The sequence below is a fragment of the Dasypus novemcinctus genome, chromosome 8 (genome assembly GCF_030445035.2).
Source record: "Dasypus novemcinctus isolate mDasNov1 chromosome 8, mDasNov1.1.hap2, whole genome shotgun sequence".
NCBI classification, from domain to species: Eukaryota; Metazoa; Chordata; class Mammalia; order Cingulata; family Dasypodidae; genus Dasypus; species Dasypus novemcinctus.
Genome location: NC_080680.1, coordinates 20,826,007 through 21,114,364, shown reverse-complemented (window position 1 = coordinate 21,114,364; position 288,358 = coordinate 20,826,007). Strand labels below are relative to the sequence as shown.

Genomic DNA, 288,358 nt, shown 5'->3' with positions numbered 1-288,358 from the left:
GGGAATTCAAATGTCTTCTCAATTTTGCATGAAATAGACTTTCTCCCCTCAAGGAACTCTACTGTGTCTTAAATTAGGTAACGCTTTCCCCCTGGCTGCTCGACCTAATTGTTTTACACTGTTTTAGCTATCCTTAAGCAAGCTGCTTCTGCCAGCTGGGCCAGTTCTGGGAGGGTGAGCCCCAGACAAGTTTCCTGGTTCAGTCTTTTTTTTTTAAGATTTATTTATTTCTCCTCACCCCCTCATTGTTTTTCATTTGCTGTGTCTGTTCTTCTTTTCAGGAGGCACCAGGAACCGAACCCAAGACTACCCAAGGGGGAGGCACCTAATCACTTGAGCCACCTCTACTCCCTGCTTTGTTACATCTCTCATTATGTTTTCCTCCTTGTGTCTCTTGTTGCATCATCTTGTTGCGTCAGCTTGCTGTGCCAGTGCACTGTGCCAGCTCACTGTCTTGCACATCTTCTTTAGGAGGCACTGGAAACCAAACCCAGGACCTCCCATGTGGTAGGCAGGAGCTCAGTTGCTTGAGCCACACCTGCTTCTCCTGGTTCAGGCTTTTATACTGCCACCTGATGGCATAACACTAACATACAGGCACCTCGGTATGTGCACAGGGGCTACTCAGCTTCCCTCCAGAATAGGGCCAGGGACCCACAATGGGAGAGCAGCCTGCCTCCACACCAAGCCGGGGAGGGGAGGAGGCACCAGCAAGGTGCCCCGATGCCACAGAGTTCTCTTACTGCCTTTTTTTTTTCTAGATTGCACCCAGGACTTTGTACATGGGAAGCAGGCACTCAGCCACTGTGCTATGTTCGCTCCCTTACTGTTTTTTCTAATTTCTGCCCCTCTTGTGGTTTTTTGCTCGCTGTCTGCTCTGTGCCCATCCGCTGTGCGTTCTTCTGTGTCTGTGTTTATTTTTTATTTATTCCCCCTCCCTTGCGGCTTGCTTGTTGTCTGCTCTCTGTGGCCATTCACTGTGCACTCTTCTGTGTTTTTTTGCTTGTCTCCCTTTTTCTGTTGCATCTCCTTGCTGAGGCGGCTCTTGGGGACACTGGCAGGCCAGGTGGCTCTCCTCAGCATGCGGGCGAGCCTGCCTTCACAAGGAAGCCTCAGGACGCAAACCCAGGGCCTCCCATATGGTAGGCGGGAGCCCAACTGATTGAGCCGCAGCCCACTTCCCCTCTCTTACTGTTTTTATGGCTGCATTTTTTCTAAATTTGGCACTCTCCCACTTACTACAATCCTTGAACTTCTTTTCTGGAACTCCAAGGCAGATGACTGCCAGTTTGTGCTAGTTGTTCTTAGATTCGGGGTGGAACGGCACCCAGGAGCACCTAGTGCTGCCACCTTGGTTGACTGGAAGTCTTACATCTTTGGTACCTTTAGATTTGTGCGATTCTGGTGAAGCTTTTAAAGGACATGCATGGGCATTGTATTCCACCTTTCCTGATGGAGCTGCAGCTGTGCTCCTGAGAGCAAACCACCCATCTTTTCCCCTTGTCCTTTTTTTTTTCCCCCCTTTACAATACCTCTGGTCTCTGCATGTGTGCTCAGTAATAAGAGAAGCCAGGGCCTCCTGTGGGTCCTAAGAAATGCATTACCCACTCTAAAAATAGACAAGAGTCCATTGTCTCATGCAGAAGTTCCCAGATGAATCCCGCAGAAAGCGATCTTGCCTTTTCAAAGATTTATTAGTTTCTGATCTTCGTCTCTATGCTTGACTATTTTTCATCTCATTCTGTGACAGAAAAATTGAAGTAAGCAAGAGCTGAAATAACTGCTTTTTAAAGATCTATAAATCTTTTTGATAGAATCCTTGGCATTTAGGAGACCTCCAGGTACTTGACAATCAAAATATTAAGTGAGGAGAAGGAGAAAAATAACTGTTATTCTAGAAACAGATGTGTTCCCGGCCGTGGTGTGCTGGCAAATGTTTAACAACTAGCTCTCAAAACAAAACAGAACGAAAACTGTCATGGGATGAGGAGATGGGAGAATGTGCAGGGACTGCTCATGGTAAAAGGGTTTCTTTTTGGGATGATGAAAATATTTCCTACTAGATAGTGGTGATGGCTGCACAACCTACTGAATATATGAAAAACCACTGAATTGTACAATTTAAATGAAGAAGTAGAATAACAACGACAACACGCTCCCCCCCCAACCAAAAAAAAAAATTGGATTTGCATCATCTGCCGATTTCCAGGGTGTCAATCTTCTCACCATAGCCAGTTTCAGGTGCCCTACTTGGCATCACTGGATGCTGAGCTGGGCAGAGCACAGGATGCAGCTGCCATCGGCTCCCAGAGTGGCAGTTGTTTTCTGAGCCCCTGGGTTTTAGGGGCACACAACTCTCCCCTAGTGCTAGCTTTGGGGATTCTCTTGCGTGCTTGCTTGTTTTTGTTATTTTTCTTTTTCTGCCTTGAAGTGATCGAGGGGCTCTGAAAAGAGTGCTAGAGTGGGACCCTAGATGTCAGCATTTATTCTGTTTATTAATTCAGGAATTATGCAACCTATTTTCTGAGCGCTTCCCATGCTAGGATCCTTGCCGTGTGCTGTGAATTCTAAGATGCCTGGAACAGCCCCAGCCCGCGGGGACAGTCTGGCTAGGGAGACCAACACCAGCCACCCAGTGTATTAGGGCTGGCCCAGTACCACCCCCTCCAAGCCCAGTGGGAACTGGGTGCTGGAAGGGGAAGTCTCTTTCTTCCTTTTTCCTTTTTGAAGAAACATGCACTTTACCCACCCCTACCCCCCCCCCCCCCCAAAAGTAAAACCACACGCCCATTACCCACACACATAACACGAGTACATGTGTGCTGCAAGGGCGGACTGAGCGGATTCTTTTCCCTGGTGGTTGGGGAATGGTGGTGCTGGTGTCGGTGAATGCCTCAGAGAAGAGGAGATGTCTGCCCTGGAAGCTGTTTGGAAAGAACAGCAGGAAGCAAAGAAAAGAAGGCATGAAAGTGGTGGGATGCTAAGGAAACAGGCAGTCGTTTGCTGTGGCTACATCACAGGCTCATCAGTGGCCGAGACAGAGACTAACCCAAAGACGGGCTAATACGCCGTTAAAGTCTTCACGGAAGTCTGTGCATGACGCTGTAGCGAGTGGGGAGCCACTGAGGTTGTAAAACACAAGAGCCTCATGGCTACAACAGCAGTCTTACTCTTTGATAATAAGAAGGCTACATGGGCAGGGAAGGGAGGTGGGAAGAAGCCAAAATCGGGGAAGCAAGAAAACAATTGTGTGTTATTCTAGACGAGGGATGAATGAGCCCACATGGTGGTGGGTATGGGGTAGAAGGGATGCAGTGGAGACAGAAGTGAAGATTACATTGATGCACTGAGAACTCACCTGGATGGGCAGGGTGGACCAGACGGAGTTGTTAGGCTAATGTGAAAGTTTCTGTCTTAGATGACCACATAAATGGTGATGCCCACACTCTGCCTGACACATAGTAGATACTGAATAAATATTTGCAGAATGATGGAACATGGAATGGAATGGAGAGGGGCAGTATAGCATGGTAGAAGGCCCACAGTACGTGGAATCAGATAGATCTTGCTTGCCTATAAGTATGGTTACTTACTAGTTATGGGACATTGAACGAGTTTCTCAATATCTCTGAGCCTCGGTTTCTTCATTTATAAAGTGGGAAAATGATATTGACCTGAAAAGGGCTTTGGTGAGGATTAGAATTAATATAACACCTTAAATTATTGCTCTGTATTTATTTTTTTTAAGATTTATTTTTTTATTTATTTCTCTCCCCTCCCCCTTCTCCCTCTCCCCCTGCTTCACTCTCCCCACCCCCCAGTTGCCTGCTCTCTGTGTCCATTCATTGTGTGTTCTTCTGTGACCGCTTCTATCCCTATCAGCAGCACCAGGAATCTGTCTTTTTGTTGCATCATCTTGCTGTGTCAGTTCTCCGTGTGTGCGGCTCCATTCCTGGGCAGGCTGCACTTTCTTTTGCGCTGGGCGACTCTCCTTATGGGGCGCACTCCTTGCGCGTGGGGCTCCCCTGTGCGGGGGACACCCCTGTGTGGCAGGGCACTCCTTGCGCGCATCAGCACTGCGCAAGGGCCAGCTCCACACGGGTCAAGGAGGCCCGGGGTTTGAACCGTGGACCTCCCGTGTAGTAGGCGGACGCCCTATCCATCGGGCCAAGTCCGCTTCCCAAATTATTGCTCTTTAAAAGAGCAAGCATATTAAACAAGTAACACCAAAAGTGCAAGGGTCCCCGATCTCAATCCATATCCCATTTGGGAAAAAAAAAAGACTACTTTCCTTCTACCATGTAGTTTACTGCTCATTGCTAAAGCCTCCTTCATAGCAAAGAGAATGGGGCAGTTCTTTGGGTCTCACAATCCATGCATAGCAAAGAAGAGATTTTGAGAGTTGGTTCATGCTGGAATTATTTCAGTTGGAGGAAGGATAGAAGTGTACAATTATTCCTTATCCTCTTCGAGGTGCATCTAACATATTTGGTGGTTAAATTGACGTTAAAAACGCAGAAACGCACTCCCTGGGCCACATATGCAGTCATTACAAATAATGGTTCAGTCCTGACTTCTTGACGTCTGAAAGAGCCCTGGATGTCCAATGGCTGTTGTGTGTGGTTCAATGACAGAAGAAAATCTCTGTATGAAGCAGGACTGACAGAGAAAGCTCCAAGTGGATTACCAGCAGATTTCTATGGACCATTGACAGAACAGAAGGCCCTATGTTATGCCGTCATAGTTTATTTGGGAATCCCAGGTAGTCAGAAACTTCTAGAATATGGCCCTTGCCAATTTATAAAGTAAAGCTGGAACTGGAGCTGCTGAAGCAAGCCTATTTATAAAAGTATGAATGGCTTTGAAATGGACAAAGCAGATTTCTGGATCATCTAATATACCTTCCTGGATTATCTTTTTTTTTTTTTAAGATTTATTTATTTCTCCCCACCCCCTCGTTGTTCGTACTTACTGTGTCTGCTTGTGGTGTGCTCATCTTCTTTTTAGGAGGCACTGGGAACTGAACTCGGGACCTCCAATGTGGGGAGGGAAGCACCTAATCGTTCGAGCCACTTCTGCTCCCTGCTTTGTTGTGTCTCTCATTATGTTTTTCTTCATGTCTCTTGATGCGTCAGTTCGCTGCACCTGGCCGCTGCGTCAGCTCACTTACTGTCTTGCTCATCTTCATTAGGAGGCACCAGAACTAAACTGGGACCTCCCTTGTGGTAGGCGGGAGCTCGATCACTTGAGCCACATCTGCTTCCTGTCCTGGATTATCTTTATGCATCTTGTCATTGACCAATTTTACAGTTCTGTAAATTGTAGACAACTGATAACAATGCAAATGATTCTTGCCCAGAGGCGTGCAGATATATTTTGTTTGGCAGAAGGTAATTGATCCTCCCACTCTCCCTCCAGCTCGTAGGGAAGAAATAAGTATTGTATTTATTAAACAAATGCATTTTGCCATTCCTTGGAACCAGTATTTGTGTCTAATCTTCAGTTTCTCCCTTGAACTTGTAACATCTTGCTGAGTTCCTAATTAACTAAGGAGTTAAATGAAATCTTTGACATATGTTCAGTTTATATGTTGGGGAAATGAAATTAAAAACAAGGGCTTCTCCCAACCCAGAAAACCTCTCCACAAAGGTAGAAGAGAAAGAAAAACAATTTTATTACTGACTAGGCAGTAAACCAGAAGGTGATGCATCATCATAAGTTATCCACTAAGGAGATGGCAAAGAAAGAAATCTCATGCTTTTATGTAGCCAAGCAGGTTCAACCTCTTACATAAATGTTCTCAAGATAAATAATAACTAGTCCTCAAGTAAGAGGATGTCACAGCACCACCATTTGTGAAGCATAATTCATCTTAAATTAACCTTGTTACGGCGGTGGTCTTTGTGTTTGCTAATTGCTTCTACCCAAAAGAATAATGGGGAAGCGGACTTGGCCCAGTGGTTAGGGCGTCCGTCTACCACATGGGAGGTCCACGGTTCAAACCCCGGGCCTCCTTGACCCATGTGGAGCTGCCCATGCGCAGTACTGATGCGCGCAAGGAGTGCCGTGCCACACAGGGGTGTCCCCCACGTAGGGGAGCCCCACGCGCAAGGAGTGCGCCCGTGAGGAGAGCCGCCCAGCGTGAAAAGAAAGTGCAGCCTGCCCAGGAATGGCGCCGCCCACACTTCCCATGCCACTGACGACAACAGAAGCGACAAAGAAACGAGATGCAGCAAAACAGACACAGAGAACAGACAACCGGGGGAGGGGGGGAATTAAATAAATAAATCTTTAAAAAAAAAAAAAAGACGCTCTGTGACCTTGATGTGGCCAAGGTCAACACCCTCATCAGGCCTGACGGAGAGAGAAGGCGTATGTTCGACCAGCTCCTGACTACAATGCTCTGGGTGTTTCCAAAAAAAAATGGCATCATCTCTAAACAGAGTCCAGCTACCTAATTCTAAATATAAGTTTTTTGACCCTAAAATAAACAAAAAAGAATTTTCCGTTAATGAACATTACAGTTACACCAGGAAACCTGGGGTAGAAGGAAGAATCCACGCAGTCCCAGGGTAAGGCCAGGTGCTGCTGGGGGCAGAATAGGGAGTTAGGGGAGTCAGAAGCCAGAAATCTGGGGAGCAGTGGAAGTTCAGCCTCTTCTGGGGGCTTACGTCCCTCCTCATGGGGGCCGTAACACGGCCATCACAGTTCCAGCGCGTGGGGTTCCAGGACCTACGGCCAGGATGGGACTGTGACTCAAACAACAAAACCTAGAAGCCCAAAGGAAGATGTTTATAAATTTACTGTAGATGTGTATATATAAATAAATTCAATGGCTTGATGACAAATGACACTGTAAACAAAATAACCAGCTAATTGACAAGCACTACAAAAATGACTGGTATCCAGAAAATAGAATTCCTATCTATCAAAGAGAAAAATACGAGCAATTGAAGAGGTATAAGCAAGACTTTTACAAAAGAATAAATACAAACGGCCAATAAACAAATGAAAAGAACCTCCGTCTTGCTAGTAATAAGGGAAGTATGAACTACGACTAGAGAAAAAAATTTTTTCTCTGTGCGATGGTAAGCATTTTTCCGGAAGAATAATTATAAATGTGCAAGAACATAAAGGAATAAATATTCACACTGTTGATGAGAATGTAAATTGCAAGTAAATTGATCTAGGAATTCCACATCCAGGAGTTTATCTAAGCACAGATGTTCACATATATAAAGATGTTCATTGCAGCATTGTTTATAGGGAAAAAAATTCAGAACTACCCTGAAAACTCAACAGGATGAAGCGGGAGTGGCAGGCCTGGAGATGGGGGAGGAGCAGCCTCTTTATCGTTTACTCTTTATGTTTCTCTTCTTAAAAACCTTTTAAACAGGAATGTCAACATGTATACTTGTCTAGGTTAAATAAAGAATGGAAAAATATTCTTATATAAGGAAATACACCTGAGGCAGGTTGGTGTGGTGAAAGGAGGAAGGCGCTGGCCTGGCAGACCACATGGCTGTGAGACCACATGGCCGTGAGACCGCATGGCCGTGAGACCACAAGGCCGTGAGACCGCATGGCCGTGAGACCAAATGGCCATGAGACCACATGGCCGTGAGACCCTGCCCGGAAACTCCTGAGAAGAAGGCTGCTGGAAGGACCCTGAGAGACCTGAGCCACAAGATCCCGTTTGACCCACAAGATTCCGCTGGGTCAAAGGCAAGCCCTGGATACCTTCACCGTTGGTCCCCTGAAAACTGACAGGTGGGCAACCAGTCAGGACAGCAAACAGCCGGTGCCCACCCCCCGGCCCCGCCCCCAGCATTCATTATACAGCAGTTGGAGGAAACCTTTGGAAAGCCCTGCCCTGGGGTCCCACGCACAACTCAGCCGGCGGCACACCTGCAGTCCATGCCTTGAACCATGTACTCTCCTTGTTTTCTTGTTTCTTTTCTTTTTAAGATTTTACTTACTTATCCGCCCGCCACCCCTTGTTGTTTTGCGCTCGCCATCTGCTTTCTGCATTCACTTGCTGTGCACTCACTCGCACGGGGAACCCATCCTGGGACCCCCCCACACACACACAGAGTTGGAGAGAGACACCCAGTCTCCTGCGCCACCCCAGCTCCCTGGCCTGCTGTGCCAGCTCTCCGTGCAGTCCAGCACTCCTGCATGGGCCAGCCTGGTGCACGGGTCAGCGCTCTGCTCAGGCCAGCCTGCCCCCACCAGGAGGCCCCAGGAATCGAACCCTGGATCTCCTATATGGTAGAAGGGAGCCCAGTCACTTGAGCTACATCTACCTCCTGTTTTCTTGTTTCTTAATAAACTCTTTACTCCTTTTCCTACCCTATGGTGTGAGCTTAAATTCTTTTTTTCTTTTCTTATTTCTCCCTCCTCTGCTGTGATCAGCTTAGCAATAGGTTGGCTTGAAGGGAAGGCAATGCAGAACTTCACAAAATAAAAGGACAGAGAGAGAGACACAAGAGAGGAGATCAAGATGGGACCAGGAGACTCAGCTTCTGGAACTGAGAGCCTCGACCCTAGTTTCCCCCTGGTGTTTATTGGAAACTACCAGGCAGCTGTTGGTTATCTGAACTGCAACATCATCTACAATAGTAGGGAGCAACTACATACAAGAGCCACAACAATAGAATGGATGCAACATTTACAATATGGCAACATCTACAATAGAACGGTGAAACTCTTCTTCCCACGCTCCCCCTCTTCCTCGTCTGCTCCCTGTGTCCATTCACTGTGTGTTCTTCTGTGTCTGTTGTATTCTTATAGGCATCCTGCCTACCACATGGGAGGCCCAGTGTTCAAACCCCGGGCTTCCTGACCCCTGTGATGAGCCGGCCCACACACAGTGCTGATGTGCACAAGGAGTGCCCTGCCACGCAGGGGTGTCCCCTCACGTAGGGGAGCCCCATGTGCAAGGAGTGCACCCCATAAGGAGAGCCACCCAGCGCGAAAGAAAGTGCAGCCTGCCCAGGAATGGTGCTGCACGCAAGGACAGATAATGCAGCAAGATGATGCAACAAAAAGAGACACAGATTCCCAGTGCTGCTGACAAGAATACTAGTGGTCACAGAAGAACATGCAGCAAATGGATACAGAGAGCAGAAAACCTTGGGGGGGGGGGAGGGGAGGAAAGGGGAGAGAAATAAAAAATCTTTAAAAAAAAACCCTCATCTCTGGGTAGTAGCATTTTAGATATATGATTTTTTAATACTATTTAAATGGTCCACAATAAACAGGCTTGATTTATTTATTTTTATTTTTTTAAGATTTGTTTATCCCCCCCACTCCCCCCTATTGTCTGCTCTCTGTGTCCGTTCTCTGTGTTCTTCTGGGTCTGCATGTCTTCTCTTTAGGTGGCACCAGGATCTTTAACCGATCCTGGGATCTTCCAGAGTGGGAGAGACGTGCTCAATCTCTTGTGCCACCTCTGCTCCCTGGTCTGCTGCGTCTCTTATTGTCTCTCCTCTGTGTCTCTTTTTATTGCGTCATCTTGCTGCACCACCTCTCTGCATGGGCCAGCTTGCTGTGCGGTCCAGTACTCCTCATGGGCCTGCTTTCTACCAAATACTATGAATTAGAGTCTTGAAGCAAAAATTTAGGTTAGAGTTTATCTTTGTTTAGTCTTTTTACATGTGCTTAGGTGTCTCTCCGAAGGTCACATCCTATATGATCCCAGTTAGGAAAATGTCCTAGAGTTTCTGAGGTTGGGTTCTATTATGTTAAAAGTTATTAATGACTATTAAAATGAGCTGCTAATAGCTCTAAGTCCCAGTCTCCTCCTGAGTGTTCATAGCAAGTGCCCTGACACCTGCAGCCTGCCCACGTCTTCCCCTAACCTAGCAGCTAGCAGAGTCCAGACGCAGTCTTCTCTGTGCTCCTCCAGGAGCAGATGCCCCTGTAAGCGAGCCGGGTGGCAGCCGTGCCCGCAGGCCAGTTACCCGGGGCACCTGCATTCCCACGCTCCTCACTGCCCCCCCATCTCTGGCTACCTGGAAGGGGCTCTTTCTCAGGTACTGGACCATCTGGTTTCCAACACTAAGCCCTACTTCCACTCTTCCTTGTCCATCAGGTATATCCTGCACACCCCAGTTGTTCTGTGGCCACCACCCTCCACCTCGGCAGCCAGAGCCCAGACAAACCGGCACCACGCGAACACTCACGCCACCCAGCCCTCCGCCGGGGGTCCCACCTCGGCTCCCACATGCCCCTCTCACAAATCTCGACCGTGTTGCCAGTACTGACTTGGCACTGTCTAAGTTGGCCACCCAGGATCGATCCCTCAGCCCCTGCCTCTCCACCTCCGTTTCTTCATCAGAAAATGACATGGTTGAACAGTGAACCTAAAAATCCCTTCCAATTCTGAAAGGTTCTCAAACTTTTCACAGAGAGTCTTCCTCACAAATAGAGCCTCTTTCTCCCATCCATGCGTATCTCTTTCCTAATTAAGAATATAATTAGAGTAATAGCTGACACTTACTGAGCACCTACTGTGTGCCAGGGATGGGGCTGGGGGCTTTACATGCATTATGTCCCTTGACCCCCCCTAACAAATCTATAAGGTAAGCGCAAGGCTCTCCCCGTTTTCATCAAAGAAAGATCAGAGAGTTAGAGCAATGTTCCCATGGTAATAAAGAGCACAGACAGGACTGGAAACTAAGCCTGACTCTAGGGCCCATTCTCTTAGCCACGGCACCGGCCCAAGGTAGGATCATAAGGCCAGTGGTTTTGTGTTGGTGTCAGAGTTGTTGGTTCAGATTCTGATATGGCTCTTTACAAGAAAAGATTCCAAAACATCATTGGCCTCTAGCAAATGATCATTAAGAACCAGCTATTATTCTCTTTGCTTCCAAAGTTCTTCTGTTACTGATTCCTCCTAGAAGATTCATTTTAAGTGCAATATACTGAGATCACTTCTTAAGAAATAAAAAGAATTGAAAACGGGGACTCAAATAGATTTTTGCACATGAATATTCATGGCAGCTTTATTCACAATTGCCAAAAGGTAGAAACAACCCAGGTGTCCATCAAGAGATGAATGGATAAACAAATTATGGTATAGCCATACAATGGAATATTATTCAGCTATAAAAAGGAATGAAGTTCTGATACGTGCTATAATATGGATGAATCTTGAAAATATTATGCTAAGTGAAAGAAGCCAGACACAAAAAGACAACTACTGTGATTCCACTTAAATGAAATATCTAGAATAGGCAAACCCATAGAGACAGAAAGTAGATTAGAGGTTACCAGAGGCCAGGGCAGCGGGGCAATGGGAAGTTATTGCTTGATGGTTGCAGAATTTCTGTTTGGGGTGGTGAAAAAGTTCTGATAATGGGTGGTGGTGGTGGTAGCACACAATGTAAATCTAATTAATGCCACTGAATTATACACTTAAAGGGCAAAATTTATATTTCTATACATTTATGTAGACACACATATTTAGATACGTATATAACCACAATAAAATTTAAAAATAAAAAAAAGGGAAACAGACTTTGGCCCAGTGGTTAGGGCGTCCGTCTACCACATGGGAGGTCCGCGGTTCAAGCCCCGGGCCTCCTTGACCCGTGTGGAGCTGGCCCATGCGCAGTGCTGATGCGCGCAAGGAGTGCCCTGCCATGCAGGGGTGTCCCCCGCGTAGGGGAGCCCCACGCGCAAGGAGTGCACCCATAAGGAGAGCCGCCCAGCGCGAAGGAGGGAGGAGCCTGCCGAGGAACGGCGCCACCCACACGTCCCGTGCCGCTGATGACAGCAGAAGCGGACAAAGAAACAAGACGCAGCAAAAAGACACAGAAAACAGACAACCGGGGGAGGGGAGGGGAATTAAATAAATAAAAATAAATCTTTAAAAAAATAAATAAATAAAAATAAAAATAAAAAAAAATCACTGTGGAAGAGAGAACCCCAGGAGAAAACAATAAGTCTTAGGAGAATTCCTCTTTCAGATCTTGACAGGACTTAATTTCCTCCAACTATGGGTTGCTTTACAAGTTTTGTTGTTGTCATTTCCATATACAGAATTCAAATAATTGATTGACCAAGAATTTGGGTTCCAGTCAAAATCCTACCCCGGAAACAGCATGTTCTGCAGACGTGATGCTGGCGGATAAAGCAGCACCACTGTTACCAGGCAACAGAGGGAAGCAACGGAGGAGAACCAAGCAAACACCTGAATCTCCAGGGCTGCGAATTCCACAGCCCTCGTCACTTCTGTGACCTTGAGCAAGTTACAGGCTACCTGCACTCTTTGCTCCTATGGGGATAACAAAGCCCAGGCCCACTCTGAGAAAGTAACTTCTCAAAGCAACCTGCCCCTAATAAAATGCATAATTAAAATGTGTAAAAGAAAGTTATTTAGCCATTAACATAATTGTCTATCCATTAATATACATGTGTGGTCTTGGCTTTCATGCATTAATTATTAAGAATACTTCAATCAGAGCCTTCCTGAATATAAACTAGGGCCAAATTTGTGGTCTATATTAGGAATGAAAAATATGTAAATCTCAAGGGATCCCAAGTCTGAGAGCTACAATTTATACAAGGACACAAATACCTCGGATATAATTGTTCTGTGGCTCATAGTTATTTCAGGCTAAATTAGGTGTAATTTATAGAAAGATACTGAAACCTATTTAGCCTCTCAGTAGTGGATAGCTTATGATTCACTAAGTTCCATGTATCACTCCTGCATAACTAATTATCATCAGCCTAATTATCAGCAATAAAAGGATGAAGACCAAACTAATTACCTAATAGAATTTTTGAGTGTCAGTAAACATTGGAAAAGCCCCTCATTTTTCTTGAGTTATTATTTAATTAAGCAGTGAACATGAAATTCAACTTCACTACACGTCTGCTTTCTTTTTATTGGAGATGAAAGAAAAAAGTAATCAAAATCAGGGATAAGTCCTGTAGACTGACTGCTCTTCTCTTCTGAGAAATAGCCAATTTTAATGTTTAGAGACTTTGACACAGGGCTTGACCTGATTCTAACTGAATTTGAGAAACTACAGGGAAGAAAGATACTGAAAATGACCAAAAAAAGATTACCAAAGATTAATGACTATTTCCCCTTAGTCATGGCAGTGATCCAGAATTTTCCTCCCATGTTCGTATTTTCTCTGATTCCTTCTTCTCAAAGCCATGTGTGGTACCTATCAGCACCTTTGGGAAAAGATGGTCAATTCGAATATTCACCTCAAATGAGAGGGTCCAGACAGACGACAGTCCAGTAGTAATTCAGAGCAGAGTGAGCCAAGACTTCATTTCTTGTGGTTTTTGTTTTATTTTTACTATTGTTTTACAAAATAAAGCTATGTTGATTTGGAAAGCTCCCAACAACTAGCAATTTATTTGGGGATTTCCCTTTACTAATTCTAAAAACATCTCTGAGGGCACAATCCTGTTGCAATCAACAAAATAAGAAAGAAAAGGTTAACTAGTATTAGTAGAGCTCTTCCTTCAGTTACTCAAATATAATTCACAATAGCCACTCAAAGCAGGTGTTCTTTCTTTAGAAGGCTAGTAATATATACACTGGAGGTCTCCAGCTGAAAAAAAAAGTCAATATTTTGTCTTAGTTTACATATCAAACTGGAGGATCCAACAAACAACTCTTGTTACAACTAATGCACTGGTCTTGGGAATTTGCTATGCTAGTGTCACTTCTAATAACAAGGTCAGCAGGACCCTAGAATGTATTTACAAAGGAAATCATATGCAGAAGAGAGAACACATTTTTTATAAGACCCCAAATACACTGAGATACATAAAAGTCTGCAATTCAACACCTCATTTTTTAGGCATTTACAGAGGAAGACATCTACACTCTATCTGAAGGCCAAGGCCACTGATGCATTTACTTTCAAGTCCAATGGAACCTGTAGAGAGGCATACTGTAACAGGGTGAAAGCCGGTGTTCTTGGTAGTGGTATCTAAGGCTCAGAAAGGAGGAGCTGAGTTCATGCACCAGAAACCTCCACCTCGCTTTCACCACCCCAAGCACAGACTCACCTCATGCACTGACTTTTTTTTAAGGAGGTACCGGGGATTGAACCTAGGACCTTGTGCATGTGAAACAGGAGCTCAGCCACTGAGCTACATCCGCTTCCTCATGCATTGACTGTTCAGTTACCAACTTTTCAGAATAAAGGTTCTTGAAAAGTCATATCACTTTTCAAACAAACCAGTGCCTTTTTTCTAACATAACCATTTTTTTTCACCCAAAATGTGCTAAATGGCAACAAGAGAGTTCAACGTTCTAGTTCAAGCAACGATATTTACTCAGAGACTCCCAGATGGGAGGCATTAGAATTGTGTTCCATGTTTGAATGAACCCCAAATGTTCTTCTTTGTCTAGACATGCTGAGTGAGAAGGATGAAGTAGTATCTTTTACCTCTCTGTTTCTTGCATCTGCTGTCTCCAGGCAGTCTGTTTCATTTAGCCTCACTTTTCCCTGAAAGATGTTTTTTCTTCTGAGCTGTAACTTTCTTTCCATGAGCAGCTATAGCGCAAAATAGCCATAGGCCCCTGATTAGTTTGAGAACTTGGTGAAGAAAATGGAGCAAAAGAAGAATGTGCATTCCAAAGAATAACTTCCTGGCACTCTCCCCCTCACCTACCACCAAATATCATCTTCTCTTCCTTCTTTGGGGATACAATAAACCTTTAATATATTATATTTCATTTACAAATTGTATTTGTCAACTTTCAAACTGTTCTTTGTAACCTATATGAACTGGTTATCATTGTTCAGTGGATATGCTTTTCTTTTTTTAGGCACTGGGCCCAGGGATTGAACCCTGGACCTCATATGTGGGAAGCCAGAGCTCAACCACTGAGCCACAGCAGCTCCCCTTAGCTGGTTTTTTTCATTTGTTTGCTTGTTGTTTGGTTTTTGTTTGTTTGTTTTTAGGAGACACTGGGAACTAGACCCATGTGGAAGCAAGCGCTCATCTGCTTGAGCCACTGCCACTCCCGGGACATGCTTTTCTAACTGTAAAATCTGGGTATCTTGGTGTTACTCTGGAACACACCCTAATTTTTCCTAATAAAATTAATAGATAGATAACATGTATCAATATCAATTATATAGATTTTATTCTCAAAATCTTTTTTTGAGCAACATATGGTTGTAACATATGGTTGTAAGTAAAAATGGAATAAACTACGTGTGTGTGTGTGTGTGTATGTGTAATTACTAGGAAGATGAGAAGGCAAAGGACTGCTAAGACATCTCTCTGCAGGGAAGTGGACTTGGCCCAGTGGTTAGGGCGTCCGTCTACCACATGGGAGGTCCACGGTTCAAACCCCGGGCCTCCTTGACCCGTGTGGAGCTGGCCCATGTGCAGTGCCGATGCGCACAAGGAGTGCCCTGCCACGCAGGGGTGTCCCCCGCGTAGGGGAGCCCCACGTGCAAGGAGTGTGCCCCGTAAGGAGAGCCACCCAGCACAAAAGAAAGTGCAGCCTGCCCAGGAATGGCGCTGCACACACGGAGAGCTGACACAGCAAGATGACACAACAAAAGGAAACACAGATTCCTGTGCCGCTGACAACAACAGAAGCGGACAAAAACAAGAACATGCAGCAAATGGACACATAGAACAGACAACTGGGGGGGTGGGGAAGGGGAGAGAAATAAATAAATCTTAAAAAAAAAAGACATCTCTCTGCAGATCATCTACTCCAACTTCCTTATCTTATAGGTGAGAAAAATAAGATACAGAGTGTGACTGCCCTGGGGTCACACACATACAGGTCTAAGAGTAGCACTCAGGGCTCTAACATTTGTGCCGTTTTTTTTCTCATTTCATTATCAAGGGAAGTGGAGATTAATTAATAAAGACTCACTGCAGCAGATATTTTTTTGAGCCAAGTAGAAGGAAGAAGGAATTATAGTTTGGCTTTTGCAAATGCAAATTGTGTAGAATACTATGCTGGTGGAGCTGATGAGTTATAAATGTAATTTTGATTACATATCTTATGAGGAAATAAAATTCATTTTGCTTTGGTTGTGTGAACTCTCTATATCCTAGAAAAGGACATAATTGACAGAAGGAATAAGAAGACGTCATGGGATAAATATGAGGTGTCAGGAAGTAATCACAGGTCCCAGAGAATTATGAAAATAAGGGATGTTAAACCACGAAGGCTATTGACTGATAACTGGCTCCTTAGATGCTTACACTCTGGAATTCCTAATTTGGCTATTGACCTCTGGAACTGAACTCCTGAAGAAGCAAATTAGCCTCAAAACTGGATCATATCTTTCCCTGGAATACAACCTTAATGCATAGATCTGACATCCTTTTTTTTTTTCATATCGATGTTGTCCTTCTCTACAGAAACTCTATTCACTGAGTAATGCTGAATTTTGACATTTTATTCAACTTTGATTTGGTTTCTAAAGCAAAAGTCAACACTTACTGCCTACTTTTAGAGGCACTAATGAAATAAAGGAATTTACTACCCTAACGTTCCCCTGCTGCATTTCTAGAAATAATGTTGTTGATAAGATGATCTTTTCAAATGAAAGGAATATTATTACCATTTTTAAAGTTGTATTATTTTTTAAAAGAAGAGATTTAGTTATTTTAAGCCAGTAATACCCTTTCCAGGGAAACAGCCAGAAACTCAGATTAATATATAGAAAATTCATCATTTAATCATCTATCATAACGAAAAAGTAAAATCAGTCTAAATGCCCAAAAAATAGTAGAATTAAGTGAGTTATCACATATAAATACTTTGGAATATTATGCACTATTGAATTCATGTTTTAAAGAATAGAGACTAGGTCTGAGTTTGCCCAATACTGTACAGTCAAGTCCTCACACAGTGGCTCAGTGAATATTTGAATGAATGAATGAAAATATTAAGCTAACAAAAGAAAATATTAAAGCTTTTTATATTTTTTAAGATTTATTTTATTTATTTCTCCCCCACCCCCACCCCCTGTTGTTTTGCACTCATTGTTTGGTAGTTGTATGCTTGTATTTCTTTTTAGGAGGCACTAGGAATCAAACTCTGAGTCTCCCATGTGGGAGGGAGGCGCCTGATTGCTCAAATCACCTGCACTCCCTGCTTTGTTGTGTCTCTCATTATGTTTTCCTCCTTGTGCCTCTCATTGCATCAGCTCACCACGCCAGCCTGTTGCGGAAACCTATCATGGCAGCCCATTGAGTCAGCTCTCTATCTTGCTCATCTTCTTTAGGAGGTACCAGGAACTGAACACAGGACTTCCCATATGGTAGACAGGAGCTCAATCCCTTGAGTCCCATCCACTTCCATATATATATATGTATGTATTTTTTTTAATATACTATTCTCAAATAGAAGACTGCAAAGAGATACTGTCACTATTATTATAAACAAAGGTAATATTACCAAGAGCATTTCCTTTTGGTGGCTTTATATCATGTAAACATAATTAAAATGTGTTTGCTTTTGAAAGCAGAAATATGTTTCTTGGGAGTTAAGGTAGATTTGACTGCATATGATAAACAAATTGATGGTAAAACAAAAGAGAGACAGTTCATTTTTTTTCTAATCAATTTTCCTCCCCTAATTCTATTATATTGAACCTTATTTTTCGAAATCTGTTCTTTGTTGCCATAGTGATCAGTACCCAGTGTGAAATTATATCATACTGGCTTTCTTTCAGGTTTCAATAATGTGCTGTCAACACCCACTTCTCTTTTAAAATGTTCAAATCCTCTAATCACTGAATGCCTTAATAGCCTTACTTTTGGGGAGCTGAAGTGGGAGCTTAGCAAAGGGTTCTGTATAGAGAGTAGGAGTGAAATGAAAGGAAGAAAAGAAAGTGAAATTTGAAAATAAATTAACTTTCATATAAAATAAGGTATTGACTGTCTCCAGATAGCAATCTGCTCTCCCTAACATACTTCCATTTTATAAGTGGCATGCTAACAGGTGAATTCAGCATTAATTTAGAATGAGAGTAATTTGGGAAAAAAAGCACACTAATGGTCTGTAATAAAACACATAGATGATCCTTAATACAAAAAGAGTCTTTACGAAGCAATAAAATAAGAAAATACACATCCCAAAAATTGGAAGAAAAAATAAATAGGCAGATTACAAAAGAGGAAATGTAAATGAACAACAGACACGTGGAAGGGTGTTAAAATTTGCTACAAATCAAATAAATTAAAGTAAAAAACCAAGATGACATTTTTTGCCGGATGATTGGTAAAAATTTAAAAGAATAATAGTGTCAGCATAGCTGGAGTTTGGGGAAATGGGTACTTTTTTTACCCTGTGCTAAGAACACAAATTAATACAGCCTTTCTAGATAGCCTTTGAACCAAGATTTCCATTTCCGGGAAGTTATCTTTAGAGGAAAAATGGAGAAATAGGCACATCTATTCCCAAAGATTGATACACAATGATATGCACCTCAGCTTTGTTTTCATCTAAAAATTGGAATCAACCTCAATGTCCATCAGTAGGGAATAATTATATGTTATGATTTAACCATGTAATGGGATGTTCAGGAGTCACTGAACATGATGATGTAGATATATAATTATTGGCACGAAAAGATCTCATATTGATGTGAAAAGGTATGCACCTATTATGTACGGAGGGTGAAGGAACACATGGGAATTTGGAAGACTTCTAAGAAAAAATAAATATATGTTGGTCTCCATAAAAGCAAGTCTAGACACTGACACACCAAAATACGGATGGTCTTTATAAGAGATGATTTTTATTTTATAAAGTTCTGTGTTGTATGAATATGTATGACTGGTAAGTTAAAATCAGGGGAAACAATTTACATGTTTCCATTTTTGTTGCATGTAAGGTAAGTTCCTTGCAGAAGAATTTAAAATATATTTCCAGACGTTTAAAGCTATCATGACTGTAGTGGACCTTAGAAATCAGATCGTCCTGAAACAAAGTGGCGGTGACGGAGTTGGGTAATGTTTACGGAAATACCTGGCATGGATCTGTTATTTAAGAAGTAGTTATGGACTATGAATCTGAATCTAACCCCCTCTTTTCACAAGAAGGGAAGCCCAGGCTCAGAAAAGTCAAGGTACTTGCCCAAGGTCACACTGTGAGTAAGGTAAGAAACCCAGAGTCCCTGGCTCTGAGTCCCTTGGCAATTTCGGAAGTCTGCCTTTTTTGTATAACCAGAGAGCTTTGACTGTGTGTTTGTTTGTGTGTGTGTGTGTGTATTTAAATGAATGACAAATCTTGAACAGGGAAAGAAATATAGTATGACTCAAACAGTGAGCTGTGTTTACAGAGAAATTGCAGGTCCATGCTGCTGTTAGGTAAGAGTTTGGAACTAATTACAAGGTATTTCCAGAACAACACCTCCTTGGGCGCCGTGTGCATTTCTGAAGATTTCCTACTGTTGATGGCTGCCAAGGGCACTTCCTCCGTGAATATCAGACAGTTGCTTGTTTATTGTTATGCGCCAGTCCAAGATTTCTAAGAATTCTTTCTATGAATCAAAGGCTTTACTGGAAATAACACACTGTGTAGCCTCTCCTCACCACAGACCTGCCCCGCTAGGTACCTGTGCAGCTAAAGGAGGGTTTCTCTTGCTAATGCCAATCCGCATTCCTCAGTTGAAGTAATTCCAGTTTTAAGTTCACCTATAACACAGATTTCCCCAGGCTGCACTGGAAGATGAGTACAAAATGGAGTCACACTCCTGGGAGAAGCCCTCATTTCTCAAATTCTTGGCCTGACCTGTTCCCAAAAGACCTCCAGAACATTGAAAAACTGTCAGGAGCTATGCTGGCATCCCCTGCTGGTGTCCCAAACCTGCCCCTCAGCCACCTGCTCCCCTACCTTCCTCCCTGCCCTGATGTCTTCTTTGATGCTGATGCTCCCAGGACTCGCTAGAGAAGGTCAAAGTCCAGTCCAAAGGCTCTCTCCAGATGTTCCTGATGGTACCAAGCCTCAGAGCTAGTCTCAGCTAAAGCTGAGGAGAGAGCATCACTGACTCTGAGCTGGATTTTGTCATCTGGAGCTGAAGGGAGCTGAGGCTCTGAGTCTCTGCCCCAATTTCTCCCTGAGAACCACCCCCCTCACCAATACCTACACCTCCCTGTGATAGTTTGGGCTTTTTGTGGATCCCAGAGGAGATCATGTTCTTGGAAGTAATCCATTCCTGTGGATGTGGGACCTTTTGATTGGATTGGATTCAGCTGGGGGGACTTTGATTGGATTGCTTCAGTGAGGCGTGGCCCAGGGTGGGTCTTGTTCCTCTGGCTGGAGTCCTTTATGAATGTAGGACAGAAAGCAGCTGACACACAGACAAAAAAGATGCTGAGAGAGAGATCCTGAGGCTGGAATCAGCAGAGCACAGAGGTGTCAAAAGTCTGTGAATCTTCTCTCAGCCTGGAGGAAAAAGGGAGAGACAAGCCATATACTGCTCACCCGCTGCTGAGCTCAGAGAGAAAGCATCCTTAGATGATGTCACCATGTGCCTGATCACCCACAGCCAACCTTTGGTGAGATAGAATCTCCAGTGATATCTTGGTTTGGGCATTTTGCACAGCTTCAGAAATGCAAACTTTTAACCTGATAAATTCCCCTTACAAAAGTCAACCCATTTCTGGTATATTGCTGCCGGCAACCTTTAGCCAACTAAAGCACTCCCCAACTGCCCTCTCCAAAGTAATCTTCCCACTTCTCCTTCAGCAAAAAACAGGGCTCAGTGCAAATCAACTCTTAAGGATCTGCCCCACAGCTTATCAGACAAATCTAGATATATATGAATCTTGTATTGGGCTCATGTTAGTATTCTGTCTACATGCATTTCTCTTGTCATTTTACAGTCCAAAGCAAGAAGCCTTTTTGAAGGAATGAAACCAGTTTGCACAGTGCTGAAAGACATTTATCATCTGACTACTCTAAAAGGTTCTATCATTTCAGACTCAGTTCAATGGGGAAAAAATTGCCAAGTGAAACACAGAAACATGGATCTGAAAACCAAGGAAGGCAGTGAAAATGTTGCTCCTTCCTGTCTGGCTTAAATTTGTCATTTCTATAAGATCAGAACAAATCACTGTTCAGATAACTCTTAAGAAGTTAGCAACAGTTTAAGCTTAATTTTGTTTTTCCAAGTGAACTGAAAAAAAAAGCCTTATGTGACTTCCATAAATACTCTGAAATGCTAAACACATTATGCAGCAGCTAAAATTGAAGACCTGACTCCATTTCAATAATATATGGCTCGGCCGGTGTGAATGTGTTCAGATCAATCTCAAGCATCAGGGATTAGCTGTGCAAACACACAAAATTTAGCACCACTGAATTTGACCACTCAGACGTAAATGCAACTGTTCTATGAGATGATCAATGTTTATAGCCTCCAAATTCATTCAATATTTAATTTAAATGCAAGCTGGCTTATGCCTGAAGCCAAGGCTTGACATTTTGAGGTTTATTCATCGCTGTCAGCCCAGTCCAGCAAAAAGCATCATGCAAATGCCCAGGTATTGAGAAGGTTGCAGGGCCTTGGCTATAAGGTTCCACCTGACCAGGAGGTCCATGAATGAGGTGGAGGAAGGCATACCCAGGCCCGGAAGCATCCTTCCTGGAAAGAGCAGTTTCCTGTTTCCCTGCCTCAACTTACCCAGGGGTTCTCTCACAGCCTGCCAGGACTGTCTTTCCAGGAGAAACATACAATCTACCATTTAATACAAGGCCAAATTAAACAAAGAGCAGAGCAGATCTAATGGGTTGAAAATTTGAAAAGCAAAAACTCTTAATAGGGAAACAGATGTGGCTCAAGCAGCTGGGGGCCTGCCTACCACGTGGGAGACCCGGGGTTCAGTTCCCAGTGCCTCCTAAAAAGAAGATGAGCAGACACAGCAAGCTGACAGCGAGCACAAACAACTGGGGGCGGGGAAGGGGGAGAATAAATAAAATAAATCTAAAAAAAAAAAACTCCTAATAAATCTACATCCAACTCTTATAATGTAGTGCTTCTTTAAATGGGCTTCTTTCTACAATCTCACATTTCAAGGGCAGTGCATGTTTAGTTCAGGATAAAACAGAAAATCCCGGGAAAAGAATATAAAGAATATTCATAATCGCATCTACTGGGTTGGGATACTCGTACATGTCTTTCAAGACTCTTCCTTGGGCGGGCACACACACACAGATAATATTTTCACAAAACCAGGCACCCAAGTATATGTAGTTTGGCTACCCACCTTCTTAGGTGAATAGACTGCTGTGACAAAATTCATGCCACAGGTTGGCCTAAACAAGGGGAATTACTGACTCATGGTTTTGAGGCTAGGAGAAGTCCAAAAGCGAGGTATCAGCAAGGTGATGCTTTCTCCCCAAAGTCTGTAACATTCTGGTGCTGGCTGCCGACAATCTCAGGGATCCCCTCCCCTCTCTGCCAGCCTCCATTTACAACCACGCACTCACCTTTCTCTTCCGGTTTCGTTAACTTCCGGCTTCCAGCTCCTCCCCTTGGCTTTCTCCGACTCTGGCTTCTGGTTTCTTTCTCTTTATAAAGGATTACCTACAGCAGTACAGATTAAGACCCAACCAACCGTCACTCATTTGGGCCCTACCTTGATTTAAAATAACATCTCCAAGAGATCTTATTGACAGTGGGACCATACCCAGGGAAGTGTGGATTAAGATTAGGAACATGTCAAAACTAGATACATACCTCAATCTATCACACCCACCATCATTTAGCTCAGCGGTTCTCAAACTTGGTTGTGCATTATCCTCACCCGGGGAGATTTTAAATTTCCTGACGGACAGGCCTCACTGCTCACCACTAAATCAAAATTTCTGGGATGAGAACCAAGTATCAGTATTTTTTAAAACTCCCTAGGTAATTTTTAAATGAATTTTTGATACATATTCAAAAAGCATACAGTCCATCCAAAATGTACAATCAGGGGTATTTGGTATAATCACAGAGATGTGCATTAACCACTTCAATCAACATTAGAGCATTTTCATTACTCTGATACCTAGGGTTTTTTTTTAAGATTTATTTGATTTATTTCTCTCCCTTCCTCCCCCGCCCCCCTCCAGTCATCTGCTCTCTGTGTCCATTCGTTGTGTGTTTTTCAGTGTCCGCCTGTATTCCTGTCAGCAGTACTGGGAAACTGTGTCACTTTTTTGTTGCACCATCTTGCTGTGTCAGCTCTCCGTGTGGGAAGCACCATTCCTGGGCAGGCTGCACTTTTTCATGCAGGACGGTTCTCCTTACGGGTGCACTCCTTGTGCGTGGGGCTCCCCTATGCAGGGGACACCCCTACGTGACACGGCACTCCTTGCACGCATCAGCACTGTGCATGGGCCAGCTCCACAAGGGTCAGGAGGCCCTGGGTTTGAACCCTGGACCTCCCATGTGGTGGGTGGACACTATCAAGTGAGCCGAATCTGCTTCCTCCTAGGTATTTTTTAAAACTCCCAAAGTGCAAACAAATATGTGAACTCCAGCCTTACATAGGGCAAGTGGGAGTGAGAAGATTAGGTTAAGGGGTAAATTGGGGCTGTCTTTTGGTATTATTCAAATGAACTTGGTAAAAATACAAAGGCCTAGAATCTCTACCATTTTGACAATCCATATTCTTTATCAGCTCTCCAGGCAATTCTGATATACACAAAGCGGGAGAATCACTGACTTAGATGACTAATCCCCCATGTTTGGTAGCCTCTTGCATGACTTGTTCCATCTCCTTCCTCACTGCAATGCAAACTTCAAGAGCTGTGCTGTTTAGTCCTTAACCACTAGCCACAAGTGACTACTGAGCCCTTGAATTGTAGCTACTGCAGCCTGAGAGGTACTGCAAAAGTAAAATGAACACCAAAGGTCAAAGACTTAGTACATGTCAAAATGATAACATTTTGGATATATTGGGTTTCTTTTCTTTTTTTCTTTTAAAAACGTAGCTACTAGAAAAATTTCAGTTACACATGTGACTCACATTTTATTTACATGGGATGGAGCTGCTGTAGGGCCCGGCTTTGTCTCCTTCACTGCCATCTGCCCAGTACCCAGCTCCAGAATCTAGCATCAAACACGCAGTCAAGGCACGTGGGGTGCTCTCCTTGCTGGCGGGAGACTTGCCTCACCAGCACACCCAGAACTGTTTCCCTGCCTGGAGACTGATCCAGCTGGAGCATCAGGTGAGGCAGGACAGAAGGGCACGGGTCTGTGTGGAAAATATTAGATGGTAAGAAAAGAAAATAGAAGTCATGTTTCAGAGACCTGTTTTACCGGTGGTTCGTCAGTGTGTAAGAAATGAGTCTGGAGTAGCTAGCCATTTGATTCTTGAAAGAATTCAAAATCGTGTGCAAGTCCTTGGGCGAGCGGGTCAAGATCCTGTCGTGAGTCAGGTGGATGGAAAAAATCCAGACACACTGTTTTCTCTAGCAACAGACAAGATGTGGCCATGAAGGGAAAGTGAAGAATACCAATTGGGTGATGTCAGTCGAAAGGCAACGTGGTGCAGGTTATCAGTATCCAGCCAGCCCTTAGAGGTGTGGTGTACCAGCACGTGAAAAGGAGGTCTCAAGTTTATAAGGAAGGAAAAGTAGACAATGGTGAATACATGGAAAAAATAATGTGAGACAACAGGCAACAACAATCATAGCTGATAACATTATATTTCTCAGTGGCCAGATAAAAGAGAAGGCATAGAATAGATGTTTCTTCTTTAGCTGTTGATTAATAGTGTCATTTCCAAATCATGTATATCTCTATAATTGCTAAGGATAAGAATTTAAATATTCTTTTATAGAAAATGAATGATAATATTTTTCTAATTATTGCTCCCCCACTCATAGTGTATAAACACTGGTAGCTCATTAAAAAAGGAGGCATTCAATGAATTTTTTCAATGAATGTTTTTTATGAATGTGTCAATGAATTAATGAAAGAGCACAGACATATGGCAGCCCAGGCATTCACAGTATTATTACACGGGCAAAGGAGAAACTTGGAAAACGGATGCTACTTTGGTTTGGGGTCCTCAGAAGCAGTCCCTGAGACAAGGATTCAAGTGCACGTGGTCTATTTGGGAGATGATTCCAGGAAGCTCCCGTAGGAGAATGGGAAAGTGAGGCCGGGAAGGAGAGAAGAACAGCGGAGCGTGTGCTATCAAGCCAGTTACCCCCAGAAGCAGCGGGAGCTTAATCCTGCTGGGGAGCTTTAGAAGCCAGTACAGACCACATTCTTCCCAGGGTGAAGAAGCTAGAGTATTTATACACCCTTTCCCATTAGTCCTTGGTAGAAGGCAGGAGCACATTGCAAGGAACCTCCAGAGCGAGGCAGGGTTTCAGGATTGGAAGATATTTGAGAAATCCGGTCACCTGCCTTACAAAGAGGCTGAGGACCTGAGGGTGACTGCCCCTGGGTTCACCAGGTAGCTGGTGCTATTATAATACAACCAGAACCTCATTCTGCCGGCTTCCAATCCACTGCTCTTGGTATGCTACGTAGCAGTTTGACATAGTTATGAATTCCAAAAACAGATATTGGATTATGTTTGTAAACTGGTCTGAACCTGGGCGTGATTAAGTTACGATTAGGGCTTTGATTGGGTCGCGTCATTAGAGCGTTGAGTCCCCACCCCTTGGTGGGTAGGTGGGGACTCACAGATAAAAAGCATGGCAATGAGTTGAGGGTTTTTGATGTTGGGGTTTTGATTTTGGAGTTTGATGCTGAAGACTTAGGCTGGAGCCCCAGGAAGTAAGCTCACAGAGGAAAGAGAAGCTAGCCCCAGGAAGAGAAGAACCCTGAGCCCAGGAAAAAGAAGCCTGAGGAAGGGAGGAACCCAGGAAGCCTGAACCCTGGCAGACATCAGCAGACATTTGCTCCAACATGCGGAAATAGACTTTGGTGAGGGAAGGAACTTATGCTTTATGGCCTGGTATCTGTAAGCTCCTACCCCAAATAAATACCCTTTATGAAAACCAACCAATTTCTGGTATTTTGTATCAGCACCCCTTTGGCTGACTAATACAGTTACTTTGGAAATTGGGAGGTAATGGAAGTTTTTGAATAGAAGACAAAACTGGTGAAATTGGTGTTTTTGAAAAATAGTATGGTTCCATACATAGATTGGGAAGAGGCAAATCTGATTCCAAGAGAGCAGGTAGTAGACTATGAAGTTATGTTGATAAGACACAAAGAAGGCCCAGATGATGGTAGGACTAGAAATAGGAAGGAGAGGGATGATCATTGGAGGACAAACAGGCAAAGCTAAGTCAGTTTGTTCTACTTCTAAAATGGATCTTTATTTGTTAAAATATTAAAATATTTAACTTTTTTCTTTCCTGAGGTACTGGGGATGGGGGATTGAACCTGGGACCTCATATGTGGGAAGCAAGCATTCAACCACTGAGCTACATTGGCTTCCCAAGTTGGTTTTTTTGTTTGTTGTTTATTTTTAGGAGGCAATGGGGATTGAACCCGGGACCTCGAATGCAAGACGCATGTGGTCAACTGCTTGAGCTACATCTGATACCCTTTAACTCTTTTTTTTTTTTTTTTAAGATTTTTTCCCCCTACCCCTCCTCCTGCCCTGCTGTTTTTGCTGTCTGTATTGTCTTCTCTTCTCATTTTCTCTCCTTTAGGATTCACCGTGATTCGATCCTGGAGACTCCTGATGTGGAGAGAGGTTCCCTGTCAATTGCACCACCTCCGTTCCTGGTTTCTGTGTGCTTCACCTTGACTCTCCCCTTGTCTCTTTTTTGATGCACCGTCATCTTGCTGCGTGACTCACTTGCACGGGCACTGGATCACCACGCAGGCACTTGCACTCACCACGCGTGCACTCACGCAGGCACTCTTGCAGACACTGGCTTGCCGCGCAGGTGGGCTTTTCTCTTCTTTTTCATCAGGAGGCCCCAGGGATCGAACCCAAGTCCTCCCATATGGTAGGCGGAAGCTCTATCAAGTGAGCCACATCTGCTTCCATCCCCTATAACTCTTAACCAAATTTTTGTTGAGTCCCACTTAGAATACGTATGTGCTTTGCTTTTAGCCTTTGTAGAAGGCATTCTGAGCAAGGATGTCGTTCCTTTTTTAACCGTTAATTCCAGCATCCGATAAGTAGCATCAGTACCACCTTCACAGAGTCCTACCTGGTCCCCAGTGTGGTCGATCCAGCCTGTCTGACCCCACTTCCTTGTTGACCCCACTTCTGGCTCTCCTAGTCCTGTCGTAGAGATGCCAAACAAATGTTGATAAGAGGCTCCGGGTACTGAGCTCAGGGCTACCTGATGCAGAGCTGCCCAAGCACGATGGCCCCTCCTTGGCCACTTATTCCATGCTCTCCTCTTCGTCCCCCGTTAACTAACTCAACCTCCCCCAGGAACGTGCCAGGCACTTGTCTTTGTATCGCCCACAATCCGTGGAATTGCCTGGAACTGTAGCAGTTACAAAGTTTTAATGAAGTGTCTCAATATTCTAGTCTTAAGAAATACAACTCGCCTCGGTATTAAATCATTCCACAGGCTATAGTGTTTCGGTTTGGGGGCGTTAATTCAGGCTGGTTCTGGTTTGAAATGAGTCGGGGGAGGCTTCGGAATAATTTCATTCAACACAGTGAAGCAAGGCAAGTAAGACAGAAGTAGGAAACCAACTGAAAGGAGAAGTGGCTGTTGGAGGGGGAATTGAACGGAGAGCAGACACATATCTTTCACAGTCATTGTAAATCGACTTGATACCCTCAAAATGTACGTGTGTTTTCAATGAACCGTTCAGTCCGGCCAAGGCCTTGGTCTAATTTGGAAGTCAGGAACACAACCACTGCCACAGCCTGCCGTGGCTGGAACTTCGCCTTCAAGGCACTTTGCCCAATCTACATTGGTAATATTTATTTCCCCCCTCTGTGTGACAACTTGAAGTTCCTTGATAGATCCCAAAAAGAAGAAGGTTAGGTTTTTGTACTAATCATTCCTGTGAGTGTGGGGCCCTTTCGATGGGACCAGTGAGGGGAGATGCAGGTTGGGTTGCTGGCCTCCTGCTGGGTCTGGTAGAAATGGAGACACAGAGGAAAAGGGAGCTCTGCCATCTGACTCGGCCACGTCAGAGAGAGGACTCCTGGCTTGCCCACAGCTGCAGAAGGCAGGGAAGCCCCAAGAGGCTGAGCGACGTCCTGGGGTCTGGAATCAGCAGAGCACAGGGCACAGAAAGAGGCCCCTGAGGGGCTGGGCCCAAGGGGAGCCCAAGGCTGAGCACAGCACGAGCCCTGTCGTGTGCCTGGCCACCACAAGGCAGGCCACCGGCTCACCCGTGGGTGACTGGTGAGAAGGCATCTCTGAGGGTGCTTTAATTTGGACATTTCAAGTTCTGAGGGTGCTTGCTCAGAACTGCAAGCTTTTACCCCAAATAAAATTCCCATTATAAAAGCCAACCCATTTCTGGAACTTTGCATCAGCAGCCTCGTGGCAAATTAAGACACTCTGGAGTGCAATTCCTTCAGGTAATAAAGTTTGGGTTATTTAATTGAAATGTAGAGAAAGAGAGAGAAGTAGAATCTTAGGGGACCTGCAAATACTTGGGCCACCACAACTCTACAAGGAAAATTTGGATATTTAAAAAAAAATTTTTTTTTTAATTTAAATGATTCTCTTCTTCGCTCATCCCTTTTTGCTTAACATATGGAGCATCAAGGGCTGGCGAACTCAAATGTCTATAGTCGGGAATGTTTACTGCTCTGCTGGACAAATGACCACCTCGAGGTACTACCCACTTGTTGCCAGGAAGGAAAGTGAGTTCCATGCTTCCAAACCAACTGATTTTACAGAAGTCCAACCTCTAAATTTGTATGAGAAATATTCTGATTCTTTTTTATATATACAATGACAAGTAATTACACTGTACAGATTGGCACAGCGGGCCAAACAGAACTTAGATGCAAGAGGCACGCAGGGTTGTGATTTTGGATCTAACACAGAGCAGAAAGTTTAGGCACTGATTAGGCAGATCCAAAGATGTATGAAATGTGCCCTGTCCTCCAGCAGCTCATTAACCACTAGGGCAGATGACATAAACAACTAAAATCGTAACACAAAGTAAAAAAAAAGGCGGGGCGGGGGTGTAAGCTACATGAGAGAAGCAATACCTACTACTACAAGAGTTCAGAAAAACAAGAATCAAGGAAGGCGGAAACGGTTGAAAAATAATCCCCATGATAAAAGACTGAAGTAATCCAGACTTCTAAATAGAGAAGACCAAGAGGAAATAATACTGATCAATAGTAGCCAAGCACATGCTTGGTGTTAGGTATCATTTCATTGAATCATCTAAACTACCTTCTTGGGGTAGGAACTGTTATTGTTCCCATTTTATAGATGAAGACACTGATCCCAGTGTGTTCAGTATCACACAGCTAATGAGTAATGGAGATGGGACTCAGACTCGGGCAGTTAGAAATCTCCAGGCTTACCTCTTAAACACTACTGCATGTAGCCTCCCCGTCAGCTCATACCTCAGACAGGATTGCATTGATTCTCATAAATCCCACATGAGATAGTGTCTGAGTTTGCCAGAGCTGTTACGACAAATACCACACAAGAGGCTGGCTTAAACAGCAGGAATTTATTGGCTCATGGTTTGGAGGTGAGAAGTCTCAAGAAGTTGGCAAAGCCATGCTTTCTGGTGCTGGCGATCTGCTTCTCATTTGTTTCTGTGGACTGACTGTGCTCAAATCTCTCTTTGTGAAGCTTCCAGTCGTTCAGTTTAAGACCCATGCTGAATTTGTTTGACCTCATCTAAAAGGCTTTTCAGAGATTCTACTCACCAATGAGTCCACATCTTAATTAATAATAACATCGACAAAGGAAATGGGTTCACACCCACAGGAATGCAGAGGAAGACTTCAACGTGAGGGATATGATTCAGGCCCCACCAGGTAGGTATCATTATTATTCCCAATTTACAAATGAGGAAACTGAGGCTTGGAGGAGAAAGTGGCAGCCCTGGGATTTGAACCTGGTTTATCTGATTCTAAACTTGCACTCTGGCTACTCCAGCATACTACATACCTCCAACCTGAGCTCCAAGAATACAAAGGGCAATGTGTCAGAGGACTGGCTCATGTTCAGATGTGACAAATGAGAAGACTGGGGCTTAAATTCAAGCAAACAGAAATTTTTGATTGAACATTGGAAGTAACTTCTTGGTTGTTTGTAGGGGAGGGGGTGGCGGGAAATGTTTATCCTTGAAGATCCAGGTTGCTTTAAACATGAACTGCCCTAAAGAACAGAGATAAGGTTTTAATCATTATATGGAAATGTGCGTCTAGATACCGAATTTTGGTTGTTGATTGGCAAGAGTAAAAACACAGCACTTTCTACCCACACAGAAAACAACACCAAAGTTGGCTTCCATTTAATGAAAATATTTCCTTGGCTTTCTTTTAGCTAAATATTTTTAGAAAAATAAATAAATATACACAGCAAACCATGCCTTCATTTCTTGGGTAAGGAATAGACTCATTTGAATCTAACTTCAAAGGAGCAACCAGAAGACTTTTCCTTCCTAGGCCACTTTGGAATACTCCTACACTATTTTATCCTTTTCCCTCTGTGAGTTATTTTTTCCCTCTCAGAACGTAGAGTATGTGAGAAATCTGTACTGTTCTATTTTTGCTGAGGAATGAGTTCTGAGCTCATTTGGAACTCACAAATTGTTAACTATTCAATTGTTACCTTTTCTCTAGACCTTTATTTTAGAGTCAATGCCAGGTCTTTATTCCTCCCAGGACTATAACAAAAAAATTAGATAGAGGATAATAATTTATCTGTTGTCCAAACCCAAATGATGCCTCTTTACTTATATTTTTTAATTTTAATCATGCCTCCATAATAGCAACCATCCAACCCCTCATAATTTTCTATGATGGGCATGTTATCACTGATCAAGTAAAAAAATAAGACCTTTAGATCCATTGAGCCCCACTGTGTGCCAGGCACTGGGCTATCCACACACCTTAAACGCACAGCAATCCCCTTAGGTAGGTACTAACCGCGGTTCCCATGTCCCCAAGGAGAAAACTGATGAGTAAATAACTTCTGTCACTTGCCCGTGTTCACACCAAGTTGGAGCTGAGATGTAAAATGGAGACTCCAACTGCAGACACCATCTGTGGTCGTAACTCCCACTAAAGAATGGTGAGACTTTCTTTTCTTATTGTACTCTTCCTACTTGGGATTTCAAAGCAGCATTCTATGGAGTCAGAACAAATAAGCACAAACACTCCAGAGGGAAACAACATGAGCAAATAGGTTGCCAGATCTATCCTTCAGGTGCCTTGGGAATCTACTCTTAAGAATAGATGAAAACTTGGGAAGCCATTTGCCCAGATCACCTGAAATCCCATCCAATTCTCTCTTTCTACAAAAGCGACCACCAAGGTTGAAAGTGGGGAAGTGGCTTACCCAGAGTCACAAAGTAAGTTTTTGTTGTTTCTTTTTTAATAATGAGTTCTTTTTTAAAAAAGATTTATTTTGTCTATTTACTGCCCCCCACTGCCGTTGTTTGCACTCACTGCCTGCTCTCTGTGTCTGTTCACTGTGTGCTTTCTGTGTCTGCTTGTCTTCTTTTTAGGAGGCACCAGGAACTGAACCAGGCACCTCCATGTGGGAGGAATGCAACCAATCACTTGAGCCACATCTGCTCCCTGCTTGTTGTGTCTCTCATTGTGTATCCTCCTTGTGTCTCCTCATTGCATCATCATGTTGCATCAGTTTGCTGTTCCAGCCCATCACGTCAGCTCACTGCCTTGCTTGTCTTCTTTAGGAGGAACGGGAATCAAACCCTGGACCTCCTGTGTGGTAGGAATGTGCCCAGCTGCTTGGATCACATACACTTCCCACAATGTAAATTATTGATAGAGCTAGAACCAGTTACCAATTTCTCGACACCTAGTGGCCTCTCAAATAGGCCTGTTTAGACAAAGGTATATGGCCCTTAAAAACCAATTTTAACAGCTCAAGTTAAACACAGAGACAAGAAAAATATCAATGTATAAGATAGTCCCCTTCTGTATGGCATTAAAGCAGGTTTTGGCAGTGGCCCAGCAGCCCATCTTGGGACCTCCATAAAGGATGCTTGTAATTCTTCAAGCTCCTGGGACACCTTGTAGATCAGTAAGGAAAAGAGAACATTAATGGCCAGTGCAGGTTTACTCAGATGTGATCTATTTATTCTGTCTCTATGGATGACATTTTGTCTTGTATCCTGTGAACTCAGAGTACGTTTATTAACCAAAGCAGCAGAGTAGGCAGTAGCAGATAAAAGACGATGGAGGTCAGCCTGGTGGTCTCTCCAGAAAAGTCGGCAGGCTCTAAGAATATCTGGAAGGAAACCTGTGGCCAAATGACAGCAGAGAGAAAATAGCTATAATCTAGCATCAGGGGTATCAGGCAGAGAAAATATTGTAATTTCTGCTGGACACACAAGGGAAAGCTTCCTCGAGCATGTACACAAAACCTCAATAAACTCACCTATCTAAACGGTAGAACTCAGTTTTACTTCAGGAAGTATTAGGAAAGAGGATAGTGAACAAGTGAATAGATTCCTGCACAGGTGGCTCTGAACAGGTGACAGCCAATAAACAGAGGTGGCCGTTCCCGAAGGTCTCCAGGCTGCTGTGACATGCCGGGGAAGCAGACTCTGAGGGGAAGGACGTTCATTAGGGAGAATTCTTGGGGTACCACCTGCGGAGGCTGGGCGGGAGGCCGGTCTGGGCAGAGGAAGACGCTGAGCCACGACGCCGAAGGCTATGGCCAGCCCCTCCTCCTGGGAGGGCCCCGCGAGGGCCAGGCGGGACGCCAGGACCCGGCGCGGGCAGGACTCCCACCCGGGACAGGGCGCGGACCGAGCCTGGAAGGTGCGCCCCGGCTTCACAGCCCACCTCCAGCCCCACGCAAGGCCACGTGGGGGCCCGTGGGCCTGCACCCCGCTGCCCTCTCCCCTCGGCCAGCTTGATGCCAGCGAACCCAGAGAAGGCGCCCGCAGCCCAGCAGGACCGCCCGGGCGCCGAGCCCCAGCGGGGGGAGCACGGCTAAGGGGGGCGCGGGCAGTTACCCACAGACTGGTCAGGAATCGGGCAACCTGGTGCTGGCGTGGGGGGTGCGTGGGGAAGTGGGGAGGGTCGGAGTTTCACCAGCTTTAAGGAGGTGGGGGAGGCAGGGAAAATACAGCAAGGGCGAAAAAGAACTCCTTAACACTTTACAGATGCAGGCTATTTCACACTTCCCAACCTTTTTCATTTACATGCATGTGTCTCCATCTATCTACCTATCCATCCATCTGTCTATCTGTCTGTCCGTCTGTCTGTCCATCCATCTATCCATCTGTTTATCCATCTATCTATCCATCCATCATCTATCCATCTATCCACCTATTTATCTGTCTATGTATCTATGTATCTATCTATCTACCTATTTGTCTATTCCATCCGGTTTTGTTAGCTCTGCCCCTAAAATGCTTATAAATAAAAATATTACCTGTGCATGATAAATCCTTGGAACACAGCTGATCGCAGTATACTTCTCTCTCTTTCCCTCCCTCCCTCTTTCTCTCCCTCTTTTTTCCTCTCTCTTCTTCCCATCCTCTCTTTCCCTCTTCTCTCCATCTCTCTCCCTCCCTTCCTCTCCTACTCTCCCTCCCTGTCTCTCTTTCTCGCTCCCTCTTCCCCTCTTCTCCTCCTCCTCCTCCCTCCTTCTCCTCCCTTCCTGCCCCCACTCCTCCCACCGCCATCTCTCCCTCAGGCCTCAGGAGCCACAGGCAGCGGGTCCCTGCCTGGGAGCGTGTGACTTCCGCCGTGGCCAGGCCATTGCAGGTTTCCTTGGCCATGACCAGAGGTTCCCAAACAAGAGGCCATTCTTGGCACAGCAGGATGCCTCAGGAGCACTTTCTTCTCCCCACCCTCTGCTTGTCTCATTCACGGCATTAAATGGCATCATTATATTTTGGAGACTCACCCAATCTGTGAGGGTGGCGCGGTCCTGGCACCATTTTGCCGATGACTCGCGTTCAGCCATTTAACATCTAACCCAACTAGCCACGGCGTTGTCAGGCCATCATTGGGAATGACCCTCCAGAGAGCTCGGAGTAGGTCTCCCTTCGTGTTCAGCCCGTAGATTAGCGTAAGAAAGCATGCAAAAAATATAAAATCATAAAGTAGGCAAAGGTAGGAGCTCAGAAGATGTAATAGTTCATCAAACATAATTCTGCAGAAGATGATGTTATTAACAGGAAATAAACCGGATGCTTCCCCACGCAAGTCTGTCCTCTTGTTGTGGGACTAAGGTATACTTTCATAGGATTGCTTCTTAAAATAAGGGGGTGAATCACATCTCTATCACAGTAAACACTGGCTGTGAAATGATTTGCAGGGAAGGCAGGACAAGGGAAAATCATATATCCAAAACTAAGGGGCTAATCAGAAACTTCCCTTGCTAACTAACTCCTAGGAAGTGGTTCTTTGAAGTCATGTCCTCGTTATCTTAATAAGCAAAATATAACCTTTCAATGCCAATTAACAGATGCTTTATTCAGTCACCTGCATGCTTAGAGCCACTGAAGAATGTCATTGCACAGTGACGTCTTGCTGTCTATTCTCAGGTACTTAATTATGGTCTTATGCCAGGAAAAGCAGATAGTGTTTTAAATATGATGAAAATTTTAAAAATATATTGGGGAGCGGATGTGGCTCAAGCAGTTGAGCACCTGCATTCCCACATTGGAGATCCTGGGTTCAGTTCCCAGTTTCCCAGTTCCCAGTGTCTCCTAAGAAAAACAAAAACAAACAACAAACAAAACAAACAAACAAAAAAACAACTCAGGGGAGGCCATGGTGCTCAGTGGTTGAGCACTGGCTTCCCACACAGGAGGTCCTGGGTTCAATCTCTGTCCCCGGTATCTAAAAAAAAAATATATATATATATATATATATATATATATAATGTCATTGTGTTTAACGTTGCTCTTCAACAAACAGTTGTGAACAATATCTTAAACAAAACTATTTTGGTAGCAATTGACAAGGATGTTAATTCTGCAGGTTGTCTGACAACTAATTGAACCATACCTAGGAGATTTTAAGATACTTACACTGTAAATTAAATGTGGGATTATGTGTTTTTCACATCAGAGCTTTCACCAAAAATTTCAAGAGCACTTTTGATATCATTCTGAAGACATTTCTGCTGTTCTTTTTTTCCTTTAACAGCTTTCCTGAAATTCACCAGTTTTAAGCATACAGGTCAATGATGTTTAGAACATTTTGTGGGAAGCAGATTTGGCTCAATGGATAGAGTTCAAACCCATGGGTTCAAACCCAGGACCTCCTGACCCATGTGGCGAGCTGTCCCACACACAGTGCTTATGCGTGCAAAGAGTGTCATGCCATACAGTGGTGTCCCCTGCATAGGGGACACACACAAAGAGTGCTCCCTGTAAGGAGAGTCACCCCACATGAAAAAAGTGCAGCCTGCCCAGGAGTGGTGCTACACACAAGGAGAGCTGACATAGCAAGACAATGCAACAAAAAGAGACACAGATTCCGGGTGCCGCTGACAGGAATACAAGCAGACACAGAAGAACACACAGCTAACGGACATAGAGAGCAGACAATGGGGGGGAAGGGAAGAGAAATAATTTTGAAAAAAAGAAAAAATAAACCTTAAAAAAAAGAACATTTTGCCATTTTTTAAAAAAGCGATTTTCCTTGGCTAAAATCATATATTGAGTTTTAACCCCAATCATGTGAATCATTTCCAATTCAGGTATTTTGCTTGTTCTTGTTTCTAGGTTACCCATTTGTACAAAACTCACAGTTCTTGCTAGCTAGAAGTTTGAAAAACCTGGGTTTCCCTGCTGACAGATTTTAACAAAATTTGATTGCTTCTGCAATGTAATCAGAATACAGAGAAATCCACCTGACTAATTCTACTTAATACCACAAAATACTCCAAGAGAAAGCCATGATACATTAAATATTTGCAGTGCAGATTATAATTCCTTCTGGTTGCAATTGTATTTTAAAATAGTTTATTTCACTGTCAAAATACAATGCATTTTTTTAACTCAAAGAATTTTATTTTTTAAAAGATACTTATATTACATCAATGTCACATAAAAAAATATAGGGATTCCCATATGCCCCATTCCCCACACCTCCCCCATTTTTCCACAATAACAACTCAATGGCTAGAGCATCTGCCTACCACAGACACATTCATTGCAATTGATGAACACATTTTGGTGCATGGCTACACAGCATGAATTATAGTTTACATTGTAGTTTACGCTCTCTCCCACCCTGCTCTGTAGGTATGACAAGATATATAATGGACTGTATCCTTTGTTGCTATGTCATTCAGGACAATTTCCAAGTCCCAAAAATGCCCCCATATTACACCTGTTTTTCCCTCTCCCGGCTCTCCGAACCTTCAGTACGATGCATTTAGTCATCATAAAATACATTTTACTCTTCTTCTTGGCAGGCAGACAATCTATTGGTCACCTGGAAAAATTGCCACAATGCATAATTTAAGGTTACCATAAAGTTTGAACTTCAAAGGACAGCTATTGGAACAGCGTGCAGCAAGCATCAGAAGCCAGTGGAGCTGATTTAGTGCCCCTGTAGCCCACTCTGAAAATAGAGAGGACTGGTTTGTTTTCAATGAGCATATATTTAATCAAAAGCTAAAGGAATGAATGAATGGGTGGTGAGTGAGAGAGTGAATACCTAAGAAAGAAATAGGTATTTGACAGTTTTACTCTAAAACCTCCCATTTCGGGATGCTCTACTAAGCAGTGGGAAATCCAGCATTAATGCAAGACACATTCTTGAAGAAGCGAACAATGTATTGAGGGTTGAAAGAAATCAAACATGGAATAATGAGGTTCATGAAAAGGAATATATACTTAGAGGGTGAATTGTAAAGGAAAAACTAAAGGTCAGGGAAGCAGATGTGGCTCAAGAGATTGAGCTTCCACCTCTACCTACCACCTGGGAGGTCCCAGGTTCAGTTACCCATGCCTCCTAAAGAAGACAAGCAAGATAGTGAGCTGACGCGACAGGCTGGCATGGTGAACTGATCCAACAAGAGGCACAAGGAGGAAAACATAATGAGAGAGAGCAATAAAGCAGGGAGTGGTGGTGGCTCAAGCATTTGGGCACAGCCCTCCCAAATGGGAGGTCCTGGGTACATTCCTGGTGCCTCCTAAAAAAAGGAAGATGAGCACACAACAAATTAACACAGCAAGCACAAACAACAAGGCAGGGTAGAAATAAATAAATAAAACAAATCTTAAAAAAAGAATGAGGCATTAAAAAAAATTAAAGGTCAAAGCAGATGAGAGAAAGGGGATCAACAAAAATAATAAATATTAGGAAAAGTTTCATGGGAGAAACAAGACATAAACTGGACGTAAGAGGTGGTTAACATTTTTAAGAAAGAATTTCCAAACTTGCAAACACTCTGGTTTATAGAGTCATACTTTCAATAGAATGGCACAATCTAAATTTATATCCACCTAAATTGCCTTGGAAATAGCACATAAATTAAAATGTAGCCATATGGTTATATACAGAACAATGGAGTTGAACGATTAAAAAAGTATGTAAAACTACATAAAAAGTAAAGTTTCCCAACATCCTTCCTTGTTCTTCTAGTGATCAGAGACAAAAAGGGGTGTCAAACAAGTTAGGAAAATGTGGCTCACCAAATTCCTGACTTGAAGCCATACCGCACACAGTGTATTAAAAGTCTGCAAAGTCTTACTGAAAAGAAACTTGTTTGGCTCTATTGACCTTAGAATTCTTCAAGTTTATCTAACCACAGAACATATGTTTTCTCACAGAATGCACCTTTTAACATCTCTAGAAACCAAACTTGGGAGCAGATGCAGTTCAGTGGTTGAGCACCTGCTTCCCATATATGAGGTCCCAGGTTTGATCTCCAGTACCTCCTAAGAACAAAAGAAACAAATGAAAAAGCCAGCCCTTTCATTGAGAAGTGGATGTAACTCGGGAGTTGAGCACCTGCTTCCCATATATGAGGTTCTAGGTTCAGTCCCAGGTACTTAAAAAAAAGGGGGGGAGGGAGGAAGGGAGGGAGGGAGGGAGGGAGGAAGGAAGGAAGGAAGGAAGGAAGGAAGGAAGGAAGGAAGGAAGGAAGGAAGGAAGGAAGGAAGGAAGGAAGGAAGGAAGGAAGGAAGGAAGGAAGGAAGGAAGGAAGGAAGGAAGGAAGGAAGGAAGGAAGGAAGGAAGGAAAGTGAACCTCATGGGGCACAGTTTGGGAACTTGTAGGGTGGGAACTGAAAACAGTGGAAGCTGGTCTCCACACATTTTGTGTGGCCAGCCAGGGGTGGGTTGTTTCCATGTGGGGCCCTCACTTTCTGTTTCCATCTGTTCCTACCTTGGAAATTTACCTACCTGTGTTACCTGTCTGGCACAAAGCTTCATTTTTTTAAAAAGATTGATATCCAGGGCTCTTATGTGACTTGTGCCAGGCCCCACAGCTGAGTGAATGATACAGTGAGTCCTGGTCTCCCCAGCCTCGTCCTTGTTCTACAAAGTTCTGACTGTACAGACACTTGGTTGTCTACACACCAAAACCCTCAAAGAGACAGGAACAGACGAGGGAAGGGTCACAACATAATCTTACTAGGGAAAAAATGGGAGCCTATAGTTTATACTCAAATGTGGTGAAATACATGTGACTTTTTTTAAAAAAGATGCTAAAAGAAAAATAGTTTATGCCTTTTAGGAATGTCGACATTGTATAAATCCGTAGAGACGGTACATGTTCCAGTAAGAATTTCCAAAAGTTAACCAATTCCACAGAGAGGAATCAAACTTAATAATGATACAGGGGCAAAAAGTGAACTAGGGTCCTTAGGCCATTTTCAGGCAGTATGGAAGACAGGAACTTTAACACAAAAAGAAATAAGAAGTGGGAGTGGTGTGTCTGCTGTATGTTTGGCTGAAATGCATCCTTCTTCATACATTCCATTCAGCCCTGATTCATTTTAATGCCTGCTTTTAAAATGTTCCATTCCCTGAAGAGAAATAACAAATGTGTGCGGTCAAAAAAGTGGACCAGAACTCCCTGGGGAGGCCTCCTCCCTGGTGTAGGAAAAGGACAGGAAAAAAGAAGAAAAGGCTTTTGCTTCTGGCAAGCACGCCGTCAGAGTTAAATAGGACAGGAACACTTTCCTGACTTAGTTGTACCTGAACCAAGCACAGAATCACAATGTATAAATTTCAAACTCAGAGCCATGGGAGGAAGTGGTCTATGGTTAGAAATTCTCGTGCTCTTATGGCCGATCAGCTCTTTTGTTATCATCTTGTATACACGGGTGCATTTTTATCCGGTCCACCTTTTACTGGATGTTTTATCTCTTGGAGAGTTCCTGTTTTATTCAAAAGTACCAGAAGTCTCATCTTCTGTCCTACTTTGGTGTTTAAAAGTCAACCCCTCCACTACAGATGCAAGAAAAGAAGGTCCTCACGTTTTCTGTCTGTCTGGTTGTGGCAGCCAAGATTGAATGGGGGAATACAGGAAATTTTAAGAACGTGGGGAAGGGGAAATAATCTTTGCAACTCAAATAATCTTAAAAACAGAAGGAAAAAAAAAATCAACCCCTTATATTTCCAAGACAGAAACCCATCCCCAGGGCCGTGGGGGTCAACTCACAGCCTTTTCATTTTTCCCTTTGGTTGTATCTTAGTTTCTTTCAGGCGCAGGTAGGCAATTAAATGGAACTTTGTGAGATATGAATACAATATGATTAACCTTTTTTTTTCTCTTCATTTTTCCCCATTAATAAGGAGATCTTGACTATGTCATTTAACTCAATTGTGTTCATCTGTGTATCTTTCTGAACTGTAGAGGAACAACTGAGTTAGCAGTTGGAATTAGATAAGATAAAAATGCCTGAAAAAAAGTTTTTGGGAGCCATGTTTCTATAACTTGTTGAGCTGCCTTTTTCTGTTCTTTTATTTTTGTGAATGTGAAATAAAACTGTTAATAAAGATAAATAAATAAATGAATGCTTGTTATACATGACTAATGGTTCTAGCTACCTTACAATTGGAAGCTTTTTGGGTTTCTTAGTTCACCATACTGCCAGATCCAAAAGGCCCTTTAGCTTTCCTTGGGTGGCATCTGTCCAGCCTAGGTTGGTCAGGTTTTATTATATGCCTCACTTGGCAACTCTATGAGAAATACATAAAACTATTATAAATTCATTGTTTTCCAATGAACTGGAAAAGATTTTGTTTATTCTTCTCTGGGAGCCTTTCTTGTATCTAATAATAAACAGCATTTAAAATAAATTGAGGATGTAGCAAAGAGAGAAGTGGAGATTGTTTTGGTCAAATCTGAGGTCCCCAAAAAATACTTCTCAGTGAAGCAACCATCAACACCGATTACTAATACACAGAGTCCTTGAAAGTAAAACTGATAAATCTGAAAGCCCGTTGTTGCTTTAGGGGATTTTTCTGAAAGGAAAAGGGTCTTCAGCTCAAGCCTCCTTGGACAGATATTAGAAACATGGCTGATGCCAATCAGCCCCCAAAATTCTTCCAAATTCTAGGAAGGCAAGCACAGTTATGAGTGACTAAATGTTTAATTGGCATTGATTTTACTCAGCATACTATTTTATGTAAAATTTGTGATACTAAAAGGTTACATTTTATGTGATATTTGGATAGTAATATATTACATATATTACAAGATTGCACTTAATGTTATATTAACACACACAGGACTACAACAATGATGTGCTGCAATGGTTGTGCCCCGGGCCTTTATACCCGTTTTACCAGACTTGGAGCATAATTTTACTGTTTTGTAATTTCGTAGAGGTTATAATAGCTGGGCCTTGACTTCTATGACATAGTTCGTTTATTTCCGTGATTTATTTGATGCCAAATCCTTGGTCAGGGGTACAACTCCCAATGATAACATTCTTCCAGTGGAAAAATGGCATCTGTTTAACCATGAACCTCAGAATGCTGGAGTTTTCTAGAATGCCTTTTGGTTAAAAGTGAGGACCTGTATTGTAGTTAATTGATGACACTAAAAGGTGGTTAATCCAGGAGAAAATCTTTACTTTACATCATAGGCTTATTACCATGCTAGTAAGCTGTTTGAGATATTCTAAAAGACATGAAACAGCCTTCTAATGCTCAGTCTTTAAAAAGCTTATAAGGTTGTTTATAATCAAATATTAATCAAATTACTCCTAGGGCAAGAAACATTTTTTAAACAGATATTTAAGTCATTTAATCTATAAGTTTTTTCATGTATTTGGAAAATTAATTGCATATGCAAAAAGGACAGGATTGGGGGAGCTTGTGTTTTTTAAACCTTAAGAAGGTGAAGCGACAGGGAAGAGGAGAGTGGAGGTTTGCCAAAGAGTTGGGAAATGCACTTTTAACTGTCGTGCCATTTCTTGTAAACTTGATTAGGGACCGATTTTACTGATTGTCGTTGGAAAGCACCATGTGGGGGATTTCTTCTAGGAAAGGTACGCAGAAAATTTTAAGAAAGACAAGTGGATCCTTTCTTTAAGAGGAGTCTAAAGAAATATAAAATATCACTACTTTTAACTCCTAAGTCCCTGGGTCTGTCTTGTTCATCACTATCCTTATCATTCAATAAGTAACTGAATGAATGAATGACTATTAAACTGTTAGAAGCAGTTTTGGATCCTCTGATGTTGAACACCTAGCACAGTGTTCTTGAGAGATAATTACTCAGAGATGCTCATATTCTCAAAATGCCTCAAAAAATAAGATTTGGCAGAAAATATCTAAGCAGCAAATTAAATTATACCAACTATTTATATATATATATATACTTAAATGAAGTATGTTTAGACTTATTAAATCTATATAAGCAGAAAACACCAATTTTACAGGTGTGCAAATTTAGAGTTCTTGGTATGAGAATACGGCACTGAATGGGTCAAAGATTATTGCTCTATTGGCAAATCTTCAAACTGATGGAATCTTCAGGGAAAATTTATGGCAAGTTTGTCTGCTTTTCTAAAGCAATGTTTCTATAAATCCTACCAAAGTGTGATGAATAAGGTTGTAAATCACTTTACTGACTTGAGTAATGGGACTTTTATTTCAGAATCCGTGCCTAGAAACTTATAGGCTTTCACTGATACTGAATCTTCTGTAATATTTAATACCTAAGCCCCTCCAAAAGAAGAATTTTGATACTGATGAAAAATATTTTACCATCATTTTTTGCTGAAAGGAAAATAGGTAGAAATCAATGGTTTTAAGGCTGATAGTTCTAAAGAGGTTCATGTGTCACCAAGAAGGAAAAGAAAATTAACACTATATTTGAAGTGATAGACAACATAACTGCATTATCAGTGCAGATGTAAGTTTAGATTTTACCTGTAATTGTGATCTGTACATCCAGTTCTAATGGGTGAATATTTTTGAGTACTTCTTTCTGGACGATTCTTTTCTCAATGCTGTTCTAGGTTTACTTGATAAAACAGAAATGCCTTTAAATATTCCATTCTTTTCCTTCCCAATTATATCAAAATATTCTCATAGGGAAATGTTAAGAGGCTGGTACCTAACTGCGCTCAAAATACAATTGTAGGTGGGGCAGGGGGACGGGCAGGGAGAGGTACATGCTATACCTCTTTTAGGAACCTGCGTTAATCAGGGTTCTCTAGGGAAACGGGATCGACAGGCGATATCTGTAAATATTAGGAGGTTTTATGAAACTCTCTCATGCAACCCTAGGAATGCAGAAGTCCAGACTCTGCAGGGTAGGCTGTAAGCCAGGAACTCCAGCGAAGTCCTCTGTGAATTCCCCAGGAGAAGCTGCCTGTCCAACTTGGAGATGGAAATTCTCTCTCTGACCACTGAAATCCCTTCTTTTAGGGCCTTAAACTGATTGGATGAGACCTCACTCATTGCCAAAGGTAGTCTCCTTAGTTGATAGTGGATGTCATCAGCCATAGCTGCAATCAACTCTGATGATTTAAGTTCAGGAAATGTCCTCACAGTGACAATTAGGCCACTACTTGTTTGACCAAACAACTGAGCACCGTTCCCTGGCCAAAGCCGACGCGTGAGCCTAACCATGGCAGAGCCTGACTGACGGTCTGGAGCCACAGGCTTTAGGAGTGCTCTTTTGTATTACCAATCTTTTGCTGCAGGTAATGTCAGAACCTAAAAGAAATTACACCAAGCATAAAAGAGATGAGACTGAGGGCAAGTAAACCTATAAACTCAGATGGTACAATCTCCTCCGGCCTTTGAGACGCAGGCCAGAGATTTATTTATTTATTTATTTTTAATTTTTAAGAAAAGATTTATTTATTTAATTCTCTCCCCTCCCCGCCAGGGTTGTCTGTTCTCTGTGTCTATTTGCTGCGTCTTCTTTGTCCACTTCTGTTGTTGTCAGCGGCACGGGAATCTGTGTTTCTTTTCGTTGTGTCATCTTGCTGCGTCAGCTCTCCGTGTGTGTGGCGCCATTCCTGGGCAGGCTGCACTTTCTTTCACGCTGGGCGGCTCTCCCCACGGGGCGCACTCCTTGCCTGTGGGGCTCCCCTATGCGGGGGACACCCCTGCATGGCACGGCACTCCTTGCATGCATCAGCACTGCGCATGGGCCAGCTCCACACAGGTCAAGGAGGCCCGGGGTTTGAACCGCGGACCTCCCATGTGGTAGACGGACGCCCTAACCACTGGGCCAAGTCTGCCGCCCAGAGATTTATATATATATATATATATTTATTCATGCCCTGCTTATCATCAAAAAGCAGTTAATGAGAATTACAGAAATGCATCCAATATCACAGGATATAATAAATGAAAATTGGAAAGAAACTGAGTCGGGGGAAGCTGAAGATAGACAAATAGGACAAGCAAATTATATGCAAAGTAGTTGTAAACCTGGGATCATAAACTCCAAGTTCACAGGGCCAGGCACAGAATGTTAAGGCATGAGGAGGGCTGGGTGTTCAACTATAGGCAGTGGTGGGGACTGTGGTAAACCAGTAAGCCCAGATGTCCTCAAAGCGGATAACCCTGACGGTGACGCATGTCCAGTGTGGCTAGAAGAGGACCTCAGGAGAACACAGAAATACAGATTTTTGAGTGAAATTTCCCTTCAATATGTAAACAAAAGAAAATACGTTTGCAGGACCACTTTGACCCACCGGCCCTGAGTCCTGTAGCATTTACTCAAGGTGGGTGTATTTTTGGCCCTAAAAACCCAGTAGGAGGGAAAAAAATGGGACTTAATTGTCAGATATTTGAATTTCCCACAATCCACGCTTTTGTCCTTTTAACACTGACAGCCCTAAACTGCCTCTCCCCCCCAGAATTCAGTGATTCCCACACCAGCCTAAGTTTTTTACCCATGGCGGCGCTGCCTGAGAGCTGCAGGGGGCTGGGGTAGCCCCGCAGACTCAGCAGCAGGGAGCATTTGCCAGCAGGGCTTGTGGGAGACTGGCCAGGCTGGGCTGCAGCTGACTCCAGCCACCACCGGGCATGGGGATGGGGGCTGAGGGGGCACCCCCATTCCTGGAACGTGTTCCCTATCACCCACTGCTTTCTTGTTCATCTCCCACCTCTACCCCCACCCCCAGCCCCCACCACACAACCCCTTCTCTTGTGTAGGAAATCCTTGGACACAATGGAGGCCTCCAAGTAGACGACTAGGCAAGTTAGACTCAGAGGCCACAGAAGAGAAAGGCTCACAGTCCAAATTAAAGTACTCGAATCACAGCGTTTATGAAATCAAAAATTTTAATTAAATTGTCTTTTTTATAAGGTACATAGATCACAAAAAAAAGTTACATTAAAAAGTATAAGAGGGTCCCACATACCCACATCCCACACCCCTCTACTCCTCCCACATCAACAACCTCTTTCATCATTGTGGCACCTTCATTGCATTTGGTGAATACATTTTGGAGCATTGCTGCACCGCATGGATTATAGTTTACATTGTAGTTCACACTCTCCCCCAGCACATTCAATGGGTTATGGCAGGATGTATAATGTCCAGCATCTGTCCCTGCAATATCATTTGGGACAACTCCAAGTCCTGAAAATGCCCCCACATCACATTTCTTCTTCCCTCTCCCTGCCCTCAGCAACTGCCATGACCACTTTCTCCAGGTCAATGCTACAGTTTCTTCCATTACTAGGCGCAATAGTTCTATAGTAGAATACCAGTAAAATTCACTCTACAAAATCAGTTTAAAACACAGTGAGAAGCATGGGGGAAAGCACTGGGGCTGGTTCATGCACTTGGGGCAGGGTGTAAACAGGTTGCAAGGGCTCTGAATCTTGTATCCTGTCATGTTGCTCTGTCCTGTCCCTCTCTCTCTCACTGCCACGTTAACTCCAGGTACAGGCACCAGAGGGCTTGAGTGTGAGCAGGAAGCTCAGTAAGACAGAAGAGGCCTGGGCCAGTGGCATCTATTGCAGAGATGTAGGAGCAGGCACTCCTGACCAATTGCTATAGCCTGCCAACTACTCTGATGAACAGCTATGGATTTTATTTGTGTTTCTTGGGCAAAGAACACGGGGCCAGGATGGGCAGTGGGTGGCTGAATTAAGATTGTGAATACTGAGTGCCTCTTGTGCTTCCTCACATATATCTTGCATATAATATATATTACATATATTACATATATACCTGAATATCTGCCATCCTCTTGATCTAAGCAGTTACTATCTATGTTTCCTCACCTGTGCTTAACACATCTTAGGAGTGTCACCCGTCCATTTGTTTTCTTATTTTCTATAGCAGAATTGAATATTCATGGCCAAAACTATAAATTCACGTAACGCAACTCGCTTTGAAGCTCTGAAGAGGCCACTTAAAGCACCTCTCAGACCCCTTGTCCCCCCATTGGCCCCGACTCCCATCCCATTGACGGTGCATGGTTTAAAGACTAGGGGCCACCCCACCCTTAACTCATCTGGAAGGAGGAACACCGGCTCCGTGGAAACCGTTCACCTGCCAACCATCGGGAGTCTGGGCTCCAGGGCATCAGCACCTACGATAACCATAGCCCAACCTGTGCACGAGTTTTCAGGAATGCATCGTGATCGTGCAGACTCCTGTGTCCTTCAGGCCCTGGTGGTACCGACAGTGGGTGGCTGTGGGGAACTTAGATGACTGGCATTTTCTATGCAAATTTAACTTTAAGACATGACCCCTGTTCGCTCATCCACCCACTTGGCCCCTCTTGGCCCCCTCCTATACAAAAGGCTAAAGCTGCACAGCCATTAGCTAAAACCCAATGAAATGCCCTGGAGAAGACTTGGAGGCCAGAACATAAACACAGTGGGTAGAAGGCACAGGGAGGCATTTTCAGGTCTATATAAGGAATGGCTTTTTAACAATCAGGTTTGCTTGAAATTAAAATGGGCTCCTTAAGCAGCAGCAGTGTTCAACCTTTCAGTGATACTCTCATCCCCATCCCATCCCAGAATTTGGTTGCTCTTTGCAAAGCAGTATCTCCTAGAGATAGCTGCATGACAGAAACTAAAATAATGAAGCCTGAGTAATAGGGCCAGGATTAAATGGACTGGCTGTCATCACCACTTTGGCAAAGGTTACACTGACCATCTAACCTTCTAATTGTCCAATCCCATGAACTTGTTTTGTTTTTCATCCTCCTTCACTTTTACATGGCATTTAATTCTGTGAATCCCTCTGACCTTGAAGTACTTTTCTCTCCGTGTCCATGAAAAGTGTTTACTCCTTGTTCTCTTCCTACTTTTTTTTCTTTGAGGGGTGCCTTTTTAAAATTTTATTTTGTCTCCCCCCACCGCCTCCAGTGATTTGCTCTCACTATCTGTTCATCTCCTTTTTTTGGGGAGGCACCAGGAACCAGACATGGGGCCTCCAATATGGGAGGGAGGCACCTAATCACTTGAGCTACCTCCACTCTGTTTGTTGTACCTCTTATTGTACTTCTTCACTGTGTCTCTTGCTTGTGCCATCTCACTGCGCCATCTCGTGGTGCCAGCCTATCGAGTTGCTCAGTGTCTTGCATGTCTTCTCCAGGAGGCACTGGGAACCGAAGCCGGGACCTCCCATACGGTAAAGGGCACTCAACTGCCTGACCACTTCCACGTCCCTCTTCCTGCTTGTAGCAGTCTGATATGGTTATGAATTCTAAAAATAGATATTGGATTATGTTTGTAATCTGATCTGTACCTGGGCATGATTAAGTTAGGATTAGGGCTTTTATTAGGGTGTTGGGTCCCCATCCCTTGATGGCTGGGGACTCACAGATAAAAGTCATGGCAAAGGACAGAGTTGAGGGTTTTCGATGTTGGAATTCGATGCTGAAGTCTTAAGATGGAGCCCTGGGAAGTAAGCTCACAGAAGAAGGAGTAGCAAGCCTACTCCCTGAGCCTAAGAAGAGGCAAGTCCTGGGAAGAAAGGAAGCCTGAACCCAGAGAGAAGCAAGGCCCTGGAAGAGAGGAACCCAGGAAGCCTGAACCCTCACAGACGTCAGCAGTCATCTTGCTCCAACACGTGGAAATAGACTTTGGTGAGGAAAGTAACTTATGCTTTATGGCCTGGTATTCTTAAGCTCCTGCCCCAAATAAATACCCTTTATGAAAACCAACCAGTTACTGCTATTTTGCATCAGCACCTCTTTGGCTAACTAATACAGAATTTGGAACCAGGAGGATTTAACCAGGTGATGACTCCAATTGCAGCTGCTGTCCCAGATGTGGTGTTATTGCTTAAGCAAATCAACATGTCCCCTGGTACCTGGTATGCAGCTGTTGATTTGACTAATGCTTTTTTCTCAATTCCTATTAGTAAGGACCATTAGAAACAGTTTGCTTTCATCTGGCAAGGCCAACAGTATACCTTCACTGTCCTGCCTCAGGGGTATATCAACTCTCCAGTCTTATGTCATAATATTGTCCACAGGGACCTTGATCATCTCTCCCTCCCACAAGACATCACACTGGTCCATTATATTGATGATATCATGTTGATAGAACCTAGTGAGCAGGAAGTAGCAAAGACTCTAGACTTATTAGTAAGGCATTTGCATGAGAGAGGATGGGGATAAATCCAACTAAAATACAAGGTCCTTCCACCTCAGTAAAATTTCTAGGTGGCCAGGATTTTGGAGACAACACATTCCTCATCTGGGTGTGCTACTCCAGCCCATTTACCAGGTCACCAAAAAAGCTGCTGGTTTTAATTGGGGACCAGAACAAGAAGAGGCTCTGTGTCAGGTCCAGGCTGCTGTGCAAGCTGCACTACCACTTGGGCCATATGATCCAGCAGATCCAATGGTGCTGGAAGTTTCAGTGGCAAATAGAGATGCTGTGTGGAGCCTTTGGCAGGTCCCTATAGGAGAATCACAATGCAGACCCTTAGGATTTTGGAGCAAAGCCCTGTCATCCTCTGCAGATAACTACTCCTCTTTTGAGAAACAGCTTTTGGCCTGCTACTGGGCCTTAGCAGAGACTAAACGCTTAACCATGGGCGTTCAAGTTACCATAAGACCTGAGTTGCCTATCATGAGCTGGGTATTGTCTGGCCCACCAAACCATAAAGTTGGGGGTGCACAGCTGCACTCCATAATAAAGTGGAAGTGGTATATACAAGATAGGGCTTGAGTGGATCCTGAAGGCACGAGTAAGTTACATGAGGAAGTAGCCCAAATGCCCGTGGTCACCACCCCTGCCATGTTACCTTCTCTTTCCCAGCCCACAGCTTTGGCTTTTTGGGAAGTCCCTTACAATCAGTTGCCTGAGGAAGAGAAAACTCAGGCCTGGTTTATAGATGGTTCTGCATGATATGAGGTATCACCCAAAAGTGGACAGCTGCAGTGTTGCAGCCCCTTTCTGGGACATCCCTGAAGGACAGTGGTGAGGGCAAATCCTCACAGTGGGCAGAATTTCAAGCAGTGCACCTGGTTGTTAATTTTGCTTAGAATAAGAAATGGCCAGAGGTGCGTTTGTACACTGATTCATGGGCTGTTGCCAATGGTTTGGCTGGATGGTCAGGGACTTGGAAAGAACATGATTAGAAAATTGGTGACAAAGAGGTCTAGGAAAGAGGTATGTGAATAGACCTTTTTGAGTGGGCAAAAAACATGAAAATATTTGTGTCCCACGTGAATGCTCACCAGAGGGTGACTTCAGCAGAGGAAGATTCTAATAATCAAGTGGATAAGATGACCTGCTCTGTGGCTAATGCTCAGCCTTTTTCCCCAGTCACTCCTGTCATTGCCCAGTGGGCTCATGAACCAAGTGGCCATGGAGATAGGGATGGAGGTTATGCATGGGCTCAGCAACACGGACTTCCCTTTACCAAGGCTGACTTGGCTACAGCCACTGCTGAGTGCCCAATCTGCCAGCAGCCGAGACCCACACTCAGCCCCCGATATGGCACCATTCCTCAAGGTAACCAGCCTGCTATCTGGTGGCAGGTTGACCACATTGGACCACTTCTACCATGGAAGGGACAATGATTTGTTTTAACTGGAATACACACATACTCTGGATATGGGCTTGCATTTCCTGCATGCAATGCTTTTTCCAAAACTACCATCCATGGATTTATCGAATGTCTTATCTACCGCCATGGCATTCCACACAGCATTCCTTCCAATCAAGGAACCCCTTACACAGCAAATGATGTGCGGGAATGGACACATGCCCATGGAATTCACTGGTCTTACCATGTTCCCCATCACCCTGAAGCAGCTGGATTGACAGAACGGTGGAATGGCCTTTTGAAGACTCAATTATAGCACCAACTAGGTGGCAATACCTTGCAGGACTGGGGCAATGTTCTCCAGGAGGCTGTGTATTCTCTAAATCAGCATCCACTTTATGGTGCTGTTTCTCCCATAAACAGGATCCATGGGTCCAGGAATCAAGGGGTGGAAATGGGAGTGGCACCACTTATTTTGCCCCTAGTGATCCACTAGGAAAATTTTTGCCTCCTGTCCCTGCAGCCTCAAACTCTGCTGGTCTCTAGGTTTTAGCTCCAAAAGGAGGAGTGCTGTCACCAGGGAACACAACATGATTCCATTGAACTGGAAGTCAAAACTGCCACCTGGCTACTTTGGGCTCCTCTTACCTCTGAATCAATAGCCAAAGAAGGGAATTACTGTACTGACTGGGGTGACTGATCCTGACTATCAAGGGGAAATAGGACTGCATCTACATAATGACGGTAAAGAAGAGTTTGCCTGGAATACAGGAGATCCTCTAGGGCATCTCCTAGTACTGCCAGGTCCTATGATTAAAGTCAATTGAAAATTGCAACAACCCAATTCAAGCAGAACTGACAATGGCCCAAAATCTTCAGGAATGAAAGTTTGGGTCATCCCACCAGGCAAAGAACCATGGTCAGCTGAAGTGCTTGCTGAGAGTAATGGAACCATGGAATGGGTAGTGGAAGAAGGTAGTGATAAATATGAACTTCGACCACGTGACAAGTTACAGAAATGAGGACTGTAGTGGTCAAGAATCTTTCTTCCTTGTTTCATTATGATGATTGTTTACATAAACAAAACAAATATCTTTGTCTTCCTCAAACTTTTCCCTTATCGTAAAAAAACAAGTTTTTTCCTTGGATTAATGTGCCGCTGTTCCCAAGAGTTCTGTTCTTAGTCTTCTTCCTTATGGTCCTTAGGGGATCTCACCTACTCGCATTCCTGTGGCCCTCTCTAGTGTACAACAGACTTTACCCCTCTATCCCACAGGTACCCATCTCCACCTGAGCATATTCCAGATGTCCAAAAGAACCTCAAACTTCATGTCTCTAAGACTGACCTCCTCTTCCCCCAGACTTCTTCTTCTCCTATATTTCAGCCTATATGGCAGCAGTATCTACCTAATTACTCAACCAAAACAGAGTCACCTTGACTCTGTCCCTTTCCTCAAATACAAAGTCCTATGATTTCTTATCTCTTGAAAGCATCCCATTGCTTTTCTCTAACCATTACCACAAAGGATATGCCAAATTACACTTCATCAACCTTGGGCATCAAAATCTTCAGAATGAAGACCCACATGCCATGTACAATGGACAAGACCATCAAGATCTGCCTTGGTTTACCTCTCGGGAAAAGACCTTTCACTCATCTTAAACTCTTGCCACTTCACTGTCCAGGCTCTAATTACTTACTGATGTCCGAAAAAGCCATTATCTTTCTCATATCAAAGATTTTATCTTTGCTATTTTCTCCAACCTAGATGCTCTCTTCTCCCCCTCCTACTGCCTTACAACCCACACCCCATTGCCCATCATTTTATTCTGGTAATTCTTAACTGTCTTTCAAATTGTGACTTGGACTGTCAGCGCCTCTAGAAACTTTCCTGAAACTCCAGCCTCATCTTTACCCTCCATCTCCCATCTCTGGCCCTTATTTGAATTAAGTGCCCTCTGTGTGTGTTTCCACAACCCTCTGGGACTCCTCTCTCCTGAGAGCATCAATCAAGGTCCTACAGGAAAGAGAAGGCTTGCTCAAATTAGGATGTTTCAAGGAGGTGTGGGATGGCTGTAGTGGAACCTCTTGACCTGTAAGGGTGGAGAAAGACAGAGTGGGTCTGGAGGGGCAGGTGGATTCTATTTAGCATAATTGCAGTTTATTGGATCTATTTCCTCATTGATCTCCCTAATTAGACCGAGTTAACTGGGGAGAGAGAATGAAACTATTTTTTAAAAAATCTCAGCATTTCTAACATTTAACATGTACTAGATATTCAATAAATGCTCATTGATTGAATCAGTGATTATGGTGAATTGGATGCTACTTTGAATCTGTGCTTTCTGAGCTTACCACATGATTTCTGAAATCCAGGGCAAAATGGAGAACAGAATGGGCTTTATAACTTTCATTGTCTGATAAGAGGAAGCATTACTTGGTCAGGAAAGACAAGTTCTCGGTGCCAAATGCTGGAATCAGAATTGTCACATGACAGCCGGTGTAAGAGGCACTCAACAGCATAATGGACCACAGCTCCAATAGTGAAACTATGGGTGCAGAAACATTCTTCACGGACCACTTAAAAATATTAGCCCTTGGTAAAAGCCAAAGGCACATTTTGAAAAGTAACTTAGAACCTAATGTGGTCAACTTAGGTTGCTCTTAGACCATCTTGCAAAACGAATGGTTAAACCTTAAATTTCAGGCTCTGTGCTCCCTGCCACCCATACAAAACTTCTGGGTGCAATCCCCCTGTATGCTTTCTTCTCTTCTCCCATCAGCCAGCAGATGAAAAGGATCCATTGGGAACCACAGATGCCCTGCGGGACGGTGGATCCAGCAAGTGGCAGCAGCCTGGGTCTCTGAATCACTGTGTGGAGCAGAGAATGGAGCCCGTTTACCACCCCTAGGAAACATCTGTGCCTAGAACAAGAAACAAAATGTAACGTGTTAAACCCCTGCCTAATACGACTGTAAAATTATTTTTGAAAATGCACCTTTGAGTCGATTTGAAATGGTACCACTGTGATTACCATAATCCACAACCCATATCATAATTGCCTTTTCATGGAGGGACTTTCCAGCTTAAATCTCATAATTTGAGGATTTTATTGTTGCTTTCTATATGAAAGATGTCCTCCAGAGTGTTTCTTGCTGGAAAACAATAGAAAATATAATAATACCCCACATTCTAATGTATTTTATAGTAAACAAAGTGCTGGCTCATGGCTTATATCTTTAGCTTCTCCCAGCAACTTTGAGGAATATGCAGGGGAGCAGGGAAAACTACTCTTGTCCCCATTTTGCAGGTGATAAAACGGAGACTAAGGAGGTTCAGTATAAAGTGGAAATAACTAATTTACGGAGTTATTTGAAGATCGAGGTGAGAGAATTATTTAGTTTGCCTGGCACCTAGTATGTGTTGGTAGTTAAGTGTTGTTTCAGTTATCTAATGCTGCATAACAAACCACCCCAGAACCAAAACAATATCTGATTTTGTTCACAGAATTTGGACTGTGAAGATGCAAATAACTGGGAGTGGGTATATGGGGAGCTGGAATAGCTGGGGGTGCCTCCTTTTCTCTGTGGTTTCTCCCCGTGGTTCCTCAGAGAAACAGGAATACTTTTTGGTAGCTGAAGGTTTCCGTTTAGGCAGTGGAGAGAGAGAGAGACAGAGACAGAGAGCGAGCCTCTACCACCTTAGGACCCAGCCTTGGGAAGAAGTAACACAGTGTCACTTCTACCACATTTTCTAGGAAGCAAGCTACTAAGGCCAACCCATCCTCATGGGAAGGAAATTAGACTACTCTTTTTTTTTTCAATTTGTTATTTTTATTGTCTTTTTTTTTTTTTTTAAGATATATAGACCACACAAAATGTTACATTAAAAAATATAAGATGGGCAGCGGACTTGGCCCAGTGGTTAGGGTGTCCACCTACCACATGGGAGGTCCGCGGTTCAAACTCCGGGCCTCCTTGACCCGTGTGGAGCTGGCCCATGCGCAGTGCTGATGCGCGCAAGGAGTGCCGTGCCACGCAGGGGTGTCCCCGCACAGGGGAGCCCAACGTGCAAGGAGTGCGCCCCTTAAGGAGAGCTGCCCAGCACGAAAGAAAGTGCAGCCTGCCCAAGAACGGCGCCGCACACACGGAGAGCTGATGCAGCAAGATGACACAACAAAAAGAGACACAGATTCCCAGTGCCGCTGACAAGGATAGAAGGGGTCAAAGAAGAACACACAGCGAATGGACACAGAGAACAGACAACGGGGGGGCGGGGGGGGGGGGGAGAGAAATAAATTAAGAAAAATATGTGAGAGGTTCCCATATACCCCACTCCCCGCCTCCCACTCCTCCCACATCAACATCCTCTTTCATCAGTGTGGCACATTCACTGCATTTGGTGAATACATTTTGGAGCACTGCTGCACAGCATGGATTATAGTTTACATTGTAGTTTACACCCTCCCCCAGCCCATTCAATGGGTTATGGCAGGATATATAATGTCCTGCATCTGTCCCTGCAATATCATTCAGGACTATTCTTGATTGTCGGAGTGTCGAAGAATTTGCGGACTGTTTTTTTGTTTTCTTTTTTAGATACTGGGGGTGGGGACTGAACCTGGGACCTCATATATGGGAAGCTGGCACTCAACCACTTACCCACATCAGCTCCCCTAAATTAATTTTTTCATCTGTTTGGCTTGCTGTTTGTTTGCTTTTTAGGAAGCACAAAACCTAACCCTGGACCTCTCATGTGGGAAGCAGGCACTCAACTGCTTGAGCCACATCTGCTCCCTTGGACAGGTTTTTAAACTACCACATTTTCCCTCTCCAGAATGCTTGCCTGAATAAGTGCAGATACAGAGCTCAGGGATCAGTGACTCATGCAAGGGCATTTTGCTGTTGATTGGTTCCAGGAGACTCGATCCAAATTTTGTGACTCCAAATTCCGTGCTCTATTTCGCTACCTTAGAATATCTCCTGTGATCAGCACTGTCTGACAGGGTAGATAAATATACTGGCACACTGAAGCAAGCATCCAAACAGATCCAATCCTTTTGATTGCCTGGCAAAACGCACTTATAATATTTCTTCTGCAGGAAAAATATTACCCATAAAGCCATCCTGCGTAAGCACTTTCCAATTTTCTCCTAAACATCTGTTTTTTAATTTTTCCCCTAACAGATGTATTCATTGCATTTTCCCCAGATGAATCACTTATTTTGTTATTTTTGACTGTATTTCTCACTTCTCAAGATTCTTTTGTATTACTTCTCAAACCCACTGCTTTCGTTAATACCACTTTCCAATTTGGAGCCTTCCTCCTGATTTCATTATCACAATTAATCTCAGGCCACTCCTGAGGGCCTTTAAATACATATTCTTTAAAACGACTGACCTCAGGCCTGAGGGGTATTCTTTGGCTTGTTTTGTTTCCAGGAGTCCCAAAGCCCCACATTTAAAAATTTCTGTTGAACCAAAGAGAGGTGGAACTACCCGTTTTAGAAAACCTGGGAATTGGAACAATGGCTTGGATCTGAAATCTCAGAGGGCTGGCATATCATTTTTTGTGTTTATAGGATATAAAATAGATTTCCCTGTAAGAGCGTCCCTATTTGGGGATCCCCCAGCAGTCCCTGACAGGAACCCTCTTTCCTGCTTTCCCCACTGAAAGGCTTGGGGGGAGCCTGGGGGGAGATGTACAGAAAATGGATATGCCACTTCCAGAGGTTAGGGAGCCCCTCTGCAGACCAGCATGGCCCCCCAAAACTGTAAGGCAAGCCACATATATATATATATATATATATATATATATATATATATATATATATATAATATATATATATATATAATTAGATTTTCTGGTCGTCACATTGTAATAAATACAACAGGTGAAATAGATTTTTATAATTATTTTATTTAACCTACTATACCCCCCAAATATTATCATTTCAACATACAGTTCTTTTTTTAACCTCTTAGATGAGAAGCAGGTGCTCAATCACCCAGCTACATCCAATCACCAATGAGTTGCTTTGTTGTTGTTTTGTTGTTAAGAAGTACAGGGGATTGAACCCAGGACTTTGAACGTGGGATGCAGGTGTTCAACCACTGAGCTACATCCACTCCCCAGCAATCGATTTTAAACTGTAATAATCACAGTCTTATTTCCACACTGAGTCTTTGAATCTCAAGTGGGTTTTATACTTTCAGTACATCTCAACTGAGACTAACCACACTTCATCTGATCAGCAGCCAAAATAGAATTGAACCACACGAGATATTTGGCTTCTGCGCTTCATAGGGCCTCTGGGACCATAATCCTTTTTTTAAGATTTATTTTTATTTATTTATTCCCCCCCACACCCACCCACCCCGGTTTGTGCTCACTGTCTGCTCTCTGTTAATCTTTTTTTGAGGAGGCACCGGGAACGAACTGGGACCTACTGTGTGGTAGGCAGGTGCCCAACTGCCCAAGCCACATCCTTTTCCCAATCCTTTCTTCTTTGATTGCGTATCTTCTTACTGTTCAGACCTAAGCTCTAAACACTAGTCCTGGAGAAGACCTCGTCCAATGGTGTACGGCACGCCCCAACCCCTCTTCCCTGTCATTCGCTATCCAATTAGCCTGTTTGATCTTCTTCATGGAATTTATCTGCTTAAGTAATCTTATTTGCTTGCATATTTATTGTGCATTAGAATTCAAGTTTCACGAGGGCAGGGATTTTTTTTTTTTTTAACGATTTTATTTTCCTCCATTTCGCAGCGCCGAGCACGGTGCCTGACACCCTGGGCGCTCGGTATACTTTTGCCGACCCAACGCACCGCATCTTTCTAGAACCCAGCGGAAGAGGGCAGCTCCGCGGCGGGCACAGCTGGGGCGACGTGTTCGGGGCGGCTCCGCTCTCCCCCCCCTCCGCGGCGCGTGTGTGTGTGTGGGGTGAGTGGGTGTGTGCGGGGGTGTGCGCGGTAGAGCGCGCCCGCGAGCCCGGAGCGCCGCGCGGGGAGGAGCAGCGAGCGCCGCGCACAGCCCGAGGCGCCGGCCGGGCCAGGCCGCTCGGAGGTGGGTGGGCCGCGCCGCCAGCCCGCCCGCGGGGTCCCCATTGGCCGCCCGCCGGCCGCCCTCCGCCCCGGAGGTGGCCGGGAGCCGAGAGAGGCTGCTCCGGAGCCCGAGCGCGAGAGCCCGCGCGAGTCGACGCCAGGGACATTGTTCCCGCCGCGGAGGGGGGACGCGGCACCCCTCGCGGCTGCGGGGTCTCGGAGCCGGCGCCGGGGCGGACGCGCGGGGTCCGCGGCCCCACCCCAGTCCCCTCCCTCGGCTCCCGCCGCCACCCCGCTGGGCTCCGGCGCTGGCGCCGATGGTCGGCCTCCGACAGCGCTCCGGAGGGACCCGAGGATCTCCCGGGCGCCCGGGTGAGTGGCGGCGCGCGGCGGTGCGGGCTCCTCCCCGGCGCCTCCGCCGGCTCTGGCTTTCGCCGCCGCCGCGGGGCTTTCCCGGGGGCAGGCCGGGGGCGCGGGGAGACCTCGCTGCGGAGAGGAGTGGGCTCGCCGGCGGGAGGCGCTCGGGGCGGGCCGGGAGCTTTGTGTCGGGGCGCGGGGACCGGCCCGGGCGGCCGCGCCTCCCTCGGCAGCTCCCTTCCCTCCCCTGCTCCCCCGGGCGGCCGCGCGCTGGGTCGGCCGGGTAACGGGGAGGGAGTCGCCAGGAATGCGCCTCCGGGGACTGCCCGGCCTGCGGGGGGCGGGGGAGTGGCCGGGGAGGGGCGGGCAGCCGGGAGGTGGCGCGGGGCTGCCCCCGCCGCTGCGGGCCGGGGGACGATGGTGCCCGCCGGGCGCGTTCCGCCCGGGCGAGGGCTTCCTTCTGCCGCGGCGCCCCTGGAGGTGGGAAGCTGGGTGGGCGTGTGTGCCGAGAAAAGCGGGGCGGCCCTTGCGGAGCCGGTTCTGATCCGTGCACGTTCTGATCCGTGCACACCGTCCGGCTTCCGACAGATGCCGACCGAGGGGTGCGGTTGCTCCGGGCCCCACGCGCGCGCGCGCGCGGGCGAGGCGGGGGGTGGGGGGTCCCCCGGCTGGGGTTTAACAAAGGGTGCGCCTCTCCCCCCGGCGGGGAGGGGCGGCTCGGTGTCTCCAGGACACCCCAGCTGGGGACGTTGCCTTCCAGGAGCGCGCCCTAGCCCTGGGGACGTCTGCTTGCTTTGTGGGGGGGGGGGGGGGGGTGGTGTCATTTTATTATTCTTGCCTTGTCTTTTTCTCCAAGGCCTGGAGACCGATGCACGAGGGGCCCGCGGAGGCGCAGGAGCGGCGGTGATGGTTTGGGAGGCCGAGCTGAAGTGCGCGGGGCTTCGGTGAGGCGTGGCAGGCGACCATGACCGGGTTCCGGCAGGAAAACGTGGACGATTACTACGACCCGGGCGAGGAACTTGGCAGGTACCGCGGGGGCGGGAAGCGCGGGCCCCGGCTGGGGCGAGCGCGCCGCCGCGGGGGCAGTGGGCGGCAAACACAGGCAGTTTGAATCAGAGGCTCCCTCGCCCTTCCAGGAGATGGGCAAATTATAGAGAAAAGATTTGCTAACCCCGCGAGGGCCGGGACTAGAAATAAACCCCCTAATCCAGAGGGGGTGGGGGCGGGGGTGGGGGGGAAGCAGCCGTTCAGGGCTGGATTGTGATGCAAAGTGTATTGATCAGCACCCCGGGACAGGAGCCGACTTAATCCTCGGCAGGACCTCACCCCAGCTTTTCACCCTTCTGCGACGGGGAGGCGAACGCCAAGATTATAATTGCAACTAGAGGCAGCGTTTATATGAGCTTTAAAGAGTACAAACTAATTAGGATTTTAAGATCTTAATGCTTTCCCTCTCTCTGAATTGTCAAGAGAAAACCCGAGCAAGGATCGGATATGCAGACGGTGGAGACTTGCCAGATAGTGCTGTTGGAAAGTTCTTCAAACCAGGAATTTAATTATTGGTTGATGTTGGTGGTTGGGTTGGTGTCATTTACAATATTTTTAACAAGTCAGTGCGAGTCTGATACGGCTGTCTGGGTTCAGAGCACATTGGATTGCTGTGGGAGCTGTGATTCTCAGTGCAAAGTCTGTCAGTTTGTAGGTGAACAAAGAATGATGGGGGGGTGGGCATCTGTGGGCAGTAGCTGCCTTGGAAGTTGAGGGTCAGATCAGGAGATTTATAAGGCCTGGATCATGTTTCACATTATTCCTTCTGAGTATTTCACAGAGGGTGTTGAGTTCCATTCTCCTTTAGCAGAACACCCAGTTATCATGCCTAAATTTAAAGTCCACCATGTGGAATTTGACTGTAGTGTTTGCATTGTGAGTAAAGTAGGCAAAAGAATCTTAAGTGTTTACTCTATGTGCATGGAAATATTTATTTTTCCGTACACCTCTGAGGTCCTGATACAAAGCTTTCTTTTTTGTCATAAAAAGGAAATTCAAAAACACTCACATCCCAGATTACTTGAGAAATAGGAAAGCTGAGCTTAACTCAATTTTTTAAAAAAATTCAAATGCTAGTGCAAGAGGAAAGCTTTTTTTTTTTTTTTTAAAAAGCAATTTTAGGGAACGGTTATAACTCAGTGGTTGAGTGCCTGCTTCCCAGGTACGAGGTCCAGGGTGCAATCCTTGATACTACCTAGGAAAAAAAAAGCTATTGTCACAATAATTCTGTGTACGCTTAGTATTGACTCGAAACATGGAAGGGAGCCTGAGCTTAGAATGATCTTATTATGTGATGGGGACTTGGTGAGTGAAGAAGGAAAGTTCCCCCAATTCCTGTTTCATGGGTATGTTGAAGTTTGAGGTTGAGGACTATGCTGATAAAACACTTGGCCTAACTAGAATTCAATCACTTTACTCTTAAGATTTTCAGCAGGAGGAGAGGTAATAGGGAGTTTTCCTTGAGGACTAGGGGAAAAAATGGTGAAAAAATATATTTTAATTCAGTTTGCCTTCTGTGGCCTGCTGATATAAAATCTATTATTAAAAGGGATGATTAAAATTACATGAGATGATTGCTTTATGGCTATAAGTATATTGGATTATTTTCATTAAGATCTTTTGGTAGAATTATGTCTTATGAGAAAGAAAAAAAAATGAGGCCTCCTGTGACTGGTGAGGGGAGTGGGTGCTCCTTCTCTGGTGGGCGTGGTGACAAGCCCTCCCCTCTGCTGGGCGGTGGTTTGCTCATTTGTCACCAGCATTTCGCTTTGATTTGGGCTCTGTCGACATTTCTGCATACAACTTTTCTCCCCACTGTGCAAGACTAATTGACAAATGGTTTACTGAATAATTTCATTTGTGAACTATGCATTTGAAAGAAGTGCTTTGAAAAACTGGGGCGTTGGGGATTTTTATCACTTTGACATTGCAGCTATCCTATCGTTTTGGTCTTAAAATGGGGTGAACGGTTGATTTTTTTTTTTTTTTTTTTTTGAAGGTTTTTCAAGTCCTGTGGTTTTTATGTCTGCCTTGGAAATAGCCATTTTCTGGGGGGAAAAATTTAAGATGGACATGTAGGAAAGATACTGGTTTCTGACTTGTTGAGTCTCTGGGAGAATGCTGGGGATGGAAGGCATTCAGTAACAGAGACATGGGATGGGCAGATAAATAGCCAAACGCAAAACCATCCTAAGCAGTGAGTGCTAAGCAGGCCAACAGCTAGGATTCAAGACTTTTCCTAAATATCTTTTGTAATAATATAAATAATAGCTACTCACCTTAAAAATATACTGAGACCAAGTCCATAGCTAGAAGAAGTTTTTAAAGAAGCAGGATACAGTGTTATTATTTTTAGGAAAACCGATAGGGAGTATGTATTTTTGATTATATGTGTGTGTGTTTGTGTGTGTGTCTTTGTATACCAATCAGGACTGCTTGAAAGCTATCAACTGTACAGGACTTTATAAAGTTTATGACTGTGATACAGTAGTGACAGTCATTTGGACCACTGGACAGCTATCTTGATCCAAAATCCAGCTTTGAAACTTGCCAGCATTATTACCTGCTCATTTACTCTCTGACCCTCACAATCTGTAAAATGAAAGGACTACTGCTCATTGCATGGTGATTGTGGCAATTAAGTAAGCTAACATATATGAAAGTATTTTATTAGCAGCAGAGAGCTGAACAAATACAGATTTTATCTGCAGGGCTAACCGAGACATGTGGGTGTGCTAGGCAGGCTGATAACTTCTCCTGCAGCTCAAGATTCTGTAAATATCTGTTCGCCAGTTTGAGGGAGGGGAAGTCCTGTGGAGAAAAGGTCACAGGGAGACCCACTGCTGATCACACTTGCCTCTCGGCTCTGGTTTTGAGTATTCAGCTCTGGCTCAAACCTGCATACCCCTCCTAGCAGAACCAAGTTCCTGCCGTAAATGGGACCAGCTGTCTTTAAAAGGAGACTGTTTGGTGACTTCCTGTTTTGACTCCAGTAGGCCTGTGAAAGCACTGTCCTAGGAAGCTGAGCAAAGAACTGCTTCTGTCACGTGGAGCAGTTTCTGAGAGTTCTTATAAATGCAGTGTCCTCCATCTGCTGTTATACTTGGGCCATTTTAGTGCCCAGGATACTTTAGCATCTCTTATCAGTTGGCACCCCAGGCAGCTACTGGTGGCTTGTCCCACCCAGGCTCTGATTACGTCCCTGGACGTCGTTTAGCCTAACCTGTGAGCACCTCTCGGGTACTGCTTTCCTGAAGGTCTGTCCTTTCCTCTTCCCATATATGATCTTGCAGCATCTTATGACCTGAGTGCCACATCTTACATAGATCCGTGCACAGTGCTTTCTTCTGAGTAGGAGCCGAAGGACTTGTTATGGGAAACTCTCTCTTGGTCCATGACCGGGCACTGCCCAGTGACACATTATACTCTCACCTTGTAGATTACAGTGCTTGTAATATTTCTAAGTTCCCCTAGGATGCAATCTGTGGTTCCGTGCTGTTATGGCCTGCAATGTGCTGTATATACCAGGCAGCTATCTGATCAGCACCTGAGTGGCAGGTGCAATCCTGGGACTAGAGTGGGGCTTTAAGATGCTATGATGATGCTGATGCAGATGCTGATGCTGACAGAGAGGCAGTGTGTGGCGAGGACCAGCCCAGGACACTCGTTTGGGAAACGGGAGATGCCTACCTTCCCACAGTATTGTGAGAATGAGACCATGGATGTAAACATCTGACACGTAGTCACTGCTTGATATACTATTTTTAATCTTCTGTTTTCCCCATTGCTGCATTTATCACTTTGCATAGTAATGGCTGATTGATTATCTTCTTGCCTCACAGAAGCCATAGCCTTGTGTTTGCTCACCATTTCTTTTTTATCTCTAGCGGCTAGTTAGATGCATGCCACTTAGTAGGTGCTCAGTCAGCACTGACTGAATGGATTGATATATGCAAAGCACTTTGAATATTAGTATATAGAATGAGCCCTCGATAACTGTTGATTGTAGTGAAAGTGACCTTAGGATCCTGAAGACGGTAGCTCATAAAAACAAAAACTGCTTTTCTTTTGCATTCTTTCTGGCCAAACAAGAATGAGCACAGCATCCCAAATTTCCAAGCACAAGATCAGTTTTAAATACAGCAAATAAAGTGGAACATTACGTATTTTACATTGGTTTGGAAGGCCAATGGAAGCTAATAACTCAGTTTAAAGTATTCCCATTTTGGCATAAAACCCACGGGCATTTTAATTGAAGTGAGGCATTGTAATAAACTCTGACAGTCCAAGTACATTTTTCTCTTTGTTTACTGTGGATTAAAAGAGTTAGTCCTAAGAATAATGGAAATCTTGCATGGATAGAAAAAAAAAAATGAGACTTTCTGGCTTGCAAGTGGGAACCACAGGCCACAAATGTGTTGACTAGTGATCATTCTTTAGGAACTGTATTGAATATGATTTTTCTCCTTGCGTTTCTGATTCCCTCTGCCCGCAGGTGTTTCTTCTGATAGGAAAGGTTGTAAAGTTTCAAGAGAGATAAAGTTCAAATACTTACATTAGGTAAAGGTCATTTTAGTGGTTTTTAAATTTCCGTGCGTTTTAGGAAGGTCTAATAATAGTCTTCTAAGATGTGAAGGGAGAGCAGCATAATGGTAGAAGTGGCAGTTTGGCTGGATGTATGTTTCTGACTACAGGGGCAAGTTAGGTTATTAGATGCGTCTAGGAATATTGGGGATTGAGGTACTTACTTGACCGGTAAGCCGAGGATTCTTGAAGCAGGCTTCTCAGTCCCCAGGGACCCAATCATTTAGGAATCCTTAGCCCCATAGTAGTGCACACCCCTGCAAAGTTTGAAAACACAGTAACATTGCAGTGGTGGATACTCGGATTAATTTCTCTAAGTATAAACAGGTGTTATAGCAGGAGAGCTGACGGTGTCTTTTTCAGGGTGTCTTTTTCAGCTTGTCGTCTTATCTCCTAGCAAAGTTGTATCCCCTTGCGGACAGGGACCTGTTCTTTAGAGGAGAGTTGGGAAAAGAGGCTGGGTGGAGGGAGAGGCACAGAGGCTTGCTGAACTATACCCTTCAGAGATGGTCTAGTAGGAAGGGATAAACTCTAAACCAGATAAGTGACAAGATTAGGATTGTATGGGGAAAAAATGGTAGAGCTCTGAGCCGTCATCCTTAATTCTAGCCACGGCTACGTGTACCTAACCTAGCTAAGCGTTTTGCATAAAAGAAACTTCAGTATAAATTTATTTCTGCAATTGGTGGCAGGGGAGTGGCTTCCATTGGTGAAAGGCAGCCCCGAGCGCCTGACTTAGATTGGAAGACGCCTGAATCCTCAGCGAGTCCACCTTGTCCTTTAAGCGGTCGGTGGTCAGAGATGGCAAGTGGCCTTCTCCCGGTGGCTGGTTAGTAAATATCAAAAGCTGGAACCAGAACCGGGGCCAGGGCTTGTTCCATCATGGTTTCCTCCACTACTTATGATTTGGCTAGTTTACTTTTTTTTTGAAAGCTAAAATAAAATTGGTATTTAAGAGAGGTGATTTGGGCTGCCATTTAATGTCAGTCCTTTTGAATATCTGCATTGGAGAGGATGGCTGTGAAAAAATAGGAGCCATGTCACTGAAGCTTTTCCTTTTAATCCCAGCCAAAGGCAGCAGGGTTTACCCTTTACAGCCCCTTTTTTTTTTATTTTTAAAGATTTATTTATTTATTTAATCCCCCCCGGTTGTCTGTTCTCTGTGTCTTTTTGCTGCGTCTTGTTTCTTTGTCCGCTTCTGTTGTCGTCAGCAGCACGGGAAGTGTGGGGGCGCCATTCCTTGGCAGGCTGCACTTTCTTTCGCGCTGGGCGGCTCTCCTTACGGGGCACACTCCTTGCGCGTGGGGCTCCCCTACGCGGGGGACACCCCTGCGTGGCACGGCACTCCTTGCGCACATCAGCACTGTGCATGGGCCAGCTCCACACGGGTCACGGAGCACTGGGGTTTGAACCGCGGACCTCCCATGTGTTAGACGGGCGCCCTAACCACTGGGCCAAGTCCACTTCCCAACAGGCCTTTTTTTTTTCCCCATGTGAAGCAGGTGATCAGCCACTGAGCTACACCTGCTCTGCCATGATTTGCCGTTTGAGCTCACGACTTTCACAAGCTCTTGACCTCACGGTTGGAACCTCTTTTCCTTGTCCAAATAGCTTGTGCTCTACAAGTATGAGTGGGGTTAGTGTGTGGTATAGTTTCACTCAAGTTGCAGAGTTAATAGGTTAGGTTTTTAGAACGTTCACAAACCACGTTTATTATTTAACCTTTGAGTAATGTAATGTATACGAAGCCTGACTCTAGAACTAAACGTGCCCAGTGGGCCTACCCTTAAACCATCAGCAGTTTCTCGTCTCATTAAACAGCACTAGTTTGTCTAGTTGAGACCTGGTGTGTGGTTGTGTGGGGCTTTATGTGGAAGGTAATGATTATTTTGCTGGGGTTTGTTATAGTAAATTATGAAAACAGAATGCATCATCTCTCGGCCTTGAAGAGATTGTTTGGCAGTCTAATTATTTACCATAAATCCAATTTATCACTTTGTTACATTTGTTAACATTCTAAATGAATTCTGATAAATGTGCAGTTAGGAGAGGGGGGGAAACGTTGGCATTTGGATTTTCTACCCTATCAAACTGAAATGATTCTGATAATGTTCTCTAATGAGCAGATCTTTTTTCAATAAAACAAAAAGTGTAGCTGGATTCAAGACATACGTTTCCTGTGCTAATTGGGTTTTTACAATGACAAAGACTACCACTTAAGATACTTAGTGTTTTCAATCCTGGTCCATAAAAACAAAAACAGTCATGTGATAGTCATTAATCTTCAGTGATACCTGACGAGTTGAGCCATACTGGTGGGTGTTCATCACGTCTGTCTTTTTTAGGTGACCTGGAGAGCTAGTGTACTTAGATTACACTGGGGTCATGTTGCCCAGCCTCTGAGAAATGACCACGGGGCTTTCTGTTATGTCCTACCTGTTGACGTTTCAACTGTGAACCTGAGAATTGTTATTCAGTAACCTCATCTGTATTCAGAGATGACAGGTAGAGAAGTAGGTTGGGAGAATGTTGATTTCTTTTTTTCCCCTTCAACTTTGAGTGAAGAACATGATGTTTGAACAAATTAATGCTTGTAAATTGCTGATGTCTGGTGTTTGGATTTTGGTGGGGAAATTTGGTAAGTATGGACTATCTTTTGGGACTCACTTAATTTTTTGGCGAAATCTCCTGATTAGCCTTATTCACATGTGTTGAATGGAGCTGGGTTTTTGGTTTTGTTTTTTTTTTTAATATTTTAAGTACAGTTGTTAGGTAAGTTTTTACCTATAAGAAATGAACTAATTTCCATTTATTTTTTCCATTGCTGACTAATTCTTTCATTGCCTTCTACCCTTGAAACAAAGCTTTTCCTTTTGAACTTAAAAAGATTTTCATGCTTTTTGAGACCTTCTTTCAGCCCCGCCACGTTCTAATTCCTGACCACCAGTATAGAATTTTCCAGTTGATAACAAAACTTTAAGAAAATGATCAATGCTTTCCTTTTGTCGTATCCTGAAAAGGACCTGATTTTCTTCTGAGCTAGCTGCCTGTGGGTCTATCCAGCAATCCATAGGTCTGTGGATTGCTTGGGTGTGGGCTGCTTGGGTGGGAGGGAAGATGGATTTACGTCGTGCAACTAACAGAGGGATAAAGGGAATGACTCGAGGGGGAAAGATCAGTATTTCATGCTGATTCAGTTCTAATGTTTCCAAGCCTTTATAATAAATTGTTCCATCTCTTCTGTGTAAGGTTCAAATTTTTTTTCCGTCTGCAGTTTATGGGTAAGCAGCAGAAATGTGTCTCTCAGAATGTGATGAAAGGATGCAGTCTTTTGAGTGCAATATTTAGTAGACTTGGGAGTTGCTTCATTTTACAAAAATAAAAAATAAAAGCTGTGCCATGGGAGTTACAGTTATATGTGTAAAAACAGACTTTTTAATGGGTAAGTGCTGAAGTTTGAGATAACTGAATTACACAGGAAACATAGAGGAGCTGTCCTTAGAAATCTGGTAAGCCGAAAAGCGGTGAGGTTATCTGCTATCTTAAAAAATCATATTTTATTGGTATATTAATCAGTATAATTAGAAGGAGAGCCTGCCAGGGATTTCCACTGTACGTACCTGCTCCTGGGATGTGAATATAGAAGCTCTTTCTAAACATTGTCTTTGCCACCCCAAGCATCTGTAATCACGTGAACTGCTATTAGTGATACACAAAACTTTTCATTGATTTTGTTCTCAGGAGTTCCTCTGGCTTCAGATATTCACAGTTTTGTTTCCTTCCCCCACCACGGCCTTTGGAATAGCCCTTTTCCTGTCTTGATTTCCCTACCCTGGAGTCCCCAGATGTGGTGGCTGCAGCGCGGCGACCAGCCAGGCTGGCCGGCTTAAGACACTGCTGCTCTTTTCTTACTAAAATCTCCTTTTCCACATTGTTGTGCAGTAGGATTGAAGTACCATCTTCCTCTGTTACCACACTGTGTGGCTTGTCTGGCATGTTCTTCTTTTCTGTGTAATTCAAAACAAGCTGTGGAAAAGACAGAAGATATTTACAGTTCTCGCATTTAGAACTGATATGGTTTGCTGGGAGCACCGTCATAACTTCCACCTCATGCAGCGCTCCAGGCATCTGACTCAGTTGTTTCGGAGAGGAAGCAGTTTCGCACACGCAGAGTAATTTTCCAGGATGAAATGTTATCATTCTGTGCTTTCCTTCCCACCCATCCTTTGGCACAGAGGTAGGAGAGCTTTGCAAATTTTGCAGTGGTCAGGGGAACACAAACCAAGTCGTGCTGTGGAAGCGGGAAGTCCCTTGCTTTTGCTAAATGTGATAAATGTCCTGTTTAATGAATATTATTAATTACTATGGACCACCCTTTGTAGGTCAGAAGCACCATTCTCTTTAATGTGGATAGTTTTTAAAAATGATCAGCCTTAGAGAGACATTACAGCCTGGAGAAGTAAGACGCGTGTAGGAAATGACCTGATCGGTTTCCGCCCGAAGGCTTCTCTGCAGCATGTCCACGCCTCTTCCACCGTGGACAGGCTCTTTAACCCCTCTTTGCCTTAACCATCTGGATTAAGTGGCTCACCACTTCGTATGGTTCTCCACTTGGTGGATGCATGCGATTCTTGGCTTCCCCTATGAACTGCGTGTTTTCTAAGGGTAGGAAATGTGGCTTTGAGTGTCACTTGTGTTGGGTGGTATTAAGTGCCTTGCTGATTGGCCTTATAGAGGCCCATATCAGGAAGTGAGGGGAGGACTGGTGGTGATGGGAGCACAGCATTGTGAATGGAATGAACACGGGTTGACTGTATCCTTGAGAGTGGTTCAAATGGGAAATGTTACCTTGTAGATGTGTTACCACTATAGACATGAAAAAAAGAAATTAGAATAGCGGTCTAGGGCTTTGCACCCAAATCTTTGACCTCACCATACACTAGCTCTTAACGTTGCGAAAGTCCTTTGACTGCTGTGAGACTCAGTTTCCCCATCTGTGAAATGGGAATAAGAATCATCCCCACCTCGCGGAGCTGGTGGTGAGGATTAAACGTGGGCCAGCATGAACTGTACGTAAAGCGCTTGGCCCTGTGAGGGCTCAGGAAGTGGCTGTCGTTGAACAGAGCAGACCGAGTGCTCTGGAGGGAGAACGAGGCTGTGTAACCTGCTTCTGAATCTGTCGTCTGGGGTCCTGCCTGTACTCCGGTCTCGTCCTCGCTCCGGCCCCACCTCCCGGGGACCCTTCATGTCTCGGTCCCATCTTCCTTCCCTGTCTTCTTTTTCCCTTCACCTCTCTGTCCCTCTTTGGCCCAGCCTGCAGGGTGGGCGCCTCCTGCCAAGTTTGACTTCGCCTAGCAGATCTGATCCTGCCCCATCCTGACTGGCCCCCAGGACGCCGCTTGCGGGATGGCAGGCCTCGGTGAGTGTCTGAGGATTGCCCCTGGCAAACGCGGGAATGAGGGATTTCGCTGTGCATCTGGAAGTGGGGTGCTGGAGGCCGGGCTCAAGGGGATGCCATCTTCAGAGTCCACCCAGACGCCTGGGAAAAGAGAGGGCGAAGCTCGGGGAATGAGGCGCTGTCAGGACTTAAGGAGATGTGGTCAGGGACACGAGGCGGCCAAAAGCTTGCCCTGGAGGCAGAGGGGAGTTCGCTGCCCAGTACCAGAAATGCTTTGAGGGTTAGCCGCTCTGACCCCGTTGGGAACCCGAAGCCTGTGTCAGCACAGAAGGTCATGTTTTAATGCAGGGTCCTCAGGTTCCTAAGGGGTAGATTTCAGCCCAGCAGCTTTCTTTTAAATTTTAAAACAGCCTCAAAAGAAGACCCTACGCATCTGAGGAAAAAATGAAATAATTGGATTGTTCTCATGGCGCTGCATAGAGAAAGGAATCTGAAATGTGGGTCTGGGCACGGAGGGTTCCTGACCCAGATACGCTTGCTCCAGAATGCAAGACAGAAGGCAGATTCTGAACCTCCATTCAGTTCTGACACGTACTAATTTAAGATGTGAAAATGAGTGTTTTGCCAAGCCCAGACCGTCCGTGCCAAGAAAAGTCTGTTAGGTTGGTGGCTGAAAGGCTGAATTGTTGGGATCTGCTTAATGGCAAGGCCTTGCCAGCTGCTGTGGGTGTGAATGCCCACTTACACGTCTGAGTGCTCGGCCTTCTTTCCCTGGAGCGGGGTTCAGTTTATTCAAGGACCATGTGGCTGCTGAATGATGGGCTGCTTGCTCGAAAATGATGCCGCCTTATTCTATGGGCCGCTTGGGTGTGTGTCTTTCCTTTCAGTTTAGTTTATGAAGGTAGCATTAAACTGGAAATGTCAGATTTTTTAAAAACGAGGAAAATGTCTGGAAATCGGTTCTGTAAGTGGAGCTCGGGTGAACTATCAGGGAGTGGAAATGCTAAATTAAATACAGGCAACCTAAACAGGCTGTTAAATAAAACTGTCCTTTGAATCATAATGAATGAATTTAGGGAAACGGACTTGGCCCAGTGGTTACGGCGTCCGTCTACCACATGGGAGGCCCGCGGTTCAAACCCGGGGCCTCCTTGACCCGTGTGGAGCTGGCCCATGCGCAGTGCTGATGCGCGCAAGGAGTGCCCTGCCACGCAGGGGTGTCCCCCGCGTAGGGGAGCCCCACATGCACGGAGTGGGCCCCGTAAGGAGAGCCGCCCAGCGCGAAAGAAAGTGCAGCCTGCCCAGGAATGGCGCCGCCCACGCTTCCCGTGCTGCTGACAACAGAAGGGGACAAAGAAACAAGACGCAGCAGCAAACAGACACAGAGAACAGACAACGGGGGTGGGGGTGGGGGGGTGGGGGTGGGGGGTGGATTAAATAAATGAATAAATCTTTAAAAAAAAAAAAAAGAATGAATTTATTCATACATTGAGGGTTTATGGAACATCTGAATATGACTCAGGGTATTGGGTAGGATCCTTTATCACAGGGAGTTTCTAACCAGGTAAGGTGGACAAAGACTGTGATACAACTAACAAGAGTGTAAAGCCTAAACAAGAAGTGGGAGAAACACATATGAAAAAATGTTTTTGGAGTTCAGGCCAGGCAGATCATTCTGACTTGAAGATTCATCCATCTGTTCATTTATATTCTTGAGGGGGACAAAAAAAAAAAGTAAGCCGAAGTACAGTAGTGGGTATGTACTTGTTTCTCTTCTCAACCTTCCCTAGAATAAACTGTGAAAACCAGACAAGGAAAGAGATGGGAAACCAAGATTTACTAGGAACCTGCTCTAGGCCAGGGAGCAGAGGTAGTTATTATGGCCCACAATTTGGAGATCAGACAACTGGTGTTTGGAAAGACATTGACCTTGGATAATGTGTTTAAAATGTTGACAGCAACAATTGGACTCCCACCTGCTAATCCAGACAGGAAATTGGGTGATGGGTGGTGGCAGCTCGTTTGTGACCTCCTTCTGTTGCTCTCTTGAAGGGACCCACGGGTTGTTCTCTTTGGCTTTTGCAAGGAATGTGGTTCAGACCAAGCTAGGCTTTCTGTCAGAGAAGCATTCCAGCGGGACTTTGATGTTGGGTGTCAACAGGAGAGAATGTTGGGGTGGGGGAAGGGCAGTCACACTTGGGTAAAGCTTGTAGATAAATCCAAGATCTCTTTTAGACAAGTGTGAAAACGGAGACCCTTCACATATAGAAAGAAAGGAGGGAGCACTGGCTGAGGATTTAAGTCCTCTCAAGTGAAGAAACCGAGCCTGAGGGAAGTTAAGGATTTCCTGGGGCTCGCACCTGGTGCGAAGCCGTCATTGACCTGGACTGGAACCTGGCTTTACTTCTAAGCCAGGGAGTCTCTTCCATGCTCTCAGGAAAGAAGGCTGGAAGATTCAAAGGCTTTTGCTTTATACATTTTTAATTGAATTTAATTTTAATGTTGATTTAAATGAAAAGTTTTCCTTGTTTCTCAGGTTAGTTTTGTTGCATGTCAAAAACAATCTTTTAAAATTAAGAATGAACAAATAAACCATAGAGATGGTAGATTACAGGACTGCTTTTTTCGCACATGTGAGACCCAATATAAATCTAGTAGAATAAATTTGCCCTTTTCTCAAGTACATTCATTTGGAAGACGGTTAAACAATAATGGCACAAATGGAATCCTTTCTTGGGAGGAATAGCTGTGAGGAGCAGCTTGCAATGTGTTCAGGGCAAGACCAAACACATTTGAGGGATGGGGAAAGATCCCTCAGACAAAGTGTGTCTCGTTGGTAGAGGCTCTTCAAGAAACCCTGTACTTGAGCTCAGGGGTCCTGTGAGGAGCACCACAGTAAGGGGGGGGCATTATTAAGGCAGAGATTCAGCAGGGGTCGCAACCTCAGCCCTTATGGACTCCCGGGCTGGGTGTTCTCCATCGTGGGGGTGGTCCTGTACGATTTAGGACGTTCCGCAGCATCCCTCGCCTCTGCCCACGAGTTGCCAGTATCACCCACTCTCCAGTTGTGACAATCAAAAATGCCTCCAGGCTTTGCCAACTATCCCCTGGAGGCAAAATTGCTCTCTCTTTCCTCCAGTTGAGAACTACTGGGCTACTGGACTAAGACAGGGGTGTCTTCTTGGCTGGATGGGCTTAGGGGGCTGCAGCTGGTAGGAGGCAAGGAATAGCCTGCACCCAGTAGGCAGAGAAAATACCCAAGCTTCCTGTGGAATGAGCTTAAAGAAGGTATTGATCTTGGGTGTCCAGAGCTGGGGAAGGAAGAGAAAGGGCTGTCAGAGGGTGTGAGTGTGAGATCTAGGGAGGTGCCTGGAAATGGGCATGACTGTTTTGATCTGGCTTTATTGTGCTGTCCCAGATGTGGATGGGCTGTCATGTGCCAGAAACCTGGGGTGGAACTGACAGTGACTAAGACACAGGACCTGCTGGTCAAAATTCTGGTGGTCACTCGACGGGCCATGATGGCTAATACATTGCATCCCTTTTCCTTCTCAGTGTGTAGCACAGTTGTGATGTATAATTTGTATAATTACTTTAAAATGTTATTCTCTTAAGCTTGGAAGCTATTTTGATCAGAGACTGTGTCTTGTTCTCTGTTGTCCCGTCTAGCACATGACCTGGCTGCAAGTAGGTCTTGGTAATAACTATTTGCTGAAGGGATGTTTTGGATTAAGAACAGAGGGCTAGCATTAGTTGTTGGGAAGAACCAAACCCAACAGGACTGGATTTTACAGATGTGAAGATGAAGCCAGGCAGTTAAGTTGGAGGGAAAGAACAGTTGCTCAAGAACAGCAGTAACAGGGAAGCCTGACTGGAAAAGAATCTGGGAGCTTTCCTAATTCACCAGCTTCCTGGGAACCAACAGACTCCCATGAGTGCCTTAAAAAGAAAAGATGGGAGCAGATGTAGCTCAAGTCATTGTCTCCTTTCAATGTACAAGGTCCTGGGTCTCAAATCCCTGGTACCTCCTTTAAAAAAATCCTTGCATCTTCTCAGCTTTTGGGGAGCTGATGTGGCTCAGTGGTTGAGTACCAGCTTCTCACATACAAGGTCCTGGGTTCAATCCCTGGCCCTGGTACCTCAAAAATAAATTTTTTTTTAGACACATTCATAAAAGCTGAGCATCCTCCTTAGGGAAGGTGGTGGTTCCGCTGTTTTCTTGAGAGTCATCCTACATTTGAAACACGGCAGTATTTTCTTCTGTATGCTTTATGTTAAGTGAGCCACTGACAGGCTTGGTATTTTCTTTCACTATTGTCAGGTACTATACTGGCAAAGTAAACTTTTCCCAAATATTACATTTAATTCTTCAGAATAGCCTGTGAAAGAGCTCCTCTATTTCAGGGTTTGGCAAGTTTTTCTGTAATGATAGTAATTATTTACAGCTTTGTGGGCCATATAGTTTCTGTGACAGCTACTCAGCTCTCCTGTTGTCGCACAAACACAGTCACAGACAATAGGTAAATGAAGGAGTGAGATCGTCTTCCAATAAAGCTTTATTTACAGAAAGAGGCAGTGGGTGGGCCAAAATAATTTGATGACTTCTCCTGTATCTTCTTGAGGAATAAACCAAGGCTTGAGGTGATTGGATAATTAATTTGCCAAAAGTAGCAACAGGCACAGCAGAGTTTGAGACTGGCTCCAAAGCCTGTACCTTTTGAAATTTTACCACATGGTTCACAAATATGCATGGGATGGCCTCTTGGATGAGGACAGACACAGGATGCCAAATTGGGGGCCGGTGCGTAGGAGCAGTGAGGAGAGCAAGTGTGGCTCAGTAGTAAGAACTTGCTAACAGCCAAAACTATCCAACAGCAGAGTGGGCTGTGGTGAGGCAGGGACCACCCCACCCCCCCACCCCATATCTGGAGGCCTTCAAACCGAGAAGCCCACCCATCTGGGATTTTGAGAAAGGAAGTGCTGCTTTGGGGAGGAAGTTGAGCTGATAACCTTCTAGGATCCCTCCAGCTCTAAGGCTCTGTGGTCATTAGCAAATGGAACCTATGTAGGCAGGCGCGCCCATCGGAGCAGTTCTTGCCCTTGAACTGTGGCCTCCCTCTGGAGCACCTGGGCCAGTGTCCTCTGTTGTCTCCCATTCTTGGGGTCCAGCTACCTGGCTTCTGCCCACTCCTGACACTTGTTTCCTGCTGGGGTGGCCCCACCAACCTCCCCACACTTCCCTGCAGTGGTCAGCAAGTGGCCCTGTCCCTCTTGCCGTGGCTTCTGGTTCCATCCATCACTTAGCCTTAAAAAGAATGGGGCCCAGACCATATCCCCAGAGAAAACACAACGGGAGCAAGGGCAGGCACAGGGTTGCCAACACATCCCAAGGCGGCGCGTCGCCCTTTCTGCTTGACGCCAGCTTGGAGCTTCACACTCAGGCTGAACTCCCTCCCCAGCCGCTGGTGGTGTGGCAGTTGGGAGCGCGTCTCCAGCACGATGCTGAGGCAGGTCAGCGGGGAAAAGAGGGAAGGCAACTGGGACCCGGCAGAGAACAGGCCCTGAGACTCAACCCAGAAACCTCGCCACCGCTACCAAGAACGAAGCCGGAAAGATCCCGCGAGATCTCATCTGGAACTCTTTCCTGGGTGGCGGGAAGCCCCGGATACCTTCAAACAAAAGTCCTCCCCATTGGCTGCTTGCGAGCCAACAGGCGGGGCAGCCAATCAGAACAGCCAACAGGCGGGGCAGCCAATCAGAACAGCCAGCAGCTGGGGCCGCTCCAGCATGAGGAAAGAAAGGGCAGCGGGCAAGGCTTTAAGGAGGCATGAGATGGAGTCCCAGGGGCGTCTCTCAGCCTACGGATTGTGTGCTGTTTTCATGTTTCTTAATAAACTTTAGTCCCTGGCGTACCCTGTGGCGTGTCCTTAACTTTTTGTGTGACGTGAGCCAGGAATCCAGTGTGTTCCGCTAACAGTGCTATTTTCCTCTAGTGTCTCCTTAATTCCCGCCCGAGGGCGGGTCTGCCCACGTTTTTCTGAGGACTGCGGGCCTCGCAGCACCCACACTGGCCGGCCTCGAGCTCAGGGCGGAGCGCAGGGCCCAGCCGTGGTGTAGTTCACCCTGGGTGCTCCCTGTCCAGCCACTGTGCCCCTGGATTCTAGGCGGGCCCCAGAGGGACTCCCTTGCGCTGCAGCACGGGGGCTAACGCCCACCCTCGCCCCTCCCTGTTGAGCTGGCTTTGGTGAGTCACGGCTCCAGATCTCCCTGTACTGTCTGACCTTGTTCCACCCCGTGCTCTCCCAAGGGTGGCATTAAAAGACTCTGCTTTTAAACAGCTTCATAGCTGGTTGTTGTGCAACCCCCTCTCCCCTCCCCCCGGGCTGATTTAGTCAATGCTAAGTAACTCCTTGCTTTTTATTCTCTTTGTATTCTCTTAGGCCCCCAGGTATTACCTGGCTGGCGGGCTGGGTGGTATAGCACAGAGGTGACCTTGGAAGAATCCCCTAGAAGCTGAGAATCTGGTGACTGGAGGACGAAAGGAGGAGAGACCACCTTTCCCTGCATCTGCTCTTTGACTTTGGGTACCATGTATCATTTAAATTTACAGGACGTAAAGGGTCCTGTTTCAAACCAGGTATCCAAAGCTCTGGTTCCCCATAGCTGGTCATTTCAGTTGTGTATTGGTGGCCACTATAAGTCATCAAACCATAAGATAAGAGGCCCTTCTCTTTCCTAGATCATGGGGAAGAATTATGCCAGAAGATTCAGTAAAGCTAGAAGAAAGTAATGCTGAAGGAGATGTTGTCTTTCTCCTCTTCTTTGTCCTACACTGCCCCCAATAATTAGGCACATAGCTTAATTATTTAGTCAAATATCCCCTCCTCCTAGAGAGGGTTTTCAAGGGTAAATGGTCAGGGCTGGGACCCCTGGCAGGATGTGTGAAGAAGACTTCAGCTTTCTGTGGTTTCTTCCAACACCCAGGGATTGGGGCCTTCTCAAATGTGATATAGCCAAGGCTCAGAGGGTCCTTTTTACAGAAGTCAACTGGAGAAGCTAGTCAGTGGGGCTGATTTGGAGGGACACCGTAGGGCCAGTGGTTCAGGTGAAGGTTACAGGATGGCCAGGAATATGCTGTCTGGCTGGCAACAGAAGGGAACTGATACTACCCCCAGGGTTGAGCTGGGGCGGTGAAGGAGAGGGACTTGACCGCCGTGGAAGGAAGGCCTCGGCCTGCCCTCCAGTCTCCCAGTGCCTCTCTTGAGCCAGCCTCAGTGGGAACCACCTCAGAGTCAGCCTCCCCTGGCCAGGCAGAGAAAAGTAAAGAACAGGTAGGGGTGGGGGGCAGAAAGATGGGGACTAACCAGGAAGGGAACATCTAGGAGTGACAACAGTGAGATGAAAATGGCTTAACGGGGTTACTACTTCTCTCTTTCGGTGCAAACGAGCAACCGATGATGATACATTTTGCCTTTCTCTCTTCTTCTGTGAATACTGGATTCATAATACATTTTCCCCATGAAGTCATTCCTGACCGTTGCAACTCAGAGTGATACACCCCTCTTGCCAGCTGCAGGAGCAATTCTGCTTTGGCACGTTCTGCCAGCTCTTAGCTTTCCATCCCAGTGTTGCATGGGCTGGTTATCTGTGTGTATAAACCTTACCAAGATTGGGAGTAGCCAAGTGTCATAATTCTTTCGTTCTCAGCATCTGACAAGGAGAAGATACATCCAAAATATCTGTTATTTGATGATCAATTCTGTTAACCGGTCATAATCATACAATTCCGAAATGAAGGACTTGTAGCCATAGTTCCCATGAGTTTTAAAGGTGGGACCAACAAATCACTGGAGAGTCCTTTATAGACACATAGCTTGCTGGCATGTGTTTTCATTCTCACCATAGCTCTGTGAGGTGCCAGACTCATAAGGGGACTTAGTGGGTCCCAGTATCAGTCTGCTAGGTGGAATGGAGCAAGATTCAGGCAAAACAGCCATGTGCTTTCTATTGTAGTGTACGGATCATTTCCCCCAAAATCTCTTGGTACTCTTTAACATGTTAACTGTTCTCAGTGCCATATATACTTTTAAATTTTAAAGTATTTGGTGGGGGCCTACTCTAGTGTTCGGGTTGGTAGGAATAAAATGTGGTTGTTGAATCAACTCAAAATGGATCGAAGACCTAAAAATAAAAGCCAGGGCCATAAAACGACTTGAAAAAACTCTAGGGAAATATCTTTTTTTTTTTTTAAGATTTATTTTTATTTATTTATGCCCCCCCCCGCCATTGTCTGCTTTCTCTGCCCATTTTCTGTGTGTTCCTCTGTGTCTGCTTATATTCTCATTAGGCGGCTCCAGGAACTGATCCTGGGACCTTCAGGAGTGGGAGAGGGGCGACCATTCTCTTGAGCCACCTGTGCTCCCTGATCTGCATCTCTTATTGTCTCTCCTCTGTGTTTCTTTTTGTTGTGTCATCTTGCTGTGCCAGCTTTCTGCATGGACCAGCACTCTTGCACAGGGCAGCGCTCCTGCGTGGGGCAGTACTCTGCGCAGGCCAGCACTCCACGCAGGGCAGCACTCCATGTGGGCCAGCTTGCCTTCACCAGGAGGCCCTGGGCATCGAACCCTGGACCTCCTATATGGTAGATGGGAGCCCAATTACTTGAGCCACATCTGCTTCCCTAGGGAAATATCTTAAAGACTTTGTGGTAGGTGGTGGTTTCTTGGACCTTACACCCAAAGCACAAGTAACAAAAGGAAAAATAGATAAATGGGTCTTCCTCAAAATTAAACACTTTTGCACCTCACAGGACTTTGTCAAAAGGGTGAAAAGGCAGCCAACTCAATGGAAATCACATGCTTGGTAAGGGTTTAGTAGCCATGATATATGAAGATGTGCTACAATCAACAATAAAAAGACAAATGACCTGATTAAAAACTGGGCCAAAGACTTGAATAGACATTTGTACAATGAAGAAATACAAATGGCAAAAAAATGTGAAAAAAATGTTCAACATCACTAATGATTAGGGAAGTGCAAATCAAAACTACAATGAGATATCATTTCACACCTATCGGAATGGCCACTTTTAAAAAGACAGAGAACTATAAATGTTGGAGAGAATATGGAGAGATAGGAACACTTATTCAATGTTGGTGGGAATGTAGAATGGTACAGCCATTGTGGTGGCCTATTTGGCAGTTCCTAGAGAAGTTGAATATAGATTTGCCATGTGACCCTGCAATACCACTACTGGGTGTATACCCAGAGGAACTGAGAGCAGTGACACGAACAGACATTTTGCACACTGATGTTCGTAGCGGCATTATTCACGATTGCCAAAAGTTGGAAACAACCCAGGTGTCCATCAACCAATAAATGGATAAACAAACATATATACACACAATGGAATATTATGCAACTGTAAGAAGAAATGAAGTCGTGAAGCATATGATGACATGGATGAACCTGGAGGACATTACATTGAATGAAGCAAGCCAGACACAAAAGGACAAATACTGTATGATTGTGTTATTATGAATAAATTGTGTAACAACAACAACAAAAAGTACAGAGGTCCCCTGAACCCTTTACTTTGTGTCTTCTAATGGTAACACCTTTATAGAACAATAGTACAACATAAAAACCAGGAAAACAGCATTGGTATAATGCACAGAATGTATTCAGATGTCGCCAGTTTTACGTGTACTGTGCAGTATGTATGTAGATATCACTGTGCAATTTTGTCACATAGATTCGTGTAACCACTGCTCATCTTCTGCATCTCTTCCTTTGCTGGATGTCCTTTCTTTTAATAAAATTATAGTAGTAAATATTTTTTTAAATGTGGTTGTCCCCATTTCAGTTACAGAAAGGGACATGGGTATCAAGAAGTAGTTGGTGCCTGGGTCCTGAACTGCCCCATATGAGGTCTAGTATGATTTGGGGTGAAAGCAGCATGCATTTGTGGCAGGGCTACACACAAAAGCAAAGACCTATGGGACTTGATGTTCATCCTTTTCAGTCAGCAGTCTCCCTGCTGCCAGTCAGTCGTGTCAAATCTGGCTCTTTTTAATGATGCTTGAAAATTGGGGCTTCAAAAAGGAAAAGAGGAAGTCTTAATATAGAATCGACTTTTTTTTCCCGGTAAATTTTAATTGATTCTAGTACACATAGAAAGGTGTATCGTGTGTTCTGAAAGGATTGGATTTAATTAGCTCTGTAAGAAATGCTTGAAGTTATACCCAGGGAGAAGAAATGAAAAGTTCCCAGTAGAAGATGGGAAAATAGGTTTCCGGGCTGAGGATTTGGGAGCACTGCCAGCGTTGCAACAAGGTGCGAATTAGCCTCCCCAGTGGAGGAAGTGGAGGAGCCAGGAGGAAGTGGAGAAACTGGCTGAAAGGCTGTGAAAGTACCTGTGGAGAGCTGAACCCTGCTCTGAGAGAACAGAAAAGGCTGGGGCCAAGCATTTTCAACTCTGGATAGCTTTTTCTACCGGTTGCACTTCTTTCCTTGATTGTACCGAGGTTACAGACAAGACGGTTGCCTGGATGCTAGCTGGCAGAGGGAAGGTGTGTTTGGGAGCAGGTATTTAAAATTCAGCGACTGTGGGTGGGAAGAATGAGGATATTGTTAACAACTAGTATTCAATGATAAGCTTATATAAGCAGTTTCTTTTTGACGAAGATATATAGACAGTGGGTTTTTTTAATGCCAATTTTACATTGGAAAACCAGAGCTCTGGGAAGTTAAATTCAAAGCAACAGAGTTCACTTCAGTGGTGAATTGAAATGTATGTGTGTTTATCTATGTATCCACACATACACCTACGCACAAATACACAATGCACACATATATACTCTAACTATATACACATTTATGCAGTTATTATAAATTTCACTGTCAGAATGTTAACATAGTTTACAAATAGTAAGAAAATATGCATAATCTTTGTTGTAAATTCCATACCACCCAGAGGCTAACAGGATGCTTTCACAGGATGATTTTTGCTGGGACTGACCTGTGGTTGATCATGTTTTGACAAATGGAATTATATCCCAAACTGCTCATTCTTTTCCCAGTAAATTTATTGCCATTAAATTTAATATGCAACTATTTCTCGCTCTCATGCATATTATATTCAATTAAATGGAAGCTTCTTTCAGCTTCAGCACTGCTGATTGCAGTAGTGCTATCTTTTTAGCTTTTGGTGTCATTCAATGGATTGGGGCATTTGACTGTACATTATTTAACAGTGTCTGTGTTTCACAACCAGCTCACATTATTCTGAATTCATGAATAGTCGGCTCTCATCAGGCAGCACAGGTGGGCTTCCGCAGCCCACCAGCTCTGAAGTTAAGATCAGGAGAAGTGGGTGCTTGGCTGTCTTATTCACTCTTTAGCCCCAGATGGTTAGAGGCACCGTATTTATTGGTTGGATGAATGAATGAGGTGTTAGATCAGTTCTTTGGACTCCGAGTTTAGAGTTCTTACCCCCATGAGGAGAAGGTCCTTGGTGGGCAGTGAGGCATCTTGGGAAGGGAGGAGCCCCAGATACATGAGATCATCTCCACCACCAGAACCCAGCTGACACTGCCAGAACCCTGCCATCTGGTTGGATGTCAGCACCCAAGGGTGTGGGACAAGGAAGAGGAGAAAGCGGCATCTCCTTCAGCGTTGCTTTCTTCCAGCTTTACTGAATCTTCTGGCATGATTCTTCCCCATCATCTAGGAAAGGGATGGGCTTCTGGTCTTGTGGTTTGATGACTTACAGTGGCCATCGATGCACAACTGAAATGATCAGCTATGGAGAACCAAAAAGTTACTTGCCTGGTTCTCAAAGAGGACCCTTTCTGTCTTGTAGATTTAAATGATACATGGTACCCCAAGTCAGAGAGAATAAGCAGGGGAAGGTAGTCTTTCCTCCTCCTGCCCTCCAATCACCAGCTTCTCAGCTTCTGGGGGATTCTTCCAGGTAAAGTCTGTGCATAATTAAATCAATAATTATGTAGACTTTTCTTTTCACTGAAATGGTATACTATGTACATTGTTCTGCCCTTTGTTTTTTTCATCTCACAACATAGCTTGAAAATCATTTCATTGAGTTACAAAACAAAATGCCTCTTTCTATTTTATAGATTTATTGTAATTTATGTAACCCTTTCCCTATCTATGAACTTGCAGGGTTGTTTTTTTTTCTCTCCCAAATTTGCAGGTCTGCAATTTTATACAGGTCTGTATAAAATATTGAAACTATCTGTAATATAAATTCTTAGAAGTAGAATAGCTGGGTCAAAGAGTGTGTACATTTGTCATGCTGGTAGATATTGGCAAATACTCTGCCTAGAAGGTAATTGGTTTATAATCCATTTACTCAAAAATGAGAGAGAGGGTTTTCCTACTCTCTCCCATAACTCTTTGGTCTTTGTCACTTTGATAAGTGTAGTTTCATTACATATGAATGAGTGTGGGCATCTTTTCATTTGTTTAAGACTATTTGTCTTTCCTTTGCTGTGGACTTTCTATTTGTTCTGTTTCCCTATTTTTGTGTAGATTTGTGAACTTCCATTAATTTGTAGGAGTTCTTTACAAATTAACAGTAGTGTAGTATTGATGGTATGATTTGCATATATTCCTCCAGGTTGTTACTTGTTTTTTGACATTGTTTCTTGTATTTTTACCCCCTTGGCTATTTTTTTAAGTAGTCAAATACATCCTAATTTTTTCATCTTTTGCAAGGTTTGTGTCACAGTTAAAAAGGCCTTTGCTACTCAGAGTTTATTTAAAAATATTCTTCATGGTTTCTTCAGTACTTGCATGGTTTTATTTCTTGTGGTTAACTTCTTTTTTAAAAAAAGGTTTGCTTTTGTTTTTTAACCTCCCCCCCATTGTTTGCCCTTGCTATCTGCTCTCTGTGTCCATTTGTTGTGTGCTCTCCATGTCTGCTCGTCTTCTCTCTAGCAGGCACTGGGAACTGAACCCAGGAGAGAGACAACTCAATCACTTGAGCTACCTCACCTTCCTGCTTTGTTTTGTCTCTCATTGTATTTCCTCTTTGTGGCTCCTTATTGGGTCAGCTTGCTGCGCCAGCTCACTGTCTTGTTCATCTTCAGGAGGCACTGGGAACCGAACCCAGGACCTCCCATGTGGTAGGCAGAAGCTCATTCACTTGAGCCACCTCCGTTTCCCATGGTTAACTTCTGTGATCCATCTGGAGTTCATTTTGGTATAAAGGGTGAGGTGTGGATCCAAATGCCCTTCAAGATGGTGAGCTCCTTGATTGCCACCTTGGTCATCAGAACCTGGTGGGGGGGGCAGCTGGATTCAACTGTGGACGTGTCTGTAACATAGGAAAGCATCAGAGCAGCCCTTGGAGCCTTCCATGTGAGTCGTGGTGAGCTTCAGAAACTAAACCTGACCCTGACGGATGAAATCCCATTCTAGGAAAACACCGAGGTATTTATGTTTGCTAACCCCAGATAACACCACAGGTGTGCTTGTTGGACATTATCCAAGCCAGCTCAAAGACAGTCCATAGGCCTCTCCACTGAGAGGGCAGGAGAAAACAGGGAGAGGAGAAAGGCACAGAATTTATCAGCTCTTGGGCAAGGCCATCCTGGAAGAATATGCACCGTGTGTCCTGTGCAGAGGTTCCAGTGGAGGTTGGGAGGTGAGAGGGCTGAAGTCCGGCTGGCATTATGGGGCCTCTACCTGGAGAAAGGGGCTTCTCTTTCTAATTTGCCCAAAGGCTTTGAGTAGGCTAGAAGTGCCCTAACGTTAGAACTCAGTTTCTCATCTGCAGGCTGGGAATGAGAGCCAGTCTCTAGACTCACTAACAAGCATCCTACCAGATCCATCCTCCAAGCCTCCTTTGGAGGACAGTGAAGGAGCAGCCCCAGGTTCCAGGGGTCCTGGGACACCTAGCCTGAGGCTCTCGGGCAGCTGGCAGGGCCTAGGCAGTGGCCCCCAGCTGGTATCACAGGCTGCAAGCAGCGAAGCTCTCTTTCCTGTGTGTTGCATGAGGTGAGGAGGAAAGGGTTGGGAAGCACCATCTTGAGACCTTGAGCTTGCACCCTCCTCTGAAGGGTGAAGGTGGAGCTGCCAAGAACCTCCTCTTCACAGATTCCAGGGAGCATCACTCATGTTCCAACACTCACGCACAAACAGTGTGAATGACCGACACACCAAGGCCTCCAAGACGCAAGCCTGTTGACACCCTGTGGAAGTGGAAGCTGGTGGGCGACTGTGTCTTTCTATGTGGGGGTCAGTGGGGGTAGGGATGAGTTCCAGGACTTTTCTGCAATTTTCTTTTTCTTTTCTTTTCTCTTTTTTAAAGATTTATTTTTTCTTTATTTCTCTCCCCTTCCCCCCTCCCAGTTATCTGCTCTCTGTGTCCATTCGCTGTGTGTTCTTCTGTAACTGCTTCTATCCTTACAAGTGGCACTTGGAATTTGTGTTTCTTTTTGTTGCGTCATCTTGCTGTGTCAGCTCTCCGTGTGTGCAGCCTGACTCCTGGGCAGGCTGAGCTTTTGTCGCACAGGGTGGCTCTCCTTGAGGGACTCCTTGCGCGTGGGGCTCCCGTACACGGGGGACACCCCTGCGTGGCTCAGCACTCCTTGCGTGCATCAGCACTGCGCATGGGCCAGCTCACCACACGGGTCAGGAGGCCCTGGGTTTGAACCCTGGATCTCCCATGTGGTAGGTGGACACTCTTCTCAGTTGAGCCAAATCCGCTTCCCAATTTTATTTTTCAAAGATTTATTTATCCCCACCTGCCCTTGCTGTCTGCTTTGTGTGTTCTCTGTGTCTGCTTATCTTGCTTTTACGAGGCACTAAGAACTGCACATGGGACCTCCCATGTGGGAGGGAGGCGCCCGCTCTCTTGAACCACATCTGCTCCTTGCTTGTTGTATCTCTCTTGTCTCTTTGGTGCATCATCTCGTTGCATGATCTTGTTGCATCAGCTCCCCTCACCAGCCCATCTTGTCCGTTTGCTGTCTTGCTCGTCTTCTTAAGAGGCACCCGGATCCAAACTCGGGACCTCCCATGTGGAGGCGGGCACGCAACTATTTGAGCCTCATCTGCTCCCCAGTTTTCTGCCTAACACAGTGCTTAGCTCAGAAATGAGTGGACTACGTGAATGACAAAATGTCAAGTTCTATAATCTGAGATAGTTCTTTATGTCAGAGCAGCCGAGTCGAGGTTGGGGAGGGCTGATTGCCCTGCTCCGTGTGTTTTCATCTCTTTCCCGCTACAAGCTCCTCCAAGGCCGGGGCTGGTGGCCGCTCTCTCAGCACCTGGCAGCGGGGTGCCTGGATACTTGCAGAGCTTTGTTAGCCTATACCTCTTGCCCTAGCCGTGGGCTAAGTCAGCTGTTCTGAAGAAAATGACAGACATATACAGCTCGAGTCTGTAAGTTAGTCTTTTTGTTAATTAGAGAAATTATAGCTCTACAGAAAAAGAATGCATGAAATAGTTTCCATATGCCACCCTATTATTTATTAACATCTTCCATTAGTTTATTACATTTGTTAAAATTCATGAAAGAACACTTTTCTAATCATACTATTAACTATAATTAATATAAGTTAATATATAGTTAATGTTATCATTAATGTAGTCCATTTACAATAGGGTTCACTGTTTATGTTGAACAGTCCTATTTTTCTTATTTATTTTAGTAACATACAATCAAAAATGTCCCCTTTTAACCACATTCAAATACAGAATTCAGTGCTGTTAATGACCTTCACAATGTGGTGCTGCCATCACCACCATCCATTTCCAAAACTTGACAGTCAACCCAAGTAGAAACTGTACAGTTTTAAGCATGAACTCCCCACTCCCTACCCCGACCCCAGCTCCTGCTAACCTGTATTCTAGTTTCTGAACTATGAATTTGCTTATTCAAGATATTCCATAGCCATGAGCTCATACGATAGTTGACCTTTTGTGTCTAGAGTATTCCACTCAACATGATGTCTTCAGGGTCCATCCATGCTGTCACGTGCATCAGGACTTCATTCTTTTTACCACTCACTAAAATTCCATGGCATGTATATTCCACATCTTATTTATCCACTCAGCAGTTGATGGAACTTGCCTCTTCTGGCAATGGTGAATAATGCTTCTGTGGACATCAGTGGGTAAATACCTATTTGAGTCCCCATTCTCAGTTCTTCTGGGAATGTACCTAGTAGTGGAATCGCCAGGTCAGATGGTAGGTCGAGACTTAACTTTCTGAGGAACCACCAAAATGTCTTCCTCGGCGGCTGCATCATTTTACACTCCCACCAACAGTGAAGGAGTGTTTGTAAGTTAGGTGTTTTTTTAAGGATCACGTTGTCTGTATTCTTCGTTTATTTGATTTATTTTAGGAGGTCCTGGAGATTGAACCAAGGACCTCGTCGTACATGTGAAGCACGCACTCAACCACTGAGGTACACCCGCTCCCGAAAGTTAGTTTTTGTTGTTGTTGTTGTTGTTTGTTGCTTCCCCTCCCCCTCCCCGCCCACTTCCCTGCCCCCTCCCCCACCCTGCTGTTTTTCCTGTCTCTGTCCCTTCGCTGTGTGATCTTCTGTATCTGTTTCTCTTTTTGTCTTCTTTTCTCGTCTTTCTCCTCTAGGATTCACCAGGATTTGATCCTGGGGACCTCTGAGGTGGAGAGAGGCTCCCCGTCAGTTGCGCCACCTCAGTTCCTGGTCTCTGCTGTGCTTCACCTTGACTCTCCCCTTTGTCTCTTTTTGTTGCATCATCATCTTGCTGCGTGACTCACTTGCGCGGGCACTGGCTCACCACGTGGGCACTTGCGCGGGCACTGGCTCCCCATGCAGGCACGTATGCAGGCACTCAGCTCACCGTGTGGGCACTGGCTGGCCGCGCAGGCATGCTTTCTCTCCTTCTTTTTCACCGGGAGGCCCCAGGGATTGAACTTGGGTCCTCCCCTATGGTAGGCAGAAGCCCTGTCACTTGAGCCACATCTCTTCCCAGTAAGTTAGTTTTGAAATCTTGAAAGGAAATTTGCCCAGAAACAGTAAATACTTCACTTCTTTGTTGGATTTTGATCTTTTTCCTGATTATTACTAGATTTTCTTTGTCTTTTTTTTCTTAGATGTAATTTACACAGAGTAACATTCATATTTTATAATTGTACAATTCTGTGCATTTTCATTCTACATTTCTATTACTATCATTATGTAACCACCACCACAATGAAGCTATACAGGCCTTCTGCCACCCCCCTACCCCCCTTACCTTGTGACCCTGTGGTTACCCCAACCTCCACCCTCAGCGTCTAGCAACTGCTGATCATTTTTCTCCCCTGGCAGTTTCCCCTTTTTGAGAACGACATAGAAATAGAATCATAGCGCATGTAGCCTTTTAAGTCTGGCCGGTATCCCACATTGAGATTTGTCTGTGTAATGCTTTCTTGGATAGTTCTTCCTTTGTATTGCTGAGTAGTATTTCACTGCCTAGATGTGCCCCAGCCCCTTTATCCATCAGCCGAAGGACAGAGGGTCGTTTCCGGGGTAGTGCTGGGTTACTCTTTTGACTGTTGCCATTTAGTAGTAGCTGGGAAGCTTTCTAGAGAATCATTGTGATACCACCGAAGTGTGTTTGGCATCTCTTCAGAGGGCAGGACTCTTCTGGCTGCACATACTGTATAATTTGTGCTCCGGTTGCACGTTAGGAGGATGGTGGCGAGGGTGTCACTGTGCGCAGGTCGGTCTATCAACTCACCATTTGACCATCCTTCATTATTCTCTGTCTTGTGAGTGGCACGCCTTCTTTGATGTTGAGGCCAATTAGAAATGTTATTAGACGACTTCTCTGAAAACTCAGAACCCAGATTAAACCATCTCCATATGCTGTTTTCTACTTCAAAGACAGTTGGAGGATAGTTAGCCAAATATCTTCCTGTTAAAGCAGGGGAAGACTCCCTAGCAGTGTGAGCAAAGGAGGGAGGGGAGGGGAGAGAAAAAAATGCATGCACCCCTCTCAGGCTGTGAACCTGGAAACCCCGACGGTGAAGGGCCCCAGAAGTTGCTAGCTGCCCATTCTTGTTTGGCTGAAGGAAACAAAGTCCCATCAACACTCCAGAAGACCATGTTATGAGTATCCCCTCCCCCCCCAGGGCAAGGCTTGGGGTGCGGCTTCATGTCTGTCCATCAACTACAGGCTGCGTCATTCCGTGCAGCCCTCTTCCTTAGGCTTTGATCTCTGTCTTCGTTTGCTACGGCTGCCGTAAGAAAATACCATACGTTAGGTGGCTCAGAACAACAGAAATGTACTTTCTTGCCATTCTGGAGGCTGACAGTCCAAAATCAAGATGTCAGCAGGGCCACCTCTGCACCTGTAGGGGAGAATGCTTCTTTGCCTCTTCCACCTTCTGATGCTTGCTGGCGATCCTTGGTGTTCCTTGGACTCTAGATGCAGCCACCTCTGTCTTCACCTGGCCTTCCCCCTGATGTCTCCTGTGTCCAAGTCATCCTGCCCTTTTTAAAAAAATTTTGTATGAGAATGTTCTTAAACTTTTCTTAAAATTTAGATTTACTTTACTTATTTCTCCCTCCCCCCCCCCCCCCCCAATTTGTGCTTGCTGTCTGCTCTCTGTTTCTGTTGGTTGTGTGCTCATCTTCTTTTTAGGAGGACCGGGAACTGAACCAGGGTCCCCTCATGTAGGAGGGATGCACCTAATGGCTTGTGCCCCCTCAGCTCCCTGCTTGTTGTGTCTTTCACTGTGTTTTCCTCCTTGTGTCTCTTCATTGTGTCATCCTGTTGCATCAGCTCTCTGCACCACCCATCGTGTCACCTCACTGTCTTGCTCGTCTTCTTTAGGAGGCACTGGGAATGGAACCCAGAACCTCCTGTGTGGCAGGCAGTTACTCAACTGCCTGAGCCACATCCCATTTCCCACAAATTCCCTCCTTCTTAAAAGGACACCAGTCATATTGGATTTGGCCTCATCTTAATCGCATCTCCAAAACTCCCTATTTCCCAGTAAAGTCACATTCTCAGGACTGGGGATTAGGACTAGAACATATCTTTTTGGAGAACGCAATTCAACCCGTAACTGTCTTCTAGTAACTGAAAAATAACAAAACAAAACAAAAAAACCAAGAGGGGCATTGAGGAAAGTTGACTTTGCCCTTGACTTGTCTGCTCTCGGGCATTGTGTCCTTGGGCTGTTCACTTGCTTTCTCCTCTTAAGATGAGGGGCGTGGAGGAGATGGACCCCAGGACTTAATCGGCCTTTGCCATCTGCTGGGTCTGCAAGTCCAGAAGCAGCAACCCACTGCCATGGCCGGCTGGCCCTGGCAGAGTGCAGCGTAGAGCTTGTTCCCACATCAGGTGAGCCTTCTGAGGACACCTCTGAGCTCCTGTCCCTGGGAACAGATGCTTTCTGAATCCAGGTGTAGGAGGCAGGTGACCTTGGCCAAAGATCCCCAAAACCTTTGAAATTCGCTTTATTTAGTTGTGCATGCGATACAGTCTTCCAGCAACAGACATACTAAACACAAAACTAATGTTTTCTTTGGACAGTTCCCAAACTCTGAGCTTCCTTCTGAGCTATTATTGGCTGCCTTATTTGGACTTCCCCATGTGGGTTTTTTTATATCCTCCTTTTCTTGCAAGTGACATTTAAAATACTTCTCCTTTGAAGCACGCACGTTAAGCCAGGAGAAAATCCCGTGATGGGATGGCCTGTTACGGTGAAGGTTTCAGAATTCAGAAATCATTAACCCTGCTGGCTGCTGCCTTCAGTGACTCTGGAATGGAAGGTTACATTTCAGAAGCGTCCCGCTGGCACATGTGCATTGCACTGTATTTCATAAGCACGTACATACGTCGGTAGTTCGAGGTCCATGCATCAGTGTATCAAGGCACATCTGTGCAGAGAATGCTAGTGACAGTAAACGCTAGTGGACAGCGGACGGCTGATGTGCATACCGTGAACTCTCCCCTATAGCTGTGGGCTTGAGAGGACTTCACTGTGACTATGTACTTGGACGCTTTGTCCATTTAGTAGCTTATTGTAACAGTGCATTGTCTATTTGCTCTTCCTGGAATGCCCTTCACCTAGACAGCCTCAGCTCCTTCAAAATTGGCCACAGTGTTACTTTCTCAATGAAGTCAAACTTGACCGCCCTATAAAAATCACCCCTCATCCCCCACTGTATCCCAGCTCTCCCTAGCACTATTTAATGTGTTTCTAAGATCACCCTACTATTTCATCTTTTTTTTTCTTCTAAATTTAAGGGTTTTTGTTTTTTTTTAAATTCTCTGACTCTGGGGCACAGATCTAGATTGGTGCCTGATAACTAGAAGGCGCTTGTTAAAAAAAGTTGGGGATTGAATGTATACATGCGGGGATGCGCGGTACAGTGTTTTGGTTAGTTTGTTTTCTTTTCTTGACTGCAAAGCTGGAGCAATGGCCCAGACTGCGTTGGAGGAGGCAGAGTAACGGCAGCGCTCTCGGCTCGTCCTTTTTTTGCAAGGACCACGGATTGCATTGAGACTGCCTGGAGCAGAGAATCACCACCTCAGGGGGCTCGGGGTGGCCGGGGAGGAGAGTCCCTGGTCACCTGTTTCTCGTTCACCCTGTTGTACTGAGATCTGGTCACTTGCCCTGAATCTCCTCTTTGCCCTCCGCAGCCCTTTAAATTTGGAGATCCTTAAAGATGTGTGGCGTGATGTCTCTGAAGCCTCCCTAACTTCTCAGAACCCCACTTCCTCATCTGTAAAAGAAGATCCTTAGCAATGCAACTGGGAAAAGGCCTTGACCACAAGGGGAAAGGGTAAAGACAAGTGAGTTTATATGGCTAAGAGACTTCAAAGTGAGTCAGGAGGTCATTATGAAGGTTAGCTTATATATGTCTCAGCAGGACCTCACTGACTGCCGCAGTAAATATTACCTCACATAGCGGGCCCCTGAGGGCTCTGGAGATACCCAGGCACTCCAGGCAGAGCAGGTAGCTCAGGAATAAGGCGCCCTGCCACAAGTCCCTACTTTGGAATTTACGTTTCCCAGTGTGACAGAGTTGGACTCAGTTGCGGTTTCCCTACACATGGCTCTTCTGCCCCTTCTAGTTAAACTAGAGTTAGTGCTAGAGTTGGTAGGTGTATGTCCAAGAAACTTAAGCCTTTGGGCTGTCCATGTACCAGTTGGGCACTTAATCTCCATGGAGTTGCACACCTACTCTCCAGTTCATTGGACTCACCCAGGACAACTAACAAGGAAGTGATGATGGACAATGACCATCCCAAGGAACTGAGAGAGTCTGCAACTGCAAGCAAGATAATCCCATCCATCTGCCCCGTGGGATCTACGGCCCCTCTCAACTGGAGGCAGTGTGGGTATCACCATCCCAGAATCCTCAGGATTGGGGAATGAATGATGGACTAGAGTAGATTTACTGTTATTCTGCTAGAGACTTATTGTGATTCTATTGGAAGAACTTGCATCATTGACGTGGAGGCAATGGCCTCCAAAGGTTTTGAGGGGAGAGAGATGGAAAAATAGGTGTAATGTGAGGGTATTTTCGAGCCATTGGAATTGTCCCGAATGACGTTGCAATGACAGATATAGGCCATTACATATCTTTTTTTTTTTTTTTGGCTCAATTCTTTAAAAAAAAAATTTTTTTTTTTAAAGATACATAGATCACACAAAGTGTTACATTAAAAGATATAAGAGCCATTATATATCTTGTCATAACTTACAAAATTGTGCAGGAGAGATTATAAACTACAATGTAAACTATAATCCAGGCTTAGTGGCAATGCTCCAATATGTGTTCATCAATTGTAACAAATGGACCACACTAATTGAAGGATGTTGTTAATGTGGGAAAGTGTTGGAAGGATGGGGAACGGGGCACATGGGAATCCCTTACATTTTTCAAGTAACATTTATGTAATCTAAGTATTTTTAAAACAATTAAAGGGAAACGGACTTTGGCCCAGTGGTTAGGGCGTCCGTCTACCACATGGGAGGCCGGCGGTTCAAGCCCCGGACCTCCTTGACCCGTGTGCAGCTGGCCCATGCGCAGTGCTGATGCCCGCAAGGAGTGCTGTGGGAGCCCCACCCGCAAGGAGTGCACCCCGTAAGGAGAGCCGCCCGTAAGGAGAGCCGCCCGACGCGAAGGAGGGAGCAGCCTGCCGAGGAATGGCGCCGCCCACACTTCCCGTGCGGCTGACCGCAACAGAAGCGGACAAAGAAACAAGACGCAGCAAAAAGACACAGAAAACAGACAACCGGGGGAGGGGAGGGGAATTAAATAAATAAAAATAAATCTTAAAAAAAAAAACATTAAAAAAAAAAAGGAGATCCTGAGAGGTGCCTTAAAGATCTTTTAGGATTAAATGACAGAAGGCACAAAAATTCCTATATCAAGTGCTATTGCTGTTATTTATCCACCTGCCTGCCCCAAATATTTATATTGAAAAGCATAGCCAAATCTGACCCTCTTCGTTTTGCTAACAAGAGTCTCTTCATTTTCTCTTGGGTTCCATTGTTATTATTTCCCAGAATGCGAGAAATCAGCTCAATTTTGAGGAAAAGGCTGTCAGTTTCATGTGGTTGTCAGGAGTAGTTGAGATCTCCTTTAACTTTTAATAACTGGAAAGATACACTGGGCTATATTACCAATACAGACTGTATCTCTTTATATACTTAGCCTTTTATAGGATGCCTCAATTTTAAATTTGCAAGTTGGTTTTCACTCTTTTTTGTGGGCAGTAGCCATTAAGCACATTCACAGCCTCAGGCTCTCGGCAGGTCGAATACTACGTCTGCTTTTCTCGACACCCACTTAAAAATGGCCAGAAAAAGTTAATTCAGAACCACATGCATTCTCTTTTAGTTTCAATAATGGAGGAAAATTCTTTCTTCCATTGTACCTCTTCAGAAATTCCAGGAGAATTTCCCACTGCTAGAGGAATATTAAGCTGGTGCCTTAAAAAGGTGAACACGGGATTTAATTTTGAAGCCCCACCTTCCTATGCAGTTCTGACATTTTAGTTCGGACTGAATGAGACAGTTTCCTTTTTTGTTGATGGGGGTGGGTGGTGCCCAGGAGAAGGATGCACAGAGGGGAGTCTTCTGTGGCAGGTAGGGCCAACAGACAAGGAAATCCCCAAGGATTTTATTGAGCCATGTTCACATGCCATACAATCCATCTAAAGTATACACTCAGTGGGTTTTGGTATAATCAGAGTTGTGCATTCATCACCACAATCAATTTTAGAGCATTTTCATTACTTCAAAAGGCAAAACCCTCTACCCCTTAGCAGTCACCTTTCAAGCCCTCTCTCCCAAGGGGCCCTTTTGAAGTTTAGCCTCCTGGAACAAAATTAGTCATTGCGTCCCCACTCCCCGACTCACGTACTTCTCCCCCCTTCAAAGGCTGTTTTTAAATAATTTTCTTTTCCAGGGAGACAGAGCAGCTGTGAGCCAAGCCTTTTGAAAATACATAAAAGGTATCAGGCCTTTTAAAACAGAGAAACTGGTGAATTTAAGAAATGCACACCCTTGGGAAAGTCCAGTGGAGGCACAGATAACATTTTAGAGAGAGAGAAGGGAGACCTTCAGAAGCATTTAGAAAATTAGGAACAACGGCCTGCTTCTCTTCTTAGTTGCAGATGGTGGGGTTTGACCTCATATGCTGTTCCGTTTCACCCCACTGTGGGTCGTAGCCCCCGGTAAGGTTTACGTGGGCGTTTACGTACCTCTGAGTGGACGGTGTGCCTCTGCCTGTGCCACCTGTGCCACCACCAGTTATTGGCACCACCAGCTCCCTGGCTGGGGATTCCAAGAAGGAGCAGTGTTTGAAAGCCACCTTGGTATGTTTCTTTGGACTTTCCTGTGTTTTCTTGAGATTTCCTCATTGAGCACACATTATTACTTTGTCATTGGGGAACAGAATAAATAGAAAAAAGAACTCTATGCACTTGAGACTACCTGAAGACTTTCTAAGTGGTGGGAAATGGAAAACGCTGTGGGTAAGATGACATTCCCTGGGTAGCAGGGCTGGTGTGTCTCACACAGCGGCAAACCTCTGCTAGGATATCGATGTGTGGAAGCAGAAAACAGTAACATTCAGTTTAATGTTAAGAAAAAACAACCTCCTTTCCACCAACAGGGGCCACTGAACCGGCAGGAGAAGGATCATGCCTTCAGGATCCCACCCAGGTGATATATATATAGTATGTAGTTTAAAAAAAAAATCCAAGAGTTTAAAGTTTTAGAGCTAATATACAATTCTCCAAGGTAATTGGATACAAGATTCACACACCCACATTAAAAGGATCCATTTATAAAAGATATCAAATACTTAAGGACAAGAAAAATGCAATAAAAATGTAAATTGTCTTAAAAAAAAAAAAAGCCTAGTCAGAAGGCAAGTTGGCTGGTTACTGTTCCTTATGAGCCTAAGGGGAAGTTAAGAGAACATTGGAACGCAGGAAGTGAGGGAAGTCCTAGAGATGGCTATCAGTTCCAGGAAATCCCCAGTGGTCCCGTTTTTTATTTGGTTGCTTTCCTCCTGTGTGCCCTCTGATTCTACAATTGCTAACATTTGGCCATATTTCCTCTATTACATCTATCCATCCATCAGTCCATTTCATTTGATGCATTTCAGAATAAGTTGCAGATATCGGCACATTTCAACTATGGGCTACTTTTATTTCCACTGTTGGTTAAGCATAATACAAAGAGTGTGGTATTAAATCCCTGAATGGAATAAAGTGGGGAGATAACAAGCAGATGGGAGCAAATAGAAAAACATAATGTAATTAAAACCTGGATTTAGAAAATGCATTTTATTTTAAAAATGTGTGTGTATGTGTGCATTTTATATATATATATATAAATATATAATGATATGAGTGTATATATACACACATTAAAGCTTATATATACACATGTAAATAAATGTATACACATATTTGTGAGTGTGTAATAAAGGGATAAAACTGTCCATAAAGTAGTGGAGTCTTTAAGACACTGACTTACTTATGGGTATTTAGCTGCTGGGAAAGAGTCAATCGAACAGTGCTTGGCCAGCAGGACAATTGGAAAACTAAAGATGCCAAAGATGATGAGCGCATGCTCACCGGTGCCGTTGGGTCTGTACTTCCCTGTGCCAAATGCCTTCCATGTCCCGTTGGCCAAGGCAGCCTCGACTTCCCCACCACCCCCATCGAAAGGTGAATCCCGAGAGAAGCTGAGTGTGCTCCCGGTTGGGTTGCGGTTCTGGCCACACCTATTGGCGCCACTCGAGGAAAGCATCCTCTAAGTAGGAAGAGACCAGGAGAATTGGAGACTGTGAGTTCACTGGCAGATCCCGCTGGGTGGAGAGGTGGCATGCAGAACCAAAGCAGGTGCAGGCTTGGCACGTGCTGTGCCTGCGGCGGGCTGGTACAGCTGGGCGAGCAGACATGGCTTCCTAGGAAATGCTCCCAATGCTTCAGGTGACCTGCTACCTGAAGGACCCAGTGACAGCCTCTCGATGATCAGAGTATCCTTTTATGATAGGAATATTAATCCTTAATTGATCCATGGTGTACATTCATTTTCCTAAGCAGTTCTCATGTCCCTATCCTCAAAGGTCTATTTAAATATATATGTGCATAGTGCTTTACAATTTCTAAAGCAAGGATTCCTATACAATTTGGGGTGCCACCATGATCCTGGGGGAGTTATCCCAATTTTATAGGAGAGAGATTTTTTAAAATTTGTTTTGGCATGCTGCTTTGAATCCTTGGGGAAAAAATGCTTAGTAAATTTTGGTGCTTATTTATCAGTGAATGTACACTGTGCCACACATGTGGCCCAAATCCAGACAAGCTAGTTTGGCTTTTATTTTGATTTTTTATGACTCATTGCTCTTCCAGCTGGTTTGGCTTGGAAATTTTTTTAATTGACAATTTGTTCTCCACATCCTTGCTTCTTGGACAGCGGTACCATGTGAGAACTTTCATGGGATCTTCCAGTACCTCCAACACGATGATTCCCATGTAGATACTCTATACATATTAACTTTTTATTTTGGATAGCTTCTTCGTTGCTGGCAGGGTGCCTAAACTTTGATACTATTTCCAACTCCAGGATCAGCAAAACCGACTTTCCGCGAGTTCATCATGTCCATCAGTAGATTGCGCTGTGGACAGGCAAAACGACTTTGGTTTAAATGCCTTCCTGTTGGGTATCTTTATTTTAAAACTCTGTGATATTCTTCCTTGATTTACTTTCTGTAATAGGTTTGATCCTGTTTTCTATAATAGATTCACTCCCCACAAATGTATTTGTTAATATGAATTCTTTTTAGAAGGCATGTTTTTCAGAAGAGTAAAGAATAAATTCTCTTATCGATTCTTAGCTTCTTCTTGAAGACACTGGATGTAAATGGATGAACCCAGGACACCGAGGCCATCCATTTTTCTCTCTGGTCTCCCGGGTGTTCCTAGCCCCAGGCAAATCCTGCTGGTTATTCAGCCTGTTGAAATGGCCTCTGTTTCTGCATCACCGCTGGTTTCAGAACTGCTTTTCCCTTAGTCTCCTTTCATGGGCTTGCTTTCTTTCAGCAGAAGATCCTCCCAGAGACGCTTCTGAACATGCTGTGTCATATCAGTGATTATTTAGGTTAGATTGTTTAATTCTGTTATTTTACCTGAAACAAATCAATTTTGGTACTGAATCATATAAAATTGTAAGCTGTACTATGGTTTAAATGTGGTTTAAAAATAAGTTGTAAATTTGAAACTTGTCTTATGTGAAATCAGCATTTTATATTGTAAATTCTAGATGCTCAGCATAATTTACAGAGTTCAGTTGATCTTCACTTGGAGTTCTTAGGTGTGAAGCTTTCCTTGGAAATCAAATACATAATATTCCTTTAATGTAAGATGGTCTATAAAGATGATTTTCCCCTGGAAATGTTATAGTCTCTGCTCTAGTTAATTTAAATATATAGTCCTTCCCAGGTTTATTTCCCTTTATTATCATAAGAACATAGCTTAAGATATCTTAGAAAGACTATTTCTAAATTCATAAACTTCCTTTACCAATTCTTTGCAAATTTCTGGATAAAATATGTATTGTTTTTAATAGATGATGGTATAGTAAATGTCCTTTGTTAAGGTAATTTAATTCATTTGTATATATGAGTGGGGGGAAAAAATGGATTTGGGAAATGTATCCCACAATGCCAACTCTAGGTGAGTGAAGGTTATCTTTAGGTAGAGGATTATATCTGGGTAGTTTTCTTTTTGTTTTGTGCATTGGTTTTGTGAGATTTCCGCAATAGATGCCTCACTTGGTAATAAGTAGTAAAATAAATTTTTTTTTTAATAAGCTCACTGCTGCCTGCCCATACGTGTCTTTTAAGTCAGTTCTTCACCATTTTCCAGATGGCATTATTGCTCAAATTGATTCCCCCTTGCTCCGCTAGGTCACAGGCAACCGAAGCTTGGTGTCCCCAAAACCTCAAAACCTCACGAAAAGCCAGCGTCACTGGGTTAAGGACAAGTAGCAGGTGTTTGGAAGCCTTGAAAGCTTAGTGGGTTTCAGTCAACTGAACTCTTTTGTTCTTGGGAGCACAGAGCACAGAGGCCTCATCCTTTGAGTTACCCTCCGAATGGGTTCCCAGGATGAGTGAGCAAGCAGACGTAAGTCATCGCTCCTGTCTGCAGGGAAAGGTTTTTAAAAAGGCGCCATGTGCACAAGAGTGTGATCCAAAGGTTGTTTGACAAAGATTCTTTTCTCCAGGGAAATGCTAAATAACTAAAAGCTTTTATCTGTCTGTACTGATTTTTAAGAGCCTAAGATTTAGACAGTTGAATTAGTTAAAGAAAATAAATCCACAAGTCATGTGGGAGATGTAAAAATGTTTGGGGGCCTAATAGTTTAAAAGCACTTAAAATAATCAGTACCTGATTTTCCCTGTCATCCTTCCTTTCTCAGGGAACTAGTGTTATGTTGCATTCAGTTAGTTCTATAAGTTGTATTTAAAGCTGTTCTTTCCATGCCATTTGGTTTTTAGGGCAAATGATCTTCTTTAAATGAGTTTTATTCTTGTTTAAATTCTGTATCGTATTGAATAGAAACAGTAACAATAAATTTGCTTAAAATTCAAGGATAGGAAAGACTAATTAACCTGATTGTATTTCTATAATGGAGAAGCAGTTTTAGTTTTGTGATCTGGGCAATAATAGTTTTTTTAAGTTAAGTCTTGCATGGAAAAACTTGATACTGGAGAAAGGAGGTTTTAATGTGTTTTGGAAGCCCTCCTCTAAGTACATCAGCACCTGTTGGTATGCGACAGACTGTCGTAGCTTGCTCTGGTTGACAGTCTGGGTGTATGAGGAGATGTTTCCGAGTGTTGTGTTTGTGTGTGGAGTTTGTGATGTATATGTGTGCGTGTATATATGTGGCATATGGGGTCTGTGTGTTATGCGGACAATGTTATGCATATGGTGTGTGTAGTATGTGGGGTGCGTGTGTGTGTGGCATATGGGGTCTGTGTGTTATGCGAACAATGTTATACATGTGGTGTGTGTGTGTGTATGTAGTATCTGAGGTTTATGAGGCATGTTTATGTGTTGTCAGAAGAACCGTAGAGAATGCCATAAAGAATGGATTTCTCATCCTCTGCTCTTACCAGGGGAGTAGATTTTCTGGAAGCAGCAGATGGTAAGAAGAGTGTTGCTGTAAAGTTAGAAGAAAATCTTGGGGAGGACCAGATTGGTTCTGAGGCCAAAGAAGGGGCATCCTAATAAAATCAACCCACTAAAGCTATAAGCATCTGATAACAGAGCCCTTGGCAAGCACGGGTTGAGTGGAGCTGCAAATTGCTCTGATTCAGGAAAGTAGTGGTGGCCAATTTCTCATCCAAAGTCCCATGGGAATTACAATTGTTTTACTGCTCCAAAAATCTTGTTAAATCAGTAGATGACATGAAGACTTTCTGTCTTCCCATTTTTACTTTAAGATCCAAAGGATCTCAATGTCATTGCTTAAAATGCATTTACCAAGACCATAGTTATGGAATCCTTTTAGAAGAAATTTGAGATATTAATTTGCCACAAAACCTACAGCCCCCTAAAAATTGAGCAGAATACTGATAATGATTTAGACATCTGGCTCTTTGGAATATATTTTTTTTAAAGAAAGGTTTTTTCACTAATTATAAAAGTAATAAGTGGTCATTGAAAAAAAGAAGTGGAAAGAAAATAAAATCACCTGTAATTCCACTACCCAGACAGAATCATTATAAATATTTAGTTGTTTTCATTCATGTAGATGTCTTTATCTGTGTGTATTGGTTTATTTTGCAGAGCTGTGTTCATATTGTATGTCCTTCCATTGGTCTTAAGAATATATTATTTTCTTATTTTGAAAGGCCTCTATCTAAAGTACACTGAAATCCTCAAAAACAATACAGTTTACTTGTGTTGGGGGAATGTTGTTAGAACAAACATTTGAGTGGAATTCTTTTAAAATACTGAAATAATTGACGTCCAATATTTATGCAAGACTTCAGGTATGACTTTCTGCCCAGGTGTGTATCCTTGCTGGATGATATTACAGGAGTGGCTCATGTAACTAAAAAGAAAATTGTTGGAGATTCGAAAAAAGAAAAGAAAAGCAACCCAGAAAACAAAACTCATCTCGTTAACTAAATTAAAAATTAAAAAGTTATCTGAATTTTTTAAAGTTTAAGTTGCAAGATAATGAATTGGTATAGCTTCATAAACTTTTCATTTCTTGATTTTTTAGAATAATTTTAACTCAGTTTTTAAAATTAATTTGTTGAATCTTTAGCTATGATGAATCTCTGTGCTTTTGAACATTCAATCTGTTTGGATACTAAAAAAGGGGGCTAAATACTCCCATTTGGATTATATGTATTTGTAGGCCTTTTGTGAAAACTCTTTGTTTGTAATCTTAAATTAAATCTTCTAAAAATAATGAGAATGCTATTACAACATTTAGTGAAATTCAACCTAGTTTTTTTATTGTTATTTATTCTCCCTCCTCCTCATTGTTTTTGGGCTCATTGTCTGCTCTCTGTGTCCATTCGCTGTGTGTTCTTCTGTGTCTGCTTGTCTTCTTAGGCGGCACCTGGAACTGATCCTGGGACCTTCCAGAGAGAGAGAGGTACTCAATCTCTTGTGCCACCTCAGCTCCCTGGGCTGCTATGTCTCTTATTGTCTCTCTTCTGTGTCTCTCTTTGTTGCATCATCTTGCTGCGCCAGCTTTTTGCGCAGGCCAGGACTCTGCTCGGGCCAGCTCGCCACATGGGCCAGCTCGCCACATGGGCCAGCTCGCCTTCACCAGGAGGCCCTGGGAATCAAACCCTGGACCTCCTGTATGGTAGGCGGGAGCCCAGTAGCTTGAGCCACATCTGCTTCCCGCAGCCTAGTTTAAGACATAGATTATACATGCTTGTGAAAGCTAAGCATTTTGCCTCTTATTGACTGCTATTAAATCAGTTCAAGACGACAATTAATTATAGCTGATAACAGGAGTGCCAGATGGCTGTAATAAATAATTCTATTATTACATGGTTCTACCATAATGTAGTTGCTCATTTATCTGTTTCTCTCTTTCCCATACTGTGAGCCTCTTAGGGGAACCTCTGTCTTTGTCATCTTTTAATCCTAGGGCTGACACGTACATGACACATAAATAATTGTTGATTTAGTAAAGAGCCTGTCACTAAACTGTTTTCTCTTTACCCGAGATCATTTTGACTATGGCATACACACCACAGAAATCTGTTTTTTTATTAACAACCCAAACCTCAACACAAGAATGAAAATAATTGGAAATAACTTCCAGGAGGGGGAGGAGGGGTGGGGAGTGGGGTATATGGGAACCTCTTATATTTTTTAATGTAACATTTTGTGTCATCTATGTATCTTAAAAAACAAAAAGAACTACTCTTAGCACCAAAATAAATAGCTAAGTGGAAAAATCAAGATGCATAGTATACCACACAACTGCTATATCTTATTCAGTAACCACGAGGCAAGTATCTGGATTGATAGGGGCAGTGAGTGCTATAAGGGGTTTTGGAACACATGATATGAAAATAGGAATGAAAATATCTGATTTTTTTGATATTTGAAAATATCTGAAATTTTGAAATGATAAAAATGGATATATTGAAATAATTTTTAAAAAACTTCCAGGAGTGTTTTTGTACTTTACCACATTTTAATTACAATCTTTCAGTTTTTCAAATTGTAATAATTTTGTTTAAATATAAATTATTGAAACTATTTGTAGAAAAGAATTCAGAATATTTAAACAGAACATTTTAATACTACGTGTTGCATATTGGTTACAAGTTTTATTCCTGAATCAGCCATTTCCGGTAAATGCTTTTATGTTCCCGTGTAGTTTACATCCATCTCACGTAAGAGTGGTTCTTCTCTCAACACCTACAGAATGATGGGCAAAGATAGCATAAGCTGTTGTAGATCAAACTGCATCTCAATGGACGAAAAATTTCTCAAAGCTTTCTAGCCTAACCAGTGAAGAATTTCTGCAGAGGAAGAAATGTGAGATTTAATTTCAAACTGAACATAGAATTAGAAGAGGGCCAGAACCTCTCCAAGATATATTTTAGTGAGCTACTATTTGCATATTACAGACCACCAGATATTACTGTGGCTTGTACAGCTATTACCATTATTACTAATTCTGTGACTCTTGTTCAGTAAACTTACTGAAGCCACATCTAACCCTGCGAGGTAGGAAGGAACGTTCCCATTTTAAGAATGAAGACACTGTGGCTAAGAGGCTAAGTTGCTTAAATTCAGATGGCCAATGAGAGGTGACACAGTCCCAGTCCACCTGCCTCCAACAAATCAACACCCTTTGCCATTGCCCAGGACTTCCTGGCTTCAGAGATAAAGCAGAACCCCAAAAGATTGGATGCCAGTGCACCATTCCCTCGCCCACTCTGAGAGATTTATTGAAATTCACAAAATGTCCTCATGATCATAAATAGACTTTCAAGTGACTTGGCTCATTGGAAACGTATCTTTTTATAATTAAATATCTCAATGTGATGATATGGGAGGCATAATGGAAGTAAATTTTTATGGCTTCAATGAGGTGTGTAGGCATTTTATATAAGAATTCTTTTAATGACTAAGCTTTTAAAATATGGCATATGTTGTACAGAACAGGTTAGAGAATGTTAAAATACAAGAGCATATAAAAATACGGTGGCAGATGAATTATGTACCCCAGAAAAACACTTTCTTAATCTTACCCTGTTCTGTGGGTGTGAACCCACTAGAAGCTTTTGTTGACATTATTTTTAGTTAAGGTGTGGCCAGCTGAATCAGGGTGGGTCTTAATTGTATTACTGGGAGCCTTATACGGAAGGCCACAGAGAGAAAAAATGGAGAGCGGCCAGAAGCTGGAGGAGAAAGAGAAGTACTGCCTTGTGTACTGCCTGTGATGGAAAAAACCAGAAACCCCAAAGATTGCCAGCCAGCCCGAGGATACAGATCCAGGGAAGAGGCAAGCCTTCCGGCCTCTGAAGCCACGAACCAAAAAATTATTCTTAAGTCAACCGATTTTATGGTATTTGTTTTAGCAGCTAGGAAACAAAGGTAATTAATATGTAAGGCTTCACTCTTACGTGCAAGACAATGTATAACCCTGGTGGGGGCTGGGATTGTCACCCATATTTAGCCCACTAGCTTAGCAGACTGCGTACGTCTACAGGGCCTGATAAGGAAGTTGCCCTTATCATGGAAGAGGAAGCAGAAGCCTTTACAAAAGCCCAAAATGAGGGAAGCGGACGTGGCTCACCTGATAGAGCGTCCGCCTACCGCATGGGAGGTCCAGGGTTCAAACCCAGGGCCTCCTGACCCGGGTGGTGAGCTGGCCCACGCGCAGCGCTGCCACGCACGAGGAGTGCCCTGCCACGCAGGGGTGTCCCCTGCGTAGGGGAGCCCCACGCGCAAGGAGCGCGCCCCGCATTGAGCCACCCCACGCAAAGGAAAGCGCAGCCTGCCCAGGAGTGGCGCCGCACACCCGGTGAGCTGACGCGACAAGCTGACGCGACAGAAGGAGTCACAGATTCCCGGTGCCGCTGAGAATGCAAGTGGACACAGATGAACACACAGCAGATGGACACAGAGACAGACAACGGGGGGGCGGGGGGAGATGGAAATCGAAATAAATAAAATAAATGTTTTTTTAAAAAAAAGCACATAATGACCGACCGTGACCTTGTTGAGCACGTTTGTCTTTTTCAATAATGATCACTCATAAATCATTTGTGCTTGCTTACTAGTTAAGTACAGCTATCAACAGTTTTCAAGTTCTTTAAACTACATTATTTTTTCCCCTTCCATTTGTTTGCTTTTGTTTGTTTTGGTTTGTAGGGGACACCGGAAACCAAACCTGGGACCTTCCATGTGGGAAGCAGGCGCTCAACTGCTTGAGCCACAGCCACTCCCCGAAAATACATTCTTAATAAATGTTTTCTGGTGGTAGATAAGCGGATTCTGATATAGTTCAAAACAAAACAAAAAGAACAGCCCAAATAACTCTTAAGGATTATCTTTTCATTTCATGGAGCTTTCTGCAGATTCATCATTTGTTCTTATCTGAGGTTTTTCTACAATTGGTTTATTAAGCACTGCATTATTTGATAGTATAGAATATGAGTGGGATAAAGCAATAAAAATTTTACAAAAGCCTCACTTTATAAATGTGAGGCTAAATGGATTTTAGTCTTAGATGTTTGAATTTTATCATAATGTGCTATAGGTTTAAGGATTGTGGTCTCAGAAGATTTCATGTGGACTTAATTAATTTATGTAAAAATAATAAATTTTTGAAATAGTAAATGTAGAAATTGTAAATATGTAATCCTTGGAAGGCAGGGGTTCTATTGATGAAATTATTTCAGATTAATGATTGAGAAGAACACATCTAATTAAGTAAATAAACAGCTTTAAAAATTATACAAGCAACATAATTATTTATCCAGATTTTGGAAAAATGGGAAAAATCATCATCAAACTATCTCAATAATACCTCTGTCATTAACAAAATCACATTTGACAGTGAAGATGAAAGCAGTGAGCTCATCAGATTTTCATGCATACGTGAACAGGGAAACATTTCATACATGCTGTACTCAAGCATATACTTGAGAGTATGTAAGTTTGTATATATGTGTATACACACGTATCTGAAAATCTGTCTAATGTTTCTTCCAAAATACAACCTGCACCTTTCTGAAATTAATATTTTTGTGATGTATTTAGTGCCTGTAATATTTATTTTAAATAGCAAGTAATCATTGTAGTTAATGCTTTTCTTGATGTTCTAACTGGCAAGATGGATTATTACCTATATATGACTTTAAACAGAGAAGGCAGAAGAACTGGATAATGGGAATTCTTAAATAAGCACTTAATATTATTGGCAGAAAGCAAATTCCACCAGTCCCCAGAGTACAGGAAGAAAGCCATTTTGCTAGAGGATGAGACTGAAAGGTGAAGGTTTTCTTCATTTGGTCTCTGCTCCTCAGGTATTGGAAATGGTAGTACTGCTCTGCTTTCGCAAGGCAAACTATGTCCTCTAATTTTGCCGCGCTGTCTGGAGCCTCTCAGCTCTCCTGGGGGTGAGAGCAATGCCTGTCTAAACTGGGGGTGGTTTCCCCGCACCTTGTAGGCTACTTTAGGCTTCTGGCTGATTGCTTTTCAGATTTGCCTTCCTGTCTCAAAGCCAGCTGTCCCTGATCTTTGCAGGCAAGGTCAGACCTCCTGAAGAGCAGAGGTTTTCAGACCAGCTGCTAACGGGCTGTAACACCTTTTATTCCAAAAAACCAGAGGCCTCCAAAAGCCTGCACTCCACGCAGACCAGGCTCCCCTGGCGAAGTAAGGAAGGAAGGAGCCTTCGAAAGCGTCCCTGAATCTACAGCTAAACTGCTGTTCATAATCTCAACTCTGGCAGTTACTTGGGATAAAGAGCCCTTCATGGCGGCTTTCATTAAAATATGCGTCATACTGGAGGATTAGCTGGCCACCGCTAGAGTCTAATTCATTCCTTTCTTATTTTGGGTACATGTCTGATGGACTGAAAAAATTATATGTTCAACAGATAGGCATTCATTGGAAGACTTAGGTTCACATTGTAGCTTTGCCCTTGTCTGTGACTTGGGTGAGGCATTTGGGCTGTGAAATAACAGGGCTCACTTCATCCTCTCACAGTCTCCCTAAGGTGCAAGGTCGCATGATTCCACGTGGTCCTGTAAGAGGTACCATTTTGCCCACTCCTCCAAAAGCATACACGAAGGTTTTCTTGCAATACTTAACACACCCTCAGTGCTTCCCAGAGCACAAAGGGTCGGGTAGCATACTCCAGCTGCGCATGGAGGAGTTGGTTTTCAGTTAAACGAACTTCCCTCTTCCTGTGGTGAATGAAGCCTGGCTGGGTGTAGAGCGATAACGAGTGGCTTCAGCCCTGCTCTTCTCTTCCCATAGCCTCTCTGCACGGCCACCCTTTCCTCTCTCCTGCCTCCATGCTCCCTCCCTCCCATGACTCAGATTGGAGTGGGAAAAAGTCCTCAGTGACGAGAGCAATCCATTTTCCATTTTCCCTTTTAGGTTAAAAAGTCACTGAGGGCGTTTAAAACCTTGATTTAAGAATAATATTAATGCAGCCAAGAGCCACATTCTCATCCTTAGCAAACATTGGACTTACGAGGCACTGGCTCCTGGGAATATGCTCATTTCCTCCTCTAATGCAGTACTGCCCAAAGAACTTTCTGGGATGATGGAAATTTTCTGTTTCTGTCCCATGCATTATGGTAGGCTCTAGTTGCATATGGCTGTTAAGTGCTTGATAGGTGGCTAGTAATACTGAGGAACTGGGTTTTAAAATTTTCCCTTGCTTTTAGCTCATTCCATTACATTTAAATAGCCGTGCCAGGCTAGTGGCTACCATAGTGGACAGCAGAGGTGTAGAAGCAATATGCTTATGTAGTGTCCAGAGCTAGTCTCAGGGCGTTACTTGGGATTCTAGCAGATAAGAGCTGTTATTAGACATTTTATAGATGGCAGCGATGTAGCACAAAATGAGTAACGTGCCCCAGGTCACACAGCTAGTAAATTAGGATCCACACTCAGGCAGCTTGCTCCAGAGACTGTACAGTTAGCAAACCCTGAGCTCCTAAACATCTAAACACATATTCTCACTGGTGCTGAAATCTGAAAGCTGAGTTAGAACCCCAGTTCCATCCCTTAAGTAGCTATCATGTGGTGTCACTGGACCTCAGAGCTGCGATATCATCATCTATAAAATAGGAATAATTTACTCCCCACTGTGGTTTTTTTTGGGGGGGGCGGGGGAGTGGGGAGTCCTGACTTTCCCTTTTCCTTTTCTCTTTCTGTCCCCCTCCCACTCTCTTCCCTTCCCTCCCTGTCTCTCTCTGTCTTTCCCTCCCTTTCTCCCTCCTTTACTTCCTCCTTCTCTCCCTCCCTCTCTCTCTCTCTCTCTCCTGGACTACATTTTTCATGTTCTTCTGAGTCAGGTTTGAGTCTCCTGGGGAGGTCAGAAAGAATGCTCCTTTTTTGAACTCACCACTGAGAGTAAATTTAGTTTTTTTAAAAAGATTTTATTTATTTATTTCACCCTCCTCGTTGTTTGTGCTCACTGTCTGCTGTGTCTGTTTGCTGTGTGATCTCTGTCTCTTGCTCGTCTTCTTTCAGGAGGCACTGGGAACCGAACCCAGGACCTCCCATGAGGGAGGGAGGTACCCATTTGCTTGAGCCACATCCACTCCCTGCTTATTGAGTCTCTCATTGTTTCTCCTTGTTGTGTCTTCTCATTGTGTCATCTCTTTGCAACATCTTGTTCTATCATCTCGTTGTGTCAGTTTGCTCCTCCAGTCTTTTGCTTCAGTTCGCTGTCTTGCTTGTCTTCTTTAGGATGCACCCAGGACCTCCCATGTGGTAGGTGGGTGCCCAACTGCTGGAGCCACATCTCCTCCCCTAAATTTAATTTTTTATATAATTGGTTGGTTTACATTATTTTCAGAATATTTAAGACTAGACACCTCTGAAATGATGAGAAAGCCAATACTACCAATACCTCGTTCTGTTTTTAAGTAGGCATTTCACACAACTTAAATTAGTTTTACAAATTGTTTAGAGTGGGAAAAATTTCTCATCTTAAAACAGTACATATTTTAGCATAAAATAATGTTCCTTTTCTCCCAGAGTTAATTTCCTTTAGGAGGCCCTTTTAGGAAGCATTTTCATTAACTTGAGTCTTAGACTTCACTTTCACAGAAAGAAATCAGAATATGGGTAGGTTAACATTTTTACCACATTTTATTTTGAAAATTGTCCAATATACAGAAACACTGAAAATAAAAACTGTATCACAAATACTCATGTACCATTACCGAAATTCTGTCATGAACATTTTGTTTTATTTGTTGTCACTTTTACTGCATTTCAGAGTAAATGGCAGATATCAGTACACCTCACTCCTTATACACTTTGGCACACCCAGCACTTCCTAGAACTCAGTATTTGTTTATGGGTTTTTTTGTGTGTGGTTAAATTTACATATAGTGAAATGCACAGACTCTTAAGTGTACCTTTTGATGAGCTTAGACAAATGCATACATACCCTTCTGTAACCCAAACCCCTGCCAAGATAATCATAGGATAGTGCCTCACTCCCAGAAAGTTCCTTCATGCCCCTTCCCAGCCACCCCTCCAAAGGAAACCACGGCTCTGAGTTTTCTCACCATAGGTTAGTCAACCTGTTCTAGAACTTAATATGAATGAAACCATAGAGCATATGCTCTTTTGTGTAAGACTTCTGTTTGCCAGCAGAATGATTTTGAGACTCCCCGAGGTTGCTGAATGCAGCAGTACTTTGTTCCTTACTGCTAAGTAGTTTTACATCGTCTAAGTAAGTGTGGTCTGGGTAGCCATTCACCGCCTGCTGGGCTCCAGTTTGGGCTCTTATGAATAAAGCTAGGAAAGTTCCTGTTGTGTGTGGGCTTGGGCTTCCTTTCTGCTGAGATCAAGGATAAATCTGTGAGCTTCTGTTTCCACATCTTTGGGATGAAGATTATTAGACTAACTGGATAATCTCTGAATAACTAGCTCAAAACTTCTATATTCTTCTCTAAGGATAACCGAGTGATGGTGATTTCCCAGTAAGTGGGGTCACGTCCACAGCAACCACTGAATGTTCGCTGTGTGAACTCAGGAAAAGTGGGAGAACACGTTTCATAGTTCCCTTAAAATGACTCCTATAGAATGATTCCCATTCGGCCATAAGTATTCCTACATCAAGGAATAACTGGAAAGGTCACCCAGATGTGCCAAAACGGCCCCCTTTGCCCCTTTCCAGGAAAAACCTTACATGTGGTCAAGTTTCTCTGGGGTTGAATGCAGCAGAGGCTCTGAAAAGCACCGTGTCTGGGGGTGGGGCGTGGGGGTGAGGAGGGGCGTCTGAGTTAGAGGCCCCTGGGAGCCTGAGGAGGGGCCAGAGCGGGTGACTGGGATGGCAGGACCAGCCCGTCCCCTGGGTGAGGGCCCTGCAGCCGTGCCGGCTGACCGCCCCTGCCACCTGGAGAGGCGCGTCTCACCTGCAGCTGAACTCCAGGGGAGGGAGGGCCCTGCGGAGGCTGGGCTTGCGGTGGCTGGAGCCTTTTAGCCTGGATCATGAGGCCACTGTAGACCCCAAGGAGGGGTGAAGGCACCCAACTCACCCGGATGGAATGGAGCCTCAGGGGCCGGCAGGGAATGATAGGGAGGCTCACGGGGGAGGCCGGCCGCCCAGGCGCTGCAGACTTTGGGGTGAGCAGAGGAAGTTGTGCCCAGGTTAGTTTAGGGGAGTCGCAAGTCCAGTGCCCCCTCAGGTCAGGATGGCTGGGCATCCAGAGCCAGCCATGGTCAGGAAGCCAGGGGGGAATGTGCGTTGGGGGTGTAGATTTTAACCAATACCTGTATGTTTCCCGTAAGGCTTAGTGGTAAAATTCTAAGAGGATTTTTTTTCTTTTGAGATCCTGGGGCTGGGGTTCAAACCCTGGACCTCGTATTTGGGAAGCCGGCGCTCATCCACTGAATCATGTCTCCCCTTGGTTGTTTTTTTTTTGTTCGTTTCTTTGTGTTGTTTTTGTTTTTAGAAGTCCCATGTGGGAAGCGGGCGGTTGACCGCTTGAGCCCCATCTGCTCCCCTCTGATTTCTTTTTGTATTAATGTTCCTGTATTCCGCACTGCCTGAAAATGGCCTAAGAGCCCTATTTCACTTCTTGCGCCTTGATCATTGTTACGCTTGATTCCCTCCTTCATGACCTAGAGGCTGAGGGGCTGCTATCTGGTGTAGCAGGGAAGAGGGGATAAGCCCTGCTCCCCGGGCTGGGGGGGCGTCAAGGAAGGGCAGGAAAGCAGATGAAATCCCCTGCAGCAGGGAAGGGGACGGTCCTGGGACCACAGCCTGGGCACAGGCCCGGCCCAGCAGGGCCCCCTCACCCGGCCCAGCAGGAGGAGGCGACCAGCGCCGTGAACCGCGCCCGGGTCCGCGCAGGTGCGTGTGCGCCGAGGCCGGGAGGCTGTAACAGAACCAGAGAGAGCACAGCCGCAGAGCTCGGGAGCCGGAGGTAAGCATCGTCCTGTCGGCTGGACTCTGCCCGGGAGCTGAGCTGGGCCGAGAGATGGAGAAAGTCCAGCCTGGAACAGGTGCTGGAGGTGTCGGGTACCTCCGTCGGCCAGAATCTAGATGAAGGTCTCAACTCCAGAGTAACCTCAGCTGCCAGTGAGCCAGAGGGGCCCGTGGGTGAGGAGCGACGCCTCGGCTATAATCGAGTTCTGAGATGACCAAGAGGCCTCAGACTCTCGCCGTTCAAGCCTCGCGGGTGGCGGCTCAGTTCCGTGCTGGCCATGGAAGCGCGGCACTGCGGCTCCCCTGGGAGGCGCCACGTCCAGGCTGGAGAGAGCCCGCCTGGCCAGGGAGCAAGAGGCGACGCTGTGTGACAGTGCAGTCACACAGACGAGGCTGACCTAGGGTCAGGAGAGAGAGGCCACGAGCTCCCGGGCCTCCTGGAGGCCGCTCAGCCTCCCCAGGAGGAGAAGCGAGGGGCGTTTTCCCTGGGAGCGGGCAGTGCATCGGCCCGCAGCAGGTGACAGTGACACTTCTGTCTGGAAAACAGGGAAAAACCCGGCGTCCATTAGGGATTGTGGAGCTCGCAGCCTGGCACACTCATTTTCCCCAGCTGCCTGGCAGAAAGGGATGCCGGGGCAATTGTCTTTTTGCCTGGTCCGTATAGAAAAACCAACTTTTGAGAAGACATGTTCTTGTCCTGAATGTCGTGGGTACTCTTTAAGGTTCCAGCTGTCCCACGAGGCAAGAGAGCAAGCAAAGCCTTAATCGCTTAACGCTTCCAGTGTTTTCTTCCTTGACTGTGGTCCATCAGCGTAGGGTGGGGTTGTGTGGTTGGGAACATTTGAGCTTTGCCCAGCAACCCCAGGTCTCCCGCAAGGGGCATGGGCCCCATGTCTTTTTTGTTCTTGCACATCCAACACTAAACGCTATGCGTGTATATATATTTTTAAAAATTAGAGCAGTTGTAGGATTACAGAAGCACAGAGTTCCCATATACTTCCCTCTCACATGCAGTTTTCCCTATTATTAACATTTTATTAGTGTGGTACCTTTGTTACTAGTCATGAAACAATATTATAATTATGCTATTAAGTTTAGCACACTGTTTACAGCGTGTTGTACAGTTCAGTGGTTTGTGTGTGTGTGTGTTAACTTACGTACAACTAAAATTTCTCCTCTTTTACCTTTTTCAAAATGTACAGTTGAGTGATGTTAATTACATACATGAAATAGGCTTTCTTCCTGTTGAACAGAGGAGGGAGATAAAGAGGATAAGAGGAAGAGAAAGGATGAGATGTGTGGGCAGAAAGTGGAGAGTAGAAAACACACCCAATATGCCCTCCACTGAGGTTTTTTGTTTGTTTTTTGTTTTAATTAGAGAGGTTGTGAGCTTACAAAACAATCATGCATAACGATTCCACCAAGTTTTGACATGTTCTGTGGAATAAAAAGAAAGGGGGAGGGAAACCAGATGGGGAAACTTTGCTATCAATTAAGTAAACTCTCTATATTAGGGACCTTCTTTAGGAAGCCAGGGAGACCTATCTGCCCCATCTCCTTCTCAGGAAAAAATGCCCTAACACAGCCCCACAGTCTTAGCAGATTCACAGAGCCGTGGCCAGAAATCCTGAGGCATCAAACATATGCCAGATTTTAATTTTCATCTACATAGCCTGGCCCATAACGAGGAACTGATTCATTAAAAGTTTGTGCTTGATTTTGCCATCAATCATCCTATAAACCACCCGAGGAAGTCAGAAGGTATTTTTTTTTTTTTTAAGATTTATTTTTTTATTTTATTTAATTCCCCTCCCCTCCCCCGGTTGTCTGTTTTTCTGTGTCTTTTTTGCTGCGTCTTGTTTCTTTGTCCGCTTCTGTTGTCGTCAACGGCACGGGAAGTGTGAGCAGCGCCATTCCTGGGCAGGCTGCTCCCTCCTTTGCGCTGGGCGGCTCTCCTTATGGGTGCACTCCTTGCGCGTGGGGCTCCCCTACGCGGGGGACACCCCTGTGTGGCAGGGCACTCCTTGCGCGCATCAGCACTGCGCATGGCCAGCTCCACACGGGTCAAGGAGGCCCGGGGTTTGAACCGCGGACCTCCCATGTGGTAGACGGACGCCCTAGGGCCAAAGTCCGTTTCCCCAGAAGGTATTTCTTAAATGCAGTCACACTGTTGCTTTTACTGGCTCTCATTGCTGACTACAATTTTTAAAATTATTATTATTCCCATCTTCTGCAATGCCTCAAGGCATTTTTTTTTTTTTTTTGGCTGAATAGCAACTGTTCATTTAAATACTTGTGAAATGCTGGAAGATACAGTTAGGTAACATTTAAAAATGTAGCAAAAACGTTATCTTGGCTTCATCTAGAAAATTCAGTTTCAGGAGGAAAAATCGAGCAAACACACGTAACCTCTGGACTTAACCGTGAGTGCCCAAGGCCTCACTCTCCACACACAGGAGCTCTCCACTGGTGTGACTTAGGGCTGCTGGCTTAGATCCCTCATCAGGAATGTATTAGGTGGTTCTGTAGTCAGGATGCATCCAGAGAGACTGCCGATCTCCATGGCAACCTGGACCAAGGGCCTAAATGAGCAAAGTTTAATAAACTGGTCTCGTCGGGCCCGCTGACTGCTCGGGGGTGGGGGCTGGTGCAGAAGAGGCCAGTGCTGCCTCCCCCCACCCCCCCAGGCTCCTGGAAGTCGCTGGGAGCTTCTGCCCCGGGCTTCTGCGGTTCCCTAGGGGTTCTTTACTGTTGGCGACAGGGTCTCTGCGGCAACAAGCAAGGCTTAGGGAGGCCTGAACTGCAGGGTGGACTGCTGTTCCGAGAGGCCCCTTCTCTCTGCGTAGGGAAGGGGAGCTGGTGCCCTGATGTGCAGGAGCCGTGGAGGAGCTCCGGCTGGGCCGGCGCCGACGCCGTGTCACCTGGACATGCCGCAAGGCAGTTTCGCTAGGACGGTTCTGAAGGGCTTTGGGGTTTAGATAACGTCCCTTTCTCATGGCCAAGTTCCTTGTTTTCTGAATTTCGTGCTTCCAGTTCCTCATCTAGCTGTCCCGTGAAAGCATTTCCCTAATGCATCGTGTTTGTAGGCAGGTTTTGAACCAGGAAGCAATTAAGTCAGAATCATCTTTGAAAGCAATGTATCTGTCTTCCTTTGTCTTCTTTTCACTTCCTTCTCTCTCTCACAGACATAGGGGAAAGATGGAACTGACACTCGGGGGCCATCTGGTATTCTTAGCAAACAGTAATAACACAAAACGACAACTCCCACCCCCCCCACCACCAAAAATATGTTTAAGCCCAAATTTAAAAGACAAAGTAAGCCTGAGCTTTGACTGTTATGTATAAATAGGCATTCATGCAAGAGCACACGATTAAGAAATTACTAGCTAACTATAAGGTATTTGAGTTCCATGTTACAATGATTCAGCAATGGGCGGGAACATTATTATTTGGAGAACGAAGTTATTCACTGGCTCTGCCACTGTAGATGATAGCACTTTAGTCTTAAAAACACAACTGTGAAAATCAGGTACCATGAAGGAAGAAGCGAAAGGGAATGGCCATCATAATTACCATTTGGTAGCAGTAAGCGCCCGTTTATTTGCATTCTGCTCTAGGTCCTACGACTCATCACTGATGGCAAGGCCCAAAAGCAGAATGTGATTTTAATTTTGCCCTTTTGAGTGAATAGTCTTTAATGAATAGTAACTAATGTGGTTGAACATCTCTTGGGGGCTGGGCATTGTTCTAAATGCTTTGGCATGCGTTTTCTCATTTAATTGCCACTACAGTCTTTTGAGTATTATGTCCATTTTATGGATGAGGAAACTGAGGCACAGTTAAGTACCTTGCCTTGGTTCTCCTAGTCAGCGGTGGCAGCCTTGGGTTATGCGCTGACGTCAGCTGTGCCTGCCGTCGTTTGTGCAGTTCTTATGGGTGAAGGGTCTTCAGTTTGCCCTCTCTGGTTCGTATATTTATTCACAGTAGAGGTACTGAAAACCTGCCATGCGCTGGCCAGTATCCGGCCATTGGGATGCAGCGGAGAACAGGACGGACAGGCCGACTAGCTGGTGCTGATATCTGCGGGGGCCGGGGTGGTTTGCTGGGAGTAGAGGCTGGGGCCGGGTGCTTTCGTGCTGAAGTCCTGTGAAGTCGGTAGCCCTGCCCTCCCCGTTTCAAGGAGGAGGGGTTTGGTCTCTGCGAGGGGGAATCCTTGACTCATGGCCACCAGCCTTGGAAGATGGCAGAGAGGATTCCAGCCAACGCCTGCCCAGTCCCTATGCCTATTCCCTCCTGGGAAAGGAATGACCTTCTCTAGTTTTTCCTTAAAGAGATGGTGCTTTTGAGGGACCGTGGACTGAGAACAGAAATCAACTACCTGCTGAAGTCCGAGCCTCAGGTTAAGTCACGGGCAGTGGGCTCTGTGTTAGGGCAGGCTGGCTGGGGGGCTCCGTGTTAGGGCAGGCTGGCTGGGGGGCTCCGTGTTAGGGCAGGCTGGCTGGGGGGTGCCGTGGAGGACAGGCTGGCTGGGGGGCGCCGTGGAAGACCAGCTGGCTGGGGGGCGCCGTGGAGGGCAGGCTGGCTGGGGGGCTCCGTGTTAGGGCAGGCTGGCTGGGGGGCTCCGTGTTAGGGCAGGCTGGCTGGGGGGCTCCGTGTTAGGGCAGGCTGGCTGGGGGGCTCCGTGTTAGGGCAGGCTGGCTGGGGGGTACCGTGGAGGACAGGCTGGCTGGGGGGCGCCGTGGAAGACCAGCTGGCTGGGGGGCGCCGTGGAGGGCAGGCTGGCTGGGGGGCTCCGTGTTAGGGCAGGCTGGCTGGGGGGCTCCGTGTTAGGGCAGGCTGGCTGGGGGGCTCCGTGTTAGGGCAGGCTGGCTGGGGGGCTCCGTGTTAGGGCAGGCTGGCTGGGGGGCGCCGTGTTAGGGCAGGCTGGCTGGGGGGCTCCGTGTTAGGGCAGGCTGGCTGGGGGCGCCGTGGAGGGCAGGCTGGCTGGGGGGTGCCGTGTTAGGGCAGGCTGGCTGGGGGGTGCCGTGTTAGGGCAGGCTGGCAGGGGGGTGCCGTGTTAGGGCAGGCTGGCTCGGGGGCGCCGTGGAAGACCGGCTGGCTGGGGGGCGCCGTGGAGGGCAGGCTGGCTGGGGGGCTCCGTGTTAGGGCAGGCTGGCTGGGGGGCTCCGTGTTAGGGCAGGCTGGCTGGGGGGGCGCCGTGGAGGGCAGGCTGGCTGGGGGGTGCTGTGTTAGGGCAGGCTGGCTGGGGGGCTCCGTGTTAGGGCAGGCTGGCTGGGGGGCTCCGTGTTAGGGCAGGCTGGCTGGGGGCGCCGTGGAGGGCAGGCTGGCTGGGGGGTGCCGTGTTAGGGCGGGCTGGCTGGGGGGTGCCGTGTTAGGGCGGGCTGGCTGGGGGGCTCCGTGTTAGGGCAGGCTGGCTGGGGGGCTCCGTGTTAGGGCAGGCTGGCTGGGGGGCTCGGTGTTAGGGCAGGCTGGCTGGGGGGCTCCGTGTTAGGGCAGGCTGGCTGGGGGCGCCGTGGAGGGCAGGCTGGCTGGGGGGCGCCGTGGAGGGCAGGCTGGCTGGGGGGTGCTGTGTTAGGGCAGGCTGGCTGGGGGGCTCTGTGTTAGGGCAGGCTGGATGGGGGGCCTCCGTGTTAGGGCAGGCTGGCTGGGGGACTCCATGTTAGGGCAGGCTGGCTGGGGGCGCCGTGGAGGGCAGGCTGGCTGGGGGGTGCCGTGTTAGGGCAGGCTGGCTGGGGGGCTCCGTGTTAGGGCAGGCTGGCTGGGGGGCTCCGTGTTAGGCAGGCTAGCTGGGGGGCTCCGTGTTAGGGCAGGCTGGCTGGGGGGCTCCGTGTTAGGGCAGGCTGGCTGGGGGGCTCCGTGTTAGGGCAGGCTGGCTGGGGGCGCCGTGGAGGGCAGGCTGGCTGGGGGGTGCCGTGTTAGGGCAGGCTGGCTGGGGGGTGCCGTGTTAGGGCAGGCTGGCTCGGGGGCGCTGTGGAAGACCGGCTGGCTGGGGGGCCCCGTGGAGGGCAGGCTGGCTGGGGGGTGCTGTGTTAGGGCAGGCTGGCTGGGGAGCTCCACGTTAGGGCAGGCTGGCTGGGGGGTGCCGTGGAGGGCAGGCTGGCTGGGGGGTGCCGTGTTTGGGCAGGCTGGCTGGGGGGTGCCGTGTTAGGGCAGGCTGGCTGGGGGGTGCCGTGGAGGGCCAGCTGGCTGGGGGACAGGCCTGACCTTGGTTTCGGGCCTCCTGCTGAGTGGCTGCACCTCAGGCCCCTGTCCAGGAGGGGGCTGGGCAGAGCTTCTGGAGGCGTCATTATCTAAGGTGGATGGATGGTTTGCAGGTGGCCCTCGGCTCTTCCCTCTGCCTTCCCGAAGGCGGAGGCCTGGCCCCCACCAGGGCCTGTCCCCTCAGCTGCTTTGGGGGAGGGCGGGGTAGAACGGAGCCCCACATCGTGCAGCGGCTCCTGCAGGCTCATCATTTTGGCTCTTAGGGCCGGTGGTTTTTCAGACCTTCTCTGCTCTCCCAGCCCTTTATTCAAAGCGAATGTGACCGGGCAGCTCCTCATCTGCCCAGGCCGTCCTCTGTGAATACTTGGAATTTCTCTGAGAAAAGTCCAGAAACTGGGACCTTCATTTCCATCATGGCCAAGCCACCTGAGAACGCTCGTCCTTCCCTTGCTCTGTTTTCACTGCCCCGGCTGCTTTCCTCACCCTTCTGATTACAGACCTTCCATGTCATAAAGTTGAAGTTTTCTTCCCGTGAGGCCTACAGCCATGCAGATTGAAGAAGTTATAAACTTAAAATGATATTGACTGTCCATAGATTTTATTGACAAATAAGAATCTTGGAACAACGTCATTAGACGATTTTTTCTCTAATTCCTGCAGAAGCTCCTTCCCCCATTTTGCTTAAAACATTACCCTCTGAGAAGTGAGCTATTAAAAGAAAATGTATTGGGTTTTAAAAATACCTGATCCCCCTGGTTATTTTTAAATACCTGTAGGTCTGTCTTTTGGGATAAGTCAGGTTGTGCTCCTTTTGAGCATTTGCCTTCGTTTGTTTACCCCAACCATGATAAATCTTTTATTTTATTAATTATCAGAATGGGTGAGGAAAAGCCCAGAGTGGTAACTGGTAGTTAGCTCGACACGGGTCTGATCGTCTCAGCTTCCCCTTGGAAGCTGAGTTCAGGAGCTGAGGGCGAGCTGTCTGGTTTCACATGATGGTTACAAGATCTCCTGGTGGCTGGGATCTTATCTACACAGCAGATATCCTGGTCCTTCGGCATCCCCGGAAGACACTAAACAACGTGGTCATGTGCTCTCTCTTTCTCTCTCTTTTTATTTTGGTACCACATGTACAACATAAAATATCCTGCATTCACCACTTTCACGTCCAGTGGGATTAATTGCCATCACAGCGTTCTGCTCCCATCACCACCATCCATTCTAAAGCTTTTTCATCACCCCAAACAGAAACCCTGATCCATTAAGCAGTAACTCCCCTTTCACCCCTGCCACCCTGTGTCCTGCTTTCTGTCTTCATGAATTCACGTATTCTAGTCATTTCATATAGGTGAGAGCAAACAGTGTCTGGCCTTTCAGGGTTCACCTGGACCATGCCCTTTCACCATGAACAGCACAGAACCTGAAGATAAACCCACCTACCGGAGGGAAAGAATCAACAAAGCAAGCCTAGAAAGGAAATCAAGGCGTGTTCTAAGAGCTTTTGGCTAGAAATCTTTAATATAGAAGGTAATATCCTTCCCATCCGTAAATACCCATGTGGCCATTTGCAGGCACACAGGCTGCAAGGCAGTCGGTACTTGCCGACATTCCTTTGGATGGAAATGAACATTCCAGGGTACTAGCTGGGGCAGAGGGGTTTCTGTTGACAGACAGCAGTGTCCCTCCGGGAGCCTGTAACTGCCCCCTTGAAGAGCCTGCCTGAGCCTGGTTGGGGCTCAGCCTGAGAGCCTGCTCTGTGGGCTGCACCCACATGCCCAAGGCGTGGCCGGTTCCCATTCCCAAGCTCCCCGTGGGTGGGCTCCTGATGGGCAGTTAGGAGGAGGCAGCTCAGACTGCCTGCCAAACCCAGTTGCAGGGCCTGTGCCCAGTGGGGTACCTGGGAGGTGCCACCCATTGCAGTTGTTTTTTGAGGTGTAGGTGCAGAGATGAGCAATTCATAGTCTTGGCAGGGAGTCACAAACCTACTCCATTAGTGTGCATGCATGCACCAGCTCTACCTTCCCCCCTCAAAAAGAAAAAAAAAATAGCGTGCATTGAGCCCTTACTATGTGCCCGGAACTTTTGTGCTTTCTGTGTCTTATCTCACTTAATGCACATGACAATCCTGTAAGTTAGGTGCTAGTAGTATCCCTATCTTACAGATGAGACAACTGGGGCACAGAGACGTGTACATCGCCCCTGGTATTCCCTGAGTTTCCAGGGCCCCAGGAAGACTTCTTTTCATCACAGTAGATTGTCTCTACCAGTGCTGTGCAATAGAACTTTCTGCATTTGTGAAAACGTTACGTGCTGTCCAGTGTTGTAGCCCTAGCCTGCATATGGCTAATGGGAACTTGAAATGTGACTAGGATGATAGCAATGGAATTTTCAGTTTTCACCGACTTTAAAGTTAAACGTAAATGGCTCCCGTGGCCTACAGGACAGCACGGCTCTTCCGTGCACATAGAGTACCGCTGTGGGCCCTCCTTGGAAACCCCCTAAAGCAGGACATGGGAGTCCACTGGCCGGCCTTTGGCTTGATTGGTGCTGTTCATTCATTGGTTGACTTAAAATGTCCTTATCGAGCGCCTTCCAGGCGTGGGTGTGTTCCAGTGGTGTAAAAGGCTGATAGAATCTGTGCCCCAGTGGAGTGCCGCCTCATGCTTCTTTTTTTTTTTTTTAAAGATTTATTTTTTTATTTATTTCTCTTCCCTTCCCCCCCAAAACCCCCCGTTTTCTGCTCTCTGTGTTCATTTCCTGCATGTTCTTCTTTGTCCACTTCTGTTGTCAGCAGCATGGGAATCTATGTTTCTTTTTGTTGCATCATCTTGTGTCAGCTCTTCGTGTGTGCGGCGCCATTCCTGGGCAGGCTGCACTTTCTCACTGGGTGGCTCTCCTTACAGGGTGCACTCCTTGCGCGTGGGGCTCCCCTACGTGGGGGCACCCCTGCGTGGCACGGCACTCCTTGCATGCATCAGCACTGCACATGGGCCAGCTCCACACTGGTCAAGGAGGTCCAGGGTTTGAACCGCAGACCTCCCATGTGGTAGACGGAAGCCCTATCCACTGGGCCAAGTCTGCTTTCCTCATGCTTCTTTTTGAACTAAGAGTGCAGAGCAGTCAAATGTCTTTAACTGTCGTGGGTGTTTGAAAGGACTCTGATGTAGACATATTTTTTAGGAGGACCAGAGATTGAACCCAGGACCTCATACATGGGAAGCAGGTGCTCAACCACTAGAGCTACATCTACTCCCCAATGAGAGTTTTTCATTTGTTTGTTTTAGGAGGTACTGGGGATCCAACCTGGGAACTCGTACGTGGGAAGCAGACGCGCACCCACTTGAGCTATACCCACTTCCTCTGATGTAGACTTTTGACATCTACAGCCAGTGACCCAGGGTTGACCTGAGTCATTTAAAGGCACCACAAAAGCTGCTCCCACTCTTTTCCCCATCCTCCTCTGCTGCCTGTTTCTGTTCTCCCTCCTGCTTGGTTTGTGCCGTCTCTTCTCTTCCTTCTGCCCATTTCTTCCTCTTCCTCTCATTCCCCCCCAAATATATGTAATTGAAGTATCCAAACTGATTGTGTCAGATGAAGAAGTTCATACTTAACTTGAAATTTTAAGAGCAGTAGAGTTGAACCTTTATACTCTTCTGTCATTGTCCCCAAAATATACAGAACATTCCTCACCAGAGTTGATTTTTATTCTAATGAAACTTGCATTGATTCTTTTTCCCCTTTCTCTAGGCCATTGACTTTACATAGAAAAAAAGATATTCCCCAGCTCTGCCCTGCAGGATAAATTTGTCAGCATGGTGGGTTGGAAAGGTGGTGCACTGGGGTGCTAGAATCAGAAGCCCCTGGTAGGTGGACCAGTCCTTGATGGGGGCTGTGATGGAGGTGCCTTTAGACCCTCGGGGTCCTTTTGGATTTGTGCCTCTCCAGGCTTAGGGTGTCACTGTCATCTCTGGGTGTCAGTGGCCACCACGTTCCATCCACAATGCACGTGGCGGACAAGAAGATAAGGGCGAAAAGGATGCATGCCTGCTTCCTCATGCCCCTTAAAGGACATCCCCAGATCTCGCACCCAGTGGCTTCTGGTCACCCCAGTTAGCCAGAGCTGTGCCAGGGTGCCATCTCCCCCACCCTGCACCCATGCCTTGAATCCCCAGAGCATGGGAAACTAGACACTGGTTGCTGCCTGAAATAAGATTGGGATTCTCATGGAAAGAGGGACGTGGGGCAGGCAGTTGGCAGCTCCTCTGCATCCACCCTCTTGGGGTTCAGGCAATGGTGCAAAGAATTCGGGGCGGAGAAGCCTTCCAGATGGCTTGCTCTTGATACTAGAGGCCCCCGACTGCCTGTCAGCCACTAGAACATGCCAATTTCTCTTTGCGGACGCGAGTCCTAAATCCTCCCAGCACTGAAGGGGGAGGGAGTGTGTTGTCTCTCTGGGCTCAGTGTCTTTGTGTGCCTGGTCATGGAGAACTGTGGGATAGAGGCCCGAGAGGACTCCCGGATGGGCTGCTCTAACACTCTTGTGTTAAAATGGGTTTTAAAATGTGAAAGGGGAAAAAAAGTCTTGGCCCCTTTAAGAAGTCTCTTTCAGATGATTGTTCATCAAACCAGGGTGTAATAAAGACACTCATTCAGCAGTGATTAGGCCTTCATCAGAAAGCATGGGGAGAGTCACTAAGACTGCGATTGGACCGATACCCTCGTGGGTTTTACCAGCTGTGTAACTTAATCTTTCTCTGGCTTCACAGTCTGCCTGGGAACGGAAGGGGAGGCCGGGAGCGAAGCAGGAACTGGGGCAGCTGGGGCTGTTCTCGTCTGCTGGGCTGCCAAAAGCAATATACCAGAAATGGGCTGGCTTTTACGATGGGAATATATTAGTTTACAAGCTTACATTTCTGAGGCCATGAAAATGTCCAAAGCAAGGCATCATTGAGACCATACCTTCTTCCTGAAGACTGGCTGCCCGTGACCCCGGGCTCCTCTGCCACATGGCAAGGCACGTGGCGGGTGGCGTCTGCTGGGCTCTCCCTTCTCTTCCAGGTTTCACTGCTTTCAGCTTCTTGCTTCTGTGGCTGTCTCCCTCTCTGTCTGAATTTCTTTTCTCTTATAAAGAGGTGGGTCACGTTTTAAGTTAAGATTCTACTCGCCAGAAGATCCTACTTATACAGTGGGTCCACACCCACAGGAATGGATTAACTTCAAATACCTACTTTTCTGGGGTACCTAGAGCTTCAAACTACCACAGGGCAGAGCCATGATGCCGAGGCCCAGTGCCCAAGTGGCCAGTCACAGTTTCATTTTTGAGTCTCCGTAAACAGAGATTTTAGGCTTTGGGCCTCCAGCATTCAAGCTGGTCTTTGGGGAGATGGTTAGGTGTGGGCTCTTAAAACTTTATCTGGTGGGAGCCGATATAGCTCAAGCTCTTGGGTACCTGCCTCCCACATGGGAGGTCCGGGGTTTGGTTCCCGGTGCCTCCTAAAGAAGACGAGCAGACACTGAGTTGATGCAGTGGGCTGATGCAACAAGCCAACATGACGAGCAGACACAACGAGCTGACACAACAAGTTGACAATGAGTGAGCACAACACAGTGAGCAGTCAGCATGCAGAAACAATGAGCAGACAGATGAGGGAGCCACCTTGGGAGGGGATAGATACTTAGATTTATCTATATATATATAATTTAAAAAAAAAAACTATCTGGAACCAGCACAAGTGTACCAGCTCGCATTTCATTGCCACACCTAACTTGAAGATTGGGGGGGTGCCTTCCTCCATGTGTTTAAAGGAGAGGACCCTAAACTCTCAGATGAGCAGCACTGCCACAGTGGTTATTTTAATAGAGGATTAGACCTTCACAGAGAAGAGGTCAGGTGTTATCCCCAAGTGTCTCCATTATTTACATCCGAAGGAAGTTGAGATTTTCCGTATACCCTCCTACCAGGTGCTCTGTTTTGTTTAATCTCAGACACAATGTCCAGAAGGAAATAAATAAATCATGCCAAGTCTTAAGTCGTAAAAAAATGATAGCATGTCAGCTGCCCAAATTAGGAAGACAGCCTGGAACAGCGCTCTGCCGAGCTGGCGGGCAGAGCCCCTGTGCTGTATGTTCACTTAAAGCAGGCATGATGATGTAAAGAGGGTTCTGCCCAGACGTGAGGACTTGCTCTGCCTTCTGCTGTGGCTGTCGCTGTAGAACCGGAAACAAGTGCTGACCTTTACACTTCTTACTTCGCTCCTGACAAATGGTGTGATTTGGAGTGAGGGCTGGGACAGGAAGGATCGCGCCAATCACCCCAGCGGCCTGTTAGTGATTTCAGGTCAGGGGCCGGACTCCTGTTTGTGAAGTGCGGATGCTCCCGTTCTGGCTTCTTGCAGCATTTTTTTTTTTTTGCAAGCAAAGGAACCTCTTATTCCATTATTCCTTATTAACTGTACCTTTGGGCATTCTCTCCCGTTAGACTCCAGTTCCTGAGTTTATAGTACAGGCATTCAGGAGAATTTAATCAGTCAGTTCACACGATTTTTGAAAACCCCACTGTATGGGAAGAATCAGGGAGTTGCTAGTGGGAAGACAAAGGTGAATATGATTTTAAGCTCCCCGGAGGAGGCTTTTTTAATTTCAGTATTCACACTCCAGTTTGGAAGATACAGTGTGGGCCGCGCACTCCGGCTCCTGCCCTGGGAGACTGCGGCTGCCCTCACTGCCCCCGCAGGAGCCTCCGCCCGGCTGCCCCTTCGCAGTTTGGATTTGCCGCTCCGAGGTGGTGTCTGTTTCCCCTCCCCTGAGTCGGGGCTGGCCTGGCGGCTGGTTTTGAGCAGGAGAGTCCTGCAGAAGCAGCAGTCTGCTTCGCCCTTCTGGAAGGCTTCACGGTCTACAAAGAAACTCTGTCCGGGCCTGGACGGTGGGTGACCACATGGGGAGAGGCCCAGCCCCGGCCACAGCTTGAGGAGCCGGAGACCTGCCCAGCCCAGGCCGCAGCCCCCGGAGCTGTGAACGAGGGTCTCTTGTTTCGGGTGACTCATTGTGCTCAGCAGGTGACCGCCACACGCTCCCTGCACATGCCCTCTGTGCTGGCCACAGAAACTTCCTCGGAATTCTCCAGTCTGATGGGTTTTTCGTACTTCTGGTCTTCCCATTCCCCTGCGCCTCCTCGGAACTTCCTCGTTCTTTCACCAAGACCATTTGCCTTCACTGCCGCAGGAGCCGTCTGTCCACAGTCCTCCTCCTGGCACCTTGTACACCACCCCGTGGCTGTTTATGGGTGTCTGCCATGGGACACTGACGTCCCCAGAGAAAGAGGCTGTGTCCTCTCCTTCCCTGACTCTTGAGCCCCTCCTCAGATCCTGGCACCCAGGGCCTGGAGAATAATTACTGAGGGCAAGCCCGGAGCTGGGATCTAGAACACTCAGCTGCTCTCCTACCGCCTGACGCAGGTGTGACCACTGGCTGCCAGGCAGGGCTCAGTTTCTGGAAAGTGAGGGTGTCCCTGGCTCTTCCAAGGCAAATTCTATGTAGCGGAAGCCACAAGAGCAGCTGGGTTTCAGAAGAGGAGGAGCTGTCAGGCTTGGGGTGTCATTGCTACTGTATTTGTTGTTATTTTTCTGAACAAAAGTGGGCATTACATCCGGGGAAGATTAGTTTTAAAAACGAGACTCTAGCCACATCTACTGAGCACATGGCAGTGTGCCAGGGAAATTTACAGAGGCCTTTTCAGGAAAGAGCCCAAAATATCGGAGTCCAGCTCTGCAAAGCCAGGCACTGCCAAAGCTCTTCCGGCGATTTCGAGGAGGTGTTCTGCCCACCTTCTCAGAGCAGGTCCCTGCTTCCAGGCAGCCTAGGAGAAGAAACAGTGGAGGAGCATGGAAACTAGAGTCAAGGCAGCAGAGCAGGGGGCAGCAGGTTTGCATCCCAGAGCTGTGCTCTTCCAGGAGGTTGAAGCAAAAACTCTTTGAAGGATGGGACCCAGTGCCATGCTCTCTAGAACAAAAGCTGACTTGAGGAATCCCTGTCTCGGGATCAAAGGTCAAAGGGGGAGCAGATGAAGCTCACGTGGTTGAGCACCTGCTTCCCATATATGAGATCCCGGGTTCAGTCTCTGGTATCTCCTAAAAATAAAACATACAAGCAAAACAAATGAAAAAAAAAAAAGTCAGGGGAGCCAGTGTAGCTCAGTGGTTGAGTACCAGCTTCTCACGTAAAAGGTCCCAGGCTCATTCCCTGGCCCCAGTCCTTCAAAAAAAAACAAAACAAACAAACAAACAAAAAAAGAAAGGAAAGAAAAAGTCAAAGGAACTCAAAGAGTCATCTCTTCCAATGTTCCATATTTTATACTTGAGGAAAGTAAAGCTCAGAATGGTTATATATACCTTGCTGAAATGAAGGTCATGCAGCTGGTTAATGAGAGAAAGGCAAGTGGTAACAGTTACTCAGATTGCAAATAATGCTTTACAGTTTAAAGAGAATTTACATTCCTGAGCTCCTAGGGTTCCAAAGAAGGCTGGGTAGATTATATCTGATTGAGAGAGAAATAAAAATGGCCTGTGAGAGGAGCCCAGATTTGAATGGTGGATTGGGTTCATGAAATCTGTCTTTGCATTTGGGACTTTTAAATAGGAATTTGCATTCCCATCTAAAATTTAATGTTGTTTTTTTTCTTTTTCCCATCTTTCTTTCATCTTCCTGCTCCTCTCCTGTCATTTTCACGATTGGTACTCCCTTCCCCTAGCTAAATACTGAACACATATTTTTACCCTAGGCCAGGCACCGCGCTAAATTCTTAATATGTTTTATCTCATTTGTCCTTGGAAGAACTGAGAAGTAGGGATTTTTATTTTTATTTTCTTTGTGATGAAACAGAGACCCAGAAAAGTTAAGTACCTTGCCTGGGGCCACAGGACATCTAACGGCAGGGCTGGAATTGGAGCATTGGCGGGGCTCTTGGAAACACAGTGGTGGCGGGATTCCTTGGCTCCTAGATTGGAGACTCCCTTTTGAGTTGTGAAGGGGCCGCCATTTGTACAGCTGGAGTGGCTGGCCAGGAGCTGTGCTCTTTTCGGAGTCTGAAACATGCCAGAGGGACTGAAAAGCTTTGTCTTATGCCTGGATTGCTCCTACTTCTGATTCACACAGGGAATAATTACCTGCACCGGAAGAGCCGGGCACCTATCGATGATGATGTAAGAAGTCTTGATTAGGAACATGAAGGTCTTGGAAGGGGCGAGCAAGAAAAGGGGGCGGGGGGAATCTTAGGACCTCAGCAGAGGAAGGAAGACACCAACCTCAGGTAGAACTGGGTGCCGTAGAGCAGCCTTTCTCAAACTTTACTGCATGGACGAATCACCCAGGAACCTTTTTAAATTGAGTTTCTGATTCCCTAGGTTTGGAGAGGGCCTGAGATTCTGCATTTCTACAGACCACACATTGAGTGGCAAGGCCATAGAAGATAACTAATGTGCCCAAGAAAGACCATCACTCCACAGGTTCTCAGTGGTTCTTGGAGGAAAAAATAATAGGGACGAGCCTTGACAAAAATATTCATGACTGGAGTGCTCAGAAGATGACTAAGAAAGTGAACTTGGTGTTTTTAAGGGTGCAAATAGGAGGCTGTAGGTGTCACCCAGACTGGGGGATGGTACATGGGATTAGAAGATGGCACCAGTGGCTGGATCTTACTTAAAAGGAAAATTCCATAAAAAGGGATGGAGAGTGGACAGGATACTATTTTTTTAAAGGTGTACATAGGTCTGGCAGCCTATGATTTGGATACTGTTTGGTGAGGATAGAAAGAGAACTAGATTATTGTTTTTATGGAAACAGGGCACCTATCTCAGCTGCCGTATGGATTTGGCTCCACTCTCCACTCTCCTGTTACAGAAAACCAAACTTGGTTGTGATGGGAGAGTTCAAGAGCCTACACACTCTTCTGTGGAAAGCAGAAGCTCTGATAACGATTTCATTTGCATGACTAATGGTTTCAGGTCTCCAAAAATGGAGGAAGCCTTGAGGTTTGTCCCTATCCCGAACCTGAATCTGAACAACGAGGGGGAACTGGCTGAAGAGGTGGTTGGAGAGAAACAGACCACGCCGTTGTAGGGGTGGTAATCAACTGTGACAGAGAGCAGAGTATCCATATATAAAGAGGAGTGCGGGGCAACAAGATCAGAGCTCAGAAGAGTGAAACAGTGTGCGAGTAATCCAGTTGAGAAGAAAAGGTGGAGGGAGATAAATATTTACTGCCAAAGAAACTTTCTAAATAAGCTCAGGTTTTTAAAGAATCTACCAAAACCAAGGTGGGGAGAATCAGTTACATAATAGTGATGACTGTGTAACTAGCCCAAACCATACCTGGCTGGTTGTGACAAATACTAAACACAAGCACACACGTACAGCTTTGTAGAGCTCTGTTCTGAATAAGAAGAACAAAGAAGGCTAGGATGGAAACACTGGGTGGATTCTGTAGGAGCTGGTAATATCAGGTCAAGTTTATTTCCTTGCTTGGAAAGGTCTTTGGGCTGATGGAGTGAGGAAACAGTTGGGGCGCTCCTGGGCCTTCAGCAGGGTCCACCTCCTGAGAAAGAGGTGATCAAGTTAGAAAGGGCCTGAGCTGTCACCTGCACCATTAGGTGACTGGATGGATAACGCAATAGCGAGAAAGCTGATTAATGAAGCATTACCAGTGCAAAGAGAAGTGCCCCAGCATTCCTCCTGCTAGTGTTCTTTGAAAAGATGGATGGGATGGTTATGAAATCTGGTTCCTTCCAAACCAAAGTATCCTGAGATTAAAATATACTCTTTCATATCGGCAAAGCAAGGGCAGGCAAAGCTGAGGGGACACGGAACACTGAGGAAGACTTGGTCCTCCTGGTCGCTGGTGCCAAGTCAATATGTAGCTCCTCATTGTCTGGAATATGTGCTCAAATTAGCTGTGTAGCAGACCATCTGCCAACTCCTACAGACACAGTTACAGGCTTTGGAGAGGGGAAATCCTGCCAAAATGCAAATAGCCTCCTCTACTGATAATCTAGGGGAAGGCGAGGAGGTAAGGTCCTTGGGGAGTGGAAGTGCAGGGTGGGGGAGGAAGCTGGCGCTCTCTCCTTCCTCCTGTGGGTCTGTTAAAGACCAGGTAGGGATCAGGAGACCCTGGGCTAAATTGGCGCCACTGAGTCAGACCAGAGGTGACGAGGGACTCAGGCTCAGTGGTGAGAAGGTGCTTCTGCAGCCCCCCAGACTGGGCTCTTCATTTGAACTCAAGGACGGGCATTCTGCTGGCTGCCACCCGAATACTTCCGTGCATGGCGGGAGCCTGTGTCAGCTCTGCCCCTTCTAGTAGGTGCTGCTGGTTTGCAGTCACTGCTCTCCTGAAGCAACCACCTAGATTTGTCTGCTGGATCAGTCAGGGTTCTCCAGAGAAGCAGAACGCTCACGCACGCCCCCGTGTCAAAGATTTATTTGTGGGGAATTGACTCACGCAGCTATAGGAGCTGGCAAGCCCGAAATCCCTGGGGCAGGCTGGAAACTTGGACAGGAGTGGATGCTGCAGCCTAAAAGCAGTTTCTTCAGGAAACCTTCCTCTTTGCTCTCAAGTCCTTCAACAGATTGGACAAGACCTCCCCACCTTTAGAAAGCAACCTCCTTCGCTCAAGTCAACAGATTGTAAAAGATCAGCACATCTGCAGAATACTTGCAGGGCACAGTGTTTGGTGAAATAACCTGGTGCCATCCCCTGGCCAAGGCAACAGAAAGCTAACCATCCATCTGCTCCTTAGTCCAGGAGCCTGCCCCACCTAGACCTCCTAGCACACCTCCAGGCATTCCAGGTTCAGCTGTTGTTTCCAGGCACCCACTGTTTTATAGTTTGCAGATGCTTTCTTGTTAATATTCTGCTCCTTGTCATCCTCATGCACGCCCCACAAAGCTGTCCTACTCAAACATCCCTCACACTGAGGAAACTAAGGCTCCGAGGAGAAAGTGAAGGTGCAAGGTCTCATGCAGACAAGGAGAAGAGGGAAAATGGTCCTCTCTGACCTCTTTGTATCACCAGTTCTGCCTGTCGGGGGTGAATTACCGCTTCCAGCAGAGTTTGCAGACTCAGATCGCTGCCGGGCTCTGCGGGCAGCGGGCAGCCAGGCGGAAGGGAGCAGTGGGGCTTGCGTCCAGCTGGAGAGCACATGGGCCAGCCACAGGGGGAGCCGTTACTTCCTCGGTGTGACTGTTCCTTCTGGGGAGGTGAGCCAGTGCTGACCGACCTTCCCAGTCCACAGGGGATGCCGGGAATTAGGGTTTTTAAATATTGACAATGGGTTTGGTTCTTTTCAAGACACTGTGGGGCTCAAACAAAAACATTGGCTCCCGTTTTGATCAATGGATTAAAGTAACACTCCCTGGTGAATGGGGCTTAGCTTCCTTTGAGGGCACGTGCCTTTTTAAAGGGTTTGTTGAAGCAATTTGGTTTCTAATTAATGCAGTCTGAGGGGGAGATGGTTTTTCATAGGTGGCACAAGGCCCTGGGTCTCCCAGCTTCAAGGATGGAGAGAGTGAAGGAAAGGGAAGGCTAGTGCCAGCACCTCACAGCTTAGCTGCCGCTCCGCCTGCCCGATGCACGGGTGTCTGACCCCTACCTGGTGGCAGCCCACCAAGACAGGAGCAGGGAAGGCATCCAAATGTACCTTGTGTGATGCACAGAATTTTTTTTTTTTAACATCCTCGAGAAGTGGGGAAAGGGCTGTTTGAGCCCAAGTTGGTAGTTTTGGGCTGTTGCACAGCAGTTCTCCTTCGGAATTAATTGCAGTCATTTAGTCCCCGAGTATGACCTGAGGAACTCTTCAGTAAATGCTTAAGGAGAACTCAACCCTCATCCTGGGGTGCAGTGTTCTAATGAAATGAGCAGACTCTGTCCTGAGAAGGGAGTTCTAGAGCATCTTAGAATGGGCCACTGAAAGGAAGGGGCAGCCCTAGCAGGAGTGATTCGGACATATATATTGGGGGGATGGTTCTCTTGAGTATATGACAAAGGAAATGGGCTAGGCGGCCCTTGTCTTGCATGAGCAGCACCTACCTGCATTAGCCTCAGGGGGTCCCTGCTGTGGCCTGTGCACTTTATAAACCCCTGCCGCCTCGGGCTGCCTGGGCACCAGCTGCTGAGATGAGGATTTAATTGTTTGGGGGCACAGTCTGGTCACCTGGATTTTTAGCTGCACCCCCAGTGGCTCTGTGGCTGGGAACCACGCCTCTAGGTTTGTGGATTTCAAACTTCACTGTGCATGGACATCACCAGGGGAGCTTGGTAAAATGCAGGTTGCCAGGCCCTGCCCCACAAACAGAATCAGAATCTCAGGGAGGAACCTGGAATCTGTATTTGGTAAAGCCCCGCTGCTAGCCCTGTGGGCAGTAACCCACATACGAATTCACGCCCCAATATGTTCCTTGCAATGAACAAATACAAGCTTTTTGTGTCCCACTTTTGGCACGCACTGGAGGCGAAAACAGATTTCCTGAAACAGATGTCAATTAAGGCTCAAAGACTGTGATTACCCGGCACTTCCCTGCTGGAGAATTAGGGATGGGCCCAGCTGTGTGGGGCGGAGGGTGTGGGGTAGGGGTGACCCCGCTTTCCCTAGGAGAGGCCTTCCAGTCCATTTACCTTGTGCCCATGCATCCTGCTGGGAGGGCCAGTTTATAGAAATACTTGCAAACAGCTGTAAACGCAAGGCCGAGCACTCTTTGTCCCCTTGCTTTGTTCTTTTAAATTTAAAATTCCAGAAAACAACTTTGACCAGGGCAGTGAATTAAGTTGTAGGATTCCCTTTTTTCTTCCTTAAGATTTATTTTAGATATTGCTTCCTCCCCTCCCCCGCCCCCACCACTGTTTGCCCTTGCCGCCTCCCCACTGTGTCCATTCGCTGTGTGCTCTCTGCGTCTGCTTGTCTTCTCTTTAGGAGGCACTGGGAACCAAACCTGGGACCTCCCATGCGGGAGGGAGGCTCTCAATTGCTTGAGCCACCTCAGCTCTTTGCTTTGTTGCGTCTCCCATTGTCTTTCCTCTTTGTGTCGTCTTACTGCATCATGTTGTTGCATCAGCTCGCTGCGCCTGCCTGTCTCGCCAGCCCGCTTGTAATGGTTGTCTTCTCCAGGAGACACCGGAAACCAAACCCAGGACCTCCCATATGGTAGGCAGGAGCTCAATCACTTGGGCCATATCCGCTTCCCAGTATTCGCTTTTTTTTTTTTTTTTTTAAAGATTTATTTATTTTTTTTTTATTTAATTCCCCTCCCCTCCCCCGGTTGTCTGTTTTCTGTGTCTTTTTGCTGCGTCTTGTTTCTTTGTCCACTTCTGTTGTCGTCAGCGGCACAGGAAGTGTGGGCGGCGCCATTCCTCGGCAGGCTGCTCCCTCCTTCGCGCTGGGCGGCTCTCCTTATGGGTGCACTCCTTGCGCGTGGGGCTCCCCTACGCGGGGGACACCCCTGTGTGGCACGGCACTCCTTGCACGCATCAGCACTGCGCATGGGCCAGCTCCACACGGGTCAAGGAGGCCCGGGGCTTGAACCGCGGACCTCCCATGTGGTAGACGGACGCCCTAACCACTGGGCCAAAGTCCGTTTCCCCAGTATTCGCTTTTGACTTATGAGAACACCTTAAAGTACTTATTCTAGCCCTCTGGACATCATGGCTTTATTCTGCCAATATCATCTTTGTGTTTCTGGGTTCTTAATGGGTTGGGAAAGCTTATAAAACAAAAGCAGTTTGTTTTTCCTGTATCTGATTCTAATACCTCTTATCTTGAAGTTTGCATTGCACTTTTAATGTTGGTTTTTGCATGACTGTTCCACTTATTCTAATATATATATATATTTGACACTTTGTGATAAGAGAAGAATTTCTGTCAGTTGCAGTCCAGGAAACAGAAGGTGTAAACGCTAGCGATCAGATAGCACCAAAGCTGTTACGAACTCTTAGCCTCATTTCCCCCTTCTGCATCTACGCAAGACACACTTTATTCTTATTCTCTTTAGGCCTCACTCCCTGTAGAAAATTCCCCTTCTGAGTCCAAACTTGTGTAATTATTAACAGTGCGGGATACTACAAGATGTCACTTAGCAAATGGGAGGAAAAGTATGTGTGGGGAACTATTTTTATTACATCTCTAAACAGCTTTGATGTAAATCTGCCATATGTGCCTCTTTATATTGTCACGTACTTTGCGTTAACTCTAAGGCTGTTACCCTCCACTTGAGCCACGCTCTTTTCCATTCTTTTTCTTATTTTGCTGTGCAAATAATGAATTGCACACCATATATGTAATACAGGCTTGACCCTGCAAAGCCATCGTTTATGTGTTGCCTCCAAGCAGGGACCTTCTGCGTGGGGAGCAAAAGAGCCTGCTTAAACCAGACATCCACTTCTCACGTGTTTTCTGAACTGAATTTCCTTTTTGGGAGAGAGAGTCATCATTTGTGGCAGCCATTTAGGAAATTTTATTCCAGAGATTGAGTTGCCTATTCACACGTCTGAAGTGCCTGATTTCCCCAGGTTTCTGGGACAGGAGAGAGGGGAGAGAGACTGCTCGGGAGCTCGTAAGGTGTCGGATATGGCTCTATGCGCGTCTGTGTGAGTGTTTCATCCGAAGTGTCAGGTGCTCAATTTGTTTCCTTTGCTTGCATGTGGAACTGACCCCTCAACGTGCTGATAAGAGAAGAATAAGTAAGTAAACGCTCCCAGGGTTTGAGGCTGATAGAAAAGTCACTTGGTTTCAGCGAACCCGGCTGGAACACGAGCCTTTTGTGTGCTCTTGAAGTTTAGCACTTGAATTTCGGGTTGGGCTATTCAGTTCATTAAGGAAAATGTGGGCGCCTCATGCCAACGCCTGTTTTCTTTAGGCTCCAAGAATAGAAGGCATTGTGTGCTCAGTACACATGCACACAAAGCGAACAGTGGCTTAATTGTGCCCCGGGAACAAAAGCCATTACCTGGGGACGAGATGGGAGACCCTGGGCTTCTGCTCCCCCTTCTTTCCTCTCCGTGAAGTCAGCGTTCCCGGGAACCCCTGAGCGAACGCCTGAACTGTTTCTGGAGTTTGTGGGGGAAGTGGCAATCCGCGGAGTGGTGTCTCCTGGTGCTCAGAAATGAGAGGAGCGCAGCGGTGTGTGGACCTGGCTTACCCCCAAGAGACCCTGAGAGTCCAGGGCCCTGCCGGTTCCCCCCATCCCTGCCCCAGAGACCAGAAGTAAGGCAGAAAGAAGAGGGAGCAGAGGGAGTTGGATTCCCCCACCCCATCTGCCTCTTTGCAGCCAGTGACACAAATGCACGGTCTCCTCCTGGGGCCGCCCCTCTGCCTGCCAGCAGCTCCTTTCTGGTGAAATCCATTTAGAAAGCATTTAAACACTGCCCAGTTAACCTGCAGACAGCGCGTGTGTGCCGAAGCGAGAATTTGTGGGCGTTTGGCGTGTTGGGTGGATACCCACTGCCCTCGATCCTTTAGCTACATTAGTGGGATGCCACTATATCGCCCCGAATGGGGACATGGGAGTTAGAAGCCTTTGTTCTCCTGAGTGGCCACGGAGGGGGCTTGAGCCAGCTCTTCGGGTGATGACCCCGATTGCCTAGGAAATCCTCCTTACAGAGCATTGCAATTCCTTTTTTTTTTTTAAAGATTTACTTATTTATTTTTTAAAGATTGATTTATTTATTTAATTCCCCCCCTCCCCTGGTTGTCTCTTCTTGGTGTCTATTTGCTGCGTCTTGTTTCTTTGTCCGCTTCTGTTGTCGTCAGCGGCACGGGAAGTGTGGGCGGTGCCATTCCTGGGCAGGCTGCTCTTTCTTTTCACGCTGGGCGGCTTTCCTCACGGGCGCACTCCTTGCGCGTGGGGCTCCCCCACGCGGGGGACACCCTTGCGTGGCACGGCACTCCTTGCGCGCATCAGCACTGCGCCTGGCCAGCTCCACACGGGTCAAGGAGGCCCGGGGTTTGAACCGCGGACCTCCCATATGGTAGACGGACGCCCTAACCACTGGGCCAAAGTCCGTTTCCCAAGATTTATTTATTTATTTAATTTCCCCCCCTCCCCTGGTTGTCTGTTCTTGGTGTCTGTTTGCTGCGTCTTGTTTCTTTGTCCGCTTCTGTTGTCGTCAGCGGCACGGGAAGTGTGGGCGGCGCCTTTCCTGGGCAGGCTGCACTTTCTTTTCACGCTGGGCGGCTCCTCACGGGCGCACTCCTTGCACGTGGGGCTCCCCTATGCCGGGGACACCCCTGCGTGGCACGGCACTCCTTGCGTGCATCAGCACTGCGCATGGCCAGTTCCACACGGGTCAAGGAGGCCCGGGGTTTGAACCGCGGACCTCCCATATGGTAGACGGACGCCCTAACCACTGGGCCAAAGTCCGTTTCCCTACAATTTCTTTTGCCTTTGGGAAATCAGTCAAGACCAAGATTGTTTTTGTCCATTGGGGAAAATGTCATACCAGGGTGGATGGTGGTGATGGTAGCACAACACTGGGGTTATAATTAATACCATTTAATTGTGTATTTGAAAGTGATTAAAACGGGAAATGTTATGTATGTTGTATATATGTATTTATGCACAATAAAAATAAAAAAACCCATAGAACCATACAATACAAAGAGTGGGCCCTAATGTACACTATGGACTTAATCATTATAATTCTGATAATATTGGTTCATCAGTTGTAACAAATTCACCACACTAATGCAAAATGTTAATAATAGAAAACTGTGTTTGCGAGGCGGGCAGTATTTGGGAAGTTCATACTTTCTGCATAATTTACCTATAAACTTACAACAGGATTGGGGTCCTGCATTTCTAGAGCGCCCCAGGGACGCTGATGCTGCTCGCCAGGGGCCACACTTGGGTGGCACGTTTCCAAGTCAGGCATTTCCAGGCGGAGCTTCCCTTCCATCTCCGAAATGCTTTTACCAGTGAGAAGTTTGGGGCCCTGAGAGCACTGGTGACCAACAGAAGGTCAAAGAGCAGGAAACCAGAACGCGCTACCTATGACCTAGCTGTGAATGGTTCGCAGACTCCGCGTCTTTCTTGTTGACATCTGCGCAGCTGACAAACCGTCCCGGCTGCCCGTGAGCAATGATTCTCGCTTCCTGCCATGCAACCTGCACCTGGACATTGTTGGCAAGCCCGGAGGGCCCTGCACACTTCGCGTGGGTGGCACAAACGCTCAACCTCTGCCTCTCCAGGATGGAAACTCTGCTCCCTGCAGGGCAGGGCCAGTGACACTGGAATTCTGTCCCTCCCTCGTGGCCGTTTGTGAACAGAGTGGCGGGGGGCCAGCACACCCGGTGGACCTCCCTGACACTGCAGCACTGTTGCTGCCCACCCTGGACCCTGAGAAGGCTCAGACTTGTGAAAGGGAAAGTGGTCCCTACTCCAGCCAGCCCTAAAGTGGCCCTTTGTATCAGCGCCCATTCGCTGTAGGATGCTGTCCTCCTCTGGCCACATCTACACAGCTTAAATACCCCAAGTGTCCAGGGATTTCATTAGCTAGGAACCAGTGTCCAAGAACTTAACAAGCTGTTGGAAATGGATTTGCAGGATTCACTTTGTGTCCCCGATCTCTATGAATCTAATCCAAGGACCGTTGATCATTTTGAGTTTTGAAGGTTTCTTTAGAGATATTTTCAAATCTGAATATTTGTTAGGATTAATTTGGCTGTTTGTGATTGCAAACTCCAAGTAATAATGGCTTAAAGAAAATAGAAGTTTATTGCTATTCCGTGAAAGGAGTTCACAGCTAGCGTGGCATCTCTGTGGCATCAAGGATTTTGCCTCCTTTTATCACGTTGCTCTGCCATTCTAAATACATGGCCTTCATTTCATGGTCCAGGATGGTTGCTCATGCTGCAGCCATCACATCTTCATTCCACCCAACAAGAAGTAAGAAGGAAGGAAGAAGAGCATGTCCTTTCCCTTGAGTTACACTCCCTGGAAGTTGTGCACAATACTTCTGCTTGTATCCTATGGACCAGAATATAGTTACACGGCCACAGCTAGCTACAAGGAAGGCTGTGAAGGAAGTGTGGTCTTTTACCAAATGGCCAGATTCGCAGCTAAAAATTCATAATTCTGGGACTCAAGACAAGGGAAAGATCAAGTATTGGGGGGGGCGTAGCTACCATTTCTGCCTGGGGCTTAAGGTCATTTTCAGACCCAGGTGATGTTTGGATTAGGTCCAAACCGTTCAGGTTGATGCGTCACAGCCACCTTCTGCACCACAGGAAGTTCACGGTCCCACTGGATCTTTTGAGCATTCCTCCAAGAGAAGCCACCGCTGGCATTTGTAGGTGTTTGCTAGTTAATTATGGCGTAGTAATTTAATTAATTAGGCTGATATGGGAAACAAATACAAGGAGAAAGCTGATGGTAATCAAAGTTTAGGGAGTGGATGTGACTCGAGCAGTTGAGCACCTGCCTCCCACATGGTAGGTGCTGGGTTCGGTACCCAGTGCCTCCTGAAAAAAAAAAACAAAAAATGAAACAACAAGCAGAACAAACAATAAAGCCAACTCAGGGGAGCCCATGTGGCTCAGTGGTTGAGCGCTGGCTTCCCACATATGAGGTACTGGGTTCAATCCCTGATCCCCAGTACCAAAAAAAAAAGTTCAAAGGTGGAAGGCAAGATTCAGAAGTTCCTGTGGCTCCCCTGGCAACTTCAGCTTGCTGGGGATGTTGGGACATGTGTTTGGAGCCAGGCAAAGAGATTAATAGCAATATGCACCACGAGAATAGAAAAGTGGAATGAGTCTTAGAAGGAATGGGTGATTCTGTGTCAGCAGGGAGCGCTTTATGGGACACAGTGAGGCCCATGAATCTTTAGGACTGTTTGGTTTCTGGGATCCTTGTTTTGAAAAACGAAAGCCTCATGCTAGAGATACCAGGCATGGCAGCCTTCCTCCTTGGGGGTTAGAAAGGAGTAATTTGGGGAATCTTGGGCATCAAGTGTTAAATAGATTTCTAGATTGAGTGTAGGACTGAGTTGGCCGTTCTGTGTTCTTTCTAGCATGTTCCGATTGGTGTCAAAAGCATAAGTTTCTGAACCAGTGAAGTCTCACGAGTGGGTTGATGGTTCATCATCAACTCCCCCACACCTTTTTGGGGGACTAACAGCAAAAACAAATTTTTCTCCATAGAAGACAATTTTCCAAGAGATGTGGGAGAATCCGAATACTTTTCTTTAACCTAATCATCCCAAATTTAACAAAACAACCCTTGCACTCCCAGGCTTTGAGGCGCTCGCCTGGCAAGTGAAATCTGGAGCTGAGCAGGGTACTGCACGGCTCTGCCGTAGCCCAGGGGCGGGCTGGTGGCTAAACAGGCACCAAAATCACATGATTTACACACGCTTCCCACGGTTCCATGTTCTGCCTTTTTTAACTAGCTCAGGTTAGTGGCAGTGTGATGTCTATTTTAGTGTAATCGAAACGAGAGTTGGTTTTGACGGGCTCGTCTTCACACAAATACACATATACACAGACCAGATTAAGTGACAATATGTTTGAGGTTCTGCTAAAAGTAGGCTGAGCAAATGTTTTCCTGTACTAAAACCTTTTTTTAAACTAATTGCCTTTTTGGGTTTTTTTTTTTGGTGGTTCACAGTTAAATGCATAAATTCACATTTAAATGTGTTTTATTCATCAAGGAATATTTATGCATGTGCACAATCCATATGAGAATGAGACATTATTTGGGCCACAGATCGTGACTGCACGGGCGACATCTAGCACTGTGTAGATTAAATAATGAATTCAGTAAGTACTTTCATCAAAATTTGGTTCAAAGCAGTATTGTAATCTTCTTGCATCAGTGTCAGAGAAGATACCATATTAATGCTAAGGATCAGTAATAGGGGGATAGGGAATTTTTTCTACTGGCCTGTGGAAAATGCTCTAAAATGGCCTGAGGTGATGACTGCATAACTCTGAAACGGAGAACCGCTGAGTGTTCCCTTTGTATGGATTGTACAAGGCATGGGATGACTAGCACAGTGCACCAGGTGGTGGAAGATGGACTGTGGTTAACAGTACAAACAGGAGAGCGTTCTCTCATGAACTCTAACAAATGTACAATACTATTACATGGTATTAATAATGGAGTTTATGGAAAAAATATACCAAATATAACCTATGGACCATAGGTTGCGATAATGGTCTGTGTTCTTTTGTGATCTCTAACAAATGTTCCACAGCAGTGCAAGGTGTTGGTGGAGGAATGATGTATTGGAATTTTGCACATTATGCATGATGGTTTTGTAAGCTCACAACCTCTCTAATAAAAAATTTAATTAATTTAAAAACATGGTTCAGAGAATAGCTAGTTTTTTTTTAAATAAAGGAAGATTTATAATATCAGATCAGTCCTTTACAAATGTGTTAGAGTTTCAAATCTGTACTCATTCACTCATCCAGTATTTACTGAATGCTTTCTGAAGGCCAAGTTCAGTTCTATCCTAGGAGCTCCAGATTGCCAGAGCCCGAGTTGATCAAACTGGGTTTATTACCTGATGTAGGAGGATCAACATATACCTTGCGGAACTCCGCTTGGGGGCCTCTCAGGAAGAGGGTGTTAGGGTTTGAGCTTTGGGAGAGAATTTTTAGAACCAGGGCTTAAGGCTTCTTTAGCTGTACTAATCCTTCAAAGAATACAAATAAGAAGAAAGGACAATGAACTCATATATTTGCCCTTATATTTCCCCCCTATTATCCAAGTATGACTTCCCAGGCAGCCTTAACGTTTGACTAAGTTTTGTCTTAGTCCAGTGTGTGTTTGTGAAGGGTAAAAAGCAGGACTTGGGCACCTGAGAAGCTTTGCCTTCCCACCTCCACCCCTCACTGGCTGCCTGTCCATGGCACATTACCTGCTTCTCTGGATCTCAGTGTTTTGTTTTCCTGAAATAGAACAAGCCGAAACCTCTGTACAAGACTGTCATTAGGATAAAATGAGCTCTCGAGTTGTCAGGGGGCCCAGCCCAGCAGAGCCTGGCTCACTGTGGCTGCTTAGAAAATGGCCCATTTCTTTCCTTTGTCTTGATTTTTCCTTTTCCTTCTTTGGGAAAAACAAAAACAAAATTACCTGCCAATCAGTGGCCTGGAGAAGAAATAGCGATCTGGTAAGTCACTAAAAATTATATGAGAGCCTGGCCAATGGGGAAAGCCAAGAAGCTATTGCTGTACTTCAGTGGTTCTCAAAGTGTGGTCTCCAGACCAGCTGCCTCAGTATCACTTGACAACCTGTTAGAAATGTATTCTCAGCTCTGCCCCAGACCTACCGAATTGGGAACTCTGGGGGTGGATTCCAGCAATCTTCCAGATGATTTGGATGTATGCCTGTATGCTTTTTTTTTTTTTGGAGGTGTTGGGGATTGAACCCAGGACATTGTGCGTGGAAAGCAGGTGCTCAACCACTGCGCTTATATCCATTCCCCTATGCTTATTTTTGATAATCACCAGTCCCTATGTGCTCTTTCTCAGCCCTTGCTGGGCCTTAGAATTCCCCAGGGAGCATTTTAAAATACCAAAGACAGGACCCTATTCTCAGAGATTCCGATTTAATTGGTCTGGGATGGAGCCTGGATATTGGGATTTTTTTTTTTTTAAAGACTCAAAACATAGGTGATTCTAATGTGCAGCCAGGATTGGAAATTTTTGTTCTAAACTGTTTCTTTTTTGCCTTCTCTCATTCTCCTCCTCTTATCTCCCGTCTCATCCTCCTTCATCTACTCTTTGGAACTAGGGGTTGGGACTGGGGAGAGATTCTCTTATAACATGTACTCAGAGGGGAGGGACAATGGGAACTGGGTACCCATAGGTGACAAAATTTTCCATTGCCTTTAGCCATTTCTACATTTTTTTGGATGGCAGTCTTCTGACTTTAAAATGCAATTCATGCTCATTTAGAAATTTTGAAAAAATAGAGAAACTTTGAAGAATGAAGTAGAAATCTTCCATAACCATATTTCCCCAAGAGCCCATTAAATGTTAACATTTTACTTTATTAGCTTCCAGTCTGTGTGTGTCATTTATAATGTAGTGACAGATCTTGCTTTTCATCTTATATTCTATTATGATAATTTTGCATAATTTTAAAAATTCCATTTTCAAGGTCGGCATTAGATTGCACCATCTGGTTAAGTCCATTCTTCCATGATAAATACAAATATTCTTGTAACTAAATCTTAGATTACTTTTCTGATTATTTCCTCAAGATAGATTCCTAGAAGTGGAATCACTGAGCCAAAAGTTAAAATCACTGTAAAGCTTCTTGCAACATAGTGCTAAGTTTGTTTCCAGAAGGATTGTGCCATTTCACTCCCACACTGAATGAGAGAGTGCCTGTTTTCTTGTATATTTGCTAACATTGGTTATTATCTTTAAATTTGAAAAAGCATTTGTCACTTCTCTGGGCCAAGGGGTCGGGTGCTTGTTCTCCAGCTATGAGTGTGATCACAGATTTCTAAATCTGTGTGTTTTTATCTTCCTTCTCTTCACCTTTCAGAGTCATGTTTATCTTTCAGTGTCTGACAGCTTTAGTTTGGGGATTTTCATCTTACCTTGAGATTTGAGTCATCTGGAATTCTCAGCTCTGCTGTCCTGTAGCCCCTTCTCCACTCTACCTGGCCTTCATCTTCAGTGCCTTCGTACTTTAACTCCTTCCAGCCATGCATACCAGCTCGTACCGATAGGCACTTAGCAGCGGCACAGCCTCAAGAGGTTCCAAATGCATTTTCCAGGAGAGTGCAGTAAAAGCCATGTGTGGCATTACAGTCAGAGCTCAGTTATTCTAGATCTCTAAGAGGTATACAGTTTATTGTAGAAGTGACAGTGTACTTTCATTAGCTACCCCCCCCAACACACACACACACAATTTCATGTCTTTAGTGCCTGATGTAGGAAAGACTTTTAGGACCCCTAACTGAAATAATCAGAAAATCCATTTTCTTGGCCTTCCTTAAAAGTGATTCTTGATTGAAGCACCGGAAGACTTATGATGGTGCAGACTTTTCTTTCAAACTGAACATGCGTTACCTAGGTAGAAAAAGTGGTCGAGAGCCTTGCCACGGTTACAAGTTAACAGCTTGCAGGCACCCCAGCTTGTCACAATGGCTCAGCCATGTGGGTCGAGCCCAGGTACCTTGTCTTTAGGTTTGCGGCTATCCTGGGAACAGCTCTGTGCTGGAAGGGACAGTGGGGAAGTAGTAGTCCTCGTTGTCGAGTTCTCGAGGTTTCTTCTGGCGCCCTCCCATCTTAGTTGTTCTGCTTTTGGCAGTGTAGACCTGTCAGCATCTGAGGCCCGAGGTAGGATGATCTTCAACCTGGAACAACAGCAGAGACCCAGCCAGCTGTGAATTCTAAAGAATCTGGCATAATTTGGGAAACTCAAGGAAGAAGGATCCAACTCTTCTACTCTAGAGTCAAGGCAGCGTATTTACTTACCCTCTTTGATTTGTTTTTAAAGCAACGCCTCTTTTTCAGTGTAGGGAAAACAACTGACAATGCTGCAGAAAAGAAATGATGGTCTTGCTTTTATCCTAAAAGCTTCTGGATGTGCTCTGCCCCATCCATCCATCCATCCATCCACCCATCCATCCACCCATCCATCCATCCATCTTTCCAAGGTCTATTTATTGAACCTCTCCTACTACAAAGTGCATCTGTGGTTGATGCGGTGCTGAAGCACAGCGACAGTGTGCTGCACGGGGGTGCATGTTCAGTAACTGGAGATCTGGAGCGGCCGGGAACTGGACTCACTGGAATAGTGCAGAATGCTGGGTTCGTGTATTTGTGGGGTTTTTAGTTTTTTCATTTAACTTAGACTTGCTCAGTTAACTTAGGTGAAAAACAAAGAGGGTATTAGTCAACAAGGCTTTATCATTCAGAGATAAAAGGTTACAGCGAATAAAGTCACTGAGGAGGCAGGCAGGGGAAATCTTTGGGTCTCTGAACCTCATAATTATAGATAGATCGGCCCACAACCCTCATTCCTCCAGACAATTCCTTTAATTCCAAATTTTAACAATTAATAAGCAAAAAACTCTATGGGTATGGTTGGTTAATTTTGGGGGTATGGGAGACTGAATAATGCTCCCCAAAGATGTCCTCTTTCTAATCCATGGACTCTGTGGGTGTGTTGCCTTATGTGGTAAAAGGCCCTATGCAGGTGGGATTAGGCTAAGGATCTTGAGATGGGAGAGTATCCTGAATTGTCCTGGGTGGGGCTGAGGTACTCACAGAGACCCTTACAAGAGGGGCACAGAAGGAGTCAGAGTCAGAAAAGAAGGCAGAGAAGGGGCCCCAAGCCCAGGAAGCTGGAAAAGGCAAGGAAACAGCAGCTCCCCTCAGCCTCCAGAAGGAACTGCCCTGCCAGCATGAGCCTGGTGAACTGATTTTAGAATTCTAACCTTTAGATCTGCAAGAGAATAAATTTCTGTGGCTTTAAGCCACCATGATTGTGGTATTTTCTTACAGCAGCCGCCAGACACTCACACAGGGGAGTTTTCCAGTGCAGAAGCTGTTTCAGATTTTTTGTCCTCCTAAGTTGGCTTTTATTAATACTTTTTTAGGCCACATATTCTGGCTTTGGGTTTGGAAAATAAGATCTCTTTGGCAGACTACATACTAGTGACTTTTATCCTTCATGCCTTTTCCTTCCTTCCCTCCCTTTCTTCCCTCCCTCCCCCCCTCCTTCCTTTCTTCCTTCCTTCCATTTCTTTCTTTCTTTCTTGTACAGGGCCAGGGATTGAACCTGGAATCTTGTATGTGGGAAGCTGGCACTCAACCACTGAGCCACGTCAACTCCCCTGAGTTTTTTTGGTTTGTTTTTTTTTGCTTCATTTGTTGGCTTGTTGTTTGTTTGGTGTTTTTTTTTGTCTATTTTTCTTTTTTTAGATTTATTTTATTTACTCCCTCCCCCCTCATTGTTTGCTCTTGCTGTCTGTTCTCTGTGTCCATTTGTTGTCTGCTCGTCTTCTCTTTAGGAGGCACTGGGAACTGAACCTGGGACCTCCCATGTGGGAGAGAGGGGCTCAGTCACTTGGGCCACCTCAGTTCCCTGCTTTGTTGTGTCTCTCATTGTCTTTCCTCTTTGTGTCTCTTTGTTGCATCATCTTGTTGTGTCAGCTTGTGTGCCTGCCTGTCATGTGAGCTCACTGTCTTGCTTGTCTTCTCTAGGAGGAACCAGGAACCAAACCTGGGACCTCCCAGGTGGTAGGTAGGAGCGCAATCTTTTGAGCCATATCCGCTTACCTTTTTTTTGTCTTTAGGAGGCACCAGGGATTGAACCTGGGACCTCCCATTGGGAAGCAGGCCCTCAACTGCTTGAGCCACGTCCTCTGCCATGCTTTTCACCTTTTGAGGAATTTCTTCCTCCAGAGCCCCATTCATCAGATATGTACTGAGCACTTACTGTATATGAGGGAGTGATGACAAAGCTCAATACCCATTTCTGCTATGCAGGGCTTTCTCACCTGCTCTAAGACGTCCATCGTTTTGGTCCCAAATAATGATGGAATTTCCCAGCTAGGACAGAAGGTTTCAAGGTCTAAAGAGTTTTTCTGAAGTGTAAGGGGAAAACAATATTCAGAGAACGGTTCTGAGGGAAGGTGAGGAATATTTAATGTGAATGTTTAGTCATTTCAGTGTGGGCCTTTTGTTCAACTTGGCATTGACTCTTCCATAAGCTGTAGATTGTATGGACCTCGACGGGAGCTGCCAAACCTACTCCTGTCAGCTACAAAGGCCCGCAGAATGATCACATGACCCACTTAGATCATTTATCTGAGTTGCTTCTCTCCACTTGCTTTCAGTCCTTTGCTGCTTTCCCATACACCCATAAAACTCTGATGCAGACTGCTTTTCACAGCTGCTCAGAACAGCTTCCAAAAGTCCTAGCTTCTAGAGCTACATGGGTGTATTTAATATTCTTTGGACACAAATGATATTCCTCAAATTGCTTATGCTATTGTGCTTTCATTCTCATTTTTTCTTCTGAAGGGAGAGGCTGGGAATAGCAGTGGGTGAGGGCTGGTTGGGGGAATTGTATCCTGACATGCATCCCTGAAGCTCCCACATCTGTAGACAAATAGACTCAGATTTGCCTGAGCACAAACCCATACTGAAATCAAACTGTGTGACTTAAAAAAAAAAAATTAATTTTATTCACAGTAATATCCTGAAATCAAAGTGGATTTAAAATAGCCTAGTTATCATTTCCAGTAATAGGGAAAATTGACCCCAGAGCCTGTTTTCAGTGTCCATTTTGAAATCCACATGTTCAGTGTATATTTATGGCTAGGGTGACTTATCAGTTAGATTTAGATTCTTTTTCCTAACTATCCAGTTCTCTTTTTGTCCAGAAGATACCCTGTTCTGGGTCAAAAGCAATGCGCTCACATGATCAACCTACAAAACAGGCAGCCGTAAAACCTGCCAGGCCGAACAGGCTGGAAAACTTAGAGAAACTTCACCAAGTGGGGGAGAGGGCTGGCTTCTGGGGAACAAACCAGCAATTCATTTCATAACTTTCCCCTGGAGTGAATCATGTGCCCTGTGGTCATATGTATTTTTAAGCATTTATTCCCTTTCATTTTCTTTCATTTGAAACTCTAGGGTGTATTGTAATAAGAAATCTTAACTGAAATTAAATTTGCACTGGTCCTCACTTCCAGAATTCGGAAAACTACCCAACATAGCTACCCTAAAAGAAAACAAATCCAGAAGGCCTTCAAAGCTATACGACTTAGAATACCGTCAACCTCATGGGTTCAACGAAGATTTGTTTGGTGCCCCGCTGGAATGTGGTCCTGTCCCAGTTAACATCCATCTCCTTCAGTGCCTTGCTTGATGAGCTGCAGGATCTTGTGCTATCTGAGTTATGTGTGTGTAAATTAATACCAGAAGCATGGCTGGAATCTTGGCAGCTTTTCTGACTGTGCCAACTGTTTTCAAGCAAAGTGAAGTCAGAGGTGAGGTGAATTAGAAAGCCAGGGGTGTCGCGAAAGAGCCTGCAGGGAAACGGGTACCTCTGGGGTCCTCCCAGACTGTCACCCCGTGCCTGCTTGGGGACAGTCTTCAGTACGGTCGATGCCTAAAAGATGTGGTCGGAGCGGCTGGCCCGTCTCTTGTGACTGCTGCGTCCCCTCGGTTGTTACTGTCACATTTGTCTGTGGCCGTGATGGTTTTCTTCTAACCATGGGTGCACTTGGCCAAGCATCTCACTTTTCTGACGGGGTCTTGTGCAAAGGTGTGGTCAGGTTAACCCCCAGGCCTCTCCTTGGGCATCAAGATGTGGCTGGTCCTGGGATCTTTTTTTTTTTAGGAGATACCAGGGATTGAACCCAGGACCTCGCACATGGGAAGCGGGCATTCAACTACTGAGCCACATCCGCTCTCCAGTGAGAGGTGGTCTTGTCATTTGTTCGTTTGTTTTTAGGAGGTACCAGGGATCAAACCCGCGATGTTATACCTGGGAAGCAGGCGCTCGACCTCTTGAACAACATCTGCTCCTCGGGGTCCCGGAATCTTGGGACTTGTCGTCTCTAGGTCGACATGGGATACACTTTATAATGGCATGGCATTTATCTTCCAGTTAATTAATAGGCGAGAGGGAGCAAAAAAGGGCTGAACTGGGGAAAGACTGTACAAAATTGTCCTTCTGAGCTTAGAGAGGAAGATTAGCATTTCTTTGTTATAGATTCCCCTTTTTGGTGATATTTTAGGGAAGAAACCCAACCATACTGTGCCCGACACACCGTCAGTGGCTAAGAAAAGTCCACTGAGGGAACGCGGGGGAGCAGCCCCGGAAGTCGGGTAGCACTGCGCATGCTCCTCAGGACCGCGGCGGGTCCTCAGTAGGCGGACACGTGCCCTGGGACAGGAACACTGAGCACGCGCGACCGTAGTGAATCCCTTCTGACAGACTTGTGAATTCTTTCGACTTTCACAAGCAAGGGAGGAAAACCACTACGATCGATCGCTCACACAGGAAGAAAAAGTCCCTCACTCCTGCGTGTGAGAAGTGCGACGCCCGCAAGGAGAGACCTGTGGAGCGGCGCGCCCCGTCCCCTCTCTGCCTCGCTCTGCCAGCACGGAGGGACTAGCCCCTGCCCTGCACTAACGCGGAGGGAACAGCCTCCGCGGGGAACTAACACGACGGCCGAGTCGCTCCCCGCTTCCTCCCGTCCACGTCTACCCTGCCAGTGTCACCAGAAGCTTCCCAGAGCTCCACTTCCGGGCGCCTCTCGTCGTCGAAGCACCTCCTTCCGCCCTAACAAGCCTTCCCCCTCACTGGAGACTTGCAGGCCGCTGTTTTTTCACTCCCCATCACTGCTCTCCTTCCTTTATTTCAGTTGTTGGGGGGGGAGGGGAGAACGGGAGGGGGCAACTTTGAAAAAGATAAGATCTTCTAGAAAACTCAGCTTTATCAAATAAGATCAAACTTTCCATTTATTTTTATTTACTTCTGGGAGGAATCAGGCATCCCCCGGTCCCAGGAGATTTTTTTTTCTCCTAATACACTTTATATATTAGAGCAGCTGTAGGTTTACAGGAAAAATGTGTAGAATGTACAGTGTTCCCATATACCACCCCACACCCCCCCCCAACAGTTTCCCCTATTATTAGCATTTTGCATTAGCATGGTACATTTGTTACAATTGATGAACCAATATAATTAGAATTGGATGGTTAACTAAAGTCGTGGTTTTCAGTAGAGTTCCCTGTTTGTGTTTTATGGTTCTGTGGTGTATGTGTGTTTAAATTTTTCATTATAGTAACATAAATCTCCAGTTTTAACTAGTTTCAAATGCACAGTGCAGTGGTGTTAATTACATTCACATCTGTTGGACTACCATCCCCACCATCCATTACTTAACTTTTCCATCACTGTAAATAAGGATCAGACTCTTAAAATTAGCTGAATCCCTACTTGGATTTAATACTGGAGTTGGGTTTCACACTGGAATTTTATAGTCAAGATTTCTGTGCTGCAGAGAAATCTTGATGTTTCCTTCTTTGGGATCATAAGCCCTCTACATAAACCAGTGGTTATAGTAACAGGAATTTGCTAGGCAAGGCTGAATGCAGGCACAGTATATGCCTTCAAGTGCATACATACTTGTGATAGCATGTAGGGTGTCTAGTTGACTTCCAGACTCCAAAAGGCAGACTGTGTTTTTTAAAACAATTTTAGGACATTGACAAACCCTTAAAACATTATGCTAAGTGAAAAAAGCCAGGCTCGAAAAACCACAATCACATGATTCCATTTATGTGAAATGTCCAGCATGAGCAAAGCCACAGAGACAGGAAGCAGATTAGTGTTTGCCAGGGCCTGGGTGGAGGAGGGAATGGGGAGTGTCTGCTAATGGGTGCAAGGTTTCTACTTTGGTTGATGAAATATTTTGGAATTAGAAAGTGATGATGGTTGCACAACATTGTGAATCTGCTAAAAAGCCACTGAATTGTATACTTAAAAATGGTAAACTTTGAGTTTTATCTCAATTTTTAAAAAATCTTAGCATGTGAATAAAGAGTTGAAAATATATTCTTGCCTTTTTTAAAGGAAAGTATCAGAATGCATAGCCTGGGTTTCCAGGAGAATTTTGGTCTTTATTATTGTTCTAACAAGGTTAGAAGGAATCTCTTTCATCGTCCCATGATTAATGTGCTAAATTAGCCATGGTTCACCTCCCAGTGACTTTAACGTATCTCTTCCACTTCCAGTCTGTAAATAAAATAATCAAGCTACACACCCATTTTATATTAGAGCTTATTAGTCTGAAGCTCTGTGGGTCAGTACAGCAGTCACTAGACACGTGTGGCTATTGAACACTTGAAATGTGGCTAATCCAAAGCAAGATATGCTATAGAAAGTACGCGATGGATTTCTAAGCTTAACTACTACTATCTCATAGTAATTTATAATTGTAGTTATGTGTTAAAATTATAATATGTTGATATATTGAGTTAATTTCACCTGTTTCTTTTTACTTAATGTGGCTACCAGGAAATTTAAAATTTCACATGTGGTTTGCATTGTATTTATTTTGGACAGCTCTGTCTTAAAATCTAAGTCATTGTTTTAATATATAAATGCGTGTTGCTTAAAATATACATTTACATGTATGGCCTAATGATTACATGTCAAACTGTAATTCCCTTTCTCTAGTAAAAAAGAATATTGGATAGAATATGCAAATTAATGGAGTCAGAAACTAGAATACAAGGACCTGGGTGGGGGTGGGAAATGGGGAGTTAATGTTTTATTGGTACAGAGTTTTCTGCATGGAGTGATGGAAAAGTTTTGGTAAAGGATAGTGGTGGTAGTAGCATGACATTGTGAATGTAATTAACACCACCAAATTGTATATTTGAAAGTAGTTAAAATGGGAAATTTTACATTGTGGATATGCTATCAGAATAAAATTTTTAAAAATTATTAGGCAGGTCTTCTGAACAAATAATACACACTAATATTTAAATAGATTAATGTAGATCTAATCAATGTTGATAGAGTCAGATTGTAAGTTTTATAGCTTTTTTTTACATGAACTTTTTTTCTTTGTAAGTATGTATTCTTGAGGGAGGTTCAAATTTGCAACAAGGGCAAAGTTCAATTCTGTTTGCTTTACCCAGAACCATTAACATTAACCCTTCTGAATCTGTTGCATCATGAGATATAAGGAAACCCAGCAGTTTAAATCTTAATTCAAGCATCCTAAAAATCACCTTTTTCATTTTGTTTACATATCTATCATATTCTAAGTACTTAGTAATGAAAAACACATGTTTAATATTCTCTTGAGTAGTTGAGCCGATGAATCAAACATTAACAAGAGAAACTTGGAATTCCAGGGACCAAGGCTAAACAAATCAATTTGCCGACAGAAAGGGGAAGGATAAGATGTGAATAAAACACTGTCTCTCTGTCTTACATTTTTTTATTCTAACAGGGTCAGAACTCCCTCTTCTCCCTCATTGTGAAAGTTCCTTGTGTTTGTGGACGGATCGCACAGTGTAGATTTAGAAGCACACGATATATTCTAATAGCTGCACAAGCTCCTGAGTTCATCTTTTCAGGCTGATAATGACAATTTGAATGCCAGCTCCCAGTTACAAAGCTTTCCTCAGAGTTCTCTGTGTGACAAGGTAGACAATAGCATTTTTCATTTGCATTAATAGTAATGGAAGAAAAAATGAAACCATATAATTCTCTACTCCCTTACCATACTTACATTTTACTTTTAATATTTTGTGGTTTTATGTGTGTTTATGTCCCTAAGCCATAGACTTATCATTACGGCTAAGTGGCAAATCAGAACTCAAAACCAGGCTCTCTTCCTTCAGAGTTTGTGCTGTCAATACTAATGTCATGCAGAAGATTAAAATAATTTTACCGTCTAGATATTTATGTTATGACTTAATTTAGGAAGACTCAAATGAACTATTTCTAAAACCTTTTTAAAAGTATCCTTTTATTTCCTCTCCTTCACGTACTATAAAATGACCTAAACCTATTAGTGATCTTTGGGCTTAGACACTGCTTTTATTCCCAGCTGTGATATCACTTCAGTATTTTCAAATATTAATATTATGTTTATGTGATATTGTAAAGTACATGAAACATAATCACATCTCTGTCTCTGTTGAGCACTACAGCAGCCCTGTAAGCTAAGCATTATTAATCTCAGGTATTTTTTTTTTTTAATATTTTGTCCCCAAAGATCATCCTTAAACTCCGAAAAAGTAACGAAGGATCAGTGTTCACATAGGTGTTAAGTCATAGAGTGGAGTCAGCCTCTAATCCTGCTGTGTCCTGGTCTAGCACTCTTCCCACCCCATTATGTATTTCCTCTCAGGTTATAGATACTATGTCATTTCCCCCTGCCGCCCTGCTGTTTTTGCTGTCTGTGTCCATTTGCTGTGTGATCTTCTGTATCTACTTCTCTTTTTGTCTTCCCTTCTCATCCTTCTCCTCTAGGATTCAGAGGGATTTGGTCCTGGGGACCTCTGATGTGGAGAGAGGTTCCCTGTCATTTCTGCCACCTCAGTTCCTGGTCTCTGTTACACTTCACTTTGATTCTCTCCTTTGTCTCTTTTATTGTGTCATCATCTTGCTGCGTGACTCACTTGTACAGGCACTGACTCACTGCATGGGCTCTGGTTCACCACACAGACATCCCATGGGCACTTGGCTCGTCATGCAGGCACTCGGCTCACAGCATGGGCACTGGCTTGCCACAGGCACGCTTTCTCTTCTTTTTCACCAGGAGGTCCCAGGGAATGAGCCTGGGTCCTCCCATATGGTAGGCGGAGGCCTTATCTCTTCAGCCACAGCCGCTTCCCCAACTATGTCATTTTGAAAAGTTAATTTTAAGGCATAGATTTATAAAATATATTTCTAAATTGAGACTAAAGAAGTCATTGGCAATATGGCTTCTTTTAAAAAAAATTTATTGTAGCAAATAAAATTTGTCATTTTAACCATTTATAAGTGAACAATTTATTGGCATTAATTACATTCTCAGTGTTTCGCAACCATCACCAGTATCCATTACCAAAACACTTACATCACCCAAAACAGAAACTCAGTACCCATTTAACAATAACCCTCCATTTCTCTCCTGCCTCCAATGCCTGTTACCTCTAATCTGCTCTCTGTCTATGAATCTGAATGTGGATTGCATTTAAGTTTCAGTTTAGGAATATCATGAGGAGAGTGGAGATTCAGAAAATGCACGAAGAAGAAGAAATTCTGCTGTAGGATTTCAATTGTACTTCACCGTATATGTACTCTTAGATAAGGAAGGAGTACAGTACACCAGAGGCTGGATGTGAGTGGTCTGGATTTCTGCAGCTCATAGAAGCAGAGCATCTTACGGTTGAAAGAGAACTTAGAGACCACAGTCCAACCTCCCACTGGATGCTGAAATTCCTTTACTAACTCCTGGCAGATGACCTAAGCCCTCTTGAAAACACTTCTTATGCTCTGGGGCAGAACCACCATATTGCTCTTAAACCTATTCCTAATAAAAGGAATTCAGAATCCTTGGGTCCTGGTTGCCTTCACTGAATGCCCTCCAGACTGTCAGCATCTTGCTCACCAAGTGCAGGTGCCCAGAATGGGACCCTGAGTCCCGCTGAGCACAGAGCCCCTTAAACCTGCTTACGGCTGCGCTCTCGTATCGCAGGGATGTCATCCTGCGGCTTGTGCTGCCTGTGGTCAGCTGGAAGCTTCTGATATTTTTCCTTTCATACAAACTGCAGTCATGCCAGGTCTTCCCCATCTTGTGTTTGCGAGGTTCGTTCTTTTGAACTTAAATTTAGGAATTTTTTATTTCTTTTGTGAATTTTATTATTCAGCCTGTTGAGATCATCTCATTTCCAGGTTCTGTCAGTGAATATATTGGCTGTTCATTTCACAGAGTCATTCAAAAGTTTGGTAAGCGTGCTTTCATCTCATGTGCTAAAAACACCTTGCCTAGGACAGTGCTAAATACAGGAGCGCCTTCTGACCTACCAAAATCTACCACATGATGATCTAGCATTTCAACTACCAAAATATCATGACTAGTTATATCACAGGCCTTGCTGAATTCAAAACCCTTTGTCTATATCAATTCCTAGTTCTACTCGTCCTTTAACCCAGTGGGGGACTGGGAGGTTAGCCTTTTTGATCTCCTGCTAAGTGTTCGTAATTTATCTGATCAATAATTGATTATTGAATTTTGCTAGGGTCTAATCACAAGCTAATTGAACTTGGAAAGGATCCAGTTTGGTGCCTTTTGATCATTTCTGATTTGAAGCATTTCTCCTTCCTCGGCATTTGTCCAGAATTACCAGAAATGAGTTGAGACTGCTTCTGCTGCCCTTCCTGAAACCTGGAGACTTGGGCTTTGAAATGCCTAGCCAGGCACCCCTTTAGGACCTCTTTTCTAAGCTCCACCTTAACAACGGCTTTCCCCACCCTTCTCAATGCGAAGCTCTTTGGCCTTACAGAGAAAACGGGCACTGAAAAGGGTCGGCTCCTTTTGCTTGCTCGACTTCTGTTATGCCTGCAGCTCTCACCAGCCCTCAGCCCTTTTCTGTCTTCTTGGTCAGAACTGAAACTTAGGTTTGAGGTTTTATTCTTTCCCAAATCTCAGTTCATTTAGGCTTGGCAGATGTGTGCTATTCTCTTGTGTTTATACAAGATCATTGTCCTGCCTTCCAATTTTCCATTCTTTAGAAAGCTGGCCGCATGGAGTTCACAAGTCATAGTAGCCTTTAAGGGAAAAGTACAAACTGCTTAATGGCATTGGGGGAAAAAAGTTATTTAATGAATATTTAGGTTATGCTCCAGTTTAGGAATTTAACCAATTGTGGCACAAGCCATCTGCTTACACAAAGCACTTAATCCCAGGAATACTGGGGGGATTCCCTAGAAGTATCAGCAGACTATGTGATGGCTCTAATATAGCTGATTCATTAGTCTGTTGGTTCCCTCGACAGGCTTCTAAGGCAGGTGGGCAACTTCCAAAGACTGACCACAAAGCTGGAGCCCAGGAAACATTTGAGAAAAATAAATGCACATGAACTGCCCAGGGCCACCATGTTCCTAAAATAAATGATGAGATGTTTTACATGGTATTTTTGAAATATTGGAGCAATTGCTTTACCACGTCCAGAAGGTCAGTGATGACAGTTCAGTTAAACTAGGTAATCAGCACATAAATTTAAGGACCCATAAGGTGATTGAGTTGAAACGTATAAAGTTAACTTTCAGTAAGAATCTTATATGCAAGTGTAATTTAAAGCAATTTTTAAAAGTTGATTTATCAATAGATAATTAGGAAGGGGATTAAAATTCTGACTCAAGCCAGATTCTAGTCTTATTCCATGTTACTCTTTTTGTGGCTTTATAGTAACTAGTGATGTATCCCCCCTAAATGCCTAACAAACCATGAGGTAGCTGGAAAAATTTCATTCCATTTTTATGCCATTCACTTGCCTGTTAAGTGGAAGGTAGCTCCAAATTGTGTCTTAGTAAGATTTGACAGCATTTTAAAAAAATAAAATAAATTTTATTGGTACTTATTAATAAAGTATATAGTCCATCCAAAGTGTACAATCAGTGGTATTTGGTATAATCACATTGTTGTGCATTCATTATTTTTATCATTATTAGAGTATTTTCATCATTTCAATAAGTTCCACAGTTTTTTGGCCAGTACCTCCTTCCCAAAATTCCCCATGAAGACATCTAGCCACACTGGAGTCCAGTTACTCTAATTTCTGGTCTCGATATGAAACTCCCAGAAATCAGCACCTTAGTGCCAAAGGGCTCTAAGCAAGGGGCCTGTGGTCACCTGTGGGTAACCCCTATGCCTGCCCAGGAGCATCACGGTGTGTGCTTCACTTAAATACATTCAGTTAGATTGTTCATTATGTGGAGGCCATAGCCCTTGTTTTATTTTCCTAGGGCTACTGTAAGAAAATAATACAAACTGGGCAACTTAGAACCACTATAATTTCTTGTCTCCTGGTTCTGAAGTCTGGGAGTTCAAATCAAGGTGTTGGCCATTGGTGGGGTCAAAATCTTTTGGGCTCTGGCAGTGGCTTGCTGGCAGTCGATGGCTTCCTTGGCTTGGGGCAGCATACTCGACTTCTGCTTGCCTCACATGGCCGTCTTCTCTCCCTCTCTGTTTCCCACTGTATCCAGACTTCCCCTTCTTATAAGGGCACCCATCCGTACTGGATTAGGACCCACCCTAGTCCCATTTGGCCTCATCTGAACTAATCTTCCAAGATTCTATATCCAGATAGTAGTATTGCAGTGTTGAACATACCTTTTTGGAGGACACAATTCAACTTTGGAACTCATCCCCCTGCCTGGAATTTGTGGTGAATTCTTAAAAGAGGGTGACCTGCCTGACCAGGCATTCCCGCATAACTGTACACACCTGTCAATCTCTGTGGCAAGACTGTGCATCACCCCCGAGAGAAGCAATTCTCCAGCCTCCCTCAGCTCGTGGAGTAGAAGGCGGCAGCGTCGGGAGGTGTGCAGAGATCCGCAGCCCCCTGTACTGTGGATGAGGACGGGAAGACAGCGGAGCAGAGGCTTGTCCCCCACCACTGTTTCTGGTTTGTTTTCTAAAGGCTCCTGACACCGTACACCAGAAATGTGTTGGCTTTTAGACTGAGAATGTATTTGATTGAAAGCTCACAGTTCCGAAGCCCCAAAAGTGTCTGAGTCAAGGCATTGGGAAGAGAGGCTGTCACACCAAGTTACAGCTGGGAGCCACCAGGCCCGGGGCATCATCTAAAGATGCTCTCCCTCCCATCAGCTATGGATGCAAGCACATGGCAGGACAAATGCCAGTCCGCTCCTCTCCCCGCTCTGCTCCGGGCCTCGTCTCTTCAGCCTCGAGCTGCTCCAGTGATTCCAGCCTCTAGGACCTCTCCTGTTGCTGAGGCTGTTTTCTAATGTGTGGCTTTTTAGTCCTGTGTTTATAAAGGACTCCAGTTTATAAAGACCCATTCTGAATGAGGCGGGTCTCATCTGACGATCCTGCTTGCCAAAAGATCTCCCTTCCAGTGGGTCCACACCCACAGGAAAGGATTAACTTCAAGAACATGTTCTTCTATTGTCTGTGAATATATTTCAATAAATTGGCTTTAGGAAAGAAAAAACCACCTGCTTTTCTGGGGTCCATACAGCTTCTAACCATCACACTCTACCCTCTGGACCCCAAAAAGACATATTCTTTACAATGTATTTGTATATGCCAAATATATTCATTCCATCACAGTAACTTGAAGCTTAAGTCATTTCAGTAATGTCTCTAAGTACAAAATCTCATCAAAATCAGTTTTAGGCATGCGGTCTGCCTTGGAGCAAGAGGAGAAGTCGGTCTTCTCCCCAGCCAGTACATTCCCTGCCATGCACCATTGCCTGCCAGAAAAGGATGTTTCTTTCCATCAAGTGAAACTTCTGAAGGTCCCTATGGATTCATTCCAAGTCTCAACCGGATGCAGATTCCACAGTATCTTAGGGAACAACATGCCACAAAAATGCTATTGGCTTGGCCATCCCTGCTTCAGACGGTATCACCATACCTCATGCACATGAATTATTATTTCCTTTAACGTTTGACCTAAGACTCAATTAGCTGCGTGCTCTTAAAAAGCCACTTCCCAGGAGCAGTCAGGTCCTCAGTGTAGTCGCTCTCCTGGGCAGATGCCGCAGCCCTGCCTGGCCCTCCCTGGCCCTCCCGCCGGGCTCCAGGCGTGCTGGGATCGCAGGGGTGCCATCAGCCGCGTGGCCAGCTTCCAGGCAGTTCCGCTTCCATTGAGGGAATACTCAGGCTTCCCGGGAGCTCCGGTTTCTTCTTAACTTCTCATCTTTCGGTTTTATCTGAGTGGCTCTCTTTTCAGGTAACTCCAGCAGTGCGTTTCCCTGCCAGCCTCTCCTTGCCTGGCCTGAAGTGACCCCTCGGTCCCCTCCCAGCGTTCTCCTCCCTCAGACTTCCTCCTAAGCCAGGGTGCAGATCTGTAGCCATCCTGGGAAAAAGGGCCTGGCCAAGAGCCAAGAAAGGATTCTTCCCGGCCAGGCCGAGGGACCATAGCCCCTGACGGCCTTGCTGCCACCTTTGCAATCCCAGAGAAGGACAGCCCTGCAGCGCCACTCCCCTCGCTGGTAGTGTCCAGCCCCCCGAGAGGCACAGGCCCAGGTACGGCATCTCTGACACGCCATGTGGCTGCACTAAAAGCCACGTCATGCCAAGCGTGTTTGGATGTCCTTCAATTCCCTTAAGTCTAAACCTTCACCATTGTAGACCTGACTCCTTGGAACAGGTGGAGGTAATTCTTCTTTCTCCTTCGGTTACTTCCAATGACAGGGAGGGGACAAAAGAGAGCCCCGGCCCTCCTATGAAAGCACACCCTGGCAAATGATATTGCTACCTAAGTGGAGAGGGGGCAAATGAAAATATTGAAAACATCGTTGTGAATCCCTCTCATGCCCTGGAGACGGGCAAGTAAAAATTTTGGGGGAGGATTGTCACGCAGTACAGTGTCTGTGTCATTGTCTCTCTGCCCATGGCCCCTGCCACTCCTTCCCTTTCGTTAGTTATTCCCCATTTGAATCTTGGCACCTTACATATTTCTCTCTCTTCTCCCACCTTCTCTCCCTTTCTTCTGTTACCGAATAAGGAACTTCACTTCAGCTCCTTGTTTGTCTTCTCTTTTCCCCAGGAAGTTATATGAACCCCCTGCTCCCTTTTTCAGCGCTTCTCCCCCGAGAGCAACTCGCTGAGTTGAGAACAGATCGTGCTTGTGACCCAGTTAACTTTGGCCCAGTAGCTTGAAGGGGATTACATGACAAAGTCAGGCTGCTCAGGTAATGGGATCGGCCCACGGAGTGAGCCTGACCAAGTCAGTGATTCAGCGAGGGGCCGACCCCCTCCGAGGCTCGGGTGAGGACAGTGCGGAGTCTCCCTGTGGCTGGTAGCATGGTTGGGGCAGGGGACCCCCGATCTGCCGTCACCTGACGTCACAATTCCCTGACATGGACAGCAGCTCATCCTGGTGTGACAGTCCACAGACACGTTTTCTTTATAGGACGTTTCACTCTACATACAACTGGACTTGCAGGTCACCCCTGATTCTTACTCTATAGGAAATATTTGGGTTTTTTTTGTTTTGTTTTGTTTTGTTTTATTTCTCTGGTCCATGGGAGGCCCTGTTTAGATTTTATCAAGTGTCATTTTTCCAACAGGTATTTCCTTCCTTCCTTTTCGTTTTGCTTTTGAAAACAAAACAGCACAAACACATCATCAGGTAGCAAAGCTGTGTCATGTAGCAGCCCCGAACGGGGCACTGGGGTTGGTGCTCTGAGGTGGGCTGAGCTGCCCACCCCGCCCCCAGCTAGAGCAGCCCCCGCCCCCCCCACCTCTGCACACCCCTGTCACTTCGCGCTTCAGCTCCATTGTGCTGAAATGTCCTGTTATTCCTTCGGGTAAGATTAGGTGAGGCAGCAAGTAGCCGAAACCGAGTAGCAGTCCTAGGAAGGGGCAGTGACTGCTGGTCCCATGAGCCTCCGTGCTGGGAGGCCGTCCCCCGGCATGGCAGCTCTGCTCTGGGAGTCCTCGGGGATCCGGGCTGTCACCACCACGCTCAGCCTCAGGCTAGCCAGCTCCAGGGCCCAAGGCCAGCTAGGGCCCGGGTTCTCCAGGCAAGAGAACCAGGGAGCATTTGCTGAGCGCAGTGCCTTGTCCATCCTCGCTGTGCCTACTCGGTCTGCTCTCGGATGCCACCAGAGATGCCCAGCCTGTGTGACTGAATGAAAAGAGAAACCCCACATTCCTTGCTAGCCTCTTGTGACACTTTGAACTGGTTGACTCCCAAAATAAAAGATTATATTTTTGGACTAATCCATTTCTGTGGGTGTGAGACCTAGTGACTGCCTTAGATTCGGTTAAGGGACCTTGATTAGATTGCTTTATTAGACGGCTTTTGAGTGGCCTGTCAGTGATATGTGACTTGGGTTGGATTTCTGCCCTTTTACTGGAGCTTTATATAAACAGACACAGAGAGAAACCCACAGAAAAGGGAGCTCTGCCGTTTGGAGCCAGCCATAGGAGGGAGAGGACTCAAGGATCGCTGGTGGCCAAAGGTGAGGCACGAAGCCACCAAGAGGCTGGGCCCGAAGAGCTGCACGGGGCTGAAAAGACGAGCCATCTGCCTGCTGGCCCACAGCTGAGCCCCCAGAGATAGGGGCCTTGCCGAGAAGGCAGGAACCTTGTCAGAGAGCGGCTGTGGTCATGCCCCATCTCTTGGCTGGATGCCAGGAGCACCAGTAGCTGGCTTTGGTGAGAAAGCACCTCTGATAGTGCCTTGAACTGGACATCTTTGTGGACTTGGAACTATAAGCTTTTACCCCTAATACATGTCCCTCGGTAAGAGCCGACCCCTTTCTGGTACTTCGTGTTGGCAGTCTTTGGCAAACTAAGACATTCCATTGGTAAAGAGGGCACTGTGGTCTGAGACCATCCTGCATCTGCCTCTTTCCTTTAAACAGCCAGAGGAGGCCGAAGGAGCACCAGGAGCCAAGGGGCAGGAAGCTGCTTCTCCCAGGACGCTTCGCGGGGGTCAGCACCCCAAAAGGGCCTGAGTCTGCTGTGGCACCTCCCACCTCCAGCTTCATGCTCCCATTCCAACAAGGCCTGAAGGAAGGGCACGTGGTTAAAAGGAACCGGCAGATGCAGAATCCAGTCCCCACTCCTGAGTACATGACCTGGAAGAGATGACCACGGGCAACTTTCCCAAGAAGACTGGGCTTGAAGGTGCTCCATGAAAAAGGAAACCCCAAACGCTGAAACACTGTGTGCTGTCCTCCTCTCTGGGAGAGTGGCAGGTCTGCTGAATCCTCCTTACAAAAACCCATTGTGAGTCCACTTACCCAGCTTTCCCTAAACTCGCTTGACCATGAAACATCTTCTCCATGTAGCTTCTCTTCAGGTAAGCTCCAGAATACCCACTCGGGGAAATTCTCTTCCAGATCCATCTCAGAACTTCCCGCCTGAGATCATTGGGACAAATTTAGTAAAGAAGGGCACCCACGGCTACCTTCCAATCTTCCTTATTTCTGAGTCATCTCAACATCTCCAGGGCGGCAGACTTGGCCCAGTGGTTAGGGCTTCCGTCTACGACATGGGAGGTCCGCGGTTCAAGCCCCGGGCCTCCTTGACCCGTGTGGAGCTGGCCCATGCACAGTGCTGATGCGCACAAGGAGTGCCCTGCCACGCAGGGGTGTCCCCCGTGTAGGGAGCCCCACGTGCAAGGAGTACACCCTGTAAAGAGAGCTGCCCAGCGTGAAACAAAGTGCAGCCTGCCCAGGAATGGCCGCCCCCACGGAGAGATGACGCAACAAGATGACACAACGAAAAGAAACACAGATTCATGTGCGGCTGATGACAACAGAAGCAGACAATGAAGACGCAGCAAATAGACACAGAGAACAGACAACCGGGGTGGGGGGAAGGGGAGAGAAAGAAATAAATAAATCTTTAAAAAAAAAACAACATCCCCAGTTGACCAGCTCCTTCATTCGGCAGAGGCCACTTGAGCCACTGATATCTCTACGCTGGAATTCTTTGGTCCCAGGGATGACACTGTCTTTGTGGGCAAAGCCAGCCCCTTCCCTGCCTGTCTTAGTTTGCTGAGGCTGCTGTAGCAAAGTACTACCATCTGGGTGGCTTAAAGCAATGGAAGTTTATTGTCTAAATAAGCGTGTCAGGAGGGCCGTGCTCCTCTGAAATCCGTGGGGGGGAAGCTGTCGCGCGCCTCACTCCTGGCTTTGTGGGGCGACTCCAGGCCTCCCTTGGGTTTGGCGTAACTCACTCCTGGCCTCTGTCGTCGCGTGACCGTCTTCTCTCTTCCTTTTGAGGACACCGGTCAGGCTGGATCGAGCTCCACGCTCCCTCAGGATGACCCTACGTTACCTTGCCCAGTTCCATCCTAACTACCCTGTTTCAAAGTGAGGGCACGGGCACGGGCACGGGCCAGGGGGTGAGGCCTTGAACCTGGCTTTTGGGGTGGACACAATTCAAGCCGTAGCACCCCTCCCCCCACCTTGGGTTTTGCTGTCTTCTCCTCCACGGACTTCTCCCTGTGACCTTGTCCTCAGAGGAGGGCGTTGGCCCTGGAGGAGCCACCTCCCCGCTGCCGGTTTTCCTACCCCGTGTGCCTCCCGGAGGTAGCACTGTTCCTCGGCATCTCGCACCTGGCTTGCGCGCATCGTCCCTGTTCCCAGGGTGACGGGCCGCTGTTTGCCCCCTCGGTAAACTCTGCCGCTCCCGGGAGGCACCGCGCAGCCTGCGCCACCTTCTCCTGGCTGGTGCCTTAGCTCGCGGGGACTGCCGTCCCTCCTACCACCGGCCTCTTCGGGCCTAGCGACAGGCACGTGTTAGCTGCCTGTTTGGGGGCTGGAAGAAGCCCAGCTGTCTGGTGTCTTTCTGAGTCTGTCGCGCTCCAGCGCTGCCTGCCAGCGATCCCTCGGGGTGCCTTGGCTTGCACCCCCGCCTCCTGTCCGTGGAGCTGTCCTCTCCTTCCGTCTGCAGTTCTGGTGCCCTCTGACTTCTGGCTCTTCCCGTGTGGCCTTCTCCAACTGGGGCTTCTGGTTTCTTCTCTTGAGGGGGATATGGATTTAGACCCACACCTTCACCAAATAGAACGCCTTCAAGGGTTCTGTTGACAGTGGGTTCGCCCCCAGAGGAGTGCGGCTTACGTTCAGAGCAAGTCTGTTTATGTTGGGCTACGTAACTTAATCTACCACTGCTTGGGGCCCCTTACTGTCCAAAGCCTAGCCCTCAGTTTTGACAGAGCCCTTGGAGAGGTTCAGAATAGTTTTAAGAGAGTTGAACTTTTTTTCTTAATAATAAAAATGTGTCACTAGTTTTGTTTTTCAAGACAACTATGTAGTTTTGTAAAAAAAAAAAAAGTTTGATTTCCTCTCAGGAATTTCTTCTCAAAGGACGAAAAGAGAACAGTTTCAAGTGTGGGATACACCAAGGAAATGTTCCAAGGGAAGTGTGAACAACTCGATGCTGAAGTTTCCATTTGGGTTAGCCTTTGTCTTCTGCTTAAATCCATTAAATTGGTGGTGTTAAAAGAGAAGAAAGGAAGCGGACTTGGCCCAGTGGTTAGGGCGTCCGTCTACCACATGGGAGGTCCGCGGTTCAAACCCCGGGCCTCCTTGACCAGCGTGGAGCTGGCCATGCGCAGTGCTGATGTGTGCAAGGAGTGCCGTGCCACACAGGGGTGTCCCCTGCGTAGGGGAGCCCCATGCACAAGGAGTGCGCCCGTAAGGAGAGCCGCCCAGCGCGAAAGAAAGTGCAGCCTGCCCAGGAATGGCGCCGCACACATGGAGAGCTGACACAACAAGATCACACAACCAAAAGAAACACAGATTCCTGTGCTGCTTGTAAGGATAGAAGCAGTCATAGAAGAACACACAGCGAATGGACACAGAGAGCAGACGACTGAGGGGGTCAAGGGGAGAGAAATAAATTTTAAAAAATTAAAATATTTTTTAAAAATTGGAAAAAGAGAAGGAGGGGAGTGGATGTAGCTCATGTGGTTGAGCACCTGCTTCCCATGCACAAAGTCCCGGGTTTGATCTCTGGTACCTCCTGAAAGCAAAACAAACATATAAATGAAAAAAACCGACTCTCATTGGGGAGCATATGTAGCTGACACTGAGCAGTTGAAAGCCCAATCTTCATGTACGAGAGCCTGGGTTCAATTCCTTGTACTTTCTAAAAAAAAAGAAAAAAAGGAGAAGAAGAGGTTTCCATTGAATGAGAGAAAACAGTGCCTCCTCTCCTCACGGCATTGCCCTAAAGATGAAGGGGCTCCGGGTATGCCTAGGACCTCAGGCTGTTCAGAACGAAGGTTCCCTGGAGCTTGCCGCTGCATTTGGTCCTTGTGTGTTGCCCAGAGAGGAGACCTCCTCGATCGCAGGGACTGAAATGTAAACTGGTTTCCCTCTTAGTTGGATACCAATTGGCTGTACACTAAGCTCAGCTAGACTTCAATTAAGGCATTTCAGTAAAAGTCTTTGGTTTTTCACTCTGGCACAGAGGTCCCTCATGAATGATGCAGCTCTTTCCTTGAAAGGTCAGGAATTGTTGCCTACAGGAGAAGGAAAGATTCCGAAAAGGGAGACCCCACGTGCTGCTGTCACGAGAGGGTTCGTCTTCGTGAGCCCTGACTGTGACCTTCATCGAAGAAGGCTCCTTGCCCTGTTTTCCCATTCCACCGCCCCTCAGCCCCTGCCTTCACTATTAAATCCTCCTCCACACAGCTTTCAGGGTGACCTGTTAAACCCACTCCCCAAAATTCTTTAGTGGCTGTTCCAGCTATCCATTGCTGCGTAACAACCACCCCCAAACTTGGTAGCTTAAAACGGCAACTTATTATAAGCCCTTATCTCCCATGCTTCTGTTGGCTGGGATCATTAAAAGACGCGAAGCTGGCCAACGTGCAAGGCTCGTGTTCTGAAGGTGGCTGTTGACTCAGATGGACCTGCTGCTGGGAGCACCTGCACATGGCTTTCTGTGTCGTTCTGGCGGCTGCTAGGTTCACGAAGCTCAGTGGAAAGTTCCAGAACATCCCGTCTGCCACATTCTATTGGTCAGGCGAGGCCCTGATGCCTGCTTAGGTTCAAGGGAGGGGAGTTAGGCTCCACCTCTTGATGGGGGCAGGGCAAGGTCACGATGCAGAACGCATTTGGGAAAGATGGAAGATAACTCTTGCGGCCATCTTTGCGAACTGCCGTCTGCGTTCTGTTACCTACGTACAGGCTAAAGTGTGGTCATCTCAGAAGAAGACACAAGGTCTTTTGTATGGGGACTAATGGAATATTTCTCCATCCAAAAGGAAAATAGCTATGTTGAGCCCTAATAGGGGGAAAATGTGGACACTTAGCACATAGATCTCAAACTTGTTGGGTAGAAAAATTCCAAGGAGAAATTTGGGGGGCTCATTTCAACCACAAAAATACCGCCCTCTCGGCTTCTCTGAGAGGTATGAAGCTGGGACAGCTTACTCATTTTCATCCTTCGCTGGCGCTTCATGTGCTTAGAGAATCCATAGCGTGCTCATGTGTGTGGCCTCATTTCATGATGTCACCACCCTCTTCCAGATGGGGAAACTGAGGCCCAGAGAGGTCCCTGGCTTTCCCGTGGAAATTGCAGCCGATTAGGGATGGGCTGGCCTTGCTTCCTGGTGTGAGGAATGTGCTCGCGGAGTGCCCCAGCTGGGAGGCCCTGTGCTGGAGGCGGGGGCTCGGATGTTTGAGGGAGGCGGCCCTGGGGGTGGACTTCCTCCCTGCTTGATCCCGGCACGTGGAGGGAGATGTGCAGCCCAGAGTGACCCCACCCCACGGCCTTCCCAGAGCACTGGGGGTCCTTGGGCTGTCACTCATCTGGCCACACTGGTGGTCCCTGGGCCCCGAGCAGGCTAGTGGGAGTACACCACTGCCCTTCCCAGGAGCGGTCACCGCCCTCCTCTGCCCCTGGGGACCTGCCCTTCCCAGCATGAGCTCTTCTGAGAATGTAAGGTGGACCTCAAGGGAGACCCAGCCTCCGGGGTTGGTGCTGTAGAGCTGTTCAGAAGCCTCCCTTGCCCCCTCCTCTCTCTAGAGGTACCACAGCAGGCTGTTTCACGCCTGCCCAGCTCTGCTCCCACTGTTTCTTCTCTGGGAAGTCCTGTCCCTCCGCACATACCTTCTCCACCTTCAGGGCACAGCCTGGGTCAGCTCCCAGGGGGTCTCGTGACCTCAGCCTCCCCCCCCCGCCCCGTTTTGCTGCCCTGTGCACGTTACAGTGTCCCCTTCTTGTCTCTCTCCTAGTCACTATAAACCCTTAGGATCATTTTCACTGTAGGATGATAACTCATCCTTGAAAAATCATGCTGTCGCCTCACCTCTTACCTAACCAAGACCTGTAATTCCAGTATTCTAGCAGGATGCTCGCCATGGAGCTCTGGTCAAGAAAAAACAGATAACCCGTACACCAGCCCTAAAATTGTGCCAGGGATTTGATGTATGCATTCAAAAGTAAAAATTACCTTGTGTTACTGTGATTATCCTAAAAGCCATTGATTGTACACTTTGTATAGATTATATAGTAAGTGAATATATCTCAATAAAACTGCTTTAAAAGTTACTTTGTGTTAGTTAAAACCCTTAATGCAAAGGCTTGGGGGAGAGGGGACAGATGGAATTTACTAGATGTTACATTTAAACCACAACTGTTTCCAGCATGAACATAGGGAATTCCTAGTAATAATAGTTACTAAAAATAATTTTAACTGTCATATGCTCTAGATTAAAAAAATGATATACTATTTTAATCTTCTTTTTTGGGCGGGGGGTAGTTACCAGGGGCTGGGGATTGAACCCAGGACCTCATATGTGGGAAGCCAACGCTCAACCACTGAGTCACATCGGCTTCCTTGAGTTGGTTTTTTCGTTTGTTTTGCTTGTTGTTTGTTTTTTTTTTTCAGGAAGCACTGGGAGCCAAACCTGGGATCTCCCATCTGGGAGGCGGGTACTCAACTGCTTGGGCCACATCTGCTCCCCTATATATTTTTTTAATCTGTGCTTGTCTTCCTGGGTGGTTGCTTTGTTCTAATGTAATCTCCTCTGGATCAAGATCAACAATGAAAATGTTGGACCCTAGGTTTGGTACCACCACTATGAGGCAGAAAGTTCATTGCCATGTCCAACCAGATTGCTCTTTATTCTGAATGAAACGGCTTCTCTAAAGCTCTGCGTCCGCACCCTTTCCCCCAAGTAATCAGAACATCCCACAAATCAATAAATTTGAAAATAAAACCTGGCTGGATTAAGCAAAACAGGTTTGTTTTTGATGCCCTACAAAGTACGTAAGACCCACAGAAACAGGGACTGCTTCACTGATTTGTGCGTGTTATCCTTGTGCACAGCTTGAGACTCGTGAGTGTGTCTTCCCAGTTGTCGAGATAGTGCTTCCCCAACTTGTTTTTGCAGAACAACTCAGAGCATGTTAAAGCAGTGGCTTTAGTTCGTGGAAACATGGGTGAATATTCAGTGGGGAGAAGTTAACATTATCCAAACACATTTTACCACTATCTCTTTGTTTTTCCCTCACAGAGCAGATTCCTAGAAAGATGCTCTAATCTCCTCTATAACATCACAGGGAGGGCTGTGACCAGTACATCAAACAAAAGGCACCCAAGATCCCTCCAGCAGTGTTGCTCAGAGAAGTGAGCTTTGGAGGCATATACACTCGTGTTTAGCTATTTCTCAGTTGCTTCTCATTTCTTAGCTTACTTGCTGAATGAGCTGGAAGATACTTTAAAAAATCTCTCTGGGACTTGGTTTTCTCATTGACGGAAGAGGTGACAACACAGTGCCTCTTGCAGACTTGTGGTTATTAATAAAGTACTATGTGTAAAGAGCTTTGTGTATACTTCTGGCTACAGTTCATTGATTAACTACAAGGGTAGTGAACAAACTCGAGTAGATTAGTAAATCCAGCAAAAAAATTAGAAGAAAGGCTGTTCTTCATGAAATTTTGCTCCTTTTGGCCAGGAGTTTCTTCTGTTTAATAAAAATTGTGATTACTTCTGAATCCAGGTTTTGTTTTGTTTTGTTTTGTTTTGTTTTGCTTTAGTATAAGAATCCTTTAAAGCAAGGATTATGCCTCATCTAATATCTTGTATGTTCCTTACTACTAGTAGTTAGTAAATGTTTATTAAATTTAATTGCAAATTTTTATGCCAAAATATATTTGGCCATTTGTACCTAATGTAGTAAACTGTTCGATCAGTTATTAAATGATAGAGAATGTTAGTGCATTTTTTTAAACGACATATTCTGTTTCATCCTATTTAAATGTCATAGTATACAATGAATTTCTACTTTTCAGCACTGTGGAACAGCTGCCACCGTCGGTATCACGTTAACTGCCCACTAGACCCAGTGTGCTGGGGAAAGGACAGGAGAGCCTGAGAGAAGTGGAGGCAGTGCTTCGTTGCTCGCAGCGTCTGAGCTCAGCTCCAAGCCCTGTCCCTTTGTGACTCTTGTACCCCATGGTGTGGAAGCCCTTGCCGAAGAAGAAACAAGCCAAAAATTAAAAAGTCGCTTTTCCCAGTTGTTTTTGGGGGAGCAGGTGGGGAACTGGTGAAGGAAAAGACTGCAGCCCCAAGTGGCTGGAACCAGCAGGCAGGAGGGAGGCGATGGTTGCTTTGGAAGGAAAGGATGGCAGCAGGAGCAGAAAGTCAGAGTTCCACTGCGACTGGGCATCGCCAATTTAGGCAAAGCGGAATTCTCGTGAGGAGGGAACAGTTCCTTCTGCGGGGAGTCTGGCCTGCTGCGATTCCACTCGGTGAAAATACCTGGGGCGCTTGCAGTGGTTCAGCCCGTGTCCTCCTCCGCAGGCCTCAGCAGTGGGGTGGGGGCTGGCCAAGCAGCCCCAGAGCCTTCGGGGGGGGGGGGTGGTGAGGAAGGGAAGGGGGCTGGGCTGATAGATTTGACTGTAGAAGCCAGGAGCCAGAGGTAGCCGTTGTTGCACACTTTTTTTTTTATTGTATTTTTTGAAGATACATAGATCACAAAAAATGTTACATTAAAAAATATAAGAGGTTCCCACATACCCCACCCCCATTCCTCCCAGGTCAACAACCTCTTTCATTATTGTGGCCCATTCATTGCTTTTGGTGAACACATTTTAGAGCACTGCTGCACCACATGGATAACAGTTTACCCTGTAGTTCACACTCTCCCCCAGTCCATCCAGTGGGTTATGGCAGGATATATAATGTCCTGCATCTGTCCCTGCAATATCATTCAGGACAACTCTAAGTCCTGAAAATGCCCCCATATCACACTTCTTCTTCCCTCTCCCTGCCTTCAGCAACCACCACATCAATTCAGCAACTTACTCCACATCAGTGCTACAATTTCTTCCATTACTAGTCCCAGTAGTTCTGTAGCAGACTACCAGTAAGTCCACTCTAATCCATATTTTGTTCCTCCATCCTGTGGACCCTGGGTGTGATGTCCACTCCACCTCTGTATCGAGAGGGGGCTTAGATCCCACATGGCAGATGGGTGCCATTCTCTTTCTTGCATTTGTAGGAACTCAGCTCCTGGGGTGGTGGTTGGCCATCCTCACCTCCCTCTTAGCCGACCTGGGTAAGTCCAACCAACCGGAGAGTAGGAGCTGCAACTCTGCTGAGGCTCAGTACAGCCTTTTTTGTGTGTGGGGGGGGGGCTTTTTCTCCCTCCCCTTTGTTGAGGGCTCTTTTCTCCCTGACAGGCATGAGAGGTGACATTTTCGGGGTAACGCTGCAGTGCTCTGAGATATCAGTAATTGTATGCTGATGAAAATAATGCCGGTTGTTTAAGATTAATACCAATGGCTGTTGAAGATTTTTTATTGCCAGATACCATTCTAACCATCTTACACCAATTAGCCGATTTAATCCTCCCTTCAACCCCCAAAACCTTATCAGGCAGGTGCTGTTATACTCATTTTACAGGCATGGAAACTGAGGCATGGATTGGTTAGGCAGCCCGTGACCTCCAAATGACCCAGATGGGAGGCAGTGGCTCCAGGGCCGTGCTCCTGGGCAATGCAGGATTCTGTTGCGTTTTAACAAAGCATCTTCAGTTTAACAGCTTGGTTCTGAGATTTTGGGGTCAAAATTGACAAGCAGCGAGTCAGCACTGTGGAGTAGCTCTGCACCCAGCACCTCAGGAGATGTAAAGATGAGTCTGCCAGTTCTCTCTGTCCTCGAGGAATTTAGTCTCGGGAGGGATGGAAACAGTGAAGAACAGGCAGAAAACTCTAAGCGAGTGGGAGGCGGCGAGGTAGAAAATACCCTGTGGCCGAGAGCCTGGGAGACGGAGCTGGATTAGAGCAAGAAGCTGGGGAGGGTGGAGCATTGGGGAGTGAGGGGGAAACGGGACGGGGGCCTTTACAGAGGTGGCATTGAGCCAGGTCTGGGGTGTGTTCTTTTGCACAGCCTAAGCCTCGTCTGGGCTGCTGCTGTCAGGGGCAGCCAGAGCGCCAGCGACCAGCCGCGGGGCCGAAGAGGCGTGTCCCGCCCCTGGGGTGGGGCCTTTGGCACCTGCTGGCCCTTTACCTGCTCGCCTCCTGCCAGTGCACACCTCGCGGGGGCCCGGAGTGGGAGCGCAGGAGCCTTTGGCTGGTGAGGGTGTGGCCTCCAAATGTGTCGCCGCACACTCGGGGACACGCCTGGCCTCGCACACTTAGGAGGCTCCCGGCCTTTTCTCAATTCCACAATCAGGGTGGGTGGGCCTTGACGCCTCCCCACGAGCAGGCGACCATTTGGCGGCAAAAAAAGAACACAGAACTGTTTCTGAATCTAGGTTTGCATTTAAGCGCCATGTGACTTTCCTGCCTAAAAGGCTTTTGGCCCTTTAAAGCTGTGCAATTCCAGCGACAGAATCCCGCCTTGAGCCTCGCAGCCAGCCCCTAACACAAGCTGTTGGGAATGGGTGTGAAGAGGTGCTAGCCGCCCTGCCTGTCTGGTCTGGGCTGCTTGTTGGTTGGCTGTCCTGGATCAGCTTTTTTTTTTTTAAGGTTTATTTTATTTATTTCTCCCCACCCCCTTGTTGTTTGCACTTGCTGTATCTGCTGTGTCTGTTCGTTGTGTGCTAATCTTCTAATATGAGGCACAGGGAACTGGACCCAGGACCTCCTATGTGGGAGGGAAACACCTAATCGCTTGAAGTACCTCCACTCTGCTTTGTTGTCTCTCTCATTATGGTTTCCTCCTTATATCTCTTGTTGCATCACCTTGTTTTGTCAGCTCACCATTCATCCCATCACGTCAGCTTACTGTCTTGTTTGTCCTCTCCAGGAGGCACGGGGAGCAAACCCAGGACCTCCCATGTGCTGGGTGGGGGCTCAGTCGCTTGAGCCACATCTGTTCCCCTGGGTCAGCTTTGAAGTGCTCTCACTGGGGGAACCATAATGTTTTCGTGAGCAGGTGGAGAACGTAAGCATCACTTCTCTGCTGACTTTCTAAAGCAGTAGCTGGATTTGTTTTGCCTTCAGATTGTTTTCCCTCTTTGCTCCGTACTCCCAGGCTCTTCCCACCCCCCAGTAGACAGCAAGCACAGCTCTTCACTTCCCAGGGAAATTGGAAAATGTTTGTAAAGTAGCAAGTCTCCCACCAATGGGTACTAGCATTCCGGTGTGATTTATTTTTCAGTTTCTCTGCTACCCCACTACAGGAGGAACAGAGGGCATTAAATACCTGTCTTGACGAAAGTTAGACATTGCTCCAGAAATAATCCTTCACTCTGTTTTTCCTTCACTGGCCTCTTGCTACCAACATGCATGAGCAATGTTTTAAAGTGGCCTTTCTTCCTCATCAAAATATCCTTAATTTGATTTTCTCTCCCCTTTTTGTCTTCATATGCGGAGAAGAAAGCTAGCTAAAAATAGCTGTGGTAATTCTTTACATAGCAGTTCTCCAGCAGGTGCCAAGAAGTATCTGATCCTCTGATGGGTGGAGAGACTCTTTCTTAGGTGCTAGGGAAGAAGTAAAGGCGCCAACATCATTTCCAGAAGCATCTTTCCATTGTGTTTCACTTACTTTCAGGCCAGCCTCCTTATTCTCAGGAGCTTATAGCTTGCATATTCACCCTATTATTTTGTGTCAGTTTCTGTTATTACTCTATTTTATAACGGGCCAGAAGGTTCTGGTTACTTTGTTCTGCCATTTAGGATGCAGACTCTGTAAGAAATAGAAAACCCAAATCAAACTGGCCTTGGCAGTAAAGGGAATTTACTTTACTGCCATGGCTTATGTCACCGAGAAATCCAAAGTGATGGCTTCAGGCTAGGGTTGATCCAGCCACTCCCCTGTGTTACCACAGGCCTGTGTACTTCCTGCCTAATGGCTCTACCTCTGCAGTGATTTTTTTCCTCCCAAGACTGGGTCCCCTCATGGTTCCAAGATGACTGGCAGTAGTTTCTAGGGTTATATAGTTCCAAGATGAAGTCTTTGTCTCTGCATTCTCCACAAACCTTGAGATTCTCTGACAGGTCTTGAATTACATCGTATGCCTGTCTGTAGGGCCAGGAGAATACAAGGTGCTGATTGGCTTAGCCCAGGTCACATGATCCATACCTGCCGCTGGGGGTGGAGTCAGCCTCCCCAGAACCACAAGGACCCCTAGAGACAGATATTGTTGAGAAGGGAACAGAGGGGCAGTGTTTGCTGGAGAAGCAGCTAATGTCTAGCACATGTGGCTTGCCAGTCCCTGAATTGTGAGCACAGTATTTAGGTTTTTCTGTTCTGGGTATTAGAATTGATAAATATCGATACTAGAATTAGGTCGACAAACTCAGAGCTCTCTATTTTTTCCTACCAAAGCCCTGATCTCTAACCCTTCTTTTCCTACCTCTGAGACTAGATATAGAGGAAAAGAGCTTGTAGAAAGTGAGGACAGATGGAGCTCCTTCCGGCAGCCCTAGAATCTGGAATGGACGAGAACACAGACATGCAGGCTTTAGTTAACCCATTCGATAAAATATAAGAAAATCACTTTTATTCCTTGGGGCATGATTTGTAAAGAAACACACTTAATAAAACTGAAATGTAAGAAGAAATATCTTAACTTGTTGATTTTCCCCACAGTTTGCACTCTTCCATCTTCATTCCCATCACCCACCCCAGTGCCACATCCTCGCTCCAGTCCTGTTTTTTAATGGACAGTGAAGAATATTTAAATGACCCCTGACCTGCTTCTATCTTCTCTTAACAGTGGGCAGTTTGCGGTTGTGAAGAAATGCCGTGAGAAAAGCACCGGTCAACAGTATGCTGCCAAATTCATCAAGAAGAGGCGGACGAAATCGAGCCGGAGGGGCGTGAGCCGGGAGGACATCGAGCGGGAAGTGAGCATCCTGAAAGAGATCCGGCACCCCAACGTCATCACCCTGCACGAGGTGTACGAGAACAAGACGGACGTCATCCTGATTCTCGAGCTGTGAGTGCCGCCGGCAGCCCGTTGGCACCCGGGCTGGGGGGAGCGAGTGGGGCACAGCGGAAGGCTCCCAAGGCTGAGCCTGGAAGGGCCGAGGCTCTCAAGGTCAGAGCCTGGAAGGGCAGAGGTGCCAAAGGTTGGAGCCTGGAAGGGCAGAAGCTCCCAAGGCCAGAGCCTGGAAGGGCAGAGGCTCCCAAGGTCGGAGCCTGGAAGGGCAGAGGCTTCCAGACCTGGAAGGGCAGAGGCTCCCAAGGCTGATCCTGGAAGGATAGAGGCTCCCAAGGCTGGAACCTGGAAAGGCAGAGGCTCCCAAGGCCAAGCCTGGAAGGGCAGAGGCTCTCAAGGTCGGAGCCTGGAAGGGCAGAGGCTCTCAAAGTCAGAGCCTGGAAGGGTAGAGGCTCCCAAGCCTGAGCCTAGAAAGGCAGAGGCTCTCAAGGTTAGAGCCTGGAAGGGCAGAAGCTCCCAAGGCCAAAGCCTGGAAGGGCAGAGGCTCCCAAGGTCGGAACCTGGAAGGACAGAGGCTCTCAGGGCCAGACCTGGAAGGGCAGAGGCTCCCAAGGCTGATCTTGGAAGGATAGAGGCTCCCAAGGCCAGAATCTGGAAAGGCAGAGGCTCCCAAGCCCAAGCCTGGAAGGGCAGAGGCTCTCAAGGTCGGCGCCTGGAAGGGCAGAGGCTCTCAAGGTCAGAGTCTGGAAGGGCAGAGGCTTTCAAGGTCGGAGCCTGAATTTTGCTTTGCTGTGTGTGCAAACAAGGCTGTGCTGTCTGACCTGAGACTTCCCTGCAGTTCCTTGAGTTCTAGGGTACAGCTTCCATGAATGTGGTGCCCCCTGATTTCCAAGGCCCAAGCCTTGGGATTCACCACCATCCTGAGTTCATCTTTGCCATGAGTTCTCTGAGTTTCACGTTCACCTTTAAACACGGGTGCTTCTCTCTTCTCATGCTCCTCCGTAGCCTCTCCTGTAGTCCTGTTTCTATTCTCTTTCCTTTCTTCCCTCTCTTCCTCTCCCTTCCTCTCTCTCTCCTTCCCCCTTGCTTCCTACGCCCTCCTTTTTTTATACACATGCACCCCTTTTAAAATTTTTTTTAAATTTTATTATTTAGAGAAGTTGCAGGTTTAGGTAAAACTCATGCAGATAGCACAGAGTTCCCATATATTTCACCACCCCCACACTCAGTTTTCCCCATTATTAGCATTTTGCATAAGTATGGTGACTTCGTTATAATTCATGAACCAATATTATATTGCTAAAATCCATTGTTTATATTAGGGTACACTGTGTGTTGTACAGTGTTATGTGGGGTTTTTTTTAACTTTTATCGTGGTAACATACATACAACGTGAAATTTTCCCATTTTTAACTGTTGAAACTCTCAAGACTAATTACATGACTAGATGAAATTGAACCAGAATTGCTAAAAAACGATGTCACGGAGCGTCTTCAGAGTGTTTTCATCTCTAGGCGTCCTCTGCCCTTGGGAGGCTGATGGTGGCCCACTGCCGTGTGAGGGTTCTCGTCTCCTCTTGCCTCTCCCCATTTCCTGGCCCCCACCTGGGCGCTCGCTGCTCAGACCCCAGCCTTGTGTCCCAAGTCCCGTCCAAGGCCGCGGGACGGCCGGGGTGAAGAGGCAGCGTCCAGGGGCCGAGGCGTTGAGGGCTGCCCTGCGGAAGGAAGGATGGGCGGATTCACAGAAGGTTCTGTGAAACCGAGGCTGGGGTGGTTCTAGTGAAAGAGCCTCCCCCCCATTTCCTGGGACCCTCTTGAACTAGATTTGCTCTTCTGCCAGCCCCACAGCCCTCCTTATTTGCACGCCTCTCCAGATAAAGGACAGGATTGGGACCCGAGGAGATGAACGTGAAGGAAGTTTGCAAGGACCCCAGCCGCAGGCTCCTGGCTGCCAGCCCCTGGGCTCCAGCAGCAGCTCTTGACCATCCCTGCCCTGGTGCTGAGCCGCTGCTTGCCGAACTCTAAAGTGGGGTAAAGAATACCTGCCCCAAAGGGTAGGGGGAGATAAGCCAGATAAGAAGCTTAAAAGCCCGGGCACAGTGCCTGGCTCGTAGAACGCTTCATGGATGTTTGCTGGCTTCCTTCCCTCCTCGACATCAGGGTGTCTCAACCCGGCACGAGTGCCCTTTGGGGCCGGATAATCCTTCGTTGCGGGGCCTGTCGTGTGCGTTGTGGGACGGTCAGCAGCTCCCGGCCTCTACCCACCGGGTGCTTGTAGCAAACACCTCCACCCCCTACCTCCTCCCCACCCAGCCCTGACAACTGAAGTGTCTCCAGACGTTGCCAGAGGACCCCTTGGGGGGAAAAACCGTCCCCCTGGATGAACCGCTGCTTCAAAGGAAGAACAGAACATGACGGGATGCGAGGGCGAGGAGGTCTGCTCAGGGCAGCAGAGACCAGCCACGCCTCGTCCTCACCTGTGGCCGCAGGACCGCTGGGGACTCAGGAGCCAGACAGGGCCGAGAGCACAATCCGTGGGCCCAGCCCGAGTCTCCAAGCCCAGCCTTCCTTCCTTGATGCCGTCACAGGAGTCCGTGCATACAAAGTGCCCGGAGCAAGAAACGTGAGAAATCACAACCCTTTTGCCCTTTGCAAGAATTACCAGGCTATGCCTGGTGTCTCAGAGATGTCACTTAGCCCTTTACATGACAAAATATAGGAATGGCACCTGTGATTTACTAACCTTGTTCCCATCTGGGAATAAATGTGTTTATTCCAGATTCACCTTCTCTTAACTGACCCCATTTCATAGGTATTTTCCATTATGTGCATTTATTCTGTGCATAAATTGGATGATACGTAATGTTTATTTTAGTATTTGATTCTTTTAAATAGCCTGTGTAAATCTGACTTTCGAGCAGGGTGGTGTACAAATCTCTGAAAGTTAGCACACATACAGATTCATATAACCACCAGCCCGATCAGAATACAGAACAAGTCGATTACTGCCCCAAATTCCCCTCTGTAGACACACTCTCCTCCCACCCTCAGCACCTGGCTTCCACCGAGCCATAGCTTTGTCTTTTCGAGAATGTCATGTACATAGAAGTAGGCAGTGTACAACTTTTTGAGACTGGCTTCTTTCATGCTCTGTAATGCTTTTGAGAGCCATCCGAGTTGTGTGCATAGGTAGTTTGATCCTTTTACAGCTGAATACTATTCCAATGCATGGGTGTTGATTTACCCAGTCACCCATTGAAAGACATTTGGGTTGTTTTCAGTATTTAATGATCATGAACAAAAACTGTTATCAACATTTGCATGCAGGCTTTTATGGAAGCGTAAGTTTTCATTTTCTCTCGGGCAAATTCCTAGGAGTGTGATTGCTAGGTTGTGTGGTGAGTATCGGTTTAACTTTATGAGAAGCCACCAAACTGTTTTCTAAAGGGGTTGTTACCATTTGACATTCCCACCAGCGATAGATGAGAGTTCCAGTTGCTCCACCACACTTGATATAGTCGGTACATTTTCATTTGAGCTGTTCTCATCTGTGTGTAGTAACATACAGTTGCAAATAGTTAACTGCAAGGCGATCTTTAATGCCAGTTGAGCCAGCTTCCCAGGACCAACTGGTAGACCTTAGGGGTCAGAAGGGGCCTTAGGAGATGACCCCTTGTAGAGCCTCCTGTCTCCCCCTTCCTCTCCAGGTACACAAACTTCAGCCTCATGTGTGAGCTGACTGTTCTTGCTTCTTCACCTACCATACCTGGGTGGAAGTACCTAAAAGGGAAAGTACACCCTTGATTTTACTTTGGAAGCCTTTTCCATTACATTATATATTTACTTTGCCAAGAAGAGGTCTTCAGTTTTCAGTAGACTTAAAAATGTTGTCTGTCTAGGAGAAACAGTCATTTTTGCCTTTGCTTTTGATTCTAAATTCATAGCTTTAAAGGAAACTTTAGAGCCATCAGTGACATATGCCATCTCCTCTTTCCTTTCTAACCCATGCTGAGATATATTAGTGGCTAAGGAGAGAATAAAAATTAGGAGTTTGTCAGAAAATAACCATAGGACCTAACAGTGGCCATTTGCCTGAATCCTCTACTTCACGGATTTTTGAATGGATGTGTTTTTGGGGATTGCTGTTTTTCTGTCCTCTCTGGCGAACAAAACTTCCTTTGAGACTTCCCTTGTTGAAACCTTGCATCTGTCTCCCCTTTGATGTGTAAGCTCTCTCCTCCAAACTCCAGGCCTTGCATTACCACTGAGATAAAGAGATCCCAAACCACTCCTCCACTTGCTGCTGCACAACCCAGGCCCCAAAGACGCGGGCGAGGTGCAGAGACACCTTGTCTTTCTTTTGTACAGAGACTGTTACGTATCTGCATTCAGTGGTAACAGTTGTCAAATTGTGATCTGCCCGTTAAAATTTTCCCAAGCCCTGAAAACAGTTTTAAACTAGTGACTTACCCCTCCCCTCCCCCCACATTTAGTTTCACTGGAAAATAATCTTTTCCCAGCTGATCTGCTCTTGCCCTTCAGCACAGCATATACTCTGAAGGAGGCATATGTGATGTCTTTAAATCATGATTGCATGTCCCATTGTTCCCTAATGAAGTCGTGCCAATAAAGACATCTTTTCTCACCATGCTATCGCTCGCCCACGCGGTGTTGCACGAGCAAGCCAGCACAGAACTTTGGTCTTCTGTGCTTGGATCATTTTATAAAGCACCTTGTTACTTGATAAGAAGTGAAGCCAAACTCACAGAACTTAAAGTCGGTGTGAATTCTTAAGTTTGTAACATTACTCAGCAGAGGCACTAGCTTCTAGAATTTCATCCCTAAACCTGCTGCTGGGAAGCAGCTAAGGATGTCAAGTGGTTGGCGGCGATGCATTTTTCTATCTCGCCTTCCCCTGCCCAGGCAGGGTACAACCCCAAAGGCCTATAGGGGCAGGGCAGGGAATATGAATGAGTGGGGGTGCTCTGCATAAAACCTCAGGGTTAGGGAGGCACTAGGGAATGGTGGGGACTGTGGCCAACTGGAGCTCTCCTGCATTCCCTCAGGGGAACATCAAGCAGTAGATATCTGTGGATCACCACTATGGGAGATGCAATATGGAATAAATATAGTCAGTGCTGTGTAGTTCTGTTGGAAGGACAAGAAGCACATTTAGCATTTATAAGCTGATTAAAAACATACAGAATGGTTTAAAACTGTGGTTCTGAAACTTGAGCATGCTTCAGAATCCCGTGGAAGGCTTGTTAAAACACAGATTGTTGGGCCTCACTTCCAGAGTTTCCGTCAAAAGTCTGTGGTGGGGCCCGAGAATTTGCATTTTAACAGTCTCCCAGGTGAGGCTTCTGGTCTGGGGGTCTACGTTTTGAGAAGCACTGTTTGAACAAAAAACTAATTCCTAAGCCAGGTGCCCACTCACACGTTAATCTGGAGTGTTCTTAGCTACTAAAAACAAAACACCTAATCATCAGGCAATGGAAAAACAACGTAATGCGTAGCTATTACTGTAGAAGGCCTGGGCAGAGAAGGATTGGAGCGAGGGGTTCTGAGCCTAATATAGGGAATGAGTGGACATTACCCCGTCACGGTCAGCTTTGTGGAATTTGCCTTTGTAGCTTTAATTCATCCTTCTGAAAAGGTGACATGTTAAGATTTATGAAATGATTAAAAGGGAGAGATTTTGTGTTTATATACCTACCTACCTACCATATACATACGTATGTATAACACCAATTTTTACCCCAAAAAAATCTATTAGAAAGAAATCAGAAAAAAAAAAGGGTTTATAAAGTGAAAATGCTAAAATGGCCATTAAGTATTGACAAAATGGGTTGTTCCAAAGAAATCAAGGCGGTTTGGGCTCTCAATCCTAATTGTTTCCCATATTTATTCTGCTTCAGTTCGAAAATACATCTTAAAACAGAGTACCCTCTTTAGGTCTCTGTTTGACTTTGACCAAGTTAATCATTTCTGGAACCGAGTTTGTTTATCGCAAGCAACTGCCAAGTTGTATTAAGATGTTGGTGCAAAATTAGATTGCTTTATGCAGGATCCTTGTTAAGTTGGCTTGCTCTCTCTTTCACAGCCAACCTGAGGTGATGCAAAATAATAAGAATATGAATAAGATTTCTTTTCCCTTGTACATAAGCACAATGGATGTGTGTGGATGAATGCATGTTACACTTGTTAGCTATTCAAGAATGATAGCAGCCTTGCAAAAAACAAACACAGTGATTAAAGTGATGGTTTTAAAAGACCTTAAAAGTGTCAAAGTCCTTTAAAGCTGAATGTAGGAAGGTGGTAAGTGACACTGACCAATGAGGTGTTTCTGATACAGAGGCTTTTCAATCTTGCCCTTCTCCATCCTTGCCCAGTGCTCAAGTCACAAAATCTCACATGCAGATAATTTACATGCTTACATTTTTTTGTTTTTGTTTCCCCATTTGTTCTTTCTTCTCTTAGCTCAAGCCAGCCCTTTTGACTTTTTGAACTTTGGGTTTTATTCACAGAGAATAATTTCAAGAGCTGTTCTGGGTTACAATTTTGGCATCCTGCTCCTCAGATATCTACTATTAGACAAGAACAGAGAACTGAAGTACATTTGGCAACAGGCTCAACCTTTCACAACAGAATTAAAGCACATTAAATAGATTATTTTCCATTCAGGCGTTCTCTTGAGAAATAAAAGCCTGTACGTATGACTTCCCCCACACTCTTTCTTCTTGCCAGTTCAGTTGAAAAGTGTTTTCTGAGTGTTATTAAATGGGTGTTTTCACTCACCTAAGTGGATTATTTGGCTTCTGGATGGTCTTAGAAACATCGGGACAGAAGAAGTCATAAAAGCTAATCGTGTATGGAGTCAGTTTGCTCATAGGTCTATGGTTTTTAGGATATATTCATAATTTTAATATCTGGCTTAATGTTCTTTGTTCTCTGTACATGATATACACCTAGGGACTACGTGGAATCTTTGCCGAGCTCCAGGAGAGCCCTGTAATTGCGAAGGTTTGGTAAATTGGTGGAACGCTGCTGCTTACCAGGCAGTTTTAGGGACCTCCTGGCATCAGTCCAAGTGACTATTCTTAGACCCAGTATTGGTCAGGTTCTCCAGAGAAACAGAATATATACACACATACAAATTAGATTTATTATAGGAATTGACACACCTGACTGTGGCGATGGCCCAGGCTGAATCCTGTAGGACGGACTGAAAGCTGGAAACACTAACGAAGGTGAAGTTGTATTTACCAGGAGAAGCTGGCTAGCTAAAGAAAAGGTCAACATTCTTCTTTCTACTCTCTGAAATCCTCAGTTGTCATCTTAAGACTTCCAACTGATTGCAAGAAGAGACTCCCCTCATTACTGAGGGCAGTCTCTTTTGTTGATTGTAGATGCAATCAGTGATAGATGCAACCAGCTGACTAATGATGTAAATCCCTACAAAGTGCCCTCCCAGTAACAATCAGGCCAGTGCTTGCTTGACCAAACAACTGGACACCGTCAGAGCCAAGTTGACACGTGAAATTAACCATCACAGACCCCCTTCCTAGGACCACAGAGTCCAGTTTATGGCCCACCTCCTCTTGGAAACTCACAGCTGTGTCTTCCCTTCTTGACCAACCACTCACCACACCAAGACATCGAGGGCAATGTGTTAGAGAGGAACCGTGGAACTGCTGTTTTAACTGACCCTCAGACGCTATGATTCCCTCTCTTGCCCTGTGCCATCCCCTCACTGCCCTAGTTTCAGTTTCTTCTCTAGATGGCAGAGTCCTTCCCAGTCATGAGCTCCATTTTTCACTGTCATTGCCACGGCTGGTCAGCTGCCTCTGCACCCAAGCCAGGTCCCTTCCGGGCCCGAGGGCTGCCAGTTTGGTGGTCCAGGTTCAGCTCAGACTTTCAGCCTGGCTTCTTTCTCTCCAGGTCTGTGCACTGCTGCAGCCCAGACTCCTGGGGTGGTGGTTGGGGTCAGAGTTGGAGCAGGAAGCCGGGGAGAATTCACCCTCAGCTGGTACTCCAGAAGTGAGAGAGCCAAGACTCCAGGTCATGGGGAGGGTTACCTTATCAGATTTGAACCGGGTGCAGATGAATTACAAGCTTTCTGGAACCATCTTCGAGTTGCTCAAAGCTTCCTCTTCCACCTCATGTCAATTTATAATTCCCAGTCACTAAGTATTACCTCACCTTCTTAGGCTTAGTCCCCCCATTCCCCCCCATATATGCAACTTGTTTTTAATTTGGTCAGAATCACTGTAATGTAAATGTAGAACATCACTGCTCCAGCCCCAAAGCAATAAATATTTGCCTGTTCCTTACAGAGATGTGGGTTTCATTTCCATTCTGTAAACAAACATAGCTTCTGTGAGAAATGACCGCTGCTTTATTGACAAAATCAGATAGGAGACATGGGCCAAACTACCTGATCTTCCCTAGATGGAAGAAATGTCAGTAATTTGTTTTTCAATATTTTGATGGGAAAATACAAGTAGAATCGATCATTTCATCAACTTTGGGCAGAATGTTCATTGCTTTACGGCACTTCCAGTCAGTCATGGGCTTTTGCCAACTGCCCTGGGAAGAGGATGTTGTCAAATGGAAGTGGCTCTCCTTGGAGGAAAAAGGGAAACTGCGTTTTATTTGGGCCTTTTTGGGTTGGCTGCTGTGCCTGGCCCTTTCCTGTCCCTTATCTCAACGGTGATTTATGGTCCCCATTTGCCTTGGCTATTTGGCCCTCCATATGAGAAAAGCCAGGAGAGATCTTTTTCTAATTCCCAGAGAGTAATTTCTGGAGAAGGGAAGTGTTCTTTTGGAGTTTTCCGAGCCGTGAAATTCTGCGAAGCCACTGTAGGACAAGACCAGTGTCTGTTTTTGCAAACATCTTTGATGGTGAGTTAAATAAAAAAAGACAAATTCAGGAGCAGGAAAATATTATAGTATTTTGAGAAGGCCTTTGACCTTCACACCTGGGGCAGTGATGCTCACATTTCATTGATGTTTTGAATCACCTTTGCTACTTCTCGATTTCAAAGAAGTGACTTGGAAGCTTTGGAAAGACAATCAGGATTTTGAGGACCCCTCCCCTCCCCAGTTCCTTGTCAGCTCTTCTTGCCCCTTGTTTCTCAGTATTCCTAGGAAGTTGGGAGAGAGCATAAAATGTTCTGGATTTCCTGTGGGAATAATGATGTTCCAGAAGTGGATGGCTTTCTAAGGGGGTTCTGGGGTGTCAGTTGCACATATGTATTTGCCTCCCTCTGTAAATTTCTTGGAGGGTGTTTTAGTTTCCAAAGGCCTGCCAATGCAAAGTACCTGAAATGTGTAGGCTTTTATAAAGGGTTTTTGTTTGGGGTAAAAGCTTATGGTTCCAAGGCCCTGAAAGGTCCAACTCAAGGCACCCTAAGAGGTGCTTTCTCACCCAAGTCAGCTGCCACCTGTTGAAGCAAGATGTTGGGCATCTCTGCCTCATCTCTCCTTCCCCTCCAGGCATCCTCTCTCAGGCTCAGCTGTTCTGCTTTCTCCTTGATTTCATCTGCAAGCTGGCATAGGGCTTGTCTCTAAGGCTTCCTTTATCAGTCTCTGCTCTTCTGCTGTTTTCCCAAGTTCAGCCGTAAGCTATCAGGCATATGGCAGGGCTGGTCTCCTCTTGAGGTGTCCATGGGCCCAGCCTATTGAGGTTTCATGCTTAAGTGATCTTCGGTCTTACACCGATCTTCAGGATCAAACCATGGTAGTTCCCTTTTTTTCCTCTCCTGTCTATGTGAGTCTATTTATATCAGATCCAGCAAGCAGGTGGGGAGTCAACCTGAGTCATACCCTCACTGATGTAGTCCAATAAAAAGCCCTACAGCAATCTTATCAAGTAATCTAATCAAATGCCCCCTAACTGAATTTAATGTAATCAAAGGACATCACATCCAGAGGAATAGATTAAAAGAAAATAATCTCAGATTGCCGCAAAGGGCAAGACTTTGTCTTACTTTGGCACACATAGCTCTTAAGGCTATGCTTGGCCCAATAAGTGTAAAGTCCAAGTAGAGTAAGAACTATGATGCCATGTAAGGGTCAAGTGTGGTTCAAGAGCAAGTGCGTTAACCACCAAAGAAGGCATTCTTTGTGAGGTGTCCACCTCCTTTCTTGAGCCTCAGGAAACATGCTCTTGACTGACTTTCCAGAAGAATAATGACAACCCTTGCACATGAGGTCCTGGAAGCAAATGGCACGCACACACAGAAATTTAAAGAACATCTAATAATGGGACTATTAACAGAGGTGGGTATGAGGTTTAAGGAAAACCAGTCATGGGAAAGCACCTAAAACTAGCAAGGAGCTGCATTACCCTCAGGCCTGAAGGAGAAGGAAAGGGAATGACTTGAGGATCTGGAAAGTATAATTTTATTGAGAGGACCTTTAGTAGAGGTATTCAGACACGCTGGGCAACCTGGCAGGGAAGAAGTGGGGGTGACTTCACTCTCTTTTCTGTTGCTTCTACCTGTTGGTCAATCCAAACTAGAAGCCAATTGACAAGGGAAGCTTTTGGTTCAGTCCCTGTTAGCAGCCTCCCTGGATCCAGAACTGGATAGAGCAGGGTGGAACATGGATTTGCGGAGGTAAATAAAGTATAATCTCTGCATTCAAAAGGGTTCCTCCTTGAGACACTTCAGCCCTTACCAAACATCTTGGTGCCCCCAGTGACATCCATCAGTGACAGAACTGCAGAATTTGTCATTGAATGGTTAGCATCCTTTAGCTCATGTTCTTATTTATCAATGTCTGTGTACCCAACCTAAATTCTTAAAATGGAAGCACATTTTTTGAAGCATGACCACTCTTTTGTTTTCCCTATTTCGCACTTTATTTTAAAAAGACTTTATTGTAATGGGGAGGTAGCGATATGGAGGGCAACAGCTGGAAGTCTTAGCTGCTTAGCAGGTGGTAGTTTCTCATTGCTAGGGCAACTTGCTCAGCAGGACAGCTACGTCTCCTGACTCTTTTTTGCCCCTTGGGTTCTGCATCCATTTCTGAAGAAAAAGGTGTTGACCTAATGCTCCTTGGCATCTACATGTATGATGGATGCAACAGGGAGAGGTTGCCTTGGAGATAGGATGCAATCCACACCTGCTCCCCTTACTTCCTTGACTCTCACCTAATCTTCAGATCACTTTAATAGACATTTTATTCCCTTTAATTGCCACTAAAGGATCTTCCTAATTTCCAAATTCAGTGGCCCATCTTCAGCTTTAATCTTGCTTACTATCTGTGTAACCCATGATACTCAACTCTTCCCAATATTGGTATTCTCTAAAATCATCTCTCTTTTAATCTCTCTTGAGCCCTATACTTGCTTCTCCAGTTGCCTACTGGGCACCTGCACCCAGAGGAGCTCCCTCAGTTACCTCAAATTTAACGAGTCCCAAAATGAGCTCACAATCTTCCCTTCCCAGCTTCTTTCTCCTTTCTGCAATCAGTGGCATTGCCTGGTTGCCCAAACTGGAAATCTTAGAACCATCTTTCCCCCTTACTTCTCCCCTATTCCCACTGTGCCACATGTCAAACCTTTTACTAAGTCCTGTGGATTCTGCTTCCGAAATAGCTCCTAAATCTCTCTTCTTATTACTGTTCTCATACCACAGTCCAAGATCTCATTAACTCTTCCCTGAATGATTACAGCCTCTTCGAGTTTCTTTCCTTTCCAAATTACCCCAGATTTATTACAAAACGGCTACTTCTCTTGCTTCAGAATCTGTGATCAATTAGCACATGGAGGGAAGCAGACGTGGCTCAACTAATAGAGCATCAATGTACCATATGGAGGGTCCAGGGTTCGATCCTCAGGGCTTCCTGACCTGTGTGGTGAACTGGCCCATGTACAGTGCTGCCGTGCGCAAGGAGTGCCGTGCCACGCAGGGCTGCCCCTGCGTAGGGGTGCCCCATGCGCAAGGTGTGCGTCTCCAAGGAGAGCTGCCTCGCATGAAAAAAGTGCAGCCCGCCCAGGAGTGGCGCTGCACACATGGAGAGCTGGCGCAGCAAGATGACACAACAAAAAAAAGAGATGCAGTTTCCCAGTGCCACCGGATAAGGCGGGCAGACGCAGAAGAACACATAGCAAATGGCCATAGAGAGCAGACAACAGGGGGAAGGGGAGAGAAATAAATAAAATAAATCTTTAGGAAAAAAAAAATAAGCACATGGAAAGATGCTCAATGTCATTAGTCATTAGGGAAATGCAATTCAAAACCACAATGAGATACCATTTCATGCACACTTTGGTGGCTATAATAAAAAAGACAATCACAAGTGTTGGCAAGGATGTGGAGAAATTGGAATTCTCATACATTGCTGGTGAGAATGTAAAATGATGTAGCCACTTTGGCAAACAATCTGGCATTCCTCAAAATGTTAAATATAGAGTTACCATATGACTCAACAATTTGGTTCTTAAGATTATACCCAAAAGAAATGAAAACTTATGTCTACACAAAAATTCACATGTGAATGCTCATAACACCATTATAGCCCCAGAGTGGAAAACAACTCAAATGCCTATCAACTGATGAATGGATAAACAAAATGTGATATGTCTGTACAATGGAATATTATTTGGCATTAAAAAAGAATGAAATGCTAATACATGTTACAAAGTGTTTGAAACTTGAAAACATTATACTAAGTAAAAGGAGGCAGTCAAAAACCACATGTTGTATGATTGTATTTACATGAAATGTCCAGAGAGGCAAATCTTTAGAATCAGAAAGTAGATTAGTGGTTGTCAGTGGTTCGGGAGAGGGAAGCAATGGGGCGTGACTGCTTATAGGTACTGGCTTTCTTTTGGGGGTGATGAAAATGTTCTAGAATTAGATTGTGGTGATAGTTGCATACCTCTGTGAACTTACTAAAAACCACTAAATTTTATACTTCAAATTGGTGACTTTTACAGTGTGTGGATTGCATCTCTATAAAACTTTAAAAAAAAAAGTCTGAGAGCTCCCTACTGCCCACATAATGAGGCCTAGAATTCTGAGGATTATGTGAGCTCTTAGATCCCTGCTCAGCCCCCTCCTCATTTCCAAGCACTCTCCCTCCAACCCTATTTCTTCTTCCCCTGATGCTATTTCCTCCTTCCCTGATAACAGAGAATCTCTTGTCAGTATCAGATCATACCATGTTTTTAAGTACCACCAAGCCTTTTTTATGCTCTGCCACCACTTGAAATGCTATGCCTTTTCCACCTGGAGAACTTGTACGCATCCATCAATGCCCAGCCCACATGTCACTGCCTCTGTTTAGCTTTCCTATCTTCCCTAGTTAGGTTTAATTGTTTTATTCCAAGTTTTCATGATATTTTAGAATTGTGTGACTATAGCACTTCTTATAGTACATTATAAGCGCCTGTGTGTCTTTCTTCTCACTGGGCTGTGAACTTTGTAGGGAATGTGAATACCAGCAGCAGGCAGTGTTCAGTAGAAGTGGCTGAAGTTGAACTCATCAACAGAAGCTATCTGGAAAACTCTTGTAAAGGTCCTGATGAACAGCACTGAAGGGTTCTTACAAAGTAAGGACAGTAGGGATGAAAAGAGGAAACAAAGCCATAGGGGTTGCTTCCAAAAGTTTCTGGATCATTTTTTCCTTATATTAAGTAGCCCTCTCTCATGAAATGAGAGCAGATTGTCTGCTGCTTGGATCTGAAAAGGATCATTTGTTTCAGTTGGATGGGTGGGATGGGGAAAGAGTAGACTTGAAGGACAGTGGATGAGATTCCAAGGGACACGAGTCAAGTGCCTATTATATGCCTGGGATTATTATGCTAGATACTAATGACATTCAAAGATGGGTGGCTAAAATTAAGCTGCTGATTGTCATTGTCATCTAGTATGCTAATGCCAGGTGCATAGCAAGTACCTCAGATACTTACGCAAAGAAGGAAAGGAAGGAAGGTCAGCTCCTTAGATGTCAAAAATCACCTTTGCCTCCTGCAGCGTTCTGTGTGGCGCCACCCCTGATCTGCCCTCGGTGTAAAGCACTGACCGGCAATGCTGCTGAAAGATCCCAGTCTCAGCTCCATCTTTCTCAGAGGCCTCTGGTTGGGTGCCTCTGTATTCTCAAGCACCTTCCAGCAGAGTGAGCTATCAGGCTCCTGGGATATGTTTGACAGGTTGGGGTGCCCCCTTCCCTCTCCCTCTCACCTAGGAGGTCAGAGGGCGGCCCTCTGCTCCATGCCCTTCCTCGGGCCCTCATGCCGCCCCCCCCCCCCTTTTCCATCAGTGGCCCAGGCTCTCCAAAGGGGGAAAGCTAACATAGAAGCAGTGTGCCAACCTCAGCACCTGCTGAGTGGAGTTCCGGCTCTTCCCCCTTGATCTGTCTCTTCCTCCTGCTCAAGCCCATCCTCACTCCGAAGGGAAGGACTGCTCTGCTCAGTGCCCGTCTTGACTTGCAGCTTTGCAGAGCATGGCTGAAGAACAGGGAGCGCCATCCTTTGGACTGGCTGGTGCCCCCTATCTGATGGGCTGGTGGTCTTTCATCCTGGGACTTCCAGGTCATTACCCAGCAATCGGTGGCTTTCATTTTGGCCGTTCTGGCTAGATCCTGGTCAAGGAGTAAGAGGAGATGGGTGGTGTCTTGTTTTCAACTAACAAGACAGACTGATTTTAGGATAAACCTTTGTCTATGGCTGTCCCTGCTTGGTTTACTTCCCACCTGCCTTTTGTTCTAGCGCCAGTCTGAAGAGACATCTGGCTACCTGGATTTTCCATTTGCCCCACTTCCAATTGGCCCAGTTATTTCTGTGGGTCTCCCGAGCTTGAGCTGAAGCCATTAAAGTAAAAAGAGGCTGGGCATCGGTTTGGCGGTTATAGCTATTGAGTTTCTTATTTCCCTTTGTATGGGGTAGTCTTCTTTAGTCAAGACCTCTGCCTGGCCCAGTTGGAAAGTGGAACTACAGCTCATCTCTCAGCCCCTGCCCCTCTGTTGCCTGTAGCAGTGCTTCCCAGGTCTTTTCTCATCATGACAGTCCACGTTGAACCTGACAGTTTGTTGGGAGCATGTGGGTAAATGGATGCATCTGTTTGTGGCTGGAGATGACCACCCTCACGTTCCAGGCACCCCAGAGCCCCATCCAGACACTGGGGGTCAGGGTGGGAACCTGAGTCTCTGCACACCTGTAATCCATTGGTGGTTACCAGGTGGGCAAGCTTGGCCTTTGAACTCTAGGATCTGGTGCCTGGAGGCCATGTGCTTTCTAGTGAATTTCCTGCCTGAACCAGCCTACCCAAAATTTATCCATTCTTGCAGCCAACTGCATCAAGCATTTCTGCATCTCCTGACCTGCCTCAATTTTCCAGAGACAGGACAGTCTTCATTGTCTTCCTTATATGTTTCACGCTATTTTCTGTGAGGTCTCTAGACTCTTCATCTTTCTTACAATGTAGGGTTTAAGACCATCTTCAGTCCTCTGGATGTTGACCGCTGGGGGACCGCCTCTTGTGCTTCAGGTTTTAAGTCCATGCTCCATTCCCAGCACAAGCACCTAGGGTTCTGCTCTGACCCCAGATTCCCTTTCTGTTCTGCTAGCATCTGGATTTTCTCATCTGAATTTGTTCATAAGTGGATGCTTTGACCCTCCTTCTTTTCTCTCCCTGTCCTCTTCCTCGCCACATCCCTTAGCACCAAGGCCTGGGTGACACCAGTTGTCTGTACTTCTCACCACTGCTAAGCCCTAAGGCCTGAGATCCTCAAAGCTTCCATGTGGGTTCCCTGAAGTCTCAGTCAAAGTGAAGCCGTTTCTCACCCATCATCACCTCTCTCCAAGAGCATCCTTTTGTCTCATGGGATTATTTGGGAAGCATGTTGAGCCCTTGTTCTATGAATACTTTCATTTTTGCTGTCTTTTATTTCTCTTGTTTTCCTTCCTGCATTAATGAATTCCACTGTTTTTGATTCTGGGAGGTTTTCGGGAGCTTTGAACAAATTCTGGCTTGATCTCTTTGGGATGTTTGTATGTTATCCCATCCCCTGTGGAAACAAAATGCAAGTAGAGAATCAGAAAGAGAGCCAGTGCAAGTTGGAGGTGGCTGTGGTGTATGTGAACCCATTTTAGGTGTCGTCATCAGTTCTATCAGACACCCTATAGAATGTATCGCTTCACCCACTGCCTGGGCAAGATTCCTTGAGATATCTTAAAAGTTTTCTTCTCCACAGAGTTGACTCTTATAAACCATGTTTCTGAACCAGTAGCATGTTTTCAAGAGCTATAGTTATTTTGGCCTGTCCAATGTAAAGAGAAAGAGAAAAACAAAAAATTTTTTGGCTTGTTGACTTGCTCTATACGGGCCTTATTATATTGCACATAGTGCACCCTCAATTTAGAAAAGAAAAATAAGAAATGCAGCCTCCTGCTTGAACGTCTGCTTCAGCAAACTGCCAGTTAATCATTTGGCTTGAATGTGAGCACGTCCTCATTTAAGTGATGGGGTTGGATAATCATATCAGGGGACCACTTGGACTTGAAAGCACAATTGGTTATTATGCTTTGTCGGCAACGACTACTACTTTAATAGCTGAGTAATATGTTCCAGCCCCACGTTGTATGGTGCCTGCTGATACCGATAAATCGTGATGCACTTTCTTTTTTACCAGTCCAGCTTTCTGTTGCCATCTTGGATGCTAAAAGAAAGTCATGATTCTGCTCTTTCATTTATGAATGAGAGCAATTACTTTAAGTCTTCACTTCTCCGAAGAGGCCGTTCTTTAATCCAGCTTTACGGATTATTTCTCTGTGACTATAGAACACCAGACCTTTGAGGCAAGGGGGCTTACTTTTTTTTGAATAAAATGTTATTGAAGTATATCGTTTATATATGAACATATATAAACAATAAGTGTAAAGCTGTGAATTTACAAAATAAACATCCAAATCATCATGCAGGGCTCCTAAACATCACCCCACCACCAACACCTTGCATTGTTGTGAAACATCTGCTATACACTATGAAAGAGCATCGTCAAAGTACTGCTTCTGGGGAGTGGATGTAGCTCAAGTGGTTGAGAGCCTGCTCTCCATGTACGAGGTCTCGGGTTCAATCCCTGGTACCTCAGAAGTATATATATGTATTACTACTAACTAGAACCCAGATCTTAACATTTGGTGTATTTTTCCCCAAACCCATCTGGGATTCTTATTAACACTCTGTATTAGTATTATACGTTTGTTATGGTTCATGAGAGAATGTTCTCGTATTTGTCCTGTTAACCACAGTCCATCTTCCACCACTGGGTTCCTTGTGTCCCACAGCCCTGTGTTTTATACAATCCATTGAAAGTGTAGACTCAGTCGCTCTCGTTTTTATCACAGAATTGTGCTGTCATCACCTCAGTCAATTTTAGAATGTTTTCATTACCCCACAAGGAAAAATCCCATACCCCCTTATACGCCCCTGTAATTGTCCCTTAGAACTGATATATCTTCTCTGCCATTGCTGCAAAAATACTGCAGTATTACTGTTAACTATCATCCATAAGTTACATTAGTTGTAATTTTCCCATGCATCACCAATTCTTAACATTTTGTAAAAGAACATTCTTATATTTATACTATTAAGCACAATCTTCATCTACCACTGAAATCACTGTTATACATTCTCTAAATTATTCTCTAGTTTCCTTTCAATTGACATGTACATTCACAAACTACATGGGGACTCACTTTTCTTTTAAATAATTTTTTTAAAAAGATTTATTTATTTCTCCCCACCCCCCTCATTGTGCTTATTGTCTGCTCTCTCTGTCTATTCATTATATGCTCTCTGTGTCTGCTGATCTTCTTTTTAGGAGGCACCGGGAACCAAACCCAGGACCTCCCATATGGTAGGAAGGCACCCATTTGCTTGAGCCACCTCCACTCTCTGCTTGTTGTGTCTCGTGTTTCCTCTTTGTGTCTCCTCATTTCATCATTTTGTCGTGTCAGCTCAATGCACCAGCCCATTGTGTCAGCTCGCTGTCTTGCTCATCTTCTTTGGGAGGCACCAAGAACCAAACCTGGGACCTCCCATGCAATAGGTGGGTGCCCAACTGCTTGAGCCACACCTACTTCCCAAAATTCTGGTGTCCTAATAAGACTAGAATCTTCCTTGTCTTGTCCCGGCTAGCAGAGCTAACAGATTTGGTCCCTGTGCACATACCATTTATATCTAAAAGAATACAAACCAGCTCTCCATTTGTTCACTACTACCTGGAGTTTTTTGTGCCTGTAACAGCTGCCTCTTCTCCTCGAATCATTGGAGGGCCCCTGTCAACCTGGATATGAAGGAACTGAGATAAGACTGTCTGTTCGTTTGTAGAGAAGATGCAGATAAGGCAGAACCACTTCGGTGGAGTGTTTATTGGAGGGTGGGCCATATGGGAGTAGAGGTGTGAGATAACCTAGAGCTTTGACAACTATTTCTAGGCATCAAAGAGGAAGGATTTTTGATGGGGAGGGAGCTAACATTTCCTGAGCAGCTACTATGTGCCATATTCTCTGCTAAATGCTTTTCATTGTCTCTCCTTTAATGAAAAAGCCATGAAAAGCCTCAACCGGTCTAGAAAGCTCACCCCAGGGGCAAACCCCCTACGACAGATGGCAAAACTCTGAGTTCCTGGAAGGGAACTCAAGCAGCTGCACTTTTCCTGAATAATAATGTCATTTTTATATACCTCATGTCTCAATCCCCACAAACACCAAAGAAGGTAGGATTCCTTGCCACTTTTCTGATTCTCTGTTGTTGCATAACAAACCACTCCAAACTCAGAGACTTAAATGGCGTGTCATTTGTTTGTCTGTTTTTTTATTTTTTATTTTTTTGCGGTACCAGGGCCAGTCTTGAACCCACAACCTTGTAAGCAGGAAACTGGTGCTCAACCACTGAGCCACATCAGCTCCCCTGAGTTGGTTTGTTTATTTGATTTTAGGAGGCACAGGGAACCAAACCCAGAACCTTCCATGTGGGGAAGGCAGGCGCTCAACCACTCGAGCCACATCCACTCCCCAACTGTCATTTATTTTGACCACAGATCTACAGTTTGGGCACAGCTCGGCATGGACAGCTCACCTCTGTGCTCTCGCCTTCAACTGGGGCCACTTGACTGGGCAGGCAGGTCCACTTCTTTTTTTTTCTCCTAAGTACCAAGGCCGGGGATTGAACCCGCGAGCTCATATGTAGGAAGCTGGAGTTCAACCACTGAGCCACATCTGCCTCCCTGGTCCACTTCTTAATGTCCCTCTCACATGACTGGTGGGTTCCCAAGGCAGGTATTGCAAGAACAGGGAGTGGAAACCACCTGTCTTTTAAGGCCTGAACCTGGAAACGGACACAGCTTCACGGACTCAGAGCCTGCTGGGATTCAGGGTGAGGAGACAACGGCCACGCTGTCAGCGGGCGGAGTGTGGGAGGAGGGGCGGCCAACTTTATTCTCCCCCAGGCCCCGGCGGCGCGCTCACAGCTACAAAGACCCTGGGGCCCCCCGGACTTGGCCAGAGCACCTACCTGACCTCAGTTTAGGTTTCTGTGCCTTTTCCTGCTTCTAGGTGGACATCTAGCAGCGCCACTTGCCATGGATGACGAGGCCCAGTGAGCAGACGAGGGAGCCGTGGAGCCGCCTTCTGTTGTGGGCAGGCTGGTGGTGTAGGGCGCGGTGGGCTCTGAGGTTCTAGGCAGGGGTCGGCACTCTGCAGCCCGCGCTTCTGCACAGCCCTCAAGAAAGAGGCTTTTACATTGTTAGGGGCCGAGTGGAAAAGCCAAGGAGAATGTGCCAAGAGTGGATTAGTTGGCAGCCACCAGGCCCTCTGCAGAGAAAGTTTGTTGACCTCTATCCTTAAGGGTGAATCCTGTGTGTGTTAGTGACCAGAGGTAGGTTTTAGATAAGAAAGAGTTTTCTAACTCGAGCTGCCCGTGAGCAGAAACGACAGTTCTCAGCCAAAGGTGAAGCAGGCAGATGGCTGCGCCGAGGGCCCCGTAGTAGATCAGTGGTGAAGCACCCGATTTGGATTGTTTGCCGATTCCAGTGCTATAAACACTCCCGCCGTGGCTCATTTCATGCTACCGAGGGGATGACACTAAACGTGGACTTGAGGAGAGACTTATGTAATTGGGTCTCTGGATCGCTGGCTTTCCGTCGCCGTTGGTTTTGGGGCTCGACTGTACGTCATTGCCACTGCCAAGGCCTCCCCCCCACCCCCCACCCCCCAGACTAGCGAGATCTAGGGCTGGGGAGAAAGTAGTACTTGCAAATAACTTTGAAATTGCACCTGCTGCTGCCAGCTCATAGGTAGATTAAGTGCCTGGCCCCTTTTCACAGTGCTGCTGAGTGCAGATTCCACCTGCTCGGTTATTGCCCTCACATTTGATTTAGAAAATCTGGCTTTCTATGAAAAGATTGATAAGTTTGACCGCATCTACTTTAAACTTTCATTTAACAAAACGTCCCTTTAAACAAAGTTACGAGACAAATGATAGGCTTGTAATAAACGAGAGATCAAGGTTTATTACCCAGAATATGGAAGGAACATCTGTCTACCTATCAATCAGGTAAACAGACAGGTCCTGTGAACAGTTTTGCCTAAGCAAGGACACACTTTTTTCCCCTATTTTCCGTTTGCACAGTTGAGTCTAGACTGGAATGTTTCAAATAAGACTTTGATGTAGGGCTGGGAATGACACCAGGGGCATGGAGAGAGAGTTGCGTCAAAGGCATGGCTGTGCTAATGAAGTACGGGATTGTCGGGTTGGACGTGGGATGCTCCCAGCTCAGCCCCTGCCCCGCCTTCCCATCCCCTTCCCCTTTGCCCCGTGGCTGCTCGCAAGCTTACCTAGACCCCTCTATGTGTATACCCAGGTTCGTCTTCCAGCTTGCCTATTTCATCTCTGAGAACCAACCTCTCGCCCAAATTTTTGGCCCCAGTAATGTCCACCCATTTCAGGAAAACCCTACTCTGTCACCGCCGGGATGGTTGTGACCACATTGCATTGTTAACGTGGCGAACACTTCAGAATCCCAGGGCATTAACCGAGCATCTGGATACACGGAGAGTAGCTCTAAGGGTTTTTCTCACAGGGGACCTCTGCCTAAGAGGAGCTCGGGCCAAGAATCGCCGCAGGGAGTATGGACAGGAGTGGCCTCTGTGCCAGACCCTCAGCTCCTAAGCCATGTTGTTGGCCCCATTCATAATAACAATGAGCAGTAGACAGTAGTGTTCCCATTTTATAGACAGAAACTGAGGCTCAGAATGTAACGACCTACCGGAGGTCACGGGGCGCAGATTTAGCTCCAGGATGCTGCCCGTGCCTTTTCACCGCTGAGCTGTGTTCTTTCGTGATGGATTTCGTCCTAGAAATCTTGAAAAGCCTGCTTTTTGCACACCACCGCTGGTGAAAATGAAAGGTCGCTGCCCACTGTGAATTTTGAGTGCCAGGCATGCTTTACCCTGAGAGTCCCCAGAACTCTTTTCAAGGTGTTATTTGAACTTGAAATGGAGGCGAGAATAGAAGATGTATTTTCAGATAGAGCTTGCATTTTGGATTCAAAGGAAGTAGGGCTGATTCAGAGGACACATTAAGGTGAGGAAATCTTTTGATGTTGTTTATTTGCTTTGGGACAGCATAGTATATAAGCAAAGAATGGTGTTCTTCGACCTCTGAATCTTTCTGTTTCCGACCTTAAATTCGCAGCTTTTTCACAAATGCAAAGAAGGAATGTCAGGTATTTTATCTTCCCTTCCATATTCCCCAGCTTTGGTTTTGCATTCTGCAGAGCCCTCAGTTACCCAAGGAATGTGATTAAAATGTGAAAGGTAAGACAGTGAAAACCCTGAGTGGCTTCCCCTAGATTAACAAGACAGAACGTTCAACACAGAGTGAGGACCAGAGAGCACTGAGTTTTTATTGAAGTTTATTTCTAGGCAAAACCAAGAGATGTCTATGTACTTGCCTTTGCTGTCTTTTTATCATGTACACAAGAATAGTTACCTTTAAAGGAGCAATCATCTAAAAATATTAGGGATATCACTTAAACCCCAAAGACAGGACCGAATATATATTTCTCACCAGCATTATTCTGACTTCCTTATCCATTAACAAGTCTAACAAAAACCATTAATGAATTCTACTAATGCTTCCCCTCTTTTCCTGAGTTGCTTTAGCTAGCTGTGTTATTTTACTAGCACCTTGTGAGCAGTTACTCCCAGACCCAACCATTATAATACAGACATATAGGATGAAATAAGACTATTTCACTTCATCTGTCATAGTTGGTGCGACAGATTTTTATTTTTCCAAAGATGGCTTTAATGTAACTCCCTTTCATACATGTTCATCTAGAACCGTGAAACCCCTCTATCGAGAGGTGGGGTTCTAAACCTCCTTCACTTGAACCTGTAGGGGCTAGTGTCTCACTTTTTATGCCATGTGGCTTTGGAGGCAGCTCGGGTGTCACTTGCTGGAACATTCCCTGGAACTGCCTGGACTGCCAGCTAAACAAATGCGCCAGTTGCCTTGAGGCTGCCGTGCTGTGAGGAAGCCTAAACTAGCCCAAATGGAGAGACCACGTGGAGACCTGAGGCCACGCGAAGAGAGATGCCCAGAGAACCCCCAGCTGCTCCGGCAGCCCTGCAGTTTCCCTTGGAGCCGCTGTCTGATTGCGTTCCCATGACAGACACCGAGCCAGAACTGCCCAGTAGACCCTGCCTGAATTCTGATCACAGAAACCTTAAGAGATGATCTATGCAGAGTATCAATTCTGTTTAAAGCCATTAAGTTCTGGGGAGATTTCTTACATAGAAGTAGGAAATTGGAGCCATTAGTGTACCCTGCACTAATTTGATACTTTCTTTTAACTTTAAAAATGCATTACATTTGTGCCCTCATATCCGCTGATTAGGTAACCACTGATTCAGTTACCCGCTGTTAACCACAGATAAAAAGCTAAAAAAACTTAAAATTTGTAAAATCTCAGAAAATAAAAAGATAAACGGTTCATAGGTTTCAAACTGCCTGCCAAGCAAGTCCAGGCTTTAACGTGGTGAAGTCTGCCAGCCCTGTACATGACTCATCTCCCTTTGTCCCCATATCCAAGCCCCCCTGTACAAGTTTTCAGTCTGCCTCTAGTGTCCTCGCTGATCTTGTGGCATTAACACAGCGCCTTTGTTTACTTAATAATGGCCCTCAAGTGCAAGCTGTGAAGTGCTTTCAATTAGTGAAAAAGTAAAAAATTTCCCAGAATGATTGAATAAAGAAGAAAATCATATGCAGAGATTGCCAGGTTGTATGGAAGGAATGAATCTTCGATTCATGGAGTGATGAAGCGTAAAGACAAAATTTCTGCTAGTTTTACTGTTGCACCTCAAACTGCAAAAGTAACTGCTACAGTATGATCATGGAACATATCCCCTGCAGCTGTGGGGGCCCTACATGATAGGATGGAGAAGCAGGTGTGGCTCAAGCAGTTGAGCTCCCACGTACCACATGGGAGGTCTGGGTTCAGTTGCCCATACCTCCTAAAGAAGACAAGCAAGACAGCAAGTTGTTGTGATGGGCTGGCATGGCAAGCTGATGCAATAAGAGACACAAAGAGGAAAACCTAATGAGAGATACAACAAAGCAGGGAGCAGAGGTGGCTCAAGCGATTAAGTGCCTTCCTCCAACATGGGAGGTCCTGGGTTCAGTTCCCAGTGCCTCCTAAAAAAAAAAAGACCAGCATACAACAAATAGATACAGCAACTGCAAACAACAAGGGGGTGGGGAAAAATAAATAAAATAAATCTTTTTTTTTTTTTAAGATTTATTTATTTATTACCCCCCTTTCCCTCCTCCTGCCCTGCTGTTTTTGCTGTCTGGGTTGTCCTTCTTTTCTTATTTTCTCTCCTCTAGGATTTACCAGGATTCAATCCTGGAGACCTCTGATGGGAAGAGAGGTCCCCTGTCAATTGTGCCAACTCAGGTCCTGGTTTCTGCTGCGCTTCACCTTGACTCTCCCCTTGTCTCTCTCTTGATGTGTCGTCATCTTGCTGCATGACTCACTTGCTTGGGATACTGGCTTACCACGCGGGCAGTTGCGCAGGCACTGGATCACCATGCAGGCACTCATGTGGGCACTTGGCTCACTGCGTGGGCACTGGCTGGCCACACAGCCACGCTTTCTCTTCTTTTTCACCAGGAGGCCCCAGGGATTGAACCCAGGTCCTCCCAGATGGTAGGCAGAAAAGCCCTGTCACTTGAGCCCACATCCGCTTCCCTAAAATAAATCTTTTTAAAGCCACATCTGCTTCCCTAAAGTAAACCTTTTTAAAAAACATGATAAGATGTATTTCTCACTCAAGGTCCAAGTTAGTGTTACTGGTTGGGTAGTAACCAAGCAGTGACTCAGGGATCCATATTCCTTTGCCTGGTGTCTCTGCCTCTCTCTAGTCTTCCTTGGACTTCTCTGCTGGATCATCTGTGTTCAAGAGGCCAAAGACAAGAGAGAGGATTTTGTGGGTTGTCTCAGGGGCCAGGTCTGAAAGTGGCACATGTCATTTTGGTCCATGTTCCATTTGCTAGAACGAGTCTTGGATTTAAGGGAGCTGGAAATGTAGATGAGCTGAGCACCCAGGAGGAAAAAGTAAGTTTGGTAGGACTCTAGCAGTAGCTCTGCCATATCCACATATAGAAGCTTACAATATCAGAGCTGGAAGAAGACCTGAAAGATCAGCTTTTCAGAATGTGGTCCATCTGTATCAGGATCCCTGGGGGGGATTAAATGCAGATTCTTGAAACACCCCCCTCTTGCTGAGTCAGAATCTCAGAAAGTAGAGCCTAGGAAATTACATTAATTAGCTCCCCAAATTATTTTTCAATGCACCCTAAGGCTAGAGAACCCCTTGATGTAGTTGCTCACCTCTCTCATCACATCACCTCTGTGAGTCCCTCCCAGTTACCCTCAACTTGAAGGCTGGCGTTGGAGTTGGGGGCCTGAGTACTGAGGCCCATTCAGTCCTTTTGCCGGGACACCTTGGCACCTCCCAAGGCATCCAGCCTGAGACCTGGCGAGGGTGTACCCCAGGAGGGCATACTTGGTTCTTGAGTTGTTCCTTTGGCCCCCAGTTTCCCCAGACACACATATTTTATCTCTGACAAACAAATGGGGAAATCCAGCTCACACCGAGGAATCATAACATTTCCCTTAAAGATAAGCCTCACTGTACCAAGAACTTAGATCATAAACAGGTCTGGTCCAGAATAAAGTGCTAGTATTTATTTCTTGGGCAATTTCTAACAGGAGTCAGGGACCCTCAATAGTGTTTTAATTTTTTTAAGATACTTAGATTACATAAGTGTTACATAAAAAATATAGGGGATTCCCATATGCCCCACTCGCTCCCCTCCTACACTTTCCCATATTAACAACATCCTTCATTAGTGTGGTACCTTTCTTACAATTGATGAACACATTTTGGAGCATTGCCACTAAGCCTGGATTACAGTTTATATTGTACTTTATACTCTTTCCAGCATAGTTTTGTAAGTTATGACAAGATATATAATGGCCTATATCTGTCATTGCAGTGTCATTCGGGACAATTCCAATGTCCAAAAAATACCCCCATATTACACCTATTTTTCCCTCTCCCCTCCTTCAGAACCTTCAGTGGCCACTGCCTCCACATCAATAATAAAAGTTGTTTCATTGCTAGAATCACAATAAGTCTTTAGTAGAATAACAGTAAGTCTTCTCTAGTTCATTGTTCATTCCCTAATCCTGAGGATTCTGGGCTGGTGATGCCCACTTTACCTCCAAATGAGAGGGGGCTTAGATTCCATGGAGCAGATGGATGGGACTATCTTGATTGCAGTACAGACTCTCTTCCTTGGGATGGTCATTGTCGATCATCATATTCTCGTTAGTTGCCCTGGGTGTGTCCAATGAACTAGAGAGTAGGTGCTGCAACTCTGTTGAGATTCAGGGCCCAACTGGCATGTAAACAGCTAAGAGATTTAAGTCTCTTGGACACACACTGTACTAGTACTAACTGTAGGTTCAAATAGAAGGGTCAGAAGTGACATGTAGGAAAACCACAACTGAGTCCAACTCTGTCACACTGGGGAGCATAAATTCCAAAGTAGGGCCCTCTGGCGAGCTGTCTGCCCTGTTTATAGTGTCTGGATGTCTCCAGAGTCCTCAGGAACCCTGCTATTTGAGGCAATATTTGGTAATCTTTGAGTACCTGCTGAGACGTGCATAAGCGTAACCTCTGGAATGACCTCCTGACTCACTTTGAAGTCTCTTAGCCATATAAACTCATTTGTCCTTACCCTTTCCCCCTTTTGGTCAAGGTTTTTTTCCAGTTACATTGCTAGTTGGCATTTTGTAGTAATCCTTTGGTGCCAGGAGGCTCATCCCTGGGCGCCATGTCCCACAGCATGGGGGGGGGGGGGGAGTAATGCATTTATATGCTGAGTTTGGCTTAGAAAGAGGCTACATTTGAGCAACAAGGAGGCTCTCAGGAGATAAACTCTTAGGCACCCTGTAATACTAGGCTAAGTTTCAATTTCAAAAGCAAAGGTTCTTAAGTATAGTCATCAATGTCAAGGGCCTGTTAATGGTCCATCCTCCTTCACTAGTCACTGCCCCTGTTCTTGGGGGGTTCTTGCTGTCCCTTTAGAGAATTTGGCAGAGCTTCCAGGAAGGGAATGAAACTCTATATTCTTTCGGTTATTGTATGGATTTCCACCCACTGTGACAATACCCCGTGAACATCTGAACACATTCATATGCCTTGTAGGTATGCCCCAGGCAAACCTCCTCCCATGCATCCCCTATCTCTGACGCCCTGCACCAATGATCCTCCCCTGCCACAGTTGTAACCCTTCTGTGATCCAAAACGTCTTCAAAAATGAAGCCAACAAAATAACCACATACAATTAATAAGAAAATGAAATAACAATGGTAGTTTTAAAAATAACAAGTAAAATACAGATTTTTAAAAAAATTTTGAAATAAATAAAAATATAAAATTTAAAAGAAATTTGACATTATGTCTTTCATCACGGTAAGATATGTTTTCTTTTATGTACAGTGACATTTTCTTCCATTTATTCTTCCAGTGTCTTATTTTTTTTCATTTTGTCCTCAAAGAAGGTTTAGGTTACAGAAAAGTCACATACAGAATATATAGGGGATTCTCATATACCCAACATCCTCCCCCTGTTCCCCTTTCTCCTATTAATAACATTTTTCACGTGGATGGTAGTTTGTTACAACTGACACACAAATATTGAAGAATTGCTGCTAACTGCGGTCAATGATTTACATTGTGGTTTACATTTTTATAAATTTTGATGGCATTTAACATGGCCTGTATCCATCATTGCAAGATCATGCAGAACAATTCCATCGTCCCCAAAATACCCCATGTTCCATCTATTGTATTCCTCCCTTCCCCTCTCCTCGGGACCCATGGCAACCACCCAACTTCACTCCTTGAAGAACGAGATTCGTAGTTACTTGCAACAACATTGAAGGCTTGGCATCCTGGCCTGCCCTCCCCCATTAGGCGCTACCTGTGCTCTCAAGAGACACCTGCCCCTCTATTTGAGAACACAGCAGGGCCCCCCGGGATGGGAGCCCAACACCTTCCCGCTCGTTATGTGGGTCTCCACCCACTTACACAACACACTATGACAGGATGAACACTACACACTCCCTAGAAGCCTGCCCCAGGCTTACCCCAGGTGTGCCTCCTCCCACATTTCCCCCACATCCAACACCCTAAACCAAAAACCTTCCCCTGCCATATTTGCCAAAAGAACATTCCCAACATTGTAGTTTCAACCATATACATGCAAATCCCCAGAGTTCACCTGCTCCTTCCCCTGACCCTCCCCCCAGTTCCTTGGATAGTCCAATTCACCACCCCCCATCCTACCTCCATCACAGACCAGCACTGCCCACCCCAGTAGCATCACTGCACCACTGTATGTCCACCCGCTGCACAACTACACCCTTCCACCTTATAGATTTTTGCCCATGTGGGCACTGGCTCACAACTCTCCTCTCTTTCTGTCTCCTATAAACCTGTCTTCCAGACTGTAGCTCTGTGATCCTGCTCAATTTGTGTCATTCTGGTTCATGTAATATTTGTCCTTCAGTGCCTGGCTTGCTTCACTCAACATAAGGTCTTCAAGATTCATCCATTCTATCCCATGTGTTAGCACTGCACTCCTTCTTACAACTGAACAATATAATACTCCATTGTATGTATATACTATTTGCTTATCCATTCATCTCCTGATGGGCACGTGGGTTGTTTCCAACTTTTGGCAACAGTGAATAATGCCGCTGTGAACATTGGTGTGCATATATCTGTTCGTGCCCTGCTTTCAATTCTTCTAGGTATATCCCCAGCAGTGGGACTGCTGGATCATGTGGCAGTTCTATAGTTAGCTTCCTGAGGACCTGCCAAACTGTCCTCCACAATGGGTGCACCGTTCTGCATCCATCCCAGCAGTGGATAAGGGTTCTCTTTCCTTCACTGCCTCTCTAACACTTGTAGTCCTCTTGTTTTTTTAGTTGCCTCCGGTCTAATGGGTGTAAGATGATATCTCATTGTAGTTTTGATTTGCATATCTCATTGTAGTTTTGATTTGCATTTCCCTAAGACCTACTGATGGTGAGCATCTTTTCATGTGCTTTTTAGCCATTTGTATTTCTTCTCTGGAGGAGCATCTATTCAAATCACTTTTTAAAATAGATTGTCATTTTATTTTCAAGGTATAGAATTTCTTCATATATGCTGGATATTAGGCACCTGTCAGTTACATGGTTACCAAATACTTTCTCCCACTGATTACACTACCTTTTCACTTTCTTGACAAATTCCTTTGAAAAGTTTTTAGTTTTGACCAGGTCTTATTTATCTATTTTTTTCTTTTGTTGCTCGTGCTTTTAGTATAAGTTCCTTAAACCATTTCATAACACTAGATCCTTTAGATTCTTCCCTACATTATCTTCTAAGGTCTTTGTGGTCTTGGCTCTTATATTTAGATCTTTGATCCATCTTGAGTTGATTTTTGTATAAGGTGTGAGACGGTGTTCCTCTCTCATTCTTTCGGATATGAATATCCAGTTCTCCAGGCACCGTTTGTTGAAGAGGCCATTCTCTCCCAGTTGAGTGGGCTTGGGGCCTTGTCGAATATCAGTTGACTTATATGTGAGGATCTCTATCAGAACTCTCAATTAAATTCCATTGGTCAGTATGCCTATCCTTGTGCCAATATCATGCAGTTTTGACCACTGTAGCTTTGTAGTATGTTTTAAAGTCAGGTAGTGCTATTCATCTGATTTCATTTTTCATTTTCAGTATATCTTTGGCTATTCAGGGCTCCTTGCCCTTCTAAATAAATTTCATAGTTAGCTTTGCCAATTCAGTAATAAAGAAAAATGCTGTGCTAATTTTTATTGGGATTGCATTAAATCTGTAAATCAGTTTGGGTAGGAGAGACATCTTAATGAGGATTAGTCTTCCTGTCCACGAACAGGGAACAGTGTTTTAATTTAGAAATTGCAATCCTGTAATGAGTTCTCCTACGTTCCTCTGAAGTCCACCTTGTCCTTAAAGCCGTGCTCTTACATGTGACCTAATTACTTCCTGCTGTATTATGGCCCCGTAACGTGTAAGAAGGCACTGGTGGTGGTTGGAAGCACGGGAAAGAGAAGGAACTGTTGTATTTTCCACATCTCTTTGTGAAAGCAGCAAATACTTACTAGCATGCATTTCACACAATTTCTATAATAATGTTGTAATTTGAAATACTCTGACTCAGCAACCTAATAAAGGAGGTTAACCTTGCCTTCTAAATTTGCTGCACAGATTGCTCATCTTTCCTTCTATCAATCTTCCTTCTCTTAAGCAAAATGTAAAATTTGGAGCAAAGGGTAAAAGTACCAAGATTTTGACTGACCTCCTGATTCACATTATTCTATTATTCCACAACAGCAATTGTGGGTTCTTTGTTCTGGTTCTAGGAGCAGCTTGTATGAGAAAGTGCCTGTGCAATAAATTCCTTAGAGCATTTTATGGATCCCACTATGTCCCCCAAATACGACATGTTTAAGTCCTAACCTCTCAGGCCTATAATTGTGACACCATTTGGAAACAGCATCTTTGAATATGTTATTAGTTAATATGAGGCCAAACTAGATTGCAGTGGATATGACCAATGTCCTTATAAACAGGGGAAGTTTGAACATAATACGAGAGAGGCAAAGGAAGACGGCCTTGTGGCAGAGTCCGTGATGCCACAAGCCGCTGTCAGAGCCCTGCCAACTTCAGAGGAAGCGTGGCGCTGTGGACATTCGCTCTTCTGCCTCCAGAACTGTAAAAAATAAAATTCTGTTTAAGCCTCAAGGTCTATGGTACCTTGTTCCAGCAGCTCTAGGGAATTAAAGATGGATCCCTTTCAGCCCTCTGAGATTTTGAGGGCCGATCAGGGGGGTAAATACCAATAATGATGCTTCTTTGCATGTTCCCAAACCTTTGCTGAAATAATTTACTTTCAATTATTTTGATTGATGGCCAGAGGTTTATAGGTAGAAGCTTATGGCCAAAGCATCTGCTCTCGCAGAATATAAGTTAAGAATGGAGAAAAGACCCCTTGGGGTGCAGGTTGACCCAGGGAGACGGGTGCTCTCCTCACTGTCCCCATGTCTGGGTGAACCTAGTGGTTCCCTGGACAGTCCTCTGCATGAACGTCATCGGGGACAGCCTGGGGCTTGAGCAGGGTCTTGCGAGAAGGGTGGACAGGGACAGTTCGAGGACAAGCCTTCCCTGGTTTTGATCAGGCACTGACACTGCAGACCTGGTCCCTCGATCTGAGGACTCTGGGGTCTGCCCCTTCTCACTGGCCAAAGGCCCAGGGCCTGCCCAGATCCAAGGGCGTGGAGCAGTGGCCGCCACCCCTGGATGGGGAGTGGCGAGACCAGTTGCAGAGGAGCGCGTTAAAACCCTCCCTGGAACCAGTGCCCCCGTCGGCAGGTGCGCGCGCCATCTGCTTGTGCTCACGTCACCAACTCCAGGTTCAGCAACACCAGCTCGGGAGCTTGAAGGTGACCTTGGTGGGAACAGGACACCTTAGAAATCAAGCAACCCGGACAAATCAGGGCTTGTGCTCCCACCCCAGCCCCTCCCCGCTAGAGCCCGTTGTTAACATTTACCAGCACAGCACAGCACAGCTGCTATGGGGCATGTTTGAAGCCAAAGGGAAAGAAACCCTGTGCCATTTACGAGCACCGAGGTGCCCCACGTGTCCCGAATCCCCAGGACAACACTGTGAGGTCTGACTACCCCTATTTTTTAGAAGAGAATCTCTGCCTTCGTGACACTGGGCAACTGGGGGGCTGGGATTTGAACCCAGGTCTCCTCTCCCTCTGCCGTCCTGCCTCCCAGATTCCAGAGGCCAGGCGCAGGTGGGCCGAAAAAATAGACCACTTTCCCCCTGACCTAGCGGAGGCTCCGGGTAACAGTGAGGGAGGGGAAGTCAGCCAGAGAAGAGGGCGAGAGGGGCGGCCGGCGCCTGCGCGCGGAGGGCACTGGAGTTCCCCGCAGGGGCCGTCAGCCCTCGTGGAAGTGTCAGGAGCCCTAAGACTGGCCCCAACCCCAGGCAGCCAAATGCCAGCCATCTCTCATTGCCCGAAAAACTGATGGGGACAGTGGAAAGCGCAGGTGATCTAAGTGAGCGGGCAGGGGCGACAGAGGAAGGGCCTTGGGGCACTGGAGTTGCCAGAAAACTCCACCCCCCCCCTCCTTCCTCTTCCATGCCTCCTCCCTCCCTCCTGTCGCCTCTCCCTTCCCTTCTCCTCCCCCTCCTCCTCCCCCACCTCTCCCCCCTCCTTCTCCCCCCACCTCTCCTCCTCCCCCTCCCCCCTCCTCCCCCTCATCCTCCCTTCCTCCTCTCCCTCCTCCCCATCCTCTCCCTCCTCCTCCCCCTCCTCTTCCTCCTCCCCCTCATCCTCCCTTCTTCCCTCCCCCTCCCCTCTCCCCCTCCTCTTCCTTCTCCCTTCCTCCCTTTCCCTTCCCCCCCTTTCCCTCCTCTTCCCTCCCCCCCTTCCCTCCTCTTCCCTCCCTCCTCCTCCTCCTTCCCTCTCCCCCCTCTTCCCCATCCTCCCTTCCTCCGTCCCCTCTCCCTCCTCCCCTCTCCTCCCCCTCCCCTCCCCCTCCTCCTCTCCCTCCTCCACACCATCTTCCCTTCCTCCTCCTCCCCCTCCTCCTCATCCTCCCTCCCCCTCCTTTCCCTCCCTCCTCCCCCTCTCCTCCCCCTCCTCCTCCTCCTCGCTGAGTGCAGTGCTTAGGTGAGGATTTAAAGACAAGAGGGGAGGGGACAGGCAGAACAGGGAGGGAGACTTTCCTGCTGAAACCTGCTGGGGTGGGGGCGGTATATTGTCCAGGAAAGATAGTTTCCGTATTGTAAATGACACCCTTTCTCCCTCCCTGAACCTCCGCCACCTGTGACCCTAGCCCGGGCTTTGCGTATATTAATAAGCTTTCATGCTCACAGTCCTCCCCTGAGTAGCTACTATTCCCAATGGGTGAGAAAAATGGGGCTCAGGAAGAGGAAATAGCCTTCCCCGCCCGAGGCCCCGCCCTCGTGTGGAATTCAAAGTGCGGGGCTGAGACGGCGCCCAGCGGGCGCCCAGAGAGCCGCTGGCCGCAGGTGCATCAGAGGGCGCCCGGTCACTGCCGGTTTCCCTTCATTTTTCCTGTGGTTAGACAGTTCCCTCTCCCCATCAGGTTGGTTCTAAGAGGAACTGGAAGGGGAGGGCTGGGAGGAGTTGAGTGGGGAGCGCTGCGGGGAGCTCAGGCCGAGGGAGCAGGGCCGGGGGCGCAGGGCCGGGGGCGCGTGGGGGCGAGTTGGGGCGCAGGCCTCCGGCTCCTTGGCCAGGGCTCCTTGGCTCCCCGGCTGGGTCAGGCGCTGGGGTGCACCCCAGGCTGGCACATGAGTCCCCTCAAGGGCCCGCCGCTTCCTCCAGGCTCCTGGGGAAGGGTCCCAGGTTGCGGAATATCCTGAACTTGCCTCTGCGAGGGAGGCCTTGGGCAGGAGCGGGGACTTTTAGAAATGGTCCTCAGCTTCTCGCACCCACGTCACCCGGGCTGCTGGCCTAAAACGCCGAGTGCCCTGGGCCCACGCCTTGAAACTGTCTAGCCAGTGGAAGTGAGGCCCTGAATCCACATTTTGGCAACTACCTCAGGGCATCGGTTGCCACTGGGTCCCCCCTAACAAAACACTGACTTGGAAGGTGGGGGTGGAACCTGTTCTTTTTGAGAAAAGTGCCCTTGTTACTTCATCTCCAGTTTTCTTCCTGTGTGGATGTGGGTGCTGTAGGTATAGAGCATCCTGGGGCTGCCTTGTTTATGGAGCCGAGGGAAAGATAATGAATGCGGCGGTTATGTGCATAATTGCAGTTAATTATTGTGTTGCGAACATATGGTTCAACTTGATAAAGATTAACTTATAAAAACTCTTATTAAAAGTTCCCTGTTATTTGCCAGTAATCACCACCGTGGATTTCCTAGAGGAGTCTGTTCGTTCAGCCACTTGATAAAAAACTTTTGAGCACTTGCAGCAGGCCCAGCATTGCCCTCAGAGATAGGGATAGGGATGGATCAACAGGGCAGGAGCCGAGGGCCGAGCCACGGGCCTTCCAGTCTGATGAGGGAGAGGTAAATAAATCCTCAAGTAATTATGTGCATTTCAACACTTAAGGCATTTGTTAAATTCATGTCTAAGTATGATTTTTACAAATTAAGTACTTACATATAAATAAATACAAGATGAAACAGCAAAAAAACATCCCTGTCAGACCAAATATTAGGATTTTTGGTTTAAACGGACTAACATACAGCTTACAAATTTCCAGGTTCTCTCTAACTGGGATAGGAAGATACTGTCTATAAATCATATCCAAAGTTGGCTTATTTTTTTTCCCTGTTGCATCAGTGAGTTAAGACTTCACCTGTGGCGGCGGGCTTGGCCCAGTGGTTAGGGCGTCCGTCTACCACATGGGAGGTCCGCGGTTCAAACCCCGGGCCTCCTTGACCCGTGTGGAGCTGGCCCATGCGCAGTGCTGATGCGTGCAAGGAGTGCCGCGCCACGCAGGGGTGTCCCCCGCGTAGGGGAGCCCCACATGCAAGGAGTGCGCCCCCTAAGGAGAGCCATCCAGCGCGAAGGAAAGTGCAGCCTGCCCAGGAATGGCACCGCCCACACAGAGAGCTGACACAGCAAGATGACGCAACAAAAAGAAACACAGATTCCTGTGCCGCTGACAACAACAGAAGCAGGCAAAGAAGACGCAGCAAATAGACGCAGAGAGCAGACAACTGGGGTGGGGGGGAGGGGAGAGAAATAAATAAATAAATAAATAAATCCTTTTTAAAAAAAGACTTCACCTGTGACTACATTTAATTGAAATGTCTGAAAGATACATTGATTCTTCCCCCACCAGACTTCTGCTCCTCTCACTGGCTTGTGAACATACCACATTAGGAAAATGGCACCCAACTGCATTTGAGCACATGTATACCCTCATGCAGAATTTTCACCCAAAGGTGTTAGCAGTTTTGTTATGTCTTTATGCTATTTTCTTGCCAGAAATTCATGCACTCCAATAGTCTATAAGAGCACACATCAATCTGAAACAGAATTATCATCATAACCTCTGCTTCCTGGCTCTCAGCGTTGCAGGTGGCGAGCTGTTTGACTTTTTAGCGGAAAAGGAATCTTTGACCGAAGAGGAAGCAACCGAGTTTCTCAAACAAATTCTGAATGGTGTTTATTACCTGCATTCCCTTCAAATTGCCCACTTCGATCTTAAGGTATGTCACCGAATGTGAGCCAGGCAGAAGCTTAGGAAAATCACAGCGCTGTTTGTGTGCTAAGAAAAACTGAGACATTAAAGAAGCATCTGAAAAAGATACATTCATTTCTTTCTGTTTGGGATTAACAAAGGGAATTTATCAGTATAAATCAGCAACCATATAATGTGTATCTCCTGCAGGGCTTCCTAATCATTTCATGGGGTAGAAGTTTCAGATTAATGATACATTCTGGAATCCTCAGGGGATGGAGAAATCAAGGGGTCTTACCAGTCAGGTCTCCAGGCAAGACAGCTGCTTTGGATTACCGGGACCTTTAGTTTCTGAGTGGCCAGAGGCTGACACAGTTTCCATCCGTCCTCTGGCTCCTGAGTAGGTAAGATGGAAGGTGTCCCTGAGCTGTGCCCACCTGCTGATGCAAAGGCTCATGGGCTTGGCCCTGCCACCAGCAATCAATCAAACCAAACTCTGAGACTGGCTGATAGGAGTCTGTGCTTCGCTGGCACCAAGGCATTATGGGAGACTTAAAGGCATGGGTACCCTACTCCAAACCACGAGAGCTCGTGGTCTCTTTGGAGAGGCAAGACATAAATGTGTAGGAAGTGACAGTGAAAGGTTCAAGTGACAGCTTGAGACTGTGAGAAGATGTCACACCCCAGTGTGTGACTACTTGCAAAATGAATGGCTCAGATAATTGGTGTTACACTAAGACTTCAGAGGTGCTAGACTTACTGTAGAAGAGCTACCAAGACCCCATCTGTGTCCCCTCAACTAATAAACACCCCAAAGGCTGCTTGCTGGCTGCAAACACCTGCAGCTCTCTGTCTAAAGGCTTCTAACTGTGCAGGAGAGTGGAAATACCAAAAGTGCATGCCCATCGAAGCAGCTCTTGACCATGGAGAATGGGGAGATGGTGGATAAATACCCCAACTGCCTCGTGCCCCATTTGGAATAATTCAGTGTTCTCCTGAGTTCCTCAGCACAATTGAGCCCCAGCCACCCACACCTTGATAAGTGCTTTGGATTGACTTTTTCCTTCCTTTTCCTGTGTCCTCGTTCCCCTGCCAGTGTTTCCTGGCTCACCTCCCACATAATCCACTCGTACCCAAATCCTTATCTTAGGTTTGCTTCTGGAAGAACTTAAACCAAAACATTTATTTTTCCTGGTCTTCTCTTTCAACTTTCTTTTTCTCCCTAGTTTTGGGTTGCTTTTTGTTTGTTTGTTCAAAGAGAATAATAACTATTCTGGTATTCGTGTCCTAAGCGTAGCATAACAGTTCTTTCTTTCTTTTTTTTAAAGCCTGAAAATATAATGCTTTTGGATAGAAATGTCCCCAAACCTCGGATCAAGATTATTGACTTTGGGTTGGCCCATAAAATTGACTTTGGAAATGAATTCAAGAACATATTTGGGACACCAGAGTTTGTTGGTAATTATTCTCGCTCCTGTGATCATTTATTTCCCATAAAGGCCATGCTAGCAAAATTTGGTCTGCTACAGGATCACTTTCCCTGGTACATGTTTCTGGTTTATACACAAAGATAGACTCTGTTGGTTCACTTGCTTCCCAAACTAAACGTGTGTTTATTTCCTCTTAGCTCCTGAGATAGTCAATTATGAACCTCTTGGCCTTGAAGCGGATATGTGGTAAGGAGCTTGTCACTGGGGTTGCTGATTATTCTGATTTATTTTGCTGTTCTTCTGACACGTTGTTTTGTTTTTCTCTTTATACCTAGGAGCATTGGGGTAATAACCTACATTCTGTAAGTACCAAAATCCACAACTCACATTCTTTCCCTTTTTCTTTGAGACCATATGTTTTTTTTAACCATTAAATGTGTCAAGTTGCTCTCCTCAGCTGAGGCGTGCTTTTTATGTAAACATACTCATTTTACACCCCCAGAACACACTTAGTTTATACTAATTACATATTTTCTACTAATTCTAAATGAGTCATCAGAAACTGTAGCGTAACCACTAAAAGAAAGTGTTGCTGTCCTTCATGGCTGGAAAATGAGGAAAAGGTTTTGTTTGTTTTTAAACTACTAGACGCTGTTCCAAATTAACTTTGTAAATGATCTTTTGCATTTACCTAAAGCTTTTGTTCATGACAGTTAAATGTCCTATAAAATGTGATTGAACTCTAAAGTGACTGCCCAATCCCAAGATTGTTATCTTATTCTTCATTCCCCTTTCCAGTTATTATGGGAACAGGAAGGCAACACAAGAGATAATTATAAATGTTCTGTGCCTCACTTTATTTTTAACAGCCTAAGTGGGGCTTCCCCGTTTCTTGGAGACACAAAGCAAGAAACGTTAGCAAACGTATCCGCTGTCAACTACGAATTTGAAGAAGAATACTTTAGTAATACCAGTGCCCTTGCCAAAGATTTCATAAGAAGACTTCTGGTCAAGGATCCAAAGTAAGTGTTATTTATTCCTCAATGGTGCTACGGCTGCAACTTGAGCTCCATGCCTGCAACCGCATTTAGCAGATCCCAGCTCTTTCCTCCTGGCCGAGGGAAGCATACCGTGTGAAACTGCATGACAGTGCATGCCTTTTCCACCCACTCAGCCCCTGAAGGTACAGTGAAGTAGTTACAAAAAAGTCGTTTTCGGCTTTCTTCCATGAAGTGGGCCCCAAACTGCTTTTCCCAGATTATCTGTTTGGTAGTCTTGGCCAGTGTGGAAATGCCCTTCGAGCTTGCTGCTATGGTCACAGCATTTTTGTTTTTGTTTTTCTCCCTCTCCTTCCCCTAAAGGAAGAGAATGACAATTCAAGATAGTTTGCAGCATCCCTGGATCAAGGTCAGTTGCCTGTTAGGTTGCTGTTTAAATCATTTTCTAAGCGAGTGGCTTATTTTATGGCATCCTAAATTCGTTTGTCCTAGGGTATTCCTTGTCACTGACTGTGGACTTGAACAGCAGGCCACATCTGGAGTATTGCATTTGCTTTGGGCGCCATATTTTAAGTCAGTCTGACGGATTAGAGTTTATCCTAATAATAGGTGAGATGCTGATGAGTCAGTCAGCTGTTACGGAGCAGGGCTTGTAAACTGAGATCCTAGAGGTCAAGTCCAGTCATTGGGCACATTTGTTTTCGCCTGTGAATTGTTGGCCCAAACAGTGTTTGGAAAATTTTTGAATTAATGCCTAGCATTTAAATATCACATCAACTTCTGGATTCCCAGCTTCTCTTGAAAAATCTGAAGTTATACAGCACTGAGGCCTCATCCCCTTGCTTGCTAGGGCCTGTGACAACCTCTGGTCTATTACAGTGACATGACCTTCTGACCCCTGTTGGCATTTGGGTTAAAGAAACTGAAGCTGCTTCAGCCTAGAATCGAAAGGACTAAAGATGGGGAATAGGATAGTTACGAATAAGGTAGTGGAGCCGGTAAGAGGACATTACAGGGACAGTTTGAGCAGCTGGGGAGCTTTTTGACATAGGCTCCTGAGTCTAAGGAGGCCCCTAGGCCTTGCCTTCTCCCCCAGTGCGTGATGTCATTTTGGTAGGATGAATGGGTGTGAGCACACGAAATAAAGAGAGGTTTCAAAAAGTTGTCGTGAAACACATTTCTATCATTCGAGAGCTCTAATTTTTTTCTCTTGGACTTGCATTTTAGCCTAAAGATACACAACAAGCACTTAGTAGAAAAGCATCTGCAGTAAACATGGAGAAATTCAAGAAGTTCGCAGCCCGAAAGAAATGGAAAGTAAGATGATTTGACATGGAGGGATTAACAAATCCTGTTTCCTCTGCTGAGTTCTGTCTATTCAAGGCTCATTTCTTTTGACACTGGCAATGTGGGAAATGCGTCACGTCTTTTTTTTTAAAATTCACTCTAGTCTTTTGTACCATTACCCTGTTTTCAAAGGCAAGCAAAAACAATATTTCAGTCCTATTTATTAACTCAGATTTTCAAATGTAATTTTGCATATTTTTACCAAAACCATTCCAAAGACTACAATTTTAAATTTATAATACTGTTACAGTAAAGTCTTTTTCTAAATGCACCAAGCCAAATTTTAAATGAGGCTGTTCTTTGTGGTAAGCAGCACGGCATCGCATTTATTCCAGACTTGTGTACCTGGTTCTGGGGAGTGGGGTGGGGCCCCAAGCCTGTGTAGTGCTGTCCCTTCTGCTTCATCTGGATGTTGTCTAAACAGGCTGTGTGGGACGTGGCTCCAAGGGCAGGCACTCCATCCTTGAACAGTTAAAATTCGGGGTTATGGGAAGGGGTAGGATGGCTTCCTTTGCGCAGGGTCACGTCCATCCGAGGGGAAGCAGGTACCTTCCCTGAATCCCCAGCCTGGGCCAGAGGCACCCTTCTTGTCACACCCCTTATGTCTGGGCTTCCACAAGAGGGATGAGAGGGACCCCCGCAGTGGATGGCATACGACTTGACTCCCAGTCTCCACGAAGTCTTAAGATACGGCTTAAAAAGGCAGAGTCCACTTCAGAAGTTTACAGGCACACACAGCCACAGGTTCTTTGCATGTTGCCCCTGAAAGTCAGTGCAGAGGTATTTGTCCTGTAGACTCCGGGGCCCCCTTGTCAAGGTGGAGCTGAGAGCTGACCTGAGCTGCCAGGTGCCTGAGGTAGCTGATCAAAAACAGGGAAGCTTTAATCACTGACTGTGACGGTCAAGCAAGAGATTATCTGGCGGAAACTGCGCCCCCCTTCAGTTTCCAGGTGCCCCTGGGCTGGGGTCAGGTAGAGCCACACCAGTGTGGGGGTACATCTCCACTGATGGGCAGCTGACAGGGCCCCGAACTAAGGGCTCCTGCCATTTTATGGGCCTGGGGCTGGGAGCGGGGCTAGGAATGGAAGAGTGCTGAATACTGAGTCAGAATGGAAAGAGGTGGCTACAGGGTCTCCTCCCACCTCCCCACCCCCCTTGCAGGAGGTTTTGGGGTGGGAATGCGGATATGTGGGAGAGCCTGACCAACGGGGGGGCGGGGAGGGGCTGGGGGGCGGGGAGGCTCAGTCCTTGACTGCGACTCCCTCCAGAACCTTCCTTGCACCAGTGTGTGTGGGGAGGGAGCTTTCCCCAGGAGGCCTGCCTGGTAGAGCCTTTGTAAACACCTGGGGTTGGGCCTGAAAAATTACACAGAGGCTTTTGGCCGGGATCTGGAGGCCTCACCCACACCTGTTGGCTTCCACCTACTATGTGTGGTTTGATGAGCACATTTTCTACCATTCCTCCCTCACCTGTTAGCCCTTCATGCTCACAGACAGGAGGCAAGCTCCGCCATACCACAGGGGAGGCCTGCCACAGGAATGTGAGGGTAAGACATCACCATCCGAGAAACAGACAAGTAACAGGCGAGACGTGTGGAGGACGCCCAGTTCCATCCCTCAGTTCTGAACTACAGAAGGAGCGCCTCTCTATCCTGTGGTCTCGATTTCTGAGGCCTGTGAAATCACTCCTTGAGCAAATAGGATCCAGCCTGATTGTGGGATCGCCCACCCCTGAAGCCCACGTGCTGTCGGTGGTGTGGGAGTGTCACCAGAGAATGTGAAGACCTTGCCATTTGCACTGACTCGGGCGCTGTTATCGTAGTGCTCTCTCCTCCTCCCCCGGCCTTTTTTCTTCCTTTGTGATTGTGTTTTGTTCTGTGTGTGTGTTTTCTTTTTTTCAAAGCAATCCGTTCGCTTGATATCCCTGTGCCAAAGATTATCCAGGTCGTTCTTGTCCCGAAGTAACATGAGTGTTGCCAGAAGCGATGATACTCTGGTAAGCAAAGCTGTTTGTCTTGGTGACGTTCCTGCTCAGTGCTGTGTGGTTAGAATGTTTACTTGTTCTGTTTGTTCAGCCCAGAAAACCTCGTCGGGGAAACGTCAGGCTTACTCTCACTCCTGTGGAGGTGGGGTGTGTTGGGGGAGCTGACTGAAGTTGCCTATTGCTTCTTTCCCCTCATTCCTGGTGTTGTGGTTGGCACTACACGCACCCCCCACCCTGACCTCCTCCGTCACCATCCACCTTCTCCTTCAGTGAAAGAGTGACTCCACCGGAGAAGAGGAGAGAGCGTATTCTAATTTGCATAAAGTAAAGGGAGAGCCTTCTCTTGCCACAGAGGAGAATCTCAGACCACAGTAGTACAAAAGGGGCAGAGGCCACCTCCAACCACACCAGCCACCCCCACCCACACTCTTTCTCCAGAAAATCAGGGAAAATGCAGTACAGATTGCTGGCATTTCTTTCCGTAGACCAGAAGGCCCACTTGAACTATTACTATTGTACTTAGTGTTAAAAGCCCTTAGGAGCAAATCCACATTTCTCCCCTCATCCAAACTGAAAGCTAATCACTGATTAACCCATCAGATATCTGAATGTACCTGAATTCAACAAGACTCCCCATGACACTCAAAGAACAGGGCTTTGGTAACTCAAGAGTTAAAGGAGACCCTAGAAAAAGACAGAAAGTGCAGATCTGTGGGAACCACCCTACGTCCTGGTACGGAATAGTCAAATGTTTCCTGAATGATTCCTGGGACTCTAAGGGCAAGGGAGGCGTCAACAGACCCTAGCTCCCTCCACCTCCCAAATTTAGTTGCTTCACTGAGGCTCTAGATCTAACCATGTAAAGTAAGAAGAGACAGGAAGTATGGAAAAAAAGAAGTGGGAGAGAAGTGAGGTCAGAAGAGGGAGAGGAAGACGAGGAAGGCTTAGTTTGAGAATTGTTTGAGAGTGGCAGTGTAGCCAGGGAAAAGATAAACATGATTAATCTAAGTAAGATAATGAGAACATTTAAGGTTGTAAATTAAAATCATCTTGAATAATCATTTGGGAGAAAGTATATGTGTCGCAATGAAAAGTGCAGTTTGTGAGAGGGACTCAGGGTCATTGTATGAAATATCTCCTTCCAGAATTTCGATTCTGTTGTGGTCTCGATATCATGCTAATCGCAAGGACATGCATTAACAATCTATTTTATTTCTTCCATTCTCCCCATTTCCCTTGATTTTTCATTCGTATGTGCATGTCTCTTTTGTCATCAGCTTGGATTGATGGTAAAAGCATAACCAGTGGCATTCTATTCGCATCTTACTAAAACCCTCTTGAAGCTTGTTTGGCTTCACGATACAAGGAAGAGAAAGCAGAGTTTAAAGAAACACCCTCTCCAATCTGCCCCCACAAGCAGAGATTCAGCCCCTGTCAATGCACTTTCCCAGATTTGACATCTCAGGAGTCGTGACTCTAGTTATAAAATCAGAATTTTGTTTGGGATTTTCCTAGCTTTTTCTTTGGTTTTAATGTTGCATATTTTGGAATTATCTAAGAAGATTTGAAAATGTGGTAAAGATTTAATAAACATGTTCAACGATCTCTAGTTATTTTCTTTTTATAATTAGAAAGGCACCCATTTTCTTTTTTCTGGCCCTTGTTTTTACTTTTCTCCCCTTTGGAGCCTAGTTTCTTAAAAATAATTGTGACTAGCTTTCAGAGAATTTAGCTATGGTATTCTCAACCTTGAGAAGGAAAAACTCAAAGTGATTAAAAAATGACAATTCTGCAGTTGGAAAAATGGCCAGTTAATATCTTTTTCAAAGACACAAATTCCTTGGTTCTGTGGTTTTTCTTTTTTCTTATCCAGAAAGAGAGTCCAAAGCATCTCTGGGTTACACATGAAATTTTCCATAGTGGTGTCACTGGTTTTGAGAGATTCCTGAGACAAACACAAAGGGTAGTGCCACCATCCTTGTGAATCTGCGGCTTGGACGCCGTTTGCTCTCTGGGTTATAACTCAGGGGTTATTAAGGCAGATAATAGTCTCCAGCATGGTCTCCCGGTGACCATGAGGAGAATTTGGGAATGCAGTGGCTTACTTTCCTCTGAAAAGCCCCTTCTCACGAATGCGTGCTGATTTCTGACTCATGCGGATAAGAGGACCTGGCCAGCAAGCTGACTCTTTTTTTCCTCTTTGCCGTCTCTCCAAGGATGAGGAAGACTCCTTTGTGATGAAAGCCATTATCCACGCCATCAACGATGACAACGTTCCAGGCCTGCAGCACCTTCTGGGGTCTCTGTCCAACTACGACGTGAACCAACCCAACAAGGTGTGGCCCGGCCCTGCCAGGCACGGCGGCGGGCACGCTCACCGTGGACTGCCGCTCTGAGGTGGAGAGGCTCCCGCTGCTTCTCCAGTTTCCCTTCCAGTTGGATGAACTCCTTACCGCAGGAAATGACACTTCCGTTTAGAGAACAATTTGTGTTGGAAATACATTCTTATGTTCAGGGCCGTTCTTCATGCAGGGCCTTTTAAATCGTATTGTCCCTCTAGCCCTGCAACTTCAAAAACTACTCATCCTGCAAATGGAAATGTCACCTTCAATGTTGACTCTGACAGAGGAAGAGCGGCTGAGTTCCTCTGAGCAGCTCCCATTCCTTTTATGCAGCAGTAATGTGCCTGCTCGGATGTGGGAAGTTGTTTTGGGGACAGCTATGATAATTTGGGCCTTTCCTACCAAACCTGAAATAATATATGTTTTTTGTTGTTTTTTTGTCTCACCTATTCTAGCATGGGACACCTCCGTTACTTATTGCTGCTGGCTGTGGGAATATTCAAATACTGCAGTTGCTCATTAAACGAGGCTCGAGAATCGATGTCCAAGATAAGGTCATAATTCTTTTACTGCAAAAGAATGAAGTTTTTAAGTATTTCCAAGTGTCTCTTAATAGTAGGAATAACAGGAAAACAAAAACACGTTTGCCCTAATTCACTTCTCAGTTTTCTCTGAAGGAGCATGACTTGCTTAAATAGCCTGGTACAATCTAACCCCTATGTTTTTGTTTCCTGGCCGCTGAAATACAAACACCATTCAAAGGGTTGACTGAACAACGGGAATTTAGTGATTCATGGCTTCAGAGGCCAGGAGGCTGCTTTCCTCCCGGGGCGGGTGTCTCCTGGCTGGTTGACAGTCTTTGTGTTCCTTGGCCTTTCTGGCACTTGGCAGTGCACGTGGCGGTGGTTTCATCTCCCTTCCCTTCCGCGTTCCCTTGCCTTCCAGCTTTTGACTGCTCCCCGTGGCTTCTCTCTCTCTCTTACCTTCACTCTGCTTATGAAGGACTTTGGTATTCCCAATGAAAACCCAACCTGATTCAGTGGGGCCACACGTTTTGTGGGGTTTTTTTTTAAATAACTTTTTTTATTTTCAAAGTAGCTTTAGATTATATAAACGTTACATAGAAAATATAAAGGATTCTCAGCCATGTCCTTATTGAAGTAACAACTCAAAGAGATCTTATATGTGATGGGTTCACTCATACCAGCGTGCAGACCAAAACCTAGAAGCTGCCCAACTGGGGTACACACTTCAGTCCGCCACACCGAAGGACAGAAGGGAAAAGGCAAACAGCCACTTACCTCTCGACTCCACTGCTCACCAGCAGCGTTTCTTCATACATTACATCAGATTTCATTCCTTCCTGATCACATTTACTCAGTGATGCTAGATGTCACCTTTGAAAAAGTTTTCATTATCTAATTAATCTCGTCAGAATTGTTGCCTCCATATTTATTAGGGCAACAGAGAAGGATGATAGACTCCACCATGCAATGCAGATATAATTGTTGATTAGCAGCTGGTAATCATGATGATGCATATTTCATCACATTCTGCAGACTTCCAACAGAGTGTTCTAATATAGGGAATACTGGGAATTCTAACTAGAGGTTAAGATGAGGGTTTAGAAATAAAAACAGCTTTTCATTTTTAAATGCTTTTAGATCTATAGAAAAATTGCAAAGATAGTACAGGGAGTTCCTATGTATCCTTTCCCCAGCTTCCCCCAGTATAAATATCTTATATAACCACAGTCCATACGTCAAAGCTGAAAAATGAAATGAGGGTTTTATTCCTCTTGACAGTTGATCCTTGAAGGTTTGCCATCACATAGGAGAAATAGTAGCGAGTCTGAGTGATACATGTACAGTTATCCCTTCCACATTGCGACTTTCCTCATCGTGGTTTCGATATATCGCGGCTTGGCATAAGAAACTAAATGGGCATTTTGGGGACATGAAGGCCAGCAGGCGACACAGAAAAAGTCTAGAAACTCAGAAGTGTGTAAAATATGGATATAATATTAAATATAAAATTATCACGTATGACCAAATACTTAACCCAAATTTTACAGCAAGGTACTGTAAACACCCCATAAAGGGAAAAAAAAATGAGATTTCTTTCTCTGGTACAAAGGGAGGGAGCCAAAATAATGTACGCAAATTTTCCAAATTGCAGTGACGTGACCCCCCCTAATCCCCTCGGCGTGGAAGGGATAACTGTAATAGAGTTGATCAGTGCTGCAGACATGTGACTCCTGGTTGGTTTTATACAGGGCGGATCCAATGCAATCTACTGGGCATCTCGGCATGGCCACATAGACACCTTGAAATTTCTTAACGAGAACAAATGCCCTTTGGATGTTAAAGACAAGGTAAGGCCACTTTTCCTAGGAGGGCTCGGAAGGAGAAATGAAAGGATGCATTTGAGGGCTGGCATGCCATGTGCATCAGGACCCAAAGCACAAATATTCAGGACCAAAATCTTCTTGCAGAGAAGCTGGAAGTTGCTTTGTGCGGGTGACTCGGGCTAGAGTTCAAATTTGCCTTGACCTGAACTTTGCCAGTTAGTTGCCATAGTATGAAGCGGTAAATTATCCTCCCCATAACATGGAAACACAAAGCTCTAGTAGACAGAGAACCAGAAAGAGGCCCAGGCCCTGATCCTCTTGTTGACTCATCCATGCTTTTAAACAAATCTCTTTACCATTCTCTTCCTCTCTGAAGTTCTTCTTTGGAGTGACTCGCAATGCTGACTTTACAATCACTGGCACCAGGAGGAGTAATGAGATAATGCGCATAAAGTAAAGCCTTTGGAGAAACCAGAATCAATAATGAAAAAACTATACCTTCATATCTCAATCAGTGCACCCAACAACCCATTGAATTAATTGGCAGTGCTGGAACCTAAACCTAGGATTCTTACCTTCTCATCTATTATTTATTCTTCTGTACAACACTTATCTGTTTCCACTACTTGTAGACTAATTTGTCGTGTTTAGTCAGGGATGCCACATACAGTTGTATGAATGGTGTACTGCACAACAGTTCTATATCTAAGGAGTGACATTTACGTAAAAGACATTTATTATGGCAATTTTCTGGCAGACGGCAATAAAGTAACTTTTCTTCTGTAAAAAATAGTATATTCTGACACTATATATTTTTGGCAGAGATAAAGTATCTTAGGGAAGCTGCACTTGCTGATTCACAGAACAGTATCATATGGGGTAATAGCAATGTGTTTTAAAATCAATGAGAAAGGAAGAAATAACCCTTTAAATATAGTAAAATGAAAAACTTATCAAGAGATAAAATTAAAAACACTTAAATAACTGCTGTGTAAGGAACCTAAGGTTGAAAAGAGAACTTTGTAGTCTAAAAAAAATTATGTAGCTAGAAGCATCAGTATGTCAAGAAGAATGAGTACAGCTTCTCACCAGGTTGTACGTACTTGTGGGATTTTATTACAAAGAGGATGAGCCAGGCATGTGGGTTTAATCTTAGCTGCATGGTTGTATGGGAGGCACCACCAGAGGGAAGGTTCCTTTGCATTCTGGTCCTCGCAGCCTGCTCACAGAGGCTCTGAAACATTGGCTCCGTTTCTTTTGCAGTCTGGAGAGACAGCCCTTCACGTGGCAGCGCGCTACGGCCATGCCGACGTAGTTCAGTTACTGTGCACTTTTGGCTCTAATCCCAACTTCCAGGACAAGGTGGGTTGTGGTAGCCAACGTCTTTGCTTTCTTCTGTTCTCTGCATGAACTTGGCAGCCCAATGATACCATCATTCCTTTAGAGAGTTTTATCCACGGTAGGTTTTCTGCCTTAGATTACAGAGGGCAGGGCGAGCAGGTATGGCTCAGTGGTTCAATCCCTGGTACCGCCTAAAAAAAGGAGAGCATACGGAGGGCAGGCAGGAACTCAGAACCACTGTCTAACGTGCTTCTGAGCACTTACTATGTATTTATTCATTTAATCCTCTGGACAACCCTGTGAGGGGGTTAGTATTCTGATTTTATAGATGAGGAAACTGAGGCAGAGAGAGGTTAAGTAACTAGCCCAAGCTCATGCAGCTCACAAGTGGTAGGGCTGGGGCTCGAACCCACACAACCTGGGTCCAGAGTCCATGCTCACAACCACTACACCATAACGGCCTCTCTTATAGATAGGTGTCTAGTGGTGTTAATCATGATGGTACAAGCCTCATACATCTTACAGAGCTCAGGGGAGGGCCTTTCCTTGATTTGATAAAGCATGGTTTTCTTGGTTACTTCCTTGCCAAGGTAATAATGTGTTTTTGTGACTCATCTTTTGGTTCTATATGTGACAAATCTTGAGGCATCAGGATGGTTAAAAGAATGCTTGTTCAGAGAAACGGTCTCCTGCTGTGAAGAGTCTCAGGCTAAGTAAACGAAAGCACTTTTACAAGAAAGGTGCTATAAATTCACCCACACTGAGGCTCTATTGTTCAGAAAAGCTGAGCCAGTGGTTCCAGGGGGCTCCTGAAGTCTTTGTCACCAAGTTGCTGAGCAAGCTGAATTCATCAAACACGCATCAAGTGTGGGGGAAAGAAAACCAGTGAAGGAGCGCGGTCAGAGCCACCTCTAAATAACCGTGCCCCACTCCTGTGTCAGTTATTTAAGATTAGTACTTAGCTCCTGTAGCTGCCAGCTCCCTCTTTCCAATGCCCCGACTTTGCTTCGCTGCCGAATTGTCCAGGACCCCAGCCACACCTTGTGGTTTCCTTCATATCGCTGTGTTCCTCTTCATCATTACTGCGTTCTTTTGCCTCATTATTGCGGTCCTCTTCTCTCTCCTCTCGTCTCCTCGGCCAGGAGGAGGAAACCCCCCTGCATTGTGCTGCCTGGCACGGCTACTACTCTGTGGCCAAAGTCCTCTGTGAAGCCGGCTGTGATGTGAACATCAGGAACCGCGAAGGAGAGACACCCCTCCTGACGGCCTCAGCCAGGGGCTACCATGACATCGTGGAGTGTCTGGCAGAACACGGAGCCGACCTGGATGCTGCAGACAAGGTGCTCTGTAGCGCATGCGTCGTACTTACTGAGACGTGATCTGGAGGGCTAGAGGGACCACAAGGCTCCTCAATTACCTTACCTAAAAGAATACACTCAGGTGCAGCGAACTGTAGTTCTCACGTCTCTTCTTTGTCCCAGGGTCTTTCTCTGAACTTTTCTCAATTCTTTTTAATAGCTAAGATGCATCTAGGGCATGTACCACAATTTACCAGTTGGTCAATTTGGTCTCTCTCAATTTTTTTTGAGTTTTGAATCAGGGACAGTGATGATTCCTGAACCCAAGATAATCTTTACTTGGGACTAAAATTGGCAGTGCGCTATTAATTTATAGATAAAGAAAGAAATAGGTTTATTGACTTCCATATACTATTTGGTAGAGAGATAATAAACCACTCTTATTGGTCTGGCAATCTCAATTCTAGACCATGTGTTCCCTTTTTTAACAAGTAAATTCATCATGATGTTTTTATTGCAAACTTCTACTTAGAATGAGGCTGTGATGTTACTATTTTTACTTCGATTCGGGACACCATAGTTGATTTGGCAATTGCCAGGAGTGTTTTCCGGATACAGAGCAGTGGTTCTTAACCAGGGGTGATTTTGCCCCGAGGGACATTCGGCATTGTCTGGAGGCATTTTTGTTGGCACAGCTGGGGGTGGGGGCTGCTGCTGGCATCTAATCGACAGCATCCGGGGATGCTGCTAAACCACCTACAGCTCACAACTCAGTCCCCTCTGCCCTCCCAATGAAGAATCGTCCAGCCCATAATATGAGTAGTACAGAGGTTGAGAAACACTGGGACAGAGCTATAGAAGGGTTTCAAACTCTACCCAGCTTCTAAAACTCAACAGGTCTGTCCTCCATAGATTCTGTAACAGGCGAAAGGCATTTCCAGGCTGGTCTGTTGTGGGATGTAGACGTTAAGCATGTTGCATTGTTGAGGTACATATATGTCATGTATATATGACAGCCCTTGAGCCAATTATTTCACATCGCTTTCTCAGTTTCTCTTGGTGTAAAATAAAATAAACTTTCTCCCTAGAAGTTAGTAAAGACTGGAGAGCAAATATTTTTCAAAGTGTTTTTTCATACACTTTGATAGAAACAGGCCACTGGAGTCCCAAAATTTGCTTAAGTCCTAAAAAAAGACAAAAAGAGATGAAGTGTCTTTCCCATTGTTCTGCCCAAGCCTAAATTAAGTTACACTTAGGCTTGTGATTATTCAGAGCGGAATGTATGAAGCATTCCACTCCTTACTCACCCCCACCTCCAGGAGTCAAGATCACGATTTGAATCCTCCTGTAGGCTTTCAATAGGACGCCATTGCCACTTGCACTTACTAGCAGGTGCGGCCGGGAGTCCAGGCGCGCATGCTCAGTTGGCCAGGCGCGGCAAGAGTTCAGGCGCATGCTCAGTTGACCAGTGTGGTGGCCTTGCTGTTTGTTTCCAGGATGGACACGTGGCGCTTCACCTGGCTGTCCGGCGATGTCAGATGGAGGTCATCAAAACCCTCGTTGGCCAAGGATGTTTCGTTGATTTCCAAGACCGACACGGCAACACCCCCCTCCACGTGGCCTGCAAAGATGGCAGTGTGCCCATCGTGGTGGCCCTGTGTGATGCCAGCTGCAATCTGGATGTCTCCAACAAGGTAAACATGGGCGACAAGGTCCCTGCAGCCTCCTCCTGTGCCTGAGTTGGGACCAGAAGTTTCTGTTTGCAGCTCTCCATTTAGCAAAGTCCGTCTCCCTCAGTGGCATGTTCCGTTTTGATAGGGCTTCTGCCGTTTTAGGTTGTATATCAAGTCTGAGTCAAATGATTTCCTAGAGAAACAGAAAATTAGTATATTAAATGGTACTGCCTGCGTGGTCTGGTAGAAAACTCATCAGTTAGCCACTTTGGGTATCTAGGGAGAGAGTGTGTGTGTGCATGTGTTTGTACTGCTGCAGAGCAATCAGAGAACATGCTACAAATTGAGGCATCTTTCTGGAGTGGTAAGTTTTCAAAAAAACTCCTAATGTTATGGTGTGATTTGATTGAGATTCTTAGCACCAGATTTCTTTTCTTAGATTTCCCCCTTGAGAGTTTTAGGGTTATAAGTTCATAACACCTTTTTTTGTAACACCAAGGGGATACTCTCATTTGGTGAATAACAAATGAATGAAAATAATGAGCTAATTTGCTTCTATAGTCATAAAAGAGCCCATGTGTGGACTTCTAGAAGTTAAGCTAACTCCTTCCTTTTCCTGGGACACCATCTAGATTTATATTACCAAATAAGATAGAACAGTTGGATACTCGTGTGGTTTTAGTCATGCACTTGTTTGAAAGGCAGGCACCATTCTGTTATGATCCTATTAAAGTCCAAGTAGAATTAGTTTTGTTTTGTTTTTTTAATTGCAGGCGATGCTTATTTATAAATGGCACACCTGGTGCTAGCATAATTTCATTGTGATTTATTTGAGGTAAAAGAATTAACATCTGAAACCACTGGAAAATTATACTTCTAACAAAAAAAAACATTCCTCTTGCATATTATGAGATTAATTCTAGTGGAAATTGAAATTGGTAATCTTCTCATTCTGGAAATGTGAAAAGCAATATCCTAGGTTCTTAGCCATTAGCTGCTGGTTGCTTTCTGAGTTTATTCCATTCTAATCTTACCAAATTGGTTATATAAGTGGCTTATGGGGAAAGCCAAATGTAATGTTAAGTAGCATCAAGGCTTTGCCTTTCCTTCCAGAATTTTATAAATGAATAAAAAGTGGCTTCCTGGGCCACTGGGGTACTCATTTGAATGTCTTTAGACCTACCTTTTGTATGGATGGATGGCCTACTGTGTGCACAGCATCTGGTGTTAGCTCTGCCCTTGGGAGGCCCAAGCTCTTTGCAGTAGGAATGGAATGGATTGTTCTTCCTGGCCTCATCCCACGCCTAAATGCAAAAGGTGCAATTATTAAATATGCTCTTTGGAAAGCCCAGCAAGATATTCTCAGACCTTTATCTTTAAAAAGTACCATAGGGAGTGGATGTGGCTCAAGCAGTTAAGCGCCCACCTCCCACACAGGAAGTCCTGGGTTCAGTTCCCAGTGCCTCCTGGAAAAAAAAACAGAAACAAACAACAAGCAAAACAAATGATAAAACCAACGTAGGGGAGGCAGTGTGGCTCAGTGGTGAGTACCAGCTTCCCACATACGAAGTCCCGGGTTTCAATCCCTGGCCCCCAGTACCTAAAAAGAAAAAAAAAGAACTGACTTAGTTAATGGAAAAGCTCTAATTTTTGATGCTGCAGATGTCTGTAACAGTTCATAAATTCTGATATAAAGCCACCCTGTGCTTTACTTACGCTTTTACTGTATACGGCACGGCTGAGGTACATGGAGGGCATTCAGTAAATGATTTTGTCATGGAATTGAGTTCGCTGAATTGAAAATCATGGGTTAAACAATTCCAGCCTTTTTGAATCAGCAGCAAAGTTCAGATCCATTATCCAGAACCTGTCTGGAGCAGAAATGTGCTTGCAGGGAGACTCCCTGGGTTTCCTGGAATGCTGAGTTGGGCACTCTTTGACTTGGAAGGAGCTTACACTTCCTTCACTCTTGTTTTCCTACCCCATTTATTTTGAGAAAAGCAGGTAGAGGTTCCAACAGAGTTGAAAAGACATGGATGAAACTAAGGAGAAGACACTATTTCTCATCAAAGCTCACCCACCCTCACCTGGACGTTGTTGGTGTGGCTTTTAGACAGAGACACTGCCCCATATTCCTGGGGCAGACTGTCACCCTTTCCCCATGATGGCAGCTTGCCTTTTATTTACCTGGATTAAATTCCCCCCAGAGATGAAAATAACCATCCATACCCTCCCTCCGTCACCAGTGTGTGACAGGAACTTGTCGCCCTCTTCATTTTCTTCTTTCTTTGCTTATGAAAATCAGGAGGGTGGCTATTTAACTTGGCCAAGAATCCTTGAGAAAAAATAGAATCCACATAGTCCAGGACCCTTAACCGTTTGTTCTTTTCTGGGTTGGGTCTTCTTATAGAGCAGAAGCAAAGGTGCAGAGAGCATGTCGTATGCGCATGTGCACACACCCCTCCAGTACAAGAGAGGATTCAGTGCCCACGTCAGACTTTCATTAGCACCTCTCTGACAGCACTGGCTAGACTCCACGTGGAGAGCTTGTGGATACTGAAGGAATGGCTCTTGTCCTTGGCTTGCTTTGAGATGGCCACCTCCACATTCACATTTAAATATAATAACACATCCACATTTAAATATAATAGAGTCTCCTATAGGAAGAACTACTGCAGTGGGGGCACCAGGTACTACAGAAACTCAGAAGCAACAATCTGGACGTTCAGTAAATCAGAGTTTTTCTGAGGTAATCAATTTAAAATGATTAGCATTGTAACAGATGAAGAAGAGGGGAAAACATATTTCAGGCTGAGGAAAGCAGATGTGTATGTTTGGGAACTGTCTAGAAGTCCACTTAGGTGATGTGTAGGGGGCATGACCTACATATTTGGGAGCGGGGATGAATGAAGGGAAGGGAGAAAATGAAGCAGGGAAGAAACAGTGGGTCCAGATGATGAAATGTAATGCTTGATTGTAATGCCAAGGAGTTTGGGTTTTGTTCTGTTCAACATTGCAAGCTTTCCAAAGTATAAATTTCCAAGTCCTTGTTCTTTATAACACGTTTCTTCATTGTCCTCCTTCCCCTCTATAAAAGTGTACATTCTATAACCAAAATTATTTTCCTTTCACGTAAGTGCAGCCATTGCATCCAGATCTTCTAAACTTTCTCTTCTTTTTCATTTTAACGTAACTAAAGAATATTTCAAGCTCAATATCTGTTTTCTAAATCACTATAGAAGATAACAGTGAAACATAAATATGCACACACACTGCAGCATTATGTATAAGAATAACAAATTGCAACCAACTTCAGTGCCCATCGTCAGCGGACTGGCTAAATGAGTTATGACAAAGAATATAATAGATCTCAGTTACAGACATGGAAAATTATTCACAATCTACTGGTAGGTGAAGAGAGCAAGTAACAGAATAGCATTTAAAGATGATCAGTCTTGGCTTTTTAAATTATTAATATTTATCTCATTGTATGGATTCATAGGTAAAATTCTGGAAGGAGATACACAGGTGTTTAGTAGGTATAACTCTAAACAGAGATGGGGAACTTGGGGGAGGGAGAGGTAGATTAGGGGATGAAGACTTTATTTCCTACTCTATATCCTTCTTTTTGTTGGATTTTTAAAATTTTACTTACTTATTTTAATTGTGGTAATGTGGAGTGCAGAGCTATTACTAAATGCGTTTGAGATTTGGTTGGGAATGATGAAAATGGTCTGGAATAGATAGTGGTGAAAGTTACACACTACTGTCAATGTACTTAGTATCAAAGAATTGTCGATTAAAAGGTTGAAATGATTTGTATGTCTGGGCATTGTAAATGCGCAGGTGTTAACAGGACATAACTACAGAAGAATGATCCCTGCCCCTCAGGACCCCCTTAAGAATAAGGGCATGAATTCTCTGAGGGGAGACTTGAGGCAGGCTAGGCAGCAGAACAGCAAGATGAGCCACAGCATGGCGGACAGACAACATGGCCGACAGACAACATGGCCGCAAGAATTTTTCAAAACCTTGAGTTTAACCTTGAGGTCCCAGTTTCTCTTTCCGGGACCTCCCCTTGGCCCTGGATATTCCAAAGAGGCCCTACCATTGGTGGGGTAACCAGTAACAGCTGGGGTCCCTCCCCTTAGTCTTAGCAAGGAGAAGGAATAATTAACAATTTAAAAGATAACCACACAAGGCAAGCTCTGTCTGCCTGGAGGAGCCCCCACCAAATCTTGGTGTGTATTTCCGTCCTACTCTCCCATTTCTCAGCAAGCTCTGCTTTTTCCCCATTGCCCAAATAAATTCTTTTTACTGGCTTAAACTAAAAAAATAGCAGGTGTTAACCTTATAACAAGTCCTTGTATTTGCAAATAGGCAACATAAAAGATTCCCAAGCATTCTCAGTTCAGAGCTCTCAGTGTCTTGGTAATATTTGCCTGGGCCGCTAAGACAAATGCCTAACAGTTCCACATATTAAGTAGGTCAGTCCAAACAACTTAAGTATTTCTGTCCTAACAACTTAGTAACTGTTGAAAGAACAGGAAAAAAAATACACATTTAAGTTGAAAGGAAAATAATGTTTTATTTCATTCTTAAGTCACCACAGTTACTTATTAATGGGATGTCTGTACCTGTTGGGCACCACACAGCTTCTCAAACCTGGGAATCAGATTGGGTACCACCACCCTCATTTCCTGTTCCACATTGATTTTCTCAGGATACTTGTTTTTAATCCCACCAACCTCCCCAAAACCTGTGCCCAAAACTCAGCTGTACAAAGAGATGTCATTGAAAGGAAGGCAGCATTGCAGTGTTAAGACTGAACTACCTTGAGCGAGTTGTTCACCTGGTGTCCAAACCTAGTGGTTCCATCAAAAATGTAAACAATTCCTCAATACTGTGGATTCACTGCAGTTCAACCCAGGGTGCCTTGGCCTATGTTTGGGAACCAGAGACATAAAATAAAATAGCAAAAGTCAAAGCATTCAATTACTGTAATAGATGAACATGACATAAATTCTGCCTATTAAAAGGCATAAACCCTTAACTTTCATTACTCCCATTACTAGTATTTCTAGATCTTTAATGTCTTTATGTCCACCAGCCCAGACACCCATGAGGCCTAAGCCTGTAACATAAATATAACCTGGCCTAAATGAAAGCTCCCACCCAGCCCAGAGAAAGGAGGTGCTGGTTCAGCATGGCCAGGCTGTGCCTTGGCTAAAGGGAAGCTACGACAATGGATTTTTGCCTGTGAAATCTCTGGATATGTAAATATCGCCAAAATTATGTAACATTTTTAAGAGAACCCTCTATAGTTTTCAGACCACCGGTTTGTGACACAGACACTTTGGGCTGGAATATTCACTCTGAAACATCAAGGCACAGGATGTAACTTTCTGCCGGATGAGGGGCGAGCCTTCCGAGGATACGGCCCAGAGTTCGGCACAGCTTTGCCCAGGAGTGGGGCGCGTGGCCTTTCCATCACCTCCTTGGAGGGTCTTCAGTAACTCACCTTCCGCCTCTTCGTCTCTGGCGAGGTCTGCGTTTGAACCATCACTGGGCCTTCTGGCTCCTGACTCACCTCTCCTTTCTGCCAGCATGCGGGACACTTAATTTAGCCACCTTACAATAAGCCTCCCATGCTTTCAGCCTTGGAAGTTGTGTTTTGAAGTTCTTCTTTTTAACTCTGAAAAAGACTTGAGAACATTCTGCTTGGCTTGCCTCCCTCAGTGGACGGCAGGTGGCTAGAGAAGGGAAAACCAGGCTTTCTGGTTTTTTCTGGTGACTCCCAGTTATCTTACGTAACGCACTCCCTGTGGGCTCCACCACTAGATGTTACCAGCAGCATCACTCAGGAGGAGAATGCTCTGAGGTCTCTCTTATTTCTGTCCCCTGAGGTCTCTCTTATTTCTGTCCCCAGTACGGACGAACCCCGCTCCACCTCGCGGCCAACAACGGGATTCTGGACGTGGTCCGCTACCTCTGCCTGACGGGCGCCAACGTGGAAGCACTGACCTCTGTGAGTATGGGGGGAGCACTTTGGGCCCGAGAAAGCTCTTGAAAAGCTCTCAGGCCTCCAGGGCGTGGAGAGAGGTATTGCTTGGCAACTGCATTCTAAAACAGGCCCGCTCCTATGAAGCTTTAACTCCTCCACTGCAGTTATATAAACATTTGCCCACACAAACCCAGTTGAATATCTGGTTAATGTTTCATCCTCGACTCATTTCACCAGGCCCAGCTCTGCCAGGAGCCCCTGCTGCTTCCCACCGACGCCTTTGTTTCCTCTGTTACACAAGAGTGCGCCTGCGTTCTGAGTCGACGGTGTGTGTTCCTTTCCTGGAGGCACACGTGGGCATTTGTGGGGGGCTGAAGGAAGAGGGGGCACTTGGAGTATGGGGAATGGTCTCCGTGTTTACTCTTGTGGCCAGGCATCCCTGCTGCATTTGGTGAAAGAGCCCTTCTCTCGTGTTTGAAAAACATCCAGCTCGCTCTGAGGCCTGCAGCTTATTTTCAGAGGGGATTTCCTCACTTCACCTCGCTCCCTCCCGCAGTCCTTGTGCAGGACCTGGTACCCCCTGCAGAAGGAACCCTTGAGGCAGTTCTGACCCAACCATGAGTTGAGTCTCCGTTCTCCAAAGTCCCCTGTGGGAGAAAAAGGAGTGCCTGAAACTCAGAATTTTGCTGACAGAAAGTATTTCCTTAAAGAGGCCCATTGGTGTTTTAAATATAATTGGCAAACTTGGGGAAAATTGGGGCCTGAGACAGAAAGGAGAAAATCGTTTTGTGGAGATTCACAGAGGGGCTGGCAAAATACAGCCCACGGGCCATGTTCTGCCTGCTGCCTGTTTGTTGTTGTGTTGTTTTGGTTTGGTTTTTTTGAGGTATGGGGGCCGGGGATTGAACCTGGGACCTTGTATGTGGGGATCCAGTGCTCAACCACTGAACCACATCGGGTCCCCCTGAGTTGGTTTTTTTGTTTGTTTTGCTTGTTGTTTGTTTTAGGAGGCACCAAACCCAGGACCTCCCATGTGGGAAGCAGGTGCTCAACCGCTTGAGCCACATCTGCTCCCTGTTTCTGTAAATAAGGTTTTATTGGAACTCAGCCACACCATTCATTTATTGTCTGTGGCTGCTTTTGTGCTACAGTGGCAGAGCTGAGGAGTTGCAACAGAGACCAGGTAGCTCCACAGAGCCCAAAATCTTTGCTGTCTGGCCCTTTACCGGCAGTTGCCTCCTTGGCCACACTAATGTTATTTTGGTGACATCTCCTCCCCCAAACTAATGAGTGTGTTCTCTGCAGTGTTGGCTCTGCAGACCCAGGGATTAAAAACACTTACTATTCTGCATGGGATCGTTCCCCTTTTGGGGGCACCTCCTCTGCCATCACAAACACGCGATATGAAACACACTACCGTGCAGGGACCTGCTAGGTCAGGTACACCTGTCCAAACACATCTATATAAACGTTTTTATGAGGAAAAACACCTTTTCATCACAGATGTGAAAAATGAACTAGCGAGGATGCACCGAAGATGCCAGGTGACTCCTTGCAAATGGTGCAAGTTGGGGGCTACGAAAACACGGGGTCCCTGGGACCTGCACCACTGAACTGCCCTTGGTTCCCGCCAGCCCCTCACCGGGGTCCCTCCAGGCTGCTCCCTGCGCTCCCACCCTTCCCGACACAGGAGGGCTGCGCGCTCGGCGGAGGGCAGGTCCTCCCACCAGAGCCGGGAACCCTCCTCAGAGCGCACTCGTTTATTCCTTCATCTATTCCTTCTCCAGATACCCAGCACGTGCTCTGTACCAGTCAGGGACCCAGCCCGGGGAACGCAGTGGGGGAAGACGGATGAGGCTCCCCTCTCAGGAAGCTGGAGCCCCAGGGGAGAGGCACGTGGCCACGGGAGTCCAGGGGTGAATGGTCTTTGCCAAATGGGACGAGCGTGGTGAGGGGCCTGGGGGCACCGAGGTGTCTGCCGGGAGCACCACAGGAGGGGCGCCACCAGACCACTGGAGGATGAGGAGGCATGAGGAAGGCAGAGAGCAGAGAGGCAGGAGCCTGGGGGGAGCGAGCACACCCGAGGACTGGGTGGGAGCACGGCTTGGGAAGTGGGAGGCGGGGCTGGCGGGGAGCCAGGCGGCCGTGAGGAAAACCTTCCAGCTGAGGCGAAGGGCTGGTCTAAGCCTTCGGAGCTGCGAGAAGCGACTGACCGTTTCGAGCGGGGGCGCGGCGGCATCTTTCAGACAGGGCGCCCAATACCGAGGACTCCCCAACCTAGTGCTCTCCCAACAGAAATGTAGTAATACCTGCCCCTCGGCCAGTTTTAATTGGCTCATAGCTGATGTTTAAAAAAGGAGAAAGAACAATTTCAGTAATATAGCTTAGTTAGCACCGTATTTCCAAAATACTGCCATCCTAGGCTATAATCAGTATGTAAAAATTATGAATTGTGAGCTATTTTACACTCTTGGTTTTATACTAAGACTTAGAAATGGGTGTGTCTTGCACAAGTTACCCTGGCTCAGCCACGAGCCGCGCGCAGGGTATCCACTCCTATGGTGGGCTGCTACCTCGCTGCGCAGGCGGCCCAGACCCCACTTCCTCTGCAAGCTGTTCCTCCCCCTCATCCTAGCGCGCGCCGTTCTCTCCTAGCCTTAAAACAACCTGCCCCTGCAGCGCCCTCTAGACGTTACTGTCATTCTCATTCTCCTCTCACCCCCACAACTCGCAAAGTAAAAGCCTTCTAAATGCCCTGCCCTCCCTCCAGCTCCCTGCTCCACCATCTGCAGTCTGCCCCCTTCCCCTGATTCTCAGCAGTCACCAAGTCCCTCCCGGTACCTCTTTCCTTCTAAACTTTTTCATGTAGATTTAAACACAGATACAAACACACATGCTTGAAACAAATGTAAAACCTCGTAGATTTTTTTTTGATATATCATTGTTTTTAATTGTAACAGCATAAGACACCGTATAACAGTCCATCAAAACAAACATGGTTAAATGAATTATGTATTCCATACATATGTATGTATGTATTCCATACAGTGAAATAGCATGTGACCATGAAAAAACAATGACAGTCTTTCTCTATCAGGATCCCTTAAAGTGGGGGCTGCATCTGAATCACCTGGGGGTGCTCGTTCAAAATGCAAAATCCCAGGTCCCGTCCTGAGCCCTCCGGCGTCATCTCTAGGAATCTGTACGTGATCCTCTGGACCCTGACATTTGAGAGCCACTGGTTTCCTGGACTGACGCAGTGCCCAAGATGAGCGCGTGGTGTTTTACCGTGGCCACCTGATGAAGGATCACGGGTCCCTCGTTAGCCCACTCAGGCTAAGGCGTGAGCTTTGCGGCTCCCCCTGCGGCTGAAGCACCGCGGGCCCATCCCATTCACAGCCATCGTCTCCCTCCCGATGCCACCACCGCTGTGACTTTACAGCCATCGCTTCCTTGATGCTCTTCTCCCCCCAATGCCAGCAGCCACTTTTTATCCTTAGGTCCTTAGTCCCCTCGCCAGGGTTCAGCAGAGTTCACACTTTCTGAACACTTGCTCCTGCCCTCTGCCCTTGGCTGTGGACTGGATGACTTCTCACTGGTGCATCCCAGGCCGCCTGTCCTCCCGTTCCCTGCATCCTCCCAGGGTCCTCTCCCAGCCCCCAGGTGCACCCCAGTATTGCACAGCATGTCGATGCGGGTCATCATCAGCGCCGTCAGGAAGACGTCAGCCATCGGGTGCTTCCGAGGGCAGATTTCTCCACGGCCCAGATGGCCGGCGGGGCGGGGCTCCTGGCACACGGCGCGTGACTCGCTTTCACCCCTTTCATGTGTTTCCTTCCACTTAATGCTGCCAGGTTGAGGATCACTTGTGAGTGCCTGAAAGTTGTGAGGGGGCTGCTCTCGCACAAAACAGGCACGCTGGTTCTTGGACCCCACGAATCCTGCTTAAGCTACTTAGATGATGGCGCTAATCTGCATTTGAACATCTTTTTATGTTGAGTCAGAATCTCTCGGGCCAAACACAGCCCCAGAGCTTAGCCTCTTGCTAACCCAAAGGTGCAGCTCCTACCCTTCTCCTCTAGGACAGAAAGCCAGGTAGTTTGAGGATGTGCCGCAGGTCTTTTATTATTAATTACCACTGCTTGCTTTTTCTATACATAGTGCTTTGCTAAGTTCTTTACATTTAGTTTTCTCTGATTTGCTGAAGGACCCACTAAGGGTCATTTCCCCATCTCGCAGATGAAGAAACCAGCACAGCCATGGCCTATGAGAAGCAGATTCAGGATTTAAACTTGGGCCTTTCTAACTCCCAAAATTCAAATTCTTCCCACTACACTGGGAGGCATTTCTTCTGAATGCCTGAATAGTGTCCCTGAGGGGAACGTGCTTTGCAAACTATAAAGGGCTGTGCAAAAAAATGTAAGGAATAGTTGGGGGTGGTTTGCTTGCATTCGGGAGGTTTAACGGTAGAGAGGAATGTCTGCAGCCTTGGTCATTTGCAGATCTAGGGTCTGGACCTATCAGAACTAAGAAAACTTATATTGTAGCAATGATTTCTTCCCTCTAAGGCAGTGCTCCCTAGACTTTGCTGCCCAAGAGAATCCCCTGGGGGTGCCTTTAGAAATCCCGACACCAGGCCACGCCCACGCCAGTCATATCAGGGCCTGCAGTGGGAGCGAGCAGCGGGATTTCTTCACGATCCCTGTGTGGCCCCAGTGCACAGCGGAGTTTGGAAAGCACCAAACGAAGGCCTTCGCTTATCATGTCAGTAATGGAACTAGGCAGTTTGGCTTGAGTCCCCGGTTTGGGGTGCAGTGACTTATAAGGCGCCCAATTCACCCCCAAAGCAAATGGAGAGCTCTGTCCCACCTGTTGGAAACAATTTGGAACTTTACGGGAGCGGGAGAGATGGCCGGTCATGACTTTTGTGAAATATGACTCTCCAAGCACCCATCTGAGCTGAACTAGTCAGCCTGAGGCCGTGCTTCTCACCTGGGGTAGTTTTATCCCAGGGGACATTTGGCAATGTCGGGAGACATTTTTGGTTGTCACAATTGGGACTGTTGGCATATAGTGGGTAGAAGCCAGGGGTGCTGCAGAATACCCTGCAGTGCACAGGACAGCCCCTACCCCACACACCCCCAGAGGATTATCTGGTCAACAACGGCTGAAAAAACACCAGTCTGCTGGGACCCCCAGCGTGCCCCGGGTGACTCGAGTTGAGGGACTGAAAGGTGACCTCTTAGACCTAGATACCTGGATACCAGGGCTTCTACAGGGTGGAACTCTGATTGAGACACATCGACAGGGAAACCAAAATCCTTTCCAAAAAAAGTAGCTTTTATTCCTTTGAACAGTTCTTGTCTTTTCTACTTTTGAATTTGTAGTGATCTCTAAAACTGCATCAGGGGGCAGAGGTAGGTCGGTGGTTGAGCACTTCCCCCCCACATACAAGGTCCCCGGCTCATTCCCCAGTACCTCCTGAAAAATAAAAAAAATGTTAATAAATAAATGAAAACATAAATGAATCAATCAATCTGCATCAGAACAGTCCACAAGCCTCCACTTCCTCATCAGTAGCCTGGGAAAAAGATGGTCCCCCCTCCTACGGGGATTCTGAGGGTCGACACGGTTAAACCACTGAGAAGGGCAGCTGGCACACACTATCAGGAGGGGCTCAGTTAACGTTAGCCACTATTTTTCACAGTCATGCCATAAAAACAGAAATGGATTCATTCGGTATGAAACCACAACCCTATGAAAATTCTCTAATGAGAGAAAGCACAAGCCTCAGATTGCTGCTGTCCCTTATTTCATTTTCTCCTTCTGTGTTCACCAAAGATCTTTAAATCAAAATTGTAAAGCTGAGCCTTTTCTTGGAAATCCACAGTACTTATCAGTAACTAGCATCCTGTGAGTGCTGTGCGTCCATGTACAGATTTTAAGACGTTACCTGGCACTAAGTAGAATGTGGCCTCCAATGATACTCCTCATTGTCTGCCTAATTGAAGAGAGTTTGGAGACTTGGGGTACTGGGCCTGCTAACAAGGCCGCTGAGTTCTGAGGAAAGCCTGTGAGCCCCAGACTTCTCACTGTCAGGCCCCGAAACACCACCACATGCTGTTCCTACTTATCGTCCTACCCCAGACAAAGAAGTGAAAAAAGGAGTCCGCAGATGGGGAGGTAATCTAGGACACGCTCGGTTTCTCTGCTTTATTGGTCTCTGACGCCTTTTATGCTTGCTTCTGCCTCATGGGACGGAGTTGGGAGATGCAACATGCAGCCCTCTCTTGCAGTCGCAAAGAAACTACCCATTTTTTCTTCCCACAGGATGGAAAGACAGCAGAAGATCTTGCTAAATCGGAGCAACATGAGCACGTGGCTGGGCTCCTTGCGAGACTCCGAAAGGTAAGGAATTCTCTTCGGTGGTCTGCAGTTCTCTGCCTGTGCTTTTTCTGTGAAAAAGCCTGTCTTTTCTCCTGTAAATCTTAGAACGAGGCTTTGGACACTCAGCATTGTACAAGACGCCTCTGCCCCAGCCTTGGGATTGGTGTGTCAATTTCCATAAATGCCGAAGCTACCTAGCCAGTTTCTTCTGTATTTATAGTCGGACATCGTCTGTCCTCCTAACATTCTTAGGCCTGGTTTCTCTCCTCCTGCCTTTTGTGAAACCACCTTCCCTTTCCCTGAAGTAGAGGAGTGAGAAGGCCCAATCTCTGCCTCTTTCCTTCTCAATGTTTAGAGCACCAATATCTCACTTAGGCTTTTCTGCATCAAACATCCTTGCTCTCGGGTGTGAGCCAACATAACAAAAATAAGTGAAGGTAGTTGTGCCCTTTCTTTTTTTTTAAAGATTTATTTTATTTATCTATTCCCCCCTCCCTCGTTGTTTACACTCGCTGTCTTCTCTCTTGTCTGTTTGTGGTGTGCTCTCTATATCTGCTCCTCTTCTTTCCTTGGGAGGGAAGCACCCAGTCACTTGAGTCACCTCCATTCCCTGCTTGTCGTGGCTCTCATTGTGTTTTCCTCATTGTGTCTCATTGCATCATCTCATTTCATTAACTAACCACACCACCCATCACGTCAGCTTGCTGTCTTGCTTATCTTCTTTAGGTGGCACTGGAAACCAAACCTGGGACCTCCCATGTGGTAGGCAGATGCCCAACTGCTTGAGCCACATCCGATTCTCCATTGTGCCCTTTCAAAGCACATCATAGCAGTGTGCATCAAGAGATTTCAAAATAGCCACACCCATTAAGCTAGTAACTCTAAGCCTGGGACACTAGCCTAATGGAATAAAAGAAATAGGGGAATAAAAAAAAATTTGAAAAGCTTTGTGCACAAAGATGCTCATTGCAGTGTTACTTACAATGCAACAAAGGCTAGTAAATTATAGTACAGCTCTAGAATAGAATGGTTTGGGACATTGAAATGTTTTTGAAAAGGTTTTAATAACAATTTAGTGTTCATGATGTCTCCAGTCTTCAGGATTTAAATTGTGTGCACGTTAGAACCCTGGCTAAATATATAAATTTTTAATGCATAGAAAGGAAATGTGAGACTACCAAAATGTTAAGAGTGAAAAAAAAATAGTACTGAAAAAAAATTGTTAACAGTGGTGTTTAGGGGTTTTGCTATTGTGAGTGATTATCATTTTCTACATTACTGGATTTTCCAAAATCTTCTTTAATAATCATGTAATAATTTTCAAAAAATTCAATTTTATAGAAATACAAAGGTAATATATTTAAGTGGTCATTGAAAAACATATTGTCCAAAGTATGCTTTGGATAGCCCACGAAGTTGCCTTATAAATTGAAATGCGGCGGGGAGAGCGTCTTAGTTTCCTAGCTGCTAAAACAAATGCTACACAATGGGTTGGCTTAAACAACAGGAATTTATTGGCTCACAGTTTTGATGCAAGAATCCCAAAATCAAAGTGTCAGCAAGGAGTTTCCTTCTCCCCAAAGGCTGGCATTCTGGGCAGCCGCTGGTGATCTCGGGCTTTGGCTTTTCCATCATATGGCAATGCGCATGGCCGTGTCTCCTTACTCTTCCGCCTTCTGTTGACTTTCGGCTTCTGGCTGCTCCTGTGCTGTCTCTCCACCTCCCCTTCCCTCTGCTGGTAAAGAGGGAAGCCCAGCCTGACTCGGTTGGCCTCACACCTTGAAGAGCTCTCACTTCCGGTCCACGCCCACCAGAACACAGACCAAGACCAAAAACGTATCCAAGCCGTCGTACACACTTCCACCCACCACAGAGAGGGATGACGATGTCTTAAATTTCATCTCCTGAACTCTCAAACGGACTAGAGGGATATAGATGAGAACAGTTGTTTTCCCTGTACAGAATACAGATTTGGAAAGACCCAGCTGTTTCATGTCCATAAGCATATTAAAAACTCCCCAGAGTTGACCTTGGTGGGATGTCATGGGTAATTCATTTTCCCACTTTTGGGCTTTGAATACGATGAACCTGCCACAAAGGCACTGGGCAGATAGACCAGTGTACACTGAGACCACCCCGGCTACTAGAGGGATTTAATCTGAGCTTTGTTTTAGAAATTCTGGGAAGAGAGAAGTCTGGAAATTTTCCTAGTTTTGGTCACATGTTCATACAAGAACTGTCAATTAACTGCAAGCTTAGTGTTTTTCATTATGAATTTAGACTAGAAAAACAAGAAGAGCATTTTTGCTTAAAATCAAAAAGAGGGGAGGACTGTTATTAGTAATCAATAATAACATTCACATAAATTCTCCCGATTTTTTTTTTAAGGAGGTACTCGGGATCGAACCCAGAACCTCATACATGGGAAGCAGGTGCTCAGCCACTGAGCTACACTCACTCCCCTTCCCTATATTAAAATTCACTGTATTTGAAGCATTGTGTCAACCAAATGAAACCCAACTCCAAGCCCAATTGATTCAGGCACCACCTATTTCAACCTTGACTTTTCAGGATTTTACAGTAGGAAGCCCTGCATTGGAGGTATAGAATCTTATACTTTTAGACAAAAGTGTCAAAAATAAGAGTGATTTTAAATTGCTTACTCGATAGTGACAAAACCCTGAAATGAAATCTGTTTTTACTGTTGAATAGGTCTCTATTATAGTCCACCAAAAGAAATACTTTATTAAGGAACAGTTGATGCTCTTCTCTACCAGGCTTAACACCTTATCGGGCGTATAAACATTCTGGGCCAGGTCTTCTCAGGTTTCTGGAATTCCACAAGGAGATTTTAAACCCACCTGTAACACCTGGCACCTGGGAGTAACACGCGCCATCCTCTACATCTATGAGCAACCTACTGTGCTTCTCGATGTTCGTCGGTTGTCCGGCATCAGGCATGGGGGGCAGCACTTCCCACAACTGTAGCTGTCTGGAAACTCTGGTTGCCACGTTGTTTCTTGGAGTGCTAGCACCTTAGAAACTCTAGTTACAGAGCAGTGGCCCATGGGCATGTGCAGTCAGCTCATATTTCAGCAAAAATCAGCAGCAAAGCCAGTCCTAATAGTCAGATGAGTCAACTCAGGGAATGCCCTTTCCTCCAGCAGGCTGATGAAGCTTTTCATTGGATTTCCCTGTCTTTTGTTGTCCTCTTCCCCCTTCTTTTTTAAAAAACAGTATGACTAGATGAGATGCAAGCCTGGGTGTATATTATAATCACAAGTAGGAAAAACACAAATGCTGGGGAATAAAGACATAAAGCAAGAACTGAGAAATGAACTCAGGGGTTGGGTTGGTGGGGTTAAGGGTGCTTTCTCCCTTAATATATTTCCCAGATTTTCTACAATGTGCTTAGATTACTGTTATAAAAAGAAACTTCCTGTGGTAACAAGCTCCATTTGCCTCAGTGAAGGGTGGCTATTTACCAGTTCCCAGTTTTGAATTTAGCACAGGGTGGGCTCTAGCACTGTTTCCACATTGGAAACACAGATTCCCAAATGGGAGTTTCCTTTCCTTTAAATCTATTTGCCTAGATTTTTTTTGGAGGGGGGAGAGGGTACCGGGGATTGAGCCCAGGTCCTCGTGCATGGGAAGCAGGTGCTCAGCCACTGAGCCACATCTGCTCCCCAATGAGAGTTGGTTTTTTTTCATGTTTGTTTTGTTTTGTTTTAGGAGGTACTGGGGATCGAACCTGGGACCTTATACATGAGAAGCAGGCTCTCAACTGCTGAGCTACTTTTAAAAGTGGGATAAGAGAGAGGCTGTGACAATGTTTAGCATTTTACTATTTATTGTCCTGTGATTTTTTTCTTAAGGATAGATTGCAAAGATCTAGGCACAGAATAGTTATTTTATTGCCTCTGGCTAAGGGCGACCTTCCCCTTTGCACCCAGAATCCACAGAAGCCTGCAAAATTCCCTCTGTTGAGTGGCGAGATATAGGGTAGTTGCTGAGAGCATAGACTCAGGAGCCACACATCCTGGGTTCAAATCCTGGCTCTACCACTTTCTGTCTGGGTGTCCTAGCAAGCTACCTAATGGCTCTGTGCCTCAGTTTCCCCATTTGTCACCTCAAAGGATGGTGATGGTGTAATGGCAACGCACTGGACAGGGTGATGTAAGTGAGGTCCTTTGAACAGTGCCCGCGCATAGTAAGTGCCATGTGTTTGCTGCTGGTGTTACTCGGCAAACCATTCCCCAAGTCATGAGGAAATATGGAAATTTCCCCGCAGCAGCCCCTCCTGAGACCCGGGCCCGGGTGTTAGGGTGCCAGCAGTGGTGACTGTGGCAGGGCACCCCCGAGGATCATAATATTAACAGGCACTGTTTAATCCTCCCTTCGTGTGGCACGCACCACTCGTTTTACAAATCCCCAAGGAAACCAGGTGAGGAAACCAGGACACAGAAGTTAAGCAGTTTGCTGTAAAGCGTGGCCCTGAGGCTTAGAGCTGGGAGAGCCGCGTGGGCTTTCAGCGCCCTGTCGCGGCACGTGGCCTTTCTTTGTGCGGGTCCCTGGCCGGCCTGGAAGGCGCCCTGTGCCCCGAGCCGAGCTCGCCTGCCCCGGAACCTGCAGGGGTGGCCGTCACCGTGGCGCTTGGCGCAAACGGCCCGGTTCCTGCAGCGGCGTCCTCTAGACCCCGTGTCCCGGGAGACCTGCCTCTTGGTTTGCCTTGGTTATTTCCTCATGTGACTCTAGTCTTTAGCCTCCCGACTTCCCAGAAAGGGAGGAGTTGTCTGTCAAGCATTTCTTTTCTAATCATATTCCAATTTTTTTTTTTTTTTAAGAATAAACCCTAGAATAAATACCTGCTTGGCACTGGGGGCACCCAGTCCTGGCATGTGGCTATTGAGAATGATTGGGGTTTCACAGGCGCATCATGGGGAAGGTTAGTGGTAGGTGTCACAGGAGCAGGTATTCCCCTCATCCAGTCCCTTCAAGTAAAACTCGTCTCCTAACGGGAAGATTCTGACTGTCCACATCAAAAATGCAGTGGGGCTGGGGCTAAGGGAGCAGGTAGTAGGAACATCTTATTACCAATTGCCTTTATTTTTTTTTTTTTTAAGATTTACTTTTTTTTAATTCATATCTCTCCCTTCCCCTCTCCCCCCACTTGTCTGCTCTGTGTCCATTCGCTGTGCTCTTCTGTGACAGCTTCTATCCTTATCAGCAGCACGGGAATCTGTGTTTCTTTTTGTTGCGTCATCTTGCTGTGTCAGCTCTCCGTGTGTGCAGCACCATTCCTGGGCAGGCTGCACTTTCTTTCGCGCTGGGCAGCTCTCCTTACGGGGCGCACTCCTTGCGCGTGGGGCTCCCCTACGCGGGGGACACCCCTGCATGGCAGGACACTCCTTGCACGCATCAGCGCTGCGCATGGGCCAGCTCCACACGGGTCAGGGAGGCCCGGGGTTTGAACCGCGGACCTCCCATGTGGTAGACGGACACCCTAACCATTGGGCCAAGTCCGATTCCTACCAATTGCCTTTAAATGTCCTTCCCCCCACCACCCATAGTTCCCAGTGTTTTCACCAGGGTGCTAAGGGCAGTCGCAGTGGGCAGAGCGTCCTGGCTTGTAGAATCTTCAGCCTGCCTGCCCCTATGCCTCTAACTGCATAGCAAATCCTCCCCAGTCCATTATGGAAACCAAAAGACGCCTGCACACATTTCAGACATACCTAGAGAGGAGGTGCCGCCCCGCTTAAGAACCACTGCACATTGATCCAGACACGCTCACAGTTTGTTTCGGGGACTGCCGGAGGTGTGAGCCTCAAATTGCCTTTGCATTCCGTTTGGTTTCCAAATGGGTCAAATTAGCAAAATGAACACTCCCTGTTTTCTTCCCCTCTGATCAGTTGCCAGTGCCTAGGAATGTATTTTTAAATAATGTTTGCTGGAAAAGCCACAGGGGTTCATCTTCCAGAAATAGAACTCAAGTCACCTTGTTTACCTGACTATACCAGTGGAGGAAGGGACAGAGTAGAGGGAGAAGGCGCTTCGATGCTCAGAGAGCACAGGGGCTGGTGGGGCGAAATCAGGACTCACAGCCAGGGCGGAGGAGGGCAGCTTCTCACAAGCCGGGGCGTGGGGTGGGGGCTGGGGCTGCTGGCTGGGGCCAGGGCTCCGCATTCATTGTGGCTGTTGAGGCATTGTGGCATTGAGGGTCTGTTCTCAGTTCAGTACGGGGTTCAAGGGCAGCGTTAAGCAGGGAATGCAGGTATTTCCAGGAGCCCGGAGAATCTGCCCAACTGCACGTTTAGTGACATGTTGGGGCCTGAAATTGGCCAAGGGGGAGTATTTACACCACAGAAATCAGCAAAGGCCTTTTTTTTTTTAAAAGCAGCTTTACTGAGATATATTTACATACCATACAGTCTATCTAAAGTGTACAACCAATGGCTGTTAGTAGAATCAGTGTTGTGCATTCATTACCACAAAAAAAAATTTAGAACAATTTCGTTACTCCGAAGAGAAAAACTCCACACCCCGTAGCAGTCCCCTCTCAGTCCCTCTTTCCTCCCCCAGCCCTACGTAACCATTAATCTAATTCCATCTTTATAACTTGACTTAAGTTTACATTTTATATAAGTGGAATCATATACAATATGTAGTACTTTGTGTCTTTCACTTAGCGTAATGTTTTGGGTTTTTTGGCCTATTAACATCTCGTGACATCAACACATGTAACATTTATTCAGTTTCAAAGAAAAACAGTCTTATATGGGCTGTATCGCCCTTATTCATATTTCACTTGAGGTCTTACTGTGCTATACAGAGTAAGGCAGCAAAGGCTACAGATCATCAGGCCTAGTTTTTGTTTTTTATTCTTTTCAAGAGTTGGTTTACCAGCACTCCATTGCTTTCAGGGTCTCCAGAAGTCCCCGCTGCTACTCCCCAGATTGTAGGTACCCCCTTATCTCAAAAAGGAGCCTGCCTCCTACTCTGAATTGTCCCCATTCCCATCACTGAAACAAGGCCCAGGTCAGCCCTCTAGAGCCACCCAAGAATTGTGGCTTAGTCAAATCCATCGCCCCTTCTCATGTGAAAAACGAGGGGAGCATTTCGCAGTCAAGGGGCCACGGGAGTCAGCGTTTAGATTCTGCATCAGAGCCCGTTTTCACTGCCACTGCATTTTTTTTTTTTAATAATATTTTCAGGGAGGTCCAGGTAGCTTGTTTTATTTTGTTGGATTATCCTTCTAATCAGATTTCCCTAATCGATATTAAGAATAGTTCTCTCTGTGCCTGGACCGTGAAGAAAGGTGCCCAGGAATGTTTTAGAGAATAGGACAAATTTTGGACAAATTTTGAGAGTTTGCCCAGAATTAAAAATTCGCCACAAGTAAAGCACATTTGCATAATTAAGAGTTGCAGCTCCCATCCAGGCTGGGTCTAATTGCATCCTGCCACGTGCAGGAAGCCACAGCGCTTTCTGCATTGCGCTTATCTGGCATTCCCAGATTGTGGACAGCCTTCCCTGTCAGCCCGCTGGTGTTTAGTCATCTTTTCTGATGAGAAAGTGAAAGCTAAATTGGCAGAGAGGAAAAGGTGCTGGAAGAAAGGAAACCGGAAACCAGAAACCGTGATCAGCGGGGGGCTTTCAAAGACCATGCAGTTACCAAAGAACACTCATTCATTCATTCCATTATTCATTTAAAAGATAATTCACAGGTACGAACTGTATACCAAGAACTATTCTAAGTACCCGGAAAAATACAGAGAATAAACGAAGCAAGACCCAAACAATAACCAAATAAGAAAAATGTTAGATGGTATAAGGCAAGTTGGCAGGCGATGGCCGGTGGGTCAAATCCGGCAGTCAAATCTGGCCCACCACTTGTTTTTGGAAATAAAGTTTTATTGGAACATGGCCACGCCCGTTCGTTTACTCGTGCCGAACACTGGTCACGTAATACACAGCCGAGTTGAGTAGTCATTGGTGCAAGACCCTTTAGCTTTTGCAGAAGAGCTACACTGCCCCCAGTGTAAGTGCTTTGCAGGGGAATAAAATAGGGAGAAGTGAAGTGAAGTGACAGGACAGCTGCTTCCCACTCGTTGGTCAGGGAGGGCCTCTCTGAGAGTGGCGTTTAGACCAACACCAGAAGAACCAAAAGGAGGAGCCAGCCAGGGGACAGGCTGGTGGAAGGCAGAAGGGGTAGCTAGTGCAAAGGGCCTGAGGCAGTAAAGAGTTGGGTATATTCCATGAAATGAACCAGGCAGGGGTGTGATCAGAGAGGTAAGCCTCCAGAGGCTTGGTGAGGAGGTTGGGTTTTAACCCGAGTGTCTGAAGCAGCAGGGTGCAATCGCTGCCTTAGGTTTTAAAGGCTTCCACCTCCGGCTGCTCCGACTGGACATACCAGAGGCAGAGGGGGAGCAGAGAGACCAACGAGGAGGTGATCTTGGATACTCAAGTGAGTTAGTATGGCGACTCAGACTGGGTGTTCTCCAGGCTCTCTCCTACCTTGGTAAGAATACAGATGGAAGCTGGCATTCGTGACATATGTGTGACTATGTAAAATATATAATGAATGCAAACAAACAGGTGAAAGCACAGGGCCAGCCTCTCCCCTTCACACATAGCTGAGGGTGGTCTGGAAAGCCAGGTGCAGATGGCAACTTCTAGGCTTCCTCGGCGTCGGGCGCCACGTTGCTCCCCCGCGCCGCAGGAGGTCTGGGCACACCATCCACACGCACTGACCGAGGCGGGCACACGCAGACTGTTTCACGGCATTCGCCAAATGCAGGTGACATCGTGGTTCAACCCGCCACTGCACACCACACAGGCCTTCGCCGCCCAGCCGGCCAGGGACGGCCAGGCCACCTGGAGCTGGTGATCAGCCCAGGGTCCCGGGGGTGTGGACCCAAGTTAGACATGTTCTCCATCTTAATCCCCCTTCCTGTGGGTGTGAGCCCATCACAAACAGGACCTCTGGATGATGTTGGTTCGTTTTTAAGATCTATTTCTCCCCCACCCCTTGTTGTTTTTGTGCTCACTGTCGGCTCTCTGTCCATTCGCTGTGTGTTCTTCTGTATCTGCCTGTCTTCTCTTTAGGCTACACCTGGGACTGATCCTGGGACCTTCTGCAGTGGGAGAGAGGACATCATTCTCTTGCGCCACCTCGGCTCCCTGGTCTGCTGCGTCTCTTATTGTCTCTCCTCTGTGTCTCTTTTTGTTGCATCATCTTGTGGGGCCAGCATGCTCTGCGAGGTCAGCTCTCCACTCAGGCCGGCTTGCTCACAAGGAGGCCCCGGGAATCAAACCCTGGACCTCCCGTACAGTAGACGGGAGCCCAGTCGCTTGAGCTGCATCTGCTTCCCTGGACGATGTTATTTTGAATTAAGGTGTGGCCAACTCCATAGCCCTTAGTTTACTAAGAGGACCCAGAGGTCACAGAGGGCAGACAGAGAGGACATTGCCACCGGACATGAGCAGGGATACAAACCGAGGAAGCCTGAGGCCTGCGGCAAGCCAGCGCCGCAGTGTTCCTACCCCAGGAGGAAGCCAGCCCCCTAGCCTCCGAGACCATGAGACAGCCAGTGCGTGCTGTTTAAGCCAGCCCTTGGTTCTAGTTGTCATAGCAGCTCTGCAGACTGAGACCGGGGGGTCTTGCCGTTTCTGCCACTGTCAGTCCAGGCTGAGGGCGGGCTTCCGTGCCCCCCCGTCTTTGTTTCCTAGGCTACCATAACGAAGGACCACAAAGTGGTCGCTTAAAACAGCAGAAATGATTCTCTCACCGATCTGGAGGCCAGAAGTCCAAGGTCAAGGTGTCGGCAGGGCCGAGCTCCCCCAAAACCTGTAGGGAAGAGCCTGTCCTGGCGGTGACCAGCCTTTGGTGTTTTCCAGCAATCCTCGGCGTCTCGACGGGTTGAGGCGTCACTCCAGTGTCTGGCTCTATCTTCTTCCCCAGTGCTCTGTGTCTGTGTGTCCAGATTTCCCTTTCCTTACAAGGAAACCAGTCCTACTGGGTTAAATTCAGCTTACTCCAGTCTGGCCTCATCTTCAAAGACACTATTTCCACATCAAGGCCCTTCACAGAGCTGGGTCAGGACTTCAGCGTTTCCTTTGTGGGGAAGCAGCTCAACCCATAACACACCCAGGAAAGAGGCAGTCACTGCACACTCTAGCAGTAGCCCAGGGCAGCACACCTTCCTCTCCATTGCTCACCTGCACCACAGCCCCTACAAGCCTTAGTGTGCGGCGGAGAAGGGACTGCCAGGCTGTTGAGAGCCGCCTTCCCGGGGAGGCTCACCGGGGCCTTCAGCCCATCTCTGCTTCGCCATCTAGTGCCTACCAGTGAAAACATGCCCTCCACTAACATTGCCAACACATCTTCAGGTGAAAACCCGGCTGTGTTGACGTTCTCGAAGGTTCTTAGTGGGCTGTTGAGTGCGGACTGGAGGTTAGATTTCCTTAGAAAGAAGACCTCAGTATATTTTGCTTTTGTGGCCTTTCAAGATGATGGCAGATTCTGATAGTCTGGTGGGGAGAGTGGCTTGCTGGGTTCTCTTCCCATGGTGATGGTGAAGGAGTCGGTCTCAGCAACGGCAGGTGTCATGGGTGAAATGGGAAGAGAGGCCGAAGAGGTAGCCCTTTCCCAGGGCAAAACTGGAATCAAGGCCTGCGACCACTTTTCCCCCGACATCTGGCCTTCAAAATCCTTTTCTAGCTGCTGTCCTGTTCTTCTCCACTTGAAACGTGTGTGTGTGTGTGTGTGTGTGTGTGTGTGTGTCTGCCTTACGTCATCCAGCATCGAGGACAGCATAAAAGCCAAGCTGTGAGTGGAGCAGATACAATTCAAGTGGCTGAGCACCTCCTCCCCATGTACGAGGTCCTGGGTTCAGTCCCCAGCATCTCCTAAAAAAAAAAAAAAAAAGCCAAGCTATAAATTCAGTAAAAGAGTATTTTCTTAGATAAAATAGTATTTCCTGAGGACAGTAGTTATTTGGAAATGGGAGCTTGTAACTGATTCTGAGACACACTCAGACCTCTTAGTGAAAAGGCTCTTCGTTCAAACCGTGTCTGTGATTGGAAAAAAAAAAAAGAATCCCTCTTGCAGCTAATCCAGGCAAACACCGAAGCCAGCAATCAAACTAATTTGCTTAAGGAACAGCTACAAAGAGGTGCGTGCCGAAAGGAGGTGTGCCTTTTGTCCGTGAAAATCCAGACTAGAGTGTATCCTTTCTGATTGACTTGCCCATTTTGTAGCAGTTCCTTCTAAATCTTACCTGAGTGCAGGCTGCCCCTCAGCACCATTGGGTTGGAGAAGTCCCTTAACGAGGTCTTCTGAGGGGAATGAGCTGCTGGCGGCCCGGCTCGGGTAGTCCTCAGTGCTGCTCCTTCCAGGCCATCCCAGCACTGCCATTCTCCTTCACTTGGGAATCCTTGGTAATCCCTTTCCCCCGTGCTTCTGAGGAATCCCGCCTCGTCCTTTTCAGTGGCTGTCCGTGGTAAAGACTATAAGGTTCGTTATAGGAAAGTGGGGTGGGGAATTTCAGCTCTGCCGTTTCAGGCTCTTGTGACTTTGGGCAAGTCCCCAGACCTCTCTGACCCTCGGTTTCCTCATCAGGTAGGGAGGACAATGACAGGTACCACAAAGGATTGGGGGCGGTTTAAATTAGCAAGGAGGAGGAAAGCACAACCTAAGCTGTGCAGTGTCGGACAAGGACGTTACTGCATCTGCTTTGTCTCCTCCAGCCGCCTCTCTCCTTTGGCCTCCGTTTCTCAGGCTGAATCGGGAAACAGGCAGACAGATCCCCGCAGCATCCTGCTCCCTCCTGCCCTGTCTGGAATTGGAAGGGACGCAGAGCCGTACCCTGGGCTGCAGGCAGTGCTGGGCAAGGAAGAGACTTGCCCTCAGCCACTCAGGACAAGACAGAGTTGCTTCAAGAAGCATGCGGGCGGCGGCGGTGCCCATCGTTTACCAGGTTCAAGCCTGTCAGAGTGCACAGGCCCGGGGCCTGTGGCGGGGACGCGTAGCTGCTGGACCACGGCTCCGAACGTCACATCATCATGGCATGGAACAGGCGTTAAAGAGCCGCAAACCAGTTACACAGTTTCTTTACCAAAACGAGGGCACCGGCGATCCAGTGCCTGGGACCAAAGCCGGAGGCAGGTTGTCAGCCTGTGGAGAAGCAGTCACCACCCGTGGAAAGGGTTTGCGTGTGTGCTGTGAGCTGTGCCCCAGGAAGTTGGCAGAGAGGTTTTTCATCTGCCCAGGGAGGTATTCATAATGAAGGGCGACAGTTGGAAAGACAGGGTGGGTGCAGTTAAGATGCCTACTGTGTGTCAGGTGCTGACAGCGTTCCTTGATTGAAAAGGAAGACTTGGGGCGCGGGTGTAGCTCAGTGCTTGACGCCTGCTTCCCGTGTGCGAGGTCCCAGGTTCAATGCAAGTATCGCCCTAAAAAAAAAAAAAAAGATAGGACTGATTTTGAAGGTTCAGCTAGAACGGGGAAAGGAAGGTTTGCTCCAGGGGGTCCGTGTCTGCCTAACCTAACGCAGGCACGTCTCAGCCGTCCTCAGTGTTGGGAAGAATTCCTGCTCCCCATTTCTTCCAGCCCAGCTGGTGGCAGCCCCCGATGTGTAACTGTCTGAGAAAAGAACCCTTCCAGCGTTCCTGCTGACTTTGGTGATAAATCAGGGGACTCGCTGGCAGAATGTCCAGCCCTTTCTGCCCTCTGAAGCACTTCGTCTCTGGACCTACTGAGATTTGAGGTTAGAAGAAGAAACCAGAAAAAGGACAACCTCACGTCCTCCAATCTTAAGGACTGGTGTCCAGCCCTAGCAGAGCGACATTTTATAGCACATTTTGTGACGCCTGCTTTACTCTCCTGGAATAAGCGCCATAGATTATAATGTATCTGCACAGATATTTTTAGAAGACTCTACTGTAACAATGTCTTAATATTAGTAGAGCAATATATTATTACATTGAATATATTGTTAATGACTTGTATATTGTATAATGCAGATTCATATATTAAATACATCATATAGCAAAGAAATCAAAGGGAAATAACACATAAAACAACATTTTTCGGTATGGGGGTGCTCAGGCACAAGTCCACGAGGGGACGTCGGGAAATAGATACTCAGCCTGTCCAGAGTCGCCAAGCCCCCGTCAGACCCCCGCAGGCAGGCAACTGACATGGCAACGTGATTTTCAGGGGTGGATTAAAAAAACAGAAAAGTATAGTCTTCCTGCAATTTACACAAAAGGTATGTTCTTGGAAAACTCAGTTCCTTTGAAGCCATGTAAAAAAAAGTTTTTAAAAACCTTGCTGGGCCCTAAGTAAAATGCAGTTAAGTCCTAAGCACAGATGGTCGTTGTGGTTCCTTAGAGGTACGTACCCCAGAAAAGCCTGCTCTGAAACCGCCTCCATCCCTGCGGATGTGAACTCCTAACGAGGACCCTTCGGTGGGGCCCCTGGTTACTTCAGTGGCCGGGTGGCCCCGCCGAATCAGGGTGGCTCTGAGTCCTATTGCTTGAAGGCCTCATAGGGCAGGTCACAGAAATAGCCAGAAGCCCGACGTAAGGGAACCTGGAAGAGAAAGGAGAAGCCAGGGCAGGCCTCCGCGTGCGCTGCCCCGTGACGGAAAAGCCGAGGCCCGAGGACCGCCGCGGCCGGCCCCTCACGCCACAGGCTTCTGGAGAAAGCTTGGCCTCGGGGTGCCCCGACGTGAACTTGTAGCCTTCAGCGCGCAGCCAGTAAACTCCGTTGTTGAAGCCAGCCCCGTCGCGCAGTCCTTGCTTTGGCGGCTAGGAAGCAGCAAGCCATCGTAGGCAGGGTTCTCCTGTGTAAATGCTCAGCCGACACTCGCAAGTCAGGGCAGTTCTTCAGGGCACGGGACACCGCGTGGCCCCGGCAGGGCAGACACCCTAGAAGCATCCACCTTCCCCAGTGAGAAAACAAAAGCCGCCCCAAGTTTCCAAAACAGCCGGTAGGTGGCAGTGTTGCCCCGCTTGAGAAACAATAGTCACCCTTTAGACGTAGGAATGGGCAGTTCTCCAGTTCTGGTTCACAGCTCTGAGAAAGTAACTGGGACTCGCTGGAAGAGACCGGCATGAGTCGGCACCTCCCAGGTTCTGAGACCAGAGGAAGAGGCTGCCCGAGCCGAGCCCGAGTGGAGCCCGAGCGGCAGGGACGCACCCTGAGCCGCGTCGCTCACCGGGCGGCCTCTGCGTGCCCGCGGCCTGGGTACGTGTCTGCCCTCAAGCCGCTGCCAGGCGAGGCGGCGAGAGCATCACAGAATCCTCGCTGCCATGGGGGCCCTTGGCAGGGGGCGCCGTGCAAGCCGGGACCTGCGGGGTGCTTGGAAACAGACGGGCTGGGGCAGGACACCTGTCCTGGGTAGGGGAGGACGTCGAGGCCCCAGGCTGCACGCTGGCAGGCCCACGCCGGTCCCCTCAGCAGAGGGGGAGGCAGAGAGGAAATCGGGGTGGCATGGTTGGCGTTTCTCTGTGGGTCCACACAGCACCTTGCAAACCCGTCATCTTAAAGGCACTTACAAAAATAAAAAATAATCAAAAAGGCACTTGGGTTATAGTTGACATCAGGCTGTCCTCACGCCTGTGTATTTCCCAAGACTCTGGATCCGGGCCGTGAATGAACGAGGGAGCCTGTGAATGACCTGGTGTTAGGGAGACTCTTGCCTCCCCTGAGAAGAAGAAAGTGGAAGGCTGTGTGTCACCTGCACAAGCGTGCAGCTCTGCAGCCCAGAGGTGCCTCCACCAGCACCCCGCATTGTCGGGGACGTTTGTTACAGACGAGATGAGTCCTGACTTACCACTAAGCGTGGTCCGCAGCGAGCGTGTGGCGTGTTTCTCCCGTACCCCCATCATTAACACAGTCCCTCTGTGGCATTGGTGCTAGGACGTTACGGCGCTGCTCTTGCCTGTGGTCTGCTCTGCCGTCACCGCGTCGTGAGCCAGCAGGACCCCTGTGCGCAGAGGAGCAGGTGCCCCGTAGCCGCACGGGGCTGCCCTGTTTTGTTTTTCAAGCTTCCCAGGAACTTCTCCAGCCCATTAGCCGTGCATCTAGATGCTGTGGACATGGGTTGTCCACAGAGATGGACAGCAGAGCGTGGTCGCCAGGGTGCCGGGGCTGGGGGTGGCGTTTCACGGGCGTGGGCTTCCTTTTGGGGTGGTGCAGGTGTCCTGGACCTACAACAGTGCTGTCGGTCTTGCAGTGTTGTGAGTGTGCTAAAAGCCACGGAAGCGCACACTTCAAAACTGGTCAGGATGGTGAATTCTGTGTTTCGTGAGTTTTACCTGGATTAAAATAAAATGCAATGGCAATGACAAAATGTATCTGCAGCAGGGGGGGAAATGCGTGCTGAGGGGTTTTTATTCTTTTTAGGTACCGAGGGCGGGGGATTGAACCCGGGACCCTCGTATGTGGGAAGGCAGCGCTCAACCACTGGGCCACATCGGCTCCCTGAGTTGGTTTTTCATTTGTTTTGCTTGTTGTTTGCTTTTTTTTTTTTCCCCAGGAGGCTCTAGGAACTGAACCCGGGACCTCCCGTGTGGGAGGCAGGAGCTCAACCGCTGGAGCCACATCCACTCCCCCGTGCTGGGGTTTTGACCCGTGAAAATCGGCACGCCACCCCTCTGCTCAGGGCCTTTCCTCTGTGCATAACGAGCTGTATTCCTTCTCTGTGCAGGATACGCACCGAGGACTCTTCATCCAGCAGCTGCGGCCCACACAGAACCTGCAGCCGAGAATCAAACTGAAGCTGTTCGGCCACTCAGGGGCTGGGAAAACCACTCTCGTGGAGTCGCTCAAGTGCGGGCTGCTGAGGAGCTTCTTCAGGAGACGCAGGCCCAGGCTCTCCTCCACCAACTCCACCCGGTTCCCGCCCTCTCCCCTGGCTTCTAAGCCCGCAGGTAGGGACCCCGTGCTGGCTGCTGTCTAGCCACGGTGCTTTCTCACACTCACCTGTCAAGGTCCAGGACGGGTGTTTTGTGTGTGTCCTTATGTATTTATTTATGTTTAATTCCCCCACCCCCAACCCAGGATGGCTCCATCTGTTTGCTCATTGTTTTTGCTCTTTTTTTTTTTCCTCGTTGTCTGCTCATTGTTTTTGCTTGTTTGCTTGTTTTTTCTTTAGGAGGCACCAGGAACCAAACCTAGGACCTCTCATGTGGGAGGAGGGTGCTCAACTGCTTGAGCCACATCCACTCCCTGCTTGTTTTTTGTTTGTTTTTGCTCATTGTCGGCTTATTGTCCTCTCGTTGTTTTTGCTCATTGTCTGCACGTTGTTTTTGTTTGTTGTCTGCTCATTGCTTGTTGATCTTCTTTAGGAGGCACTGGGAACTGAAACCGGGACCTCCCATGTGGGAGGTGGGTGCTCAACTGCTTAAGCCACATCCACACCCCTGCTTTATTTTGGTTGGCAGTGGCTGGCCCTGTCCCATGGCCTTAGTGACTTTCAGGTGTCTTAGGCCAGTGATTGCAAACTTGCCCCGGCTAGCGCAAAAACCAGGACCTCCCTGAAGTTGTGGTCAGAGATGCAAAGATGCATAACTGTAAATGCACGAATAACAGAACAACCTCGGGTTCTGCCCAGGGACTGCCCTACAAGACAGACAGAGCTCGGTCTGACGCAGGTTTCAGTGGAGTGCAGGTCCAGCGTTGGCCCCTAGGGCGGGACCCCCCCTTTTTGCTGTCCTCTTGGAGTGCTGTGGGCTCACCAGTTGGTAATGCAAGACCGTGGAGAAACCAGCTTGAAGCCTCTGGGAACCAGTGTTCCTGCTCACCCCGCGTGTCCCGAGTGGTACTGAGAGGTGCCTTAGTGGTTTTCACAGTGGGAGGCTGGTCCACCCACTCACCCTGACTCTGGCTGCGTGATGTCTCCCCCCGCCCCACCTTCTACAGACAGGCTTTTCCAGGTTCACCCCAGGAGGCTGTCAGGGTTCAGACCCAGAAATGCAGGGCTGCCTTTCTTTCCCCAGACAAAAGCACCCTCAGTTTGAAAGAAAAAACTGCAAACTTGGGTATTTCCTCCCAAAGCCACTTTTAGACTAAGGGGGTTACTTTCTGAGACAATAAGAATAAAGATCTCTGGAGATTTTCCCGGCAATACCAACTTTGTAGCTTTTCTGCACCTGATAATACAAAGGATTTGTGTATGTTTTCCTAAGTTGAAAACCAATTTCTTTTTAATTTAGTTTTTAAATCAGTTTCATTGATGCATTATTAATAAAGCATACGATTCATCCAAAGTACACAGCTATGTTATTATACAAGACACAATTGATTGTACACTTTGGATGGATTGTACACTTGAGAAAGCCAGTTTTTAATGTCTATACTTCTGTAGAATCCATTTCTCAAAGAGCATTAGTAGGGAGTGGACAGTTGACTGAGATTTTACATGCCCCGTTCAACTTCTTTTCTCTGAATACAAACCATAGAATTGTAACCAAAGGAAGAAATTTTTTTAAAAAATGGATTTATAATCATTAGTGTGATTATAATATTTCTAATACTTATTGCTAATAGCTATGGCGCACTGTCTATATGCCAGGAGCTGGACAAAACGTGGTACAGGTGACACTTCTTTAATCCCCGCCTTCTGGGGCCTCTTTACCACTGCTTTGTTGAAGTCTGGGGGACGTCACGGAAGCGACCCAGTGTCCCACGGCTGGCAGTGAACGGCATGTCTGCGTCCTGAGCCAGTACTTAGATTGATACGTAGAACCTTAGGCGTAAGAGTCTTTCGTGCACACATTTTCAACGTTCCACTGCCATTCTGGCTCCATTTGAGGATGTAAAACATGTTACACATCCTCCGAAGCCACAAGTTTTCTGGATTTGGTGAGGTTCACCTCCTGTCTCCCAACGAGGCCGGCGTCAGCATCCCCCGGCAATTCCTGGCGTCACCCCTAGAGGGAGCCAGCTCTCTGCTGCTGTGGGTTCCCCCACATGACCACCCCAGGGGGGCGGGGCTAGTGAGAGGGACCTGTTCACAGGGCAGAAAGGAAAGTCATAAGACCCCGCGGGTCTGTTATACTTGTGGAGGGGGTGTGAGTGAGAGAATGGAAAAGCACACGTGCTCTGTGTCATCTGTGATCTGAAGATGTGGTGAGTCCCGGCTGGACATGAAGGTGATGATCCAGGAGCCTGTCTTAGCGAGTCAGGGCTGCTACAACAAATACCACAGGCTGGTTGTCTAAAACAACAGGAATTTTTGTCTCACGGTTTTGGAAGCTGGAAGTTCAAAATCAAGGTGTCGGCAGAATCACGCTTTCTCTGAAGTCTGAAGCATTGGGGGCGTGGCTTGCCGGCAACCCGTGACTCGCTGCCTCAGCACGTGCCAGTCCTTCCCCCTGTCTGTCCTCCTGACTGTCCAGATGTCCCCTGCTCATCAAGACTCCGGTCATTCTGGATTACCGCCCAGCCTGATTCCATCTGGCCTCACCGAAACTGGTGACATCCTCAGAGCTCCTTTTTACAAATGGGTTCGCCTCCTCAGGGGTCTCCAGCTCGACCATGGCTTTGTGGGGAGCGTGATTCAGGCCCCCACAGAGCCTGTGGGCTCACCTGAACCCGTCACGTGTGAAGAGGCGCATGGCCGCCCAGGAGGGAGAGGTTCTCTCGCCTGCTTAACCTCACCCGCAGAAGTCCTGTCTCCATCTGCCTTCCTTCCTGCCCGTTTTCCATATCTGGTCCTGGAAGTAGGTTCTTTATAAAGCAGCTCAGGATAGCTGAGGCCTCGCTGTGCGTAACAGCTTCCTTCTGCCAACGCCTGGACACCGGGTGATTCATGCACCGTGACAGCAAGACTCTTAGGCCCTGAGCCAAATGACCTGCCCAGCCGCTCTCCTCACAGACATGCCCAGAGCAGGTCCTCTGAGGACACCTCTTCTCTCGTTCTCTCGGTCACCCTGAGTTCAGAGCTTCACCCCCAGCAAGTCTTTAAAAGTCTTTGTCAGGAGCTGATGTGTGCCTTTGAGCACCTGCCTCCCACACAGGATGTCCCAGGTTCGGATCCCAGTGCCTCCTGAAAAAACAAAAACAACAAGCCAAACAAATGAAAAATCCCAGGGAAGCTGATGTGGCTCAGGGGTTGAGCACTGCCTTCCTCTTACAAGGCCCTCCCCATTCCCAATACATGGGGAAAAACGTCTTTTTCACACTAACTCATCCACAGGAACGGGGCTTCTCTGAAAGAACAAGGAGGAGGGTGAACCCTGCTCTTTCTCAAATCCCAGCCAGTTTAATTCTTTAGACGCGTCCTGTGTCCCGTCACCTTCAGAGGATGCTGAAAGAAGAAAACTTTGCCAACACATTCCCTTCTCCTGGGAGCGATACGCCATCGTTCTCTCAGGAGGCGCAGTTGAGCTCTGTCATCACTCACCTAAAGGCAAGCCTGCTTGGGGATTCACGGGGCTTAGCAATGCGGCGTGTACTAGAAGGGCAAGGGGGAAAGCAAAGGGGCCACCAAAAGGCCGTCCACCTCATAACGTTGCTACTCCTTGTGGAGATGAAAATAAACTAAGAGGCACCTACGGACACCTATGCGGCAGCCAGGAGGAAGCGGAAGGAAACGCGTATTGATTGGGAACGTGTTTTGTGCTGGCTTGTGTTTCATCTCATTTGAGTCTCAAAACCTTGTGAGGCGGTATCATAAACCCATTTCCGAGAAAACCAAAGGCACACAGACAAAAAAGTGGCTTAGCAGAGGGGCAACACCAGCTGCCAGCAGGCCTCACGGGGCAAACTGTGGTGTTCAGCTGAGCAAGAGGAGGAAGGGGGAAGCGGAAGAATGAAAATTGAATTAGTTCCCAATATTCAAAAATGAAGAAATTTCGCTGCAGAATCTGGGTATTTGGCTTTCTTGTGGAAAACGTAGTTTCTCATACCTGCCTGGTGCCGTGATTGGCCAGAAGAGGCTGCTGCCCTGTGTGGGGGACCCGGGCTCCCCGTTTTGCCCTAGTCTCCACCAGCCCACCTAAGTCCAACGACCCCATACAGCAGAAGAGAGAGCGGGCTCGGAAGGAGACCCCCTCGTGCACGAATGTTCCCGTGTGGGAGATGGCATCCCAGAGCCGTGGGAGAGCACAGGGTGGGAGTGGCATGCCAGAGCCGTAGAGAGCAGAGGCTTCTCAGTTTGTGGTGCTGGGACAGTCGCCATCCACTGGGGACAGGAGTGCGCCGGCCTGCGTGGCCTGGGGGCCCAGGTCGAGCCTAGTGAGTGTCAAGGTGGAATTCCAACCCGGATCCGCCCGGCCCCCCAGAGGGACTTGGAGGAAGAGAGATGCCTTCAGCCATGAGAGGGTCTCATGCCATCAGCCCAAGGCCTTAAAGGGCCAACTGATGATTGCACAGCCAGGAAGAGCTGCTTCGTCTCTAGTCCAGCGTCCTGGGGATTTAGCGACCCCTCCGCCAGAGTCCCCGGCGTGAGGCCTTGCCTCACAGAACCCGCACTTGCAGATCCCGCGCTTGCCTGAGCCAGTTCCTGTAATAAATCGCTCGGACGTGTGTGTGTCCTGTCGGCTGTTTCCGTGGAGAACCTCGACGAGTCCAAGGCTGTTGTGAGAAGGCCTGCCCCGGGTGTCTGCAGGGAGAGGGCTCTGGTGCCAGAGACCACCATCGTCTTCTCACGGAGACGCCGCCGCAGCCAGCAGGCCCTGCTCCAGGGTCCCCAGGCAGGTGCGCCTGACGCCCCGTGGCCTCTCCCAGATTTGCCAAGCCTCGTTTCCGTGGCAGGGGCAGCCACACGGGGACATCATTTAGGCAGCGGGAAGTTTGCTTGCCATTAGAAATCGGGCCCTCTGCGATTGCTGTCCTCTGGAACACGCCGGAGGCTAAAGGCCAAGCTTGCAGCCCGAGTCACAGCGTCTGTCCGTGGGTGTGACCGCTGGTGCGCAGCCTCAACTCCTTCTCTTTAGAGCCCTCTCTGGCCCATCAGAGCAGTGAGGGAGGGAGGTGGTGGGAGGGTGCTTGCATTATTCCCATTTGATAAATCCTCTGAACCCTCGAGGTGTGGAGTGGCCTGCCCAAGGACAAGACAAACCCTGTCCAGGGAGCGCGACGCTGACAGCTGCAGATCCTCGCATGTGACTCCTGCAGCCACAGCGTGTGTCGGAGGCGCGGCAGGAACTGACTTCGGGAATCGCACTTGCCTGTCGGCTTGCCCACATCCCTCCGCTTGTGGCCAGCTGAGCATTGTAGCTGTGGAGTTGTGGTTCTGAGGCGGGAAGGGAGCTGTCCTGTGTTGTTGGAGGAAGGAGCGTTGGGGACCAGACCCTGAAGACGCTGTGGCCTCTGCTCGCAGGAGAGGGAGAGCGCGGAATAATGGCCTGTTCTCCCCAGGCTGCGAAAATAGGTTCCTTGTCGGGCTCTGCCACCTCTTACCACTAGGGGGCAATAGTTAGCCCAAAAAGGTGTTCCTTTGATTTCAGTGTTTCCCTATGAAATTATTTTAATAATGCCACTCACAGTCCCTGTCCTTGCCTTTATCTTCCCAATTTACCAAGTATTCCCAGCTTCCCTTGGTAAGCAGGAACCCCCAGTGCCCCTGAAACAGGGTGTGTTCCTGGTAGATGTTCACCCCCTGCAGGTAGGTGTCAGGGTGCAGGGAAGTAGGCAAGCTCCTAAACCCCAGAGCTTTGGTAGGAAAAATGGATTAATGGATTAATGACCTGCCAATACCGTGTTGATTTTGAGCACTGAGTCATTGTTTTCCTCCTCTACATTCCTGTGTTTGCCGTGTTTGTTGCTGTTAATTGTGGACCACGGGGGCTGCAGAGTTCAGCTTGGGTGCTTAGCCCCTCCCGCAGGTGAGTATTCACATGTACTCACCACCCACCGTGGGCCAGGCCCCGAGACGTGGTGCTGGGCCAGAGCAGCTTCTGCCTTCCAAAGGCTGCTGTCTGCTGCGAGCGACAGGCACGCCGGCAAGCAGCTGTGTGCCGGGTCAGGACAGGGTGCTGCTGTCGGGAGGTGCCAGCTCTGTTCCCGAAGACAAGGCGAGGACTCAGCTCTGTTACTTGGCTACGTTCCTCATGAGTTCTGCCAGGACCGCTCATAGTATTTTTTTTTCAACTGACTCACTTTTTAGATTTTTAAGTTTACTAAATGTGTATTTACTATATATAAATTATAGTGAATGTTAAGAGATTTATTATAAGATTCCCCCCCCACCCCCCACCCCCGCCAATTGGGGATGGGCAGGCCACAGGCTGGGACTCCTATAAAGGTTTTCAGTGAATTCCCCAAGAAGCTGGCCAGCCAAAGTAGAGAAAGAAATTCTTATTTCTGACTGCTGAAATCATCAGTTCTCCCTTTGAGGCCTTCAGCTGATGGGGTGATATTTCCCACACTGTTGAAAGCCATCTGCTTGGTTGATTATAGAGGTCATCAGCCATAGATGCAACCAACTTCCTGATGATTTAAATTTACAAAATAGGGAAGCGGACTTGGCCCAGTGGATAGGGCATCCGCCTACCACATGGGAGGTCTGTGGTTCAAACCCCCGGCCTCCTTGACCCGTGTGGAGCTGGCCCATGCACAGTGCTGATGCCTGCAAGGAGTGCCGTGCCACGCAGGGGAGTCCCCCACATAGGGGAGCCCTACACACAAGGAGTGCGCCCCATAAGGAGAGCTGCCCAGCGCGAAAGAAAGTGCAGCCTGCCCAGGAATGGTGCCATACACACGGAGAGCTGACATAACAGGATGACACGAGAAAAAAAAACAGATTCCTGGTGCTGCTGATAAGGATAGAAGCAGTCACGCAAGAACACACAGCGAATGGACACAGAGAGCAGACAACCTGGGGGGGGGGGAGGGAAGGGAAGAGAAATAAATCGTTTTAAAAAAATAAATCTACAAAATACCCTCACAGTAACAATCAGGCCAGTCCTTGCTTGACCAAACAGCTGGACACTGTAACCTGGCCAGGTTGCCTTATGAAAGTATCCATCACCCTAAAGTCCACTGATTTGAAAATGAAACTGTTAATATCATTGCTATAAGTGGGAAACCAGGACCGTTTCCCATAAATAAAATTAAATGCTATGAACAGCAAATAATGAGGTTAAAATTCAGCTATATATTGTTGCCCACGCTCTGTTTATGAAAAGGAAACATTAGTAAAGGTTGAAGAATTGCTAAAGACTTAATGCACAAATTGAGACTTCCTGCCAGAGCAATTCAGAGATCTTCAAGGGACTTTTGAAAAAGAACAACTTTCTTCCTCTGCAGTTTAGCATTGATGCCATGGCCTACCACTGTCTAAAGTCATTTTCCATTCAGCCGACAACAACCTTGTGCACAAGAGTGGTACTCCCCTGCATAGGTCATGGTGCTGGCAGGAGAATCCACCCAAAGGGCTTCAGTGAAAGGACCACTCACACCGACACGGGCATCATTCACGGGAACAACAGTAACAGCCAAATACCATCCCTGATCCTGGGTGGGATCTCATAATGGAGGAGAAAAGGCTCAAAAGGTCATTATTGGAGCGGGGGGTGCAGCTCAGCGGTTGAGTGCCTGTTTTGCATGTATGAGGCCCCAGGATTCAATTCCTAGTATCTCCTTCAAAAAAAAGAAAGACATTATTGGGAGTGATGAAAAAGTTGGCCTACAGACTATAAGCTTTCTATCCATGTTAAGTTCTTGTGGTTGATAACTGCACTTAAGGTGGTTCCATAAGTGAATATCCTTGTTTTTAGGAAATGTAGGTGGAAGTAGTAAGCAGCACGATGTATACATACTACTTACAAATGTTTAGAAAATGGATGGTGGATGGACAAACAGATAGATGGATAGATGATAGAATGATATGGCAATGTGACATTAAAAGTTGGTGAATTTGTTTATCTGGGCAGAGTAGGTTGGGGCTTGCTATGTGGGATTTGTTTCATTTTTGCAACCGTATTCCCAAGTAAAAAGTAAAAAAAAAAATTTTCCAGGAAACAGGCAAGAGATTACAGAGCAAGAGGCTAGCAACAGGCAGGAGCCATTACCTCCTCTAGGTCTGGAAAGGTACAAGGAGGAAAAGTTGGTACTGAGAAAGCCAGAGCCCTTGAGAAGTGGGAGGGAGGTAGAGTCATCGCTGTCACTACTCCAAGAGGAACGGCAGGGAAGAAATGGCCCCGCTGTCCTCTCCTTCCACCCTTTCCGGCTCCTCCTGTTGGGAGACTCTAACCAGGAAACAAATTGCTGGGACGCCTGGGAGATGCCAGGCAGTGCACAGGGGTCCATCTCTCCACCACACAGCAGGAGTGGATCAGTCAGCCAAGGGGCCGCCAGTGCAAAGTACCAGAAAGCTGTTGGCTCTTATAAAGGGTGTTTATCTGGGGTAGATGCTTACAGATACCAGGCCCTGAAGAGTCCAGCTCCAGGCTGCTTTCTCACAGAGTCTGTTGAAGCAAGATGGCCGCTGGCCTCTGCCTCGCCTCCTTCCTGGGCTCCCTCCTCCTCCTCAGGCTCCGTGGGCCCCGCTTCTTCCCGATCTCAGCTGCAGGCTGGCTAGGGTTTGTCTCAGGGCTTCCTCTCAGCTGCAAACTATCAGGCGGATGGCTCCTCTCCCTGGGCCGAGGGTCAAACCCGACGGGAGCTCTCTCCCCGCCGTGTGTCTGCTTGAGAGAGTGTCCGTCTGTCAGCCACCAAGGGGGCAGGGACTCAACCCACGCTACTGAACCCAAGCCCTAATCGTAACAGGTAATTTAATCAAGACGGCTGCGCTGAATCTAACGCAATCGCAGGGTATGCCACCCGGAGCAGGAGATTGGCTTGCAGACATCATCTTTCCTTCGGGGGGATTCATAATCTCAGACCGCCCCACGGAGCAAACCAGAAAAGCCACTCAGCGCGCCTGGGAAACCCAGGCCAAAGCCCAAGTGGGGAGGTGGAGATGGGGAATGTTCCAGAAAAAGGGGAGCACGTGGCAAAGGCCGGGGGGAGGGCAGGCGCGCCCACTGCACGGGGCGTGGCGTCACCCCCTGTCTCTCTCCCTGCAGTCTCCGTGAGCATCAACAACCTGTACCCTGGCTGCGAGAACGTGAGCGTGCGGAGCCGCAGCATGATGTTCGAGCCCGGCCTCACCAAGGGCATGCTGGAGGTGTTCGTCGCCCCGGCCCACCACCCGCACTGCTCGGCCGACGACCAGTGCACGAAGGCCATCGACGTCCAGAACGCCTACCTGAACGGTACCCCGGCCCCGCACCGGGCCCAGAGGGGCAGGACCGCGGTGTCCCTGGGGGAGCGCGTCCTGCATGGGGTCTGTCTAGCTTGCCGGAGCTGCCCGGACAGGGCCACAGACTGCGTAGCTTAGGACGGCTGGGCTTTGTGGGCTCGCAGTTCTAGAAGCTGGACGTCCGAGTCAGGGTGTCGGCAGCAGGGCCCTGGTGGCGGCGCGCCGGCACCTTGATGCACCTCGGCTCGTGGCGTGACTCGGTCTCTGCCTCCACCCAGGGCCGTGTCCACGTCGCTTCTCCTTACAGGACCACTCGTATTGGATTAGGACCCACCCCAATCCCGTGTGGCCACACCTTCACTAGTAACATCTTCTGACACCCTACCTCCAAGTAGGAGTATATTCACGGGACCAAGCGTTAGGGCTTGAATGTGTCTTTTGGGAGGACACAGATTGGTAACCGTGTGTCACATCTGAACAAGGGATGGAAGAAAATCCAATGCACACTTGATATTGGGAGTGACCCAGGACTTAAGCTTGGTTGTCTGACACCCATAATAAAAAGTAAAATTAGTCACCATGGTATCCCCAGCATCTAGCAAAGCACCTGGCATACAGTAGGTCCTTAAGAGATGACTGTTGAATAAATTAATACATTTTTTAAAGTAGAACAGAACACCCACTTGAATGGGAAGTCTAATAAAATATGATCTTGATGGTAGTTTAATACATCTAAGCGTTAAAGGATTATTTTTAAATATATCTACGGTCGTAGCTAATGCTGTGGTACAGGCATGGGCAATTTTTTTCCCTAGGTGGATTTTTTTTTTCTCTCCCCATCCCCTTGTTGTTTACACTTGCTGTGTCTTTAGGAGGCACTGGGAACTGAACCCAGGACCTCTGATGTGGGAGGGAGGTGCCTAATCACTTGAGCCACTTCCATTTCCTGCTTTTGTTGTGTTTTTCATTACCTTCCTCGTATCTCTTGTTGCATCATCTTATTGCGTTAGCTCGCTGTGCCTGCCTGTTGTGTCAGCTTGCTGTCTTGCTCATTTTCTTTAGGAGGCACCAGGAACCTCTGCTCCCTGCTTTATTGATATCTTTCATTATGTTTTTTCTTCTTGTGTCTCTTATTACTTCATCTTGGTGTGTCAGCTTGCTGTCTTCTTTAGGAGGCACTGGGAACCGAACCAGCGACCTACCACATGGTAGGCTGGAGCTCAGTTCCCTAACGTGTCCACTTCCCAGGAAATATTTTAAGTGTGTTCTTGGCTCTCACACAATTCCAAGGGAGCAAAGTTTTAACTATTACAGAAGAAGGTTTACTTCACCAGCAAACCCCTGCCTCCTCCTGGCTGTGCCCTGTGAGTCCCCAGGGTCCTGTGCCCCCCCAGGGAGCCTCTGAGGAAGGCACCACACTTTCTACAGCTGGTCCCAGTCACAAGTCCCCTGCCTTGTTGAGAGGCAGACTTGAGCCACCCTTATAAGCACCAGGTCAGGGTGTCAACAGCTGATGCTAATCCTGAAAGTGCTCCTTAAAGGCACATGCCCTGAGGCTCAGTTTCCTTATCTATAGAACAGGGCTAATAAGGCAACATCAGAAAGATGCGAGGATTTTATGGGTTTACACCTATCCAAGGGCTGGGTACAAGGAGGGTCAGGGAGGCCCTTGGAAAACGGCAGCTGGTTTCCTCTGAATGTGGACCTTTTATGGTACTGGCCTCGGTGAAATCTACAGACTGAGCATTTATGACCTAGAGAGTGGCTCTGAAACTTTGAGTGTGTGTCGGAATCACCCGGAAGGCTTGAGAAGGCAGGTTCCAGGCCCCACCTCCAGGGTTTCTCAGTCAGCAGGGCTGGGTGGTCTGACAAAGGCTGGTGGTGCTGATGCTGCTGGGCCTGGGACCCCACTTTGAGAAACCCTGGCCTTAATGAAACAGTATTCAATTTGTCTGCCTCTTGCCCCCTTAAAAGTTCAGTGTTTTATGGGCTCCCCAGAGCAACAGTGGCTCCTGAAGGTGTGTGAGAGGAGAGCTTGTCCTCAGCACCCCCAGCCTTCCCACCCTTCGTCCTGATGCCCTTCTCCAAGCCTCCCTCAAGCATGAGCCTCCTCATGCTCAAAGGACCAGCTCTGTGTTCCAGAACTTTCCACCCCAAGGCCTCAGCTGTTGACTTGAGTGTCACCCTACCAGGAGTGTCTGTGCTTCAGAGGACACTCTGGAAAACTCTTCAGATCTTAGGAAATGACTCAGCTCTCAGAATTTCTGGCATAGAATAAGGACAAAGGGCAAGAATTACAGGAAGGCACTGTATTAGGTTCCTGTTGCTGCTGTAACAAAATACCACAAGCTGGCTGGCTTCACCACAGAAATTTGTTTGCTTGCAGTTCCAGAGACTAAGAGACTGACATCCCAGGTGGCGTCAGGGCCACACTCCCTGAGGCCCTAGGGACAGGTCTGGTCTAGCTTCTGGTGCTGTAAATGCCCCTCCAGGCTCTGCATCCCTCGGCACGTGGCCTCCTTGCCTTCTGTCTCCTTTCTCTTTCTCTCTTACAAGGACACTCATCATCTTGACTAATTACATGTGCAGATGCCGTATTTCCAAACAGGGCCACAGTCACCAGGAGTTAGGACTTAACAGTGTTTTGTGGCTCAGCCCACCTCAGGCACAATCAGATGCCTGCCAGGCTGCCCCACAGGCCAGTAGCCACCCACGTCCTTCCACGCAAAACTCCTCTTCTGACCAGTGCTGACCAGGTGTCCCATCTTTGGAAGGTGGGTGGCATCACCATTTAATCCAATACATTGCGTAGTGACTTTTATGTTTAATGTTTTATAGCCTGCCTCTCCCCCCCCAAAAAAATAATGTTTACACATACTTGAGTCTAGGAATTTTCTACCTGTGTTGTATCATTTAATCCTCCCTGGGATTCTGTGAGTTCGATGATGGAGAACCCAAAGTGGGCAGTTTGCTCGTTGACTCTTGTCTGGGCAAAATGGTTAAGTAGGTACGTACACACACACACACACACACACACACACACACACACACTTCCATGAATGCATACAGCCCTGTCCCCATGTGTGTCCATGTGTGTCCCACTCCAAGGTATTACAAGTAGAAACCATATAGGTAAAAATACAGATGCAGATGGTATAGGCGTTGTTCGCATTCTTATTTTGCATTCCTGTGGGAGTGAACCCATTTGTAAATAGAACCTTTTGAAGGTGTTGCTAGTTGGGGTGTGGCCAAATTGAATCAGGTGGGTCTCAATCCATGGAGGCCATTCAGAGAGGAAATTCCAACACAGGCAGTAGTCAGGTGTCAGCAGAAACGAGAAGATACCCAGAGAGAGAGGGCGATGGCCAGGGGACAGAGGATCGCCCTCCCCAGAATGCGCCCAGGAGAAGGGACGCCCTCGCCAACTTCTTCATGACCTACAGCACCAAGTTCACAATCAAGTCGGAAAAATACTAGTTCAGAGTGACTGCTGCATCATTCAAATAGGTTAATGAAAAAGAAGAGTCTCACTTGATTATAAAATTTCTGATGTTTTTAAATAAACACAAAAGTCTTTATAGCCATGGCTTTCAAGCAGTTGGAGTCTTCATGGCACAGCTGCATTGTTGGTCATTTATCTACACAGCTAACTACTGGAGGCACTAAGATGTAAATTGTACAAGGGTCATAAAAACCCCATGTCTTAATATTAGAAAACCATGCATCATTTTCATGTAAAGTGACAAGGTAGACAGATGTAAGAAGTCTAAAGCAAAGGGCCATGGTCCCACCAATTGAAAATGATAGAATCTTCCATAATCTCCTATTGGTATAACCAGACGGCAACTTATTTTCCAAATTCACGTTTGCTTCTTGTGCTGCATGAACCTCAGAAACTTATTCAGTTTTTATTCCTTTTCTTTGTTGAATGGACATCACGGTATCAAAGACTTAAACGCACTGGTCCTCCAACCTCCATGTGGCCCCTCAGCAGTCTTCACACACCTGAGTGAGGGAAGCCCTTGCCAACTTTTTATTTTTTAAACAAATCAATTTTGTTGATACATATTAATAAAGCACACAATTCATCCAAATTGTATACTCAGTAATATTTAGTATAACCACATCGTTGTACATTCATCACCTCAATCATCATTAGAACTTTTTCATTATTACAATAATAATAAAAAGCAAACAAAAAATTCTTTACCCCTGTATCGCTCTACACTTCCCCCGCTGTACATACTGCTATTTCTGGCTCCTCTTACACAATTATTTGCTTATTAAACAGTTTTATTGAGATATATTCACATACCATATGATTTATCTAAAGTAAATAATCAATAGCTTTTAGTATGATCACAATGTTGTGCATTTATCACAACAAAAAAATTAAGAACAATTTCATTGCTCCAAAAAGAAACACTTAGCAGTCTTTTACCCAGCCCTTCATAGCCACTAATCTAACTACAGCTTTATAAATTTACTTATATTTACATTATATATAAATGGAAACGTAGTACTTGATGTACATGTATCTCTCCACATCCTCTCCAACACTTGTAGTTCTGTCTTTTTAGTAGTGGCCATTCTGATAGATGTGAAATGATATCTCATTATAGCTTTGATGTGCATTTCCCTAATCGCTACCGATGTTGCACATTTCTCATGTGTTTTTTTGCCATTTGCATTTCTTCTTCGGACAAATTTCTATTCAGTTTTTTTGCCCATTTTTTAATTGGGTCATTTGTGGTGGTATTGTTGACACGTAGATCTCTTTATATATCACGGATATTAAACCCTTATCGGATATGGGATTCCCAAATATTTTCTCCCATTGTGTTGACCGCCTTGTCACCCTTTTGACAAAGTCCTTTGAGGTGTAAAAATGTTTAATTTTGAGGAGGTCCCATTTATCTTTTTTTTTTAATTTTGCTGTGCGTGCTTTAGGTATAAGGTCCAAGAAACCGCCACCTACCACAAGGTCTTTAAGATGTTTCCCTACTTTTTTGTCTAGTAGTTTTATGGTCCTGGCTTTTGTATTTAGGTCTTTGATCCATTTTGAGTGGATTCTTGTATAGGGAGTGAGATAGGGGTCCTCTTTCAAATTCTTTTGGTTATCCAGTTCTCCTAACACCATTTGTTGAAGAGACTCTTTTGTCCCATTAACATGGCTTTGGTAGGTTTGTTGAAAACCAGTTAGCCATAGAGGTGAGGGATTAATTCTGGACTCTCAATTCTGTTCCACTGATCTAAGTGTCTATCTTTATGCCAGTACCATGCTGTTTTGACCACTGTAGTTTTGTAATACATTTCAAGGTCAGGCAGTGAAATTCCTCCCATATTGCTATTCTTTTTTAGAATGCTTCTGGCTAATCGGGTGCACTTTCCCTTCCAAATGAATTTAGTAATTGCCTTTTCTAATTCTGTAAAGTAGGCTGTTGGAGTTTTGATTGGTATTGCATTGAATCTATAATAAATCAGTTTGGGTAGGTTCGACATCTTCATGATATTTAGCCTTCCAACCTATGAACATGGAATGTCTTTCCGTTTGTTTAGGTCTTTGTTGATTTCTTTGAACATTGTTGTGTCGTTTTCTGCCTGTAAGTCTTGTACTTCTTTGGTTAAAATGATTCCTAGATATTTGAGTCTTTCTGTTGCTATTGTAAATGGAATTTCCCCCCTGATTTCCTCTTAAGATTGTTCAAAAACATTACTGATTTGTGCGTGTTGATCTTGTATCCGGCCACATCACTGAACTAGTTTATTAGCTCAAGTAGCTTTGTCATGGATACTTTCAAATTTTTTAAAATACAGGGTCATGTAATCTGCAAATAGTAAGAGTTTTACTTCCTCTTTTCCTACCTGGATGTCTTTAATTTTTTTTTCTCTTGTCTAATTGCCCTAGCTAGAACTTTTAGTATGATACTGAATAACAGTGGTGACCGTGGGCATTCTTGTCTTGTTCTTGATCTTAGAGGGAAAGCTTTCAATCTTTCCCCATTGAGAACATTGTTGGCTGTGGGGTTTTCGTATATGCCTTATATCATATTGAGTTTTCCTTCTATTACTATCTTTCAAAGTGTTTTTATGAGAAAAGGATGCTGGATTTTGTCGAATGCCTTTTCTGCATCCGTTGAGATGATCATGTGGTTTTTTTGCCTTCAATTTGTTAATGTGGTGTATTACATTGATTGGTTTTCTTATGCTGAACCAACCTTGCATACCCAGAAGAAATCCCACTGTGTCATGATGTACAAGTCTTCTGATATGCTGTTGGATTCTATTTATAAGTATTTTGCTGAGAAATTTTCCATCTATGTTCATTAGAGAGATTGGTCTTTAATTTTCTTGTAGTATCTTTGTCTGACTTGAGTATTAAGGTGATGTTCACATCATAAAATAGGTTGGTTAATTTTCCCGCTGCAGTTTTTTGGAAGAGTTTAAACAGGATTGGTTTAATTCCTCTCAAAATGCTTGATAGAATTCACCTCTGAAACCATCTGCTCCTGGACTTTTTCTTCTTTGGGAGATTTTTGAGGACTGATTCAATCTCTTTAAATGTGATTGGTTTGTTGAGTTCTTGTATTTCTTGTAGTATCAGTCTAGGTTGTTTGTGCATTTCTAGGAATTTGTCCATTTCATCTAGGTTGTCTGATTTGTTGGCATACAGTTCCTCATAATATTCTTTTATGATTCTTTTTATCTTCATGGGGTCAGTCATAACTTTGCCCCTTCTCATTTCTACTTGTATTTATTTGTATCTTCTCTCTTTTTTCTTTGGTATTCTAGCTAAGGGTTTGTCAATTTTATTGATCTTCTCGATGAACCAGCTTTTTGTTTTATTGATTTTCTCTATTATTCTCTGTCCTCAATTTCATTTATTTCTGTTCTAATCTTTACTATTTCTTTCCTTCTGCTTGCTTTGGGAGTGGCTTGTTGTTCTTTTTCTAGTTTCTCCAGTTGTTCAGTTAGATCTTTGATTTTAGCTCTTTCATCCCTTTTAATATAGCCATTTAGGGTTAAAAATTTCCCTCTCAGGACTGCCTCTGCTGAATACCATAAGTTTTGATAAGTTGTATTCTCGTTTTCATTCGTCTCAGTACATTTACTAATTTCACGTAAAATTTCTTCTTTGGCCCACTGATTACTTAGTAGTGTGTTGATCAGCCTCCACACATTTGCTAATTTACCTCTTTCCCATCTTTTATTGATTTCCAGTTTTTTTCCTGTTATGATCTGACAAAGTGCTCTGTATGATTTTGATCTTTTTATATTTATTGAGGCTTGCATTTTAACCTAATATGTGGTCTATCCTGGAAAAAGATCAATGAGCACTTGAGAAGAATGTATAATCTGCTGAGTTCGGGTGCAGTGTTCTGTATATGTTCTGTTAGGTCTTAACTCATTTATCATGTTCAAGTTCTCTGTTTCCTTATTGATCTTCTGCCTAGTTGTTCTGTCTAATGATGTGAATGATGTGTTAAAGTCTCCAACTATTATTGTAGAGATGTCTATTTCTCCCTTCTATTTTGGCAAAGTTTGCCTCATATATTTTGGGGCACCTTGGTTAGATGCATAGATATTTATGACTGGTAATTCTTCCTGGTGGATTGTCCCTTTTATTAATATATAATTTTTTTGCATTTAAAGTCTGTTTTGTCCACTATTAGTATAGCTACTCCCTCTCTTTTTTGGTTACTAATCGCTTGGAGTATCTTTTTCCAAACTTTCTTCAGCTGATTTGTATCCCTGGGTCTAAGGTGAGACTCTGGTAGGCAGCGTACAGGTGGCTCATGTTTTTTTTATCAATTCTCTCAGCCTATATCTTTTGATTGGGAAGTTTAATCATATAAATGTAAACTCATATTCAATGATATTACTGAAATGCATTATTTATTTCTTTGGTTTTCATATGTCATATCTTATTTTCATCTGTCTTTTCTTTTTTTTTTTTTTTTAAGGATTTATTTATTTAATTAATTTCCCCCCCTCCCCTGGTTGTCTGTTCTTGGTGTCTATTTGCTGCGTCTTGTTTCTTTGTCCGCTTCTGTTGTCGTCAGCTGCACGGGAAGTGTGGGCGGCGCCATTCCTGGGCAGGCTGCACTTTCTTTTCACGCTGGGCGGCTTTCCTCACGGGGTGCACTCCTTGCGCGTGGGGCTCCCCCACGCGGGGGACACCCTTGCGTGGCACGGCACTCCTTGCGCGCATCAGCACTGCGCATGGCCAGCTCCACACGGGTCAAGGAGGCCCGGGGTTTGAACCGCGGACCTCCCATGTGGTAGACGGACGCCGTAACCACTGGGCCAAAGTCCGTTTCCCTCATCTGTCTTTTCATTCTTTTGGTAATCCTTTCTCTTATTCTTGTCTTCCATACCCTTCTCAAGCCTGTGTCTCCTGTCTTTTTCTTTCAGGTTCTAAGGCTCTTTTTAATATTTCCTGCAAAGGTGAATTCTTCTTTGCAAATGCTCTTCATTTCTGTTTGTGAATATTTTAAACTCACCTTCATATTTGAAGGACAGTTTTGCTGAATGAAGAATTCTCGGCTTGCAGTTTTTCTTTCAGTATCCTGATTGTATCATACCACTGTCTTGCTCCATGGTTTCTGTTGAGAAATCCATATAAATCTTACTGGGCATCCCTTGTATGTGGTGGTTTGCCTCTCCCTTGCTGCTCTGAGAATTATCTCTTTATCGTTGACATTTGACATTCTGCATCGTATGTGTCTTAGAGCAGGTCTATTCAGATTTATTCTGATTGGGGTATACTGCGCTTCTTGGACGTGTAAGTTCGTTTCTTTCACAAGAGTTGGGAGATTCTCAGCTATTATTTCCTCAAATACTCTTTCTGTCCCTTTTGGCTTCTCTTCTCCTTCTAGGACTCCCATGGCATGTATGTTGTTGCACTTCAAGTTATTCAGGTCCCTGAGCCCCTGCTCAATTTTTTTCCATTCTTTTTAATCTCTATTCTTTTCTTTCTTCAATTTGAGCTGTTCTGTCTTTGGTGTCACTTATTGTTCTATCATTTTGTGTCTGTTGTTGTCTGCCTCTAATGTGTTTTTGATCTTGCCTATCATGTCTTTCATTCTCATGAGCTCTGTTACTTCTCTATTCAGGTTTTCAAATTCTTCTTTGTGCTCACTCATTGTCTTCTTGATGTCCTTTATCTCTTTAGCTATATTGTCTTTCAACTCATTAGTGTGATTTTGGAAATTTGTGCACATCTTATTGATTAGTTGTCTCAAATCCTGTGTCTCATCTGGGGCTTTGATATGTCCCTTCACTTGGGCCATTTCTTCCATTTTCTTAGTATGGCTTGTAATAATTTTTGCTCATGTCTAGGCATCTGATTAGGGTGGTGAGTTTACTCATGCTCAATTTCTCTCTTTCGTAGGGATTTAGTGGCGGGCAGCTCAGTGTTGCAGCTCTTCTTTGATTCTTGGTTAAACCTGTTCTGGGTCTTTAGGATTGTCCCTATTAGTTGGTCAAATCTGGGACCTGGACCCAGTTATGGGTTGTAGACCTGCTGCGAAAAGCCTTGGGGAGAGAAGCTGTAAAGGCCTGAAAAGGCCAGTGCCTTTTAATTTCCTCACTGCACTCCCTGGGTCTGCCAGCAGATGGCGCCCTTGGGCAGCCCTCTCAGTTCAATGCCTGCTGGAGTGTTTGCTTCAGCCTGGACCAGATCAGTGTGACAGAGGATCCTGCCTGGGGGCTAAGAGCCTCATAATTCAGACTTCTCAGAGGCGGTTCTCCAGCCTTTGCTGGCAGCCCCCTCCCTTTTCCCCAGGTAGGAAATAATTCCACTCCCCTCTATGTCCTCAACAACCGGTCCTGGTCGGTAGAGAAGGAGATTGAGAGCCTCAGATCCCTCTAGCCCCTTGCTGGCACCCAACGACAATGGCCTGGCCCCACCCAGCCGCGAAGGGCTCCTGGGACACAGCAGACCAAAGTTGTGGGTCAGAGCTGAGCCCGCCTTAGGCTACGTCCTCTCCTTCCCCTTTCCTTGGAAGGTAGATCCCTGGGGCGCCCTTTGCCTGTGGCCACTGGCCCGAAAGCCTGAGAATTCTCGTATCTGCAGGGTGGGGAGGGCGCCCGCAGTTTTTTTGTTTTGTTTTGTTTTGCTTTGTTTTTTAAGATTTATTTTTATTTATTTAATTCCCCTCCCCTCCCCCGGTTGTCTGTTTTCTGTGTCTTTTTGCTGCGTCTTGTTTCTTTGTCCGCTTCTGCTGTCATCAGCGGCACGGGAAGTGTGGGCGGCACCATTCCTCGGCAGGCTGCTCCCTCCTTCGCGCTGGACGGCTCTCCTTATGGGTGCACTCCTTGCGCGTGGGGCTCCCCTACGCGGGGGACACCCCTGTTGGTACAGCACTCCTTGCGCGCATCAGCACTGCGCATGGGCCAGCTCCACACGGGTCAAGGAGGCCCGGGGCTTGAACCGCGGACCTCCCATGTGGTAGGCGGACGCCCTAACCACTGGGCCAAAGTCCGTTTCCCAGTTTTTTTTTTTAGCTCACAGTTTTGTCGCTGTGATTCTTCTCCTCTGTCCCTCTCTCTTCTGGGCAGCACCAGTCCTTCCCCAGGTGTCCTAAACCCTATAAGAGTTTTTTCCAGGCTGCTTCTACCTGTCCTTTAGCTGTTTTTCTGGGAGAGAAGACGGTCCCGTGTCTTTCTGGTCTTCCATCTTCCCGGGAGTTGTAGATCTTCACAGACGTCTTGATGTTGGACTTCTGGCCTCCAAACTGTGAGGCAGTCGGTGGTTGTGTTTAAGCCAGCCTGCTGTGTGCTCTCTGTCTTGGCAGCTCTGGCATACAGGGGTCGGTATTTGGGAAAACAGATCAGCAGATAAAAAGATTCATAGATATATATATAAAAGATATGGCTATAGAGGCAGACATAGATATGTACTGGTATGTAACTATTGCATATCTGGATGGGTACTTACAGAGATGGCTCGGTACACAGTTGAATGATAGAGAGACCACTGCTAGGGCGACTCATAACCCCTCGAGGGCCAAGAAAAACTCTGATTTCATGGTGGCGTCTCAGGGTAGTAATCTTTGATTCTCTTTGTAGGAGTTGGCGATTTCAGCGTGTGGGAGTTCTCTGGAAATCCTGTGTATTTCTGCTGTTACGATTATTTTGCTGCCAATGATCCCACGTCGATCCACGTGGTGGTGTTTAGTCTGGAGGAACCCTATGAGATCCAGCTGAATCAAGTGATCTTCTGGCTCAGCTTCCTGAAGTCTCTCGTCCCGGTTGAAGAACCCATAGGTGAGCTGGGCCCCAGCCCGCCGTCTCCCCCGTGCCTGCACTGCCGGGGCCCGGCGGCCTTGCTCTCCTGCCGTGCTCGGCTTCCAGAGCCCGGGGCCACAGCAGCCGCTTCCTGGCCGCACTCCCTCCTGCTGGAAGGGCTTCCCCTCCTGGAGGCCGCCTGGGCTCGGCTGCTCCTTTCACTCTGCAGGAAGAGTCCTTGTTCCCTGTTCCCATGTACCTGTCTGAAAGACCCAGTTCTGGGCAGTTCCTCTGTAACCGTTTCCCACCTTTTTCCAAAACCATCTTTGCTGGGTGCAAAGTGGAGCGGCCCCTCTGATAAAGACGGTAGGATTGCCTCAAGAATGCCTAATTACTAAGCAAAACGACTTCTCCTTCATTCTGCCGTTCCTTCGAGAAAGGAACAAAAGCAGAAATCTCAGAAAAGTGTCTAGCTTGACCCAGAAAAATGATCTAACTTTGTTCCTGGAGAAGATAACGCGGAAGAAACTTCCTTGTTCTTTTCATACAACAAAAGAAGCTGTCCAGCCTGGTGAAGTACAATATTCAGCAGCTGAGTTTTTTCTTTTCCCATAGAAGCAGATGGATAGTGAAACGAATTGGGCTTGCTCTCCCCCTCTGTGCACTGCCACCGCTACCTCTGTCTCGTTTCTTTCTCTGTGCTTGTTTGTTTGATGCTGCCAGACATGAGACGCTCGGAGTGAGTTGTGGGCAGTTTCTCTTCTGGACCGTTTCTGGGGAGCTGCTTGTTCAGGGGGTTCCTTGCCAGAGGGCGTCCCCCTCGTCAGAGCCCGCCCTGTGCCCCATGGTTGCTTCTGGTCCATTCCTGGGCATCGCTGCCCAAGCTCAGCCTAGGACGCTTAGTCTCGAGTGGCAGCCTCTTGGAAACCGCTTTCCCTGGTGCTCGCTGGGCCTTGGCCTGCGAGCGGTCACCCCGGCCCGGCCAGGTGCGCTGCGCCGCGTCTGCAGGTGGCACATCCCCCTGGAGAGACGACCCGGGCACGAGGGCAAAGTGGTGCCTCCTCGGCCGGGGAGGAGGGGCGGCCGGGAGCAGCCGCCTCCTGACCCGGCTCTCCCTGTGCCCTCCAGCGTTCGGTGGCAAGCTCAAGAACCCGCTGCGCGTCGTGCTGGTGGCCACCCACGCCGACATCATGAACGTGCCCCGGCCCGCCGGAGGCGAGTTCGGCTACGACAAGGACATGTCGCTGCTGAAGGAGATCAGGAACAGGTAAGGGGCAGCCTCTGGGTCTACCGCAGCCTGCCCCCGGGAGGTGAGTCGTGGCTGCGTCGAGCACAGCAGGACGGGGACCAGAGAAAGGAACTCGGGCCTTGTTCCTCGGTCGACTTTTTTCTTTTCTTTTAAAGATGTATTTTTATTTATTTATTCCCCCTGCCCCCCACCCCAGTGTTTGTGCTCACTGTCTGATCTCTGTGTCTCTTCATTGTTGGTGCTCTCTGTGTCTGCTCATCTCTTCATGAGGCACCGGGAATCGAACCAGGGCCCTCCCACATGGGAGGGAGGTGCTCATTTGCTTGAACCGCCTCAGCTCCCGGCTTCGTTGTGACCCTCATTGTCTTTCCTCTTTTGTATCTCCTTGTGGCATCATCTTGTTGCATCAGCTCGCTGTTTTGCTCCTCCTCTCTGGAGGCACCTGGAACTGAACCCGGGACCTCCCGTGTGGTATGCAGGAGCTCAGTCGCTTGAGCCACATCCGCTTCCCTCTGTCGACTTGTGTTGTATTTTTTCATTTTTATCAAAGCTGTGCATACACATAATAAATCAAATACCAGTGAAAAGCCCATGATAAAAAACCACAGTCCTCTCCCTCCTTTCCTCACCTCCCTATACTACTCCCCAGAGGTCACTTCTTTGAATTGTTTTAGCTTTTGGTGATTATCACCATAATACTAATCAATATTCCTCAATATTTAAGTTGCAACCCACTGGTAGATCATGAAATTCATTTAGGTATTCACAACCAAGTCTCTAGAATAGAGTAGGTCAGAGTGCATTGCACATCCAGTATTTTGTAAAATGTTTCTATTATAAAATGGGTGTGCACAGGGTTGCGATGTAAAACACACACTTTTACTGAGCGCCTGCCAACAGTTTGAAAACTGCAACTACCCTTCGGGCTAGTAGCTTAAATTCTCTATGTATCAACTTTAGACACTCAGCTGTTGCCTTCCTGATAGGAGGCCTAGGGCTGCTGTGACTGTCCTTAGATCTGGGTGTGACTTGGACATCCGTGCCTCAGTTGTTAGTCCCCGAGTGCCTCCAGCCTCTCTCCACCTGCCTTGTATGGACTCTCAGGCGTCTTCCCGCCCTGCGTTTCTGCCTCTGCGTGGAAAGCCGAGGCGCCCACCTGCCTGACTCGGGACTCCTGCCGAGTGCCCCGGGGTGACAGGGCGCGCTCTCCACGGGGAGGGAGGGTCACCCAGCACCCAGCCTCCCGGGCCCGTAGGAGCTGGTCCCCGCTGGCGAGCGCCCCTGCTGATGAGGCCACCGCGGCTCTTGCCCGCAGGTTTGGGAACGACCTGCACATCTCGAATAAGCTGTTTGTCCTGGATGCCGGCGCTTCTGGGTCCAAGGACATGAAAGTCCTCCGGAATCACCTGCAGGAGCTCCGCAGCCAGGTGGTTTCTGTAAGTACGTCGGGGACGCTTGAGCCCGCCTTGGCCAGCGCCAGCCAGCGGCGCAGGGACTTGGCCTCGCGCTTCTCTCTTGGGTGGGCACTGCTTCGCGGGCCCCCGTGCCTGTCCTTACAGGTGCCTCGGCATGAGGAAGGAAGAGGAGAGAAAGGAGAGGGCGGGACAGGAGGCGAAGGGTTAAGATTTCTTTTTACACGTTATAAAAGCACTATAAAGGTAATTTATGGTGGAAAGATAGAAAATGCAGAAAAGTAGAAAAATTTAGGAAAACCACCATTCCAACAGTCACTAGTAAAACTTACTGAAGGACATAAAATAGGAACAGTGGATCCTGGCACAGTGGTCTGTTCCCCTAGAAGAAAATATGGTTGAGCTCTTACTTTACTGCATAACCCCAAAATAAATTCTCAGGATTAAAAACTTTACATGTTTAAAAACATACACAATCAAACAAAAACCCCAATAAATACCTTGAATGGGAATTTAGAAGAATATCTTAAAAACCTCTTGCAACTAAAGAAAGCTTCGACTCCAAGATAGAAAAACCCCAACAGTTTTCAAAGAAAATACAGACTTATTTGCTAACCTTTTCTTTGTTTTTAACAAATTCATTTTGAAAACAAAGTCAAAAGATGAAGTAGACTGGGAAAAGATATTCTCATTGCATGTGACGAAAAAGGGTTTACTCTCCATAATATTAAAAAACTAAATATTCTGCAGACAGGAGTGGGTGGTTGAGGATTTTCGTGGTGGGGTGTGGCAGGATCTTCTGTTTCATGCCTCTCCTCTCCCTACTCTTGAGGTCCTACAGGTAAAAATAAACTGCTGAGTCTCTGGGAATTTTTTTTCTTTTTTTAACAGTTTTATGTGGGGTTTTTTTTTGTTTTTTAATTTTTATTGTGGTAATATAGATACAGCGGAGATTTCCCCATTTTAGCCACATGCAGCTATACAATTCATGGTTATTAATTACCTTCACCATATTTTATACCATCACCACCATCCATGGACAAAACTTTTCTCCATCACCCCAAACAGAAACTCTGGCCCATGAAGCAGTAACTCCCCAGCACCCACCCCCACCCTGGGAATTTTGTTAATTGACTAGAAAGGGAAATCCGCAGATGTAAAAGATAAGCCTTTCAAGGGGCCTCCCTAATCAAATGATGCGGCGCAATATTTTTCATTAGGAACGTTTTTAACTTAGGGAGGCGTGTTGATTTTATGAGTCCGTAACACAGACTGACTTATTTAACTATATTAAAAGATTAAAAACTCATTTCAGGCCACTTACTTGAAGTAGTCTAATTTGAAATAGCAGTTCAGCAGTTGCCGTGAATACCTAATATACAGGTCAAAGCCCACTCTAATAGTACAGATAACTATACTCCTTCCCTTTTCCCCTCTCTCTGAGTATAAAGTGACCATTGTCTGGCCGAAACCGTCACTACCAGCGAAGGGCTGAGCACGCGAGGGAGTAAACATTAGACGCTGGTGTGAGCATTAGTTGATGAAGCGGTTGAGTCCGCAGTTCCAAAAATACAATGGTGAAGACTCACCACCCGTGGGACATAAGCAATAGAAAGGAACAGCCTCCTCAGAGTTTCGTATTTGATACATTCATAGATTCTGCTTAAAGGCAGCATACAGGAGCAGGTGCAGCTCAGTGGTTGAGCACGTGTTTCCCATGTACAACGTCCCGGGTTCAATCTCTGGTACCTCCTTAAAAAAAAAAAATCAAGACAACACACACACAAGAGTACTGGCCCTTTCGGAGACCCAGGTGCTCGGGAGTGGCGCACCGCGCCCCCGGCTTCTGGTGAGCCGGCCCCGTCCTGCTCCCGCCAGGTGTGCCCTCCCATGACTCACCTGTGTGAGAAGATCATCTCCACGCTGCCTTCCTGGAGGAAGCTCAACGGGCCCAACCAGCTCATGTCACTGCAGCAGTTCGTGTACGACGTGCAGGACCAGCTGAACCCCCTGGCCAGCGAGGAGGACATTCGGCGCGCGGCGCAGCAGCTCCACAGCACCGGCGAGGTGAGGGGGCTTGGGGTAGGGGCGAGGTCTTGAGCGGTAGGAGCCTGGAGGGAAGCATGGACGCGCCCCCCTGTGCACGTGCAGGCATGTGACTGCTGCATAGAGCATCAAGCGATTTTGTGAACAGAGGTTCTCTGCCCTTCTCTTTCTCCTTAGGAGCCATCGCTTGGTTTTATCTCCCAGCTTCTGTTCCTAGGATAGTGTGTCATCCCTCCACCCCTCACGCTGGGTGACTGCCTCTCTCTCCATGCACCTAGCACTTACCTGCCATTACCAACAAGCCTTCAGTGTGCCTGTTTAGGGTCAGACTTCCCAGGCTCACAGTCAGTCAGGGAAAGGCAGGGAGGTATCTGCAGGGAAGCAATGTCTGGAGACACCAAGATGGGAAAATAGTTCACACACACACAAAGCAGCCCTGATTCTAGATACGCATTTCAAAGTCCCCAGCAAGGGGTGCCCACCAAAAATGACTGAGAAAGGGGAGTCTGTGCTCTTCGTTGTGCTACATCCAGCACTGGCGCTCCAATTGCATCATATGCCATTTCCCAGAAATGGACGTAGCTTTCCCGGTCCGCCGGCATCATGTGAAATCAGGAGATGGCATAAGCCACAGGGGCCAAGAAGAGCAGTTCTGAGATTATGACAATCCAGAAGCTTCTCCAGTCTCAGGGGTCCTATCTGACCCTCTGGCCAGGTTGTGGGAAGCAGATAGTCACTGTATGCTTGGAACTAAAAGTGAGTCCAGAAACCAGTAACCCCCGAAAATGGGAGCCACTCCCAACTAAACTGCTGGCTATCTACCTACCCCTGCAGCAATACCTGAAAGTGATTGAATTCAAAGAAGATAGGTAGAGGATCAAAACTTGGATTTTAAGGTGCTCTGGGTACCTTTTTTTTTAAGGCGGTACCAGGAATTGAACCTGGGACCTTGAACATGGGAAGCAGGTGCTCAACCACTAAGCTGTATCTGTTCCCCAGTGAGAGTTTTTTTGTTCGTTTTTGTTTTTTAAGAGATACCAGGGATTGAACCTGGCACTTTGCACATGGGAAGCCAGTGCTCAACTACTGATTTACATCTGCTCCCTTAGATACATTTTAACCATAATAATAAATTCAACCCTTTGGTACTTACCCCAGATATGCTTGCCTTCAAATATTTGAACAGAAAGTTCTTTGATCATAGCCTATAATTAATTCACTTCATTGGGAATCGCATCTCACCCTGCCCTTGAGAATTCAGTAAGTAAATGAAGACTTTTCAAAAAGGAATGGGGGGGTGGATCTAAATCATCGGCCCCTGACTGGTTGGCTGCCGTCCCTCCTTTAGTACTATGTGACCCATCCTTTTTCCTCAGGTATTTCAAAATGGCAGACCAGTTGACCAGTCATTTCCGTTCCCTTTTTACTAACCCTTCATATCTGCAGTGGCCAATTTATTTCTAGTCTCCAGAGGGCTGTAGAAGCAGAAACGCACATGAAGGCACGGTTCAGGTGGGCTGGCTCTTGTCATCTCCTGGTTATGCGTAGCAGAACTGATCACTCCTGGGTGCAGCTCATGCCATTCCAGGCAGTGAAAAACAGACCAAGTTTCCCGAGGCCATCCTCAGCCAAGGAAACCGGAATGAAATGTTCAAAATGGAAAATATGCAGGAAATAGTGCCGTAAAGTTCAGAAACATTGCTCTGTACCCAGAGAAATCTGGTCCCTGCCCCACTCCAGTCGGTGGATGGCTTTACCTGTAAGAGATCAAACAGTGAATCTGTTTGGCTTTGGGGTCAGAGGGTCTCTGTCACAACTACTCTACCCTCTGCCTTGGTAGCCTGAAAACAGCCATAGGTAATATGTAAAGACGAATGTGTGGCTGTGTTCCAATAAAACTTTATTTATAAACATTGAAATTTCAATTTCGTATAATTTTCTTGTGTCACAAATATTATTCTTTTGTGGGGTGGTTTTTTTTCCCCCAACCTTTTAAAAATGTAACATGCAAAAACAAGAGGTATCTGGATTTGGACCATCGTTTGGCAACCCCCGGTCTCATTCAAGGTTCAACCAGGCCCCATGCTCTCCCTACCTTCCACTCTCACCAAACTGTGGCCTTTTCAAATGCTCAGTGCCGTAGAATTAGCCTTTAACAAAAGGCAGCTAAAGAATTCACGGGTAAGGAGAGCTCATTTTGCACCTACAGATACAGGAGTATTTGGGGGGAGCAGACTGAGGCAGTGGTCAGCTGAAATCCATTTTAAATGGATTAAACCTCAAATTGTTGTCTGACCTTAGCCTTTATTGACATCCCTCAGCTGCTATTGGTGGCCATTTCAAAGCCCTCTTTTTTTCTTTTTTCTTTTTGGAAAGAGGACAAGAAAATCACAAGATAACTTGTTTTCAATATTCAAAAATTTACACGAGACCAGGATTAAAATTACTTCATACAATAAAGTCCTTGAAGTTCAGCTCTCCACCATCTTTTTTTAAAAGACTTTTTTACTTGAAATCTTAAATTTACAAAAGAAGGCACTAAAAATAATACACAGAATTTTCCTGCAGCTTTTCCCAAATGTTAACAGCTTTCATGGCAGTACCAGATTATTAAAACCGGGAAGTTAATATTGATACAATACTGTTAGTTAAGTTGTCCGTCATATTCAAATTTCACCACTTGTTCCAATCAGCTGTCAACTGTTGTTGACATATATGTCAGCAATATAATTAATGATCGCATTTGGGATATTTAATACTGATGTACTACTATTGGGTCTATATATTCCTTGTTTGCTGGCTGTCCCAATAAATGCCCTTGGTTGCTCTTTTTATCCATTTTTGCACGTATTGTGGCATTTGGTTGTCATGGCCCTTCAGATTCTTTCATTGAAGAGAGTCCTCCAGACCTTTTCTTTTGGTCTTTTTTTTTAGGTCTTTCCTTGCACTGACCTTTTTTAAAGAGCCAAGGGTAGTTGTTTTTTGGAATCTGCCTAAGGAGAGCCTCAGTCTGTTTTTTCAGCTCAGGCTTTGACTTCTGAGACCCGTCCCTATGGGCTGGGCTCGTGCCTTCTTAGAGCCGTCTAGGTTTGACGGCTGTGCTCGGGCATCGAGGCCGGTGGGTCTGGTCAGGTGATGGCACCAGCTTGTGACCTCCTGTTGTCCCCTCCGGCAGATCAACATCATGCAGAGTGAAACGGTCCAGGACGTGCTGCTCCTGGACCCCCGCTGGCTCTGCACCAGCGTCCTGGGGAAGCTGCTGTCTGTCGAGACGCCCCGAGCCCTGCACCACTACCGGGGCCGCTACACCCTGGAGGACATCCAGCGCCTGGTGCCCGACTGCGACGTGGAGGAGCTGCTACAGATCCTGGACGCCATGGACATCTGCGCCCGGGACCTGAGCAGTGGCACCATGGTGGACATCCCCGCCCTGATCAAGACAGACAACCTGCACCGCTCCTGGACGGACGAGGAGGACGAGGTGATGGTCTACGGCGGCGTGCGCGTCGTGCCCGTGGAGCACCTCACCCCCTTCCCCTGTGGCATCTTTCACAAGGTCCAGGTCAACCTGTGCAGGTGGATCCACCAGCAGAGCGCCGAGGGGGACGCGGACATCCGCCTGTGGGTGAACGGCTGCAAGATCGCCAACCGCGGGGCAGAGCTGCTGGTGCTGCTGGTCAACCACGGCCAGGGCATCGAGGTGCAGGTCCGCGGCCTGGAGACGGAGAAGATCAAGTGCTGCCTGCTGCTGGACTCGGTGTGCAGCACCATCGAGACCGTCATGGCCACCACGCTGCCCGGGCTGCTGACGGTGAAGCACTACCTGAGCCCGCAGCAGCTGCGGGAGCACCACGAGCCCGTCATGGTCTACCAGCCGCGGGACTTCTTCCGGGCGCAGGCCCTGAGGGAGACCTCCCTGGCTAACACCATGGGTGGGTACAAGGAGAGCTTCAGCAGCATCATGTGCTTCGGGTGCCACGACGTCTACTCCCAGGCCAACCTGGGGATGGACATCCACGCCTCGGAGCTCAGCCTCCTGACCCGGCGGAAGCTCAGTCGCCTGCTGGACCCGCCCGACCCCATGGGGAAGGACTGGTGCCTCCTCGCCATGAACTTGGGCCTCCCCGACCTCGTGGCGAAGTACAACACCAATAACGGGGCTCCCAAGGACTTCCTCCCGAGCCCGGTCCACGCCCTGCTCCGGGAGTGGACCGCCTACCCCGAGAGCACCGTCGGCATCCTCATGTCCAAACTGAGGGAGCTGGGTCGCCGGGACGCGGCGGACTTCTTACTGAAGGCGTCCTCTGTGTTCAAAATAAACCTCGATGTCAATGGCCAGGATGCCTATGCCTCTAGCTGCAACAGCGGCACGTCTTACAATTCCATTAGCTCGGTCGTGTCCCGGTGAGGGCAGCCTTCGGCTTGGGCAGGGCAGGGTCTCTTTGGAGTGCGGAAGCAAAGGGGATGCAGTCCAGCTTTCCCCTGGGAGGTTCCAGTGCATTCCTTCATAGGCTCACGTACTGAAGGTCTGCCCTTCCTCCCTCTTCACCCACTTCCCTCCCTCTCTCAATTCCGTTGTACGTGAACGGTCTCTTCAGTTGAAGAGCAGACCGTCTCCCTTACTTGGGCCATTCGGAAAGCCCGTGGTCCTTCCGTCAGTGTTTTGGATTCCCTAGCTCACCCCGCCATGCCTTGCTTCTTACTGATCATTTTACTGGAATTCCTCACTTTTCCATGAGATTTTTTTAAACTACTCTCTTGATTGTCCTTAAAAAAAAAAAAAAAACACACGTTTATCCAAAATGGATATTTTTTAATCCTCTTTCCTTTGTTACACCATCTCCTCAGCTTTTCTCTTTTTATATTTGTAGGGAAAACTCCCCTGTATGGAATCCCACTGTATGATTTATAAACAGACAATATGTGAGTGCCTTTTGCAGAAGAGGGTGTGTTTGAAATCATCTGCATCGGCCAGGAGCTGTCCCGAAGGAAACGCTACCTCTGTCCCTCGCTGCGTGCGGACCCCAGCCAGAGGTGCTTCGGCCTGAGTTGTTCCGGCAATCTCTGTGTTTCGTTTGGCAAGGAAAGGGGAGAAAGGAATCCTCCTCTAGGGTGATTTCATGGCCAGTGTTGTTCCTGTAAGACTTTTTTTTTCCTTAGTTTGCTTTTGATTAAACGTCATTGTGAACGTCCACGTGACACCTACAAACTGTCCTGCTTCGTCATTCCCTGTCGTCTCAGGTAGAAGGTCGGGGCAGTTGTAGGCTTACCCAGACCCGTGCGAGAATCCAGACGACGCGGCTCCTCTTTCGTGGCAGTCCGTCGTCGTTCGTGCATAGCAGATGGTTTCCCACGTTTAGATCCCGATTCGGAAACTTCCCGTGCTTGAAGTTTAAAAACAAAACAGCCGATGAAAGAAGCAAGTTTTCTTGCAGTGATTTTAAATTGTGGTAGAGTGTAAACCGATATGAGGGAACATGTCCTTATTCTCCTGTCCTGAGAAGCATGTAATTTTAATGTTATATCATATGTATATATATATATATATGCAGTATGTATATACATATATATTAATACTGGTATTTTTACTTACTCTATAAGATGTGGTAAAAAGTTAAGTTTGGTTTTTTTTTCTTTTTTTTCCTTTTCCTTTTTATTATTTTTATATATATATAAATAAACTGTTGCTTGTTGCATTCGTTTTGTTGGTCTTTAATCCAAAAGAAATTGTTTCTTCGTTGTTTTCACTACCGTCACCTCACATAGCAGGACAAACCGGTCTGAAATCCAGGTTGAATTGAAATCTAAAGTTCCAGGGGTTCGAAAATAGCCCGGTCTATTTGGATGCTCAGTTATTACTATACTTGAGAATGATAGGAGAGAGGAGGATAGAGCCTCACCAGTTTTCACTTCTGTTCTCACTGTCAAGGAAAGAGGCCCCTTCTATTTTTCTTCGATGAACAACAACAACCAAAAATGGATTCATTCCATCTCAGCAGTAAGACAGAGTTTTCGTATTTTTATACAAAGGTGGGGGAATGGCATCAGGAGCAAGAGAAAACTTAGGGCAAATGATACATATCTCCCTGCCATTCCTTAAGTACAGAAAACACTTGCCCTGCAGGGACCATCAACTAGAAACTACATGGTAGCTGTATGTGACAAGAGTAGGACAAAAACCTATGTTTAATATAGTCACAAGATTGCTTAGAAAGTGGAAACATGGACATAGAAAAAAGACTGGAAAGGAAAAGACTCAAATGGTAAAGATTCATGGTAGGAATACAGTTCATACATTATCCACATTGTGTACCATAAATATGATCTATAACTAGAAAAGAAATACTCATGAAATAAGACTGAAAAGTACACATAAATACGCCTAGAAAGGATGACATTGAAATTGAGATTGTAATTGCATTAGGGCGGTGGGACCTCTGCTTCCTGTCTCAGCTCCTCACTGAGTAGGTGGCCTCATTCTTGCTGACTAAAGAGGAGGGGAAAGGGTGTGGCGCTAGGAAGCTGACGGCCAGAGGTGGCAGGCTTAGAGAAGACGGCTGACCTGGCCTCCCGCCAGTTCTTGGGGCCCAGCTGGGCCCCTGGATGTGTGTTTGTGATTGACAGCACCCCAGCCTGTGCCCCTTGAGTCGCCGTCGTTTCTGGTGGGCATTCTCAGTGGCCTGGACGTGGGACCTCGTGCCACGCATGTCGGCATGATCCAGTACTCCAGTCAAGTGCAGGGCGCCGTCCCGCATGGCACCTGTACTGCGCTGCTCGCCATCTGCACCCCGGTGCCAATGGCGCAGGGCACCAGTACAGAGCTGGCCTTCCAGTATGCTCTGAACATGGCCGAGGTTGTGGCGCACGCACTCCCCTGCAGCCTGGAGACCTGCGCCGTGGGGGTGCGGCGTGCCCACATGGGCCCCCTGCGTGGTGGCATCACCCCCGCTGGCCGAGCGAGTCTTCCGAGTCTTCACCTTGCCCAGGAGTGTGGTCTGCAGTTCCAGGGGCGGCTGTCTAGTGAGTCTGGGAGCGCTGGGCTGAGTTTTTCATTTAGGTGACCGTGTCATTCATTTCTAGCAGTTCTATTTGATTTTTCTCAAGTCTGCCTGTTCTTTTTTCATGGTGTCGTTTCCTTCCTTCAACATTACTATGTTATGGTCTCTTTTAAAAAACAACAACAAACCAGAGGTAAGGTGGGAAGGACTCTGATTGGATCAGCCTGGGTCATGTGGCCTTCCTTGTGCCCGTCACAGCGATGGAGGGAAATAGAGCACTGGGACTGGCTGGACCACCCTCCTCCCCGCCGTGACCCATAAGCCATGTGGAGGGGGAGAAGCAGCTCTAAAGTAGGGGAGGGATACTGGGCGGGTTCCCAGGAGGGCCCCTGTTCATGTCATTGAAGCCATGCTTAGGAACCGTTACAACCCAAACTTTTTTTTTTAAGATTGATTGATTTTACCCAGTTCCCCTCCTCCCACCCTGCTTTTTTTGCTCTCTGTGTTGTCTTCTCTTCTCATTTTCTCTCCTCTAGGATTCACTGGGATTCGATCCTGGAGACCCCTCATGTGGAAAGAGGTTCCCTGTCAATTGCACCACCTCAGGTCCGGTCTCTGCTGTGCTTGACCTTGACTCTCCCCTTGTCTCTCTTCCGATGCGTCATCATCTTGCTGCGTGGCTCACTTGTGCAGGCACAGGCTCACCACATGGGCACTCGCACTCACCACATGGTACTCTTGCGGGCACTGGCTCACCGCACAGGCATTCTTCCTCTTCTTTTTCACCAGGAGGCCCCAGAGATCGCACCCAGGCCCTCCCATATGGTAGGCAGAAGCTCCATCTCTTGAGCCCCATCCGCTTCCCCAAACATCTTAAGTATCACTGCGCTCGCAGCGCCTTCCTGGGGAGTGCCCCGGAGGGCACCTGAGACTGGTTTGAGGCCTTCGCTGCGGTCAGTTCTCACCAAGCTGAAGCTGCCCAGCAAAGCCGACCATGTAGAGCTGGCTCTAAGCCCCTGTGGGAGGAAAGAAAGCGGACCATAGCTTACCTCCTGGCGCCAAAGGAAGACTGAAAAGGTAGGGTGCTAAGGAGCCAGAGAGTACAGCCCCTCGAGGGACCCCTCTTGGTGTAGCTGTGAAATGCATTTGGCAGCACGTGCCCCATCACGACTGGGCTGTGGCTGCCCCTTGGTACAGAACCCACACGTGGGATGCCCTGGGGTGCCTGAGCCTCCAGGTGTGGACAGACGCATCAGGAGACCCAAAACCTCAGGACAGGCCGGAGGGCATTTCTGATTGGCTCCCAGTCTGGATCCTGAGTGGGAGGAAGTTCCGGCGGTCGTTTTTGTAGGAAGAGTTTATAACAACTACAGGATTCCCTGAAATGAAAAAGCTAAGTGTGGCCCTGTCAATATCCAGGGTCCCCACCCGGTGGCAGGACCCAGAAAAGCCCCTCCGGAATGCAGGGCTCCCCCTGCCTGTGGTTCCTGTGTAAACAGCTGCTAGATGCAGGCTGGTTGGAAAATCAAGTGGGCGGTTGGGAGATCTGAACGGAGAAGTAGAGGCGTTCATTAGGAGGGAAGAGCAAAAACTTAAACCTTAAAGTGTCCAGGCAGCCATCAAGCATCACGCCATCCTGCTGGAGAGGAACGCACAAGACAACCCAGCGTGCTCAGAGCAGCCCCCCAAAGGAGGGCGTAGAAAAAGTGATCAGTTGCTTTTTTGGAACAGTTGATACTGGTTTTTGTTTTTTAAATAAAATAAATTTTGAAGTGGTTATCGTAGAAGGAAAAGAACTCAGGATTCTGTTGAGCTTTTCTCTCTTTTTTTTTTTTTTTTTTTTTTTGCAGTTCAGTAGTTTTGGGTGGTTGTTTACTTTGAATTTCCCCGGGGGATGGGCACCGCAGTCTTTTCAGGACTTCGGCTTCTTGAGGACTTAGATCAAAGAGTTTCCTGGAAATGTGGGCTTAAGACAATGATCATTTTTTTAGAATAAAAACTCCTTGCGGTCTGGGATTAAGTATTTCGTCAAGCTAAATTAAAAGTTCACCACTTTCTGTATGTATAATAAAGGATTGTATTTTGCTGTAAATCCCTCGTTTATCTTGTTATGGGAGGATAGTGTGTAGATAAAACATTCAGTTTCCCAGAGAATCAGTAGTAAAGTATATAAAAAAACATGTTACTCAAAGGAAATTACAGAAATCTTTGTGGCTTAATGGTAATAAACCTCACTCAGTTGTTTGTTTGTTTTTAAGTGTTTATGGGGAATAGTGGGTTCCCCAAACATTTGTTGAGCCTGTGTGTGTGCCATCCCGCACCGCACCGGGGAAGGGCCAGCGGGGCAGGCGCCCTGCCTCCCGCCCGTCTGAGGCCACAGGGGCGGGACGACCGCCTGGGGAATGTGCTTCCCAGCTGCGCAGAGACTGCAGCTTGGCGCGGGGTGGCAGTCTGAGGGCGAGGTCAGGCTCGATGGCGGTCACAAGGCACGTCACATGCTGATGAGCAGCGTCCAGGAGGGCAGAAGCGAGTGGCCAGGGGGCTTTTGAAGAGTAGCTCACCCCCTTCCACCTCCATCAGGCGGAAGGGAGTCTCTGGGAAGCGCCCCTGGGAGCGGGATGTGCAGCAGGTACGGAAGGTGGCTCTGGACCGACGCTCATCTCTTCCCAGCACGGCGCCGTTCAGCTGGCTGGTGACTGCGTTTGCTGTCACGGCCAGTTCCTGTGTGGGTGTGAGGAAGCCGAGTGGGAAGGGGGTGACAAAATACCCACAGCGCACGTCCGCCCGCTGCCCCCCTCCCTGGGGCCCGGGCTTCGGCGAGGGCAGCCTCCGCGGGGGGGGGCGAGGCTGTGGGTCTAGCCCACCCGGGTCCTCGTTCTTGGCTCAGAGAAGGACCCCAGGGCTGGGCTGCTGGGTTCAGTTTCCTTTTGTTTAAAATCTGCCCAGGGACCAACACAAGCTTTCAGTGGGTGATGCCATCTTTTCCCACTGAAATCACGGAATTTGCCACTCAAAGAGCCCTTGGAGATGGGCTCACACTCTTTGGGGGCTGGAAGTGGAGGGATTGAGAGGGGTAGTTAGTGACAATTCAGAGTGCCAGGCCACCTGACCGCAGCCAAGGGCCTTTTATCCTGCTCAGCGTTGTTTAGGTTAAGCATGGATGTTACAGTAGTGTTTGTGTGTGTATGAGTTTCTGACTACACGTGTGCATGTGTGTACATGTATGTGTAGACATGTATATGTGTAAAGCGTGCGTGTGTATATGTAAGTGTATCCATGCATTTGTGTATTTGTGTCTGCGTGCATATATTTCTATCCTATGAGTAAGTGTGCTTATGTATGTGTGTCATATGTGTGGGTGTATAGGTGTATGTGTGTGGGTATGCACTGTGTACTAAAAAGTGTATGCAAATGTGTATACAGTGTACATGTATAAGTGTGTAGACAGGTATTTGTATAAAGTGTGCACGTGTGTATGTAAGTATCCGTGCTTATGTTGTGTGTACATGTGCTTGTGTATATGTGTGTTAGCGTCTGTACATCTGCATGTGCATATATGTCTATCGTGTGTGTCGTGTGCGTGGGTGTATAGGTGTCTGTGTGTGGGTGTGTGTTGTGTACGTAAGTGTATGTAAATATGTGTACGTCTGTGTGTCTGTGCGTGTCTGTGTGTGTATTCAATGAGATAAGGGATTCTCTGATGATCAGACTTGGCCAAGAGACCTGATTCTTGCTGACTCAGCCACGGGAGCCTCGCGGGTTTCTCCCAGGCAGGATGACTAAGCCAAACTTCAGGAGAACTTCTGCCTCGCCCCTCGGCCCCGTCCTAGGGCCACCAAGTCTGAGCCCCCGAGGAGTTCCACAGAGCCCTGGGGTTGCGTCACAGCCGATCATCCTGCGACTTCCCAGAAGGAAAGGCCAGTCACCCGGGAGTGAGGGGCAGGGCCGCTTCCTCTCCGTCATGTGATTCCGTGACAGCTGTTTGCAGGGAAGGAGAGACCCGGCAGTTACTGCTGACAGCTGCGCTCCTGCCACCGCCCTGGAAGTCAGCAGAGGGCCTCCTGCCGGCTCCTGGGGCCGCCCCCCCCGGGGGGCCACAGGCCCCTTCGCCCTTGGGTCAGTTGGATGCAATGAAAGTTTCTGTCCCCCTTGGCTTTTTTTCTAGACATGTTTTAATGTGATGGAAATCATATCACATGTACAACTCTGTACCCTGCTTTTTTTTTTTTTAGCCTAATTTTATGTCCTAGGTGTTTTTCACTGTCATTAGAAGCTCTTCCAAAGCCTCACTTTTAATAGCTGCATCACAATAGTCTTGTCCTACCACAATTTACTCAGTTGTTCCCTTTTGGAATTTGGATTGAACACGAAACATTTCTTTTTAGACTCTTGGCACAGGGCGACCAAAATCTAAAGGGGGCGGGAGCGCTGTAGCTCAGTGGTGGAGCATCCGCTGCCCACATACGAGGTCCTGGTATCTCCAATACGAAAAAAAACAATCCCAGGGGGGAAGCATACGCTGTGGAGGAGACGTGCCTCCGCCCTGCGCCGCCTGCCTGCTCTTAGGGCCTGAGTGCCCTGCAGGCTGCTTTGGCTGGGACGGCAGCCGTGCCGACCCTCGGGTCCATCCCCCGGAGCGGCCCCCGTTGCCCTCCAGTCCACGGGGACAGAGGCTCCAGCCCGCCCACAGTGCCGGGCCTCGGAGCCCGCTGGCCAGCCCGGTCCCTGCCTGCCTCTGTCGAACCAGACAACCCGGGCTGCCAATCCCACAACGCGAAGGACCGGCCAAGGGCACCGCCACGCCAGCCACCGGCCGTCACGGTCCAAAGGCTCCCGCACGCCCCGCACTCCGCCGGGGTCCTCCGTGGAAGACGCGGTTTTGTGCACACAAAGAGACAGAGCAAGGTCAGAGCAGGAGTGGGCGCCCATCCCCGCGGCCAGGGCGTCCCTCCCGCAGTTGAGGCAGGGGTCTCGTGGAAGCCCCCGACAGGGACAGCTAGGCCAGTGGGGCTGGCCAGGGGCCATAGGACACACACGCGTCCGCGATGCCTGGACGTTCACTGTACACAGCGTGGAGGGAGGGTCTCCAAATAGGGAAGAAGGATCAAGGTCAAGCCACAGGCTGGAGCCCCCCCACCCCCCATGAGGGAACTTTCGGGGCCCAGGCTCTCGTAGGACAAACCTGCCACCACGCCAGCTGCCTCTGGAATGAGCCGCTGCAAGGCCTCCTGCCATCACCACAGGCCATAAACGGTGAAAGCCCCATTGCCGGCCTTTTTGTGCGACCCGGCAAAAATACAAACCCTGTTATTGTGGCCTTATCGGATTGCTTTCTCCAGGTAACACTGTTATCCCTCCATAAACGACAAAGGTAGAGCCCAAGGCTTTATTCCATTTTAGATTTTTTTTTTTAAGATTTATTTTACTTATTTCTCACCCCTGCCCGCCCCCGTGTCCCCCGTTGTCTGCTCTCTGTGCCCACACTGTGTGTCCTTCTGTGCGCTTTGCTCCATTTTAGTTCATCACTTTGGCAAGAATACCTCAAGGCATTCAAGGACAAGATGCTTTCCTGAAAACTGGGGAATGAAAATGAGTTTTTCTTCTCCCTTCCCTCAAAAGCTGTGGCCTGAAGCTCCTTCCCAATAAAGAGTAGCTTTTCCTTATTTTACTACCTTTTGAGTCCTGAGAAGCCTGGCTGTGTGTCAATGGTCCTCCCCCTTTCAGAATTTCATGATAGTAAAAAATGTCATGAAGAAGGTTGGGGACTGACACTCGGATTAAGTAAAAACACTTGAAAGCAGTAACAACCACCATATGCTGTCACCCATCATTGCAACAACCACAAAAGACATTATAAATGCCAAAAAAGAGAAAAGTGGGAAATGGATTTGGCTCAACAGATAGAACATCTGTCTACCACATGGGAGGTCCAGGGTTCAAATCCGGAGCCTCCTGACCTGTGTGATGAGCTGGCCCACGCACAGTGCTGATGCGCACAAGGAGTGCCCTGCCACGCAGGGGTGTCCCCCACGTAGGGGAGCCCCACGCGCAAGGAGTGTGCCCATAAGGAGAGCCGCCCAGTAGGAAAAAAGTTCAGCCTGCCCAGGAGTGGCGCCGCACACATGGAGAGCTGACGCAGCAAGATGACCCAACAGAAAGAGACAGATTCCAGGTGCCGCTGACAAGAACGCAAGTGGGCACAGAAAAACACACAGCGAATGGACACAGAGAGCAGACAACTGGGGGCGGGGGTGGGGAAGGGGAGAGAAATAAATTTAAAATAAATAAATCTTTAAAAAGAGAGAGAGAAGGGAGGATTTAGTCTTAGGCCATTTCTTTCAATTAAATATTTTATCTTTCAATTGAATAATTTATCTTTAGGGGGAAAAAATCATAGTCCTTATGTTTCTCCATTTTGTAGCCTCGTGACAAGTTCATCATGCTCTGTGCAGGTTTAAATGGTTATGACTGTTTTCTTTCGCCCAGAATCCTTTTCTCTTTGTTCTATAAAGTAGGGCAGGGAAAGCTCCTTTTCGTGGCCATGTTTATCCCTTCCCCTGAACACTTTAAACTTAGCCCACTTTTCAACAGGGAAGTCCATGCTTTAGGCAAGCACAGGAATTCTAGCTGCTCTTGCAACAAGGTCATAGGACCTAAGAGCTAGGAGGACACCCAAGAGTCACACATTCAGCCAGGGGTTAAATAGTCAGCAAATAGTCTCTTCTTGGACAGTCCAGGAATAGAGAATTAGAAAACCAGTTTTTAATGCTTGCATGAGCTGACACTGGCCTGCCGTACTTGCCATCCCATCCTTGTTTAGTTTTCTAGGAGGCAGAAGCCTTGATCCCTCTCCACCGTAAGCAATTAAATATATTTTTAAGATAGTTATTACATATCATATAGATTGTTTTCATCTCCTAAAGACATGGGTGGTGTTAAGATTATCTGCAGTCGGGGCGATGTTGGGTGCACACCCAGCTTCTCAGCCTGGCCTCTGATAGTGAAAGGCACTTTTGGAATTTGGAAAGGTATGTTGTCTCTCTCACCGTAGAAAGCCTGGCTTTTTACTGGAAGCTGGGGGCCCAAAACTCCTGTTTTGGAAGTTCCACCCCGAATATGTGGCTCGCTCTTTTTTCTTTTCCTTCCTCCTGTCATAATCATAACATTCCCCCAAGGCAACAGCTCGAATCGAAAGAAGGCCATGTACAAGGAAGTCAACTGGAAAGGAACACTGGCATTTCCAAAATATTAACCTCATTTTATTTTCAATTAAGTCTGGTTCCCAGTGAGTAGAGAAGTAAGGGAAGCTGTCTCCCCACCTCTTGGCAAGAGAGCACGCAGTACGAGACAGAGGCTGGGAATGATGGTGGGAAATGTTCTCCAGAGGGCCCTGGGTACCCGGGCAGAAGCAGCAGGGGCATGTCTGGGTACCTGATACTGAAGTTTAAACGATACAAGTCAACCTCGATGTTCTGCCTGCCCAGATTGTCTTAGATTATATGTTCTGAGAAAGTAGGGGTTGAGTGCTATATTAGTCTCCTGCAACTGCTATAACAAAGTACCACCAACTAGGTGGCTTAACATAATAAAAATGTATTTTCTCGCTATTCTGAAGGCCAGGAGTCTGAAATCAAAGCTTTTTTTTTTCTTTTCTTTTCTTTTTTTTTTTTGGAGATACCGAGACTGGGTATTGAACCTGGGACCTCCCATATGGGAAGAATGTGCTCAGCCACTTGAGCCACATCTGCTCTCCCAGCCATGCTCTTTGCTCGCTGTCAGCTCTCTGTATCCATTTATTGTGTGCTCATCTTCTCTTTAGAAGGCACTGGGAGCTGAACCCAGGACCTCCCACTTGGGAGAGAGGCACCCAATCTCCTGAGCCACCTCAGCTCCCTGTTTTGTTGTGCCTCTCATCGTCCTTCCCCTTTGTGTCTCTTTGTTACATCATCTTGTTGCGTCAGCTTGCCACACCTGCCCATCACGCCAGCTGTTTGTCTTGCTTGTCTTCTGCAGGAGGCATCAGGAACCGAACCCTGGACCTCCCGCGCGATAAGCGGAAGCTCAATCGCTTGAGCCACATCGCTTCCCTAGCTGTGCTCTTTCTGAGGCCTCTAGAGGAGAGTCTTTCCTTGCCTCCTCAGCTTCCGGTAGCCCCAGGTGCCGCTTGGCTTGTGGTTGCATGGCTCCAGTGCCTCTGTCTTCACATGGCCTCCCGCTCTTCTCTCTGTCTCCTGTAAGGACACTTGTCATTGAGTTTAGAACCTACTTGGCTGATTCAGGATGATCTCATTCTTGAGCTCTTTAACTTAATTACATTAGCAAAGACTTTTTCCAAATAAGGTCCCATTCAGAGGTTCCAGGGGCTTAGGATGGCACATATCAGGGTTTTTCGGTTTTATTGCAGGGCGAAGAGAGGAGTCACATACAACCCACTACAAGATTCTGTCTTGTACGCAGGTAATATGAGCTCTTTGCAGACTGCACAAAGCTGCCGGGAGGAGGGCAAGGGGAAGGCTTGAATTTCAGCCACTTGTCCAGCCCTGTGCATGCAGGATCATGCCATCTGCTTTGCACAAAGCCTCCATACAGGTGACTGCTGGCTCTAAGCCCTGACCCTTCTAAATATATGATTAGGCACAGCCTGGATCAGGATCTGTGACCAGACTATTTTGGACCCCTCTGCTTTCATGGAATACTCCATTATGCAAATCGTGAGGCAACTCCCAAGAAGAGCTCCTCTTGGCAATAGGAAGGTACAGAACTGAAGGGGGCGGGAGGTTGGGCATGGGAAAGCAGGGGCCCAAAGCTGGGCGGGCATTGCTAATGCAAAACAAAAATGTCCTGACCCAGTAAAAAGACTGGCTTTTTAAAAAAATATTTGTCAACCTTTATCCTTGTAAGTATCTGAGTAGAACTGGAAGATAACGTGTGTCCCCTGGGCTCTGGACTGGCCTAAGGCAAAATGACAAACTGACATTCACCCTCTGCCTTTCCCTCCATTCTCTAGGAACTAATTAAACCTTTTGTCCTTTAAAAATGAACCTGGCTTGGACCCTACCCAGGCAAAATCTAATTTCTGTCATTCTTCAAGGAGCCACTTCTCCTCCCCAGGGCTGTGCAAGTGTCCTGGGGTCTTAAAGGCAGCCTGTGTTCACCGTCCTTGGTAACCATGGAAGTCTGACTCTCCCCACCCCTGCCAAGGGACCCACCAGGCGGGCCAGAGCCCACCTTTCCTGGGTGGCTGCAGCAAGTGACAACTATCAGTCACTTGGAGAAACCCCTTGCCCCTCTCCCAGTCTTGGGGAAGATCCTTCTCCTCTCTTCATTCAACTCAGCTAGGCAACAGACAGTTAGTTCCTTGAGAACTTTTTGATGAGCCTAGGCAATTTAGAAAACCTTCTCTCTCTGCAAAGCTTGGCTTTCAGGACATTGGAATTCTATTTGGGAAGCCAAATGCCGAACATCGATTCCTTCTTCTCTTTGCAGTCCTGCTGTTAAAGTCCTGATCATCCGTGAGACAGGGACGCTTCTGGCTATAGAGGGGACATGTGCCGTAAAGGGAGTGCAAAGATGAAAAGAACACTGACATTTTTGAAACACCTAACTCCCCATGCATCACTACCACACAGCTCTAAGAGGGTTTAGGGCATTGGGGGCTAAAAGCCACCCCTCAGGATCTAAAGAGTCTCCCCTACCCCACGCCAGGACCTGTTCTAGAGGAATTGACTCGTATGTGGGGAAATCCTGTGCCAGGGAAAGGTGGTGGGCGATGGCTCCTGTAGGGAGGAGCTAGGAATCCCCCAGCCAGTGGACAGCCCCAGAGGCAGGACGAGCTTTCCGAAAAGGCTTACCCGAGGCAGCGGCTAGGGTTACGGACCAGACACGGGGAGGCGCCTGGCAGAGCCGGGATCGCTTGGTGCTGCTCCACTGGCTTGTGGGAATATTCGTATTTATCATGAAGCTTTAACTACTGTGCTGTAGGTCTCCTTAATTCCTGCGGACCTGTCAATAGGTGAGCCAGAACACGCCCGGGGCACTGTGTGCTGGCTTTGTCTGGAGATTCACTGCCCGAGATCAAATCCCAGCTGCAGCTGTGTGACCTCAGGCAAGTTCCTTAGCCTCTCTTAGTTCAGTCGCCTGTAAGATGGGGATAAGGGTTATTAACAAGGATAAATGCCATGACCCAAAAAAGAGTTCACACAGTGAGCAGCCCATTCTGGGCTGTCTATGGATTTCCTGAAGCCAAAAGAAGTACAGTGTGATTTGGAATGCATGTTTGTTGTATTTTCCTTCCTTACCTGGATTTTCTAAACTCTTGATATGATTACTCCTTTTTTTTAAATAAAGAAATATTAAGATGCAACAAAAAAGCTGCTGGAAGGACAATAACCACGGTCCCGCTGAGAATTCTTGAAAACAGCCACCACTAAGCTATCCACTGAAAGCTTCAACAGGAGAAAAAACAAACCAGGTCGACCAGTTGAATTCTCCATGGGGAGGAGGATGTACTTACTGTCCCACTCCCAGAAAGAAGACCTCAGGAATGTGTGACATTATTGCTCCTAAGACAAGGAGCTAGCTGGATTTTAATTGTTCCACTTGGTAATTGTCTATTCACATGTTCTCTTTTTTTTTCTTTCCCCAATAACCCAACCCCTTTTCTATTAAATTATGACTAGACCAGAAACTAGAGATCGAAATTTTAAGACAGCTCTTCAGTCACATCTGTTGGCAAATCAGGCTTGCCAGGACAAACACAATAACTTGCCCAGTCCCCTGGAAGGCAAGAGATTAATTTTTGATGTGCTTTTTTTTCTTTCTTTTTTTTTTTTCCTGAGACTAATCAAGCGAGGAAGGAAAAACACCAGC

At 46.5% G+C, this 288,358-nt stretch overlaps 1 protein-coding gene and 1 long non-coding RNA gene across 5 annotated transcripts; both read left to right on the top strand.

Moving 5' to 3' along the window:
* Positions 1–56,462: 56,462 nt before the first annotated feature.
* Positions 56,463–276,187, top strand: DAPK1 (death associated protein kinase 1). 4 transcript variants are annotated; one of them, XM_004470926.4, is made up of 27 exons: positions 56,463–56,580; positions 57,772–57,941; positions 167,183–167,404; positions 202,090–202,228; positions 203,529–203,658; positions 203,828–203,876; positions 203,966–203,992; positions 204,500–204,652; positions 204,992–205,037; positions 205,856–205,945; positions 207,878–207,970; positions 210,175–210,294; positions 210,756–210,854; positions 212,576–212,674; positions 213,914–214,012; positions 215,134–215,331; positions 216,786–216,983; positions 222,892–222,990; positions 229,297–229,374; positions 245,070–245,292; positions 254,377–254,565; positions 265,626–265,823; positions 266,913–267,051; positions 268,349–268,469; positions 270,324–270,512; positions 273,667–274,895; positions 275,363–276,187. In XM_004470926.4, exons 2-27 carry the CDS (start codon positions 57,880–57,882, stop codon positions 275,394–275,396), a joined length of 4,323 nt encoding a protein of 1,440 aa, XP_004470983.1. In that variant the 5' UTR covers positions 56,463–56,580; positions 57,772–57,879; the 3' UTR covers positions 275,397–276,187. The 4 variants fall into 4 exon arrangements, with proteins under 4 accessions (XP_004470983.1, XP_004470982.1, XP_058157547.1 ...); XM_004470925.5 differs by lacking the exon at positions 56,463–56,580 and adding an exon at positions 56,758–56,930; XM_004470927.3 differs by lacking the exon at positions 56,463–56,580 and adding an exon at positions 57,271–57,395.
* Positions 276,188–279,932: 3,745 nt separating this feature from the next.
* Positions 279,933–281,779, top strand: LOC131279420 (uncharacterized). The gene is made up of 2 exons (XR_009186753.1): positions 279,933–280,118; positions 281,260–281,779. It is a non-coding gene; the product is annotated as an uncharacterized lncRNA (long non-coding RNA).
* The last annotated feature ends 6,579 nt before the right edge of the window (positions 281,780–288,358 follow it).

Bases quoted from the DNA above. Each gene is read 5' to 3' on its own strand.
- DAPK1 (XM_004470926.4), top strand. From the start codon at position 57,880: ATGACCGGGTTCCGGCAGGAAAACGTGGACGATTACTACGACCCGGGC. The intron at 167,405-202,089 runs GTGAGTGCCGCC...CCTGGCTCTCAG, and splicing joins GTCATCCTGATTCTCGAGCT to CGTTGCAGGTGGCGAGCTGT. The intron at 212,675-213,913 runs GTAAGGCCACTT...TTTCTTTTGCAG, and splicing joins CTTTGGATGTTAAAGACAAG to TCTGGAGAGACAGCCCTTCA.